At 38.9% G+C, this 237,573-nt stretch overlaps 7 protein-coding genes across 12 annotated transcripts; 3 read left to right on the top strand and 4 right to left on the bottom strand.

Moving 5' to 3' along the window:
* Positions 1 to 743: 743 nt before the first annotated feature.
* nap1l1 (nucleosome assembly protein 1-like 1) lies at positions 744 to 18,409 on the bottom strand. Of its 3 annotated transcripts, none has more exons than XM_015003561.2 (15): positions 18,293 to 18,409; positions 14,986 to 15,012; positions 13,468 to 13,556; positions 12,532 to 12,634; positions 9,716 to 9,857; positions 8,534 to 8,626; positions 8,275 to 8,403; positions 8,097 to 8,168; positions 7,877 to 8,016; positions 7,644 to 7,789; positions 7,520 to 7,539; positions 7,323 to 7,445; positions 6,544 to 6,576; positions 6,413 to 6,463; positions 744 to 2,540 (listed from the first exon to the last, which is right to left on the bottom strand). In XM_015003561.2, exons 2-15 carry the CDS (start codon positions 15,000 to 15,002, stop codon positions 2,502 to 2,504), a joined length of 1,197 nt encoding a protein of 398 aa, XP_014859047.1. In that variant the 5' UTR covers positions 15,003 to 15,012; positions 18,293 to 18,409; the 3' UTR covers positions 744 to 2,501. The 3 variants fall into 3 exon arrangements, with proteins under 3 accessions (XP_014859047.1, XP_014859052.1, XP_087859219.1); XM_015003566.2 differs by having other exon boundaries at positions 8,546 to 8,626; positions 18,293 to 18,408; XM_088003093.1 differs by lacking the exon at positions 744 to 2,540 and adding an exon at positions 3,370 to 5,054.
* A 16,172-nt stretch (positions 18,410 to 34,581) lies between these two features.
* LOC106927783 (E3 ubiquitin-protein ligase TRIM21-like) lies at positions 34,582 to 37,378 on the top strand. Its single transcript, XM_088003243.1, has one exon. It carries the CDS (start codon positions 34,774 to 34,776, stop codon positions 36,385 to 36,387), a length of 1,614 nt encoding a protein of 537 aa, XP_087859369.1. The 5' UTR covers positions 34,582 to 34,773; the 3' UTR covers positions 36,388 to 37,378.
* Positions 37,379 to 37,448: 70 nt separating this feature from the next.
* On the bottom strand, positions 37,449 to 165,503 carry osbpl8 (oxysterol binding protein-like 8). 3 transcript variants are annotated; one of them, XM_088003240.1, is made up of 24 exons: positions 165,155 to 165,503; positions 144,143 to 144,240; positions 125,159 to 125,195; positions 122,747 to 122,929; positions 53,168 to 53,241; positions 51,727 to 51,807; positions 51,400 to 51,501; positions 51,114 to 51,317; positions 49,851 to 49,935; positions 48,609 to 48,774; positions 48,155 to 48,380; positions 47,608 to 47,792; positions 47,420 to 47,501; positions 47,226 to 47,324; positions 46,782 to 46,878; positions 46,604 to 46,702; positions 46,425 to 46,522; positions 45,733 to 45,822; positions 44,931 to 45,067; positions 44,555 to 44,740; positions 43,449 to 43,602; positions 41,870 to 41,972; positions 40,949 to 41,054; positions 37,449 to 40,865 (listed from the first exon to the last, which is right to left on the bottom strand). In XM_088003240.1, exons 2-24 carry the CDS (start codon positions 144,185 to 144,187, stop codon positions 40,736 to 40,738), a joined length of 2,769 nt encoding a protein of 922 aa, XP_087859366.1. In that variant the 5' UTR covers positions 144,188 to 144,240; positions 165,155 to 165,503; the 3' UTR covers positions 37,449 to 40,735. The 3 variants fall into 3 exon arrangements, with proteins under 3 accessions (XP_087859366.1, XP_087859367.1, XP_087859368.1); XM_088003241.1 differs by having other exon boundaries at positions 43,515 to 43,602; XM_088003242.1 differs by lacking the exons at positions 125,159 to 125,195; positions 165,155 to 165,503.
* Positions 165,504 to 168,455: 2,952 nt separating this feature from the next.
* On the top strand, positions 168,456 to 188,681 carry zdhhc17 (zDHHC palmitoyltransferase 17). Its single transcript, XM_088003008.1, has 17 exons — positions 168,456 to 168,530; positions 173,794 to 173,897; positions 174,582 to 174,704; positions 174,864 to 174,941; positions 176,875 to 177,019; positions 177,885 to 177,949; positions 178,268 to 178,430; positions 179,080 to 179,205; positions 180,733 to 180,875; positions 181,094 to 181,195; positions 183,309 to 183,432; positions 184,063 to 184,125; positions 184,206 to 184,299; positions 185,352 to 185,435; positions 185,526 to 185,683; positions 185,779 to 185,873; positions 186,055 to 188,681. Exons 1-17 carry the CDS (start codon positions 168,468 to 168,470, stop codon positions 186,191 to 186,193), a joined length of 1,869 nt encoding a protein of 622 aa, XP_087859134.1. The 5' UTR covers positions 168,456 to 168,467; the 3' UTR covers positions 186,194 to 188,681.
* Positions 188,682 to 188,683: 2 nt separating this feature from the next.
* On the bottom strand, positions 188,684 to 195,902 carry csrp2 (cysteine and glycine-rich protein 2). The gene is made up of 6 exons (XM_015002592.2): positions 195,746 to 195,902; positions 194,186 to 194,308; positions 192,254 to 192,422; positions 191,030 to 191,159; positions 189,503 to 189,596; positions 188,684 to 188,866 (listed from the first exon to the last, which is right to left on the bottom strand). The coding sequence occupies exons 2-6, from the start codon at positions 194,295 to 194,297 to the stop codon at positions 188,790 to 188,792; spliced, it is 582 nt and encodes a 193-aa protein (XP_014858078.1). The 5' UTR covers positions 194,298 to 194,308; positions 195,746 to 195,902; the 3' UTR covers positions 188,684 to 188,789.
* A 796-nt stretch (positions 195,903 to 196,698) lies between these two features.
* On the bottom strand, positions 196,699 to 204,766 carry e2f7 (E2F transcription factor 7). Of its 2 annotated transcripts, none has more exons than XM_015002594.2 (13): positions 204,591 to 204,766; positions 203,428 to 203,526; positions 202,975 to 203,283; positions 202,705 to 202,864; positions 202,380 to 202,619; positions 202,107 to 202,262; positions 201,875 to 202,018; positions 200,687 to 200,845; positions 200,505 to 200,589; positions 199,929 to 200,271; positions 199,112 to 199,277; positions 198,620 to 199,014; positions 196,699 to 198,018 (listed from the first exon to the last, which is right to left on the bottom strand). In XM_015002594.2, the coding sequence occupies exons 2-13, from the start codon at positions 203,515 to 203,517 to the stop codon at positions 197,863 to 197,865; spliced, it is 2,403 nt and encodes an 800-aa protein (XP_014858080.2). In that variant the 5' UTR covers positions 203,518 to 203,526; positions 204,591 to 204,766; the 3' UTR covers positions 196,699 to 197,862. The 2 variants fall into 2 exon arrangements, with proteins under 2 accessions (XP_014858080.2, XP_014858081.2); XM_015002595.2 differs by having other exon boundaries at positions 199,929 to 200,268.
* Positions 204,767 to 207,735: 2,969 nt separating this feature from the next.
* On the top strand, positions 207,736 to 208,926 carry LOC106927199 (fish-egg lectin-like). The gene is made up of 4 exons (XM_015002590.2): positions 207,736 to 208,118; positions 208,211 to 208,425; positions 208,512 to 208,636; positions 208,730 to 208,926. Exons 1-4 carry the CDS (start codon positions 207,860 to 207,862, stop codon positions 208,869 to 208,871), a joined length of 741 nt encoding a protein of 246 aa, XP_014858076.2. The 5' UTR covers positions 207,736 to 207,859; the 3' UTR covers positions 208,872 to 208,926.
* The last annotated feature ends 28,647 nt before the right edge of the window (positions 208,927 to 237,573 follow it).

Below are 237,573 nucleotides of genomic sequence, written 5' to 3'. Positions count from 1 at the left end.
AAATGAGGTGAGATGACCAGGACCTGGAGTGGGCGATTCACAACCACCGTGGATCAACGTGTACTCATCTCATCATGGTTTAAAATAACTTTAGAATTTGCTAAAAATGCTGTGGATTCTTGACCTGGCACAGAGCTTAAAGCAGCTAATTATTTACAGGAGAAATGGAGGCAGCACACCATTCTAGATCTTCCTGTGAGAAACAAACCTGCTCCATCCACTTCCCCATTTCCTTCATTTTGGGAGACTGCTGCCAGAAAACCACTATCGATATACCTCTAATACAGACATGAGTAAAGCAGTATAAAGATTGTCGTTTTTCTGTTTTACCATATTTAAAAGCTAGACGAGAAGATGGGCCTAAAGAGATTGGGTCAAATGGATCCCATAAGATTTTTACCTTGTGTTCAGCAGTCACCCAAAACATGCGCGAGCCTTTACAAGATTTGTTTTTAGTGTGTGGTTTCAAAAACTGAGTCTGACAGGACAACCCCCCCTTTGCTTCCACGTTGTCTGACCGTGACATCTGCAGTGCTCCCCCTGAGCATTGTGCGAGGGTTAATTTTAAAAAGTCAGTTTTTGTTGAGCCTACAGAAAAGACTGTATGCTTAAGCATATTGACTAAGGCTGCTCCATTTCAAAATCCATAGGAGAAATCAACTTGTGATTTCTAAATATCCCCTTTGTCATTTACGACTGCAACAAATTGTTCTCAAGAAAAAAAAAAAAACCCAACAAGGAGGCATGTTTAACCAATTTATTCAGGAACATACACGTACAGGTATTGAGTACATTAGTATTTTTGTAGTATAGCATTTCGCCTTGACAACAGCTGCTCAGGAGTGACCGTACAGAGGGCCAGTCGCATCTTCTCTCAATGAATATGATGTGAATGCTCCCTGCAGAATAAGAGATACCGCCGGCTTTCCACAGAGGACACGATAAGGTCCAACACAACCAACATCTAAAGACACCAGGAGGGTGGCAGGCTAGGATTCCTCTTCATAGTCCCTTCTTAGCTTTAAGTATTGCTCTGACGTACTTTCTGTGGCATTCTTGATAGGAGAAAATAAAAAAATAAAAAAGGAAGAAGGTGGAAGCAGGGATGGAGGAAGGTCATTGGCCAAAACGATGGCCGTGTGATTTCCCCTCTTTCACAGTGAATTAAATAAATGTACAAAGGACTTCAACCGCTGGGCTTTAGTCTGGACAAGTTGGCGACACAAGAGGTCAGGGTGATAAACGGGGGACAGTAGTAAGGGTAGGTGACTCCGACACTTTTTGCTCATCCCCTGTGCTACATCTGCCCAAAGATTTGATAAAGCTGAAAACGTGCCTCTTTCTGTAGGAAAGGAAATGCACTTAAAAACCAGAGAGCAACGACTTCTGCTCTCCAGAGCGTCGTTACCTGCTCATCATCCCCTCTGGTCCTTTTAGACAGAGAGTGACAAAGTGCTGCTTACAAGGAATACTCTGCTAACTGATGACGCGACACCACTGGCACACCACACACTAGTACAAAGTGCAATAGAATAGACGACAGCCACGCCACAGCGAGCCTAAGAAAAGCCTTATCACGAGGTTACGGGACTGGTTGCAAAGTCCTTACTCAACAGAAATCCCTGGAATGTTCGAGAGACTCTACCGGGCCTATGCCGAGCCCTAGGAGCAAGGAGGTCGGCACAAGCACAAGCAGCGGGGTTTTGATCCATTTTAACAGTCCGTCTAGTTGAACAGTGGCAGACCAAGAGGTTCGTCGTTGAGCCAGTCTGCTTACTGGAATGTATCGAGAGGGAAAACCTTGAGGATGAGCCGCTTCTGGTAGGCAGACACAACCTTGGCGTCCGCTTTGGGGAGAGAAAGTAAAAGTCGGGCAAACGGGAATGAACACCCAAGTTACAGGTCCTATGTTTGATGTTGGCAATGCTACAGTGCTAGTTCAAGTGCGTTCAAGGCGCCATTAATAATAATAATAATAATTAAAAAAAAAAAAAACACCTGGGACAGCCAGAACCAACCAACCTGGACATTGGTGGGAAGGAAGGGGCAACAATAGGAAGGGGTCAGGGGTGGTGTGAATTGATGCCACTATGTTGCAGTCTGAACCACAGCTGTTGTCTAAGAGCAAACACATCCAAAAAACTTCACAAGAACCCAAACTAGTTTAGCGGTGAAGAAACAAGGTCATGCTGTTTGAGGGTGACATTTTCCTGTCGTCTAGCTATTGTACAGAGGAGGACGAGGAGGAAACAGGTCTAGTAAAATATCATGTATATTGAGCCAAACAGCTCGCAGTATATTACCACTGGTTTCGTAACAAAAATCTGGAAACTTTTTCTTCAAATTCCCTACCAAGAAAAATACAAAACATTATAAGGCGATAACTATTTTTTTTTTTTTTAAATTTGTATGTTTTTTTTTGTTTGTTTTTTTTTCTTCCTTTTTTTTAATTTGAGAAGCCAGTACAGTGCAGTTGATCCTCATCGCAGCCAGGCAAGGACTCACTGTTGCCTGCACTCAGCTGGGGGGGTTCCATCCTTCTGTAACAAATCACAACAGGGTGGGGTGTCAACACCAAGCCTCCGTACAGTAAGACAGCCTACACATGAAGCCACGGTCAACAAGCAGCTTGAAGCTGTAGAGGTCACACTGCCTGAAGGAAGGTCACGGTGAGCAGCATCTATTTGGCTTGTAAGAACTCGGTGCTCGGATTCGGGGCTTTTCAGACCGATGAGGACACTCAGTAAAATGACTATATTTGCGACTAAAGTCCTTCAGTTATATAATGGAAATGTCCCCAAGGGGTTTTTCCTGAGACTATATCACAAAGTTTTGATTCTTTTCATTCAAGTGGTTGGGCATCATTACAAGTCTGCTCTTTACAAGGTTCTAAACAAACTATCAGGACCAAGTCCCTTCTCGCAAAGTCCTCAATCAGGTTGAGGTCTGGACTTTGACTAGGCCATTGCATTACTTTATTCTTTTCAGTCATTCTGCTGTGTTTAGCATCTCTAGCTCTAGAAAGGTATTCATGTCTGGCCTGGTGGCTGAGGAGCATCAACTCAGGACTGCTAACCTCCTAAATCCTTTGGAGGCAAAACAAGTCCAGATCATCACTCCTCTGGTATGATGTCACTAACATGCAGTGTTTGGTTTGGACACTGGTCACTTGGCCTCTTCCTCATTTTGTACAACGGTGTTAAAAGAAGCCAAATACCTGTTTTACAAACAATTTTAAAGCCTCCAAAATTTCTTTGATGGGTTTCATTTTTAATCAGATTTTCCATCATGACTTCATGCACAGAATCTGTGCTTTTTTTTTTTACAGCTAGGCACATTTAAAACCTAACAAAGAGCAGATTTTTCTCATTTCGGATAAAAATACAGAAAATCTGTTTTTACAACTCAAATCAGATGAACTACAACTGAGAGGTAAAAACAAACCTTCAATTCTGCTTGTAGCTTATTTTGTCAATGTGAGGCAGCAACAGAAACTAAACTTCAAATCCTTTTCACATCTCAGGATACAGAAACCAGGAATTCCCAAACAGATCTAGTGTCCTGTCACACTTTGGTTCGGGTGTCTGCAATCAGCTTATTGTTTAAATCTCATTATAGAAAGCACATAATTACTGCTGACCAACATCTAATTCTCAGGTTAGCATCTTAAGGTGACCTGAAATGATTTGGCCATCATGTCTGACATTAAAGCAGATTAGCATGTAGCATAAGACAACAAATGACATGTTAATGGGCAGTACGACACCAAATACTTTGCCGTCACATTTATTGGCACCCCTGGTTGAAATGTGTGTAAAGCGTTCAAATTAAACTTGAGTAGCAGAAGCACCATCTCACTCTGCAGGTTTTGGCAAGTCAAGTTTAAGACTTCAACAAAGCCTTGAATGAAACTCAAGACCAAAAAAAAAAAAAAAAAAAAAAAACAAATATGGGAGATGTAAACAGTAACAGATCCTTCTCCATTGCTCTGTGCTGGGAACAAAAGTAAACCAGTGACGAAAACAAACGTCAGTCAGCTGCAGATAAATTTGGATTTGCCAAAACAAGCTAGCTAGTTAGCAAGGGTACATTAGCAGCTAGTTAGAAGTAACTTCATCCGCCTCATGTTACAGAATGCGCTGAAGATGTCTGCATGTCACTCCAAATTTTTTAAGACCAATGCCAAGTTTTATTTTTAAGAAATTAAGACATTTTAGATTAAGTTTAAATACTCAAGTCTTAGGATACACCTTCTCCAACTTGAGAAAATTTTAATTTTTACTGCATGCCTGGTTTGTGGATAAAATAGTCATGGTAGGTTTATTTTGTGTTGGTTTGATCATGATCCTGGCAGAAGACTCAGTGATGGTTCATTAGTGTGTGTTTATGGTCGGAGGCCACCAGATTCTTGTTATTCATATTCTGACTAGTTTGTGATGTCAATCAGTCTCAAGGTTAAAAAGACAAATCACAAAATAAAAATTTTAAAAGTGACAGATTGCACAAAGTGTTGGGCAGCCTCAACCCTTAAAGCCAGAGTTTCCTCAATTTTTTTCAGTGAGATGACACTACTGCAATAAAACATTAATTTCCAGGTTTGTTTTTGCTGCACATCTTTCATGGGTACCAACAAAATGGAATTGGTGGTCGCCTACAGCCTTTCTGGGTGTTTGTGGAAACCAGAATTTCACCACAGCAGGAACAAAAATAAGCAAACAGGAGAGGGCTGGACAAGATTCAATACACAGAAATGGTACAGGTGCAAATACTGATCTCATGGGTTAAACTAAAAAAAACCAAACTCAAATCCAACAACAAACTGGTGGATTAGTATAAGTGCAGGACGGCGGCGGAGGAGGAAGAGGAGCGGGAGGGGAGTGCAGAGAGACGGCGGATGGAAACCAAAAGAAGGAAAGCCAAACTTTAAAAAAAACTAAATAAATCAAAATGGTAAGATGGGACAGGGAGGGGTGGGGGGTTGATGGTAGTGAGCTGACAAATCGCAAGCTGTACCTACCAGGATAGGGTTATTTGTCTATAGTCACCATTTAAACCTAGTGAGGAAAAATTTAAAGAGTAGCTGACAAAAGATGCAAGTGACTGAAGACGAAGAAACATTAATGAACAGGAAAACAAACCTAAAGCACAACCAGCAGAATACAGAATGTCTAAAGACCTTGGAGCTCAGGAGGAAGCAGAAATAAGAGCTACAGAAAACGGATCAGAGCCGTGAAGCAGCCCTACAAACTACCTGCTACCTGTATGGAGCTACACCAGCCATTGGCTTGTTTCAACGATTAAAACAATATAAAACCCAGAATTCAGTTTCTCAGAAAAATAAGCAGTTCACATCACTGCTAAATTTTGATAGGAAGAGGAGTGGAAGGAAAAAGTGTGGTAGAAAATGTGAGGAAGGGATGAACGTTTTAATTTTTCCCCAGGTACTGGATCTCAAGGAGAACTGTTGTTTCAAGGTCTGCTCAAAAAACACACAAAGTCCAAGTCAATAATTAAAAGGAATGTAGGGGGCGCCAGACTGAACAGCAAAGATGATCTGGTGGTTGCTTTCAAAGCAGGCTGGGCTTTCAGAACATCTCAAGTTCATCTTAAAGCTGTGGCATAAAATAAATAAATAAAGCTGTGGCACGTTGATTCACTAACTGATGCAACCAATCGCTGCGTGCAGATTGGTCACACTTTTCATCAGCCTTCTCTTATTGGTTGCTTTTCTGTGATTCCAATTTTCTAACAAACTGAATTTTGGGGTTTCATTAGCTGTGTGCTATGATCATCAGAATTATATAAAATCATAAAATGACATAAAATCAGAATAATTACAGAAACAAGACAGTACTTCCTAAACCGGACAATATGGTAATTAAAAATTAACTGTATAAGGATTTTGGATATGAAAATACTGTGACATTGTAACTGTTCAACATTATGTTAAAAAAAAAATGAAATAAATCAACTAAAGCACTTGCAGGACTAACTACTTCCTGTTTAAAAGGAAACTAGTTGTGTTATTTTTATCATTTTAGTTTCGGCATGCAGCATTCAGTTTTAAGCGACTGATAAAAGATGAAATGCAGAGGAGGAAAGAAAAAAAAGCGTTTATATTCCCATCTTTCATGGGGAAACCACAGATAAAGTGGCTGTGAATGAGCTGAAGTTGACAGTGTATTCTGTATGCTGAGATCTGAAAAGTGTTGGGAGGACAGCTGTTCTCCTGCTGTAGCTCAGGACCCCAGGAACGTGAAAAGTGCACTGCAGAGAAAGCTAGCGTTAGCTGTGGCTAGCCTTCTGCCTGGAGCGTCGTGAGCCGACGGCAGGGAACTGCTGAGCAAGGTCTTTTCTCAGGACACCAGAGATCTTTAGAGGAAGTCATCACGGCGTGTTCTCGCCAGCTCACCTTGGGGTCGTAGTCGGGGTCGTTCTCCTCGTCGGCCTCCTCCTCGCCTTCCTGATTGGAGAGAAGCAGCTTTACGTGAGCAACTCTGCTTCAACGCTCGCCTCATTTCAGCTCTTTAAAGCCATGTTTACCTCATCGTCTGCTTCTTCGCCCTCTTCATCGTACTGGAACAGGAGAGGAAAGAAGAAGAAGAAATGCTTTAGATTCAGAGCCCTGAAGTCACAATGAAGCAAAAAATCTGTTACCGTGCAAAAGAGTAAAGACTGGGTGATAAATTGAACATTTTAATTTCTTTTTCCACCTATGCACTTCTGGATTTTTCTATAGTTCAGAGTGATATGAGTGCAGCCATCTTGTGTTTTTGATTTCAGGTCAACTCTGAAAGCATTAGGGACAGACCGTGTCTTTATTTTTTAATTACAAGAGTAAAGTCATGCAGCAATAAAGTCAAAATAAAAGAATAAAGTCTCAATGCAAGCAGAATAAAATTGTAATTTTATGAGCAGCCAAATAAGAAAAGTAAAATTTAAAATTAAAATGAGGAATGTTGAGCATCTTGTGAATTTGTACTTTGGTATAAATTTTACATATAATTCTATAACACTAGCATTAAATCATCATCAGTAGTAAAACTTTGAAACAATGGTGCAAACAACTTTCTACTTTGAAGAACCACATGTGTCGCAGTTTTCCCTGCTAAAATTGCATCTTTTTTCTTGCTAATATGACAATTTTATTCTTGTCATTAAAAATTCTCACAGCCTGGCCCTGATACTGTTGTCCAACTCACAGAAGCAATGAATGAAATAAAAAATATTTTCTGTCTTTTCATTTTAAGAACAAACAAACAAAAGTGTGAGGTTTTAATTTTTAAGCCATTTGGCCCAGTCCTGTTGGAGAGAACACTCACGTCATCGTCGTCGTCCTCTATGGCCTCGCCGGTGAAGTAGAGCACGGCGCGCGGTACGATGCGCTCCCGGATGAAGTGGCCGATCTCAAAGTCTGCCGCCAGGATCGCCTCGGAGTCCTCGTCCTGAAGACAAGCGATCAACGTCTCACACTCCAAACAACAGCGTCACAGAAGAGGCGACGCGCTGCAACACTTACCAGCTCTCCGCTTTCTGGAACTGCAAACAAAAAAAAAAAACAAAAAAAAAAATTAAAATAAATGATGATGCTTGAAGCCACCAGAAACAAAAAACCTTGAGCGAATTTAAAAGTCGCCTCTCACCTTCAGGCGGGGTGAAGAAGTTGAAGAAGGAGTCGTTGGGGACGGTCTTGGTGACGGTCCTCACCGTGCCGCGGCCCTTGTGCTTCTGCTTCTTCTTGATTGTTTTCAATGTGACGTTTTTTCCCTTTGTCCAGTCGATCGTGCATCTTTGGGGGAAAAAAACAAAACAAAAAAAAAAAACAGTAAATAACAAGCATTCTTTGTGAGAATCAAAAGTGGGAGCGAACGCTCACCCGACGCAGCTCATGATCTCCGGCCCGTCGAAGGAGAACGGGTCGCTCTCGTCCGGTTCAGACCTCATCTTGTAGGTTTTCGATAACACTGTGTTTGTGAAGAACTCGTTGGGTTCAAAGTGGAACTCTAATGTGAAGCTCTGAGGAGAGAGCACAGATTAAAACAAAAACCAGAGCATTTCACTTCCTGGTTTTAACCATCTAAATAATGCCGACTCACCATTGGCTGTCCCGGATCGGAGAACTTTACTTTAATATCTTGTAAATGTTTTAGAACGGGCTCGTCATGCTCCTGAAAGAGGAAATGATGCCATTTAGTGGACTATCGGGTCTCGGCCAGCAGGTGGCACCAAACCATTCATATTTGCATGGTTTGTGACCCATTTTCTAATCTGTACCTGCAGCATGTCGCTGAGCAGGTCCACGTTTTTGAAAACTGTTAACCAGAACTCTGGGATGCCTTTGGGGTTTTCCTTCTCTTCGTCCTTCTTCTCTTCCTCCAACTTGGCCTTCTCCTTCATCTCATCCTGAACCAGAGGGGGAAAACACGACAGGACAAAGCATTGCCAAGCCTTTCGTCTTCATTGATTTTTGATGGACAGATGTGATTGGATTGAAGGGAGACAGGAAGCATGCGGTTGTATAAGTCACCTGTACCTGCTTACTTACTGTCAGCTCTTCCTCTTCATCGGTCTTCCACTCACATTCTTCGTCTGTGGGCTCGTAAGCTGCCGTCACTATTTCGCTTCTCTGCAAAAAAAAGATAAATAAATAAATAAAAAAAGAAAAGTGATGAGTCAACAGCAGGTGTTGGGAGCAAATAGTTGAAACTAAACAGTAGGCAAGTTGCGACTTCCAGAGGTAAAACCTTTGAATAATACTCATTTTTACTTTTACACTAAAGCTTTTTCTTATGTCTAGCTCAAAACAGTGCAAAACAAAAAAATAAAGATGTTTTTGGTTTAATTATAAATAAAAAATGGATAGAGTTGGAGGCATTTATTGATGAGGAAGAAGGGAAACGCTTCAGAGGTGGAGGGAGAGAGCAGAGGCTCCCGTAGTGGTTCTGGAACAGTTCAGAACCACTTCTCCGTTTTTCCACTGGTACAAACTTTTGGGAAATGGTCCCAAAAAGCACAACCAGGTGGCTTCTGGACCAGAGGACAGAAGTGCCTTTGTTGCTTATGGGAAACAGCAGAATATCATTTTTAACAAATATCAAATCTACGAATGCCAATGTTGGTTTATTACCAACATTGGCAACGCAGGTTAAGACTAAGGGTGGATTCACACCAGTTCAAGCCAACTCTAGTTTGCTTGGGGAGGTGTGAATGCACACTCGAACCAAGAAAGTGAACTCTGGTCAGCCTAGGAACCTTGGTCTCGGTTCAGTTGAAGTGAACTCAGGTGCAGTTCGAATCCACATGTGGCTGCAAGGAGAACGGAGACCGCTCCAAAAGCAGGAAGCGAACTATAACACAGGGCATTCTGGGTAAATACAACCATAACAAATGCAAGTCTCTAGTGCTCGAGAAAAGAGAAATCCTACAATTGCTATACCGCCTTTTTTTTCCTTTTCATGAAGAAGAAAGTTGCTCTCATGCCTTCAGACATTTTCATGTCATTTCAGTAATTCATGGTGCAGCGCCACCCACAGGCGAGGAGTTGAACACATTTCTCAAAGGACTTGTCTTGTTTTACAGTGCAGAGTGAAGGCGAACAGCAGCAGATGAAAATGGAACAAATGTAACTTTGGTCCCAAACCAAGTCTCCAGACCCGCTGAACACAAAGTTATGGGTTCAGCAGCGCTACATGTCAACAGAGAGAAACCAACTTACTTTGTCAAAGAGGGGCTGGTAGAGCGCTGCGTACTTTCTCTCCAATTCATGAACTTCTTCGTAGAACTTGGCCTCGATGTGGGCACATTTGACCTGCAGGTTCTTCAAAGCGTTCACGCGTCTCTTTACGACCTTTGGTAAGCTGTGGGGAGCAGAAACGTGGTGTGAGGGGTCAGCTGATGGCTACAGATCCCCACAGAGGAACTTCCTATAGGAACAAAACGGCTTGTAAACAGCAGCTCTAATCTGAACGGCGATGAACTCAATGGTTTCATCACTGCTGGACAGAAAGTTTTATTTTCACCTGTTAACCAGAAACTGCTGGTTTCTGATGGCATCTGATTTACCATCGCAAAGTAGTGACTTCAAAACAAAATAAAATAAAACGCAACCGAAACCATAAAGAAAATAAATTGTCTCTCAAAGCTGAGTTTCAAAAAACAAAAAAAAAAAAAGTAATCAACCTCATTTAATGTTGATTGCTACAATTTGTTAGATAATCCAGCCAAAAAGATTAACTTCATCACCATCATTTACCAAGCCAAAAAGAAAAAGTCAGTAATCTGCCTGCAAGTAATTTACTCAAACTGCAACTAGGAATTCAGAATAGAAAGTTTTACAGTCATTTTTTTATTGAATCATTTACTTTTGTTACCTTTACACCTACCATTTTCTGGTGAAATTCTACAGTTTTAATAAAAAAAAAAAAAAAAAAAAACTAAATTCAGCCATCTGGAACAAAGCAGGTCATTCCTCATCAAGCAATACGCTAATGTGTTGCTAACATTTACACAACAACACTGTCAGCTTTTGGTTTTTATGCAACAATCTGCAGAAACATTTACTGTAATTGCAGCTGCAGCTCCATTAAATCCACTTGCTGTTTGTGGCTGGAACATGAAGAGAAAGGGGGGGGGGGGTGCTACAACTGCAACCAGATCTCCAGCTGCTCCATCTACTTCACATGTCACCGTCTAAACCTCCTGAAGCTCCACCCACCCAGCTGAAAGCTGGAAAGAGCCGGTATAGAAGGAGGCTTCTCTGCTGCGCAGCAAATTAAAGTGCCGGCCTGATGCTGGCGAGGGAGTGTGTTTGGTCCCTCAGTGCAGGGATGGGACTGGTGAGTTCACTGGTCACTGCCAAACACTTGACACGCTGATCAAAGAGCTGCTGGCTGGGGGTTCAGCTGAGGAGGGGAGCAGCAGGAGGCACACAGAGAGGGATGTTTTCCCACAGAACCAAACATCTGAGCTCAATTAGGCTTAGACATGAACACAAAGAAAACAGGCAAGCTGAGGAGTGCATAAACAAAAATAAAAAAAAAACCATAACAATGCTTCACATTTGAGATTCACTTGTATTTCAGGTGTGATGTATTTAAGTTCTCCGTAGCGTTGACTCCAAGACTAATCAGAACTGATGAGGTCACAGTGACATGTTTTCCTGGTGTCCTTCAACTCTAGTTTTAGGTTTTCATTAGATGCGTTTAGATTACAAATGTGTGCAAAACTTAGTCAATATTCCACCAATGTCTGAAAAACAATTTCACAGTTGCGGTGTTTCGGTTAAATAAGAAACGCAATTACAATCACGTGAATGAGTTTGATCACGTGATAAGTCATTAAAACCATTCATCCTCCTGCCACTTCCTGCTGTCTTCTTTGTACTTTTCATCAGTAGTAACATCAAGTTAATTACATGATTGGGGGGAGAGAAAGTATTTCCATCGCAGTTTTGCAATACACTAATTTCATAAAAAAAACAAACATCAAGCTCAAACTATTTTTGTAACTCCAATTTGCAAAATGGTATGTCAATAGAAATGCAGCTACTAGGGATGAATTGATTTTTGGTTTTCTAATGCTTTCCAGTTGGGGGAAGAAAAAAAAATCAGAATCTGTTTTATACATCAAAGAAAGTCTCTAAGCTTTATAAAAACTGACTGAAAATAGTTACATTCTTAATTTTTGATGTATTTGTTGAACAGAAAAAAGGGGGGTTGCATCCAAGCTGCTGCTGACAAATCAGAGCAACATAACTGGTTCTGATTAGTGCGTCTTCTCTTTGTTCCTTGAGTTTAGTTCTGGCGAACGTGTGTGCAAGTAAACGCTCACTCAATTATCCTCTAATTATTATTAATGCGTACCAGAGGAATGCCCTTCACAGCACATTAAAACCAGCTGAGAAACATGGAGGTTTTTATTCAACACTGTAAACAATGGAAAAGCTTTGACTGAACACAATTTAAAACTAGATTCTGGTTCTTCCTTCATCTCCTGTGATCATCCCAGCATTCATCCTACAACTCTATGCCACCGCAGTGTAATGTTTTATTGCTTGTTTGTCTAAAATCATGTAAAGCTCTCAAAATTGCCCTGATGCTGAAAATGTCTTACCCACATTTAAGTATTGTAGCAATAAATATATTACTGCTTTTTAGGGCACAGAAAGCCAAGACAATGTGTCAAGCGGGTTTAAAATTTTAGCATCATGACAAACCTACACACTACTAGGATAAGAAGAAAGGATTTTACGTTGTTTTAGGTCACTTGTTTTTACATGGCAGCTTCGTAAATCTGTATATTTTTACATTTAAGCTCCAATTATTTCACATAAATATGCAATTTCTCACATATCTGATGAGGGAAAAGCTACCAAATGTGGATAAGAATACTAAAAAAATTTTTTTTTTAAAAAAACACGCCTTACTTTTCCCTAATAAATAAATAGATAATACTTCAGATTAGAGTTTAAGGCTCTCCAAAAACAGTCTGCTCTACATATTTCTCAGCGTTGGGAAAAGCGGAGTCTCCCACCTTTCCATGTATCCTGATGGGGAGCCATTGAGGCCATCCAGCCTTTCCTGCAGCGCAGCCAGGATCTGTGGGTTCTGCATCATCTGCACAGTGAGCTGACGAGCTGCAAGCAAACAGATTTAAAGAGAAAAAAAATTATACATGCATCTAATCTGTTTTCTTGAGCACTGCCTGCTGTTCCCATCTTGAGTTCACTCAGAATATGATGTTTTTAACAGGTTCAGGGAAGCTAAAGAGAAAAACATGGTCTGAAAGGGTTGTAGAGTTTATATCAAGTCAGATAAAATGTGATGCAAATTCACTACAGAACACATTTTAGCAACAAAGTGGCATCGTCTTCTGATAAGAACTAGCACAGCTGCTGTGTTCCACACGCTGCTAGCACCTATCAAATCTCAGCCAGCAGGCGTGAAGATTAAAGGAGACGAGGAATCAAATAAACATACGTTTATCAAGCTGCTCGTTTTCAAACAAAAATGCTTCTTTAGGGGGAAAGAAAACGACAGGAGAGAAAAAAAAAAAAAAAAAAACCGGACAGCTTCTTCTTGGGAGATGATGAAACTGTTCGTCAACACAACAAGGACTGGCATAGTCTAGAAAACAAAGCTGCTGGTGAAGTTCCCGTCACCTCACTGCTAAAACAACCTGAAAGAGGGACTCTGGAGTGCGAGTGCGAGTGTGTGTGTGAGAGAGGGAGCATTCTAAGCTTGCAGATTACATGCAGAAGCAGTCTGAACTGGACGAGGCAGAAGCAGCGCGTCGGGACATCAAAGGAAATGTATGAACATCAGCAGCATCCAAAATAAAGAGGATTAGCGCGTCATGCTAGGTTTAAACAGAAGAACACGACTGCCACGCTGGTATTTTTTTTATTTTTTTACACGCCAGTAATTTGCTCCCAACACGAGAAGTTGGTTGTTGCGGTTGAAAGCCGACCTTTGCTGTTCTCGTCCTCTCCAGTCTCCTCCTCTTCCACGTCCTCCACGTCCTCCATGTCTGCTGGGTCCATCTCAGCCTGGTCTTTGCTGCTCAGGGGGGGAGAAGAGAGACGGCGGTCAGCCAAAGCACACACACACTTCACACTCCTCCACTCCACAGAAACGTCACTGAACACGATTCAGCAGGTAAACTGGGACATAGAGCAGCAGCATCACATGGAAACTAATTATTTTAAAGATCAATTATTCTGATGATTAAATCTGACTTTTTTTATAATCCCACATTCTACAGATACTTCATTTTCAAACAACTTTTTATACAATATTAGAAATACATTAAACATGCAAATAATTAAAATCCTTCTTTTAAATGAGACAAACATTTTATTGCCTAAAATGCAGCAGCAGCAGCAGCAGCAGCAGCATTCCTTCAGTAGGTCTAAAATGGGTGAAGCTGAAACTTCACAACTTGAGTTTTGGCTAAAACGCATTTATAGACAAAACATGCTTTTTCCATCTTAAATGCAAAGTATAGATATTGTTTGTATAGCTTTAGCTCAATTGCTGCTTTGAATACATTGGGTGTTTAATTTTTTTTCCCTCCATCAAATGGCCTTTTGAGTTTGTATACCAACGATTAATCATTACTAAATTAGTTGATTATTTCAATCAATCATTTCAGCCCTAACAAAAACTATTTCATAATTATGTTGATGGTAGTTATTTCAATCGGTTAATCTTTGCAGCCCTTTCAGAAATAAATGTAGTTGTTTCAATCGATTAATCGTTTCAGCCCGAGCGGAAACGATTCTAAAATAAGTGATCGTTTTGTTGCTTAACCTGCAAAGGGCATCACGTTTTGAGCTCCAACACTTTGCTTCAAAAGCGCCGTCACCAGCTGAGCAGCTTAGCCTCTCTGCAGCTCGGGGCGAGAAATAATCAATGGCTGGCTGTCAGGGAGACGGATCCGTCCCCACGGTGACGGCTGACATTCACCGAGCCGCTCTCAGCTCTTGACGGATCGCAGTCACCGTCGCGCAAACGTTAGAAAGAAAATGAAACTCTGATGTGTGGTGGTAGCCAGCAGACCTGGTTGGCTACGCTGCCCTCTAGAGGTGACGTTATGCAGACCACACCCGAATCAGTGATGTCAGCAGGTGTCAAGTGACCCCAATTAACTCAGGGGGACATTTTGGGAGGAATTTGTCAAGGACAAAAGTAAACACATTCAGGCTGAAGGATGCTATAGTCAAGCTTTAATTTGGCAAGAAAACTCAGAGTTTCATAGTTTATTGCTAATATTAGGGAGATTTCATATACATATAATTTCCCATTCATATGCAAATACTTTTAAATTAACTTCAAATATTATAGCAGAATTAGTCGTTATACAATTGTGCTACATTTTTGTTGTAGAATACTTTTGTTTGAGTACGTTTATTTTAATTTGGAACAAAAAAAAACAAAAAACCTGCTGAAACATAATGGATTAAATAACTCGGTGATCGACACTTACTTGTCAATGTCTGCCATCTTGATGATACTGGAGAGATAAAAGAAAAAAAAAAGTCAAGTCTTTTGCTAAAACATGTAATGTGTGATAAGGATGGCTACTTATTGTATCATTTATTATGGTAAATGTCTTATAAGAATTCTGATTCACCGTTCTCATGATAAATTCCAGTTACTTTAATTTAAAAACCTCCAACACTGTACTGGCACAATTGTTCATTTTATTTTTTTTGTATCTTGTTTGTTCAATGAGGTCAATGAATTTGAAAATATGATTAAATGGAGTTACTGTGTGTATTTTAGTGATGCATGTCGCACTACTTTTTGTCGCCGATGTCCGAAAGAAGGAAATGGGGAAGCTTTGCAAGAACTATATTTGTGTTCTTGGGGCTATAATTGCCGAGTCATACAGGTAGCTAAATAAAAATAAAAAGAGTAATAAATAGTTCTTATCAAAAAGTGACAGACTGGCTGAGAAAATGGTGGTAAACTTGGTCACTGACTGCCGACATAAGTGAGGTGGGAAATCGAGCAGATCAGATCTAAAAAAAAAAAAAAGAAAAAAAGAAAAACTTTTAAAAATTGGCGTCTTCAGGAAAAGCCTGATCGCTGAACCTCGAATCAACATTTATGACCAGATGCAAAAAAAAAAAAAACAATTGGAGGATGTACAGATTCGCTGTCAGATGACGCTCACTACAGAAATGTGTCGTTAAAGGATATCTGCATGACAATCAGCGAGTATGAAGACGACAACTCGTTCAGGAGGAAGAAACGGAGTCAGAAGTCTCACTGCTTCCCACAGAGGGATTACATGCAATCAGGAGAGCAAAGTCTTTTCTTTGTGTTCAGAGAAACCTGCCTGGAAATGTCTGGAGTCTGTGTGGATGGTGGAGAAACACTCAAGAATCCTCACTTTGTCACATTAGGTCTACAACAACAGCCTCCAGTGTTAAAAAAAATAATTCATAAACAGTCAAGTTCCTCCCCACTCAACACAGATCCTGAATCAGTGAACAATCAAACTCAGAGCCCATGTCGTCTGAAGGGAAGTGTAACCAGAAAATTCTGTCCAAGTCTCCATTTTTAGCTAATGATCATGTCGCTGTAGGCTGCACCTCTAGCATGAGCATTTATTTAAATCATTACACATTTACTTGTTGCCCACTTGAGCTGGGAAGAATAGATTACCATGCCAGAGACAGATCATTTGGCCTTCTTCCATCACATGGGAGACATATTTGTTTTGATCCAGCAGTTTTAGCCTTCAGGTATATATTAAAAAAAAAAACTGCAGCTGCAACAATGCTCTTAGGACAACAAGCAAACCACATTCTGGGTTTAATAAAATCTGTAAATAAAATGTTACAAGCCTTATTTCAGAGTCCACGTCCCAAGACCTGCAGCTTAAGTCGGATGCAGTCACAGGATTTTATTTTAAAGATGTATTTAAAAAAAAAAAAAAAAAAAAAAAAGGTAAGCCAACAGCAGATTGCTCAAGTGTGCGGGTCCCAAGTGTATAAAAAAAGAAAGTTGAGAGGAAGGAAAAGATGCAGTAAAAAGAAGAAAAGGTCTCAGAAGCATCCTAAAAAGGACTGTCAAGCCCATTTAAGAGTTTGGAAAAGATTTTCAAGGCTTGGAATCCCACCAAATATCAATTAATCAGTCTCATGGGTAAGAACTGATGCACTATTGCTAGATGGTTCACTCAGGTTTTATTAAATGTGGCCTTTCAGTAGGACAGCAAGGTACAACAGTCTGCAGGGAGAGTGTAGAGGCTCATAACCAAAGTTATTTGTAGTATAATTTTAAGTATCTACACTTATTAATTTGGCTATGCCATTTACTGCTGTTGATGCATGTTTTTTGTCCTGTAAATAAATGCACAGTAAATACCTGGACAGTATAATGACGTTTCTTTGGAAAAAAATAAATAAAAAAAAATTAAAAATAGATATGAGCAATAAAAAAAAATTCCCCAAAGGCACTCTCCATTTTGACTTTTCATCCGCTTTAAGCCAAAATCATCCTTGAAATGAATCATTCCATGCATGAGTCTATGTAATATGACTTTCCTATTTTGAAATATGAAAATAACTTTTGCTTCACTATCCTACTTTAATGACATGTGCCCATATGGTATATTAAAAATTGTTTTTAAAGAATTTATTTCAAGCCAATATTATCTCAAAACGAGCCACAGTGGTTTAGCATTTCAATCTTATACAATCAAATCAAAAACTCAAAAATAAAAACATGTTTAGTTAGAAAGATCCATCCATCCATCAATCTATCACCACCCGGTTAATCCAGGATCGGGTCTCCGGGGCAGCAGAGGCCCTCCTGGCCCAGCTCCTCCAGTGGAACCCCGGTGCGTTAGAAATATGTTCAGGGACAGAACCGCTGAGCAGCAGATTACTGGGCCCAACTTTTCTTTTTGTGGAGAGCCGTTCTCCTCCTAATCCCGGCCACGACCACGTGTTGCACGCTGAGGTCTGCCAGACCATTAGTCTAAGCCTGCATGGGAGGCTGCGCGTGTCAACATTTAGCCTTCATGCAAATTTTAAAAAAAAGTCACAAAAACACCCAAGTCAACCTATAAATGTAGGTCAGTATTTGGCCCCGGTGTGTTACCCGGTGGAACTCCAGCCGGGCCTCCCGCTTCTGCCGCCGAGCAGCTCCACTAATTCAGGCTAGTTAGCTAGCTTCTATGCTGTTAGCTTGATGCGCACCACTCAGCCCGAACAAGTGGGAGGAACATCTCAGTCAGACGGGCAGGCAGGATGCCCCAGCTACATAATGTGGTCCAGTTACTAAGCGTCGTTATGTCCCCGACAACACGTTTTAACCCCCTTTGTCTTATGCAAGACTCCGGGAGGTCGCCGCGTGCGGTCAGCTCCTAGCGTCCAACCCGCCGCTCCCCACCAGGAGTATTACCGTCCCAAAACATAATGTTAAGTCTGAAAATACAAGAACCTAAACACGTGTCAACAAATGCTATAAACGTCGAAGCTTATAGCAATTATCCTAACGTGTTGTCATGTTAGAGGAATAACTAGTTAAAACCTTCCGGTAAAACAAAGAGAGACGGAGAACGGTTGTTTTATTCCTCTACAGGCGTGTAACGTTATCACATCATGGAGGAGCCTGTCTCAATGGCTGCTGCCGCTATCTCGATTTGACTAGCATTAGCAAAGCGATAAACGTCTTCCTCGCGTCGTTTTCGCCAGCTGACAGAAAATTGAACTCCGTGGGCAACGCAAAAGTTTGGGGCGTCGGCATCGGAGCCCTTCCCAAGCGCTGTCGCTTACCTTCGCTCTGCGGCCGGAGGATGAACTGGTCTAGCGGCGCTGCGCAGTTAGGTAGTCTGAAGAAAGAGACTCCGCTCCGATGGCGGTAAAAGGGAGAGAGATCCCGCCGCCTGCGCTCATATACATCCGACGTCATCACGCAAACCTGCTGTCGCCGAGGCAACGCTGCTCATGGGCGGGGCGAGGGTGAAGATTCATCATCAAAACCAGCATCCTCCTTATCTCGACATATTAATGCTGCTAATGTAAAAACAAAAAACCTTGTTTCTTGCTCTTCTTCAGCGTTTTTATTTTTTCTACCCCTATCCCTATTTTTCATAAATACATCAGAACGTGATTGTGCGGACTGGAAGTATCTAAGTCCCTTAATCTTTTTAATATTTTGTCATGTTTTAAACACATATTTCAATGTACTGAGCCATAAAACCACGGTGCAACCAATCCCCTTCATGATTCCTCTGATTGGATAATGGGCTCCACCTGTGTCGACCATATATCCAGCTGTTTTATGAAGGTCTTAGAGGTTTGTAAGAGAACAAACAGCACGGATAGTGATGGAGAAGTTTAAAACAGCAATAGGTGGCAAAAATATTCCAAACTATATCTCATGCAGCAAGTTATGATTTAAGGTACAGGAAGTATGGCTCACTGCCCAGGCTGTTCTGGACCCTGACCTGCAACGCGAAATAGTCACAGCCCAGCAACAGCTGATTTATGTCGACAAAATAACTATCAGTCTACAAATCATACGAAGCATTATATGTAGTTTTATAGTCTTAGTCATATAGAGGATGTTGCAAGCATATAAAAAAGTGTTTTCCTGAGATAAAATTGAATCCTACAAAGAAATATGGTGGTGGCAGTGTTATGCTGTGGGGGATGCTGAGATCCTGGTCTGAACTGATGGGAAGATGGAGATCCTACAAAAAAAAAATGGAAAGAAACACAGGTACAAAAACCATTTGTTTATTAATAGTGATACTTTCCAGTAGAATCACCACTGATAATGTAACTTCAAAATACATCACCTTTATGTAGTTTATGTACTACTTATGTAACAACCTGTAAGCATTTTTGGAGGACTGTTAAGATCAACTTTTCAAAACAGGAAATGAAAGGTCTGTTCAATCTGCCACAAGCTCTGCATACAGGAAGCATATTCAGCTTCCATCTTGTTTGAAATTAAATATGCCAGATTTAGCCAAAGAGCCTGATTTTCATCTGTAGTCCCCCAGCAGGTTGTTGCATGCATGCATAACCACATACATGTGCTATAATTCAATGTGTAGCTAAAAGTAGTGTAATTTACAATAAACATTTAGAATATAAATAGAAACTAAGTCTCATCCGTAAGATTGAACAAACAAAAGCATTTGTTAGTTAAAAAATGATTTAAGACATGAGTACAGTTTTGATTAAGTGATTTCCTGAAACAGTTCAATGATGTAATAGTTCTTCGTTCTAATGATAGTGTAATCATTAGAATACCAAGAATTTGAAGTCGGAGCAGAAAATGAGAACTGACCAAAATAACTTTTCCCACACCTTCTTGTTTCTTCTGAGCTGCAACCTGCAACTCCTCCAGAGTGACTGCCGGCCTTTTGGTTGCTCCTTTGATCAACGCCATCTTTGCCTGCCAGGTTTCGGTGAACGGCCATGCCTTTAGGTTTGCCATAGAGATCCACTTTTTTCACTTCTGATACCGATATCTGAGGTTTAGTATCGGCTGATACCGATTCCATAGAAAAACATCCAAATTCACTTAAAGCATTTTTTTTTAAACACAGACAAATATACTGAATTACAAACTTATTTCATAACTCTGCAGCCGTACAGTACAATTAAATACACCAGTAGATTCACAAGCTTGGTTAAACTTGTAAAAACAATGCAACTTTAATTTCTTCAATTGGGAGTATAGCAGCCAATGTAAAATACATAATAAAGAAACAAACTGAAAAACATTGACTACTTTGGTCAAATATGTAAAAATAAACTGCAACAAACCTTTTTTCAGAAATTCTAAGAATAATGTGAAATAAATAATCAAGCATGACTCAGAGCAGCAAGAATTACACTGAATAGATCTGACTTACAGGTCTGGCACATCGTCACCGATACCCGGACTAGAATTTTTTTTCAATATTGGGACAGATACAGATAATAATATCGGATCAGTGCATCTCTATAGTTTGCCATCCATTTTTTAGACGGTGCATTGAAGCTGTTTAAGGCTTCGTGTTTATATGATTAAAGTACAAACTTGCAATCTGTTTGCTGTTTACGCCACATGACTCCTAACCTGAGATTTGGTCGAAATCTCTCACAACGCTATAAAAAAACACATCTTTTTCAGCCAGATGGCAAGACTGTGAGAATTTGTGAGTGATTCATCCATGAGACAGGATCAGTCTTCCTCTGAGCAATATCTGGCACCAGCCCAGCGCTCTGTTTTTAGGTCGTTTTCGCTCAGGAGAAATACTTCCCACGGTCTATTTGTATCAGACAACAGGACTACAGATCTCCCTGACTCATCGTCAGCTGAGCTCAGGAGGAGACGGAGGACGATGGGCCAAAACCCCAAGAGGAACGGCTCTGTATCGATGCGGCATCAGGTTATATTGAGATCAGAGTGTATAAAACTGTAAGATATGATCAGAATAATTGTGCAATGGAGATGGACTTTTATTTGTAGAGACTTTGTTAAAAATACGTGGAAAATGGAAAGATGGTTTAGTTTTTGCAAAATATGGGTCTCTTTGTGTACCCAATATATTGTTGGTACTAAAAAAGTATTAGATATCAGCCGGGGCGGTTTTTATCGAAAAACAACCATCAGTCTTCATATGAATTTAATACAATCGTAATGAAAGTGTCATTTTAAGGATGCGTCACACAGACTTGGCGCTTCCTCTCTTTAATCTCGACACAGAACAGCATATTAGTTCTTATTTAATGCACCATTAGCTAAAAAAAAAAAAAAGCTTGCAGTTAAAAATGTTCAAAGTTGCAGATCTCCCTCCATCATTAATAGTGCAAATAGATTGTAAAACTTTAATTTTCAACCTGAATGCATTTGAGGTAACTATCCAATATGCGCTCTCCCCTTCACAAACAGCCAGGTCTTCGCTTCTGTGTGTGCAAACAATAGGAGAGTTATTTATATACCACGACTTGAGAGCTCTAGTGAACTGCCATTAAAAGGGTGACAGTGGATCCTAGAGAGAGAGAGGAAAAGCGATACAGCTCAGGGAGAGCTGTGACATTCTTCTAACATTTACAAAGCCAACTAATTAACGGGAGCAAGTGTGTTTTTTTCCAACTTAGCAGATTCTAATTTATTTCTTTGTCGCCGTAAGAGTGGAGGAGTTCTGAAAACACCTGACACGCTCTGTTGTAAAGTTCTGTCCTGCTTCCCCAGTACGACTCCCAATACACTCACTGGTCACCGCTTTGGCTTTAAAGACTTAATGAGAAGTTTTCCTCCAAATGTGAAGCACCTGGATCTACAAATCAATGCTGGAAGTGTTATAGGGAAAGAAATTGAGAGTCCAATAAACAGGTACACTGAAAAAACAACTAATCTTACCAAGTATTTTTGGTCTAGTTTCTAGTGCAAATATCTTAGTACACTTGAAATGAGACAAAACTAACTTACAAGTAACTTTTCAGCAAGATATAGGAGCTTGTTTTAATAATAATAATTCTTTAATATTTATGAAAACGTGCTAGTTTCACTGGCAGACATTGTTCCCATATTATCAGTGAAATAATCTGACAATGGACTTGAAGTGTAAGAAGATTTTGTGAAGCAACCAAAACAGACAATGGTCAATCATAGAAAAGCCTTTTCCACCAGTAATGTGACACTGGGTAGACCGTCCTAAAATGTCTCTACTTCTGCGAGTTTTGAGTTCCAGCTAACTGGTATTTCAAAGTGCTCATAATTTTATTGACCAAAAAAAAAAAAAAATTCCTTTATAACTTCAGACCATGATGGTGCCACCACCACCTTTCACTCTGGGATGTTCAGTGTTGTTCACGCATCAAACAAACCTTTGGGTGTTGAGGCCCAAACGCTGGTCTTAAGTACAGACTGAATACTGCAGTCTGATCAATGAATTCAGGTGACCATAGGTGTGTAAAATTAAGCACCAGGGTATAAAGACTGGTCCCATAAACATTTAGGATACCATGATAGAATGCCAACCAATCAAAATCATGACAAATTCCATCTTGATTAGCTTATGTAATTGTTAGAGAAAACTAAACGTTGGTTTTTAGAAAGAAAACTGTGCAAGAACGATAAGTACAACACTAGGAGAAACTAGCAAACGACTGTTCAAATGATACTGCTCATTGTTGGGTCAGTTAGATTCTGTAGTTTTAGACTGAATCAGCAATTGTGTCGCCACCGGAGCTCAACGATAGTGACCCACTCTAATCAATACTCAGAAACACACTCACCGTGGAACCTCGTCAGAACAAACACCAGCTTGCTTTCCAAGGGCACCTGGTAGAGCTGTGCAGAAAAGCACGGCCGCGGCCATCAGACTGCAAATTACTGCAGAAATCCTCCCCGTCACATGGCGAGGCTCTCTAATGGGCTGTTTAATGAGACCATCAAATGCAAATGGGAGTTTAGTTGTGACTCTCAAGAGCCCCGGCTAGGCATTTGTCTCCGCCGCATGTGTGGGTGAATATTCCACCTCTGCAATTTTCCATTCAAGAAGGAGACGTAACACTTGGCCCAGGGTGAACGCTTGCGGGAAGTGCAGACTAATGTTGCTGCACAATGATAAGAGGTGTCAATTCTGTGAAAACAATAGGAGTAAACATGCAACTTGACAGAAGAGTTAGACTTAGATGGAAGAAATAAGCAAGGTGAGATACCACAGACGAAAGAAGGAAATGAAGGATGGATCTATTTCCATTGCTTTGTTTTGGACACGTTTGCTGAATTTTTCACGTACTTTCAAGGACTTTTCATAGAACTCAGTGCATTTCATGAACTTCAGCAAACCTCTCCTTGTGATTCCTTTGGATACTTTCTGAGTTCTTTCCAGGCTTTGCACAAACGTACTTGGTTTTTTTCGTGGAACTTATCTGGTAATTTCCATGAGCTTCAACAGAACTGTCCGGGCGATCTTCTGGGTTCAGGAGATCTCGTTGAACTTACCCTGTGCTCTTCAGGTATTTACCAGGTACTTTCTGGGAACTTACAAACCACATTACCAGAACATTCATTTCCTGGAAATCACTAGTTACTCAGACAGAACTTAATTAGAACTGAATTTCCAAAACCAAACAGTGGTTTCTCTGGATGAGAAGTTTTGGGAGTCTTATTCAGTACTCTGTCGTTGGAAATTAGAAGACTTGGCTTCGTAGCAGGTTTCATTTGGCTTGACATGGCCAAAAAGCCATAAACCAATCGTTTTCCTTTTCAATTTCACTTCTTGATTGAACAAATATGTAGTTATTAGTGACCCTGGCAAGGGAAGAGTGAAAATACATGCCATCATTCTCTAGTTTGCGATTATTTTCACAAAGTTTGGTCTTTTGGACATTTCTTGTTGCTGCTTGCAGCAAGGACACAGGGGATCCCTGCCAAAAGGGTTGACCTTTTCACTCACCACTCTGCCCTCCTGCAAATGGCTTCACTGGAAAGACTGCTATAGGCGTAATCCTCTGCTCTCCTGACAGACTGAATACCAGCCCACGCTCTCCATCTACCCCTTTGAAGCACAATGGGAATGTCGGCTTGATCCGAACTTCGGCTGCAAAACCCGTCACCGTCGGTGAGAGGTTTGATTTCCTGTTTCAGCCTCTGCTCATCTTGAGGTGACGCACGGCTGGGTTGCGCGCTCCCATAATTAGGAATGCGGCGCATCCCTTGAAGAAAAACAACAGGTTAGGTTACAGTGCTGCATCAGAATCGAGCACGAGAACAAAATGTCACGTCTGTAGCGTCACACGTGGGGCAGCGCACGCGGCGGTGCTGATTGAAAGACCGATCGGGACATCTGGGGATCGGTTAGTCGGTGGAAAAATAGATCAAGCCTGGCAGGAGAGCGAGAGGAGAACAGAGGGAGGCAAGTGGCAGCTGTCTGCCAGCTCCACCTGATGCAATAAATACTTAATTAGCATGGCACACATGGTACAAAAGGATGCCAGCAGAGGAGGGCAGGGGGAATGAAGCGCAGAGTGCATCAGTGAGACTCCCACATCCTCTCCTCCCTTTTGAGTGAATCTGCCAGCTGTGAATTCCTGCGTTTCGTTCTGCAGTGATGTGTCAGGACTGACATGATGTGGCACCTTCGTCTGATCTCCCAGCAAATAAATAACACGCAGTGATGTAAAAAAAAGAAAAAGAAAAAGAAAACAACCCTCACATCTCCAGAAAATAAAAATTATGCAGGCATAAGGGGATCAGTTTGATAACTTTTCACTCTTTTGCCATTCATCTGTTCTGTACAGCTCCCTTTCTATTACAAAACCTTGTCGATATCCTGCTATTGTTGAAAAAACACAATTTTGTAATTTTGGTGTTACCATTAAAATAAGAAAATGCAATAAAAATCACATTATAATAAAATTAAAAAACATGCCACATTGTTCTCTTACCACTTCCTGTCGTCTTCTTCGTCTGTCCAGTCAGTAGTAACACCTGGTTACAACTTTATTTTTGTAATTTCACTTTGTGCAATGGAAACACAGCATATGCGGTGAGACTGAAATTTCTTTTTTTTTCTTTTCAGCGCGGTCACTTCTGGGTGAAAACCTAGCAGATGCAGAGGGAGACTAGATTCAGTTTTATAGTAGCTTTCATTGTCATACTCTCAAATGCATTCAGAAGACTTCTCATTTGGTTCCAAAAAACCCCAAAAAAAACAAGAAGAAAAACTGATTAAATTAGTTCTTACCGTACACAAAAATTGGGAAAGGAAATTGCAGGTTCAAAAAGTTTGAAAAACTAACTTGGTCTCCATTTTTGTTTAACCCTTTACTCTAAAATCCTAGAAGGTTAAAGCCTTCCTCTGAATGACCAAACATTTAGTTGTCTGTTTCTGAGAACTTCTTCAGATGGAGTCGACTAACTTCTAAGAACAAGCAAGCCGGAGCGAGAAGACTGCATCAATGAAACACTTTGAAGTTTGAGGTTGCAACATGACAAAATATCTTCAAGGGGCATGAATACTTTTGCAAGGTATGAATCATCAAGAAAGAGTGGTATTTGACGTAAAATGTCTTTGACGTAGTAGTAGCAACACAAGTCACGTAATGATTGTTTTTAAATGGTTGCGTTATGGACTTTGTGAGGATTTACTCTCCAGTTTTCGGCCGGTGTTTCCTCGTGTCGCTATGGACAGAAATATTGACCCCCCCCACCCCCGACTGATGAATTAGCCACAGTCCAGCTGCTGTTTATTCCCTCTCATTGTCTGAGATATTATGAAATGATTCATGTGGCTGTGAAGCCGCTTATGGATGAGCCTTAGCCTTCCGCTGTTCACAGCTAATGGATTCATGAGCACTTCAGTAAATAGGCCATGGCACACGAGCGGGCCAACGGCAGCAGCCAGGCCATGAATAATGTATCGAGGCAAGTTCAGAAATGACTTCCGACTTGTAGGAGGTTTTTGCTGAACTCCTGGTTTTTCGGGGAGGAAAGAACCTTCAAGGTTTTGTTCTCTTTTCCCTTTTTTTGATGCTTCTTTATAGGATTTTTACCCCGATGCAAATGTGCAAACTGTGGCCATCTTTGTGGAGTTAGGATAATATGCTAATATTCTTTGTTTACAGAAGTGCAGAAAAGCTTTGAGGACATTAAAATTGCTCACTGATTTTTGTGAGTTGCATTTACTTACAGTCAGCTTTTCATCTGTTTCCCCGGTAAAAATGTTTCACTTACAGAACTGTAAAAACGCATTTTCTTCCCTGTGGGTTTCTCTTGTATTTTAACCACATTTTCTTTATACCAGACCTTATTTCTTTATTCTTCTTGGTCTAAAAGTAATCAGGCCTAAGGCTTGTGAAGTCGAAGCAAAAATGGGGTTAATCCCAGTTAATTCATGATTGGTTAATCCATGATTCATGGTTACGTTTTCACAGAGGACCAGGTTGGTTTGGATATCTTTTTTCCCCTAAATGAAATCATAAATTGATGATATTTTTCCAACAGACAGCTGTTTGACAACATGAAGTAGGCAATAAAAAAAAATCTCCCAAAGCAATTAAAAAATACATTACAAACAAAGTCTGAGCAAGACTGGGGGAGATCAAAATCACATGTGCATAAATAACTGAAATGGTTATCTTATATTCTCCTCATGCTCTACCCCTCCAAAAACATTACTTTGACTCCCAAAAGTTTTGGAAAAACATTCTCTCAATTGACAATGTAAAAGTGCAAAAAAAAAGGAAAAGAAAAGAAGAGAAAAATCTCTAGAAATGGCTGCACTTTCAATCCACTTAGTTTAACGTATACCAAGCTATGCTATGTAATAATGTTCACTATACACCTGGTTTAAATTTGGGTTTCACTTCTCTCTCAATATTTGGAAATAATGGTGTTTATATGCTAATGCTGATGCTAACACTTTGCTCAAAGGTTCCAGTTACATCTCTGGTAAAAACTGGCCCCTTATTCTATGCTTTGCTTCATACAGAGGGTCTGGACCATCGATTGTTTTGAAACGATTGCTTCCTGTAAGCTCTGTTGAGGTTTTAAATTTTACCCAATCGCTAACGTTTGGCTGTGACGTATGTAATGAGCCAGTTTGAGGCTATGAAGTTTACCAGAAATTACCCGTCTTGTAAACAACCGTGAAGAGAGAAGAGCTGATCCAGACGCGGCGGCTGTTTGTTTATGTTAATTAAATATTTGGAAGCGTGGCCAACACAGACTGAACGGCTCCGTTCGCTTCCTCTGCTGCCATTGCTAAAACTACAACAAGACTACGACTCTAAAACAGCACAAAAAACTGATGTCATCATTCACCACTTCTTCTGTTTGTTGATTGGCCCAATAGAAAATTTAATAGAGAGAGTCAAAGAGAAGGGGAGAAAGCTCAGACTGTGCTGTGAAATGAGATTTGAATCAAGCAGAATAGCACAGGAAGGCAACGGCCATGCTAGTTCTCTATCTATTTACTCAAATTACAGCATATTGTTATCATTGGTAAAATAAATGCACTACAAATGCAGTCAACCCTTCTGATTTCAAACGCAGAAAGAATGTAGATCACCCTTCATTCAGCGTAGAGAAATTACTCTTGATCAATTAGCTACAGTTAGCTAACAGGGGTCTAATCTGTCGAGTAGTAAGTGTTTAACCAAAAGGGCAGAGCATCAGACATTGTTCCCGTGACAAAGAACTTCTCAAATGATGTTGTGTTAAGCACAAAAAGAGCTAACATGGCCTCCAAATAATCCTCAGGCTCAATGAAAAGCGCCACCTTTGCTGTTTTGGACATTGTAAGTGACCATCAGCAGGCTCGTGGACAGCCGGGCCGGACCTCTGGAGGATTCTCATCCAACAGCTCTGGACAAACCTGCGAGCGGCTGCTAGTCCCTGGCACAGCTTTCATACAGATCTGATGCCAAAGTGTGAAGAGTGAGTCAGTTCTTTCCCCCAGGACGGCTCAGCAGCCAATTAAGGCCTTTTCTTTTATGAAAAACATCAGTCATTGCTGAATAACATTAATAACAAGAGCACATCTATCACTGTCATCTGTATAATTATTAGTTACCCACAGACAGTAATAATATTCTCAGGGACGAGTAGCTAGAAACATGCTGCTAGCTTCTCAGTGACGCTGGATTTGCTAATACAGCAGATGCAAAGCAGCAGAGTTATGTTAGAGGTGAGAGTGTGATCCACATCAGCTAATATCTATGAGTCAGGCTGGGAAGCCTGCAGCAAATCTCACCAGTCAACTCTATTGTTTCCATACACTAAAATATGCAGCTATTAACTGATCAAAAACATGGAGTCTGGACAGCTATGCAATAAATATGTTCTCCAATAGAGTTCAATCTGTCAATGCTAATATTTTATGATGCAGTGCATCCTGGGGTTACTGAAACTCCTTGAAAATACAGCTGTCTTTATGATTATTCCTTTTTACCAAGACATCAACTACTGACTGGTTTTAGGACTTGTTTTTGTTTGTGCAAAAAATGTTCCATAAAAGAAATCTTTTATGGAAAGAGTCATTCAACTAAATCGGTTTAGTGTACACTTCTATGTTCATCAAGAAAAAATCGTGACCACAAAAAAAAGTAATTTAGATTCCAATAAAACTTGAAGATTGGTGTCTGCCGACCTTTGGAGATGGGTAATGATTTTTCTGGATGTTCTTTTACACCAGTAATCTGTCTTGATGTGTTGCCTTCACTGCAGGCAGGCAATGTGTAAATAAAACTCTTGAATCAGACTTTTTGTCCAGCAATTTAACAGTTATCCACATAAATGTCAACTCAACTGAAACCTGTATATGCGGCAAAGAGAATAACAGGAAAACAATTATAAATCAAAATGTGTTGGATAATAATCGAACAGATTCTTAAATTTTAAGTTTATGAAAGTCTAAAGTACAAGAAATACCTTTAAAAGGTCTTCAGTGATTTTTAGGACCATTGATGATTGTTACAGCAGTGCATGGCAAGCTAACCCTTTGTGATAGGTTAGAAATGTGGGTGGAGTTTGACCTTCCAGCAGGAAAACAACCCCAAACGTATGTATAATAAATGTATAATTTAGAAACCAGCATATTCAGGCGTTAAAATAGTTCAGTCAAAGTCTGGTCAGAAAATAACTGAACAATCTGTTGAAAAACTTTAAAACTGACATTTACAGACACTCTGTCTAATCTGACTGAGCTTGAGATATTTTACAAAAAATATCTTGAATCAGAAAGCTGGCAGAGACGATCAAAATGATATGGAAGTGCAATAAAAGCTAATTTTACAGTTGAATGTAAAATTTGTACAATTTTACTTCAGAAACATAAATAGCATGTGAAATCTAAGTGGTGCGAATGCTGTATAGGAAGAGAATAAACAGATTTGATAAATCAGCTCTGTCTGGGTCACTGTAGAGCAAACTGAAGCAAGCAGAGACCAACAGAGCTGCCTGATACGGCAGTCAGCACACTGTCTGCTGCGCAGACAGGCAACCAGAGAAGGCCCAGCCTCGAAATCTCTGAGTCATTGCTTGCCTTCCTCCGACTGCAGCATCCGTCTCGCCGAACGCCCCCCACCCAACCACCTTCCGACAGAAGCTCCAACTTCATTTTTCTCCCCCCAGCCCCAGCTGTTGTTTCAGCCTGTATCTGTGACAGCGCGTGCAAACAGAGCTAACAGAGGAACTTCTAGCTGCCGTGGTTACGCTCGGATGACTGTAAAAGCTCAATGGAAGCTGGAAGAAAAAAAAACAAAAACGCAGAAACAAGTTGGGTTCTGACCTTCATATCTGCAGCTTCTGTAGAGATCCGAAACAGAAAAAACAAAGCCATGTATGAAAACACAGTTATTCAGAATTTCGGGATATGAAACTGGTCCATCAAACATCTCAGACTACAAACTGACGAGATTCGGCAAAGACAATAAACCCAGAATCCGGCAGCACCGTTAAAGTTATCTATTAATAGCAGCTTGATGCAGCCTGGAGAAAGACTGAATTAAAAATGAACTGAGACTGTTCAGTCCAATAAGCTTCAGTGTCACATCAGAAAACAGTCGATCAGATATGCATCCATCAGGCTTTAGATTCAATTCACCAAACAAGAACGGATTAGAGTTGGTCTCTGACAGACTGCTAAACGGAGATAATTTACTGGTCTGTAATATATATATATATATATATATAAAATAGAATGAAAGCCAAAACATGTCCTGGGTTGTGTTTTCTTTGTGTAGGATAAATGAAGTACATTCTTTTCACCCCACTTGTTTACATAACAGCAATGTAATGTCGAGCCACTCTAAGCCATCTTTATCCTGAGGTCGGAGAATTTTCATTGGTGCAGACAGAGAGTCTGCACAGGGAAGCATGAGTTTGTTCTTACTGCTTAATTAACAATAGTTCAAAGACTTTAAAGTTCTAGCTGTTGTTTTAGAGCAACCTATCATACAGTAACTAATATGAGAGGAAATCTACTCAGTGAATATCTAATATTAAAAATTTCCCGAATTGCACTAGGCCTTGGACAGACATTCCAAAGATAATATTTGAATATTTCATTTTTTTAAAGAGAGTGAAGTATTTCTACAATGATGCAATGTCCTGGTTTGAATAACATTGTGATTTGGTAAGAAGAACCAACCTACCTTCACGTAATATGCAGTGAGCCAGCATGCTAGCTCTGCCATAAGATGCCACATTGCTTACACACAGTAGGAAAATCATTTATTAAAAAAAAAACACTAAAAGACAACTGGTCCCAGTGGGACGTCCCACAGGGATGCCCTGTGGGACTCCAATTACAGTAATAAACACTGAAAACAATTGATGTGCGATTTTCAGCTTAAGCTGCTCGGGAAGGAAAATTGCCAAACTTTGTGGAAAAATGAAAAGAATCTGAGTATAACTCTGCCAAACACTTGCAGACCAATCTCAAACCAAATCTTATCCACTGAACATCTGACATTTTCTAAGAAATTAACATCCCCTCTGTCTTGGAAGAAGCTTAACTTACATTGGAACATTTGTTATTAGACAGCTGTTGACACAATTTAAGCCTATAAAACATTGCATTTTCTAAATAAGGCCTAAATTCGCAGTGTCGTTATAAAATAACTGAGTTGAGGCAGGGGGAATTACTTTCAAACTTTGACTAGGATCAAAATACATGATGTGCAAAAGGAACTGGCAGATTTGTCTTAGCTCAAGTACAGGAGCTCTTCTCCAGCTTGCTCCCAACTCTGAGGAAGTTGGAGAAGCACAAAGTGGAAGCAGACTGGTTGAATCCAATGACTAATCAATAGCAGCTCCAGCAGAAAGCGATCCTTAGGAGCGCCAGTGCACATCTAGCTCTGATAAAGAGCTTTGGTGGTGAAATCTGAGCGGACCCGGTCTTTGTTGACGATCCCGTCGGCCACGCCAACGTTGGATCAGCTTTTGATTTTATGGCAATGCACAGCTAAATGAGGGACACCTGAGACAGGAGCGGGGAGTTTATTAATTATTAAGCTGCTGGACTGCAGCTAAATGTTTGCATTCAGGGAGAGACGAGAGGAGGCAGCTGCACTTCTAGGGGTTCCCCACAGCAATTGGTCATTCTAAAAATAGATTTCTCAAGTTTGGACTATGGACAAAGTCATCTTTGTAGGCATGATTCATTCTCATACATTCAAGTGAATGAGCGGCAAGACTCTGAGGTGAGATCTTTGCTGCGGTCATTTAACTAAAAATTAAAAAAGGAGGTTCAATGGGCAGCACTGCCCTGAAGGTCAGCTTAAACGCTGTTGTTTGGGTCAATCAGGTTTAAAAAAAAAAAAGAAGAGAAAGAAAATAGAAGAGGAAAGATCCTAATAAAAAGACACTGCACGTTGCACTAATCCGGCTATGAATAAGAGCGGCTTGCTGCAGCAGTTCCTTTATGCTCTGTCGATACCACAAGGGGATAAACGCTGAGCCAGCATCCAGCGCAACCTCACCAACACTGCAAACACTGCGGATTACCTCATTATATGTCTGTTAACCCGTTTAAGCCTCGCCACGAATACAGCTGCAAAGGTGGCCAGAGAGATTTGGGATAACATGTCGTTCTGTCCGACAGCTTCAAACCCTTTACACTACATTTCTAATAAACTATTGACGATTTAATTTGTTTGAAATGGAGGAAGGCAATTACTAAGTAATACTTGTGTACTTTGTTGATCAAAGTACACAAGTATTACACTGAGTCGAAATACAAGTATTACACTGTATTTCGACTCAGTTTACATAAACACATGTACCTGTCTTAAAATATTTTAATTTATTAATATTTTTTCTCTCAGAGATGTTCAATGACAAAATTGCTACTTTTAGTTTACAACAATTAAAATCTGCTCTTTAACTTGCTGCAGCTAAAGAGCCAGCTAGCAAGTGAATTGCTCGTTGCAACATTCTTTTTTATTTCTAAAAAGAAAAAAAAACATTAAATTGTCCACCACCCCAAGATTAAAATAAATTAGACATTTACATCATTGTTTTTTAAAAAAGATACAGATAGACATCTTTAAAGCAGCTAATTACCCAGCTAACAGAAATTCAATTTATCTGTTATCCCTAGAAGGTATGGTTCCTATGGCTAACGTCAGACTCTTGTGCAAGAAGCAATTGGTGATGTTTGGCAGATTCTCAGGACAATGGACTTCAAATGTAACACACACGTGTTACATTTGTGTGTGTGTGTGTTGGGGGGGGGGTGCATTTTTAACTGACCTACTTTATTAAAATGGCTCACAGAGTCATTAAATCACACCCAGCAACCTCAGTTTGACAGGACACTGACAGGACAATGCCAAAGGGAGATAATGACAATAAAGAAAGGAAGACGGATTATATAATATTTTAAACCCAGAATGTTTCCTTTATTATTCTATATAGTTACCACCTTCCCCTTTACTATCATTTCCTCTATAAACCACTGTCCCCACCCTATCATTTTGAATCTTACCCCTATGCTTGCTTATGTTTGTTATTTTTACTTCCCCAGCCCCTTTTTTGTATTGAAGACCAACCTGTCTTTCAATTTTTTTCCTGTTTCATTCATTTTGCTTTGCTTTTCCCTTTAGCCAGCGTCTGTGCTCTCTCATTCTTTCTAAGCTTTGAAGAAGAGCTGAAAAATCCTGAGGGTGATGTATCCTAGCAACAGTAATATCCAACTTATTCAGCAGAGGGATGAACCAAATGTAATATTTGGGAAGAAAGGGGATTGCTAATAAAATGCTTTGGAGGAAGAGGTTGAAACAAATGCTGGAGGTATTACTACACTAAGAAGGTTAAGCTTAAAAACTTCCTGAGGTGATTTATATTGAACTTATGAAGGGTTGCTTAAAAATCCATACTATACAGAAAGCACTGTACAAAATAGTTGGTTGGGACCAACTGTGATATATTAAATATAACTCAATGTGGAATGCAAAACTGAACCTGGAAGAGAAATATACACTAAAACCACCCCTCTATTTCCAAGTAGCAATGGAACACAAAAAACATAAATCAGAACAGAAACTAAACTAGCTGACATTAGGACTGCTGCACAGCTGTCTGCTACAAGACATTAGAAAAGCATCAGATTAACTTTCCAATAGACAATTTCTTGTAATCTTGTTGGACAGATTATGATCTGGGAACTGCCTTTCAACATATATTCAAAAAGGTGATCATTCATACTTCCCTTACATTTAACTTAAGTTGGAATCTATAAACATTTACTTTATGCCAAAATATAGCATCTTTAAAAAGTACTCAACCACTTTGATGTTGCCCTTTTTTTGCTTTTACAAATGAATCATGATCAACCTAAATTGGCTTCACCACCCTATAATGACTATAATCTCCGTACTCTTTTGATAAAGACAAATCAAAAGAATACATAGATCAGGGAAGCGTGCATCTCAAGTGACTGTAGAACAAAGACACTTGTGTCTGGAAGGTCCATTCACTGGTTAATTAATCACTGCTTTGCTTAAATTAGCCTCACATAAAGGGAAATTACAACTTCGTTCATAAAACTGATCTGTGGATTTGTCCCTATGGAGCACCATGTCACAAGGCCATTAGCAACATTCAAATGGTCGGGAAACTCCTTTACTCCACTGAGAATCTGTGATTCTTAAAAAGAAGGTGGATAAGTAGAAACCAACTATCTAAAACACTAGAATGGGTCACTACCAGTCAGAACTAACATCCAGCATCTACTTCCAGAGAGAACAACAGGCGCTATGAAGAAGAAAAGTTCAACACTGGAAACACTGACATATTTGCTAATAAAAAGCGCTTGAAGTATACAAAATGCTTTACTGTCTTCACCACATCATAAAAACATATGATGAACATTTGCATCAACACCAAAACTGTTAAGTCATGACTGTAGATGCAGAGGAGCACAAGCTTAGCAAAAATGTTGGTGTCCTCTTTACTCCAGCAGTGACATGGGGGATTCATTGTTCTGTTTTACATAAACTCTGCAACAAGACACCAAAATCCCATTTAAGGAAGGAGATGAAACAAGAGGTGGAGTTTTAAAGGAGCACCTGGACTGTTAAAAGAGAAACAAGTGACTCACTCACTTGAAGTAGTGTTCTTAAACACAGGTGAGTAAAGCTACTCAAACCTCCTTCTAGAAGATTTTTATAGCCTCCTATACAGCTACATTTCTTTACTAGTTTGTTTTGATGGATTTTAAAGTAATGTTACAATCTTGTGAAGAGTTACTGTTGATTTTTACAGCCCTCCCACTCCCTTTTGATTCCAGTGAGTGAACATGGCGACTGCTTCCAGTTTTCTATCCGAAGAACAGTTTCTGTGCTCCATCTGTCTGGATGTGTTCACAGATCCGGTCACCATACCATGCGGACACAACTTCTGTAAGACGTGCATCACAAAGCACTGGAACATCAGCCGCCACCAGCAGTGTCCGCTGTGTAAGGAGCAGTTTGATCCCAGACCAGCTCTGCGGATCAACACCTTCATATCCGAGATGGCTTCTCACTTCAGGAATGCCAGGAGCTTGTCAGGACAAGTATCTCCTGGCTCAGGAGGGGTTCTGTGTGATGTGTGCACCGAACCCAAGCAGAAAGCCTTTAAGTCCTGCCTGGTGTGTACTACTGCCTATTGCCATACTCACCTGGAGCCTCATACGAGAATCGCAGTGCTGAAGAAACATAAATTGATCAATCCAGTCATGAAACTGGAGACCATGATGTGTGGGAAGCATGAGAAGCCTCTGGAGCTGTTCTGCAAGACCGATCAGAGGTGCGTGTGTCCAAGCTGTGCTGCGTCTGACCACAAGAAGCATCGGGTTGTCGCTCTGACGGAAGAGTGTAAAGAAAAGAAGAAAGAGCTGGAGAAGACCAGAGTTTGTGCTGAGCAGATGATTCAGGAGAGATTACTAAAGATGGAGCAGTTTAAGCAGTTGGTGAAGCTCAGCAAGCAGGATGCGGAGGAAGTGACAGCAGCTGTTGTGGAGGACTGTTCGGATCTCATCGATTCTGCAAGAAAAAGTCTGGATCATTTCATCGACGTGATTGTACAGAAACAGAAAGCAACAGAAGAACAGGCAGAAGGTTTCATAAAAGACCTGGAAGAGGAAATCTCCATGCTGATGAAGAATAGATCAAAGCTGACGCAGCTGTTGCAAATCGAAGACCACTTCCATCTGCTCCAAAACACCCCAAGAATGACAGTTACTGCCAAGGACTGGACCAAGGTCAGAGTCCAGTCCTCCTGCGATACGACGGTGAGGATGGCTGCAGTTCAACTGGAGACGATCAGAACAGAGATGAAGAAGCTCTGCGCTCGCATTGAACTTGCGAGAGTCCAGCTGTATGGAGTGGACGTGACTCTGGATCCAAATACTGCAAACCCCTATCTGGTGATATCCGACGATGGGAAAACTGTACGATGCAGTGATGTTACACAGGTTCTCCCAGACAAGCCAGAGAGATTGTCAGCCTTTGGAGTCTTGGGAAAGCAAAGTTTCACCTCAGGAAGATTTTACTATGAAGTTGAAGTAAAAGGGAAAACTAAATGGGAATTAGGAGTGGTCCGAGAGTCTATTGACAGGAAGGGTGAGAACGCTATTTGCCCTGAAAACGGCTACTGGGCTGTATGGTTAAGAAACGGCCATTACAGAGCTCTTACTGGGCCCTCTGTGCCTCTGGTTTTGGTGTCTGAGCCCCAGAAGGTGGGGATTTTTGTGGATTACGACGAGGGTCTAGTTTCCTTTTATGATGCTGAATCAGCACATCTCATCTTCTCCTTTACTAGCTGCAACTTCAGTGAGAAACTCTATCCTTACTTCAGTCCCTGTCCGAGTGACGGTGGCAAAAACTCAGCCCCTCTGATCATTTCCAGCATCAGCCACACATTAAACTGATCGCCCAAATGCAGTTATGTATCACTTTAAGAAAACATTTTGGATTTACTCAGGTTATATTTGATGTAAAAATGTATTGATCTGAGACATTTAAGTGATAAATGAAAAGCAAAAACAGAAGAAATCTGTAATAGGGACAAGAGAGAGAGAATAAACTGAACAGCTTTTGGCTGAACCTCATTTCTAATCATTTTCTACATCTTGTTCTACCCTTTGTTGGTAGAATTACAGTCCATTACTCCTCCTCCCTCCTCCAGACAGAGTATGAACTGATATCAAATGTTTAACTGTTATATGAGAGGTACAGAAAGGACAGCTCTGCTTTAACAACCTTTGTCAATGTCCTTGGGTGGAGAACTGACAACAGGGACAGCTGGCTGATGGAAACAATAAGTTGAGGTAAACTAGTGAGGTCCAACCCCACTTTGAGCTGAATACACCTGATCTAATCCAATAATTCTAGATATTTCTGGAGATTTCTTGAGTACATTTGAAATGGTTTCAGATTATTTTTAATCCCAAATAATACAAAATGTTCCAGAGGTATATGAAATGTGTAAACACAATAATTTATTTGTGAGACTTTAAATAAATGTGGAATATCAATGTATAGTGATAGATGAGTGTGTGAATATCAGCAGCTTGAACATTACTGAAAAGATCCAAGTCACTGAAGAAAGGATCTCTGGTGCCCTCTGGTGGTGGTTTAGATTTATTAACAAAACCTAAAAGCAGTTGTGAAGATGTAACGATTTAAAACCTTGTTATACCTTGATATTAGTGGCTGGCCAATGCCAGGCAAGCTTTAAAGGAAGATGGACATTTTAAGAATTTCTTATTTGATTTTTGTTTTGTTTCATCAGCAAATTTAACAAAACAAATGCAAGTTTTCACTTGACCAGTGATGGGACCACATCTAAATTATTATTTTTTAAAGATCATCTTTGCCTCAACTTTATTCACATAAAAATAAATCTGGGAATATCTTGCATAGATTTGGTAATTCTGCATTTTTAACAACATTGACTGAATCTACTAAACTAAACACACACACAACAGAATGAAGTATGTAATTTGTTTTTATTGTGTTACATGTGACCATAAACTTCAGAGAAGTTACAGTTTCCATGGAGATACAGTAAATATATTCAATTACTTGAATAGGAAAAAGGTGTGTGATGCGTGTGTGGGGAAGTGAGTCGCCCCAGTTCGGATAGTCCCGCGTGTCTGTTATTAACGTGAAGTGGAATAAAAACGAGCGTGTGGATTTTGCAAAATAAAACAAACATTAATATGACAAAAGAACAGTCACCTAAAACTATGAGCTGAAAAACAAATGTTCAACATAAACCCACATACAAAAGAGGAATAAATAAAACGATATTTCACAGACACGGCAACGACGACGTACAGTAAAGATGGCCGCTTCCCTCCACGTTTTGTGTGTTGAAGACAAGGGAGCGAGGGAGACGGGAAGGAAAACTGCCTGCACTCTTCCTCCTGTGGCAGGGGATCGGCCTTCGGGAATCTACGGGCGGCGGGTGTCTACCTGTGGAGTCAGACTTCATATGGCACCGTCCACACTACAACTCTACAGTAAACCCAACCACAGTCCAAGTCCGAATTCAGACTATACCTTCTGTTTCACCCTGCCCACGCCACCTCCTTTAAGCTACAACTTCACCCCATGTCTGACTCTAAAAGGCACTGGTATGTACTTATTTCCACACATTCTACCATCTCAGGCAATGAGGACGCACGGGAAAAACCAAACACACATACACTCGGGCCAGCCGGGTAACTTCCAGGGGTACAGCTGGCTCCTACGAACGCTACCGGTCTCTGTTGTCCCGAAGCTTCCATCGCTTAACAGTCTGCTGACGGCGGAGGCAATCGGATATATGTAAACGTTGACAAGGCTAACATCATAACAGGCGAAGACATAAATAAAAACACAGTAAAACAGTGCTGCTAAACTTACCAGGATGTTCGCCAACTAGTAAAACCCAAACAGGAGGAGGAAAACGGTTTGTGCACACAGTCAGAGTGTCCACGTGCCGCTCCGGAGGCGCCGTCGCCCACCCGGATTATTTACACAGTGACTCCAACCGACTTCTACTCTAACACACAAAGAGTTTGGCTGTAAGTTTTTGTACATTTGGAATGCTCTTAACATGGCGACGGTTAGAAAAAGGTCTACAAGTCTACGCGCTCCGACGAGGAGCCTGAGAACAGAGTCTATTCTAGGTTATATATTGAAACTTTGAGGCTCAAATGCGCTGGAGGAAGTGACTGATGCTCTTTATCGGATCTGCAGCAGAGCTGCTGCAGTCAGGCAGTGAAGTTCGAACAAAGTGTTGAGCTTTGATTTGTCTACTCGGAGCCTATTTTTGCCGTATGCTTCTATTTCACTAGTTCCCCACCAATCCAGTTCACATGTTACTGCTGGTGCTTGCTTGGCATTTGCTTTTAACAGAAGCACCACAAAAATAAATAAATAAGTTATATTTTGGCGAAGTTATTTACTAGAGGACACCAGCAGTCGGATATTTTATTTATATTTTATATAAAAATTACATGGTGGAAATAATTTATATTGTATTATTGTCATCACCCTCATCTTTAGCACAGATCCTGTACCACTTAAATTAGGACTTTAACAATTTACACGACTTTGCGTGCAGACACTGCTCTCTGTGGTAAATACAGATTTATCATTCATTTTCTGTCATCTCTAACAGTTAACCAATTAACCAAACTGAAATATGGAAAAAGTTAAAATAGTGTCGACTTAAACCAACAAGAAGCATGCTAACATCAGCTTACCACGCTAAAACTGATCAGCCTGCATATAAACATTAGTACCGCAACATTCAGATTTGTATTTAGAAACAAATGATAAAATCATGAAGGCTTAAATGAATTGGATGAGTAACCAATTATATCAGGACACCTGGTTGAAGATAACGAGACGAATGACGTGCTTTGGCTCGTTTTTGTTGGATTTTCTATAGAGCCAGTTAAAAACCGGCTACAGCACCAGACGTAGTTCAACACTAGAACCGGATTGGTGGAAGCATTGTTAATAAGAATAATAATAAACGGCACCCTTTCAAACTTAGATGTGAGGTTTTTATACTTAAGTTTTTAAAGAGATGTTAAAATAGTGAGCATAAAAAAAAAAACAATCATTCGTTCTCACTCTAAGTTTGAAGAAACTAAACGTTACTACAAAATTAGGCTTAAGAAGACAGAGTGCCGCTCTAAGATTCTTTATTACTAATCTCTACCAGAAGGTCGGCTAGCTTAAATTAGGACAGTAAAAGGGCAGTGGTCACTGGGGTGTTTTAAAAAGACTTCAAATATATATATATGTATATATATATTTATATTTTTTTTCTTGATTAGAGCATCAATCTGTCTCAATGCTGAGTCGATACCAAAGTGAATCTCCCACATTTCCAGTGCATTTGTGCCGTAAGACAAAAATGGTCTCCAAAGGGTTAAAGTTCGCTACTTACAATATACACATAGGATGTGTCAAATGTGATCTATTTTCTTTTTTTTTCTCTCTAAACAACGACTCTGTATGCAAAAAGCGGAGGTCTATAGCTTCTGTTCCTTTTGTCCCTTGTGTTATTCTCACTGTCTTCTATTTCCAGATGTGGAATCGAGGGTGAATGTAAGAGGATCTGATCATATAAAAATAAAAGTTGCACACATTGATTGGACCACTCTGTTTTTCTTTCCCTTTTTTTTTTCCATCACGTTGGTTTGTTTTCTGTTCTGAGCAGGCTTCAGTTAAACACAAGATGAGATAGGAAAACAGAAAAGAAGCACTAAAATTAAAGGGATCTCATGTGCGTGTGTTACAATCTGACCTGTGGTCCTTGTTTTTGTGTTAGAAGCTTCCCTGTCGTTTGAGGTGAAATGTGAAACATCAGAGTAGCATCACTCCGTTTCAAAAAAAGCAAAAATAATGAAACAGCTAATAAAAAACGGCTGCCGTCTTTGCCTTTAACATCAAGGCAAGTTAATAAAAAAAAAAAACAGGAAAAAAAAAAATCCCGAGAGGCAGTCCAGCCTTTTATTCCATGTGAAATCCCTTCACCGCTGTTCCCCTCTCTTTGAAATCCATGCATCTCCGTGGAGATTTAGAATGATGATGGTTGCGAATAAATACGATAAAAACGGTCTCTTTCCGAGTTCTTCTGCTTTTCCACGACACAAAGATATGGGTTTGTTAAGCGGAGAGAAGGAGGGAGCTGGAGGTCAGCCCGTCTAAAAATCTCCGGTGTGTGTGTGTGTGTGAGAGAGAGAGCGAGTTCAGGTTGAGGCCTTGTGGCTGCTACTTGAAAATGTAGTTGATGAGAACCTGAAGGACGACGAGGCAGGCGATGATGACGTAGTCCCGCTGCTGGAGGAAGGACGTGTTCTCCGCCCGGCTCTCTGAACGCATCCGCAGCGCCACCACGTTCCTTTACAACAACAGACAGGAACGTTTAACGCGCGCGGCATCGGGACGCGTTTGCAGCATGGGACGAGTCAAGCTCTTCCTCACCTGTTAATGTCCTCCTGCGTCTGCTTTATGGAGTCGATGGCACTTTGAAGTTCGCTGAGGTCTGCACCCTTTTTTCTCAGCCGACAGTTATGCTTGCTTTTGTGTCCTGCAACAAAAAAATAAAAATAAATCGGCGGTTTTGTCATTATCAGGGTACCGACTAATATTCCATACATTTAGTGATGGAAAACGTGCCCACAGCATTATGCTGCCACTGCTTAATGGGTTAAGGAGCATCTGCAAAGTACTCAAAGTGTTATTTATTTGTATTTTAATTTTAATAGTTTTTTTTTCTCCATATAGACCTATCTATGTTTAAATAAAGTTGTTTATGATGTTGTTAACCCATTTTGTTATGTTATGTCCTTATTTTCAAATGTATTTAAATACACTTTTCTCTCAAAATTCAACACGACGTGCAATAAAAAAGTGACATTTTTGATAACTTGTTAAAATTAAGAAACAAAACATACAGAAAAAAAGTAAGTATTAACAGCTTTTATTCTACGCTCTGTTGAAGCGCCTTTGATGGCAAACAGCCTCTGGTCTTCTTGGGCGAGTCTAGAAGATTTGAATGTTTTGGAGTAATTTCAACATTCTTCATAAACTTTTGCTTTAGTCCACAATTTATTATTTGTCTTATCTTTAATTTTTTTTTGTACCTGTGTGCCCTTTACTTAACTGATGATAACCATTAATTTGACCACTGTGGTACAAATTTCACTCTGTTCTATGATGTGAAGCTTTTTCAGTGCTGCCCATTATGCAAACTTCATGTATTTCTGTTTAGAATCCATTTTACGTTCAGAAAATGCTACAAAACGCCACAGAAATCCTAAAAGAAGTCCGCTGAGCGGTATAATTCCTTTCCGTTCACATAGCTGTGTTTGCATATGGACATGCTCGATGAGGCTGACTCACGTTCGCTCCCCGATGAGTCATGGTGATCAGGTTCTGGTGAGGAGCAGCCACTCTCCGGGCTCTTGGGGTTGTCGCTCTTGTGTGTTCTCTTTGGCACCGTTACCTGATCAGCCATTCGCAGATGGACACACAAACAAACACATGTGATAAACAGTTGGAACGTTATCAGCCAGCAAAAAGCAGATAAAGACACAAATAAAAGGGCAAGAAGAAAGAGAATAAACAGCGTTAAAAAATCGGGATTCTCGTGCAGGAAACTCCACCGGTGTCGGCGGATAGCGGCGGCTAAGTGACACATGCTGGTGTGTTAGTGCGATCATAGCAACACACAGCTAGCACTCAAAAGTAAACAACCAGGGGAGAGTTGGAACACAGAATCTGTAGTAATGAGGGTAAACTTGCAAACAGCTTTAATTAAATATTTTAGTTAAAATCTGATAAGAAACTCCTTAATTTAAGTTTTTTTTATTAGTAAAAACACAATTTTACAAAAAAGAAAAAAAACAACAACAAAAAATTACTTGTCAAAACTGACAGCCAGTTGAGATCCAAGGTTTTCGCATTATGCAGGCCAGTAAAAAGTTTACATAAAAACAAAACCAGCGAGGGAAAAGGAAGTAGATCAGTTATGCTAGCTTGACTTTGACAACGTTAATATGTGTATGTGCTGCAGAATTTTGTGCGTTTCAGTTCAGAAAAAAAGAGAAAAAAAAGGCAAACCACACACCAACTCTCTGACAGATCATCAGTAGAGCAAGTGTTTAAATTAGCTGATCAATCACCGCTGGGTTCAGTCGATCACTGATTAATAATTGCAAAATAAACATCGAGCCTGAAAACGTAAGACCATAACGGACTGAATGTTCCGCTCTTTGAGTGGGGAATGATTTTTTGGTGTTGAATCCTGAAACATTTAAATATAACCTCAGCTCTGCTGGTTGCTGTGGCAACGGGTCTGCGTGTAGCGTGAAGCCGACGTAGAGCGAGAACGAAGCAGAATATGAGTGGTTTATTCTTCAGCGGGTTTTTTTCTGCGTTATTTTTCCTTTGCCATGGCGCACTGCACTGAGTTAATAACACTTACATCTCCAGTTTCATTTTGTTAACAGAACTCTACCACAGCAGAGCAGCTATGGATGGTGAGTAAAAGGATTGTCTTTTTCCCCTCCAGCGTTTGTGCTCATGCGTGAACTTTTTGGATGTAAACAACAACAGTTAGCGTGTCTGCAACACTGGCTCATACTGGTTGTTGCATCTGGAAAATGGCTACTAAACACTGAGCATTTTTCCGCCTTCTAAAATTAATTTAAACTACTCTAAGGGTTAGTGTTTGATGAGTCATGCAGACACAACAATGAAACAATGAGGGTGACAGAGCAGCCAGTGTAAGACAAAAAGTTTTAAATAATGAATTTAAAAAAAACAAACAAACAAAGAGGCACACAAGAGTCCAGGCTTATGATGGCGGCAGCAGACAGGTGGTGGCACAAAGAGATGAAGCGACAATGGAGGCGGTGTGCCGGCTGATGCGTGAAGGACGGATGAGGCGGTGGCATGCTTCGTCACCGGGACAACGTACCTGGCACTTGCAATTGTCCCTCCGCGGCCCCTGGTTACTCAGACTAATAAGACTGCCAGAACGTACCATAGGGGTGCGGTGTCGGACCTTGGTCTGGATGCAGCCGTCTTTCTCAAACTGAATCAGGTCGTTGAGCGGATCCCACGGCCTGGTGCTGAGGAAACACACAAGCCGAAGAAATGAGAAGGCAAAAGAAGAGGGACAGAATCTGTTCTTTAAGTTTCTAAACTGGAGTGCCGCAAGGCTCCATTTTAGGATTCCTTCCATTTCCCATATTTATTCACAAAATTAGAAGATTATGTCTACAGCTAAATTTCACTTTTATGCAGATAAACTTTACTCACTTGGCTTATTCAATGTGATGTGGCCCATTTCTGAGCTTATAACAAGCTTTCAAGTGCTGTTGGTTCTTATTGTGAATGAAACTAACTTTATGTTTTCCAGAAATGACTCCCATACTTCTATGGTGTTCCTATTTCTACCCGACCTTACAGAGAGAGAACTACTTGTATGTTTGGCTGGACGAACGGCTTGACACCCAGGAGTGGTTTTTGCAACATGGCAGAACTGTGTTATTAGTTTACACCTTTGTCATGACATACATGAGTACATTCAAGCTTAATTCTCACAGGGAGAGTGAAAATACTGTCTTCTAAATAATCTTCTTTATAAGTAATGTTGATTTTGACATTTTATATATTTTTTATGTAGTTCAATATAAATGTTGAACTCATACATTAAACATTAATCAAAAGGGACAAGCAAACTAAAGGTCAGATAAAATAAAATAAAAAAACCAACACAATCTTCCTTTGATCATGATAACTGCAGTTACAGTAGCCACCAGAAGGTGGCAGCCTTGCACTTTGCTAAGAAAAAACAAAGAAGCAAATGGTAATAATTTTAAAAGAAATCCATTAAGGTTTGATGACTTTTTTTAGTAACTATTTTTTAAAGCTACATTCAAAATGCCTCATAACTGTAAAACACTTAGATGCTAAAAGTCAAAGTTTAGAAACATTTTTTGGCCTTGCAGTGGTGAATCTGGGCGCACCCATCTGAAGTCTAATCTGGCTGGTGTGCGGGGCCACAGAGGAGCCACTCACTCGGCATATCTGTAATGCCACTCTCCGGTGACGGGGTCCTGCTCGAACAGGGCGGGGATCCAATCCTCGCATTTGGCTTTGCGCTCCCGGGCCGCCTTCCTCTGAGCTTCCTCCAGGATGAACTTCTCGTTGGTGGCCTCCGTCTGGTCCTTGTTGTTGATCGCTCGAGTCACGTGCTGCCACAGCCTGGACGGTCATAAAAACATTACAACCTGTTTGGATATTCCTCACGTTTGTCCTTTCATTCAAATAGTCTGGAAATGTTAAAAAGCAGAACTCTAGTGTAGAAGGGATTAGGATTATCCAAAGACAGCGGAGGATGAATTCTTGTTCTTAAGAATTCTTATTTATGTTCATTAAATAAATCAAAGTGCACCTTTCTGACTCGAAGTCCCCCTGCTCTTCAGGTGGGACGGTGTAGCGCGTCAGCCTGTTCTGCCTCAGCTCCGGCGTCGGGTCCCAGAAAGTATCCATCGTCCCCGTTTTTTTGTCGTTGATGAAGATCTCACTGTCCTGTGAGAGGAAAGTCAAACACAGTCATTAGCTGCGTTTCCATTAACCATATATAATTGTTCAAATTGGAATTACGAAAATCATTTTGCTTAATACAACAATGTAGAAAAAAAAACAACAAGTTTTTCGGTAACACTTTTTTTGCATGACACGAGTTATTTGACTATCAACCAGATGTTACTGCTGGCGGAAACGACAAACAAGACAACAGGAAGTGTTAGAAGGATGTTTTTTAAAAACTTATCCTTAATAATAATACATTTACATTTATCCTTATTAAGGATAAGAAAACTTATCCTTAATAAGGATAAGTTTTTAAAAACTACTACAGTACTGATGATAAGTACATACACTACTCTCATCAGTACTGTTTGTTCACAGGATTGTTTATCCTGTGAACAAACAATCACGTGTGATTTTAATTGCGTGTCTTATTTAACGGAAAACGCAATTGCAAAATTGTGTTTTGTTCGGCATTAGCGAACTACTGACAAAGTTAGCTCGTGAAGCTATGATTTGTTCACTACTTCCTCTCAAATCTTTGTCTACAGCCTTACAAAACAACAGAAATCTAAATAAACACATTCAAGCTACTAAAACAAAACGAATATTAAAGCAAGAAAAAACATACTTGGTGTTATTTAGAACAATAGGTGGAGTCATACCCAGTGTCCCTCTAGAGTAGCCAGGACCTCCTTTCCTAGCTTGATCTTCCCAGAGATCTGGTTGACACAATCGCTGCTGCCCAGGAACGGCTAAAAAAGACAAGCAAGACGAGGGACAAGAGGCGAAGGGGACGTAAGAGGAATCAAGGACGAGGGAGGACAGGACACAAAATGGAGGACAAGCACATGACAGTAAAACCAGAGAGAAGAAATGGACTTACTGTTGTTACTTTGAAGAAACATTTTATAATGATTTTTTATCTTTTAAATCGAATTTCTTTAAATATTTACCAATGCTGCTTGAAAAGAGATTCATAATCTGACAAGAAATCCTACTGATCTGCCCTGTTAACCGCATTTTTAGTTAATTAGATTTTAAAATGTTTTTTCTTCTATTGAAGCTCTTCGATCAGACTCACTGTTTTGGAATAAACGATTGATAGGAATAAACCGCTTGCACTAAAGTCACCTATCCTGTCCTGCACATACCTGCCGCTGGTTCATGACAGGGTAAAGCAGTTGGTAATGGTGGGGTTGGAGTTGGGTTATAGGGTTGGGTAAAGAGGTGGGACGGGTGGAAATGTTGACGGAGGAGCGAGACAATCAGAGACATCGCGTAAGAAACATTTCTGCTCCTTTTACACTGACCATCTCCCACTCTACGATGACCGCCACAAGTCTCGCAAACGTACCTTCAGTTTGAACTCGAGCTGAGAGCTGTAGCCCGTTTTCTCACACGCAATGGTGATCTGACCTCCCAGCTCCAAGGTCATGGTTCCGTACAGAATGCCTTTGATATAAAAACATGTTCCAGTCAATACAGATCAACTAGATGTGAAGTTAAACAAAGGTTTGTGGCGTGCACTCTGACCTTTACAGTGAGCGTAGGGCATGTTCATAACGTAGTCCTCCCCTCGGTTGAGGAAGGTGAGCCGAGCCTCTCCGTCTAAAATGGCTGACAGGGAGTTTCCTGGAATGGGAGTGGAAACTCATCAGTGCTCTGAGAATGTTAACGAGGCGAGAATTAAGACGGCTGAGGTCGTTTGTACCGTAGAACTTGGACTTGGCGAGGATGCTGCCGCTGAGGCAGAACCCGTCTTTCCTGTTGCTGACGTAGAAGGCCGACACTGGCGGATGGTGAGAGACCTGAGAAGAGAAGGTTTTTACCCACAAGGCAACTTTGATTTGGCTGTACACTTCCTTCCTTTAGGTCCCAAAATGGTGCATTTTACAAAAGAGTCATGAAAATTCAACATTTCTCTTCATCTTTCACTGCTTGTAATCTATTGAACAACTTCAGACCTACCCATAGATAGAAAGTTGTTCAGATATAGTCACCTTGCTAAAATAAAGGTTGCAGATGACTGAAACTTGGACAAGTCTAATTTATGGAAGTTAACAATGAATAATTTCAACCAGCCAATGAATGTGATACTCATCCCAATGTAAACTTCTCATCAGTACTGTATGCAAGCTGCTGGTGGTGCTGGTACCTGTTCTGCGATGTAAAAAGTCTTGCTGTTGGTCTTCTGATGGAGCCACATGCACCGGTAAGTCTCTCCAATGATGGGGTTGTATGGCTTCTTCAACCCCTGTGGATTAAAGCAAAAACAGGATTCATCAGAGCAAAATAAATACAAAAAATTAAAAAATACACATAACTCATCGTGAAGTGAGTCAAACTGACCTTTGGCTTTTTGTAAAATCCAGAGATGTACCATTTCACCACCTTCTTCATCCGGTTGTAGGCATTCTCTTCAATTGCAGCTCTGGAACGAGAAACATCGACTTTTTACCTGAGCCATGTTGTCATAACAACCGCGTCTTCTCCATTGACAGTGCATTTATTGAACGGAAAACACAGGAAGCTCTTACTCGGACAGGAAGTCTGCGTGGTAGTAGTAGTCAGACAGCTTGTCCAGGAAGGACCTCGGCTCCAGGACGAAGGTGGGCAGGACGACCTTGGACAGATCCATGCCTGGACGCACCTGCTTCAGCAGAGTCCAGATCAGAGACTTGTTCTCCTCGGATACGGTCTCCGTCTGTGCAGCCTCGCCGGCCTGAAATGGAGCAAGTCGACGACGTTAGCTAAAACATGCACAACCTGTACTGTGCCAACACTAAATCCCACTGAGGCTGCTGAGTCTCTCGTCAATGTGAAGGTTTCATTGAGCTTACTCCAAGTGTTTCATTTGTACGCTGATAGACTCTCAGAATGGAAATGAGAGTTGGCACTTTCACACTTGCCATCGACTCACTGGAGTCTCTTAGACAGAGCGAATTGCAGATACTATGATCACAAACTGACATGCTGCATAGAAACATTAAAAAGAAGTCTTTGTATGATTCTGCAGTTCAAGACTGAGATGAAAATGGTTGAAATCCTTTAAGGATATAATGAAAGTTTAATGTAAAGCCGTACCTCCCCCAGCTCTTCGTGCGACTGCTCCATGTACGGGGTTTCCCGCAGGTGCTCATTGGGGTCCATTTCGATGTACGAGTCGTCCTGGCGCTCTGACGTGTCGCTGTCGCTCTCCTCGCTCTTCTCCAGGCCCTCGGGGTCCGACTCCTCGTGGTCCTGTTCGCCCTCCCGGTCCGACTTGTCCGAGTACAGGTCCGGGTCTTTTAGGTGGTCGCCGTCGTTGAACCTGAGATGAGACGGTTCGGGTGCGAAGGGAAACAGATTTGCCAAGTCAATAATCAATAAGTGGATCCCCTGGATTCTTTCATAACTACCTGTCAAGGATAAACGTTTTTCAAACTATTTTGCCAGCACATAAGTGCAGACTAAAACTGATTATTTGTTGTGAAGCCAACTCTATATGCGTCTCTCTGACTAGCAGTGTAGGTCGTGTGCGCTAACTGGTGCTGCTCACTGGAAGCCTTGCATGTTGTGGGCTCTGAGGAGGCTGTAGAAGTTAATGGAGTGCTCTCCACCGGTGGACATGGTGCTCATGTCCTCCTTCCCCTCCCGGATCATGGTCCTCTTCAGCAGGCTGGAGCACTTCAGGGCCAGCTCCAAGGCGTCCATCCAGCATCGACCTGAGTGAAACCGGCCCAATTACACACCCACACGTCAGGAACAAAACCGCACAAGGTGCTACACCAAAAAAAGAAACTTAACTTTGGATTATCGTAACTCGAATAGATGTCTTTTATGTCCCTTCCTGGGACAGTTTTCCTCAATACGGGATTGTGGAATAAGTGGAATGTAAAGGTTTAACAAATGCAAAATAGAGGTGTGTGACCAGAGGAATTATTTGTTCTTCACAATCAGATGAAAACAATTGCATGATGGGCAATGAACCTTAGTGGCTGAAATACTGTTCCAGTTTGACTCATTCCAGCACCATGGAGAGAGACTCTGGAGCAAGACGGAACGAATCTCCATGTGTCAGCACCATGGACAGCGCAATAAATGCTACGATTCCTCCTGTTTTCTCTAAACCCCTAGAGAGTTTGCACTAAAACATCATTAAATGTAGGTAAAAAAAATATATATATTTTGGGTAAATCCTTAATGAGCTTAGTTAGTCTGAAAAAAGACATTTTCTTGCATTTTGTGATGTTTTTAAAGCATCTATTTTCCCACACTCACTCACATAAAAGTCCCATTTAAACACACTAAAGTTTGAGGTTCTGACAAAACAAAATGAGCTAAAGTTAAAGCAGGGTGAAGACTTTTGCAAATGACTGTGTGGATTTACTTAGAGCACAGACGTATTTACCCTAAGCTTGGCTCATGATAGATTTTGCAGGACGATAAATTGTCCCTGAAATTATTGCGATAAACAACAATCCTGTAGTTTTGAGAGCTTTTTCAACTAATATAAAGATAATGGCAAACATTAGCAAGTTCCAAAAAACTTTCATTTTGCACATAACACTCCACACTGCCACTGGAAGACAAATATCTACAGCGAAATTGCTGAAAACAAAATTGTCTATCAAAAATTATGAAATCCCCAGAATGGAAATTATTCAGCTAATTTTAATTCATCATGCGATTACTTGATTCATTTCTTAATGCGGCTGAAGACAGCATTGGGTCGGGTCGGTCAGTTTTACTTTAGCGGCGGAGTCAGAGATTGATGTGTGAATGACAGTCCGTCTCTCACCATCAGACTCTGATGCGGCGCGGAAGATGAGGTGGCTGCTGGGTAACGGCTGCGTGATGGAGCCCACCGCCTCTCCTTTAGGACCCTGAGGACAGAAACGGACAGCGTGTTGAAAACAATTACAGAGCTCCAGGCTGACATGACGGCCCACGTCACTTCTGAGAGCTGGGCGCCGACTCTTTGACAGATTCTCATTTCAGTTAATATGTTTTCACTACTTCCCGTTTAATTAATTCGATCCTAAATACGAACCACAGTGGATGTGTCAATTATGCAAACATGAGAGGGCTCAGAGTGGGCAGATGCAGGATAAGCGAGAAGCTAAATTTGGTGGTGCGGCTAATGAACAGCGGAGCAGGGCAGCTCTCTTCAGAACGAGAAAAAAACAAAACAAAAAAAAAAATGCTTTCATGGTCAGTGATGAATAAGTAATTATAGCTGGAGTGGCCCCATTGAGAGCCGGGGACTGAGGAACAAACGGAGCGCGTGGGTTGCCAAATATGAAAATGGCTTCCTGGACAAATCATTTTCTTTTGTCTGTCCTAAATTACAGCAGGATGCTCTCATAATTATGACTTAATATCCACATCTGGGTTTCAAATCGTAACCAGGTTTCTTTCTTCTTCTTTTTTTCCCTCTGGAGGTGGACAAACAGGAGGACGTTTTATTTATGGTTTTTCCACTTGAAAACTTTCTCCCACCTCTTAGAATTGTCAGCAACAAACGCTTCCGGTGGATAAAATTTTGACTATATAGAAAAAGCACTTCATAAGTGTTAGTAGGCAAGATGGAGGAAGTGTCATGCTGTGGGCCTGTTCCATAAGAACCTGATTGTTAAAGCAGCATCATTAAAGGGGCAGTATTATGTGTTTTCCAGTATTTCACTTAGCAGTAGCTCGTAAATGAGAGCAGCAGCAGTGCAGTTCCACCAGGTGTTTGCTAATTGCTGCTGGCTAGTCTGAAGGAGCTGAGTGAGGGAATGAGGCAGAAGCTTCGTTGTTTGCTACATCCACCCCGGCGTTTTGCACAGCTGACTGGTTGCCATGGAGATTAAGAGATTTCTCAAATACACATGAATGAATCACGGCAACAATCCATGTACGTTTTTGATGAGGGAATAGCATTAAAACAAGACATAAAGCTTCAAAAAAAGGTGATTTTACACCATACCGCCCCTTTAACTCTTGGAAATAAAATATTTTTTTAGTATAAAAAATAGTTTGAATCTATCAGAAGTTATGTGTATTTCCTGGGTGTTCTGACCTTCACCGCCCAGATGGACTGCTCCAGCGGGTGAAAGAGCTTGAAGCAGAAGCCGTCCTTCTTGGACGGCCTCTCGATGAGCTCGCAGGCGTTCAGCAGCACCGTTCCAACCCACTGGCCGTTTTTGTTAGTCTTGTATATGAGGAGGACCCCCGGCTTCAGCACGCACCACAGCTTGGTCCAGCTCTTCAGCGTGCCTCGGATCTGCAGACGGAAACGTGTCAACCTGAAGCCTGTTCTGCTTCGATGGAAAGACGGAGGGGGGGGAAAGGTGAGGCGGCCCCACCTTCAGCCAGTCGGCCATGACGATAACAGAAGGGTCTGTGATGGTGCTAAGCAGCTCCTTGGTCGCCCTCTTCTTTTCTTCTCTGTAGTTCTTCTTCTGCACCTGCAGAGGAAAAGGAAGAACGAATTTAATTTGATGTATTTGTTTCACACATTATTACACCGTGGCACAATCTGAACTTGGGAGAACGAGTGTCGGATGTGAAATAAGAACAACCGTTCCCTGATTATACAAGACACACCCTGAATGAAAGCCGACTTTTACAGGCAGCCTCTGAGAATTAGGATCCGGATATGTGGGACTTAAGCTGCTTTAGAGCGTTCTCACCTTGAGGGACTCCTTCTTGGTGAGCTTTCCGCCAGACGCTGGCACATCCTTATCTGAGCCATTGTACAGCTTGGTTTCAGACTTGGAAAAAAAAGACAAATAAAACATAACATGTTTATCTCAGAAGACATCCCATCTGCCTCTGTACAGTTTCTGCAATTCCATAAAACATTGGTGGGTTTCTGTAAACCGTTCTGAAAATGATGCATGTTTTTACATTTTCCTATAGTAAAAGTCTAAATGCTATCTTTATTTTTGAACAAAATCATTTGTAAAAAAAAAAAAGGAATACATGAACACAAACTAACAAAAACAACAACATAAGAATAATTTTAGCAACCACACTTGTTTGAAAAGGAGTTAAAAGAAGTTTAATGTTTTTTTTAAATTGCCACTCCTTTATACTCTTCTTCAACGTATCCTTAAAACAAAATACACGTGAGTAAAAAATTTGTAAAACGAGGCGTTTATTTCTATTCATCCCCCTTTACTCTGACAACCTCAAATGAAATGAGGTTTAAATCACTTTCAGACGTGAGATTGGGGTGAGACGTTTACCTTCCAGTTGAATGAGCCTAAACATACAGCCAGAGCTACAGTGAAAAAGGCTTAAAGTGGTCCAGTCAAAGTCCAGACCTACGTCTTTAAAAGAGTCTGAGGCAAAACTTAAAGATTTATGTTCACAGACATGCAACAAAAGCATGCCAGATGTGTTTGGGTGAACTTCACCAAAATCTTAACTGGATTTTGAAATCACAACACTGCAAAAACACAAAATCTTTTAAAGTACATACTTTAAAAGTTCAAATATCTCTGTAAATTTGAAATAAGACAAAACTAACTTACAAGTAACTTTGCAGCAAATGACATGAGCTTGTTTTAAATCAATAATTCCACAACACATTTTCCCCATGGAATAAGCAAATAATCTAATACTTTTTCATCAATACTCACTTGAAACAAGCTCCTACGCCTTTTTGAAAAATTACTTGTAAGTTCATTTTGTGTTACTTCAACTGTATTTGCTCTAGAAACCAGTCCAAAAATACTTGGTAAGACTTTTGTGTTTTTGCAGTGAATGAAGCATAGTGGCATGCCTGTATTAATAAACAGTTCTTAGTGAACTGGATCAGGCTGTAAAAGGAGTCATTATTATTATTATTATTGACAGACAGCCATGTTTTATCTGAACATTGGTAAATATTTCATTCTGCACGTAAAAGCAGACGAACTAGAGCTGCTCAACGGTGTCGGTGTGTGATGCATGAGTCATCTCAGCAGGGTTTAACGCTGCTGATGCAAGACCGGGAAAAGTAAAAAAGAAAAACAACTAAGTAATCCTTCCTCATATTTAATGATTCTCATTACAACGAAAACAGTAAAGAGCACAGTTTAGTGTTATGAGCCATCATGGCTCACAGAGTGATTTTTGTCCTCTTACCTTGCTCTTTGATATGGAATTCGAATCCTCTTTCAAAGGCAGAGGAAGAAGGTCCTCCTTTACTCTCTCGAAACCTGAAAGGAAAGTAAAGAACAAAGAAAATGTTGATGCTCACTTTGCTGAGACTCGTCAAAATTCATCGGAAGACTCGGACTAATGTTGCGTTTCTAGAAATGTCAAACAGCGTCAGCAGAACCGTGTCCTGAGGGAAACTCGACTTTCACTTCGGCGAATTCTCATTCCAATTAGTGAGTTTCTAACCAATTCCCAAAACCAAACAACGGCTCTCCCGCTGAGAGCGCAGCAGCCGGCGACGGGGACGCCTGGACCTGTAAATATTTCATGGTTTCTTTCCTTTAACCCCGGGACTCCAGCTTCCTCTGCTGTGAGCGCAGAGCAAGTCCTGCAGAGGCTCGTTTTCAAATGTCAACGTTTGTGATATGGAACAGAGCCCAGAGGAGGAGTGATGTGCAGAAAACGATTCAAGACACAAATCACTGGAGAATACATTTGTTTTCAGTGAAGTCACCAGATGATGTGGGGAAAGATGCCGTCTTGGTTGAAGGCCAATGCGCCAATTACACAGCAGTGGAAGGTTAACGAGTTGGATGTGGTTTGCAGTCGAACAGGCAGAAGGTATGGTGCACCGATCAATCGGCACAGATTTTCTTCATTTCAGGTGATTGGCGATTGACTGATTCTTACCCACTAGAGAATTTTTTATTTCTTCAAAAACAAAAGTAACAAATCCAACGCCTTTTTTCTGTGTTATTGAAGACTTTGGCAACAGAGGGGTTTTTTTGTTTTGTTTTTTATTGGTATTGGCCAAAATCGGAATCGGTGCACCCCTAGTAGAAAGCCAAAGCAAGAACTTGGACAAAAGAAGCTAAAATCAAAATCCTGTAAAGTGCATGCAAAAATAGTTAACATTATTTTGTTTTTTTGGCAATTTTCTTACCAGGAACTTGTTTTAACTTCAACCATTTTCTCCTTAACATGTATTAGCAATAATGATAAACTCCTCATATCCATTCAACTTTAGTTCAGATCAGTTCTGTCTCTTCATAATTTATGAGGAATATGGCAGATTTTGATAGAAAATTTACATTTTTCAATACTTTTTAAACAAGTTTTAGTGTTAAAACCTTTTGACCAAAATGTACCAAAGACCCAAATAAATAAATGCATGTTATTAAATACTGTTACAATATCACAGTAAAATTATGATTATGGTAATGCAATTAAACTTTGGCTAAATTGACTTTATGTTTTAACTAGCAAACAAAAATATTACATGTAATCCAATAACCATATTCAACCTGAGACGCCTAACGATGCAACCTTTACTGTTAACCACATTGTGCTTCCATGGTAACACATAACCTGAAGACTTTATTGCTTTTTAACTGGTTATAAACTTTCAATAGTTTTATTAGTTTAGATTTTCTCAGACAGCAGCTTGGATATGAAATTTTAAACTAATCAGCCCACCAGAATCACTCTCCTGACCTTTTGGATCTCACTAGGAGTTAAAAATATTACCTTGGCTCAGTATCAAAGGCTAAGTGACACTTTGATGAAGTATGAGGAAATCTCATACCAATTAAAACGTAGTAAGTCAATGAAAACACATTTCCTGGTTTTTATTTTCTATTTTACCAACTCCTCTGACCTCTGAGCAATACTCCAGCTGAGGAAGAATGACAGCTGCTACAAGGACTTCCTAAGGGCAGAGTCTCCTGGTCTGAAAGCGAAACTCTGCCTTCACCGCCTCTTTCTCCAAAATCAATACTTTGTGCTTTTTTTTCCTGCACATCAATGCCAAATCAACAAGAAACCGAGCATGACCTTCAACATACCGACTGGTGTTTTCAACTTAGCATCAGCAGCAAATATTTTCAGCATAAACAGTCCTTCCCATCCGAAGCTGCATATCTGATGTGTTCGGACAAAAGCACCACGCAGTGTTTTTATCAGATAATCTACAAATTCACTTACTAAAAGAAAAAAAATATATATACATTTCTTTGCTTTCAAAATAAAATAAGTTTAACAAATTTCAAATTGCATCTTATTGAGAAATTTTTGTTCAATATAGTAAATATGTAAAATAATGAAATGAGACGGTTAAATTGAATAAAGTCTCATTAGAAAAGGCAAAATAAAACAGTAATGTATCTTGAAAATCAATCTCAATAGATATTTATATTTTATAGCATAGTGAGCACCATGTCCCATTGATTGAACGTGCAAATAGAAAGTGAAAAGGGATGAATGTTCATCTGTAAGCCTTCGGTTGTGGATGAGTCACGCCGCACCGCATCCCGACTGTAGCGTATGTCTCTTTAAGGAAAGAGGAACAGCAAGAACCTCTGTGACAGATCAGATGTTGGGGAAGAAGGGAGACCAAATGGAATGCGACGGTACAGAAGCAGCAGGGAGCGCGCCATGCTGCTAGACTGGATGTTTTCCACATCCATTACTGGCCTCATAAGGTCAGAACACAGTCCATGTGCCTTGCCCGGATTGTTGGAGAGCAAATATGGCACAAGACAGCAAACGTAAAGGAATGCATATTAAATATTTACACGTATTCAAATGTTATTTGTCTCGTTTGACATATTAGCCACATTTAGCATTCAGAGTGGAGTATGATAACCCACAGTAGCTTACGGGTTATCATATTACTGAAAATCCATATGCCACTGACACTAATGAAGCTAACGTTAGCATTGTTGCTAATTTCAGCATCAGAACCCCTGATTTGGGTCCGATCAGAGCTTAAACTAACTTTAGCATTTTAGGTCATTTTAGCTTATGCACATCTCGCATAGCAAATGGAGTAAGTCAATGTTAGTCAATATGCTAATGATTCCCCAGATGCTAATGACTACATTTTAGTTCACCTAAGCATTGTTGCTCATTTCAGCAGCAGAATGCTGGATTTCAGACACACACATGTTGGCAGGTCCCTTTTAAATTTCTTCAAAAATGTTCTAATTGCATTTTAATGTTTATTCTCTCTGCATTGAGTTCTTTATAGTACAAAAACACGTGTGTAGGATATAATTTCCTCTCCCCAGAAGTATTCAGTGCAGTTTCACCAAGGTATTTTGTCAATGTTTTGTAATCTAGTAAAAAATGTATATATATATTGTATTTGTATTATTTTCTACCAAGTCTAATTTTTGAGGGGTAATGGTCCATCCAGTCAACAGATGGAGAGACAGCACAGGGAGGAAGGTGCACCGGCAGGGTCATAGGAAAGGTCATTTTCTGCTAGGTAGTGCTTGGAACCCTGTGGTAACTGTCTGCAGTTCTAGTTTTATTTAAACTTTTACAGAGTGATTGAAATTTTTAAAGGAAACACAGCTAATGATGTTGAACGAGAATTCCTTGCTCACAGTATGTGCTCCATTCATCTTAAAAATGTTGCAACGAGCTGAGATCAGGACTCTGATCTTCCACACCAAACTCAATCACTCATGTTGTTATGGTAACTTGCTTTTGGTGGCAGCAGGTAGCCATTTTGGAACAGGAAGAGGAAACAGTTCAACAAAGTAGGAAGGATAAAATGATCACAACTAATGAATAATAACCCCATAATATAACGCCCTCAGAAACACAAGTGCCGTTTCCCGGGGCAACAACCAAAACCAGACTCGTCTCTTGAATCTACAGCACACCTGAAGTATGGAGGTATGTAGATATTGACACAGCTGAAAATTGCAACTAACTAGTAAAAAATTAAACATATTTACACTTTTGGAATCATCAATCCCAAAGAAATGCCAATTCAATCTTGAGAGAGACAAATTCATAAATGCTTGCATAACCACATGCTTTAGGTGCTGAGTTTTATACACGTGTAGTCATGGAAGGGGTTGGGCAACTGAATTCAACAATGTTGAGGACTTGTCTGTCACGTTCAACAACATATCATAAATCATGTTCTGAATGCTGCCTCTTAGTAGTCCTTATTGATCTATTCTTAATATATTTTTGGAGATGAAAACAGTCTCTGGCGCTCTGTTGTGCCTCTGAAGATGTGACGTTCTTGCCGCAGCCATTAAGCCCCTCAATTCATCAGCCCATCACTGTGCTTCACAAACAGAAATAAGAAAAGAAATGAAGTGAATGAAGCATTAAGATAAATGGTCGTGGGCTCTTAGGAAGAGAAAAATCAATTTTCCTTCAGATGGAGGGATATTTTAGGCATGGATGTCTGAATGGGAGAAGGTGCAGCAGCTTGTATTTCCATGGTGGCAGTTTTGCGTGGGTTGATCTATTTATATTTTTGGTGAGGCTAAACCAAGTAACTGCTATGAAAAGGCACATTGTAAACCATAAATAAAAGAAAAACTCAAAGTCGTGTGGCATTAACCAATAATTTACTTCATGTCCAAGCAAACAGTCACAGCAGGAATCATACAGCTCAGCCTGATTTCCCATGGGTCCAACAAGACGTCCTATTCTTACCAAACATCTTCAATATAAGCTTCTGGATAGTTTATTAAAACAGGACAATCTAAAAAAAAAAAAACAAAAGAAAAAAAACGAACAGTAGGGCAACAAAGACATTAAGTTAGACGGAATACTGTTTTCTTATTTGATACAGTGGGAAAGTCAAAAGAAATAAGCCAATGTATCAGCAAAAGGATCAATTATACACAAGAATAGACATGATGGGTATGTCCAACCATTGTAGCAAGCAGGAGACTGGTTCTGTGACCAACAGATGAATGTGTTTGGGTCCAGAATGTGCAGAATAAAGAGGAAGCTAAAAAAAAATAAAGAGGAAGCTAAAAAAAAAATGCTAAAAAAAAAAAAAAAAAAAAAAAAGAACGAGACCTTCATATTTGGATATATTTTCATCTGATGAAACTAAAGTGGAACTGTTTGGACATAATAAGAATTGTTGCAAATGGAGTGAAAAATGCAGAATGCTTGTACCATCCTGGATGGTAAGGGGGTGGCGGCATCATGCTGTGGGGCCATTTTGCTACTTCATGAGGACTGAATATTATGTGGTAATACTGAAGCAACTGCAGTCAGGAAGATTTTTTTAAACTTAGAATTTAAGACAAATTAGAGTTTTTGGGAACTTGCAATCAGTTATCAAAGATTTCCTAATGTATTTTTTTCCCTGCATTAGAGGGAATAAATGCAGGGATTTTATGTGAATTTCCATGATCGCAGAAAAACTAGAGGAACTATCTAGACAATGTGGCAAAGTCATCTTAGAAATGACTCCCCAGAATCAAACTGACATTGACATTTCAGTCTAAACCCCTTAGAAAACCTGTAGGTGTAAGCTGATGAGAGGAGAATATAAGACAAGGGATTTTTCAGACGCCAAAAAGCTTCTATGAGCTGCAGACGAGGAGAGATGTGGGAGTAAAACACAAAACAAAAAAACAACCAGTCATGGAGCTCAAAAGACAAATCAAAGACAACAAGCACACAAGTGGGTTAGCCCAACCTGCCTGCTCCAGTTATCTCCTTCAGAGGCTCTTGGGCGCTGCCGTCTGGTAGCTGAATGTCAAAAATTAAGATAAATGGAGTCGGGGCTGCAGGAGGAGAAACACCATGACTCAGAGACGCTGTGTTGAAGTCTGAGAGATTTGTATAGCTGGAGGAGGTACTTTAGAGGAGGAAAGAAGGCGGCTTTCGGCCAAAAAGGTCGCCAGAGTAAATCTCCGGCCACGGCAAACGCTTTCAACGCCTGCAACAGAGTCGGCCGTAAGCTCTGAGACTCAAAACGGCAAACACAAGAGCAAAGAGTTAGCAGAGTTACCAGGTCATGCAGGAGAGTCATGAATACTGCATCCATCTGTGGCTACAAAACAAGGTTTGTGCACAGTCAGCCTTTACTGGGTTTCACTAAAGTTAAAAATAGTCGTGGGGAAAGGTGGAACAGGGGACGCGTTCCCTCTTTGGGAGCGCTGTGCGGTCGCCAGCTGTCCGCCTCCAGCTCCGTGCTCTTTTTCACCAGGATGAACAAAAGCAAAGATCACTGAAAGCCATTTTACAAATGAATGGTAGCCTGATTTAATCCTTCGTTTACCGTAGGATTAAATGCACTTTAAAAAAAAAAAACGAGGATTATCACAGCACTTTCGTTGAGGAATGGCTGGAACCCGACGTAAAGCCCAACTGAAGAAGACGAGTTGTCCATTACCGGCTTGCGCAAGCTTATTTAACTCTAATTCAAAACTACGAAGAGAATACGCAACAAAACGGAAAATTCACATTTTTTCCGATTCAGTAAACACATTCAAGTGAACGTTGTTTCCAACTATGCTTGACGATGCCTAGCTTTTTTTTTTTAGACCATAAAACAGAGGTGCAAACATGTATTCACGCTGCGAAAGTCAATGTTTGCTAGATTTAGTTGAGAAACTACAAGAGTTCTTGAGAGAGATGATAGACCGATTCCTCCACAGACACCAATGAGAACATCTCATTTAAGCTGATTCTCCCAACTTCATACTTAAAGTCACAACTTTAAATTCACTATGAGGGATGTGAAAAAAAACCACAAAAAAAAAACCGTCTCGATTCCTAAAGTTTTTTTCCCCAATCGGCAGCGAGGTAATGTCACTTTTCAGTATAGTTGCTTTAGATGACAAAGAGGAGTTCACCCTGTTGGACTCGTTATCAGCTTTACTCCAGATTCATAAACATCATCAGTAGATTATAGATGTGGGAGGATTGTTGGACTTGTCTTGACAACAAAAAAGTAGTAAAACACAGCGTTCTGAGAAAACTCTCCCCACCGTAGAGTAAATCCTGTAGTAGAAATCAGTCACGACCACAAGCTGAACTACTAAAAGACTCTGCGGCGCCCTGCGACCCGGGGAGCACACCCACCTGGAAGCGAGATGGGTGACAGCTCGTTATAGCCCCCAAAGGAGGCGTTGCGGATGAGCTTGCGTCCGTCCGGGTGCGGAGGTCGAAGCGACGCCGTCCCGCCGCATGTGGAGAACCGCCGGCGGTTCAGCAGGCCCTCCTCCTTCATCATGGGGCCGGCACGGAGCTCCCTCGCCAGGGGGGGAGGAAAACACAAGGGGGCGCAAGGGAAGGGAGGAGGAGGCTGGAATGCTCTGGGGCGGAAGGTTGGAAGGTGATCGGGAAGCCAATTCCCTCTAGTGTGTGAGTGAAGCGGTGGAGGAGCACAACACGAAAACACACGCAGGCTTTGAATCAGTGCAGCCGACTGGCCCCCTCTCCCTCACACACACTCTCTCTCTCGCTATGCTATGAGAGGGGAGAGGCTGTAAGTACTTAATAAGGAATAAGCCGAGCCCCGCCTACTCTCTGTGCTCCGGATGGGAGGGGAGCCGCATCCTGACTCGATGTGTTCCACGTCTAGTCTTCCTCTGCTGCTGCATTTCTCCTCAGGAGTTTCTAATCGGCCCCTTTAGACGTAAAGGAACACTTCACTGCTTCCCCAGATGATTCATCTTTTCTAAACGTTGAACTAAGATGCCTGTTTTCTTTTTGTTGTCGTTTTTTTTAATGGCGGCTGTAAAAGCGGAGCCTCTATTTTGATTGTAATAGTAATCAGTCACATCACGGATATCGTGGATTCATATCCGTGACGTTCCGTCCTGCTTTTTATCTTTGGAAGACGAAGCGAAGACGACAGATAATGATGAGAATGAGGCAGAATCAAAAGCTCCACGACAGCTTGGCTTCCCCAAAAGCTCTCACCGCTCTCACACATTCCCAGATTTCATCCCAGACTCAAAACTGCCAGATTTTATCTGGATATATGAACATAAAACAATCCCCTTTAAATTTCTTCCACGGAACTAGATCTACTTGTAATCTGCTGATGAGATGGTCTTTTTGTCGTTTCTTTCTAGCTACTAGTTAGTTAGTCAGTCAGCAGTATAACAGATGACGTTAGATGAATAATAAAGAAACAGAAACTGGTAAAAACTATAGGTTGACTACCTAGAATAAACTGCAACAAACCTTCGTTCAAATGGTTCAGAAAGAGCAATTAGGATTTTTAAATGTAAGGTAAAATAAATAATAAAGCATAATGTGGCTCAAAGCACAGAGCATAGAATTAGACTGAACAGATCTGCTCTTATGGATCGGGCACATTGTCACCAATACCTGATCTATAAGTTTTTAAAGTATCGGGACCAACACAGATGTAAATGTTGGATCGGTGCATTTCTAGCTGGAGCTGCACAGACTTTATGGCAAAGAACTAACTTTGTAGTTAGCTGAATGTCACAAAGACAAAACATCATATTTAGTTGAATTTGTAAAAAAGAACAAAAAAACTGCAGTTAATCCAGTTTAATTAGGACTTCGGCATCAGTAAAGGGATTTCCAAAGAGCTACTTTCTGATAACGTACAGATTTATATCCTCATTTAGATTTTGTCCTGTAGAAACTTCATTTTGTTGTTTTCATAATTACCCAGACTTTGATGATGTTTGTTAAAAATGGCCAAGAACGCACAGATTTAACAAAAATCTAACTGTATATGTAGTTTCTGGCGCTATTATCCTGATAATTAACAGTAAAATGTCCCTAATGAGGGGTGTGTCCTTCTGTAATCCTAAAGGCCTGTAGCTGCTGTGAGGTCAGGGGTCATCGGGCAGCACAAAAACAAGCACAAAGCTCCATTAAAGACAGAAGGAAGACAAACTATTTGCCTTTATCTGGGATGAGAAAAGCCTTGAACCTTATCTTCAAAACCCCAATCTGTAAGGAAGAACATCTACAACACCGCCATCTTCTTTCCAATCAGCTGACCTGCCCTGTTTATTGTTGTGACTTCAACCTGTCTAAAAGCTCCGAGCGTCCCACTGGCCTTTTGTCAAGTCTCAGTCCGTGGAGACGGTTCATCAGAGACAGATTGACTGAGTATAAACAAGCATAATCCCTTCTAAAACTTCTGTGGCCGTGGCAACCGGCCGTTCCGCGCCTGAGAAATGCACAGCAATGGCCGTCTGACTCAAATGTGCTTTAATTAAAATAGGTAATTGGATGTTGGGAACGAGTGAATCATTTCCCACAGCTAATTAACCTGCGAGGAGAGGAGGCGTCCGTCGCCGCTGCGCCTAAAATTAGTCTGCATGTGGGTCAATTTTTTTCAAACTGGGTGCACATCTAACTGAAGGAAATATAATGAAATAGTTTTGAAAGGACTGAGGATTTTAGCAGCAACATGTACATCAGAGTCAGTCTGTCACATGCAGAAAACATAACCAAAGCCTTAAAGGAAACGCCATGTAAGCCTGGGATTACCTCTGGAACAAAGAGGCTATTTAAATCATTGATCTATTGACTCCGTCTACTGTCTTTGAGTCAATGCAACAACATTACTAAATTTAAAATCTGTTTTTTTATGTTCCTTTCATCTTTCTTCTGTCCTTAAATCAGCAATTTTCAGGAAAATAGAAGGTATAAAACCACGACAACACGGAAAACAAGTACTGCTCTACTGTACTGTACCTCGGTTTTCTTCTGGCTAACAATCAAGAGAAACTCAAAAGAGTCCAAAGCTGAGGAGCAGACAGCAGCTTAACCTCCCATGTCGCGCTACGGTCACTCCGAGTGCTCCAGCTGCCCGAGCGGCACTCGGAAACCCAGACGGAGATGTCGTCCATCGTGTCTTCCCGACCCGGTCGGCGTTCGGGTGGCCCGCTGGAGGAAGACGGGGAGGCTGCAGATCAGAGCGGCCCCCTCCGTTTAGCTAACCCGGTCTGACAGAGACTAATCCCTGCAGCTGATCCTAAATCCAAGCTGACCCCACCTGTTCCCTTTGCTTTTCGTCTTCCTCCGCTGCCCATTTCGCTTTCTTTTAAACAGAAATGCGCGCACGAAAGCGCTAAGCAGACTGAAGTTTTCTGTGTTTTGCCACATTACGACCAGGCCTGTCAACATAAGAAATTTTGACAGATGATAAATTGTCCCAGTAATTATTGCAATGAATGATGATATTGTCATTTTGGCCCAATTTACAAGTAATAAGTTGAACATGTCAAAGACCAATAAACTTGAATTTTGCAAAGAACACTTGACGCTGGAACTGGAAGATTTTGTTTTAAAGATCCAAAATAAAACATGACAACCTAATACAATGAAAAAAAAAGGGAATAAAAATCACTTACAATCGAAACCATGAATAAAATAGATTATTACGTTTCTGTAAACAAAATTGCCCTGGATTAATACAGTAACACTTTAATTTTAATTTTCTTGCTTGTTTGGTTTTTTTCTCGTTTCTCTTTCTACCAGAAACAAGATTCTTCCCGCTCCAGTAAGAATCTTTGAAAGAATGTATTTGTATTGTTATGCATGTTATCAGTTAAAAAATGGTCTCAAAACATTATTTGTTGCATTCACAATATACTGTCAAGCAAAATTTGTTTTCATGACAGGCGGCGATCCTTCTGTCCGCTGCATCATCACCTAGGACGATTCTTCAGAGATACTTGGATGATATAAGTTACAACGTTTAGTTTTATTTTGGTAGAAATACAGCATTATTGAACTGAATTGTTTAGATCAATTCACATTCATGTGTTAGAATGGCCTAGTCAAAGGCTGACGTAAAATTATTGAGAAGTCACTGCAGTGAAAGGTGATTCCGTAAAGTACTTAAAAGAACTCCCCACCACACTTTTCAGATTGTCATCCCACATCAAGTCCCGATTGAACCTCCTACGGCTCGTGGCTATAATGTGAGGAAATGAGGAAAACGTTCAAGGTGCAATAAATACGCAAGAACTGGAGTCGGTTGTTTCCAGACTGCTGATCCTCAAAGAGTCGGCGCCTACGGCTGAAGACGTCTCATCAAAACGGCTCCTCGCTGAGTCATAAAGCAGAGGCAACGCCGTTTCTGTGCGTGTGCGATAGGAAATCACCGAGATGAAGCCGACGCGCCATGAAAGCAGGAGCATCTTTAAATATTTAAACACTGACATTAATGCATGATTCCAGAAGCCAGAGTTATTGGTGAGAAAGAGTCACGGAGGGATTTTTACAAACGCTAACGAGTTAAAATATGGAAGAAATGCATATAAATATGAGAATAAGTGGAGCCTCAATGTCTGGAGATGACTCCATGTATTTAATATGCTAAACCTTCGTACTTGTACTTGACACTGCTGAAACAACCGCTCAGCTTCACACCTCAGCTGTGAATGTTCCCTCACAGCTCCGGCTGGATTTGAGTAATCTTACGTCACCGCGATGCGTCTCGCTGTACGGACAAACTGTAAAGCATTCTGACAGAGGAATTATGGGGGGAGGAGAAATAAAAAATAAAACTTTTTTTCTTTTTTCTTTAAATCGAGCAAAACAAACCGAAGCTCAAGCTGCCATCGAGACGGCTGTTCTGGACTGCAGCTTTGACTTTTCTTCGACAGATCAAGACCAGTGGCATTAATGGCTCTGACATCAGTATTGTTCGGGCTGAAAATCAGTTGCCATGGCTACCTATTTTGGTCTTGAAGGAGTTGAGGGTCAGAGAAGGTTTTTGCGAGTCGTGAAAACAAACAGAGGCAGTTTGGACGATGCTGCAGCATGTTAAGGTGTATCCTTAGGAAAATGTTCAGGTGCTTTTCTTAATCTGGATCATAACTGAAAACAACACGCTGGACATCGAAGTTATGACGGCCAAGTTATAACCAGAAACTTCAACCTAAACGGTTTTAAAATAATAACTTCACAACACAGATATTACTTTGTTCCATTTCCTCTTCTCATAAAAGAATGTTGAGAATGTTTCAAAATGTTTGATGGTAGACCAAGTGGAATTTTTCTTCCAATTCTGAATTATGCACTATTTTGAGTCAGTAACTTAAAAAATAAAAAATTCAAGGTGACTGAATGCAGATTTATATTTGTGTCATAGTAGCTCCCTCTTGTGGTATGAACACATCTTTAAACATACACATGTTTTCTAAAACCACTAACAAATGAAATTAAGCTCTAATATTATGACTGTCATTTTAAACCTGCTGACTACCTAATCAACATCGAATCACTAAGATGGACAACCATTCTTTCCGGACTCCATGATCAGGAGTGACTTCATTACTAAGACAATGAAGAACTGGTCAAAAGAAAGAGAAATCAATGTAGTTTTGTCAAGATGATACACTGTAATGTACCTTTAAGGTAACCGAGCAACCACCCTCAGGAAGATCTTCAATCCACAATCCTATCAGTGATTAACAGAAACTCGAATTTCATCAATAAGACCTGCACAAATCTTGAACGCGTATTCTTTATAAAGCCAGAAGAGGGCGCACTGAGACCGCAATGAGATGAATGAGTGGATAAGCAAGACGTTAGTGAAATCTATTCTATTTTGTTCCACAGCAAGACCTTTACCTAGTGTGAGGACAAAATACAGAACAACATTAATTTAATGAAAAGAGATACATTTGTACTTTTTAGAGGAGCATCAGTGCTAGCGGATATGGCGCTAAAATTAGCTCCAACCTGCTTAAAAGGCCTTAAATGAACTCATTCCTACAGGTTTTTAACTGATGACTGTGATTATGCACCCAGATTGTTATATCTCCATTCTTTTGAATTGATTTCAAAATGTTTAAACATGATTCTCAAAGTAAAACAACAAATTGAAGAAAAAGAAAAAAGCAAGATGAAAAAAACTAAATGTCCTGTATGTAAGTAAACACTGAACACACAGTGAAGAAAAGACGAGGTTCTTATCACCTCATAAACTCAGCAGGTCAGGCATACTCTGTGAGTCACGCTGCTGCTCAATCCAGACTAAGACAGCTAATCTGATTATTCTGCAAATGATAAATGTTTACTGGTTCAGGAGGAAGGCTACAGAAGTTGAGCCGTTTTATGCTGCTGCTGTAGCCTATACAGCTTCTCCTTATTGGGGCATGCCATTAGCAATGCATAAGGAGAGCAGTGACTGACCTGCGAAGCAGGTCAGTCACTGCCTCCATGCATTGCATGGCAGGCACCTATTGTTCTACACCCAATAGAATGCCTCTTTATTGGGGCATGCCATTAGCAATGCATAAGGAGAGCAGTGACTGACCTGCGAAGCAGGTCAGTCACTGCCTCCATGCATTGCATGGCAGGCACCTATTGTTCTTCACCTAATAGAATGTCTCTTTATTTATTGGGGCATGCCATTAGCAATGCATAAGGAGAGCAGTGACTGACCTGCGAAGCAGGTCAGTCACTGCCTCCATGCATTGCATGGCAGGCACCTATTGTTCTACACCCAATAGAACGCCTGGATATTATTATTATTATAACAACTTCTTCCATTACCGTTAATGCGGCTCGTACCGCTGCGTGCCCACCCACAAAAGTGGTATCAAAACGTGTGTCTCGATCCCGGCATTGGAGCTATTACTTTTATTGGGGATCGGAGTTACGACGGCGACGTAAAAAGCGAAAAACGAGCGAAATTTCCAACTGCCGAAACCTTAGAGTGTAACTGAAACCAACTGCCGCTTTTTAGAGTGAGAAAAAGAGTGGAATTTTGACCCCAAAATAATTTTGAAATTGCTCTCATGGGTGCAAAAATTGCTCTATTGGTATGAAAGTCGGTCATGACATTGATACGAATGCCTGCTCTGGTAAAATGTTTTCAAAATTTCCCTAGGGCTTACGGTTTTCTGTCCAGGTGCTTCAGAGCAAAGTTTTGGGACAGGATAACTGACGTTCCTCCCCAGTGTTTTACATACATTTCTGAAAAATCTCTGAGCTCAGCGCACACCATTTTTCTCTCATCACTGCAATTACTGTGATTGAGCTACAGATATGAATCGCGGTAATAGATGAGATGAGAAATAGCCCTCTCATATGCTTCAAACGGTTTTTAGATCGGACTTACGGAACCCGAACGGGAAGCAGTCGTTCGGACTGCTTTTTTCATTAAAACTGACTGGGTGTCTCATAAAGATAGATAAGTCTGACACACACAGGGCACTTTCATCACTATAGCAACAGAATGCAGAGAGGGAGAACTGCTGGGGTTTGGACTACAAAGACTCTGTAGTTCTAAATATGGCGGAACACTTTAATACTGAGGGCAGAGCAGAAGGTCAGAACTACAACATGGCGGAACACTCAATGATTACAGAGGAGGGCTGAGCTGGCAGTTAGAACTACTTCCTGTTTTGGGCATTATACAGGTGGATTAACCAAACCACTGTTACACATTGGATTAGTGTGGTTATGAAAATTAAGTTTACTGAAAGTTTCAAAATAAAACTCTGAAAATTGCACTGACAAAAGTGCATCGCCGTAGGCGATGCAAAAATGAAAATCTTTTTTTTATGTTTTTTTTCTCAGGATAGTGAACTGCCTTGCGCAGCAAGGCAGTTCATTAACATTAGCATTTCATGGTTGTCTCAAAGATTGAAATCCTTCCCCAGCTTTCTGTCTCACACACACAGCAGTTGGCTGAGGGCCAATCGCTATAGCAACAGAATCCAGAGAAAGGCAAATCTGCTGGTTTGGACTACAAACCAGCAGCCATAACTGCCATAACTGTAGTTCTATCTATGGCCAAGACTCAGTTAAAACAGAGGCCTGAGCAGCATGTCAGAACTACAACATGGCGGAACACTCAGTTATTACAGAGGAGGAGTTGGCTGGTATTATAAACAACTTGTGCTTTGAGCATTATATAACTGATTTAACCTGATCACTATTACACATGAAATTAGTGTGGCAATTTCAAATGAAGCTTATTGAAAATTTTCAAAATAAAAGCCTTGACAATTTTTACATCATGTAATTGCTCTTTTTACATACATTTCTGCAAAAAGTTCTGAGCTCAGCGCACACCATTTTTCTCTCATCACTGCAATTACTGTGAATGAGCTACAGATATGAATCGCGGTACTAAATGAGACGACAAATAGCCCTCTCATACGCTTCAAACGGTTTTCGAATACGTATCACGGTTCCCGAATGGAAAGGAGTTGTTCGGACAGCTTTTTGGAGTGAAACTGGCTGGCTCAAACACATAGAATTGTTTCTCCCCCTGTCTGGAGAAACACAGGGGGAGGCTTGATCACTATAGCAACAGAACACAGACAAAAGCCAAACTGCTCCTTAGGACTACAAAAACACCATCTTTGTAGTTCTAAACACGATGGAACACTTTACTACAGAGGCCTGAGCAGAAGGTCGGAAGGTCAACATGGTGGAACCCTCAATCATTACAAAGGAGGGCTGAGCTGGCAGTTAAGAAGTACATAATGGTGGAACTCTGACTTATTACAGAAAGAAGGTGAGCAGAATGTTATAACTACAGACAGGGCAGAATGTTCTGGGCATTATATATGAACTGGTTTAACCCAACCACTGTTAGACATGGGATTAGTGTGGCCATTTAAAATGAAGCTTACTGAAAATTTCAAAATAAAAGCCTGACTATTCCTCTCAGGCCTTTATTATGTTTTTCTCTCAGGTTAGTGCAGAGAGAACTACAGATTTAAATCGCGGTTCCATCGGAGACAAGAAATTGCCCTCTTATATGCTTCAAAAAGTTTTCGGATTGCTCTTATGGATGCTGAACAGTAAGCCGCTTTGATCAGAAAAACTAACTGCTTCAAAGAGTTGCTGCACTCCTCTCATGCTAGTGCAACGCCCTAGGCGTTGCAATAATATTAAGCTTTTTTCGCATTTTTTTTCCTCAGGATAGTGAACTGCCTTGCGCAGCAAGGCAGTTCATTAACATTAGCACAAGATTGTGCACAACATTAGCACAAACTTTAGCATTTTACTGCCCCCACTAGTGCACTGCCTTGCGCAGCAAGGCAGTGCACATCCTAACATCCTAACATCCTACATGAATATTAGTCTTCACGCTAATATTAGCATTTTGGCTTATGCATTAATTTCAACATACTGAATGGTACAGGTGCAGTTTAGTCAACATGTTTCTGACTCACCACAGGTTATTGACTACATTGAAGCTTTCTTTAGCATTAATGCTAATTTTTTGCATCAGAACGCTTGATTAAAAACCGACGGGCACACTTTGGCATGCCCCTTAAAATTTCTGCGGAATTTTCTAGTATATATCTTTATTTTTCTTCCATTACCGTTAATGCGGCTCGTACCGCTGCGTGCCCACCCACAAAAGTGGTATCAAATCGTGCGGCTCGATGCCGAGAAGGGAGCTATTATTTTTATTGGGGATCGGAGTTACGATGGCGACGTAAAAAGCGAAAAACGAGCGAAATTTCCAACTGCCGAAACGCAGAGTGTAACTGACACCAACTGCCGCTTTTTTAGAGTGAGAAACAGGGTGGAATTTTGACCCCAAAATAATTTTGAAATCGCTCTCATAGGTGCAAAAATTGCTCTATTGGTATGAAAGTCGGTCATGACATTGATACGAATGCCTGCTCCGGTAAAATGTTTTCAAAATTTCCCTAGGGCTTACGGTTTTCGGTCTAGGTGCTTCAGAGCAAAGTTTTGGGACAGGATAACTGACGCTCCTCCCCAGTGTTTTACATACATTTCTGAAAAATCTCTGAGCTCAGCGCACACCATTTTTCTCTCATCACTGCAATTACTGTGATTGAGCTACAGATATGAATCGCGGTAATAGATGAGATGACAGATAGCCCTCTCATATGCTTCAAACGGTTTTTGGATCGGCCTTACGGATCCTGAACGGGAAGCAGTCGTTCGGACTGCTTTTTTCATTAAAACTGACTGGGTGTCTCATAAAGATAGATAAGTCTGACACACACAGGGCACTTTCATCACTATAGCAACAGAATGCAGAGATAGGGAGGACTGCTGGGGTTTGGACTACAAATACTCTGTAGTCCTAAGAATGGCGGAACACTTTAATACAGAGGGCAGAGCAGAAGGTCAGAACTACAACATGGCGGAACACTCAATTATTACAGAGGAGGCCTGAGCTGGCAGTTAGAACTACTTCCTGTTTTGGGCATTATACAGATGGATTAACCAAACCACTGTTACACATTGGATTAGTGTGGTTATGAAAATTAAGTTTACTGAAAGTTTCAAAATAAAACTCTGAAAATTGCACTGACAAAAGTGCATCGCCGTAGGCGATGCAAAAATGAAAATCTTTTTTTTATGTTTTTTTTCTCAGGATAGTGAACTGCCTTGCGCAGCAAGGCAGTTCATTAACATTAGCATTTCATGGTTGTCTCAAAGATTGAAATCCTTCCCCAGCTTTCTGTCTCACACACACAGCAGTTGGCTGAGGGCCAATCGCTACAGCAACAGAATCCAGAGAAAGGGAAATCTGCTGGTTTGGACTACAAACCAGCAGCCATAACTGCCATAACTGTAGTTCTATCTATGGCCAAGACTCAGTTAAAACAGAGGCCTGAGCAGCATGTCAGAACTACAACATGGCGGAACACTCAATTATTACAGAGGAGGAGTTGGCTGGTATTCTGAACTACTTGTGCTTTGAGCATCATATAACTGATTTAACCCGATCACTATTACACATGAAATTAGTGTGACCATTTCAAATGAAGCTTATTGAAAATTTTCAAAATAAAAGCCTTGACAATTTTTACATCATGTAATTGCTCTTTTCACATACATTTCTGCAAAAAGTTCTGAGCTCAGCGCACACTATTTTTCTCTCATCACTGCAATTACTGTGAATGAGCTACAGATATGAATCGCGGTACTAAATGAGACGACAAATAGCCCTCTCATACGCTTCAAACGGTTTTCGAATACGTATCACGGTTCCCGAATGGAAAGGAGTTGTTCGGACAGCTTTTTGGAGTGAAACTGGCTGGCTCAAACACATAGAATTGTTTCTCCCCCTGTCTGGAGAAACACAGGGGGAGGCTTGATCACTATAGCAACAGAACACAGACAAAAGCCAAACTGCTCCTTAGGACTACAAAAACGCCATCTTTGTAGTTCTAAACACGATGGAACACTTTACTACAGAGGCCTGAGCAGAAGGTCGGAAGGTCAACATGGTGGAACCCTCAATCATTACAAAGGAGGGCTGAGCTGGCAGTTAAGAAGTACATAATGGTGGAACTCTGACTTATTACAGAAAGAAGGTGAGCAGAATGTTATAACTACAGACAGGGCAGAATGTTCTGGGCTTTATATATAAACTGGTTTAACCCAACCACTGTTAGACATGGGATTAGTGTGGCCATTTAAAATGAAGCTTACTGAAAATTTCAAAATAAAAGCCTGAATATTCCTCTCAGGCCTTTATTATGTTTTTCTCTCAGGTTAGTGCAGAGACAACTACAGATTTAAATCACTGCCCTCTTATATGCTTCAAAAAGTTTTCGGATTGCTCTTATGGATGCTGAACAGTAAGCCGCTTTGAAACTAACTGCTTCAAACTGTTAGAATTCTGTCTCTCCCTGTGTGTCTCACTAACATGATAGTTGAGCTGCTCTTTAGAACTACAATGACTGAAGGTCAGAACTACAACATGGCGGAACTCTCAGATACCACAGATTAGGGCTGAACTGGCATTTAGAACTACTTGCTGTTTTGGGCATTATATAGTTGGATTAACCCAACCACTGTTACACATTTTATTGCTGTGGTCAATTAAAATGAAGCTTAATGAAAATTTCAAAATAAAAGCCTTGATATTTTTCACATCAGCTTTGGGCTTTATGTGAATGGTTTAAACAAACTACTGTTACACATTGAATTGGTGTGGTGGTTAAAATGAAGCCTACTGAAAGTTTCAAAATAAAAGTCTGCATATTCCTCTCATGCTAGTGCAACGCCGTAGGCGTTGCAATAATATTAAGCTTTTTTCGCATTTTTTTCCTCAGGATAATGAACTGCCTTGCGCAGCAAGGCAGTTCATTAACATTAGCACAAGTTTAGCATTTTACTGCCCCCACTAGTGCACTGCCTTGCGCAGCAAGGCAGTGCATTAGCATTAGCATTAGTCTTTTCCCTAAAGGTAGCTATTAGCTAATTTTCTTACTTATTAGCGATGTTCAGTATACTGAATGGAGTAAATCAATGACAGAAAACATGCTAGTGATGCCACACATCCTACATGAATATTAGTCTTCACGCTAATATTAGCATTTTGGCTTATGCATTAATTTCAACATACTGAATGGTACAGGTACAGTTTAGTCAACATGTTTCTGACTCGCCACAGGTTATTGACTACATTGCAGCTTTCTTTAGCATAAATGCTAATTTTTTGCATCAGAATGCTTGATTAAAAACCGACGGGCACACTTTGGCATGCCCCTTAAAATTTCTGTGGAATTTTCTAGTTGGGGCATGCCATTAGCAATGCATAAGGAGAGCAGTGACTGACCTGCGAAGCAGGTCAGTCACTGCCTCCATGCATTGCATGGCAGGCACCTATTGTTCTACACCCAATAGAACGCCTGGATATTATCAGTGAGAATGCATTCAATGCATTCTCACTACTAGTGTTTCTGTTTTTCTTTATTATCAGTGAGAATGCATTCAATGCATTCTCACTACTAGTGTTTCTGTTTTTCTTTATCAGTGAGAATGCATTCAATGCATTCTCACTACTAGTGTTTCTGTTTTTCTTTATTATCAGTGAGAATGCATCCAATGCATTCTCACTACTAGTGTTTCTGTTTCCCTTTATTATTATTATTATTATTATTATTATTATATAATGTTCCGTACGTTTTTTGTCGTTTAACTATTTCTACTATCTTTCACTAATTCTACTAATTCATATATCAAAACGTTCAGCTCCTTCAGGAGAATCTTGCTTTATCTTTTGGTAAACTTCACTATTGCACTTTTTGAAATAATTGCCCTTTTGTGCAAATTTATTGCCCCATTCATTCCTATGCTGGAATTCACTAACAGACGTCAGTTGCTAGAGTGTACACTCTACTAACTGCCGTTTTTGAACTTTTTTCTGCTTTTTGACAAACAAAATGATGCTGTTCATACATATTTCACTGTAGAGAAATAATTTATGCATTAAAATGTAGCTACGTGTGTCTACTTTATGGAATTATAAGTTTTGTTGCTACAGGTCTTACTGTTTTCTGTCAAACTCTTCTGGAGTACAACCATGTCACACTTTCTCCTATTCTTTCAATGTATTTTTGTCTTGTGCTCTGTTTTAATCTGTTTCTATGCATTCTGCAAGTCTGCTTTTCTGTTTTGCCTTCTGGTTCTACTGGTTTTTACTATCTTCTAATTTCTTCTGCAATTTTTATTCAATTTTAGCAATTAATATATGAAAATGTTCTGCTTCTTCTGATCCTTTTTGCTTTTGCTGTTTTACTAATTCAAATATTTCTGGTTTTTCTGCTTCCCTTAATGTAAGCTTTTTGCTCTTTCACTGTTAAACTGTTTCAACTATTTATGGTTTTGCACTAATTTCCTCTTGTGCTAATTATGATATTTTTACACTGTTTCACTTTTTGACTTTTCAAATAATTCATGTTGCACAAAAACTTCTACTTCTTCAGCTGAAATCTGCAAAACCTTTACTAAGTTTCACTCCTTCAAATATTTCTGGATCTGTACTAATTTGATAGATAGATAGATAGATAGATAGATAGATAGATAGATAGATAGATAGATAGATAGATAGATAGATTAGTGACTTGCGGTGAGGTTCATACCTGGTGAGGCACCTACTTAATTATAATCGGATTTACAAATCTAGACCCCCTGCATGTTATTGTTTACATAAGGAAATTTCTCGCATGCTACAATGCTGGAGGGCAAAAAGGCTATTCCTTTACATGCCATTCATGATTCCGTGATCTCAATCAAACTTAGACATGTAGATATTATTAATTTCGTGCTGTGCTTAAAAGCAAAGGGAGAAACCGTTAAAGTGCAACTCAAAACCACGTCTTTCTCGCTCTCTGTATCAGCACAACTACTGTGTGGCTAGCTCGCTGGACGGCTCGCTGTTACCATCTCTTACTCTGCACTTCTGGAGTCACAATGTCTGGGTTCATGAGCGCCCCCAGCGATGAGGCATGAGAACTGCCTGCCTCACCTCTAATCTGTATGGCGTTTGCCGTCTCAAATAATATGCCATTTATGATCGCTCGAAACATGTTGACACACACAGTTGGTGAAAATAAAAACACAGTACATTAAATACATAAGCTAAATTTTGGAAAATAAGTTCATACATGTTTTTAACCATTTTATTGGCGACTTACAGACAGGAGGAGCTGCTCTCATAGAATGGCAACCGGTGCTCTTAGCGAGAGGTTGCGCAATCACAGGTGAGGCTCAGCTCGGTGCTGCCTCACCGGCTTCGCTTCCAAGCATTTTAATGGGAAAATTCAGCGATTTTGAAGAAAAAACATGATCATATTTTAGTCAAATGATAAATAGGGACTTTATAGGACAAACCACAGGGTGAAAAAATCTTTATAAATGATGTTATTGTTATATATTATTTTTCCATGATGACAGGTGTGGCTCTGGCTCTCCTGCCTCATCTGACAGCACATCTCTGATTTTATATCTATCTATCTATCTATCTATCTATCTATCTATCTATCTATCTATCTATCTATCTATATCTATACAGACCATAATTTAGCTAACTATGGTCTTTTTTATGCTCTGTTTCACTTTTTGACTTTTTCAAATAATTCAGGTTGCACACAAACTTCTGCGTCTTCAGCTGAATTCTGCAACACCTTTGCTAAGTTCCACTACTGGGCAAAGGATTTTTACAATATGACTGTAGCTTTCTTATGCTTTTTTCCAACTTCCTACTCTTTGTTCTCAAGTTTCTTATATTTTTGCATAAATCATTCTGCAAATATGCTTCTTTGGCCCTTTATGTTAAGTTTCACTCCATCAAATATTTCTGGTTGTGTACTAATTTCTTCTTCAGCTAATTTCTGCTCTTTGCTACGTATCACTGTTCAACTATTTCAATTTCTTCTGCTTTTCCCTACTTCTTACGCTTTTCTCAACTTTTTCTTGCATTTCTGCTGCAGTCATTCTGCAAATATGCATTCTCACGGCTGTTTCGCTAGGAACAGCTATTTTTCTAGTCAGTGAGAATGCATTCAATGCATTCTCACTTATAGCATTTCTGTTTTTCTTTATTATTATTATTATTATTATTATTCTGTCTTCCGTACCTTTTTCAAAGTTTAACTACTTCCACTATCTTTTACTAATTTCACTAATTTATATATCAAAACGTTCAGCTTCTTCAGGAGAATTGAGCTATGACTTTTGGTAAACTTCACTATTGCACTTTTTGAAATAATTGCCCTTTTGTGCAAATTTATTGCCCCATTCATTCCTATGGTGGAATTCACTAACTGACGTCAGTTGCTAGAGTGTACACTCTAGTAACTGCCGTTTTTGAACTTTTTCAGCTTTTTAACAAACAAAATGATGCTGTTCATACATATTTCACTGTAGAGAAATAATTTATGCATTAAAATGTAGCTATGTGTGTCTACTTTATGGAATAATTACTATTATTGCTACAGGTCTTACTGTTTTCTGTCAAATTTCTCTGGAGTACAACCATGTCACACTTTCTCCTATTCTTTCAATGTATTTTTCTCTTGTGCTCTGTTTTTATATGTTTCAGTGCATTCTGCTTGTCTACTTTTATGTAAGCTTTCAACTTCCACTGGTTTTTACTATCTTTTAACTATTCAACTTTTGTGTATGCCTTCAACTTCCACTGGTTTTTAATATCTATTAGCTATTCAACTTTTGTGTATGCTTTCAACTTCCTCTGGTTTTTACTATCTTTTAACTGTTCAACTTTTGTGTATGCTTTCAACTTCCTCTGGTTTTTACTATCTTTTAACTGTTCAACTTTTGTGTATGCCTTCAACTTCCACTGGTTTTTAATTTCTATTAGCTTTTCAACTTTTCTGTATGCCTTCAACTTCCACTGGTTTTTAATATCTTTTAGCTATTCAACTTTTGTGTATGCCTTCAACTTCCACTGGTTCTTACTATCTTTTAGCTTTTCAACTCTTGTGTATGCCTTCAACTTCCACTGGTTTTTAATTTCTTTTAGCTTTTCAACTTTTCTGTATGCCTTCAACTTCCACTGGTTTTTAATATCTTCTTGCCTTTAAACTTTTCTGTATGCCTTCAACTTCCACTGGTTTTCCACTGGTTGCATTTCTGCTGCAGTCATTCTGCAAATATGCATTCTCACGGCTGTTTCGCTAGGAACAGCTATTTTTCTAGTCAGTGAGAATGCATTCAATGCATTCTCACTTATAGCATTTCTGTTTTTCTTTATTATTATTATTATTATTATTATTCTGTCTTCCGTACCTTTTTCAAAGTTTAACTACTTCCACTATCTTTTACTAATTTCACTAATTTATATATCAAAACGTTCAGCTTCTTCAGGAGAATTGAGCTATGACTTTTGGTAAACTTCACTATTGCACTTTTTGAAATAATTGCCCTTTTGTGCAAATTTATTGCCCCATTCATTCCTATGGTGGAATTCACTAACTGACGTCAGTTGCTAGAGTGTACACTCTAGTAACTGCCGTTTTTGAACTTTTTCAGCTTTTTAACAAACAAAATGATGCTGTTCATACATATTTCACTGTAGAGAAATAATTTATGCATTAAAATGTAGCTATGTGTGTCTACTTTATGGAATAATTACTATTATTGCTACAGGTCTTACTGTTTTCTGTCAAATTTCTCTGGAGTACAACCATGTCACACTTTCTCCTATTCTTTCAATGTATTTTTCTCTTGTGCTCTGTTTTTATATGTTTCAGTGCATTCTGCTTGTCTACTTTTATGTAAGCTTTCAACTTCCACTGGTTTTTACTATCTTTTAACTATTCAACTTTTGTGTATGCCTTCAACTTCCACTGGTTTTTAATATCTATTAGCTATTCAACTTTTGTGTATGCTTTCAACTTCCTCTGGTTTTTACTATCTTTTAACTGTTCAACTTTTGTGTATGCTTTCAACTTCCTCTGGTTTTTACTATCTTTTAACTGTTCAACTTTTGTGTATGCCTTCAACTTCCACTGGTTTTTAATTTCTATTAGCTTTTCAACTTTTCTGTATGCCTTCAACTTCCACTGGTTTTTAATATCTTTTAGCTATTCAACTTTTGTGTATGCCTTCAACTTCCACTGGTTCTTACTATCTTTTAGCTTTTCAACTCTTGTGTATGCCTTCAACTTCCACTGGTTTTTAATTTCTTTTAGCTTTTCAACTTTTCTGTATGCCTTCAACTTCCACTGGTTTTTAATATCTTCTTGCCTTTAAACTTTTCTGTATGCCTTCAACTTCCACTGGTTTTCCACTGGTTGCATTTCTGCTGCAGTCATTCTGCAAATATGCATTCTCACGGCTGTTTCGCTAGGAACAGCTATTTTTCTAGTTATTATTCTGTCTTCCGTACCTTTTTCAAAGTTTAACTACTTCCACTATCTTTTACTAATTTCACTAATTTATATATCAAAACGTTCAGCTTCTTCAGGAGAATTGAGCTATGACTTTTGGTAAACTTCACTATTGCACTTTTTGAAATAATTGCCCTTTTGTGCAAATTTATTGCCCCATTCATTCCTATGGTGGAATTCACTAACTGACGTCAGTTGCTAGAGTGTACACTCTAGTAACTGCCGTTTTTGAACTTTTTCAGCTTTTTAACAAACAAAATGATGCTGTTCATACATATTTCACTGTAGAGAAATAATTTATGCATTAAAATGTAGCTATGTGTGTCTACTTTATGGAATAATTACTATTATTGCTACAGGTCTTACTGTTTTCTGTCAAATTTCTCTGGAGTACAACCATGTCACACTTTCTCCTATTCTTTCAATGTATTTTTCTCTTGTGCTCTGTTTTTATATGTTTCAGTGCATTCTGCTTGTCTACTTTTATGTAAGCTTTCAACTTCCACTGGTTTTTACTATCTTTTAACTATTCAACTTTTGTGTATGCCTTCAACTTCCACTGGTTTTTAATATCTATTAGCTATTCAACTTTTGTGTATGCTTTCAACTTCCTCTGGTTTTTACTATCTTTTAACTGTTCAACTTTTGTGTATGCTTTCAACTTCCTCTGGTTTTTACTATCTTTTAACTGTTCAACTTTTGTGTATGCCTTCAACTTCCACTGGTTTTTAATTTCTATTAGCTTTTCAACTTTTCTGTATGCCTTCAACTTCCACTGGTTTTTAATATCTTTTAGCTATTCAACTTTTGTGTATGCCTTCAACTTCCACTGGTTCTTACTATCTTTTAGCTTTTCAACTCTTGTGTATGCCTTCAACTTCCACTGGTTTTTAATTTCTTTTAGCTTTTCAACTTTTCTGTATGCCTTCAACTTCCACTGGTTTTTAATATCTTCTTGCCTTTAAACTTTTCTGTATGCCTTCAACTTCCACTGGTTTTCCACTGGTTGCATTTCTGCTGCAGTCATTCTGCAAATATGCATTCTCACGGCTGTTTCGCTAGGAACAGCTATTTTTCTAGTTATTATTATTCTGTCTTCCGTACCTTTTTCCTCGTTTAACTACTTCCACTATCTTTCACTAATTGTACTAATTCATATATCAAAACGTTCAGCTTCTTCAGGAGAATGGAGCTATGACTTTTGGTAAACTTCACTATTGCACTTTTTGAAATAATTGCCCTTTTGTGCAAATTTTTGCCCCATTCATTCCTATGGTGGAATTCACTAACTGACGTCAGTTACTAGAGGGGACACTCTACTAACTGCCGTTTTTGAACTTTTTTCTGCTTTTTGACAAACAAAATGATGCTGTTCATACATATTTCACTGTAGAGAAATAATTTATGCATTAAAATGTAGCTACATGTGTCTACTTTATGGAATTATTAGTATTATTGCTCTAGGTCTTACTGTTTTCTGTCAAACTCTTCTGGAGTACAACCATGTCACACTTTCTCCTATTCTTTCAATGTATTTTTGTCTTGTGCTCTGTTTTGATCTGTTTCTATGCATTCTGCAAGTCTACTTTTCTGTTTTGCCTTCTGGTTCTACTGGTTTCTACTGCCTTCCACTGGTTTTACTACCTTTCACCTTTTCAAGATGAAGATGCCTTCATCTTCCACTGTTTTTATCTCTTTCTACGCATTCTGCAAGTCTGCTTTTCTGTTTTGCCTTCTGGTTCTACTGGTTTTTACTATCTTCTAATTTCTTCTGCAATTTTTATTCAATTTTAGCAATTAATATATGAAAATGTTCTGCTTCTTCTGATCCTTTTTGCTTTTGGTTTTGCTGTTTTACTAATTCAAATATTTCTGGTTTTTCTGCTTCCCTTAATGTAAGCTTTTTGCTGTTTCACTGTTCAACTGTTTAAACTATTTATGGTTTTGCACGAATTTCCTCTTGTGCTAATTATGATATTTTTACGCTGTTTCACTTTTTGACTTTTCAAATAATTCATGTTGCACAAAAACTTCTTCAGCTGAAATCTGCAAAACCTTTACTAAGTTTCACTCCTTCAAATATTTCTGGATCTGTACTAATTTGATAGATAGATAGATAGATAGATAGATAGATAGATAGATAGATAGATAGATAGATAGATAGATAGATAGATAGATAGATAGATAGATAGATAGATAGATAGATAGATAGATAGATAGATAGATAGATAGATAGATAGATAGATAGATAGATAGATAGATAGATAGATAGATAGATAGATAGATAGATAGATAGATAGATAGATAGATAGATAGATAGATAGATAGATTAGTGACTTGCGGTGAGGTTCATACCTGGTGAGGCACCTACTTATTTATAATCGGATTTACAAATCTAGACCCCCTGCATGTTATTGTTTACATAAGGAAATTTCTCGCATGCTACAATGCTGGAGGGCAAAAAGGCTATTCCTTTACATGCCATTCATGATTCCGTGATCTCAATCAAACTTAGACTACTGTGTGGCTAGCTCGCTGGACGGCTCGCTGTTACCATCTCTTACTCTGCACTTGTGGAGTCACAATGTCTGGGTTCATGAGCGCCCCCAGCGATGAGGCATGAGAACTGCCTGCCTCACCTCTAATCTGTATGGCGTTTGCCGTCTCAAATAATATGCCATTTATGATCGCTCCTCAGCACACGAAACATGTTGACACACACAGTTGGTGAAAATAAAAACACAGTACATTAAATACATAAGCTAAATCATGGAAAATAGGTTCATACATTAAATGTTTTTAACCATTTTATTGGCGACGTACAGACAGGAGGAGCATGCTCTCATAGAGTGGCAACCGGTGCTCTTAGCGAGAGGTTGCGCAATCACAGGTGAGGCTCAGCTCGGTGCTGCCTCACCGGCTTCGCTTCCAAGCATTTTAATGGGAAAATTCAGCGATTTTGAAGAAAAAACATCATCATACTTCAGTCAAATGATAAATAGGGACTTTATAGGACAAAACAACAGGGTGAAAAAATCTTTATAAATGATTTTATTGTTATATATTATTTTTCCATGATGACAGGTGTGGCTCTGGCTCTCCTGCCTCATCTGACAGCACATCACTGATTTTATATCTATCTATCTGTCTGTCTGTCTGTCTGTCTGTCTGTCTGTCTGTCTGTCTATCTATATCTCTATATATCTATCTATATCTCTATATATCTATCTATATATATATATATATATATATATATATATATATATATATATATACAGACCATAATTTAGCTAACTATGGTCTTTTTTATGCTCTGTTTCACTTTTTGACTTTTTCAAATAATTCAGGTTGCACACAAACTTCTGCGTCTTCAGCTGAATTCTGCAACACCTTTCCTAAGTTCCACTACTGGGCAAAGGATTTTTACAATATATGACTGTAGCTTTTTTATGCTTTTTTCCAACTTCCTACTCTTTTTTTGCATCAATCATTCTGCAAATATGCTTCTTTGGCCCTTTATGTTAAGTTTCACTCCTTCAAATATTTCTGGTTTTGTTCTGATTTCTGCTTCAGCTAATTTCTGCTCTTTGCTACGTTTCACTGTTTCAACTATTTCAAGTTTTTTCTGCTTTTTCCTACTTCTTACGCTTTTCTCAAATTTTTCTTGCATTTCTGCTGCAGTCATTCTGCAAATATGCATTCTCACGGCTGTTTCGCTAGGAACAGCTATTTTTCTAGTTATCAGTGAGAATGCATTCAATGCATTCTCACTACTAGTGTTTCTGTTTCTCTTTATTATTATTATTATTATTCTGTCTTCCGTACGTTTTACAAAGTCCTACTACTTCTACTATCTTTCACTAATTGTACTAATTCATATATCAAAACGTTCAGCTCCTTCTGGAGATTTATGCTATGACTTTTGGTAAACTTCACTATTGCACTTTTTGAAATAATTGCCCTTTTGTGCAAATTTTTGCCCCATTCATTCCTATGGTGGAATTCACTAACTGACGTCAGTTACTAGAGGGGACACTCTACTAACTGCCGTTTTTGAACTTTTTTCTGCTTTTTGACAAACAAAATGATGCTGTTCATACATATTTCACTGTAGAGAAATAATTTATGCATTAAAATGTAGCTACGTGTGTCTACTTTATGGAATTATTAGTATTATTGCTCTGGGTCTTACTGTTTTCTGCCAAACTCCTCTGGAGTACAGCCATGACACACTTTCTCCTATTCTTTCAATGTATTTTTGTCTTGTGCCCTGTTTTGATCTGTTTCTATGCATTCTGCAAGTGTACTTTTCTGTTTTGCCTTCTGGTTTTACTGGTTTCTACTGCCTTCCACTGGTTTTACTACCTTTCAGCTTTTCAACTTTTCTCTATGCCTTCAACTTCCACTGTTTTTATCTCTTTCTATGCATTCTGCAAGTCTGCTTTTCTGTTTTGCCTTCTGGTTCTACTGGTTTTTACTATCTTCTAAGTTCTTCTGCAATTTTTATTCAATTTTAGCAATTAATATATGAAAATGTTCTGCTTCTTCTGATCCTTTTTGCTTTTGGTTTTGCTGTTTTACTAATTCAAATATTTCTGGTTTTTCTGCTTCCCTTAATGTAAGCTTATTGCTGTTTCACTGTTCAACCGTTTCAACTATTTATGGTTTTGCACTAATTTCCTCTTGTGCTAATTATGATATTTTTACGCTGTTTCACTTTTAGACTTTTCAAATAATTCATGTTGCACAAAAACTTCTACTTCTTCAGCTGAAATCTGCAAAACCTTTACTAAGTTTCACTCCTTCAAATATTTCTGGATCTGTACTAATTTGATAGATGGATAGATAGATAGATAGATAGATAGATAGATAGATAGATAGATAGATAGATAGATAGATAGATAGATAGATAGATAGATAGATAGATAGATAGATAGATAGATAGATAGATAGATAGATTAGTGACTTGCGGTGAGGTTCATACCTGTTGAGGCACCGACTTAATTATAATCGGATTTACAAATCTAGACCCCCTGCATCTTATTGTTTACATAAGGAAATTTCTCGCATGCTACAATGCTGGAGGGCAAAAAGGCTATTCCTTTACATGCCATTCATGATTCCGTGATCTCAATCAAACTTAGACATGTAGATATTATTAATTTCGTGCTGTGCTTAAAAGCAAAGGGAGAAACCGTTAAAGTGCAACTCAAAACCACGTCTTTCTCGCTCTCTGTATCAGCACAACTACTGTGTGAGTAGCTCGCTGGACGGCTCGCTGTTACCATCTCTTACTCTGCAGTTGTTCAGTCACAATGTTTGGGTTCATGAGCGCCCCCAGCGATGAGGCATGAGAACTGCCTGCCTCACCTCTAATCTGTATGGCGTTTGCCGTCTCAAATAATATGCCATTTATGATCGCTCCTCAGCACACGAAACATGTTGACACACACAGTTGGTGAAAATAAAAACACAGTACATTAAATACATAAGCTAAATCATGGAAAATAGGTTCATACATTAAATGTTTTAACCATTTTATTGGCGACGTACAGACATGAGGAGCATGCTCTCATAGAGTGGCAACCGGTGCTCTTAGCGAGAGGTTGCGCAATCACAGGTGAGGCTCAGCTCGGTGCTGCCTCACCGGCTTCGCTTCCAAGCATTTTAATGGGAAAATTCAGCGATTTTGAAGAAAAAACATCATCATATTTTAGTCAAATGATAAATAGGGACTTTATAGGACAAACCACAGGGTGAAAAAATCTTTATAAATGATGTTATTGTTATATATTATTTTTCCATGATGACAGGTGTGGCTCTGGCTCTCCTGCCTCATCTGACAGCACATCACTGATTTTATATCTATCTATTTACCTATCTATCTATCTATATATATACAGACCATAATTTAGCTAACTATGGTCTTTTTTATGCTCTGTTTCACTTTTTGACTTTTTCAAATAATTCAGGTTGCACACAAACTTCTGCGTCTTCAGCTGAATTCTGCAACACCTTTGCTAAGTTCCACTACTGGGCAAAGGATTTTTACAATATATGACTGTAGCTTTCTTATGCTTTTTTCCTACTTCTTATTCTTTGTTCTCAAATTTTTCTTGCATTTCTGCTGCAGTCATTCTGCAAATATGCATTCTCACGGCTGTTTCGCTAGGAACAGCTATTTTTCTAGTTATTATTATTCTGTCTTCCGTACCTTTTTCCTCGTTTAACTACTTCCACTATCTTTCACTAATTGTACTAATTCATATATCAAAACGTTCAGCTTCTTCAGGAGAATGGAGCTATGACTTTTGGTAAACTTCACTATTGCACTTTTTGAAATAATTGCCCTTTTGTGCAAATTTTTGCCCCATTCATTCCTATGGTGGAATTCACTAACTGACGTCAGTTACTAGAGGGGACACTCTACTAACTGCCGTTTTTGAACTTTTTTCTGCTTTTTGACAAACAAAATGATGCTGTTCATACATATTTCACTGTAGAGAAATAATTTATGCATTAAAATGTAGCTACATGTGTCTACTTTATGGAATTATTAGTATTATTGCTCTAGGTCTTACTGTTTTCTGTCAAACTCTTCTGGAGTACAACCATGTCACACTTTCTCCTATTCTTTCAATGTATTTTTGTCTTGTGCTCTGTTTTGATCTGTTTCTATGCATTCTGCAAGTCTACTTTTCTGTTTTGCCTTCTGGTTCTACTGGTTTCTACTGCCTTCCACTGGTTTTACTACCTTTCACCTTTTCAAGATGAAGATGCCTTCATCTTCCACTGTTTTTATCTCTTTCTACGCATTCTGCAAGTCTGCTTTTCTGTTTTGCCTTCTGGTTCTACTGGTTTTTACTATCTTCTAATTTCTTCTGCAATTTTTATTCAATTTTAGCAATTAATATATGAAAATGTTCTGCTTCTTCTGATCCTTTTTGCTTTTGGTTTTGCTGTTTTACTAATTCAAATATTTCTGGTTTTTCTGCTTCCCTTAATGTAAGCTTTTTGCTGTTTCACTGTTCAACTGTTTAAACTATTTATGGTTTTGCACGAATTTCCTCTTGTGCTAATTATGATATTTTTACGCTGTTTCACTTTTTGACTTTTCAAATAATTCATGTTGCACAAAAACTTCTTCAGCTGAAATCTGCAAAACCTTTACTAAGTTTCACTCCTTCAAATATTTCTGGATCTGTACTAATTTGATAGATAGATAGATAGATAGATAGATAGATAGATAGATAGATAGATAGATAGATAGATAGATAGATAGATAGATAGATAGATAGATAGATAGATAGATAGATAGATAGATAGATAGATAGATAGATAGATAGATAGATAGATAGATAGATAGATAGATAGATAGATAGATAGATAGATAGATAGATAGATAGATAGATAGATAGATAGATAGATAGATAGATAGATAGATAGATAGATAGATTAGTGACTTGCGGTGAGGTTCATACCTGGTGAGGCACCTACTTATTTATAATCGGATTTACAAATCTAGACCCCCTGCATGTTATTGTTTACATAAGGAAATTTCTCGCATGCTACAATGCTGGAGGGCAAAAAGGCTATTCCTTTACATGCCATTCATGATTCCGTGATCTCAATCAAACTTAGACTACTGTGTGGCTAGCTCGCTGGACGGCTCGCTGTTACCATCTCTTACTCTGCACTTGTGGAGTCACAATGTCTGGGTTCATGAGCGCCCCCAGCGATGAGGCATGAGAACTGCCTGCCTCACCTCTAATCTGTATGGCGTTTGCCGTCTCAAATAATATGCCATTTATGATCGCTCCTCAGCACACGAAACATGTTGACACACACAGTTGGTGAAAATAAAAACACAGTACATTAAATACATAAGCTAAATCATGGAAAATAGGTTCATACATTAAATGTTTTTAACCATTTTATTGGCGACGTACAGACAGGAGGAGCATGCTCTCATAGAGTGGCAACCGGTGCTCTTAGCGAGAGGTTGCGCAATCACAGGTGAGGCTCAGCTCGGTGCTGCCTCACCGGCTTCGCTTCCAAGCATTTTAATGGGAAAATTCAGCGATTTTGAAGAAAAAACATCATCATACTTCAGTCAAATGATAAATAGGGACTTTATAGGACAAAACAACAGGGTGAAAAAATCTTTATAAATGATTTTATTGTTATATATTATTTTTCCATGATGACAGGTGTGGCTCTGGCTCTCCTGCCTCATCTGACAGCACATCACTGATTTTATATCTATCTATCTGTCTGTCTGTCTGTCTGTCTGTCTGTCTGTCTGTCTATCTATATCTCTATATATCTATCTATATCTCTATATATCTATCTATATATATATATATATATATATATATATATATATATATATATATATATATATATATATATACAGACCATAATTTAGCTAACTATGGTCTTTTTTATGCTCTGTTTCACTTTTTGACTTTTTCAAATAATTCAGGTTGCACACAAACTTCTGCGTCTTCAGCTGAATTCTGCAACACCTTTCCTAAGTTCCACTACTGGGCAAAGGATTTTTACAATATATGACTGTAGCTTTTTTATGCTTTTTTCCAACTTCCTACTCTTTTTTTGCATCAATCATTCTGCAAATATGCTTCTTTGGCCCTTTATGTTAAGTTTCACTCCTTCAAATATTTCTGGTTTTGTTCTGATTTCTGCTTCAGCTAATTTCTGCTCTTTGCTACGTTTCACTGTTTCAACTATTTCAAGTTTTTTCTGCTTTTTCCTACTTCTTACGCTTTTCTCAAATTTTTCTTGCATTTCTGCTGCAGTCATTCTGCAAATATGCATTCTCACGGCTGTTTCGCTAGGAACAGCTATTTTTCTAGTTATCAGTGAGAATGCATTCAATGCATTCTCACTACTAGTGTTTCTGTTTCTCTTTATTATTATTATTATTATTCTGTCTTCCGTACGTTTTACAAAGTCCTACTACTTCTACTATCTTTCACTAATTGTACTAATTCATATATCAAAACGTTCAGCTCCTTCTGGAGATTTATGCTATGACTTTTGGTAAACTTCACTATTGCACTTTTTGAAATAATTGCCCTTTTGTGCAAATTTTTGCCCCATTCATTCCTATGGTGGAATTCACTAACTGACGTCAGTTACTAGAGGGGACACTCTACTAACTGCCGTTTTTGAACTTTTTTCTGCTTTTTGACAAACAAAATGATGCTGTTCATACATATTTCACTGTAGAGAAATAATTTATGCATTAAAATGTAGCTACGTGTGTCTACTTTATGGAATTATTAGTATTATTGCTCTGGGTCTTACTGTTTTCTGCCAAACTCCTCTGGAGTACAGCCATGACACACTTTCTCCTATTCTTTCAATGTATTTTTGTCTTGTGCCCTGTTTTGATCTGTTTCTATGCATTCTGCAAGTGTACTTTTCTGTTTTGCCTTCTGGTTTTACTGGTTTCTACTGCCTTCCACTGGTTTTACTACCTTTCAGCTTTTCAACTTTTCTCTATGCCTTCAACTTCCACTGTTTTTATCTCTTTCTATGCATTCTGCAAGTCTGCTTTTCTGTTTTGCCTTCTGGTTCTACTGGTTTTTACTATCTTCTAAGTTCTTCTGCAATTTTTATTCAATTTTAGCAATTAATATATGAAAATGTTCTGCTTCTTCTGATCCTTTTTGCTTTTGGTTTTGCTGTTTTACTAATTCAAATATTTCTGGTTTTTCTGCTTCCCTTAATGTAAGCTTATTGCTGTTTCACTGTTCAACCGTTTCAACTATTTATGGTTTTGCACTAATTTCCTCTTGTGCTAATTATGATATTTTTACGCTGTTTCACTTTTAGACTTTTCAAATAATTCATGTTGCACAAAAACTTCTACTTCTTCAGCTGAAATCTGCAAAACCTTTACTAAGTTTCACTCCTTCAAATATTTCTGGATCTGTACTAATTTGATAGATGGATAGATAGATAGATAGATAGATAGATAGATAGATAGATAGATAGATAGATAGATAGATAGATAGATAGATAGATAGATAGATAGATAGATAGATAGATAGATAGATAGATAGATAGATAGATAGATAGATTAGTGACTTGCGGTGAGGTTCATACCTGTTGAGGCACCGACTTAATTATAATCGGATTTACAAATCTAGACCCCCTGCATCTTATTGTTTACATAAGGAAATTTCTCGCATGCTACAATGCTGGAGGGCAAAAAGGCTATTCCTTTACATGCCATTCATGATTCCGTGATCTCAATCAAACTTAGACATGTAGATATTATTAATTTCGTGCTGTGCTTAAAAGCAAAGGGAGAAACCGTTAAAGTGCAACTCAAAACCACGTCTTTCTCGCTCTCTGTATCAGCACAACTACTGTGTGAGTAGCTCGCTGGACGGCTCGCTGTTACCATCTCTTACTCTGCAGTTGTTCAGTCACAATGTTTGGGTTCATGAGCGCCCCCAGCGATGAGGCATGAGAACTGCCTGCCTCACCTCTAATCTGTATGGCGTTTGCCGTCTCAAATAATATGCCATTTATGATCGCTCCTCAGCACACGAAACATGTTGACACACACAGTTGGTGAAAATAAAAACACAGTACATTAAATACATAAGCTAAATCATGGAAAATAGGTTCATACATTAAATGTTTTAACCATTTTATTGGCGACGTACAGACATGAGGAGCATGCTCTCATAGAGTGGCAACCGGTGCTCTTAGCGAGAGGTTGCGCAATCACAGGTGAGGCTCAGCTCGGTGCTGCCTCACCGGCTTCGCTTCCAAGCATTTTAATGGGAAAATTCAGCGATTTTGAAGAAAAAACATCATCATATTTTAGTCAAATGATAAATAGGGACTTTATAGGACAAACCACAGGGTGAAAAAATCTTTATAAATGATGTTATTGTTATATATTATTTTTCCATGATGACAGGTGTGGCTCTGGCTCTCCTGCCTCATCTGACAGCACATCACTGATTTTATATCTATCTATTTACCTATCTATCTATCTATATATATACAGACCATAATTTAGCTAACTATGGTCTTTTTTATGCTCTGTTTCACTTTTTGACTTTTTCAAATAATTCAGGTTGCACACAAACTTCTGCGTCTTCAGCTGAATTCTGCAACACCTTTGCTAAGTTCCACTACTGGGCAAAGGATTTTTACAATATATGACTGTAGCTTTCTTATGCTTTTTTCCTACTTCTTATTCTTTGTTCTCAAATTTTTCTTGCATTTCTGCTGCAGTCATTCTGCAAATATGCATTCTCACGGCTGTTTCGCTAGGAACAGCTATTTTTCTAGTTATTATTATTCTGTCTTCCGTACCTTTTTCCTCGTTTAACTACTTCCACTATCTTTCACTAATTGTACTAATTCATATATCAAAACGTTCAGCTTCTTCAGGAGAATGGAGCTATGACTTTTGGTAAACTTCACTATTGCACTTTTTGAAATAATTGCCCTTTTGTGCAAATTTTTGCCCCATTCATTCCTATGGTGGAATTCACTAACTGACGTCAGTTACTAGAGGGGACACTCTACTAACTGCCGTTTTTGAACTTTTTTCTGCTTTTTGACAAACAAAATGATGCTGTTCATACATATTTCACTGTAGAGAAATAATTTATGCATTAAAATGTAGCTACATGTGTCTACTTTATGGAATTATTAGTATTATTGCTCTAGGTCTTACTGTTTTCTGTCAAACTCTTCTGGAGTACAACCATGTCACACTTTCTCCTATTCTTTCAATGTATTTTTGTCTTGTGCTCTGTTTTGATCTGTTTCTATGCATTCTGCAAGTCTACTTTTCTGTTTTGCCTTCTGGTTCTACTGGTTTCTACTGCCTTCCACTGGTTTTACTACCTTTCACCTTTTCAAGATGAAGATGCCTTCATCTTCCACTGTTTTTATCTCTTTCTACGCATTCTGCAAGTCTGCTTTTCTGTTTTGCCTTCTGGTTCTACTGGTTTTTACTATCTTCTAATTTCTTCTGCAATTTTTATTCAATTTTAGCAATTAATATATGAAAATGTTCTGCTTCTTCTGATCCTTTTTGCTTTTGGTTTTGCTGTTTTACTAATTCAAATATTTCTGGTTTTTCTGCTTCCCTTAATGTAAGCTTTTTGCTGTTTCACTGTTCAACTGTTTAAACTATTTATGGTTTTGCACGAATTTCCTCTTGTGCTAATTATGATATTTTTACGCTGTTTCACTTTTTGACTTTTCAAATAATTCATGTTGCACAAAAACTTCTTCAGCTGAAATCTGCAAAACCTTTACTAAGTTTCACTCCTTCAAATATTTCTGGATCTGTACTAATTTGATAGATAGATAGATAGATAGATAGATAGATAGATAGATAGATAGATAGATAGATAGATAGATAGATAGATAGATAGATAGATAGATAGATAGATAGATAGATAGATAGATAGATAGATAGATAGATAGATAGATAGATAGATAGATAGATAGATAGATAGATAGATAGATAGATAGATAGATAGATAGATAGATAGATAGATAGATAGATAGATAGATAGATAGATAGATAGATAGATAGATAGATAGATAGATAGATAGATAGATAGATAGATAGATAGATAGATAGATAGATAGATAGATAGATAGATAGATAGATAGATAGATAGATAGATAGATTAGTGACTTGCGGTGAGGTTCATACCTGGTGAGGCACCTACTTATTTATAATCGGATTTACAAATCTAGACCCCCTGCATGTTATTGTTTACATAAGGAAATTTCTCGCATGCTACAATGCTGGAGGGCAAAAAGGCTATTCCTTTACATGCCATTCATGATTCCGTGATCTCAATCAAACTTAGACTACTGTGTGGCTAGCTCGCTGGACGGCTCGCTGTTACCATCTCTTACTCTGCACTTGTGGAGTCACAATGTCTGGGTTCATGAGCGCCCCCAGCGATGAGGCATGAGAACTGCCTGCCTCACCTCTAATCTGTATGGCGTTTGCCGTCTCAAATAATATGCCATTTATGATCGCTCCTCAGCACACGAAACATGTTGACACACACAGTTGGTGAAAATAAAAACACAGTACATTAAATACATAAGCTAAATCATGGAAAATAGGTTCATACATTAAATGTTTTTAACCATTTTATTGGCGACGTACAGACAGGAGGAGCATGCTCTCATAGAGTGGCAACCGGTGCTCTTAGCGAGAGGTTGCGCAATCACAGGTGAGGCTCAGCTCGGTGCTGCCTCACCGGCTTCGCTTCCAAGCATTTTAATGGGAAAATTCAGCGATTTTGAAGAAAAAACATCATCATACTTCAGTCAAATGATAAATAGGGACTTTATAGGACAAAACAACAGGGTGAAAAAATCTTTATAAATGATTTTATTGTTATATATTATTTTTCCATGATGACAGGTGTGGCTCTGGCTCTCCTGCCTCATCTGACAGCACATCACTGATTTTATATCTATCTATCTGTCTGTCTGTCTGTCTGTCTGTCTATCTATATCTCTATATATCTATCTATATCTCTATATATCTATATATATATATATATATATATATATATATATATATATATATATATATATATATATATATATATATATATATATACAGACCATAATTTAGCTAACTATGGTCTTTTTTATGCTCTGTTTCACTTTTTGACTTTTTCAAATAATTCAGGTTGCACACAAACTTCTGCGTCTTCAGCTGAATTCTGCAACACCTTTCCTAAGTTCCACTACTGGGCAAAGGATTTTTACAATATATGACTGTAGCTTTTTTATGCTTTTTTCCAACTTCCTACTCTTTTTTTGCATCAATCATTCTGCAAATATGCTTCTTTGGCCCTTTATGTTAAGTTTCACTCCTTCAAATATTTCTGGTTTTGTTCTGATTTCTGCTTCAGCTAATTTCTGCTCTTTGCTACGTTTCACTGTTTCAACTATTTCAAGTTTTTTCTGCTTTTTCCTACTTCTTACGCTTTTCTCAAATTTTTCTTGCATTTCTGCTGCAGTCATTCTGCAAATATGCATTCTCACGGCTGTTTCGCTAGGAACAGCTATTTTTCTAGTCAGTGAGAATGCATTCAATGCATTCTCACTACTAGTGTTTCTGTTTTTCTTTATTATTATCAGTGAGAATGCATTCAATGCATTCTCACTTATAGCATTTCTGTTTTTCTTTATTATTATCAGTGAGAATGCATTCAATGCATTCTCACTTATAGCATTTCTGTTTTTCTTTATTATTATTATTATTATTATTATTCTGTCTTCCGTACCTTTTTCAAAGTTTAACTACTTCCACTATCTTTTACTAATTTCACTAATTTATATATCAAAACGTTCAGCTTCTTCAGGAGAATTGAGCTATGACTTTTGGTAAACTTCACTATTGCACTTTTTGAAATAATTGCCCTTTTGTGCAAATTTATTGCCCCATTCATTCCTATGGTGGAATTCACTAACTGACGTCAGTTGCTAGAGTGTACACTCTAGTAACTGCCGTTTTTGAACTTTTTCAGCTTTTTAACAAACAAAATGATGCTGTTCATACATATTTCACTGTAGAGAAATAATTTATGCATTAAAATGTAGCTATGTGTGTCTACTTTATGGAATAATTACTATTATTGCTACAGGTCTTACTGTTTTCTGTCAAATTTCTCTGGAGTACAACCATGTCACACTTTCTCCTATTCTTTCAATGTATTTTTCTCTTGTGCTCTGTTTTTATATGTTTCAGTGCATTCTGCTTGTCTACTTTTATGTAAGCTTTCAACTTCCACTGGTTTTTACTATCTTTTAACTATTCAACTTTTGTGTATGCCTTCAACTTCCACTGGTTTTTAATATCTATTAGCTATTCAACTTTTGTGTATGCTTTCAACTTCCTCTGGTTTTTACTATCTTTTAACTGTTCAACTTTTGTGTATGCTTTCAACTTCCTCTGGTTTTTACTATCTTTTAACTGTTCAACTTTTGTGTATGCCTTCAACTTCCACTGGTTTTTAATTTCTATTAGCTTTTCAACTTTTCTGTATGCCTTCAACTTCCACTGGTTTTTAATATCTTTTAGCTATTCAACTTTTGTGTATGCCTTCAACTTCCACTGGTTCTTACTATCTTTTAGCTTTTCAACTCTTGTGTATGCCTTCAACTTCCACTGGTTTTTAATTTCTTTTAGCTTTTCAACTTTTCTGTATGCCTTCAACTTCCACTGGTTTTTAATATCTTCTTGCCTTTAAACTTTTCTGTATGCCTTCAACTTCCACTGGTTTTCCACTGGTTGCATTTCTGCTGCAGTCATTCTGCAAATATGCATTCTCACGGCTGTTTCGCTAGGAACAGCTATTTTTCTAGTTATTATTATTATTATTCTGTCTTCCGTACCTTTTTCAAAGTTTAACTACTTCCACTATCTTTTACTAATTTCACTAATTTATATATCAAAACGTTCAGCTTCTTCAGGAGAATTGAGCTATGACTTTTGGTAAACTTCACTATTGCACTTTTTGAAATAATTGCCCTTTTGTGCAAATTTATTGCCCCATTCATTCCTATGGTGGAATTCACTAACTGACGTCAGTTGCTAGAGTGTACACTCTAGTAACTGCCGTTTTTGAACTTTTTCAGCTTTTTAACAAACAAAATGATGCTGTTCATACATATTTCACTGTAGAGAAATAATTTATGCATTAAAATGTAGCTATGTGTGTCTACTTTATGGAATAATTACTATTATTGCTACAGGTCTTACTGTTTTCTGTCAAATTTCTCTGGAGTACAACCATGTCACACTTTCTCCTATTCTTTCAATGTATTTTTCTCTTGTGCTCTGTTTTTATATGTTTCAGTGCATTCTGCTTGTCTACTTTTATGTAAGCTTTCAACTTCCACTGGTTTTTACTATCTTTTAACTATTCAACTTTTGTGTATGCCTTCAACTTCCACTGGTTTTTAATATCTATTAGCTATTCAACTTTTGTGTATGCTTTCAACTTCCTCTGGTTTTTACTATCTTTTAACTGTTCAACTTTTGTGTATGCTTTCAACTTCCTCTGGTTTTTACTATCTTTTAACTGTTCAACTTTTGTGTATGCCTTCAACTTCCACTGGTTTTTAATTTCTATTAGCTTTTCAACTTTTCTGTATGCCTTCAACTTCCACTGGTTTTTAATATCTTTTAGCTATTCAACTTTTGTGTATGCCTTCAACTTCCACTGGTTCTTACTATCTTTTAGCTTTTCAACTCTTGTGTATGCCTTCAACTTCCACTGGTTTTTAATTTCTTTTAGCTTTTCAACTTTTCTGTATGCCTTCAACTTCCACTGGTTTTTAATATCTTCTTGCCTTTAAACTTTTCTGTATGCCTTCAACTTCCACTGGTTTTCCACTGGTTGCATTTCTGCTGCAGTCATTCTGCAAATATGCATTCTCACGGCTGTTTCGCTAGGAACAGCTATTTTTCTAGTTATTATTCTGTCTTCCGTACCTTTTTCCTCGTTTAACTACTTCCACTATCTTTCACTAATTGTACTAATTCATATATCAAAACGTTCAGCTTCTTCAGGAGAATGGAGCTATGACTTTTGGTAAACTTCACTATTGCACTTTTTGAAATAATTGCCCTTTTGTGCAAATTTTTGCCCCATTCATTCCTATGGTGGAATTCACTAACTGACGTCAGTTACTAGAGGGGACACTCTACTAACTGCCGTTTTTGAACTTTTTTCTGCTTTTTGACAAACAAAATGATGCTGTTCATACATATTTCACTGTAGAGAAATAATTTATGCATTAAAATGTAGCTACATGTGTCTACTTTATGGAATTATTAGTATTATTGCTCTAGGTCTTACTGTTTTCTGTCAAACTCTTCTGGAGTACAACCATGTCACACTTTCTCCTATTCTTTCAATGTATTTTTGTCTTGTGCTCTGTTTTGATCTGTTTCTATGCATTCTGCAAGTCTACTTTTCTGTTTTGCCTTCTGGTTCTACTGGTTTCTACTGCCTTCCACTGGTTTTACTACCTTTCACCTTTTCAAGATGAAGATGCCTTCATCTTCCACTGTTTTTATCTCTTTCTACGCATTCTGCAAGTCTGCTTTTCTGTTTTGCCTTCTGGTTCTACTGGTTTTTACTATCTTCTAATTTCTTCTGCAATTTTTATTCAATTTTAGCAATTAATATATGAAAATGTTCTGCTTCTTCTGATCCTTTTTGCTTTTGGTTTTGCTGTTTTACTAATTCAAATATTTCTGGTTTTTCTGCTTCCCTTAATGTAAGCTTTTTGCTGTTTCACTGTTCAACTGTTTAAACTATTTATGGTTTTGCACGAATTTCCTCTTGTGCTAATTATGATATTTTTACGCTGTTTCACTTTTTGACTTTTCAAATAATTCATGTTGCACAAAAACTTCTTCAGCTGAAATCTGCAAAACCTTTACTAAGTTTCACTCCTTCAAATATTTCTGGATCTGTACTAATTTGATAGATAGATAGATAGATAGATAGATAGATAGATAGATAGATAGATAGATAGATAGATAGATAGATAGATAGATAGATAGATAGATAGATAGATAGATAGATAGATAGATAGATAGATAGATAGATAGATAGATAGATAGATAGATAGATAGATAGATAGATAGATAGATAGATAGATAGATAGATAGATAGATAGATAGATAGATAGATAGATAGATAGATAGATAGATAGATAGATAGATAGATAGATAGATTAGTGACTTGCGGTGAGGTTCATACCTGGTGAGGCACCTACTTATTTATAATCGGATTTACAAATCTAGACCCCCTGCATGTTATTGTTTACATAAGGAAATTTCTCGCATGCTACAATGCTGGAGGGCAAAAAGGCTATTCCTTTACATGCCATTCATGATTCCGTGATCTCAATCAAACTTAGACTACTGTGTGGCTAGCTCGCTGGACGGCTCGCTGTTACCATCTCTTACTCTGCACTTGTGGAGTCACAATGTCTGGGTTCATGAGCGCCCCCAGCGATGAGGCATGAGAACTGCCTGCCTCACCTCTAATCTGTATGGCGTTTGCCGTCTCAAATAATATGCCATTTATGATCGCTCCTCAGCACACGAAACATGTTGACACACACAGTTGGTGAAAATAAAAACACAGTACATTAAATACATAAGCTAAATCATGGAAAATAGGTTCATACATTAAATGTTTTTAACCATTTTATTGGCGACGTACAGACAGGAGGAGCATGCTCTCATAGAGTGGCAACCGGTGCTCTTAGCGAGAGGTTGCGCAATCACAGGTGAGGCTCAGCTCGGTGCTGCCTCACCGGCTTCGCTTCCAAGCATTTTAATGGGAAAATTCAGCGATTTTGAAGAAAAAACATCATCATACTTCAGTCAAATGATAAATAGGGACTTTATAGGACAAAACAACAGGGTGAAAAAATCTTTATAAATGATTTTATTGTTATATATTATTTTTCCATGATGACAGGTGTGGCTCTGGCTCTCCTGCCTCATCTGACAGCACATCACTGATTTTATATCTATCTATCTGTCTGTCTGTCTGTCTGTCTGTCTGTCTGTCTGTCTATCTATATCTCTATATATCTATCTATATCTCTATATATCTATATATATATATATATATATATATATATATATATATATATATATATATATATATATATATATATATATATATACAGACCATAATTTAGCTAACTATGGTCTTTTTTATGCTCTGTTTCACTTTTTGACTTTTTCAAATAATTCAGGTTGCACACAAACTTCTGCGTCTTCAGCTGAATTCTGCAACACCTTTCCTAAGTTCCACTACTGGGCAAAGGATTTTTACAATATATGACTGTAGCTTTTTTATGCTTTTTTCCAACTTCCTACTCTTTTTTTGCATCAATCATTCTGCAAATATGCTTCTTTGGCCCTTTATGTTAAGTTTCACTCCTTCAAATATTTCTGGTTTTGTTCTGATTTCTGCTTCAGCTAATTTCTGCTCTTTGCTACGTTTCACTGTTTCAACTATTTCAAGTTTTTTCTGCTTTTTCCTACTTCTTACGCTTTTCTCAAATTTTTCTTGCATTTCTGCTGCAGTCATTCTGCAAATATGCATTCTCACGGCTGTTTCGCTAGGAACAGCTATTTTTCTAGTCAGTGAGAATGCATTCAATGCATTCTCACTACTAGTGTTTCTGTTTTTCTTTATTATCAGTGAGAATGCATTCAATGCATTCTCACTTATAGCATTTCTGTTTTTCTTTATCAGTGAGAATGCATTCAATGCATTCTCACTTATAGCATTTCTGTTTTTCTTTATTATTATTATTATTATTATTATTCTGTCTTCCGTACCTTTTTCAAAGTTTAACTACTTCCACTATCTTTTACTAATTTCACTAATTTATATATCAAAACGTTCAGCTTCTTCAGGAGAATTGAGCTATGACTTTTGGTAAACTTCACTATTGCACTTTTTGAAATAATTGCCCTTTTGTGCAAATTTATTGCCCCATTCATTCCTATGGTGGAATTCACTAACTGACGTCAGTTGCTAGAGTGTACACTCTAGTAACTGCCGTTTTTGAACTTTTTCAGCTTTTTAACAAACAAAATGATGCTGTTCATACATATTTCACTGTAGAGAAATAATTTATGCATTAAAATGTAGCTATGTGTGTCTACTTTATGGAATAATTACTATTATTGCTACAGGTCTTACTGTTTTCTGTCAAATTTCTCTGGAGTACAACCATGTCACACTTTCTCCTATTCTTTCAATGTATTTTTCTCTTGTGCTCTGTTTTTATATGTTTCAGTGCATTCTGCTTGTCTACTTTTATGTAAGCTTTCAACTTCCACTGGTTTTTACTATCTTTTAACTATTCAACTTTTGTGTATGCCTTCAACTTCCACTGGTTTTTAATATCTATTAGCTATTCAACTTTTGTGTATGCTTTCAACTTCCTCTGGTTTTTACTATCTTTTAACTGTTCAACTTTTGTGTATGCTTTCAACTTCCTCTGGTTTTTACTATCTTTTAACTGTTCAACTTTTGTGTATGCCTTCAACTTCCACTGGTTTTTAATTTCTATTAGCTTTTCAACTTTTCTGTATGCCTTCAACTTCCACTGGTTTTTAATATCTTTTAGCTATTCAACTTTTGTGTATGCCTTCAACTTCCACTGGTTCTTACTATCTTTTAGCTTTTCAACTCTTGTGTATGCCTTCAACTTCCACTGGTTTTTAATTTCTTTTAGCTTTTCAACTTTTCTGTATGCCTTCAACTTCCACTGGTTTTTAATATCTTCTTGCCTTTAAACTTTTCTGTATGCCTTCAACTTCCACTGGTTTTCCACTGGTTGCATTTCTGCTGCAGTCATTCTGCAAATATGCATTCTCACGGCTGTTTCGCTAGGAACAGCTATTTTTCTAGTTATTATTATTATCAGTGAGAATGCATTCAATGCATTCTCACTTATAGCATTTCTGTTTTTCTTTATCAGTGAGAATGCATTCAATGCATTCTCACTTATAGCATTTCTGTTTTTCTTTATTATTATTATTATTATTATTATTCTGTCTTCCGTACCTTTTTCAAAGTTTAACTACTTCCACTATCTTTTACTAATTTCACTAATTTATATATCAAAACGTTCAGCTTCTTCAGGAGAATTGAGCTATGACTTTTGGTAAACTTCACTATTGCACTTTTTGAAATAATTGCCCTTTTGTGCAAATTTATTGCCCCATTCATTCCTATGGTGGAATTCACTAACTGACGTCAGTTGCTAGAGTGTACACTCTAGTAACTGCCGTTTTTGAACTTTTTCAGCTTTTTAACAAACAAAATGATGCTGTTCATACATATTTCACTGTAGAGAAATAATTTATGCATTAAAATGTAGCTATGTGTGTCTACTTTATGGAATAATTACTATTATTGCTACAGGTCTTACTGTTTTCTGTCAAATTTCTCTGGAGTACAACCATGTCACACTTTCTCCTATTCTTTCAATGTATTTTTCTCTTGTGCTCTGTTTTTATATGTTTCAGTGCATTCTGCTTGTCTACTTTTATGTAAGCTTTCAACTTCCACTGGTTTTTACTATCTTTTAACTATTCAACTTTTGTGTATGCCTTCAACTTCCACTGGTTTTTAATATCTATTAGCTATTCAACTTTTGTGTATGCTTTCAACTTCCTCTGGTTTTTACTATCTTTTAACTGTTCAACTTTTGTGTATGCTTTCAACTTCCTCTGGTTTTTACTATCTTTTAACTGTTCAACTTTTGTGTATGCCTTCAACTTCCACTGGTTTTTAATTTCTATTAGCTTTTCAACTTTTCTGTATGCCTTCAACTTCCACTGGTTTTTAATATCTTTTAGCTATTCAACTTTTGTGTATGCCTTCAACTTCCACTGGTTCTTACTATCTTTTAGCTTTTCAACTCTTGTGTATGCCTTCAACTTCCACTGGTTTTTAATTTCTTTTAGCTTTTCAACTTTTCTGTATGCCTTCAACTTCCACTGGTTTTTAATATCTTCTTGCCTTTAAACTTTTCTGTATGCCTTCAACTTCCACTGGTTTTCCACTGGTTGCATTTCTGCTGCAGTCATTCTGCAAATATGCATTCTCACGGCTGTTTCGCTAGGAACAGCTATTTTTCTAGTTATTATTATTATTATTATTATTCTGTCTTCCGTACCTTTTTCAAAGTTTAACTACTTCCACTATCTTTTACTAATTTCACTAATTTATATATCAAAACGTTCAGCTTCTTCAGGAGAATTGAGCTATGACTTTTGGTAAACTTCACTATTGCACTTTTTGAAATAATTGCCCTTTTGTGCAAATTTATTGCCCCATTCATTCCTATGGTGGAATTCACTAACTGACGTCAGTTGCTAGAGTGTACACTCTAGTAACTGCCGTTTTTGAACTTTTTCTGCTTTTTGACAACAAAATGATGCTGTTCATACATATTTCACTGTAGAGAAATAATTTATGCATTAAAATGTAGCTACGTGTGTCTACTTTATGGAATTATTACTATTATTGCTACAGGTCTTACTGTTTTCTGTCAAATTTCTCTGGAGTACAACCATGTCACACTTTCTCCTATTCTTTCAATGTATTTTTCTCTTGTGCTCTGTTTTTACATGTTTCAGTGCATTCTGCTTGTCTACTTTTATGTAAGCTTTCAACTTCCACTGGTTTTTAATATCTTTTAACTATTCAACTTCAACTTCCACTGGTTTTTAATATCTTTTAGCTTTTCAACTTTTCTGTATGCCTTCAACTTCCACTGGTTTTTAATATCTTTTAACTATTCAACTTTTGTTTATGCCTTCAACTTCCACTGGTTTTTAATATCTTTTAGCTTTTCAACTTTTCTGTATGCCTTCAACTTCCACTGGTTTTTAATATCTTTTAGCTATTCAACTTTTCTGTATGCCTTCAACTTCCACTGGTTTTTAATATCTTTTAGCTTTTCAACTTTTGTGTATGCTTTCAACTTCCACTGGTTTTTACTATCTTTTAACTATTCAACTTTTGTGTATGCCTTCAACTTCCACTGGTTTTTAATTTCTTTTAGCTTTTCAACTTTTCTGTATGCCTTCAACTTCCACTGGTTTTTAATATCTTTTAGCTATTCAACTTTTTTGTATGCTTTCAACTTCCACTGGTTTTTAATATCTTTTAGCTATTCAACTTTTCTGTATGCCTTCAACTTCCACTGGTTTTTAATATCTTTTAGCTATTCAACTTTTTTGTATGCTTTCAACTTCCACTGGTTTTTACTATCTTTTAACTATTCAACTTTTGTGTATGCCTTCAACTTCCACTGGTTTTTAATATCTTTTAGCTATTCAACTTTTGTGTATGCTTTCAACTTCCACTGGTTTTTACTATCTTTTAACTATTCAACTTTTGTGTATGCCTTCAACTTCCACTGGTTTTTAATTTCTTTTAGCTTTTCAACTTTTCTGTATGCCTTCAACTTCCACTGGTTTTTAATATCTTTTAGCTATTCAACTTTTTTGTATGCTTTCAACTTCCACTGGTTTTTAATTTCTTTTAGCTTTTCAACTTTTCTGTATGCCTTCAACTTCCACTGGTTTTTAATATCTTTTAGCTATTCAACTTTTTTGTATGCTTTCAACTTCCACTGGTTTTTAATATCTTTTAGCTATTCAACTTTTCTGTATGCCTTCAACTTCCACTGGTTTTTAATATCTTTTAGCTATTCAACTTTTGTGTATGCTTTCAACTTCCACTGGTTTTTACTATCTTTTAACTATTCAACTTTTGTGTATGCCTTCAACTTCCACTGGTTTTTAATTTCTTTTAGCTTTTCAACTTTTCTGTATGCCTTCAACTTCCACTGGTTTTTACTATCTTTTAACTATTCAACTTTTGTGTATGCCTTCAACTTCCACTCGTTTTCCACTGGTTGCATTTCTGCTGCAGTCATTCTGCAAATATGCATTCTCACGGCTGTTTCGCTAGGAACAGCTATTTTTCTAGTTATTATTATTCTGTCTTCCGTACCTTTTTCAAAGTTTAACTACTTCCACTATCTTTTACTAATTTCACTAATTTATATATCAAAACGTTCAGCTTCTTCAGGAGAATTGAGCTATGACTTTTGGTAAACTTCACTATTGCACTTTTTGAAATAATTGCCCTTTTGTGCAAATTTATTGCCCCATTCATTCCTATGGTGGAATTCACTAACTGACGTCAGTTGCTAGAGTGTACACTCTAGTAACTGCCGTTTTTGAACTTTTTCAGCTTTTTAACAAACAAAATGATGCTGTTCATACATATTTCACTGTAGAGAAATAATTTATGCATTAAAATGTAGCTATGTGTGTCTACTTTATGGAATAATTACTATTATTGCTACAGGTCTTACTGTTTTCTGTCAAATTTCTCTGGAGTACAACCATGTCACACTTTCTCCTATTCTTTCAATGTATTTTTCTCTTGTGCTCTGTTTTTATATGTTTCAGTGCATTCTGCTTGTCTACTTTTATGTAAGCTTTCAACTTCCACTGGTTTTTACTATCTTTTAACTATTCAACTTTTGTGTATGCCTTCAACTTCCACTGGTTTTTAATATCTATTAGCTATTCAACTTTTGTGTATGCTTTCAACTTCCTCTGGTTTTTACTATCTTTTAACTGTTCAACTTTTGTGTATGCTTTCAACTTCCTCTGGTTTTTACTATCTTTTAACTGTTCAACTTTTGTGTATGCCTTCAACTTCCACTGGTTTTTAATTTCTATTAGCTTTTCAACTTTTCTGTATGCCTTCAACTTCCACTGGTTTTTAATATCTTTTAGCTATTCAACTTTTGTGTATGCCTTCAACTTCCACTGGTTCTTACTATCTTTTAGCTTTTCAACTCTTGTGTATGCCTTCAACTTCCACTGGTTTTTAATTTCTTTTAGCTTTTCAACTTTTCTGTATGCCTTCAACTTCCACTGGTTTTTAATATCTTCTTGCCTTTAAACTTTTCTGTATGCCTTCAACTTCCACTGGTTTTCCACTGGTTGCATTTCTGCTGCAGTCATTCTGCAAATATGCATTCTCACGGCTGTTTCGCTAGGAACAGCTATTTTTCTAGTTATCAGTGAGAATGCATTCAATGCATTCTCACTTATAGCATTTCTGTTTTTCTTTATCAGTGAGAATGCATTCAATGCATTCTCACTTATAGCATTTCTGTTTTTCTTTATTATTATTATTATTATTATTATTCTGTCTTCCGTACCTTTTTCAAAGTTTAACTACTTCCACTATCTTTTACTAATTTCACTAATTTATATATCAAAACGTTCAGCTTCTTCAGGAGAATTGAGCTATGACTTTTGGTAAACTTCACTATTGCACTTTTTGAAATAATTGCCCTTTTGTGCAAATTTATTGCCCCATTCATTCCTATGGTGGAATTCACTAACTGACGTCAGTTGCTAGAGTGTACACTCTAGTAACTGCCGTTTTTGAACTTTTTCAGCTTTTTAACAAACAAAATGATGCTGTTCATACATATTTCACTGTAGAGAAATAATTTATGCATTAAAATGTAGCTATGTGTGTCTACTTTATGGAATAATTACTATTATTGCTACAGGTCTTACTGTTTTCTGTCAAATTTCTCTGGAGTACAACCATGTCACACTTTCTCCTATTCTTTCAATGTATTTTTCTCTTGTGCTCTGTTTTTATATGTTTCAGTGCATTCTGCTTGTCTACTTTTATGTAAGCTTTCAACTTCCACTGGTTTTTACTATCTTTTAACTATTCAACTTTTGTGTATGCCTTCAACTTCCACTGGTTTTTAATATCTATTAGCTATTCAACTTTTGTGTATGCTTTCAACTTCCTCTGGTTTTTACTATCTTTTAACTGTTCAACTTTTGTGTATGCTTTCAACTTCCTCTGGTTTTTACTATCTTTTAACTGTTCAACTTTTGTGTATGCCTTCAACTTCCACTGGTTTTTAATTTCTATTAGCTTTTCAACTTTTCTGTATGCCTTCAACTTCCACTGGTTTTTAATATCTTTTAGCTATTCAACTTTTGTGTATGCCTTCAACTTCCACTGGTTCTTACTATCTTTTAGCTTTTCAACTCTTGTGTATGCCTTCAACTTCCACTGGTTTTTAATTTCTTTTAGCTTTTCAACTTTTCTGTATGCCTTCAACTTCCACTGGTTTTTAATATCTTCTTGCCTTTAAACTTTTCTGTATGCCTTCAACTTCCACTGGTTTTCCACTGGTTGCATTTCTGCTGCAGTCATTCTGCAAATATGCATTCTCACGGCTGTTTCGCTAGGAACAGCTATTTTTCTAGTCAGTGAGAATGCATTCAATGCATTCTCACTTATAGCATTTCTGTTTTTCTTTATTATTATTATTATTATTATTATTCTGTCTTCCGTACCTTTTTCAAAGTTTAACTACTTCCACTATCTTTTACTAATTTCACTAATTTATATATCAAAACGTTCAGCTTCTTCAGGAGAATTGAGCTATGACTTTTGGTAAACTTCACTATTGCACTTTTTGAAATAATTGCCCTTTTGTGCAAATTTATTGCCCCATTCATTCCTATGGTGGAATTCACTAACTGACGTCAGTTGCTAGAGTGTACACTCTAGTAACTGCCGTTTTTGAACTTTTTCAGCTTTTTAACAAACAAAATGATGCTGTTCATACATATTTCACTGTAGAGAAATAATTTATGCATTAAAATGTAGCTATGTGTGTCTACTTTATGGAATAATTACTATTATTGCTACAGGTCTTACTGTTTTCTGTCAAATTTCTCTGGAGTACAACCATGTCACACTTTCTCCTATTCTTTCAATGTATTTTTCTCTTGTGCTCTGTTTTTATATGTTTCAGTGCATTCTGCTTGTCTACTTTTATGTAAGCTTTCAACTTCCACTGGTTTTTACTATCTTTTAACTATTCAACTTTTGTGTATGCCTTCAACTTCCACTGGTTTTTAATATCTATTAGCTATTCAACTTTTGTGTATGCTTTCAACTTCCTCTGGTTTTTACTATCTTTTAACTGTTCAACTTTTGTGTATGCTTTCAACTTCCTCTGGTTTTTACTATCTTTTAACTGTTCAACTTTTGTGTATGCCTTCAACTTCCACTGGTTTTTAATTTCTATTAGCTTTTCAACTTTTCTGTATGCCTTCAACTTCCACTGGTTTTTAATATCTTTTAGCTATTCAACTTTTGTGTATGCCTTCAACTTCCACTGGTTCTTACTATCTTTTAGCTTTTCAACTCTTGTGTATGCCTTCAACTTCCACTGGTTTTTAATTTCTTTTAGCTTTTCAACTTTTCTGTATGCCTTCAACTTCCACTGGTTTTTAATATCTTCTTGCCTTTAAACTTTTCTGTATGCCTTCAACTTCCACTGGTTTTCCACTGGTTGCATTTCTGCTGCAGTCATTCTGCAAATATGCATTCTCACGGCTGTTTCGCTAGGAACAGCTATTTTTCTAGTTATTATTATTATTATTATTATTCTGTCTTCCGTACCTTTTTCAAAGTTTAACTACTTCCACTATCTTTTACTAATTTCACTAATTTATATATCAAAACGTTCAGCTTCTTCAGGAGAATTGAGCTATGACTTTTGGTAAACTTCACTATTGCACTTTTTGAAATAATTGCCCTTTTGTGCAAATTTATTGCCCCATTCATTCCTATGGTGGAATTCACTAACTGACGTCAGTTGCTAGAGTGTACACTCTAGTAACTGCCGTTTTTGAACTTTTTCAGCTTTTTAACAAACAAAATGATGCTGTTCATACATATTTCACTGTAGAGAAATAATTTATGCATTAAAATGTAGCTATGTGTGTCTACTTTATGGAATAATTACTATTATTGCTACAGGTCTTACTGTTTTCTGTCAAATTTCTCTGGAGTACAACCATGTCACACTTTCTCCTATTCTTTCAATGTATTTTTCTCTTGTGCTCTGTTTTTATATGTTTCAGTGCATTCTGCTTGTCTACTTTTATGTAAGCTTTCAACTTCCACTGGTTTTTACTATCTTTTAACTATTCAACTTTTGTGTATGCCTTCAACTTCCACTGGTTTTTAATATCTATTAGCTATTCAACTTTTGTGTATGCTTTCAACTTCCTCTGGTTTTTACTATCTTTTAACTGTTCAACTTTTGTGTATGCTTTCAACTTCCTCTGGTTTTTACTATCTTTTAACTGTTCAACTTTTGTGTATGCCTTCAACTTCCACTGGTTTTTAATTTCTATTAGCTTTTCAACTTTTCTGTATGCCTTCAACTTCCACTGGTTTTTAATATCTTTTAGCTATTCAACTTTTGTGTATGCCTTCAACTTCCACTGGTTCTTACTATCTTTTAGCTTTTCAACTCTTGTGTATGCCTTCAACTTCCACTGGTTTTTAATTTCTTTTAGCTTTTCAACTTTTCTGTATGCCTTCAACTTCCACTGGTTTTTAATATCTTCTTGCCTTTAAACTTTTCTGTATGCCTTCAACTTCCACTGGTTTTCCACTGGTTGCATTTCTGCTGCAGTCATTCTGCAAATATGCATTCTCACGGCTGTTTCGCTAGGAACAGCTATTTTTCTAGTTATCAGTGAGAATGCATTCAATGCATTCTCACTTATAGCATTTCTGTTTTTCTTTATTATTATTATTATTATTATTATTCTGTCTTCCGTACCTTTTTCAAAGTTTAACTACTTCCACTATCTTTTACTAATTTCACTAATTTATATATCAAAACGTTCAGCTTCTTCAGGAGAATTGAGCTATGACTTTTGGTAAACTTCACTATTGCACTTTTTGAAATAATTGCCCTTTTGTGCAAATTTATTGCCCCATTCATTCCTATGGTGGAATTCACTAACTGACGTCAGTTGCTAGAGTGTACACTCTAGTAACTGCCGTTTTTGAACTTTTTCAGCTTTTTAACAAACAAAATGATGCTGTTCATACATATTTCACTGTAGAGAAATAATTTATGCATTAAAATGTAGCTATGTGTGTCTACTTTATGGAATAATTACTATTATTGCTACAGGTCTTACTGTTTTCTGTCAAATTTCTCTGGAGTACAACCATGTCACACTTTCTCCTATTCTTTCAATGTATTTTTCTCTTGTGCTCTGTTTTTATATGTTTCAGTGCATTCTGCTTGTCTACTTTTATGTAAGCTTTCAACTTCCACTGGTTTTTACTATCTTTTAACTATTCAACTTTTGTGTATGCCTTCAACTTCCACTGGTTTTTAATATCTATTAGCTATTCAACTTTTGTGTATGCTTTCAACTTCCTCTGGTTTTTACTATCTTTTAACTGTTCAACTTTTGTGTATGCTTTCAACTTCCTCTGGTTTTTACTATCTTTTAACTGTTCAACTTTTGTGTATGCCTTCAACTTCCACTGGTTTTTAATTTCTATTAGCTTTTCAACTTTTCTGTATGCCTTCAACTTCCACTGGTTTTTAATATCTTTTAGCTATTCAACTTTTGTGTATGCCTTCAACTTCCACTGGTTCTTACTATCTTTTAGCTTTTCAACTCTTGTGTATGCCTTCAACTTCCACTGGTTTTTAATTTCTTTTAGCTTTTCAACTTTTCTGTATGCCTTCAACTTCCACTGGTTTTTAATATCTTCTTGCCTTTAAACTTTTCTGTATGCCTTCAACTTCCACTGGTTTTCCACTGGTTGCATTTCTGCTGCAGTCATTCTGCAAATATGCATTCTCACGGCTGTTTCGCTAGGAACAGCTATTTTTCTAGTTATTATTATTCTGTCTTCCGTACCTTTTTCAAAGTTTAACTACTTCCACTATCTTTCACTAATTTCACTAATTCATATATCAAAATGTTCAGCTTCTTCAGGAGAATGGAGCTATGACTTTTGGTAAACTTCACTATTGCACTTTTTGAAATAATTGCCCTTTTGTGCAAATTTATTGCCCCATTCATTCCTATGGTGGAATTCACTAACTGACGTCAGTTGCTAGAGTGTACACTGCCGTTTTTGAACTTTTTCTGCTTTTTGACAAACAAAATGATGCTGTTCATACATATTTCACTGTAGAGAAATAATTTATGCATTAAAATGTAGCTACGTGTGTCTACTTTATGGAATTATTAGTATTATTGCTCTAGGTCTTACTGTTTTCTGTCAAACTCTTCTGGAGTACAACCATGTCACACTTTCTCCTATTCTTTCAATGTATTTTTGTCTTGTGCTCTGTTTTAATCTGTTTCTATGCATTCTTCAAGTCTACATTTCTATTTTGCTTTCTGGTTCTACTGGTTTCTACTGCCTTCCACTGGTTTTACTACCTTTCACCTTTTCAAGATGAAGATGCCTTCATCTTCCACTGTTTTTATCTCTTTCTACGCATTCTGCAAGTCTGCTTTTCTGTTTTGCCTTCTGGTTCTACTGGTTTTTACTATCTTCTAATTTCTTCTGCAATTTTTATTCAATTTTAGCAATTAATATATGAAAATGTTCTGCTTCTTCTGATCCTTTTTGCTTTTGGTTTTGCTGTTTTACTAATTCAAATATTTCTGGTTTTTCTGCTTCCCTTAATGTAAGCTTATTGCTGTTTCACTGTTCAACTGTTTAAACTATTTATGGTTTTGCACGAATTTCCTCTTGTGCTAATTATGATATTATTACGCTGTTTCACTTTTTGACTTTTCAAATAATTCATGTTGCACAAAAACTTCTGCTTCTTCAGCTGAAATCTGCAAAACCTTTACTAAGTTTCACTCCTTCAAATATTTCTGGATCTGTACTAATTTGATAGATAGATTGTAGATAGATTCTCACGGGGAAACCGTGAGAGTACAACTCAAACCACGTCTTTCTCGCTCTCTGTATAAGAGCAGCTACTGTATTGCCAACTCGCTGTTACCGTCTCTTACTCTGCAGTTGTGCAGTCACACTGTCTGGGTTCATGAGCGCCCCCGGCGATGAGACTCGAGAACTGCCTGCCTCACTCCGCATCTGTTCTCCGTCGTTTATGATCGCTCCTCATCACACAAATCACGTTACACACTCAGTTGGTGACAATAAAAACACAGTACATTAAATACATAAGCTAAATTATGGAAAATCAGTTCATGAATTAAATGTTTTAACCATTTTATTGGCAACGTACAGACAGAAGGAGCATGGCAACCGGTGCAGTTAGCGAGAGGTTGTGCAATCACAGGTGAGGCTCAGCTCGCTGCTGCCTCACAGCACATCACTGATTATCTATCTATCTATCTATCTATCTATCTATCTATCTATCTATCTATCTATCTATCTATAGCCATAAAAAAATCGCTGTTCTTGACATTACAAATAAAAAAACTAAGTTATACAAAAAATTTGATGTTCTCTCATCAAATTTGTAATGTCAAGAACAGCGATATCTATCTATCTAGATAGATAGATAGATAGATAGATAGATAGATAGATAGATAGATAGATAGATATTAGTGACTTGCGGTGAGGTTCATACCTGGTGAGGCACCGACTTATTTATAATCGGATTTACAAATCTAGACCCCCTGCATGTTATTGTTTACATAAGGAAATTTCTCGCATGCTACAATGCTGGAGGGCAAAAAGGCTATTCCTTTACATGCCATTCATGATTCCGTGATCTCAATCAAACTTAGACATGTAGATATTATTAATTTCGTGCTGTGCTTAAAAGAAAAGGGAGAAACCGTAAAGTACCACTGAAAACCACGTCTTTCTCACTCTCTGTATCAGCACAACTACTGTGTGGCTAGCTCGCTGTTCGGCTCGCTGTTACCATCTCTTACTCTGCAGTTGTGCAGTCACAATGTCTGGGTTCATGAGCACCCCCCAGCGATGAGGCATGAGAACTGCCTGCCTCACTCATCTGTTCTTTGCCGTTTATGATCGCTCCTCATCACACAAATCACGTTACACACTTAGTTGGTGACAATAAAAACACATTACATTAAATACATAAGCTAAATTATGGAAAATAAGTTCATACATGTTTTTAACCATTTTATTGGCGACGTACAGACAGGAGGAGCATGCTCTCATAGAATGGCAACCGGTGCTCTTAGCGAGAGGTTGCGCAATCACAAGTGAGGCTCAGCTCGGTGCTGCCTCACCGGCTTCGCTTCCAAGCATTTTAATGGGAAAATTCAGCGATTATGAAGAAAAAACATCATCATATTTTAGTCAAATGATAAATAGGGACTTTATAGGACAAACCACAGGGTGAAAAAATCTTTATAAATGATGTTATTGTTATATATTATTTTTCCATGATGACAGGTGTGGCTCTGGCTCTCCTGCCTCATCTGACAGCACATCACTGATTTTATATCTATCTATCTACCTATCTATCTATATATATATATACAGACCATAATTTAGCTAACTATGGTCTTTTTTATGCTCTGTTTCACTTTTTGACTTTTTCAAATAATTCAGGTTGCACACAAACTTCTGCGTCTTCAGCTGAATTCTGCAACACCTTTGCTAAGTTCCACTACTGGGCAAAGGATTTTTACAATATATGACTGTAGCTTTCTTATGCTTTTTTCCTACTTCTTATTCTTTGTTCTCAAATTTTTCTTGCATTTCTGCTGCAGTCATTCTGCAAATATGCATTCTCACGGCTGTTTCGCTAGGAACAGCTATTTTTCTAGTTATTATTATAACAACTTCTTCCATTACCGTTAATGCGGCTCGTACCGCTGCGTGCCCACCCACAAAAGTGGTATCAAAACGTGTGTCTCGATCCCGGCATTGGAGCTATTACTTTTATTGGGGATCGGAGTTACGACGGCGACGTAAAAAGCGAAAAACGAGCGAAATTTCCAACTGCCGAAACCTTAGAGTGTAACTGAAACCAACTGCCGCTTTTTAGAGTGAGAAAAAGAGTGGAATTTTGACCCCAAAATAATTTTGAAATTGCTCTCATGGGTGCAAAAATTGCTCTATTGGTATGAAAGTCGGTCATGACATTGATACGAATGCCTGCTCTGGTAAAATGTTTTCAAAATTTCCCTAGGGCTTACGGTTTTCTGTCCAGGTGCTTCAGAGCAAAGTTTTGGGACAGGATAACTGACGTTCCTCCCCAGTGTTTTACATACATTTCTGAAAAATCTCTGAGCTCAGCGCACACCATTTTTCTCTCATCACTGCAATTACTGTGATTGAGCTACAGATATGAATCGCGGTAATAGATGAGATGAGAAATAGCCCTCTCATATGCTTCAAACGGTTTTTAGATCGGACTTACGGAACCCGAACGGGAAGCAGTCGTTCGGACTGCTTTTTCCATTAAAACTGACTGGGTGTCTCATAAAGATAGATAAGTCTGACACACACAGGGCACTTTCATCACTATAGCAACAGAATGCAGAGATAGGGAGAACTGCTGGGGTTTGGACTACAAAGACTCTGTAGTTCTAAATATGGCGGAACACTTTAATACTGAGGGCAGAGCAGGTCAGAACTACAACATGGCGGAACACTCAATTATTACAGAGGAGGGCTGAGCTGGCAGTTAGAACTACTTCCTGTTTTGGGCATTATACAGGTGGATTAACCAAACCACTGTTACACATTGGATTAGTGTGGTTATGAAAATTAAGTTTACTGAAAGTTTCAAAATAAAACTCTGAAAATTGCACTGACAAAAGTGCATCGCCGTAGGCGATGCAAAAATGAAAATCTTTTTTTTATGTTTTTTTTCTCAGGATAGTGAACTGCCTTGCGCAGCAAGGCAGTTCATTAACATTAGCATTTCATGGTTGTCTCAAAGATTGAAATCCTTCCCCAGCTTTCTGTCTCACACACACAGCAGTTGGCTGAGGGCCAATCGCTATAGCAACAGAATCCAGAGGAAGGCAAATCTGCTGGTTTGGACTACAAACCAGCAGCCATAACTGCCATAACTGTAGTTCTATCTATGGCCAAGACTCAGTTAAAACAGAGGCCTGACCAGCATGTCAGAACTACAACATGGCGGAACACTCAATTATTACAGAGGAGGAGTTGGCTGGTATTATAAACAACTTGTGCTTTGAGCATTATATAACTGATTTAACCTGATCACTATTACACATGAAATTAGTGTGGCAATTTCAAATGAAGCTTATTGAAAATTTTCAAAATAAAAGCCTTGACAATTTTTACATCATGTAATTGCTCTTTTTACATACATTTCTGCAAAAAGTTCTGAGCTCAGCGCACACCATTTTTCTCTCATCACTGCAATTACTGTGAATGAGCTACAGATATGAATCGCGGTACTAAATGAGACGACAAATAGCCCGCTCATACGCTTCAAACGGTTTTCGAATACGTATCACGGTTCCCGAATGGAAAGGAGTTGTTCGGACAGCTTTTTGGAGTGAAACTGGCTGGCTCAAACACATAGAATTGTTTCTCCCCCTGTCTGGAGAAACACAGGGGGAGGCTTGATCACTATAGCAACAGAACACAGACAAAAGCCAAACTGCTCCTTAGGACTACAAAAACACCATCTTTGTAGTTCTAAACACGATGGAACACTTTACTACAGAGGCCTGAGCAGAAGGTCGGAAGGTCAACATGGTGGAACCCTCAATCATTACAAAGGAGGGCTGAGCTGGCAGTTAAGAAGTACATAATGGTGGAACTCTGACTTATTACAGAAAGAAGGTGAGCAGAATGTTATAACTACAGACAGGGCAGAATGTTCTGGGCATTATATATGAACTGGTTTAACCCAACCACTGTTAGACATGGGATTAGTGTGGCCATTTAAAATGAAGCTTACTGAAAATTTCCAAATAAAAGCCTGAATATTCCTCTCAGGCCTTTATTATGTTTTTCTCTCAGGTTAGTGCAGAGAGAACTACAGATTTAAATCGTGGTTCCATCGGAGACAAGAAATTGCCCTCTTATATGCTTCAAAAAGTTTTCGGATTGCTCTTATGGATGCTGAACAGTAAGCCGCTTTGATCAGAAAAACTAACTGCTTCAAAGAGTTGCTGCACTCCTCTCATGCTAGTGCAACGCCGTAGGCGTTGCAATAATATTAAGCTTTTTTCGCATTTTTTTTCCTCAGGATAGTGAACTGCCTTGCGCAGCAAGGCAGTTCATTAACATTAGCACAAGATTGTGCACAACATTAGCACAAACTTTAGCATTTTACTGCCCCCACTAGTGCACTGCCTTGCGCAGCAAGGCAGTGCACATCCTAACATCCTACATGAATATTAGTCTTCACGCTAATATTAGCATTTTGGCTTATGCATTAATTTCAACATACTGAATGGTACAAGTACAGTTTAGTCAACATGTTTCTGACTCACCACAGGTTATTGACTACATTGAAGCTTTCTTTAGCATTAATGCTAATTTTTTGCATCAGAACGCTTGATTAAAAACCGACGGGCACACTTTGGCATGCCCCTTAAAATTTCTGCGGAATTTTCTAGTTGGGGCATGCCATTAGCAATGCATAAGGAGAGCAGTGACTGACCTGCGAAGCAGGTCAGTCACTGCCTCCATGCATTGCATGGCAGGCACCTATTGTTCTTCACCTAATAGAATGTCTCTTTATTTATATATATCTTTATTTTTCTTCCATTACCGTTAATGCGGCTCGTACCGCTGCGTGCCCACCCACAAAAGTGGTATCAAATCGTGCGGCTCGATGCCGAGAAGGGAGCTATTATTTTTATTGGGGATCGGAGTTACGATGGCGACGTAAAAAGCGAAAAACGAGCGAAATTTCCAACTGCCGAAACGCAGAGTGTAACTGACACCAACTGCCGCTTTTTTAGAGTGAGAAACAGGGTGGAATTTTGACCCCAAAATAATTTTGAAATCGCTCTCATGGGTGCAAAAATTGCTCTATTGGTATGAAAGTCGGTCATGACATTGATACGAATGCCTGCTCCGGTAAAATGTTTTCAAAATTTCCCTAGGGCTTACGGTTTTCGGTCTAGGTGCTTCAGAGCAAAGTTTTGGGACAGGATAACTGACGCTCCTCCCCAGTGTTTTACATACATTTCTGAAAAATCTCTGAGCTCAGCGCACAACATTTTCCTCTCAACACTGCAATTACTGTGAATGAGCTACAGATATGAATCGCGGTACTAAATGAGACGACAAATAGCCCTCTCATTTGCTTCAAACGGTTTTTGGATCGGCCTTACGGATCCTGAACGGGAAGCAGTTGTTCGGACTGCTTTTTTCATTAAAACTGACTGGGTGTCTCATAAAGATAGATAAGTCTGACACACACAGGGCACTTTCATCACTATAGCAACAGAATGCAGAGAGGGAGAACTGCTGGGGTTTGGACTACAAAGACTCTGTAGTCCTAAGAATGGCGGAACACTTTAATACAGAGGGCAGAGCAGAAGGTCAGAACTACAACATGGTGGAACACTCAATTATTACAGAGGAGGCCTCAGCTGGCAGTTAGAACTACTTCCTGTTTTGGGCATTATACAGCTAGATTAACCAAACCACTGTTACACATTGGATTAGTGTGGTTATGAAAATTAAGTTTACTGAAAGTTTCAAAATAAAACTCTGAAAATTGCACTCACAAAAGTGAGTGCAATAAAATAATATAAATCTTATTTTATGTTTTTTTTCTCAGGATAGTGAACTGCATCAGACGACAAACAGCCCTCTCATATGCTTCAAACAGTTTTTGTTCTAACTGTACAGCCTTGCGAAGCAAGGCTGTACGTTTATATCAAACTTTCTTAAAATAAGCATTTTAGCAATTCTTTCACTCAGGTTAATTGACAGCCTGTACATTTATATCAAACTTTCTTAAAATAAGCATTTTAGCAATTCTTTCACTCAGGTTAATTGACAGCCTTGCGAAGCAAGGCTGTACATTTATATCAAACTTTCTTAAAATAAGCATTTTAGCAATGTTTTCCTCTCAGGTTAGTGGACAGCCTTGCGAAGCAAGGCTGTACATTGACATCAAACTTTGTTAAAATAAGCATTTTAGCAATTCTTTCACTCTTGTTAATTGACAGCCTTGCGAAGCAAGGCTGTACATTTATATCAAACTTTCTTAAAATAAGCATTTTAGCAATGTTTTTCTCTCAGGTTAGTGCAGAGAGAACTACAGATTTAAATCGCGGTTCCATCGGAGACAAGAAATTGCCCTCTTATATGCTTCAAAAAGTTTTCGGATTGCTCTTATGGATGCTGAACAGTAAGCCGCTTTGATCAGAAAAACTAACTGCTTCAAACAGTTAGAATTCTCTCTCCCTGTGTGTCTCACTAACATGATAGTTGAGCTGCTCTTTAGAACTACAATGACTGAAGGTCAGAACTACAACATGGCGGAACTCTCAGATACCACAGATTAGGGCTGAACTGGCATTTAGAACTACTTGCTGTTTTGGGCATTATATAGTTGGATTAACCCAACCACTGTTACACATTTTATTGCTGTGGTCAATTAAAATAAAGCTTAATGAAAATTTCAAAATAAAAGCCTTCATATTTTTCACATCAGCTTTGGGCTTTATGTGAAATGTTTAAACAAACTACTGTTACACATTGAATTGGTGTGGTGGTTAAAATGAAGCCTACTGAAAGTTTCAAAATAAAAGTCTGCATATTCCTCTCATGGTAGTGCAACGCCGTAGGCGTTGCAATAATATTAAGCTTTTTTCGCATTTTTTTTCCTCAGGATAGTGAACTGCCTTGCGCAGCAAGGCAGTTCATTAACATTAGCACAAGTTTAGCATTTTACTGCCCCCACTAGTGCACTGCCTTGCGCAGCAAGGCAGTGCATTAGCATTAGCATTAGCCTTTTCCCTAAAGGTAGCTATTAGATAATTTTCTTACTTATTAGCGATGTTCAGTATACTGAATGGAGTAAATCAATGACAGAAAACATGCTAGTGATGCCACACATCCTACATGAATATTAGTCTTCATGCTAATATTAGCATTTTGGCTTATGCATTAATTTCAACATACTGAATGGTACAGGTACAGTTTAGTCAACATGTTTCTGACTCACCACAGGTTATTGACTACATTGCAGCTTTCTTTAGCATTAATGCTAATTTTTTGCAGCAGAAGGCTTGATTAAAAAGCGACGGGCACACTTTGGCATGCCCCTCAAAATTTCTGCGGAATTTTCTAGTTATTCCATATTTTTCTTCCGTTCACCTTAATGCGGCTCGTACCGCTGCATGCCCACCCACAAAAGTGGTATCAAAACGTGTGTCTCGATCCCGGCATTGGAGCTATTATTTTTATTGGGGATCGGAGTTACGACGGCGACGTAAAAAGTGAAAAACGAGCGAAATTTCCAACTGCCGAAACCTTAGAGTGTAACTGAAACCAACTGCCGCTTTTTAGAGTGAGAAAAAGAGTGGAATTTTGACCCAAAAATAATTTTGAAATCGCTCTCATGGGTGCAAAAATTGCTCTATCGGTATGAAAGTCGGTCATGACATTGATACGTATGCCTGCTCCGGTAAAATGTTTTCAAAATTTTCCTAGGGCTTACGGTTTTCGGTCAAGGTGCTTCAGAGCAAAGTTTTGGGACAGGATAACTGACGCTCCTCCCCAGTGTTTTATATACATTTCTGAAAAAGCTCTGAGCTCAGCGCACACCATTTTTCTCTCATCACTGCAATTACTGTGAATGAGCTACAGATATGAATCGCGGTACTAAATGAGACGACAAATAGCCCTCTCATATGCTTCAAACGGTTTTTGGATCGGACTTACGGAACCCGAACGGGAAGCAGTCGTTCGGACTGCTTTTTCCATTAAAACTGACTGGGTGTCTCATAAAGATAGATAAGTCTGACACACACAGGGCACTTTCATCACTATAGCAACAGAATGCAGAGAGGGAGAACTGCTGGGGTTTGGACTACAAAGACTCTGTAGTTCTAAATATGGCGGAACACTTTAATGCAGAGGGCAGAGCAGAAGGTCAGAACTACAACATGGCGGAACACTCAATTATTACAGAGGAGGGCTGAGCTGGCAGTTAGAACTACTTCCTGTTTTGGGCATTATACAGGTGGATTAACCAAACCACTGTTACACATTGGATTAGTGTGGTTATGAAAATTAAGTTTACTGAAAGTTTCAAAATAAAACTCTGAAAATTGCACTGACAAAAGTGCATCGCCGTAGGCGATGCAAAAATGAAAATCTTTTTTTTATGTTTTTTTTCTCAGGATAGTGAACTGCCTTGCGCAGCAAGGCAGTTCATTAACATTAGCATTTCATGGTTGTCTCAAAGATTGAAATCCTTCCCCAGCTTTCTGTCTCACACACACAGCAGTTGGCTGAGGGCCAATCGCTATAGCAACAGAATCCAGAGAAAGGCAAATCTGCTGGTTTGGACTACAAACCAGCAGCCATAACTGCCATAACTGTAGTTCTATCTATGGCCAAGACTCAGTTAAAACAGAGGCCTGAGCAGCATGTCAGAACTACAACATGGCGGAACACTCAATTATTACAGAGGAGGAGTTGGCTGGTATTCTGAACTACTTGTGCTTTGAGCATTATATAACTGATTTAACCTGATCACTATTACACATGAAATTAGTGTGGCAATTTCAAATGAAGCTTATTGAAAATTTTCAAAATAAAAGCCTTGACAATTTTTACATCATGTAATTGCTCTTTTTACATACATTTCTGCAAAAAGTTCTGAGCTCAGCGCACACCATTTTTCTCTCATCACTGCAATTACTGTGAATGAGCTACAGATATGAATCGCGGTACTAAATGAGACGACAAATAGCCCTCTCATATGCTTCAAACGGTTTTCGAATACGTATCACGGTTCCCGAATGGAAAGGAGTTGTTCGGACAGCTTTTTGGAGTGAAACTGGCTGGCTCAAACACATAGAATTGTTTCTCCCCCTGTCTGGAGAAACACAGGGGGAGGCTTGATCACTATAGCAACAGAACACAGACAAAAGCCAAACTGCTCCTTAGGACTACAAAAACACCATCTTTGTAGTTCTAAACACGATGGAACACTTTACTACAGAGGCCTGAGCAGAAGGTCGGAAGGTCAACATGGTGGAACCCTCAATCATTACAAAGGAGGGCTGAGCTGGCAGTTAAGAAGTACATAATGGTGGAACTCTGACTTATTACAGAAAGAAGGTGAGCAGAATGTTATAACTACAGACAGGGCAGAATGTTCTGGGCATTATATATGAACTGGTTTAACCCAACCACTGTTAGACATGGGATTAGTGTGGCCATTTAAAATGAAGCTTACTGAAAATTTCAAAATAAAAGCCTGAATATTCCTCTCAGGCCTTTATTATGTTTTTCTCTCAGGTTAGTGCAGAGAGAACTACAGATTTAAATCGAGGTTCCATCGGAGACAAGAAATTGCCCTCTTATAAGCTTCAAAAAGTTTTCGGATTGCTCTTATGGATGCTGAACAGTAAGCCGCTTTGATCAGAAAAACTAACTGCTTCAAAGAGTTGCTGCACTCCTCTCATGCTAGTGCAACGCCGTAGGCGTTGCAATAATATTAAGCTTTTTTCGCATTTTTTTTCCTCAGGATAGTGAACTGCCTTGCGCAGCAAGGCAGTTCATTAACATTAGCACAAGATTGTGCACAACATTAGCACAAACTTTAGCATTTTACTGCCCCCACTAGTGCACTGCCTTGCGCAGCAAGGCAGTGCACATCCTAACATCCTAACATCCTACATGAATATTAGTCTTCACGCTAATATTAGCATTTTGGCTTATGCATTAATTTCAACATACTGAATGGTACAGGTGCAGTTTAGTCAACATGTTTCTGACTCACCACAGGTTATTGACTACATTGAAGCTTTCTTTAGCATTAATGCTAATTTTTTGCATTAGAACGCTTGATTAAAAACCGACGGGCACACTTTGGCATGCCCCTTAAAATTTCTGCGGAATTTTCTAGTTATAGTTATTTATTTTTCTTCCGTCACCGTTAATGCGGCTCGTACCGCTGCGAGAAACCCCACAAAAGTGGTATCAAAACGTGCGGCTCAATCCCGGGAAGGGAGCTATTATTTTTATTGGGGATCGGAGTTACGACGGCGACGTAAAAAGCGAAAAACGAGCGAAATTTCCAACTGCCGAAACCTTAGAGTGTAACTGAAACCAACTGCCGCTTTTTAGAGTGAGAAAAAGGGTGGAATTTTGACCCCAAAATAATTTTGAAATCGCTCTCATGGGTGCAAAAATTGCTCTATTGGTATGAAAGTCGGTCATGACATTGATACGAATGCCTGCTCCGGTAAAATGTTTTCAAAATTTCCCTAGGGCTTACGGTTTTTGGTCTAGGTGCTTCAGAGCAAAGTTTTGGGACAGGATAACTGACGCTCCTCTCCAGTGTTTTACATACATTTCTGAAAAAGCTCTGAGCTCAGCGCACACCATTTTTCTCTCATCACTGCAATTACTGTGAATGAGCTACAGATATGAATCGCGGTACTAAATGAGACGACAAATAGCCCTCTCATATGCTTCAAACGGGTTTTGGATCGGCCTTACGGATCCTGAACGGGAAGCAGTCGTTCGGACTGCTTTTTTCATTAAAACTGACTGGGTGTCTCATAACGTTAGATAAAGTCTCTGACACACACTGCAGTCTCATCACTATAGCAACAGAATACTGAGGAAGGCTGGCAGCTGGTTTGGACTACAAAGACTCTGTAGTTCTAAACATGGCGGAACACTTTAATACAGAGGGCAGAGCAGGAGGTCAGAACTACAACATGGCGGAACACTCAATTATTACAAAGGAGGCCTCAGCTGGCAGTTAGAACAACTTGCTGTTTTTGGCATTATACAGGTGGATTAACCAAACCACTGTTACACATTGGATTAGTGTGGTTATGGAAATTAAGTTTATTGAAAGTTTCAAAATAAAACTCTGCAATGTCCACTCACGACGAATATTAAGCTTTTTTATGTTTTTTGGTCTCAGGATAGTGAACTGCCTTGCGCAGCAAGGCAGTTCATTAACATTAGCATTAATGTTAATTGAAATCCTTCCCCAGCTTTCTGTCTCACACACACAGCAGTTGGCTGAGGGCCAATCGCTATAGCAACAGAATCCAGAGAAAGGCTGCTGGTTTGGACTACAAACCAGCAGCCATAACTGCCATAACTGTAGTTCTATCTATGGCCAAGACTCAGTTAAAACAGAGGCCTGAGCAGCAGGTCAGAACTACAACATGGCGGAACACTCAATTATTACAGAGGAGGAGTTGGCTGGTATTATAAACAACTTGTGCTTTGAGCATTATATTACTGATTTAACCTGATCACTATTACACATGAAATTAGTGTGGCAATTTCAAATGAAGCTCATTGAAAATTTTCAAAATAAAAGCCTTGACAATTTTTACATCATGTAATTGCTCTTTTTACATACATTTCTGCAAAAAGTTCTGAGCTCAGCGCACACCATTTTTCTCTCATCACTGCAATTACTGTGAATGAGCTACAGATATGAATCGCGGTACTAAATGAGACGACAAATAGCCCTCTCATACGCTTCAAACGGTTTTCGAATACGTATCACGGTTCCCGAATGGAAAGGAGTTGTTCGAACAGCTTTTTGGAGTGAAACTGGCTGGCTCAAACAGATAGAATTGTTTCTCCCCCTGTGTGTCTCTCTCACAGCTGACAAAGAGGCTTGATCACTATAGCAACAGAACACAGAAAAGCAGAGCTGCTCCTTAGGACTACAAAAACGCCATCTTTGTAGTTCTAAACACGATGGAACACTTTACTACAGAGGCCTGAGCAGAAGGTCAGAAGGTCAACATGGTGGAACCCTCAATCATTACAAAGGAGGGCTGAGCTGGCAGTTAAGAAGTACATAATGGTGGAACTCTGAGTTATTACAGAAAGAAGGTGAGCAGAATGTTATAACTACAGACAGGGCAGAATGTTCTAGGCATTATATATAAACTGGTTTAACCCAACCACTGTTAGACATGGGATTAGTGTGGCCATTTAAAATGAAGCTTACTGAAAATTTCAAAATAAAAGCCTGAATATTCCTCTCAGGCCTTTATTATGTTTTTCTCTCAGGTTAGTGCAGAGAGAACTACAGATTTAAATCGCGGTTCCATCGGAGACAAGAAATTGCCCTCTTATATGCTTCAAAAAGTTTTCGGATTGCTCTTATGGATGCTGAACAGTAAGCCGCTTTGATCAGAAAAACTAACTGCTTCAAACAGTTAGAATTCTGTCTCTCCCTGTGTGTCTCACTAACATGATAGTTGAGCTGCTCTTTAGAACTACAATGACTGAAGGTCAGAACTACAACATGGCGGAACTCTCAGATACCACAGATTAGGGCTGAACTGGCATTTAGAACTACTTGCTGTTTTGGGCATTATATAGTTGGATTAACCCAACCACTGTTACACATTTTATTGCTGTGGTCAATTAAAATGAAGCTTAATGAAAATTTCAAAATAAAAGCCTTGATATTTTTCACATCAGCTTTGGGGTTTATGTGAATGGTTTAAACAAACTACTGTTACACATTGAATTGGTGTGGTGGTTACAATGAAGCCTACTGAAAGTTTCAAAATAAAAGTCTGCATATTCCTCTCATGCTAGTGCAACGCCGTAGGCGTTGCAATAATATTAAGCTTTTTTCGTATTTTTTTTCCTCAGGATAGTGAACTGCCTTGCGCAGCAAGGCAGTTCATTAACATTAGCACAAGTTTGTGCACAACATGAGCACAAACTTTAGCATTTTACTGCCCCCACTAGTGCACTGCCTTGCGTAGCAAGGCAGTGCATTAGCATTAGCATTAGCCTTTTCCCTAAAGCACATATGTCAGAGTCAAGGCCCGCGGGCCACATCCGACCCGCGAGAAGGTTTTTTACGGCCCCTGGGATGATCTTGATTTATTATTAGAACAGGCCCGCAGACCGCAGCAAGCCGGCACCCCGTCTGAAAAAAAATATCTTCCTTATTTGAACTGTAAGTAGTTCTTTAAATGTTCTGTGAGATGATGTACTTACCCATGTATCCATAACAACCGGAACCTTCAATATCCACCATGTTATTGCCGAAATATACCGTCTATTAAACGAGTGCCCCCCGGATTAATTACACTCTGCAGCTGCAGCTGCGAAGTTACCGTATTAACCCGATACTTGCTGGAAAGTGCAACGTCTCCCCTTTCAGAAACCGTTAGAATTTTTCCACTTAGCGCTACGTGTGGCGGAATTACGGTACTGCAAATTTAGATGTGTCGCCGGCGACACATCTAAATGCCTTGACTCTGACATATGTGGATTAATAGATTTTTGCACTTTATTTTATTGTATTTCAATCCAATTATATTTTAAAAATATTTCAGTTGTGTCTGTTGAAAATTAAAGATTACTGACAGAGCCATAAGAAAATATTGCTTTATTTATCTGATCATATTGGAATATATTTGTTAGGTTTTCAGTAGGTTCAATTAGGTTCACTAGACTATATGCGTCATTTAAAAAAATTTCAATGAACATTCGATCAGTCCGGCCCTCGGCTTGTAGCTAAATTTTTAATTTGGCCCTCCATCCATTTGACTTTGACACCCCTGCCCTAAAGGTAGCTATTAGCTAATTTTCTTACTTATTAGCAATGTTCAGTATATTGAATGGAGTAAATCAATGACAGAAAACATGGTAGTGATGCCACGCATCCTACATGAATATTAGTCTTCACGCTAATATTAGCATTTTGGCTTATGCATTAATTTCAACATACTGAATGGTACAGGTACAGTTTAGTCAACATGTTTCTGACTCACCACAGGTTATTGACTACATTGCAGCTTTCTTTAGCATTAATGCTAATTTTTTGCATCAGAAGGCTTGATTAAAAAGCGACGGGCACACTTTGGCATGCCCCTTAAAATTTCTGTGGAATTTTCTAGTTTGCATTTACTCTACAGTCTTATTTTTATTTCTACCTTGTGCTTCAACTTATCTTCAACTTGCTGTAGCTGTTAAATTTCTATTCCATTCTATTAACACATAATCAATATTCGAGATACAAGCTTCAGAGTGAAGGTCTCAGCGACAGTTTCTACAACAACTGTAAACAAACTGACACAAACAGAGCTCAGCAGTAAGCAATAAATTATTTAATGCTACCTTATGTTAAAAAAACACTTTATGTATATACAAAAGTATTCATACTCTGAATATTTTTACATTTAAAAGGTAAATTATGACTTTAGCAAAGCACTGCAATTTCAAGAACACAGATGGCTTTCAAAACCAGGTTCAAGCATGAACATTGTTTTTCTACCCAGGTTCAGGTCAACCAATGCTACAACAAAGAAGGCTTAGTCGAGCCACAGATGAGTGTTAAACTGTATATCCCTCACTCAAACAAGCCGGTTCGACTGAACCAAAGGGACAACGCGTAGTTTGTTACGGAGCACTAATCTGAATATAGTGTGTATTCTTTACAACAGAAAAAAGTGAATGAACCTCCATGTTTTGCACAACTGCAGAGCAAACGGCGCACCAGTGGGTCTTACCGTGGGTGTAGCTGACCCCTGGGCTGAGGTTAGAGGGCGTGGCTATGTGCTCCCTGTTGGGCGTTTGAAGGCCCGCCTCCTTCTCCTTCTCTTTCTCCTTCTCTTTGTCCCGCTCCTTCACCTGGCGTTGGCTCATCCTGCCTGGGGTCAGAGGGATGGGGTCATCGCTGGACGTTATAGCACCTTCAGGTGGAAACAGGAAATGAGACGAAAACAGGACATTAGGCCATCTCTTGCTTCAAACAGAGAGGATCTACAAAGGGCCCTCTTGTGGAGCACCAGTTCGGTGCATACCCCCCTCGTTTCATAACCCCGTTTTGATAACTTACATAACATTGGGTTTTATCTGCGCCTTACGACTGGAAATATGTTTCATAGGAGCTGATAAGCTGCCTATACGAGCCTTATCACTCCACCATGTTTACCTGAGGCTAATGAAACTAGCATGCATGTTATTGCTGCTGACTGGAAGGTGCCCTGTACGGGACTGAAGAAGATATTAAAGAGAATTGTGTTAAGTTTCAACTTCTTCCCTTTTCATCCTTCTCTATTTCTCTTTCTAGCCTAAACTGAGGACAAATGATTTTACTATTACTCTGATTTTCTAAAATAAAATATCTAAAGACAAATGCGCATTTCTCTGATTGACTCAGTGTTTCACTAATTATCGAAGGAATATTTTATTACACTGATGACCCGGATTATCCAAACTGAACCAGACGTTTTTAGTTAAACATAAATCTATTCACAAGTATACCTCATTCTACCTATGGAAGACAGAATTAAACTATTATAAAAGTTGTTTCAAAAACATAGTGATAGAGTAACAAAAGGGGCAGTATTATGTGTTTTAAAGCCACATAGTGCCATTTTATAGCACTATCAAGTCGCTATGTTAGCTATAATTATATATGTCAAATTTGACTTAAAAAAGAAACTTTACTTTGTAATTTAACACCTTGAAATTGGGTCTCTGTCTCTTTAAAAACTCCTGCTCTTTCTGAAACTCCACCTTCAGGAAATCATCACTACGTGGCTTCTCTATTAACCCTTTAACAATACTTTTTACCAGTGTTTCACTGAGAAGTAGTTTCTAAAATGAGCGAAGCAACTCCTCAGTTCCACCAGGTGTTTGCTAATTGCTGCTGGCTAGTCTGAAGGAGCTGAGTGGGGGAGTTTATGGGGAGGGCTGCTCTGGGAGGGGGAAGCTTGGAAACTGCAGCTCCGAGGAAGAGCTTCATCTCAAAGCTCTTCCATCCCACCAGGCGTTGTGCAAAGCTGAATGGTTGCCATGGAGATTGAAGGATTTCTCAGACATACATGAAAGAATCAAGGCAACACTCCAAGTATGTTTTTGATGAGGGAATAACATTATAACATGATGTGAAGCTCAAAAAAGTCATTTTTTACATAATACTGCCCCTTTAAGTTTTGCGCTGTACTACCAGTTAGGTGGATGAAAGAAAAATGGTATGAAACCTTTTCCTTGCTAACAAGAACAACAAATTTAGTTCTTGGAAATTTATCAGGTTGTGCTCAACCCCCTAAAGGTCACAGTGTGGAAACTAAAAGGGCACCATCCGTCACTGTAATGGAGGGAACATGTTTTCAGGCGTTAGTCCTGAGGACTCGGTTTAATTGGGCAGAGAATGCTGACAATTTTCACCTCTTGATATGCCTTGATTTGCTTTGACGAAAGTTCCTGGATGTGAACAAAAAGATGACAGCGATGGAGAGAGAACGCGGTGGTTCCCGGACACAGAATGAGGATTTCTAAGTTTTCAGATCATGTATATGTTTATAAAAAAAATTGTATAAACGAGGCGTCAGTTCATGTCTTTGGCTTTCCTTGTAACGCTTTCTTACTGTAAGTGAGGGAGACTCCCGTTATCACAGAGTTTGCTTGTTTGGTTCACAGAGTTCAGATGATTCACACTTGTCTAAACAAAGTGGAAATAAAGTGGACCAAACATCTCTAGCATAAAAATACCCTTTAAGTACAGTAGGCAAACTAATTAATAGCATGTGAGTAAAGCAGAAGAATCCCATGAAAGGCCTAAAACTAAATTTCACATAAAGGATACTTAAATAATAACATTCAATACTTCCTTTCAATAAAGGAATTGTGCATGAAGAAATGTAAAAAAGTAAAAAAAAAAATATACATTTCCTTACAAAAAACAGCCAAACAGATTTCTGCAAGTTGAACTCAATAGCAGCAAAGGAAAAGCATAAACAACAACAAAATTCTTTCACAGAAAAAGTTTGAAAAATGAGTGAATTACTTTAGGACTCTGTTCTCTAAAGTTGAACATTTCCCTCTCTTCCATTGGGCTCTAAATATGAGCCCTGGACTGGCTGCTGTCTGTGTACACTGCCCAAAGCCCTTCCCCTGAAAGGTCGCTGGCTTACCAGAGGCGGCATGATGCTCTCTCAACTCTGCATGGTGCTTGTGAGGGGGGGAATAAAGATGTGGAGACAGAACAAGAAAAGTAAAAGAGGAAAAAGAGCAGGAAAGAGTGGCAGGGATGAGAAAAAGTGACATGGGGGTTGGGGGGAGGGGGGTTCAGGGGGGATGAAGATTAAAGAAGGGGAGAGGACGGAGATGGGTGTGTCCACCATGCGTTGTTGGCCAGATGTTGGCAGGTTTGCGTGCAGCGGGGTTGGCGACAGTGGGCAGCATCAGCAACAGCAGCAGCAAGTGAGGATGCAGCCACATGGGACGACAACAAGTGACATTAATCCCCCCAAAAAAGAAGACAAAGAGACAAAAACAAATGAAAAACAGACATTAGTTGGACTAAAATGTTTAGGAGACAACTTAAAACAACAGATGCAGAACATAAAAAATAAAAAAAATAATGGCCTGGGAGGGTACAACGGTGGATTATGTTCAAAAAATAAAAGATGAAGAAATTAACAGAGCAAATAAAAGAGACATAAACTCAGCAGTAGCTAAGAATGCCCTTTTAGTTTGATTTACCACCCTGTCAGGCTCAACTAGATTTGTTCAAATATATATAAAAATATATTAAAAGTAAAAAAATATAACAGATTCTCAGTTAGATTTGTCAGTTATGACAGGACTATATGTTTTTATGGTTCTACATATCAATTACTTCATCTTGAAATAAGAGAAACTGTTATTGTTACCAGCTTAGATCAGTCACCTGTTGTAAACCATGTTCAACTCTGACGATGAAATTAGTTTCTATTACCACAAAGAGGCGGTGTTGTAACAAGTTGTTTGCTGCGAAGCAGTGAAGAAGAGGACACAGCATTTTAGCTAACAGAGAAATGGGAGTTAATATTGACACATCAACTTCTACAACCAACCCCACGAATAAATAAAACCAGCATTATGATAATTATCGTGTGTGAGAAATTTAGCATTCTTTCACTGGTACATAATAAACAAAAGAGTTGAGGTAAATAAAAGAACATTTAGGAATTACAACCTCTAGATGTATAGTTTGCATAGTGAAGATTTAAGGAATAAATCAATTCCCGATCTCGGACTGAAATATCCCAACTGGAAAGGACTCTTGGATTTGATCAAATGTGGAGCCCCGCCTGTTTGCAGTTCAGCATTCATGGATTTACCTAGTCATGATTATTTCTGTGGAACATAACTCTAAGTTGTTTGTGGAAAACTTGCTTATTTGCGATTTTTTCTAAAATATTTGAAAATGCAGCCTGGGAATCTGAAACACCTAGACAATGCTAGGTGCATTGGCGATTGCAAAGCAGCCAATCCAGGAGCACCGTTTTTATTTTCCTTGTCTCTGATTGGCTGTTCCCCGTAAGAGAGGGGATAAGACAGTCTCTGGAAGTTAGTTTCTGTGATAGGGCTAAGATGGTTTCCACTGAGCTTAATATGCACAATAATGTATATTTGGTTTTAGTATTTGCAGGTTTTAGCTAATCTCGAGTGGCTGTGGTCCAGGGGCTCCTCTATACCAGTGTTTTTCAACCACTGTTCCGCGGCACATTAGTGTGCCGTGAGTGATCGTCAGGTGTGCCGTGGAAATTATTCAATTTCACCTACGGTACCGTATTTTCTGGACTATAAGCTGCTACATTTTTCCTAAGCTTTGAACCATGCGGATTGTAGCCCGGTGAGGCTTTTCTGTGTATTTTTCTTCAACCACCAGGGGGCTCTCTAGCAGGAAGTGAATCATTAGAAGTCAAAATTGAGAACGGGTTAATTTTCCTTTAGAACAACCACATGCTAGCAGCAGGCACGACAGAGAAATGTTTTCAAACTCGTATGATCCAGCTTTTAAGTTGAGGGCTGTCAATCTGGCACTACAGGAGAGAAATAAAGCCGCTGCACTTAAGCTCGGTGTGAACGAAACCATGGCTAGTAGTGGCTAGTGGCGTAATCATGTAATTTTCTTACCACTAGATGGCAGTAGGTACAGAGCATTTTACATTAAAACAAGAGAATTAGTGATGCATGAATGTTACAGGTAGCGGTGAGAACATCGTATCTACCAAGGCTGTGACAACAGTGATGGAAAAGACAGTGAAGCGCAGCAGTTGTTGGAAAGAACATGGGTCCATTTCCCTCAACATGTCTGTGTGAAGTGATCTTCTCAAGCCTGGTTACTATAAAAACTGAAACCAGAGAGAGACTGAGAGCTGTTGAGGAAGAGCTTTGTCTTTCTTCAATTTCTGCCAGGAAATCAGCTGTTTTCATCCAAACATGCACAGGTTTCATACTAGATGGGTAAAATATACAGATATTGACATTTTGTACATGGAAATCTTCATATTGTAACAGTCGGATGGAATTTCGCCAACATCTCATATAGGTCGAAGTGACCTAGATGTGTACTTTAAAGAAGCATTGAAAATATGTGTCAAGCACAATTGATATCAGCATAAAAATATTCAACATTAACATTTCTTGTTAGGTTCAAGGGGAGGTGTATTACTCTACAATATGGTGCAGTCACAGTTGGCTGTTTATCTCATTTGTGTTGTTGATGGATTCCTTTCACAGTTGCTCCCATCACATTTGTGATGAAAGACGCTGACATAAGTAGCTCAATACGGTAGAAGCCATAGAAAACAATGGCACCCATGTTTGTTCCAAGAAAGGGAAAACAAAATTGCAAAAAGCTGTTGAGTTGGAACCCAGACAGATTCTAGCTGAGGAAGAAACAAAAAACAGACAACACTAAGAGCTGCTTACAACAATAAGAGGAAGGGATTAGCAAACAGTCACTGAACGTCAGAGGTCGATTAACAAACCTTAATCTCAGCTCATCTGATCGTCATGCGATTGGAAAGTACAGTTATACCTGGACACTGTTTCTGCCTTCCAAAACATTCCCTTCCTACTCAGAGACAGTACTATTAGTTGGCTTTGTGTCTGGGATTCCTGGGTACGTAGTCGAAGGCAAAAAAAAAATCTTCAGCTGTTGTAGCCTGAATAATACCGCGGCTTTCCGTGATCACAGCCGGAGTCTAATCCTATAATAAAACTATTCTTACTCAGTCAATATCTCTAAGTTGGTTCAATAAGATGTCAACTTAAAATAACCTCAGTTGCTTTACTTGATTGACTAAAGGACCGGGCTGAAAGAAAAAAAAGGTGTTAGTTGTCAGAGCTGATTACTACACATGCAGATGAGGAAGCTGAGGTGACAATGTCTGGGAGGAAGACAAAAGTTTGGTGAAAAAAGATGTAATGATAGAGCTGGAATATACTGACTCAGTGGAGAGAGAACGCATTCTTGGATTACAGCGTTTGGTGAGATAATATTAGTGCTTTTATCATCAAAAAACTGACAGGCAACCAGTGGCATCCAGAGGAGAATCTCCAGTCAGAAGCCTTTTATGACTGGGAAGAGTTGAACAGTCATTAGAAATACATTTACAGCCAACTTGTGGATATTATATAGTATTAAATATGACTAATTAGATTAAATGGGGTTAATATAATGTGCTATAAACTAAACATTTAGGAATTACATCCTAAACATTTTAGTGGCCATTTAAAAAAAAAAAATACAAGTCAAAAAACAGACAAATTAATGACAGTAAATGTGATCACTTTTGCACTACCTGCCGATACACCAACATTTTCAAGTCTGCAGTTTTTTCGTTGCAGCTTAGGATGTGAAACAGCACATCTAAGATAAGGCCTGCGAGTGAAGCATTCAAAGTTGTTGGTTAACATGACCACACATGTGCATGTAGTATACTCTAAAGATAGCAGCTGAAAACAGATGGCCTTGGTGTGTTTGATCAGTGCAAAGAGAAGCCAGGTCTGTACAAAGGAATTACACCTTGCCTTTAAAACATAATGCATGTAGCACTTGAAGCCATGAAAGAAAATGCATTTAAATCAGTCGACAAAACCTTTACTTGGTAGAATCCCTCGTTAAAATGCATCCACCTTCATAAGTCCACGGTTTAAGAATGAGTGCTTTGAACAAGATGCATTTTGACTGCGAGCAGTTCTGCATCAGGAAGATTATAAATATGAAAGTTGACATTTTTCTATGGGAATCGGTTCTATTCTCCTGTTATTGGTTTCAGACATAAAACAGCAGCTGTGTTGATAAGTAATGAACAGTGACTGTAAGCATGACTGCTCAACCTAAAATTTCCATATTTGCTTGTACAGAGAAAGAAGAAAAAGAGAGGACAATGGCGCAGAACAATGTTTTGTTTAATAACTCAATAATGAGTGTTCAATCACTTAGAGTAAACAGCTTAGATTATTGATGTTCCAATCAGGATTGTGTGTCCCAGATCTCCATTCAAAAACTGACATTTACAAATACTGAGTTGTTGTTTTAGTACAGTAGCACATGGTCTTGCAACTTTGTACAACTTTACTCACTTGATGATCAGGACACCACAGTCTTTACCTGAAATAACTAAATATGGGGTTCCTCAGGGTTCTGTTTTTGGGCCCCTTTTCTTTAACATCAATATAATCATCCTAGCTCAGACGACAGAGCACTGCAACATACTCTCAACACGCATGTGCTGAGAACAACTTTTTACATCTGTCAACACCTTACAATAGTTGCTCGACTCAGTCAGTGTGTCCAACAACAGTGATTAGACGGGTCTCATTTTCCACCACTTTAATGCAGTTAGGACATTAAAGTGGTCCCAATGATTTAGAAAAATGTAATTAATTTCAATAAAAAAAAGACAAACAACATACATAGAAAACAATATAAACAATAATAAGGGTCACAAACAAAAATAGGACATAATCTTCTATTGTATCACATCCTATTTCCCTGGAAGCCTCGAACCGTCTGCAGAATGAACAGCCTAAAACACAGGCTGCTCTTTCTTCCTATGAAAAGATGGGGACTGCTATCGGGGGATAAAGCGCTGTGACATATTACATAACGTTTGAACATCACTTGCAGCACATTTCTGACCCAGTTTCCTTTTCAGCAACAGAGAGAGGAGGAGGACGTAAAAAAACAACAGGTTATTTTTTGTACTATGTCTAAAGGGCAGGTTGAAATTCAAACATGTTATGAGGGTAAAACTGATCTAATATTCTCCCGAGTATGAAAAAAATAAAGGTTTTTTTTAACTAGAAGCCTTACAGGTTAAAAGTCCATTTTTACTTTGATCAATTAGAAAACTCCAAATTCCAATTATTCTCTACGTCCACATTCCACTGCAGCATCGTCATGGTGTGAAATCACATAGATCATTTCAGCCTGTGTTTGACGTCAGAACAGCTAAATCCATTATTAAGGAACTGACAGGTCTGTCAGTAAAGTGGTGAGTTCATGGCTACAGCCTGAGCCCAGGCAGGCAGAGAGCTACAGTATGAGATGGAAAACCTGGAATCTGTCCAAATGGCCGGAAGGAGCTAGAACAGAAACCATAAATAATATTGCTGGAAGATTTTGGTTTATGGAGTGTAGAAGGTATGGTTTGAAGAAATGCCTGAGTCAAGACTGATGGAATTTGCTGCTGTGCAATAATGATGAGACTCATGAGACTCACAATTCCAATCTGAAAATATATGTGGCAATAACAGAGGAGATACAATGTGTTTGACCTCATTATAATGATCCAAAGTAGCTAAAGAGTTGTGATGGGCAAGGAGAGCCGCTAACCATTAATGTATGTTAGCCGTCTTCATCACATAATGACAAACTAAAACTAACCAGTAATAGTAACCAGGTACTAGATAAATTGCTAACAAATTCTAAGTATGTTCTATTAGGACTTCATGTCATGGAATAGTATCAAGTGTATTATTGTGAAGTGGAAGTAAAAAAAATTACACTCTTTTTCTACAAGTAAAAATCTGAAAATATGGTTCGGTTCTCCCTCTGTGTGATCAGACAGTCAGAACCATTAGCCCCCCGCTGATAAAATCACACCAAACATTTTCAGTGTTCTTGTTACAATTTGGCACTTCAATAAAATAAACTGTTCCGACTTTGTGGAAATGTTCTCTTTTGTTCTTTTGGAAGCAATACAAGTACTAACAGGTTTCATTGTGGTGATTTCTATTGAAAAGTTAAGAACAACACATAGTAGATTAGTTTAGTTTGATTTCATCAGGGAGGCTAGAAATTCTGACCTTCGCTGTAATTTGAAAGATATCAAAGTATAAAGGTTAACCAAAGATCATACATCCAGTCCCCAGACAGGGAGCTTTTTCAATGCTTTATTGGCATGAGGACCCTTTTATAATTACAGAAGCACAAAAACTACAAGGATTGGCCGAGTTATTCAAACTTTTTAAACAGTTTGGGTTTGTAAAACCTTTACTCCATTTGTGGGAAAAATGTGATCAAGCTTTCACAAAATTATAGCAAGTCTTGCACTTTTCTGGTGTATGAATGAATCTCTATTAGTTGAAACATTTTTCATTGAGATCCAAGTCTACATTACGTCTGATACAAATAATGATAAAACGACAAAATGACAATCCAAACAAGACAATGATCTGAAAGAAAGCAAATTTCAGCTCTTTTCTAAACAGAGTGGCCCAATTTCATTTTTTTCTAAATACTTAACACAATCTATCCCTCTCAAAGGCATTAAGCAAGTAAGTCATTAAGAAAAAAATGATGTTTCCAGTAAACTGATCGATTGGGAACCAAAATTGCAACATTTTTAGCTGGTGTGGTTAATTTACAAACTCTGCTTTGCCAAATGATCCAAATTAATTGAAAAACCAGCTCCCCTCCTTGCCTGTGGGGGCGCTGCACTAAGAACCACTGAAGGAAACGACACAAAAAACTCAGAAGAAGACGCAAGGCAACTCCCTTCTTCACAACATATAAACAAAAATGGAGTAACATCAGATTTTCTCTTTAGTGTTTGGTAAGAGATCACAAGCCGCATCTCCCGCCAGCGCTAGACTACCATGTTTGTTTTGGTTGTATTTACAATGTTTTTGGAACAGTCTCCACTCTCCACTCTCTTGAATTGAACCACACCAGAGTTCACTTGAACCAAACCTAAGTTTGTAGATGGACAAAAGTTTGCTTTTTCAGTCCACATAAAAGCTTATTTGTGCATTCAAGAACCAGACCTTCTAGACAAATGGACAAGAGTTCAATTAAAATGGACTAAACAGGGCTGGTGTGAATGTAACCAAAGTTTTTTTGTGGGGCATTGGTAGGGGCAATGGTGATAGATTGCCTCCTGCATCTCCTTAGACAGCAGTGTCTCAACATGATCCAGAAAGATCAGGTTAGAGGATGACTTGGTGGTGAAATGGGCCTCACACTAAGTGGTGTCTCAGTTTCATCACAGCAGGAGACCGGGGGCTCAGGAAGCACAGAGGTGAGGTGGTGAAAGTCCTCAAGAATAAGGGTGAAAGACGTGTTTAAGAGCTTAACTAAAGTTCTGTTAGTACACTGCACACAACATTTAGAAGCAGGAACCCACTTAAAAAGAAAGTATGTAATAATAGATAATAAGACAAAAAAAACCCAGAATGGTAGATTGTTTTATTAAAATTCTCTGTTGGAAAAGAATCAGCAATGTAAGATTTTTAACCAAGAAATGATATGGAGGACCAGCTCAAGGATGATCGCGTGACTTGGGTAAACAGTCTGCATGAGGATTTCATTAGGAGAGTTTTGGGAAGAGAGTACCAATTAAGATCTTGTGTACGTACTACAAACAAGGAGGAACATTTTATTCTGGGGCTTTATTTATAATTTTTACATCCAAATTTAGCTAAAATTAAAATTTAGCTAAAATTTATTGAGACAAAGCTAAATTTTAATCTTATCTAGATTGAGGCTAGAAATAATCTGAATGTAGTTTATGTCTTAAACTACATTAAACTAGTTCAAAATTAAACTACAAGGGCAGATACAGTAAATGACCCACAAAGCAGTGATTGGTTAAAAGCTGTATATGTTGTTTTGAAGGGAAACATTATGAAGTTAGACCTCACAGTCCAGCTGCTTGTTCAGAATGAACAAGCACAGACCTTGGCTAGTGCTGTCAGGCTGATTACTCTCAGCACTAACCTGTCTGCCTGCACCTATTGAACATGGCCAACACTCCCGCAGAGCCTCTATTGTGAGAAAAATAAATAGGAACAAAAACGCAACTGTTCCTGGAATACTGATGATACAAAGCAGAACCCTAGAAAAAGATAAAGTTCATTTGCTTCCATCTAAGCAGAATGAACATGGTTGGATATTTCAGCAGCATTTACAGATAAGAGCTAAATCCGGATTAGGCATATAGGTGGACTGGAAAGGGTTTGGTGATTAAGGAGTTATGATTCTGTAATTCGTATCTCAATCGGTAGCCATTTGTACCTCCTGTTATTTGGACCATAGTTCTTAGCCTATATGGCTTCCTCACTCACTTCTGAAGAATAACTCAAAGACAATTAAAGCAACAAACAGTGAAACTTACAATGAAGACATTTTGCTAAAGACAATTTAAAGTAGTACCTAATCAAAGTGGGGTTCCAACTTTCAAGAGTACTTGCTCCTTCATGTTCATTTTAAAAGATAGAATAGAAAAGCATACTATGCCAGATTAAATAGGAGAATGAAGGAAAGAAGGAACACAGGAATGAACGCTGGAACGAACAAATGAATTAATGAATGACCAGATGAATGAATGAACGAACAAACACAGGAACGAACGAAGAAAATAAAAAACGAAAGAATGAAATAAAAAACAAACTAAAGAACAAAATTTTGGTGGATAAAAGTCTAAAGATTACAATATTTTTTCAACACTTTGATTTCCTCTTCCATACTAATCCAGACATGCAACATACTAAAACTTTTCCAGAAATTTGAAAGACCGTGTTGCTCTCTGGCCAATAAATACCTAGAACAACAAAGCTGTTGGGGGAATTTTGGTTTGATTGAGGGGTCAAAATTTGTCTGATTTAATAGAGTTAAATGGTCCAACAAGAATCAGAACCACAGTCAATGGAAGTAAGCTACACAGAAAGCCGATAAGCAATGGTTACAAAATGGTTTATTTAAAACAAATGACTTTTTGGAAATTATAGAGCAACATACCTCAAGAGCAGCGGAGAATTACCCAAACTCTCCTCGGTCTAAGCTACCCACTCTTGCTTCCTGCTATGAGTCTAACAGTTTAAGGTTCACTTACAGCACACGGGAACTGCAGTCAATCGAGGGAGAGGAGTTTATCGCTGCTACCGTTTTCTTGTTCAGACTAAAAGTGGTGTGACATGCCGCTGAGCTCCAACACACACACACACACCGAAAGGAAAGGAGGAGACAAGACGGAAAGAGAACACACATGCAGGAGAATTTGAGCCTCCCCCTTTCTCTCTCTTTCTGATGAGAGATCTCTCCTCTCTTTGCTTTCTTCTTCTTCCTCACCATTTCCCCCCCACACGAAGCCTTCAGTAATTTACTTGTTTACTTTCTCAGCGGTTGTTACATCACTGCCATTGAATACTCTTACTCATCTTTCATCCATTCTCTAAAGCCCTTGTGATTTTCCCCCCATCCTATCTCTTCATCAATCCACCCCATTGCTTGTTACTTTGAGAACTGGTCTTATTCAGACACAATTCAACCGTGGATGCAAACATGGGGGGTAGGTTGTTAAAGATGGGGATTTGTGTGCACCGTCTGGCTCAGTTACTTTAATCACACTACTCCTTCCTGGGAACTTGTTGACTAAAGCGCCACTGCATCAATAAAGCAGTGACCAGGGTAAACTCCATAGGTCACAATGGAAAATCAACTCTGAGGACGACTCACTTACCCCCTACCTACCCTGAAACCCTTTTATAGGTCCATTTAGAAAGACGTAATGCCTCGTTTTCACCGAGTGGTTCACCACGGGTTGGTGTGGTTTGGTACACTATTTTGTGTTTCCATTGTAAAAACGGCTCATACATCAGGACCGTACCACACCATTCGAGGGGTTCCGTCAGCTGTAGGTCCATTGGACAATGATGTGGTATTGCTACGGTGGACCTATACAACAGTCCATTGATTTGGGAGAAAGAAAAACTTGCTTGTGACAAACAAGACATTCTATTGCATCAAGTTTATTGTTTTTCTCATATGACGCAATATTTAGCACCTCCTGCCCAATGAGAATCCAATTGGCGGTGGAAACCTAAATACGCTGGACCATAAAATAGTGTAACAAATAACATTGCTCAGTGGAAAGAAGGCATAAATGTATGCTGTATTGCCATGGTTTCCATTGACTTGTTTCTTCTGTTGTAAAGTCCAGCAAACAAAAGCAGCATCCTTTTAAACAAATGCTTAGAACACAGCAATGTGTGGATGTGCCTCAACTTTCTCTACATGAAAAACATGAAGTTATTATTAGCTGAAGTTATTATCTTTAGAAGGTATTATAGAAGTTGGCCTTCTATTGCCTGAAGAACATTTCTAGATTTAAAGGACCACTGTCCCAGCAAGATCAAGAGTAACTCATACATGAGCTTATCTTGAGTCACATTGATGAAATTTTGCTTGTTTCATAATTGGCTATGCACTATGTTGTGTGGTGCTGAAATGTGCTATACAAATAAACCTGAGGCTTCAAAAATATGTGCAGAAGCATCAAATAATTCTGCTTATTACAGTCTTGATGGGCAATAAAGACTCCATTCCCAGAATCTTTAGCTTAGCTGCATAATTTGCTCCCAGAGACCAATATAAAAACTTGGTCTGAAAATTGCTATATTTCCCTCAGGAGTACAAAGCACTCTGACTGAAAGGTCACAGTTGGTCCGCACTAAAATACACATCTCCACCTCAATCAGGCTGAGCACTGGAGCCTCTCAATCCTGCGCTGTTCACCTTACGATCACAAGACTGTGCATCTACACAAAAGGAAAGACTGACGCGCATGTCTGAAAATGATAAACACAGAAGTGGTCCTGAGGAAAAGATCATGCATACTTTTCCTTCCACTTCACATTGATATACCTTGTGTTGATCTATCTCACTGAATCCTGTGATTTAGAAACGTGACAAAAAAAAGGTTCGAATGGCATAAATAGTTCTTCAAGGCACAGCAAAGGCTGACTTTTCTATCAATTATGTCTAATAAGCATTCCTACTTATTTATTTTGCATCCCACTCTCCTGTCGAGTCATACTGAGGACATTAATTGCATTTTTTATTCACACTCACAAAGCAATAATTGTAATCTGTCAAACATTCTCCAGTCTGCTGACAGAGCGGTCTGTGATTCACATCATGAGACTCATTATTTTTGGAATGACACACACACACAATAAAAAGCCTGCTTCTTCCACTCAGAATAGCAGAAAAAACTAGTCCTTCTTATATTTGCAAAGCTCATTTGCAGTCGAAAACCAGCCTTTAGAATTAGACTACAGTCTGTAGCTGCGGGCAGGAAACCCCCTGATGAGTGACTTTCAGTCTGTGACTTTGGATAGGTTTTCTCAAATACCAGAAAAACAGAAACATTTAGCAGCCGCTACATGATAGCAGAACAAAATCTATGAACAATTACTGGAAGAGAATTGGAATTTTAGTATTTCTGTATAAACCAAAAGAAATGTGCAAATAAAAAAAATAAAAAAACTTAAAAGCTGGTCAGAACAAAGTTATGAGTCATACCTTCCCCTGTTATAGAATACCAATAGAAAACTTGAGTCACACACCGCCACACTGGTTACCTACAACAATTTTTATCTTTGCTTGAATGCAAATTCAACTTCATATTCCACAGAAAGTTTTAGCAGATTTGCAATATTGCCACTGGTGAAAGATCAGCTAAAAGCCTCCACTAATTATTAATTAGGAATAGAAGTTCAAAGGAATAATTATATTGAGGTTTTAGAGTTAGAAAACACTATAGTCAAACATCTATTCACATGCTTCTGCTTCTGCAAAACAGTGCTTATTCATCCACTCAGTTTTCTCTCTTGCCTGTCCTCCACCCACCATTCTGGCCCAACAAGCTGATTTATCTGCCTAGAAAGGAATATTCTGAACATCCCGTCTGCACTGTATTAAACATTGAATGCTGAAATATGCAACTGCGCCTACATCATCTGAATTTCACTCCATTAATTACGTACTAAGTGGCTGCATATTTTTCCAACTTTTTGTCCACAGCATCTTTGCCATATTTACTGTTGGAGATACTGTCTCTCTCCTGTATTCTTCAGGTAATCCTTTATATACAGAACAGAACCGCTAAGCTAAAAACTAATTACGAAGTGAATTAGGGCTGTTGTAAACGAATATTTTAGTAATCGAGTAATCTATCGATTATTCTTACGATAAATCGAGTAATCGGATAAAAAAAATTATAAAATGAAATATTGGTAAATCTGGCATAATACCGGTGTTACTATCAGATATCAATATCAGTCCAATTTTCCATATTTGAGCATCCCTAACAGTTGCTTTTTTGTAGTTTAGAAAACTAACCTGTAACAATAATAGCTCACTTTCTAAGTTAACCAGAAGAAAAGTTATAGAAAAATCTGAAATTATATTGAATTTAATAACAAAGAGGCAGGCTCACAAATATGCTTATAAAAAATGTCTACAATCCAGCTTTTAGTTTATGTATTCATCTTCAGTGAGTTTAATAGATTAATTAAACTCACCTTGCCACCTAACCTGTCACGCTTTGGGTTTGAAAATACGGGAAATGCCGCCTGGAGTGGGAGGAGAGGGCGAATGAACGAACATGGGGTGGAGGGGAGGAAATAGACCAGCGGACTGACGAACCGTTAGACCGGGGGACGAACACGGGGGGGGGGGGAAGCAATACGGGATATTTACGACACCTTCACTGGTCACACTCAGAAACTCATCTATCAGCCATGTACGATGCGCTCCGCCACCCGTTTCTTCAGACCGGGATATGAAATTTATTGTGCGGTTCGTCGGTAAAGCTACATTTACACGGTAAGCATCAGCTACTCAGCCGCCCGCCCTGTTCAGTCTATCCGCTCACCTCAGCGCTCTTCCCGCCGTTCGCTTTCAACCAGCAGCCCCGGAGGAGAAATGCTGCCGTACTCCAGGCATTCCCCCAGTCATTTTAAGGATGCTTATTGGTTCCCCAAAAACGATAAAAAGTCGGGCATTATCATCAATCAATAAAATCCCCACGGGCCAATCTTGAAGATTGGATTTTATGCCGCTGAGACTTAGCTTTTGTCAACAACTCAGAGGCGGAAGTGAGAGCTCCGCGCAACGCAAATGAAGTCCCGGCCGGAACACGGTGCGCTAACTAATAAAACATAAATTAACGAAGCTTCGAGGCAGGTAAATTTTCCTCGAGGAATTTTAGTAATCGAGGTACTCGAATCATTCGAGGAATCGTTTCAGCCCTAAAGTGAATGCTACCAGTTGAAATTTGCATTAATTTCGCGATTTCACTGCTTTTGCAGCTGCTCCGTTCGCGCCGCTACTCCTTTCCGCTTCTCCGTTCCGCTTCTTTTTCACGGTTACTTGCGCAACTTTACTTCGTTTCTCAGCAACAAAATACAGCCCATCGTTATTTATTGAAGATTTTACATTTCCAAAATCACAGGAATCTAATGTTTCGTTTCGTTTTGTACGTTTGGAAGCTCATTCCCTCTCACATAATCGGAAAAGCCGGGGAATGGCAGCGCTTTTGACATTTCTCTGACATTCGGAAAAATATGGTTTACTAATTTTAGCATAACTCCGGTTATACTTGGGCTATTAACACAATTTAAAAACTGGTGTGTAGTTTATAATGTGCACTTTAAGCTCAAGTTGAAAGTGAGACTGAGGGAGGCGGGGTCTTGCTGCTACGCCGTAACAAACTAGACGTTAAAAAGAGCTATAAGGCTATGGACCCCTATGGTTTAACGGATCGATACTCGCGGATGAAAAATCGATACTTCATAGTTGTATCAGTGGAGGTTAGGAATCACAGCCACTCTTCAATACTTGTCTGTCTATGACTTCATAACACCAAATATAGCTTAATATGCATTAAAACGCACAGTGGAAACCGTTTTGGCAGAAACTAACATCTACAGTCTTCCTTATCTCTGCTCTTGGAGGTACAGCCAATCAGCACCAACTGCGCTACTGGACTGGTGGAGTGCACTAATCCACCAATCCAGGAGATATGATTGGTGGATTTCACTCCTCAATTGCCAGACTGACAAACGCCAGCCAATAGCATACCAAGTAGCATTGCTGCTAGATGCCTCAGTTTCCCAAGGTACATGTGCTTTAAAATATTCTAGATATGTTTGACGTAAAAAAGAAAAAAAAATCTGCCAATAGGTGAATCTGTAAATAGGCAGGGGTCTGTTGCAGTCTATCCAGCTAATGGAAAAAATACAATATGAGATATCTAGCTCAGCATCAAGGTTTTATTGAGAAAGCTGCCAACTTGTGATGCTTTTGCATTAAAACACATTAGTTGACCTTTCTCATTCATTTGGCCGACAGTTTACAATGTTACTTCAAAAACAGCAAATCTGCCACAGGCATAAAGAGCTTGAACACAAAGAGCTTGAACACATGGTACTTACACAATTAGCTGACACATACAGCAGTCAAAGCACAATTATATTCATTGGAACCACTAAAAAACATCTTAAAACCACAAACTTCCTCTTCCTTTGCCAATGCTAGATGGCAGATTTTCACAGAATGTTCCGGGTCTAAAAAAAAAAAAAAAAAAAAAAGTAGACGTTGAGCCAGAACTCACAAAAGAACAGCCACATGATCATAATCACAGCTTCAGGGTACAGAAGATTTCATTCCCCCCCACTAGGCACTGACGGCAATATGAACTTGGTTTTGATTGTGTGGATGTTTTCAAGGGGCTCTGGTTGGCGCAACGATTTGCACAAGCTCTTATTAAGGTGGACTCCAAGTGATAGAATCCCCACATACAGCCCAGGAAGTCAATTAGAAAAATGTATTCAAAAGTAAATCTACCCACATAGCTTTCAAACCAATTTAATTTAACCATCATCGGCAGATTAATTATCCACTGACTAAATTAGGAAGGGATGTAAGCAGGGGGGGAATGAGCTTGCAATATTGACACAGAAAAAGAAGAAGGAAAAGAAAAGCATTATTAAAACTCACACCCACTTTCAGCCAGTATCAAAGAGGGGAAAGTGCTTAGTTCTGCTCCCACTCAGCCTCATTGTGGTTGATTGAACAAAAAAGGCTGTAGGAGATGGATTCAGGACTAATATTACCTAATTTATCTGTCACCATAAGTCCCCATTATTCCCAGAAACGCTGCTGCTTAGGATGATGATTCAGATACATTGAGAAATTTAAAAAGGTACATTTTAAAAGATGTCTGACATTTTGGGATGTTACAAACTTTTAAATGTATTTTACAGGCATTGCATCTGAGGCCAACATAATACATTCAAACTAGAAGAAAAATGAGTTCAGTTTTTCTGTTTTATTGAAATAAAGCTTTGGACAATGTGGTGTAAAATTGTACAGGAAAACTTTAATATTTCATTTAGAGACCGAGACTAGATTCTTGGCCCTTTTTTTAATCCAAGACACAGTGGATGAAAAGCCTCCTAACAACTTTCAACTGGTTCAACGGCTTAATTCAATGAGATGAGAACTCAGCAGCTCCTTTCCATCTGAAGCACAAAGACACTGACGAAGATTGCAACATCTGAGATGATGAAATCATCATAACAATGTTTGTAGCAATGACCTTAACAGTAATTTTATTGACCTTAAAAGCCCCAATAGTTTGTTTTGACAATAACTTTTAAGCCTGATGAGTCCAACCCATGACCAGAACCCAATAAGTCTTTTAGATGAGAAGTGAAAGAAATCCAAATGCTTTCTAGTTACATTCTAAAAGAAATTTGGAAGAAATTCATGAAAACTACACAAATGTTCTATATTTAGAACATGTAAATATGGGCTTACATGTTCTAACAACTTCCCCCACGTTTGGTAAGTTTGTTAACCAGATGTAATACGATCACATGTACTTTTAGAAAATCCAGTGCTTTGCAAAAAATAAAACTCTAAATCTAACTAAGCCTTCAGAAAGATAAACAACTAAAAAAAGATGAAAAATATTTACATACAAATTAAGAAATTAATGATTGTTTGTCTTTTAAAGATAGCTTTTGTAGCTTGTATCGTCAGCGCCCTAAAACCAGGAAGTGTTAACTTTCCATCAGAGTGCGGAACAAGAAAGTGTGGATTGCTATGTCCTTTTTTATTTTTAGTCACCAGCTTATTCACCATCTCTGTTCTTTGGAAAGAGGATGTTGAGCAGACATGGCTGACCTTTACTCATCTGTAGGCAGAGTGGCCATCCTCCACCACCAGCTCACACACACAAGCTCTGAGACAAGTGTAACTACGTACAGCAAAGTTCAGTGTCTGTCACAGTCAGCCAAACAAGCCTGTGGCAGACTGAGAGTATTTGTACCTTAGACTGGTTATTAAGGTTCAGAGGGTACACTCTAGTAGCAGATAATGTGTCACAGATACCAGCAGGAAACCGGAAGCTTCTCCAATTTAGCATTAGAGCGTGGGGATAGAGCAAAGACCATTATCAATGTGTAGAAAGCAATAACGCAGGGAGGGAGGAGAGTTAGGGTGTATGTGTGTGTGTATATATATATATATATATATATATATATATATATATATATATATATATATATATATATATATATATATATATATATATATATATATATATATATGCCGGTCAGGTTTTTTCCTGCCGATTCCTATTCCGATCACCCATGAGGGCCGATCACCGATACCGATCACATAATAATAATTTTTTTAATCATAAGCACTACCGGTTACATTATGTGGAAAAAGGAACCATGAATTCACCTTAATTTAGACAAAAACTTGTTTTTAATAACTTTTTCCAAGAACAAAACAAAACAGGCATTGTGCAAATTGTACTGCTATTGATAATACTATCTTCAACAGACTGAAAACATATGAAGGCTCTGAAGAGGCTAAATAATGCAAAGAGCCAAAATAAAACCTCTCAACATTGCCAAAAAATTCAAGTATAAAACTTAACATTCAAATGCAAATACAGGTTCCATTACAATAAACAATCCTGAGTTACTGAATGAAAACTTCCTGATAGCAAGGCGGCTGCTAGCTCTGATTGGCTGTTTCTGACTGAGTGGAGTAATTATGCAGATCAGGGAGGAGATCGATTATTTTTTCAGAGATTATCTGTTGGACAGCGAAAGTTTTAATACGTATGTAAAATGTATTTTTTAAGTTAGATGCTGCAGCTTTAAGCAGGTTCGGTGTGAGAGTCACTACCAGGTGGAGCAGAAGCGGCGCTCCGTCTGTCAAATATTACTACCTGTAGCGTAGCAGCGGTTCAACAGCGAGAGCAGAACCAGCGTCTTACATCGCAGCTCGAAGACTTAAATAATTTTGCGTGTTATTTGTTTAGCTTTCTGACCGTCATGCTAATCAGGGTGAGTGTTTGTAGCTGTGCGCTGCTTTACCTGCTATCTGATCCTCCATATGTCTTTTTTACTGCAGTGAGCCTCGATGTAGCCAACCTCCGTCAAGTATGGCATTGTTTTTATGCCATATTAGCTTCGTCGTGTTGATGCATTTTGACGTGCTTCAATTTTCCACCGCAACACGCAAACTTCCCCATTCACTCAGTGCGTTATAGTTCCACATCGCTTAGGATTTGTTGCTGCGCGTTTCCGCAGTGTGAAGGAAAGAGGAGACCAGCTGCACAAGCAGGCTGGGAAATGAGATGCAGGTGATCAGTTTGTGTGATCGGCAACAAGAGATCGTGATCGGCGATCACCGATCATACACTTTCTCATGGAAATCGGCCGATTATATTCGGTGGCAAATCGATCGGCACACCTCTAATATATATATATATATATATATATATATATATATATATATATATATATATATATATATATATATATATATATATATACGTGTGTGTGTGTCTGTGTGTGTGTGTATATGTATAGCTGATAATTTGCTAAATTTATGTAAATACAGATGTACAAAAAGAAAAAAAACTTCCATGTCCAGAAACCATCATATAGAGTTGTGGGGTAATGTGTTGTGTGTGCTGTCCACCAAAATATAGAAAGGTTACACTCTACTACAAAGTAAATATGGGCTTAAAGAGAAAGCTGACTAGAATGTAGCATTAACATTGGAAAGCCACTGATGCAAATCCAAAACATTAAACAGAGATACAGTGAGTGAGAGAGAGAAAATCCAGAGTTTGTTAAATTCTCACGCACTAATGATCTCAGTAACACATCATGTTTGCAAATGGGATCACGGCTTTGGATAACTTTCAAATCTGTAGCATTCACTCCAGCCAAGTTGGAACCAAACTCTGCAAGGTGGATATGGAAGTTGAATGCCAACAGGTGATGCTAACGATGGCCTTTGCTGTGAGTGCTGTTACAGACTGCAGTTACTCAAATTAGCTTTTAAACATATCAGTGAAGAATTTCATAATGACAATGGTAAATCTTGAAGAAGTTATTTAAAATATATTGCGATATATCTGTGGTTCATTAAGGCTGTGAGACAGTGCAATACTTCCGTATACCAATGTTTTACCCTCTTGAGCTTTGGAACATAGTGGATTTTAATACTTAAACATAGCTCACACACAAATTACACATTTAAGTAGCTGTTTATTTATTTATTTTTAATTATCAACTAGTACCGTTTTTCTCTTTTCCGTAGAAACTTTGTATGTGGTGTTCAACAACGAAGATGTCAAACATTTCAACATCTCCTTCCGATACTGAACAGCAAAAGTTATTTGATCGTGTCAGTTATAGAACTAAAGGTTGATGTGGATTCTTCATAAAGTTACCAAACAGCTCAAAGTATTTCTCAGTCTAATTGTGTATTCCTATGAAAGTGTGGAGCTACTTACCAAAGTTGTCTCAGGCTCCAATTGGGACTCAGAAGAGGACTCCATGCTTGTCTGTAACCAGAGTCAAGTCTGCCTATGCTGCGCGGATGACTGCATCTCTGTGGAGACGAAGAAGCAATGTCTTACTACATGGTGTAACCGTAATGAAGTGAGCTTTGCAAAAGTAGAGTCAAGATTTTAGTTCTTTGTAAAACACCTGCTGTCCATGCTCCTAAAAGTTTGTTTGAGCCAAACTTCTGCCTGTTAATAAATGACCCATTTCGACTGCACACTGAGGAGGATCTGAATCTCTGTCAGCTGGCTTCCCCAAGGCTTCCTGGAAAATGTATACTCTCAATGCATCTTTTCCCATTGCTTTCACTTTTCTTCCCAGTAGAGTCACTAGAGCATCACAACTTTTAACCATTATTAACTTCAACTTTATGACGTCTTGTCATTTTAACTGCTCAAATCCAACTGAATGTGGAAAGTTGTACAAAACTTCAAAATCACTCATCATTTCAGACAATTTTTACATACAGTGTAGATAGGGCTGACATATTCAGTCCTCTCTACACTGACCGTAAATTAAACAGTCCAAGGAACCATTTTAAGAAATTACTTCTGATTTTAACGGAATTAAAATTACATGTGAATAAGTTTATTCACGCGATAAGCCGTTAAAAAACATGCAGCACCATCTTCTTCGTTTCTTTCGCCGGTTGATCGCATGACTGGTGATGTGGGGGGAAAAAAGTTTTTTTTTATTTGTGTGCAAATAAAAAAGCAAATCTATTTTAAAAATTGCAATTTGTACAGTTACATGGTAGATGGAAATACAGGCAGTGCGACAGATTAGGTCAAAAAATATTTTTAGATTGTAGAGTAGCAAGTTCAGTCCAGACAGAAATCTAGTTGCCAATCTGGGGGGGAAACTTGAAGATTCTTGTTGAAAGACACACTCCATCAAGACAAGTTTCTTCCAACAACCCAGGCATCAAACTCAAAGATCAGCTCTTGAAACTGTGATCAACTTAAAACCACTAAATAGAAAAGAATTAGCCACCATCAGTTACAATTTGGCCAAGATTTTGATACCCGGTGTGGCAGAGTGAAAAACAGACGGTATAAACAAGAAAAGGTCAACACTGCAAAATGTTCACATTAAATTGATGTATTTGTCAATTAACTCTGAATGTCCCTATAGTCATCCACCCGCATTAAAGCATGATTCTTCCAGCATTTCCGGTCATGTCTCACTGATCGTAAATCACAAGGAGGTACTGAAAAGCAGCGTTAGAAAGCCGAGACTCTCTTATTCGCCTTGTTGCTCCTCCACAAAAGCCTGGGAATCTGCCTTACCATTTATTATATTACTTTCCATCATTTTTGTGAAGCTAAAATTAGGTTAATTATTTTCAAGCATCAAGGCAATTTATTCAAATGAGTAAAGATGTTAAAATTATGCAATATCCAATAAAACAAATGTCAATTTCTCTAGTTTTAAGTCCAAATTAAAGCCTTTAGAGTAGACTCTCAAGTTTAGAAGGTTAAAACCTTTGAATATTTATCTTGAGTATACAAAGGTGTTTAAAAAAAACATTTAAAAGTCACTAAGCAGATTTGTGTTGCTGTGGAAACAATTAGCCATATTACTACCAGATAGCTAGTAGCATGTCTCTAGCTAAATAGCTAAATACCTAGCTGGCTGGACACACAATAAATATATAATAATGAGTAAGACATAATGTTTAAGACTCAGATTGCTAAAAATATATTCAATTTAAAACAATTGAGATAGGCATGCCATTAGTCAATGCTTAATACTGAAAGAAGCATCTGCTGTATCAAAAACCCCTGATTCCACATTTCAAATAAATACACAAATAGAAAAATGTTTTTATTTCATGTTTTTTTCTGACAAATGAAAAAACCTGTAGTTTGCAGCCCTCTATAAGTGCACGGTATGACATTTTGGAAGGTTCAGAGCTTTAAAAGGGCTCTGAAATAGGTCATGTGGGCAATAATCGGCAGCTATAATCAAAATGCAACTTCCCTGCTGTTCTACTTGAATCACACAACATCTGTTTAATGTAACGGTTTTAGTAATCCACTGTGTCCTAATAAAAAGCAGTTGGAGGCATATATTCACCATACTAGTTGCAATAAATATTCTTTCAGGAAGTCGTGTCAGAGGAACACACTGGGCTTTTTTATGCAAGTTTTGGTTTGTGGAGCAGTTAGTGTTGAAGTGTGACTCCTGCTTTATTTGAGGTTTGAATTATTATCGTTATTGCGTGTCATTACGGATCTGAACAACATTTTAAATTTTCACCTCTTTGGAAGCGGTGGCTGAACCAGCGGCAATCAATTCCCGTTAACATCTGCTGTGCTGACTCTCTTCCTAAAGTTCACTCGGTCTGTTTCTGCCTGGAAGCTGGCACCACTCGGTTTGTTTTAAATTGTCCCACAGACCTCAGTGAGCCAACAGCTCTGACTCACTGCTGACACTGAAACTGAGGGAATCCTTAGAAACCAGCAGAGACCCAACCACTGCAACAGAACAGTTGGCTGATGGGTTTCTCCTTTGAGGCAGATGTGACAGAGTCCAAAATTTTGAGAGAGTTTTTAATCTCAACCATTGTAGAGCAATCACACCGCAAAGGAAAGACTAATTACTATCAGAATTATGATCCAATTAAGGAAATCATCCTTCTCTAATTAGAGTCTCACCAACATCGACTTATGACTGTCAAGTTTTAAACATCCTGCAAAGATGATGAAAACTGAAACATCACAGAAAATATCTAATTTACTTCACAATCTTAAGAAGACTGAACTGGAGTCTAAATAGAGACAAGTGTGTGGTTTTTAACAACACCTTATGATTATGTAAACTTACAACTTTCTAATGCTACTTAAAAGGTGAAAACAGTTTCCGTAAATGCAGAAAAGTGATTATTTAAGCTGATGTATGCCCTGTGTGCATGTTTTGCTCTCAGACTAAAGGTAGTCTGATTCTTAGGAGGGCTTCAGTGAGCTTAAACTAACTAATATTATAAGCAATAAGTTATATTAGGATTCAAAGAGCACAAATCGTCAAATTCCTAAAGACATTCCCAAGACATTTTTGCCCAAAGTGATTTTTTTTTTTTTTCTAAATCACCTTAGGGCCAAAAAAAAAGGTGATTTCTTGGTCAAATCACTTATGATGACTTACACCATCAAGGTTTGTTTTTACCATTTTAATCAAGAGAATATAGTTTGTTTTGCTGGAATTTGGAGATTCGGATTAGGCTACAGAACAGAATGTTGACAAGTACAGCTAATGCCAATAAAGTGCCACACCTTGTGTTTTTCCTCCATGTTTGCATTGACATTTGTTGTGTGCCAATTGTAGTTTTCTGGCTGATTACTGATCTGTAAAAAACCTGACCTGCCGATTCCGATTTTAGCCGATGTAAAGGCTACTTCATATCCAGTTAAACCAATTAAGATCCCCATGACTGAATATTAAACAAGATCCAAGGTGTGGCAATCAATTTCGATCCAAAGTATTTCCCATGGGACGAAACTTCATCCAAGTATCCCTTCTACATATCAAAATAACATACACATCAATCCAAAGTCGTAGAGGCCTAGACTTTAACAAACATTACGGTTTTATCAACCTGAACGTTTTGCTTTTTATGGTTGCAAATATGTATCTTTATGACAAATTTCATCTTGCCAGAATTGAGGAGTAAATGCTTCAATGAATGTCCCGTAATAAAAAGACAAAGATTAGAAGAAGGAGAGCTGGTCCAATGTAATCTTCTGGGTGTCCCAGTTTGATGATGTACTCAGGGGAAAGACATCTTTAAAGAAAAATTAAACCATGTAGGTCAGAGAGAGTGGAATATTAATCAACCGAGCCTGAGGGACAGACGACTGACTTTCAAGTGCAAAGAGGATTCAAGAATATCCACAAGAATAAGGTTTTCTTTTTATTCCCAAGTGGGGTTTTAAATGAACAAACTCTGACTCTGCATAAAGGAAACCAAAACAGAGAGAAATGGGGATTAATTTGAGGGATACAATATTAAAACAATGCATACCGCTGGCTTAAAAGGTTGAATCTAATTTAGAAAAGCTTTGTACCATAATTCAAAAAATACATTTACCAAGCCAGTCTTTGCTATTGCTACACTAACAGAGCATGTTTTAATAAGATCTTTATGTGGCAGAAGGCCTAGTGACGACTAGATTCTTTAAATCTTCATTGACAAAAAAATTACATCGATCATGGTATAATAATGCAACTTCGTTCTCTCAAAGACCTATAAACTACAACTGATTTTGTAAGGAATACTCCACAATGGACTGAAAGACATTTTTTACGTCCAAAATAAAACAAGACAATCAAAGCCAATGAATAAAAAGGAAATAAAAACCACACACTACTGAAACCATGCTGAATATGGATTATGCAGTCTCTCTGAACAAAATCGCAATTCAAAAATATCATCAGAATTTAAATTATTGAGCTCATTTCAAAAGATAATGAAATTAATAGTTTGAACATGAAAAAAAAACAGACTTCAGCAAAAATTAACGAATTGAGCATCAAGATGTAATCATAGGGACCAGAATCCAACAACGTAATAGGCCTTCCCAGAGCAGTGAGTGACCACGCTGGAGGATGAGGTGTCAGGTTGTTCAATAAATTGTAAAAATTCTTTGCATTTGCCAATGTTATTTCTAAAAAACTTATCTACTCTAATAAATGACACAAAAGAATTAAACTTAGGCTCTCCAACGACATAAGGTTCATTACCAAGATCCTTTTTTACAATTAAGGAATAATTGATGACATCCAGATTTTCTTTTTTTTGTGGGTGAAGTCTGGCTGGACGATGTGATTGGAAAAACTTGTGAAGATAAGATATAAGCGTTTCATATCAGTCAATATCGATAATTATTGATTCGTTTTGTTTGTTTTGTTTTTTTGCTTGAAGGATATATCTCAAATAATGCCAAAGTGGTGGTGTGACCTTCCCCGTTTTCTTCACAGTTTTCACCATGAGACACTGTGGCGAAATCTTAAACTGCTGCTGTGCAAGTTACTCAACAGATCGTTGCTAGGTAACCAAAGAGCGAGTTGGTTGATACCACCCACCTCGCTTAGCTCACTAAGAGAGGTTGAGAACAGAAACCCTTTCCTCTGCCTACATCTCCCAAAATGCTGGATCGGTGTTCAGTGAATATTCTATGAATATTGTAACAGATGTATCATCTATTGATGTTGATCATGTGTTTATTGTAACTGATTTATTGTGCAGCCCTAATGTGAAGCTCATATTATTTATTGTTAGACATCCACATAAGACTACAAGTATGAGCCTGCACATTGAAAATGTTTTAAAAATCATGTGATTCAGATATCTGTGGACGCAAATGCTGATCAGGTGGAGAGCGCTGGGCTCACAGGACGTCAAGGACACCTCACACTGTTCATTCCTGTGATGAGAGAAAGAATGGCTGTCCTTCAGATTTGAAGACTGTTGGCTGATAACACGCAGAACAGAGAGCGAAAGGAACATCACAGAGCAAACAAGGCGACAGCTCAACTACAGCGCTGCTAAATGAAAATGTGGATGACGCATGCAGCTCCAGTGGAATACAAGATGTGTGTTTGTGTTGCCATACCTTTTGCAAAACAGGAAGAAGAAAAAATAGGGGGAGATACTAGGCTACGGATTTGAGCTCAACTATGCAGTCTTTCCAAGATAACCTGTGATGGATTTGAGGACGTCGGAAGGAGTTGTACAGACACAAAGGTCACCAGTCATATATCTGTAACCTGAGAATGACCTTAAAGCAGAGCGGGACGACGGCCCCTCAAACACACACCATTCAGAGACATACAGAGCATCTATCCCATGGCAGGATGCGACTTCCCTGCTTGACAATCTCTTGTTCTGTTACAGACACATTGTGATATCACCTACCGGAGAGCCAATGCGAGGCAGACACAGGGAATTCTAATGAGAAAGCAAAGCACATAAAAACAGAGGCTGTTCGGCGCAGCTAGCACGTGTGGAAGAGAACAACAGGGGAGAGGGCTGCGGGGGAGAGACCTACCTTACGAAGCTCGGACCGCATAAAGCACCATTATGTCCGGAGACGGACGAACAGAGGAAGAAGAGGAACCTCGAGATGACATCATGTTTTTCACCCTCCTCCTCTGATATGTAGGCTATTGCTGCAAGGCTGCCGGTGTCAGCGGAGGAGCAGCAGCAGGCAAAGCTCCCTCTCTGAGTACGTGTATGTGTGTGTGTGTGTGTGTGTGTGTGTGTGTGTGTGTGTGTGTGTGTGTGTGTCCCACATGTAAAGCCTCCGCTGCACCTCTTATTAAAGCAACAGGCATAGCTAAAGTGTTGCTGCGTCTTGTTGAAAATCCCACATGCGGACTGATAAGAGTGGTCAGGTGGGGTTTGAAAAGTCAGAAGAACACGATCTTGGGCCTTGGACCATCTTACAGCTGAAACAATCAATCTCGATTAATCAATTATTAAAATAATTGTCGATTAATTGTTAACTGGAGCATACAGACTCAGAAAAAAAATTAATTTACTGAAAAAACGACATACTTAGAAAAATAAATAAGTCAAAACTGTCTATAGTTCTGCCTTCAACTGAATTTTTTTTTTTCATAAAAATCTGTCTTCACTTAAAAAATTTGTTTTTTTGTTGTTGTTTTTTAATAAAAGCACTTTTGTCTGTAGACATGTTTCATCCAAAACACCTACTGTGGCTTAGTTTTAGCGTCACCCGGTTTAAATTCACTAAAGGAGTGGTGTATTATTGCATTTTAGCCAAAATATGTCTTTCTTATTTATAAAAGGAATGATGTTACTTATTCATTTAATGATTAGTGATAGAATAATTGGTTACTAAAACAATCCTTAGTTGCAGCCTTAAACCGTCTAGAACCATCAGGTTCAAATAACCCAAGCTTAGCAAAGGAATAAAAAATAATTAAGTTTCTATGCTTTTCAGCTCTTGGAGTAAATCACCTAAACCTGAAATGTGCAGAAACGGTTGCCTCCTTTAAATCAGGGTTGAAAACATTGCTGTTTCCCACAGCTTCCCTATAAAAGGTCACAGATCAATTTATTTTGATCGGATTTTAGATATTCTTTTTTTTATGTATTATATTTTGTGATGGAAAAATATTATTATTTTAATATTTGTCTCTTAAACCCAGTTCCTTTATTTTTCTGTGAAGCAATTTAAATAATTGTGTATGAAGGCTGAGGCACAAATAAACTTGCTTTGCCTCCACTTACCGGGTCACCATATTAAATGTGAACAGTAGACGCTGTTTGCTTACTACGTCTGCTAAGCTGATCCATTAGGGTAAATTATGATACCAGGATACCAGGTTTCCCTTTTAAAGGACACTCAGGCATGTGACCAGTCAACCAGACAAAACACGTCTATGGCTAAAATTGCACACAGTGAATTGGACACTGGAAGGCACGCTAAACACAGCAGTGTCAGGCTTAAAAGATGAAAAACACATAAAAACCTTCTAATTAGACAAATATTACAAATGCACTGCACAACATAGACTAGAATTTATGCTGTGTGGTTTCCAAGCTTTAAACTAGTATCAAATGGATTTGAAAAAACAAAATAATAATAATTTCAGGATGTTTCTTTTCAAAATGTAATTTTGACTAAGATAGCAGTTCAGCCGAAAAAACTCTTGCAAATATAACTAGAAAAAACATATTTCTATAAACTTCTATAAGCTTCTATAAACTATTTGATTAAGCCTTCTTGAAGGAAAGAAAGATAATCATGTAAATCTGTGTGAACCTCTTTCATAATCTCTCTTTGGATTATCTCAAAAAAATTACATGGTCCTAAGGAGCCTCAAGCGTCTCCCCTTTAAGTATAGAAATCTAAGATTAATAATTACATATTGGAGAGCAGAAAATTAGCTGGGGTATATCTACAGGAATTAAAAATAGAAGTATTCTGATATGATTGCATGAGTTGTTGTTTTTTTTTGTTGCATTATTATGGCAGATTTTCCACCCTCATACTCTATTATACCATCTAAACCACATGTGTCAAACTCAAGGCCAGCGGGCCACATGGAGATGATTGACTTAAAATAGGTTTTGAGCACGAATTGACTACAAACTACATCTCCCATAATGGATTCCGATTGTTACCAGCCAACATTACGGCTTCTCGCCACAAGAGAGCAGCAGAGTCACCTTAAGCTGCTTATTGATTTTCCCAGAGAATAAAACTGAGACATCCACAAGCTAACATCAAAACGTCCAAGAAAAGAAAATTCGATCTACAAGTAAGACTGTGAATGAAGATGTGTGAGAGTTGGTGTCAGGGCGGCAGGTCGCGATAGACTTTTTTTGTTAGCCGTTATCTTGACCGACAACATTTAAAAAAATCGGCCATGTACTATTTGTATCCGTGAAATTACAATCATATTAACATCAGCTTTATGGGTTTAGTTAATATTCACCGTGAATCTAGATCCCATCACAAATTAAGCAGATAAATGTACCTACATTTTTCTCGTAGTGACAAAAACCACCCCAATAACTTTTAATAAATTAAATTAAGCAACTTCACTTAAATTAGCATTACTTCACCCGCTGGGGTCTGAACGCACCTCCTCCTGGTCCCCATCTCCAGAAAAATCTGCACTAATTCATCAGTCAGTTGGATCTGTCTGATCCAAACAGATCAACTGAACTCTGTGAGTGTTTTACCCTGTGCGGTCCGGTGTGCGGGTTTCGCTTCTCCGAAACGGACAGATGTTTCGTCTGCAGCTCCCGCAGAACGCCGCTCTCCTGGGTAACGTGCACCAAGAAGGCTCCATTTGTTAAATCCGCTGGATGAGTTACTCCCAGCGGTTTCTAATTCTTCGCAGCGGCGTAGCCACGTCCATAGTGGTTGAGCAGCAGACTGTGCAAGTTACAGTCTAATTAACTTTTGCATCGTCATCTATTTCCTCAAGATAAACTGCCGGCTCCTCAAATGGATTAACACAACATTGCATTCTCTTTAGTTTTCTCTGGTCTGTAATGGAGACTTGAATTTAACGCGCCATTTCAACCAAAGGTTTGTAATGCGCTTCCTAACCAGACGCTCCAAAGCGTCCGGTCCATAACTCTTCAATATGCTGTCAGCTCCCGGTCAGAAAGAAGCATTTAGTTCAGAGACCATGAGATGATATTCAGAAAGGATTTTTTTTTAATTAATTGATTTCAGTTGCCTCTGAGACTAAATCTTTGCATAAAGTCTATAATGTCTGCCCATGTGACTTGTTTTTATTTGTTTGCTCACCTTTAAACACTGATTTAAATATTGTAATTTTTAAACTGAGCAGTAATTTTACATCCATGGAAACTCAAATGTAATATTTAAAACTTCGATACATAAAATCAGTTATTTAACAATATGAGGTGGTGTTTAATTTATTTTTAACATTGTACTTTTATACATTTGTGCTAGGGGTGCCCAAGTCTAGTTTTCCAGATGCATTTCTTCTCTAACACACCTGGACCATTGACTCATTATAAGCCTCTACAGAACTGAATGAGGGAAGTCAACCTTTTGTCTGGGGTGTGTTTTAGCAGGGATGCACTCCTGATTTGTACCGTCAATGTGGCCCGTTGAGGGTGGCCAATATGCTGAAGTGGCCCTCGGTGAAATTGAGTTTGACACCCCTGATCTAAACTATTCTTTCGCAACAGTTTAATTGTAGTGTAACTGTATTTATTAAGACATACATTTCCTTTGATGCTTCTTTTAGTAATGACTGAAAGGAGAAGTGAGTCAGCCGGGTGTGGAGATGAAGCAAATGTAGCCTAAGGGACTAAAAGTTCAGTACATGCCTCACCAGTAGGGATGTGCCGATCAAGTCTTTTCCTGCCGATACCGATACCGATCACCCATGAGGGCCGATACACCGATACCGATCACCGATACCGATCACATAATTATTTTTATTTTTTATTTTTTTTATCATAAACACTACCGGTTACATTATGTGGAAAAAGGAACCATGAATTCACCTTAATTTAGACAAAAACTTGTTTTTAATAACTTTTTTCAAGAAGAAAACTAAACAAGACAGGCATTGTGCAAATTATACTGCTATTGATAATACTATCTTTAACAGACTGATAACATATGAAGGCTCTGAAGAGGCTAAATAATGCAAAGAACCAAAATAAAACCTCTCAACATTGCCAAGAAGCTCAAGTATAAAACTTAACATTCAAAGGTGAAAACAGGATCCATTACAATAAACAATCCAGAGTTACTGAATGAAAACTTCCTGTTAGCATGGCGGCTAGCTGATTACTGCTAGCTCTGATTGGCTGTTTCTGACTGAGCGGAGTAATTATGCAGATCAGGGAGGAGATCGATTTTTTTTTTAGAGATTATCTGTCTCATGTTAGGACAGCGAAAGTTTTAATACGTATGTAAAATTTATTTTTTTTAGGTTAAATGCTGCAGCTTTAAGCAGGTTCGGTGTGAGAGTCACTACCAGGTGGAGCAGAAGCGAAGCTCCTTCTGTCAGATATTACTACCTGTAGCGTAGCAGCGGTTCAACAGCGAGAGCAGAACCAGCATCTGACATCGCAGCTCGAAGACTTAAATAATTTTCCAGGTTATTTGTTTAGCTTTCTGACCGTCATGCTAATCCGGGTGAGTGTTTGTAGCTGTGCGCTGCTTTACTTGCTGTCTGATCCTCCGTATGTCTTTTTTACTGCAGTGAGCCTCGATGTAGCCAACCTCCGTCAAGTATGGCATTGTTTTTATGTCGTATTAGCTTCGTTGTGTTGATGCATTTTGACTGCTTCAATTTTCCGCCGCAACACGCAAACTTCCCCATTTCACTCAGTGCGTTATAGTTCCACATCGCTTTGGATTTGTTGCTGCACGTTTGTGCAGTGTGAAGGAAAGAGGAGACCAGCTGCACAGGCAGGCTGCGAAATGAGATGATCGGTATCGGCAACAAGACCCAATGATTGCCGATCACCGATCATGCACTTTTTCACGAAAATCGGCCCGATTATGATCAGTGACCGATCGATCGGCACACCTCTACTCACCAGTGTTGGAAAAATGGCAAACTACTGTAGTAAACCTGGTGGTAAATGTTTGGTTTTGTCAAAGTCTTTAAATGTTTATCTTACCTGTTTTCGAGTGCAATGCCTCAAAACATGTTCTTAAATTTAGCTTTTTTCCAACCAGAAGCCCTTTATATTACAATGGGAGTTTGAAATAGATCAACACAACATGCTGAACAATTCTGAAGTACAGGTAAAATTATGTAATTTGGCTTTAAAATTACAAAATAAAAAGTTGAAAAGTGTGTGTATTTGTATGTCAATCTTGAGTCACTACATGTGAAAGTTCATCTCTTCTGCTGCCTTCAACAACATGTCCAAAGATGTCAAATAAGATGAGAACCAAAATAGATCCTTGCGGTACACCGTCAGATACGGAGTTAAACTCTGAGTTATTTCACAACCTTTTTAAATGACTGTTCTACAAAATCAACTAATACATTTGCGCAGTACTGTTAAAATCATATATTTGGACATTTTCTGGGAAAATCCACTTCACTGTGTGACTATGGTTGATTTACAATTTCCAAATCCTCCAATCAACAAAGGGATGAGTTCAACCAGACAGAGGAGAAGCTGAGCACACACTGGCTTTAGTCATTGTGATACCGCGTGGTAGCATCTTGCAAAATGAACTCTTGCTAAACACCACAAACTGTGTCAGAACAAGAGCTCAGCAAAACAACACTTTGCTATCCCACAGTATCAAATAGACTCTTCAGAAGCAAGGCATTGTGCAATCCTAAAGGAGCTGCAGCTGTGCACAGCGCTCTGGTGCCTGACTGAGACAACTAAGACGCAACACAGCAGAACACCAACAGAACCTAGAGTTCCTGAGGTTCAAAAAATATATATATCAATGAGTCAACTGTGAACTGAAACTGTATCGGGACTCGTGACGCAAAACCTAAAACCTACCAAGATGAAAGCCATTACTGAAAGAAGGCTGTTTGCTACAAGTCAACGTAAGAGTCATGGGAACAAAGTGTGATGGCATCCATGCTGCAACGCTGAGGACAACACTAAAGATACGGCTGGAGATGCACTGGTTTAGATCAAAGTGTTTGAATGGCTCAATCCAAGTCCAAACCTCAATCCAATTAAGAATCTATGAATGAGAGAGAGCAATTATCCAAAGTGAAACGGTCAGTCTAAGGACATTTAGGGGAACAAAGGACATTTGTTCCCCTCAAAGCTGTCCCCAAAACACTTTTCAGATTCTGATTTATGAAATCCGTTTCAAATGATGTGCCATTTTCCTTCCACTTCACAATCATGCACTACTGTGTCCAAGATTGAATACAGTAGCTAGCTCTGATTTTATAGACAAAAGCACTTGTGCTAACATATATATGAATAACACAATAAGATACTGCTGCCATTAGATTCAGTGAAACTAAATCAGATACCTCCTCCAGAGGATTGCTATGATCCATTTCAAACGGCACCATCTGTCCAGCTTTTAATCGCCCCTGTTGGGTTTTATTTGCCTTTTGGAAACAGTCTTGTGTAATGTCTGACATGTATGAAGGTAGGGTGTGGTCATTCCAGGCTGGCGCACCTGCCTGTGTTTCCCACAGAAACTTTAGTTGGGTGGGTCGCTTGTTTTCCCACAATTTCAATTCAGAACAAACAAAAACACTCCCATAACACATCCAAATAAACACTTGCAACTTCTTATTTCAAATAAACTCTCTACTGATTATTTCACCTGATATGTACTAAGTTTAGACAGCTATAGAGTGAAAGTGTGGTTTTGTAGCACTAGCAGCAGTGCTACAGCTATGTTGCAAAACAGGATTTCATTGTGAGAGGTGAGGCTGGGCTCTGACTCACTGCCATAATAATTTAACTTGTAGAAATAACTGTTAAGAAGCTTTTCACTTCTTCATTCTTCAGCCTTAGATTTTCCGAATGTAGTTCCGGATACTTCTGAGAGGCAGAAATTAGTTTCTCTTTTTTTTATCTAGAGACTACACACACAGGAGCAACATGTCTAGCCTGAACTATACACCAGAGTTGAGAGAGTTTTCTAAAACATTTAATCAAACAGGTCTCAGAACTCGCAGCAGATGCTGGTACGGTACATCATCAACTTATTAAATATCGTCTGCAAAAACTGTTCTTGTTTGAAAGTTTTATGATAAATCGGGAGATAATCTGCCATTCTGTTGCATTTCTAAGTGAGTCAGAGCTTTAGCCTTCAAGCTTTTCAGCAATGAACGGGCCTCCACCCTTTGGATTGATCTGATAATATTGAAGAAGTTATCTGAGTTAGGAGCAGCAGTGTATTACGGAACAAAACCATCAAGGATTGGCGGTTAGGCACAAATTTTACGTACCAATACACAAAGGTTTGATTAGGATGTAATTTAAAATATATGCAGAGATGGGTTTGAAATGATCCAATTTAGGGTCAGTCAGCACATCCTCAACAGGCAGTTACCAGAGCATCTGGTTCATCAAATCAGTCACCAGACACATATCGAATGTGTTGGGTTAACATGAAGCCAGGTGGCTGCACTGGGATGTGGTGGTTCCAGACATCACATTGTTATGATGTGAGAAACTAGAAATGCATCAATTAGAATTTTATGGCCAATTATGATGAATAGCCATTTACAATTTGACAACAAATTCTAGTTGATTCTCATCCCTCTCTTAAAAAGCTAATAAGATATTATCACGGCATTCAAAAATATCTGAAAAGCTGTCAGACTAAATTTAATTCAACAATACTTTATTATTCCAAAAGGAAATTAAATGTTGTTGTATCTCATATCATCTAAGGATTTTCTCCCACATAAAACAAATATATAGTTAACTAAGACAAAGCAGTCTTCCCTAAAGAATGTAGACCCTGCCCTTAAGTCTGCCAACATTCACAAATCCAACACATTGAATGACAGACAGAGAGGTGGAAAGTTCAACAAAAGCAAATTTACCGCAATAACTTTAGGTATGCTCACAGCCTCACGAATAGACATGTCCTGATGTCTCTGTGCCGTCGTGTACTTTCAATTCAAATGCCTATGTGACAGTGAAAATGGCTGCTCGAGTCCTCTTCACTCTGTAACTGGGTCCATGATCAACAACTAAATGTTGCTACAGGTACAAACCACAAAGAAGAAGACGACGACATGAAGTAGTAGGAGGATGATGGCGTGGCCTGTTTTTGAATGACTTTTCACATTTTATTCAGTTGATTTTAATTGCGTGTCTCATTTAATGTAAACACAGCAGTTGCAAAATTGTGTTGTTGTTTTTTTTGACATTATCAGGATACTGACAAAGGTTTGTGCACGTTTGTAATGGAAAACGCAGCTCGTGTGACTGTAGGCAGGGATCCGATTTTGAATTCAACATTGGTTGGTCAAGGATTGGCGGCAATCATGCAGATAATTGTCCTATTCTGGTCATCAGCACACTTCTCTGCATTCTCTAGGGGGAACTAGTGGACATGCGAGGGCATACCGTCACCCCACAACTTAATGACCCCTTGCAAGACATGAAAACCCATGAATACGACCTTTTTCTAAGTCAGCAAGGGTCTGCTAATGCCATCTAATGCCTCTGTTTATTGGCATCCAGTCAGTGTTGTGACTGACTGCCGGATGCTGTCTGGCAGCAGCGCATCACTCCATCCGTGATGCCACAATAAATGCCCTGTGCTGGCTCCTTGCTAATGAAACTGAGTTTGTGTGGACTGTGTGTTGATTTTTTTTTTTTTTTTACATAAATGAGTGTTTCTAACCAACTCTGTGGGTACATTAAGAGACCGGTAAATTCTACTGACATTTTTAAAAATCTTTCTTTTACTGGTAGTGTTGCTTGGTGACTGAGACTTCATGTGCAGCATGACTAAAAAAGCTCGATAAAAGCTCAATCTACTTAAAGTTACCTGTATTTTTTTTTCTCCATTTCCCTAAACAGACCACTAATTCTTTTCTAATGAAACAAAGTATTGCATTTCCTTCTTCTAATTTCCCCTCGTCTTTCTTTACTCAGCCATGTTTATTCCTGTGGTTCTTTTCCACGTTCCTCCGACTCTTTCTCACGACCCCGCGTGCATTTCCTTTTCATTATGCAAATAAGAGAAGCTGTTAAAGTCCCTCAACAGATGATTTTTTTAAGTCACAATGCACAAACCCTTCACAAATAAGCACTATAAAGAAAAACTAATCATGAAAATGTAATTTCTCGTTTTCACTGGAACCACTTCCGTTCTCACGATCTCATAATCTGTAAAACACAGCGTTGTTTTTTTTTTTGTTTTTTTTTTTTTAATAAAGCTAGAACAACAAACAAAGAAGTAATTTGTGCAGCAGTGGCTAATGCAGTCTCTGTTGCAATGTTTTACATTAACTCCATCATAGGTTCTGAAAGAAGGCCTCCCTCATTTGCATAGTGAAGCTCTAAGTGAATGGGAATGTGAAAGAGGGGTCAGAGGAATGTAACAAGGAAACAGAAATACATAAACATGCTTCTTAAAACAGAAAAGACGGAAGCAGGAAATGCTACTGACATAAATCAAACAAATCTGTTGGCCTCCCATGGTGAAGACGTGTACAAAGCAGTCAGATAAGCCTATCTTTTCTTACAAAAGCATTATGCTACATTAAAAAAAATTAAAATAATTTTTACATTATACTTTGCCTTAGAGTGGACAAGGGGTCTTGCCACTATGCTTAGTTTTAAGAATTGTGATATGAAGTAAATTAAACTCAGCTAAGACTTAACCAGAGCTTTGTACTCAGATGAGACTAATTTGAAGCCCCAGTCTGGGTAGATTTGAAAGAAAGGATTAATACAGCCGACCCTGACCCACTCTCAGATTCACATATTTGCAGATTTTGGATTTGTAGAATGGAACTCCAAATTATTTGTAGAAAATTCACTTATTTTTGCGTTTCTTTGTTTTTTTCAAAAATATAAATAAATGAATAAATAAATAAACACAGCTTGTGAAGCTGAAATATCTTGATCCAATGCTACTTAACACAAAGCTGCCAATCCTGGAGCATCATTCATTTTTTTCTTTGGTGCCGATTGGTGCCCAAAAGCGAAGATAAAGAAGACTGTAGAATTTAGCCACGGAAATGTTTTGCGAGTCTAATGAGAACGGACAGTCCAGGTAATGTGCTGGGACACGACAAACAGGCCTTGAGGTGCCCACAGCCCAACAAAACCCCCTCCACCTTCACCCTGTGAGACTGTATACGTTAGAAACCGAGCTAATTAACGCTCTGTTTGTTCAGTGTCCTTGGACATATGAGAACTGGTGAAAGCAAAGAGAAGCTGGGATGAAAGGTTGGTTTTATTGGAATTTAAGCAGCTGTTTAAATCAGTACGGCTTTGCTAACCTTCTGGAGGGGGTCGGGGCGCGAGGAGGCTAATAAAGGTGGTCACTGGGGGAAAGACAGGCTGAACTGTGTTCTGGTTTGGGTACTGCTGTCTGGGAAATCAACGTTGGCGTGAAGCGCGAGGCAACAACTCTTCGAGCACATCTGGCATTTGCCAGAACAAATGGATCCAATCAGCCAAACACAGCCAGCGGCTTGAGCGTCCCAGCAGGAGAGATTATCCTCGACCGCCGCATCAGCCTTGGCATTTCGATAACCTCATAAGCTCAAAGATTTAGTTACGATCCACGCAAAATGCTATGGAGACAGAAGAGACGAGGTCTGTTGTGGAGGGATTGTTTTCTTCTTCGACAATGGAGATATTTTTAACATAAATATAAGATTGAGGACAAAAACGTTTCCCTGATTGTTCCCTCGTTGGATTGTGCTGGCGTCACATGGCTGAATTATCCCCTCAGTAAATCCTGAAAAGGCTTCTTTGTATTTGAATCAGGTGTGAAAATTAGGACAAATATTTAAAATAACACTATATCTCTCTACCTAGCATAATTAACCTAGAATTTATCTACAACGACACATTCATAATCTACTGTATCGCAGGAGTTTTATGTCTCCAATAAAAACAATCCTCCAGTTAGCTAGCTAGCTAGCTCACCCAGGAAGAACTAGCTTGTTTGGTGAGCTTGTTTTTCAGGTTCTGCTTATCTTCCCAACTTTGAATTCAGGTCAACTTACAAAAAAATTACTGAAATAAAAGCCTGTTTTTTTTAGATATTTTCTGTCACTTGTAATTTTTTTAAAGACAAAAAAATAAATAAAAAAAACGATAAGAGATTTTATTTCAAAGCCGTATCACCCAGTCTTACATCCAGGAAATTATTACTAATCATATACCTGCGTTTCCCTTGACCATATATTTGCACATACTGGAAATATGAAATTAAATTTGCTTCATGGTGACATGCCAATTACAGGGAAAAAAAAAACCTCACATTTTTATATTCGTTCGGTTGTGATGGTTTTTTCGCTGTATCAAAATTGGTGTATTTCGCAAGCTGATTCGTGTGCGATTTTAATTGCATTTCTGATTTAATGAAAACGTCACAATTGCAAATTGTGTCTTTTCGACATTAGCGGATTGTCGACAAAGTTTTGCGCACATTTGTAATGGAAACACAGTTAGTGATTCTGGTTTGATCGTGATTGCTGTCAAAAAGGGACAGCAATTTAATTTCTCAACTGTCAAGAGATCAACCTTGAGCAAAAATGTAAATTTTTATCCAAATATTGGGAGAAATATTACAATGGTACAGTAGTAAATGTGGGTTGATACATCAACAGCAGTAGTTGTTGAACAAGGCAGAGATTTGCACCTGAGGCCCACCTATCTCATTCTTCCATTTCCTTATCACTTAAGCGCCTCCATATCTATATCTGATGTGATAACAGTTCATGCCACTTTTTGGCAGCCAACCAAATGCAACGGATTATTACGTTCTACAGTGATAATTATTACGTTCTACAAAACAGTAATGGCATCCAGAGATCCTATTTTCCATGAGCTCCATGCAAGGTATTGTAATTTAATTTAGTAAGTCTGTGGGTGTGCTGTGGTGGCGCAGGGGTTAAGCACAACCCACATATGGAGGCTTTAGTCCTTGACGTGGCTGTCGCAGGTTCGATTCCCGACCTTTGCTGCATTTCTTCCCCCTCTCTCATTACCCACTTTCCTATCAAATAAAGGCCACTAGAGCCAAAAAAAAATCTTAAAATAAAAATGTGTAAATCTGTTACACATAATGTCTCCCCAAACTGTTGCATTTTTTTTTAAACCAAAACAGATTTATTTTTGCTTTATGCTTTACAATAACTTTCGCCCTCCACGGCGGGACACTAAGATGGGAGATACTTCACTCAGCCTAATTCAATTATTACCAACTCTGAATGTGACCTTCTGGCTAAGGTAATCAGCAAACACTTGTATCGCATGACTGCATGTCATTTTGAGTAAGCTCTGAATCGGGATCATACCTGAATATTAATGTGCATGTAAAAGGTCCACAAAAGTCACACATAAGGCCTGCAGCTCAGCAAAAAACAGGTCTTATTAATAAATAAATATTGCAAGATATTAGTTATACAAGCATGACAACCGAAGCCTGTTACAATAACAAATTTTGCTGATAAATTCTCCTAGAAGTTATTGCAATAAATTATACTGTTGTCTTGAGACCATTTTCAGGTAATATAATGGATTACCATAATAATGATGCAAGAATACATTCTCAAAGATCAAGAAACTTTACATTCTATTCAAAATGTAACACTGCAACTCAACAGCATTTTAAATATCCAATAAGCAACAAATGAAATGAATCATGAAGTCTCGGTAAACAAAAAAAACAAAAAAAGCTGAGATAAATGTACCAGACTTAAAACTTTTGTCGTCCAGTTTTTGGTACAGAGAGAGAGAGAAAAGAGAAAAATTACGCAAATGGAAATTGAGTTTGTTTTAATTTATTGTGTGACTAATTGATTTAGTCTTTATCTTATAGCAGACTTTGATGCACTGACATGATCTAGACCACCTCTGGAGTGTCTTAAAGAGTAAAAAATGCCCTAAAATCCTTATTAAGGAACTCGTCTTACACATAGAATTAGCAAAGAATTACTTATGTGAAATTTCTGCAAAACATCATCTATTCATTCCAGCCTCTTTCCATACGGCAAGCCGTGCACTCGGCATAATTAATAAGCTCCGGTTACGCAAGTTCACATCCAGAGGTAAATACTCCACTGAAGACCTATTTTCCATGGCAACCAGACTCCTAAAAAACACATTTCCTTCATGGCTTGACATCATCTGATCTCAAAAGACCAAACACTTAGAGGAAGTGAGCACATCCGCTGTCAACACAGAGTTCCATCTTTCCTCTCTGGTTAGCCTATTTTTAAACACACACACACACACAACCCACAGAGAAAATGTTTTCTTCCAACATCAGCTTCTCTGCTGTTCCAAAACACAGACTCTATTCAAATTCGAAGCTAAGCGTGCGGCAGCGGGGCGGCGCCATGGGTCTGACGCCAGGGCTGAGCGGAAACTCCATTTAACTTGCAAATGGGCCGGGAGCTCTTGTGCCCTTCTGTTGCTCCCTGCCAACAAACAGAAGTTCAGTCTGGGATGACCCGTTTCGGTTTTACGTGCGCAAACAAGCAGCGAATGGAAATATGGAAATGTTTGACAAAAGACAAGAGTCGGGCCTGGGCAAAACAGTGGAAACTTCTTATCTAAATTACCGTCACTTTTTTTTTTTCCCCCACAAAGAAAATCTTTACGTTGATAGATTTGATTCATTTTCAGCAAATTAGCTCAGAATAATTCTGATTGGGCAGTGTGTGTTTGAATATCAAATTTGTCTGGACTTTGACTAGGCCACGAAGATCTTTTGATCTAAATTATTTCATTATAGTTTATGGCAGGGTGATAAACTGATTATATTAATAAATCAAATTTTCTGGTTTTGAGGATAATCTGGATTATTTTTTCCCACAAAAGACCATCTTGTTTACCATCGTGTTTTACAATTTAATTTTTTTTTTTTACTTTAAATTTGGGTGAAATCACAAAAGGAATGATTGAAATAAAAGCCGATTTTTAGTGTATTTTCTTTCATTTGTAAATAAATATTTTTTTAAAAATTGGATTTGGTTTTGGATTATTGTCCCTTCTCAAGTCTTTTTCAGCCTCTTGGAACTACTTTCTCCAAGTATTGTCCTTTATTTATTTTGTTTCATCATCAGAATTTAAATTTCTGTCACATCTAGATGCCCTAGATTAATAAAAAAAATAACTGTAAAATAAAGTAAATTTAAAAATAAAAATCCTTCACCACACTTCACCCATTAACATTTGTGCTTGTCAGGTGATAAAATGCAGAACAGTTAAAGGGGAATACCGTGGTAACGCACCGCACATGAAGAAATTTAGGCTAGGTTTCACCACAGGTTGATATCAGGTAGCAAATTTGCCACCTGATACCAGGTAGCCAACAGGAAGTGGTCTCCCCCATCGGTCTCAGATTTGTACTCCGGGTGAAAGTGGTAAGGGAACACTGGGACTGAGGAGGCTGTGGGAAGATGAGATGACTGGGAGGGATGTGAAGCACAGAAGCAGAAACAATTTGCTGCATGTCATGCCATCCTTGCAGCGCGGTTTTAGCTTCACCTCTGAACTCAATGTGGGACAGACTCGGAGACAAAAGCAACGGGAAGCGCATAGAGATGAACCTGCTGCTACGAGCTCACCCCAGACCCGCTAATCCTGATTTATTACATAATAATACGCATTGCTCGACTGCGGCGTCCGTCTGTCACCCTCGCAGACACACAGAGAATTAGCAATTAGGGAAGTCGCGTTTAACAACCAAGTTGGGATAAAAATAATAATAATAATAATAATGATAAATGAGTTTTTTTTGCCCATTTGTTTACATTGCACTTACCTCTGCTTCCGTCTTTGGGGTTCTCCTTTTTGGCTGCGTGACAGGCTGGGAAGAGGTAAACGGTAAAGCAGTCCTCTGGGTCGTGTTTCTCCCTGCTAACTGTTAGCTGACGACGCTTAATGTTTATTAATGTCTCTTGGCATTCAGTGGTTGGCGCGAGGTTGCTACGAGCTATCCTTCGGCGCAATGTCGACGCGTCGCTTAAATATTAAAGTTCGGAAAAGTTCAAATTGAACTTCACGATTTTACTCCTCCCCCGTTCTTTGCTGTCCATTTCTCAACCAATTTAGAGACGTTGAAAGCAACCAGAGTCTGAATTGTTCTGTCAACTGCTGGGGCAGGCACACGTGAGAGCTGTTGAAGGGTACGTCACTTCCGGTTAAAATTTCACATTAAAAACTACATCGAAAGAGGGGAAGGATACGCCACCACAACCGCCATATTGTGAGTGTCACGTTGACCTTGGAAAGCGGTGTAGGAATGTTTGGAAACGGCGAAATCCCGGCTCGTTTTCATTAATCATTTTTGCATACTGTATTATATAAGTAATTCTGGTACTTGACATAAAAACTGCTTAAAATACAATAAAATCTTTCTACCTGTTTTGAATAAGCTTGAATTATGTCAGTCTAAGAATGTATTACAATTTTGTTACAGTAACCATTTGGGTTTTTTTAATAGAAAACAGTAAAGTTAAGGACTTGATAACCTTTAGTTTTCTCTCTTACATTCAATTCAAATTCCGTTCAATTCAAAAATACTTTATTTCAAAGGGGAAATAAATGTTGTATCATCCAAGTGTCACTCACATCCAAGAGTTGTGAGTGATGGTGTCGACAGGAAGACTCTCCAGTATTTGATTATCTCAAAGGCTGTATGAATCCTTGTAAAACTGTGTAAATTATAAACGCTGTATTCTTTTCAATAATAAGGCAGACGGACTTTATTTTGAAGGGTACCCACCCATCCGTGTGTGTCATTATGTTGAAATTTAGCAGAGCAAGGCGAAATATCCCTCCCTTGTTCTCGGCGATCGTCTGATTTCCCTGGCAGAACAAACCACACACGTGATCGTTCATGTGCGCTGTCACGTCGCTCAGCATGGACATAGTTAAGGCAGTTTTTTTTATTTTCCAGCTGATAATAATTGCCTTGCGCTAAATAAATATGTCTTATGTTACCCCAAATCAATAAATAAACATTTATTTATTTAAATAAAAAAGCTACAAAAACAACTGGGTCACATTAACATTTGGCTGTGTATGTGCTTTAGGTTTGGGGAAATAAACGATTATTGCATAATAATTTTTGGTACATTCAGGTTCAGATTAATTAAATAACATGAATTATCGAGGTATAATCTTAGGAATCGTTTTTTTTTTTTGTTATTGTTTTTTTTTCTTTGACTTATAAAATAAAATAAGATCTGACATCTTTAATATGCCTAACCACTTCAAGGGAGAGGTGCTGCTCATAATTTGGTAAATGAGGACATCTCGAGGCTGCTGAAGGTATTGCTTTTCCCCTGATTAAAACTGTTCGTGGTGGCCATCTAGGGGCAGAAATATGAAACTGCAGCCCTTACCTTGACATTCGAAATATATGACACGATTTTTTAAAAACTATTTTCTATATATGCCTAATGTTTTACTCATCTATAATTTTTTATGACACACTGAAAACAAGTTAAAATCATTTAGTTTATTCAATGTTAAGGTACTTTACAAAACAAACAATCCCAGTTAAACTACATGTGGTCAAATCCAGTTTCTAATGTCAGAGCAGTACAGAGGTCATCTTTGTTCTCAGGTATGTTTTTGTAAAGTTTAATATCTCTGATTGTGTATCATGTCACTCTAACATAGAGGCAGCACAAGTTGTGCACATATCTCACCATATCTATTATAAGAACCAGTAAATTTTATTCCATCCAGGAGCCAAGCTTTTAAATTAGTTGCCAGCAGCCTGGATGATCCTATTGGCTACAATCAAGAGCACACAGTGCATGTTTCTTCCAGAAAGCATAAAAAATACTGATTCCTCTGTAATACGATCTATCCCAGATGCTTCCGAGCGCAGAGAAGCTAAAACAATCTCTAGGTATTCTATGAGACTTGTAATTTTTTTTGTTTGACCGAGATTATCAGTTTATTTGTGTTCCAATATGTCTCTAGCCTGTACAATTTGTTACCTATAGAATGACATGTCATTGTCAATTTTATATCTGTAAAAAATAATCAAAATGGGTGAAAAGTCACTTTCCATGAACATATTCATGGATGTATAGTTGCATGTTTGTTAAAGATTTAATCAGTTGGACACTGCTAGAACTCCAAAACTGAATATAAAGATCCAGATGCTGTTCTTGTGTCTTTTTATGAAGTATATTCTGTAGTAAATGTAGCAGCAGTTTTCGACATGAGCTATGTGGCCCAAGGCGGCATCTCAAGGACACAACCGCTAGATGGAGATAAATGCAAAATGCAAAGGCACTGTGTTTTATTCCAACATAGAGTTCGTTAATAAGTTCGTTCCTGCATTTTGATTGGTTGGAGGGAACCAGAAGGAGTCGTGCAAGAACTGCCACTTAGTAAATGCTCCTCACTTATTGAACTTACTGAATAAATATTTACAGTGTTTTCTTATTTTATTACAGAAATGTTGCAATGTAACTAAATGCCAACGACCAAATGTGGAGCAAATGATAATTTTCTCTTCATACATTAACATGGACATAACTAGTACATGCAATGTGTAGAAAATGCAATGTGGAAAGACCCGAGGCCTGTATTAAAATCCAAAATGGAAATTAACTGTGCAGCCTTAGCTGCAACAACAACAACAACAAAAATGCACTTTGTAGTGTTGCATCAGTAGCAGTTTCTGGATATCTTTGTTTCCTCTATGACATCCAGGTTGCTCTATTAGCGTCTCATAACAGGGAAATTAACATTTTCCGTTTCAGTTGCCTCAAATTTTAAAACAAAACAGCTAAAACAGAAAGGGTCTAACTAGCTGTTAGCATCCAATGGTTTATTTAAGCTTCTACAAACCCAGTGTGACATCTACATCTCTCTACCACAGGTAAAGGGACCATTGCTGAAATTTTTTTTAACAGAATATCCTTTTAAAATATCAAAACTTCCCCTTTAACTTAAACTGAGGTGGATGGGGGTGTATCATGTTCAGAATTGAGGCCCCTTAAAATCAATAGCAGTTTCTGGATATCTTATTGACAGCCCCCCCTCTGTTTGATTTCCCCCCCTACGCAGCTTCTTGTTTCCCACAATGCTCAGCGACTGTCACCACCAAGATGGCCGACGCTATGGAGGAATATGAGAAAGAAGCTGGCTGCGTCCCTATTCTCCATCCCGAGGTAAGCTCCGGGAGCTCCACGCCTTTGCACGGCGCTATGAACACACCCAAAACGGGTTCTGCCGGTTTGGCTCGGTGCGGCTCGCTGTTTTTGTGGGTCTTTGTTGGAAACTCCGAATGCCCCCTGCATTACCACCGATGGAGGCGGGTGAGGGGGGTGTCAGCCAGCTAGCCTAGCGATGCTAACCGCTAACGCTATCCCCCTCCTCTTGCTGGCCAGCCAGTAACCGCTGGGCAGATGTTGGTGTGGATGTTAACGTTGAGAAATGTTGTTGGTAATAGAGAAACTATGTGTTTGTGTGTCCCGAGCGAGGCCGAATAATAAAGGAAGCGACGGAAAACGTTAAGGGTTAATCCTTCCTGTCATAGGAGGTTAGCTTTGTGGCTAAAGTGACAGCCCTGGCTGCTGCTTGTATCGCTGGTTGGGATATGGAAATGAATGTCAACTGAACAGTAGTCTACAAAGCAACTAGGTAAAAACATGATGGGCTAAACATGCTGGCAAAGGAATACAAAATGCCTTGCTAGGCAACAACTAATATATTTTAATATTTCTCGAAACAAGCACTTATTCTTTCGGATAACACTGTTGTGAATATGTCTGTTTCTGTCGCGCGTGCTAAAATTTTCAATTTACAAACAAGTGCGTATATATAATCAGACTTTGCATTATGGCCACATGTCTAACATTCCCTTTTCTGCCCAGACCATTTAAAGGTATGGAATAGCGTTAAGCTATGAGGTTTGGCCTCCTTTGATCTTAGATGATTTTCCATCACATTCCATGGATGCAAAGGTGGATTGAAATCTGTAGAACATGCAGCTTTGTTGAAGCGTTTTGCTTTGTAGTTGCTGCTGAGAAGCATCCTCAGCCAGCAGAGAACACTGTTCTGGTGAAAGGGCGAATATGATTAACAATGTTTACAGGTTCATTTCTTCAAGTTAAATTGTCATTAAAAAGGTTATTAATTCTTGTAGTTTTTTTTTAAACTACAAGAATTAATAACCTTTTTAATTATTTATTTTATTTAATCATTTGAAATGGCAACACTAATCCCATGTGTAACAGTGGTACACATGGGATTAGTGTTGCCATTTCAAATGATTAAATAAAATAAATAATTAAAAAGGTTATTAATTCTTGTAGTTTAAAAAAAAACCCATCAATATTGTGTTGCATTAGTGTTGATCACCTAATAAAACCATCCACAATTCAGTTCCTCAGGCTTCATGAAGTATGACATTTTGGGGAAAAAGAAGAAACCAAATATGTTTAAATTGCCAAACATTTTTCTGTCTAGTAATCTAAAAGATAAAAATCATCAAAATAAAGGGCATTAACATTTATTCACACTTCCCCTTGGTTTCCCAGAACAATTAATGTCAAATAATTGATATTTCTGGCCTTTGGATCACCGACTGAGACCCAAACACTTAAAAATCAAAAAAATGCTATTCACCCAAATTAGATACTTTTATGTTTTTTAAATATTTACAAAAAATATACATCAAAAAGCATCTCTATTTAATCCAAGATAACAACATCTAATCATATAAATGTGAAGTTGAGTGGAAGGAAGAGGTATGGTGGAAATATGTCATTGTGTGAGATGAATAACTGCGATGTGGTATACCACTTTTCCTTACTAGGACTTTTAATATTTGCAGAGCACTGCAGATCAGAAACAACCCAAAACATTGTTTTCCTGCTTTTGACATAAAGTCTGAGGACAAAAATAATTGGATTTACATAATTCTTTCTTCCTATACATTAAATTTATCAAACATTATTTTTGGTCTATTAAATCATCAACCAGCAGGAAACACTTTGATGTATTTCCTTCATCAGTTATGAAAAAAAAAATCTGCTGGGTTCAAATCTACATTGAGAAATCTTCAGAATATGTTTTCTTTTATTTACCATAGAAATGATCGAATTTCTGAAATAATCAGAATGTCCTTAGTGATACTAATTTTGACCAATTCTGATTTTATTTATTTTATGCATTTTTTTTACCTGACAACAAGTACAATGTTCTAATTGTTCTGAATAAACCCAGTGATCAACACCAAGATTAATTTATTACTTTATTCAGATCATTTACGGTCAAAGCCCCTTATTTAATATTGCACACATTAAAAAAAGACATTGTTGTAAATTTAAATTATTCTCTGTCTCGCTCCTCACAACATTTCAATGGTTATTTATATATTTGACGTCAGCTCGGTATTAATTCTCAAATCTCGGTGCTGTTTTATCACTTTGTCTGTAGACTGATTATTATTTGCTCTTTTTGCTTGGCAGGGATTTCAGCCACCGTGTGTCTGTTTGTAGTTTTCTTCAGCGGTAGTTGGCATGCTCCTCCAGCAGCAGTCCTGTTTCACTACTTGGTTTGTGGCCAGCAGGCCGAGCGGCCCGGTTTGGATCCTGGTATCGCCTTCAACAGCGAGCACCGGAAATGATTCACGGTGGCATTTTGTCGTTTGTGCCATATGCTGCCGTATGGGTCAATTTACTCAGTAAAGATGGCTTTAGATGGAGGATTTCTGGCACTTTGTAAACTGGATGCCTGGAAGTATTTTAGTTATGGCTTCTATTTGTGATTTAACACAATTTTACAAACTATTTGTAGCTGTGCCGTGCTCCAGTTAAGGTTTTATGGATTTTAGAGCCATATGAATATCTATAGATTTTCTGTATAGATTACAGGTGCTCTGATCATGCTTTCTGTGGTTGATACCAATATTTGTTGTTTTTGGGTTTGTTTGTTTTTTCGTTAGCCTCGTTTGATAGAGGTTGTCTGGTTTTTTTTGGGTTTTTTTCTTAACGTGCTCTAGGTGGATGCGTTTGTAAAACACAGAAGAACAGAAGCATTTGTCCATTGTTTGGGATTCCTTCCTGTCTATATTTGCTTAGAAAGACTTGAGACTGAAGCTGGAGGTTTCCTCGTCTTGATCCTTGTCTTCCCACGCAGCTGGAGAACAATAGAAGAAGAGACGTGTGGGTCACGGAGGTTGAATGAGACGCAGTGCCTGCCGTTGTGGAGCTGAGATGTAATTATGTTTGTTCTGTAATTGGAAGAACACGACAGGATGTTGTCCTCGTTGGAAGTTGCTTCCTATCTTGCGCTGTTAGAAAACCATATCAACTTTTATTTCGTAACGTTTTCACAAAGCAATTTGTTAAAAGATTAATTTTAAATTTATTGGTATTGATTGGACAAACAATGGAGAAAATAGTAAAACTATCAATCCAGACAGTTTTGTGGGGTTTTATACATCATTAATTGCAATTTATTGAAACAATGATAAATCACAACTCTTATAAGAAGTGAATCAGAATAACTGAAAACTACACTATAAATGCCTGTATGTTTTGGTTGCGTATTTTAATCCGCATAGCATCTCAAAATCAATGATTTGCAGTCTGAAATCTGTGGAAATCCATCCGTTTTTGTAGATTTCATATTAAAGTCCATATCTACATAGAAAAAGTCATGTTAAATTCATTGTCAATGTTTATTTTTGTAGTTTAGAAATACGCAAAAACGGATGGAGAATTCTGAAAATTAGAGTCTGAGAAGGTGTTTAATTCTCACATGAAAAATTAAAAGGAACCATAACAACCTAACATATTCTTTATCAACTTCAGTTACTCAAAAATACTTTATTTATTCTAAAGGGACAGGACATGTTGTCATAACTCACATCACACAAGTATCTTCAAAAAACGCTGTGGACGGTGATGCTGTGGGCCAGTAGCAGTCAGTGTGGTGACTAATTTGCAGAGGCCTCTGATCAAAGACTGTTAGCATGCTAATAGGCCACAGCAGTACATCCTGGTTGAAATTATTCGTTGTTGGCAACCGCTGCTAATCCACCTCATTTGCTTTTGCCCCAGCGTAACACAGCCACTCCAATACGCCGCCGCTATGAGCGGCGCGACTCTATAAAGAATTTAAACGCGAGTGAGAAAGCTTTTAGCTCGTTTGGTTATAAAATGAAAACAGGCAGACCGATGCTCAGTCACTTGATTCTTCTACTATGAATCATCCTCATCATCCGCTCTCCCTCCAATCACTGCGCTGTAGCTGCTCTTCAGTATTGAATTAGCCTCCTAAAACGACTCTAATTTCAGGCTGAATTGGATTGTGAGCCATGGCCACAGCCGGCAGCAGCTAAACAATGGCCGGGAGGCAGCCAAGTTCAGCGAGAATCTTCAGCTGGTGCTGAAGTAACTATGAGTGTGATATATGATTGTGGGAATCGTATTTAGCCGTAAACATGTGAGCCGGACCTCCTGGGGAACGGCAGCCTCACGCCTCACTGAGCTGCTCTGCCGAGGCCCAGCCTCAAGACGACGCACCAACCTGAACGTAACGTAAGGTAACACCTTCAAAATAAGTAGAAAAAAGAAAAAAGAAATGCCCCCAGGTGATATCACCATGGCGACAAATGCAATCCTCAGCTCTTCAGGTGGCAGAGGGGAGAAGGTGGATCAAAAAAAGAGCTCAGAGGTTCTCTCTACAGGAAGGGAGGATCTAAGAAAGCGACTGAATAATAATCACTAAAGCAAAAACAGATTCTTTCTGCTCCAGAAGCTCAGAGGAAGCAGAAAGACATTTGTTCCCCTTAACTGAGTCTCCAGATGAGTTGGAAGGCTTAGAGTCGCAGATAAAAACCAGAGGCACGCTTAAAAGTAGGGCTGGAACTAAAGATTATTTTAGTTATTGATTAATCTATAGATTATTCTGAAGATTAATTGGATTTAAAAAACTGGATCATTCCTCATTTTGCATATTTAAAAGTTTTTATTTAAGCCATTTTTATGCAATTCTAGAATAAGCCCGTCACAATGAGCAATTAATCGTGTGATAAATTAAAATGAGCTCAATCGTTTCCATTCTGATGATTTATATTTTTTGAAGGGCAGTTTTGTTTAGAGAGAGATGACAATCCATTTTATTTATGGCTTGAGTTGTGGTTTTTCTTTGCATTGTTTTCATTGTTTTTGATTTTGTGTTTTTGTGTTCGCTAACTCAGCAAAATTCTCAAGCCTGTGGTTATCCCTATTGATGGTGTGACTTTTCCTTCCACTCAACTTTCTTTGAATATGCTTCGATACACCACAACCAGCTTCGTTAGCAATGACATTTTGTGGCTTCTCTTCTTCTAAGCATACGGTCCAGTCAACAGTGTCCTCCATGATTCTGTCGCAGGCTAACCTGGCTTTTCCTTTCCTTTCTTTTCCTGTGATCTCCCAGGAAATCAAACCCCAGAGTCACTACAATCACGGCTACACCGAGAATGTCAGCCGGAAAAACCATGTGGACGACTACAGCACCTGGGATATCGTCAAAGCCACACAGTGAGCGCAAGATTTGTCTGTCAGTGGAAATTGACTCATTAAGCCGCTCCTTTCTCACTAACGAGTGGCTTAATGAGGGTAGTCGTTACTGAAGAAACTGAATGTTTTAGGACAATGACAAACTGTTTTGTTCTTAGTTGAAGGTACCACTTTCCAGAATGTCTTGTGGGGTTTATCCACATAAATGAATTTGAATTTAACCTGATCATATTACAAAAGTGCACGAAACTTTGTCAATATTCCATGAGTGTTGGAAAAAAAACAGCTTTGAAATTGTGGTGTTTCCATTAAAAAACAAACACAGTTAAAATCACTTGTGAATAACTTTGTTCATGCAATACGTCATTAAAAAACATGCCGACAATGATCTCGCAGCTACTTCCTGTTGTTTTTTTTCTTTGTAGTTTACGTCAGTAGCTTCCCGTTGTTGATCATGTGACTCGTGTGATGCATAAGAAGTGTTTCCATTCCAGTTTTGTGAAGTAAAGCAGTTACTTGGGCCAAACAAAACACCTCATTCCAGCGCCAAAACATTTTATTGAACTTTTTTTTTTTTCAAATTGCCTTGTTTCCATAAAGCAAATTTGTTTTCAAAATGTCAAATTGCACAATTCTATAGTCAGTGGAAACCCAGCTGAAACCCAGCTGAAACCCAGTCTGATCGCGCTCCTGCTTGTGCTGCAGGTACGGCATCTTTGAGCGCTGCAGAGAGCTGGTGGAGGCTGGCTTTGACGTTCGGCAGCCAGACAAAGAAAACGTAACGCTCCTCCACTGGGCCGCCATCAACAACAGGATAGACTTGGTGAAGTAAGTCGGAGCAGAACATCTTGTTCATGCAGAAGCTTGGGTGTAATTTCCTGTGAGAGGAAACAAGCTGCTTTCTCTGTTTATAGAGTTTAAACACTGATTAGATGGGAAAATAGACAAAGTGTCATATTTCACTCAGTGTGCTGTGTTTGTGTGCAGGTACTATATATCAAAGGGGGCCATAGTTGACCAGCTGGGCGGAGACCTCAACTCTACACCTTTGCACTGGGCCACAAGGTGACACACATCTCCCTGATCTAACCTGTCTGCACTAAATCACTTCATCTGATCGAGTTTAAACACTCTGGATTTCACTTTTACTGTAGCAGGACAAGAAAATGTATATTTGAGAACCAAAGAGTTGTACTGTGATTCATACGTCTTAAAACTGAAATTTACTGTTTGTGGATGAGTCTCCTGTACTTAATAAATCCCATCCAGTTTGACTGAGGTTGAGCTAATTCACAAAAAGGAACACAACAAAATTATTTATCATTTAACACCATTATTCCACTTACTTCTTAACCCCGGTTATTAGTTGGATAGTAGAAGTAGTTTCTAGATTGTCAAACTGATGAGGTCAGCCCAAACAAACAGGCAGCTTCGGGTTCTCCACTCTGTGTTTTCTAGGACTCAACTTCTTATCTAGATGAAAACAAATCACAATCATTTTTCTAGAGGGTTAAGATGGTTTTGTGGTTCTAGATATATTGTATTTTATTGTGCTAGCATAAAAAGGGCTCTTTGAAAGGTTGCTGACCCCTGATGTAAGGGAAGGACCAGCACTTTGTTCCTGCATGCTTTGAGAATAGTGTGGTCAACGCAACATATCCTCTGGGATCCTGTTAAAATGATTTTACACTGCATTAAAGGTTTAACGGCAAATTGTATTGGTTATGGAAAAAGAACAGTTAAAGCCTTGGAATACCTCAACACTGCTAACAGGGTCAAACCGGTTCAGCAGTGCTGCCCTTTAAGGTTAATGTTTTCCAACACGTAGTAGTAAAAGTTGGTGTCTGAAGTATTTATGTTCGTTATATTACCCTTTTCAGGTATGTATGTTGTAAATTCATACATTTTAAGGAATGAAGTTGAAGAATACCTATAAAATATGTGCCTTTTGGTCCAAAACTTAATTTCCTTGTATAGAAATGTGTCCATCTTCTTGATGTCAGTTTCTAAATCATACATTTCGGACTTGTTTTCTTCACTGTTAAGACTATAAAACCATATCTTCATGCACTAAAATCACTTCCTTCCTCATTTCTTCCCGTAATATCCTTATAACATCCACGTTGTGTGGAAGGTCACACGAGTTGCACCCAAAGCACACAGGTGGGATTGCATTCCCTCTTCCTGAATTATTGATGGATCCATTCAACAGCAGACATCTGCACTATCACTGCTTTAGACACAGAGGGGTCCGGTTTCACCCCCCTGCCACCAACACCAGCTGTCAGTGACCTTTCAGAAGCCCCTAACAACTGTTCAGGAACTTTTTTTTATTATTATTTTTTTTTTTATAGTTATTTAAAGTCTTAAATTAATTCATATAAAATTAAGGCCTTAAAATGTCTTAAATGCATTAAAGAAAAATGTAAGTTGGCCTTAAATACACTAATCACAGGTCTTTAATTTTTGTCGTGTTTTTTTCTTGTGGGACTTTTCAATCACGCAACAAACTGTTTGCTTGCTAGCTAGAAAGAGATATGCTATGCAAGAAGCACAAAACTGCTGCCAAGAGCCACAAAAGTTCTCTAATAATTTTAATGTTGTTCAGTATTTCTGTTTTATGTCTCTGTCATGATATAGATCTTAAATTTAATTCCTAATGGACTTAAGAAATCTTACATTTGAGTCAGTGAAACTTGTATAAACCCAGCAAACCTCAGTAATCCTCCGCTGAGTGGTACGGCACTATGGTTGTGCACTATTTAATGGTCCTGTGTATCATAGCGCTTTTCCACCACCAGTTTTACTCTTACTGGGCAAACAGGGTTAAACCCAAATTCCTAAAGTTGCATCGTCCTAGTGCCATAACAACTGTGATGCACTAATTTGTCACATGCTGGTCGCAAGCATGTGATATCTTTCTGTCCCCCAATCAGTGGGTGGTGTAGAAGAATTATCTGTATGTGTTTTAAAGTCTTGTACTCCTCTTCTCCTACAGACAAGGCCATCTCTCCATGGTGGTGCAGCTCATGAAGTATGGCGCAGACCCATCTTTGATCGATGGGGAAGGTTGTAGTTGTGTTCATCTGGCTGCCCAGTTCGGCCACACTTCTATTGTGGCATACCTCATCGCCAAAGGACAGGTAGGAAGAACAAAGAACCAACTTCTTACCAATCTCACTGATTTCATGATCAGTGATTGACCCATCACACACTCTTCAAAACAACTGTGTTCCAATTAGCAATTGCACCGTACATAAGCACAACAAGCAAAGATGCTGCTGGCAAGAACACTCCTGATACTGAGTAAAGAAAATGGTTCATTTTAGTGTAAACTAATAAAATGAATGCAGATTTATCTTCTTATACATTTTGGACTATTTAAAGGAAAAATATTATCTACAAAAGTGATAATTCAGAATGCCAGAGTGCAGTAAATAACAGGCAGTTTGAAACATTCTGAAGTAGGAAATGCAGCTGAGAAATATGCAGAAACTGCTGCTAATAATGCTAACAATGCTAATGCTAATATTAGCTATTAAAAAGCCCATTTTAAACGCTGGTTTAAAATGTTCACTCTGTGTTTTCCTTATTTTAAAAGTAATAGCTGAACTCTGTTTTTACATCAGACCATGAGAAAAACAAACCTCTAACACACACAGTGTGATGTCGCCTCTTGTGCAACTGCAAATAAGGGATGATGAAAAAACAGGTTTCTGCATCTTTATAATAAATGAATCAGTGGTTTAACAATATATCACATAATGGTCATTAGATGGTTTTCCTCTTAAATATGAAGTCAGACACGGATGTTATTTGAAGTAATCTTGTAAAAAATATGATGCGTATTTTATTTTCAGGTGTGGAAAAAAAAGTATTTTTTTTTTTTAAAAAGAAGTTTTTTTTACCAGTATTCTCCATTAGGGGGCGCCCATTGCTTCACTTTTTAGCCTGTTATTCTGCATCCTCTTCCAGTGATCCTATGATTCTTTTTCTGTTTTGTGGCAGGATGTGGATATGATGGATCAGAACGGCATGACTCCTCTCATGTGGGCAGCTTACAGGACACACAGGTGTGTATGTTTGTACAGTTTATTCAGTGTCACATGCTGTTCTTATTTTTATTTTTTTTTCTTTAATTATGTAAAGCACCTTGAAATGCCTTGCTGCTGAAATGTGCTATACAAATAAAATTTGATTGATTGATTGAGTAGCGTGTTTGTGTTACATTACTCTACATTATCATAGTGGGGAAACCATTCAGAACGTAAAAAAAAATCATAAAATTTGTTACATTTAAGCCCAGACAAGCTACAACACTTGTAGTTTTCTGAAAGCTCTACGTAGATGACCATCTTTTCTTTGACCCTACTCTCTTCCCTTCGTTCCAGCGTCGACCCCACCCGACTGCTGCTGACCTTTAACGTGTCGGTCAATCTGGGCGACAAGTATCACAAGAACACGGCGCTGCACTGGGCCGTGCTGGCCGGTAACACCACCGTCATCAGCCTGCTGCTGGACGCCAACGCTAACGTTGACGCGCAGAACATCAAGGTGATGCTTTCCCCTTCGTTTACACAGCCGTCAGTGTAAAAAAATCGTCAAGAAATTAATTCAGTTCAGGAATTAAATGGAAAAAAGTCATTATGCTCTGATATATTTCGGCTAATATAAACCCTAACTTTCTGAGAAAATAAAAATATAAGACTAGTTTCAAAGACAAAAAAAAAAGATTTTTAACACAGAAACTGACTGCAGGTTATTAAAATGTCGGATTCCATGGATTTTTAATGAGGTGTTTAGTGGAAGGAAAAAGTGCGGTGGAAAACAACAGGATTGCTGCTGACTCAGAAGGCTATTCAGGAACCAGGGGAGGATTCTTGAGGTATAGACTTTGGTTAAGCCCACCCTACATAGACTTTCTTTTTAAATGCAAACTTCAAATTTTGTAAGAAACTAAATTTGTTGTTTTCGATTAGCTCAATAGTCAAAATAATCAGAAATAAATGCTTATAATATATCCCTCTGTGTGGAATGGCAAGTTTTGATATCTAATCATGAACTTAAATGAACCCCCCCTTCATATTTAGGTAATAATATATCGCAAAAATACTTTGCTTGACAGAATAACGACCTTTCCTGGACCGTTCAGCCCTAAACCAGAGCCATGCTTTGTACTGACTGCTCTTTCCCGAACCTTCAGGGCGAAACACCTCTGGACCTCGCCAAGCAAAGGAAGAATGTCTGGATGATCAATCACTTACAGGAAGCGCGGCAGGCCAAAGGTTACGACAGCCCATCATATCTGAAGAGACTGAAGATGGACAAGGTACACATTTTATTGTAGCTGTTGAGTTTATCAGAATCATCACTAATCTCTGTTTAAGAGTGAACACGGCAGCTGGAGGTATGCTCAGACTGAATGTACCTTTCCAACTTTATTCAGAGATATTTATTGTCATCCCAGGCTGGTCAGACTGCTGCTTGTCCAGAAACATCTCCTTTCAAAAAGGCTTCTAAAGGAAATCAGGACAGAACAGCCAGGAGTGTCCCAGTCTGTTGTCTTTGTTCGGATAACCTTGGGTGGTTCCTTCCAATCGTTTCATTAAGTAGCAAATCCCATAGCAGCGTTTAAACATGCCTGAATTTGACATTTGATCATTAAACTTAACATGAGTGGGCGGACGAGCCAAAACACACCCCAGACTGTCTCAAAGGTTCAACTATTATCTTTATTAATTCTCCTGAAATGATTTGTTGTCTCCCTGCTTACCTGTTGGGATGTTAGCTCATGAAGGTAAATTAGCTTGCTTTCCATTATCTGCATAGATTTGCTATAGTAGTTTTAGATTCCTGCAACACGCCTGGCTTGTAGCTACATTCACATTACTGTAGTTATCAGATGGTGCCAGAACTTATTCATTCAATTTCTTTTATGTCTTTACAAATAATTCCAGGTTGAGACTGCTGAATGTTCCCGTCATATTTAGTTGTTATAGAGCAGTGTATTGTTGTAGAACAGCAACTTCTGTGTATTCTGGAGAAATGGTGTTCTGTGGTATGTTATTGATAATAATTGAAACTCAAAAAGTCTGATTAAAAAGAGTTTGTGTTTTGGACTAGTTTGTTAAGAGCCTAACTGTTTTTGTTTGATTTTTTTTATTGAATTAAACTAAAAAGAATGCATCAAACTACAAGGAATTAGCTGATTTTTCTATAGACCAAAGTGTTTTTTAATTTAATGAACAGGAAAAATAACAGAAAACTGTCCGATTTCAGTTTTATTCTAGTTCATCTGTGGATCTCTAAGTATTACTACTGTAATTTATTGCGGCCAAAAACAGATTTTTTAAAAAATATGTTTAAAATCTGACCTGGCGATTCTGGTTTTTGTCAGAGTGATAGATTTTCAGACCTTTGCAGAAGTAGATGAGTTCGATTTCACACGGAAATATCAGCCAATCACAGTTAGGGAAACCAGTGTTGCTATGCAGTGGTCACAGAGGTCAGGTAGAAAGGCTGCAGATATCTCCAGTTTTTTCTGTTTATTGCATTTTCATTGTTAAGATCTAGACTCATCTTGTACTCATGCAATAGATAAGAAGACTGTATGCTGACTTTACTGTTTAAAGCAGCTTTTTATCTTTAAAAGAGTCTTTTAGTTGCCTTCAGTTCATATTTATATGGTAAAGTCAGGACGTGTCTCAGCTCATTTGTGGCCAACATTGCTGGACGTTGCTGTCAGGCTGGAAACAAACTCATTAACATTGATACTTTTATTTTCTAACGTAGTTTATATTTTTATATTTTTGAGTTATGCATTCTTAAAATTTTCGTGTTTTCCTTTGTAAATCAGGAGTTCAGACAGAAAGTGATGCTGGGAACTCCGTTCGTCGTCATCTGGCTGGTGGGTTTCATCGCTGACCTGGACGTCGACTCTTGGCTGATCAAGGGCATCATGTACGCTGGCGTCTGGGTCGCCGTGCAGTTCCTCTCCAAGTACGTCCCAGCTTAAAAAAATAAGAATAGATTCCACACTTTCCCTTGTTTAGTTAAAGTTCACTTTTTAGGAGCATAAAGGAACCTCTTTTATCATCCTTATTGTGTGCATGCACATACTTGGCAGTGAAAAACTTAGAAAACTCCAACATGCTCTGGTGCAATCGCGGCTAAGCTGCTGCTAACGGCAACCATTCCTCCTCCCCCTCCCTCTGCAGGGCTTTCTTTGACCACTCCATGCACAGCGCTCTGCCTCTGGGAATCTACCTGGCGACCAAGTTCTGGATGTACTCCACCTGGTTTTACTGGTTCTGGAATGATATCCTTTCACCCTGACACCGGCGCTCCAGGCGTAGCACGTGTTCGGTTCTCACGGCAACCGGCCGCAGCAGACCGGTACTCGCGTTTTAACCTTTCTGCTCACTAGCTTCTAATTACACCAGGTCAGATAAGGGTATCATTGCTGTGGGAAACATTCATTTCACACCTCATTGCTTCTGCAATGTGGGAGGGAGCTGACTGCTCTGTTGACCTGAGCTCATCTAAGAAGAAAAGCGAATGTTTGCAATGCCAACGGTGCATTAACATTACATCCATTACAGTTGCTCAAATGCTCTTGAGCAGACATGTTTGCACACGTGCAGTCATCTGTAAAGAGAGAAAGTCAATCATGGCGTAGTGATCGCACATGGATCATTAGTCATGTGGAAATTAGTTCCTATTAAACCCAGACTTTCAGTTCCGTTCGTTCTTGCTGGCTTCAGTGTTAGCTTGCAGCTACTTGCAGAAAGATTAGCACTTAGCATATCGCACTGTTCAGTCACATAAAGAAACTAGCTGATGCATACACCAAGTTCTAGATCATTTTGTCAACCTTTAACTAGAGTGTAGACATAATAAGAAATAACCATGTGAGCTTCAGCAGGCGTTAATTCAGTAGTTATCTCCCCCTGAAGTAGTCATCCAGATGTTTTTCTGCACAAAACAAAAAAAAAGGAGGCCATGGAAAAATCTGCTTTTTAATCAGATGCAAAAATTCTACAGATTTTTCATTTAGCCATGTAAGCCTCATAGACTGATTTTTATCTCAACAGGTGATAAAACTTTTCTCCAGAAAGTCTTTGGCTAATCAAATTTTGCTCAAACTGGATGTTTTAATATGAAGGTGATGAGTTTGGGCCTTCTTTCACGACATTAAGGTGGCGACACATCCTTATAGCATTAAGCTCCTCGGCGTTACATGAATCTTTTGGTTTTATATGAATCATTGATTCATAATTCTGATTCAGTTTGCACAACTGCATGTTTCTTTAGAAGTCTGTCATTCAAAGGCGTTGTCCGGAGTGTTTCCTGCCGCTGACTCACAGTCAAATCAGTTACAGCAAATAGTGCAGAGATCATCCTTCCTTCACCTTGGTTAGAGTAACGTCAGTGACTGGCTGCCCTGACTGCGTCACACGCAGGCATGGTTCACTTCATATCCTAGCTTGTGCAAACAAATCCCAGCTGTTGATGAAGCTGGAGAAATTTTCTTCCTGAGTGGGACGAGTCATGATTTATAGCTTCTAAATGAATTCTTGGAAGGAAGTTGGGGTGAGCTGGTGCAGGATACATCAGTGTCTGCAGTGTCTCCACATGTGCAGACTGAAATTGGCGTTGATTTATCAGTGCACCCCTGGTTTTCATTGAACATCCCCACGCAGTTCAGAATGCTATTGAGAAACAGTTAACTGCATTTTCATTAGAATCATTACTTTTTTCATTGTTAAAATAAACCTTTAACAATAGTTAAAGGCCATTGTTGGCGGCAAAAGCAAGTTCAGATTGTTACTGATGAGCTTATTTTCCTATGAAGATGAACTTTCATTTTAATAATTTGGTATAAACAAGAAACTAGCATTGTACCTTGTAGCGACTTTTTTCCCAGTCTATACCGATTTCCTCTTTTCTTTGAGGTCTGACCTGCCGAATCGGGGTTTTTTTTTTAAGAATCACAAAACATGAAAGAAAAAGAATATATGCTGCAAGTTTTACTCACTAAAGAATTTTTTAACCAACTTGGTTAAAACCAGTTTCTAGTTTTCTTTGGCTTCTTGATGCTGCTGCCTTTCTAATGACTTTAAAAATGAAAGTAAAATAATGCTGCAGGTTTTTACATAGAGGTCGTAGTTTTGAATACAAAGGAAACAAAACGGTCATAGTTAGGGGTGTAACAGAGCACAAATATCACACTTCAGTACGTTCAGTACAGTATTTTCGGTTCTCTTCAGTCAAGAGAAACGAATAAAAAGTGACCATTGTAAAACCGACTCCAGTCGGTTTTAAATTAGTAGCTCGGTGTTGTCATGAGTCAGATCACTGTAAAAATCATAGAGAATTAAAAAAAAACAAATAAAGCCATATTATCAGTATCTGCCTTGACCCCTCTGCACACCTTCCATTTGCCACCGTCCACATGCCGTTCCTGGTCAACACCCTGGCTTTGTTCTACAACTTTGGCAAATCCTGGAAATCTGATCCTGGAATCATTAAGGCGTCAGAGGAGCAGAAGAAAAAGGTATCCCTCCCTTCCAGCCTCATAATCACTGTGTGATTATATAACACTAATCTCTCTGCTATAGTTTGAATTACAGTCTTGGCTGATGTTTCTCTCTGTGTTGCAGTGCAGCGTTACATAATGTTTCAGATTTTCTGTCCTGCTGCTTTAGGCCTCTTTGTCCCTCATTATCACAAAGTGTTAGAGGAGAGAAAGGTCTCTGTCTCCTACCAGGCCCCAGATTCTACATCCTGTGAATGAGGAAAGCAAAATTTACCCTCGTTTGGAGACTACAAAGCCCCACACAGTTCATGTAGGCTACAAGAGAACCCAAGATACTAGATAACAGGAAGTCTAAATAAAGTACTGCAGTCTTGCATTGTTTTGGCCTGTGTGGCTTTCTGCCTGCCTGTAATGGAACATGGTTGATTTAGAAATGTTGGCGGCCATTTGACAATTCAGAATTGAAATGAGGCTTTAAAGTCTTGCAGATGCACACACTGCTAATTGCTTATATAAGATGCTAAAGAGATTGGTGACAATATTATGATTTGTACCTCTCCCTTGTCCAAGAACATAATGTGATCCTTGCTAATGTATAGTGTAGACCATAGAGTAAATATTTCCTGTTCAATTTTTCTTCTTCTTCAGACGATTGTGGAGTTAGCCGAGACAGGCAGCTTGGATCTAAGCATATTCTGCAGCACCTGCTTGGTAAGCTCCTCCTTGAAAGCTGTTATGTCCTGCAGTTGTCTGCAGAAAGCAGAGCTCATCTGGCTCTGTTTTTCTTCCAGATACGGAAGCCCATCCGGTCCAAACACTGTGCCGTGTGCAACCGCTGCATCGCAAAGTTTGACCACCACTGTCCCTGGGTGGGGAACTGTGTGGGTAAGTCGGTTACAAGGATTTGTTTAGCATCCAAGATTGAGAAGCTGATGTAAGCATCTTAACTCTTTAAGACCCGGCGTGCATCTAAACATTCATGGTATTCCATCAGGCCCTGGTGGGTTGAAGCAAACATCCTGGAAAAGGGAAAACTGGTTACAATTGACCACAGGAACCCAACAATGTGGAGAATGGAGGGAAAAACAAGCAAACTTGAGTCATTGTTGTCTGTAAAACAGATTGGAGACCATAGTGGAAGGAAGTTTTGCAGGGGGGCCTTTGAACACTTCCTTTTTCTAACCTTGTGGTCAGGATGATGGTTTAAAAGTGAGGAAACTGTCTGAACAAACAGAAGGTCCATCTGTGTAATCTTAACCTCTGACATCTGCTTTAAAACTTCTTCAGAGATATAATACAACATCATGTGTTACACTCGCCTCACCTTGTGGGATCATCGAATATTATTAAAAACCACTAATTGTGGTTTAAGTAGTTGCTTGCAATTTTGGAACAATGATATTGACACTGGTCAGAAACAATCCTGTTCTATAAATAGTATTATTACTTCCTGTAATTAAAATTCTTAAACCATATCTTCATCTGCGAAATTATCTTTGATTTCTTTGTATCTGTGAATTACTTGAGTTAGTAGCTGACATCTGATGTGAATTGTATCTCCGTGACTCCTTGAGAACGATTTAAATTGAGAAAAACGTCAATACTTGTGTCTCGTTTCCATTGCGCTGTGCAGCAACAGTCAGTTCGATATGGTAATTTATGGTTTGGCATAGTCAGAAAATTATTTCCATAAACATTTGGACTCTCACTCAATGGACAGTGTTGAGTGACACCAGTAGTTCCACTCTAACCTTTCCGTACCATCATCCTATTGACCTACAACTAAAGGTGGACCAGCAATGGTGTGGTGTGATTGGTCACTACTTTAAGGGACATGGACGATATAGCATACCAAACCGCACCGACTTGTACCGTAGGAGTAATAAACTATCAATAAACATATAGATAAATAAAATCAAATATTTTGTCCTTTACAGGAAGTGGGAATCACCGCTACTTCATGGGCTATCTCTTCTTTCTGCTTTGTATGATCTGCTGGATGATATATGGCTGCATCTCCTGTAAGCTCTGCACACTTTTTTGTTTTATCTATATTGTTTCCTAATTTCAAACGTCTTTCTAACTCCCGTCTTTCTGATCCTGCCCACCAGACTGGAAGATGCACTGCGCCACTAGTTACGCCAAGGACGGCTTCTGGCTCTATGTGACCCAGATTGCCTCTTGCTCGCCTTGGATCTTCTGGATGTTCCTCAACAGCATCTTCCACTTCATGTGGGTGGCTGTGCTCATCATGTGTCAGCTCTACCAGGTACAGCTTCATCAAGATGAAAATGGGTGAAAGGCAGGGGACACGGTTTGGTGTTTGTCTGGAATGTCAGCTGACCATGTCTCTGTGGACTTTAGATCGCGGCTCTTGGAATCACCACAAACGAGCGGATGAACGCTCGCAGATACAAGCACTTTAAGGTTACAGCCACATCCATCGAGAGCCCCTTCAAGTAAGTCATGTTCTTGCTTTCATATCATCTGGAGAGGTGTGCCGCAGGGTTCAGTTGTTGTGCCGCTTCCATTTAGTTTTTAGCAACTGCTCTAATACCGTTTTCCAACTGCATGCTGATTATTCTGTTCTATCTTAAGCTAACTAGGGCATTGCGACATTCTCTTTGTGCCCCCCTCTAGCCATGGCTGCATCCGAAACCTCATAGATTTCTTCGAGATCCGCTGCTGTGGCCTGATCCGGCCTGTGACTGTGGACTGGACCACGCAGTACACAATAGACTACGACCAGACGTCCGGCTCAGGCTACCAGCTGGTGTAGAGAAGGAAGTGGCGGACGAAGACAAAACGGAGGGTCTGGGAGGGAAGCGAAGAGTGGAAAACGAAGCTTTTTGGAAGTATTTACCCCCTCCCCCTTTGGCGCTGGAATTTTGAGCGATGCGGTTCTCTGGAGCGGTTTTCTTCATTTTGGTTTTCTCTTGTTTTTGCGGACCACCTCTCCTTTGCCGATTTAAGACTGAAGAATTAGACAAGACAAGCATGCAGTTGTGGGGCATCATCATCACCCCTGCCCTTTTTCACTACTACTACTACTACTACTACTTACCCCCCCGATCCCACCTTCTCTCCTGGGCCTTTTGGACAGTGTATTGCTGCCAAACACAAGCGGAGCGGGGAAAGTTCTCAAATAAAAGCTCGTCTGTCTGTCCCAGAGACGTGAAACTCGGTGATGAGGCAGCATTGTCCCTTCTGCCCTCCCCGTACTTCATATCCCGTTTTTGTTGTGTGTCTGATGTTTCGAATGATGATTGGATCGGGAATGTTTCGGTTTGGCTGTGCTAAATTGTTGCCAGGGAAGCATAAAGGAAACATGAATCGACTCTCGGTTTGATAGGAATAAGGGAATGTCTTTTTAAAGGTCTTGATTTTTGCACCGTGCCGAATAACGAACAAAGCCGACGAGAACTTGCCGAACTTATCAGATGAAAAGTGTTGGGATTTCAGGGGGGAACTGTTTGAGGAATCCCACTTTTTTTTTTTTTTTTTTCCCCCACCCCGACCGCTTTCTGCTAAAATAAAGCTGCATCCACTGTAATAACCTGGAAACTGTAAAGCGGCCAAGTAGAACTGGGACTCCCTCAGCAGTGACCACGCTGACCACAGATATCCTCCAGACAATGTGATACAGGTCTATTTATTTTAAAACTATTTATAGAGAAATTAACTATGTTCTAGCGCCATCGTTTTTACATTTCACATCATTTTAGCTGAGTAGGATTTTTTTTTTTTTCTATAAGGAAGAGAGCATTTTAAAGAGGGGTAGCTGACATGAAAGTGGATAACTAGAAAACAAAACAGGTACGGTGAGTGTATTTATTCATAGAAACAGAAGAGGAATTAAGAAGTTTACAGGAAAGCCTCATTCCAGATGTTTCTCTTTTTAAAGCTGTAAAGTCTTATTTGTTGTGTCTTTTTGTCTGCCTACGATGTTGCACTGATCGTGTTTTTATTTTAGTTTGATAAATATATATATAAATATATGTTTTATTTGGCCGTTACTGAACAGGAGGTCCAGCATTTTCACGCCAACACTTCCATTGTTAGCAGAGAGAAGAAACATGGGGGGGAAGGTCCTCTCTTCCCAGAAACCCCTGCGTGTGTGTGTGTGTCTGTGTGTGTGTGTGTGGATCCTGCAGCAGGAGGGACTGAGAAGTAAAGAATGTTCATTTGTACATAAACGGTTTTCTCCTTTGTCAGTGTTAGTTGAAGGTGCTCCTGGGGATTTGATTTTATTCTTTTGTTGACCTAAACATTAAACGGAGACAGTCAAATTACTATAATCCATGTTGTATGACTGTAGCTTTTAGTGATGTCCGGCGCTGCTGTCTATAGGCATTTGAGCCCGCCCCGTTCCCCTTTAAGTACTTGGAATCTCTCCACTGCATGTACAGGACAGCTGGGCTCTCGCAACGGACCCCTTCCCTTCTCCCCCTTATCATGGTCACCGTGGTGACGGCCCAGCAAAAGCCACGTTTGTCTGTATATAGTGAATGTTAAAGTATTTGCAAGTATGTTTCTGCATTATGTTCATCCAGTTTTTTGGGAGGGGCTTTTGAGTCATTCTTCAGATCCAGTGTGTTGTAAGTGGAGGTTGCCAGACTCCCAGGTGGGCCATCCCAAACAGGTGTGTAATATATTTGAATGTTTCAAACTCAAGTTTTTTTTTTTTTTTTTTTTTTTTTTTAAATGTCATACATTGCTGGGTTTTTGTTATACCACTGGATGTAAAAATTGTAAAGCAAAAATACAATTTTCTAAAAGCGGAGATGTGTTCATGCAATAGTTTTAAAGGATAGAGAGCGGTTATATTCTACGAAGCGGCTTTCGCATCACCACAAGAAGACGGTTCCGTCGTCATGGCGGAGCTACGCCCGTTGCTAATCACTGATGTCACTACGGATGCCTCACATGTGACTCATATCATAATGCCTTTTTTTGTTTTTCTTTTTGAAGTGGGCATCAGTGAATGCTGGCTGTTTGGTTCACCACTTTCAGGCTCATTGTGATCTCAAAACCCATCTTATATTACACTAGATCTTCCAGCAGCTGCAAATGTCTACTCTACCACCCCATCCCAGATCATTCACCTCACCATGTGGGATAGTAGAAGAAAAAAAAAAAAAGCACATAATCATCTCCAGTGCCTCTCTGCCCACCTTCAGATACCACTGTAACTCCGCTTCAGATGTAAACATATGGGCATGGTTCAGTTTTAATGGCTTTAATAATAAAATACCGTCAAACATGAATATTTGGTTTATGTGTTTATTTAGAACAGCACATTTTTTTAGCACAACAGGACATCAGGATACTAAGTGGTCAGAAAATATTCAAGTTGGAGATGGAGGGGAGTGGCATCACTGAGCGTGGACCAGAGCGCCAGCTCCTTGGCCGTAGCCGAACCCTTTGGGGCCGAAGTTCTTGGCGTAGCAAGCTGCCGAAGACAGTGAGAAATGTTGACATGTTTCCTAACCAAGCCCTGCTTTAAATCTCTCAACAGCAATGTGTCAGATGAGACTTTTCTGCTCTCTTAAAGAGACGGTACACATCACTTCATCTTTTTGAGTCTGGCGCTGCTAATCAGTGCCAGGCGTCATTTTGACACAGAGAAAACATCCATCTGCTGACGTCTGTGCGTGTCGTCTGCTTAACTAAACCATTGTGAGTCACTGTGGTGAGGGAGAGCAACAATAATGGATGTTTCTACAACACCGTCTGGACGGGGACAAAGCTGATGTAATCCAGCCAAACCGACAAAACTAAGGCTGATATGAGGAGAGGAACGTGACAAACACCAAGAGGACCAGATTCTCAGAGGTCAGCAGCTGTAGTCTTACCTTACTATGATAAATGTACAGTTTCCTGCTTCTGCCTACAGCATTTTATGTTTTTACGACTAAAGTCATGTGCATTAGGATAAACCTACTCTACTTATACTAGTGAAGAAAATTGCCTTCAGGAGTCATCTGGTTGTTACATACGGATGAGATTATTACAGTATATTATTCAAATAAGAAAAAGCAAAGCTACATCAAAATGACTGATGACATCACATTCATTTCCGTCTTACCTTTGCAGTAAATTTCTCCATCTTTCTCGGTCTGAGTGGTCGACTCCAGGCTTTTGCCGCATTTGGCACAGCGGAAACAGTTCTTGTGCCACGGCTACATAGAGAGAAGCCCAAAGTGACAGTTTAGTTCAATTTCTGCTCACTTATTTACATTTGCACAGGAAAGCATGATTATGCTGCCCAGCACATAGTGTAATAAGTTTAGCTTGGCAGTTTGATTACAACACATTCACAGACAGCTATTTGTTATTGATATTGGCAAAAGTAGTCAACATGGAGTTAAACTTTAACATTACACTCGCCATTTTCTAATTTCCTTCATGCTAGATTGCCTCAGTTTTCAGATCTTATTTTCTTTCAGATTCACAAAAAAGTCACAAAGTTCATTGAGGTTTGTGTAAAATGTCCACACACACAAAAAAAAAATCAACTTTACAACTCCTTATAGATTTGTAAGGCAGAAGTGATTTTAACAGATTCCAGATGTAGGTTGAAACCTCTAAATTCCTCCATTAAAAGCCATAAAGGAAAGTTTCCCAGCAGCCTGGGGCTCCTCTCGGTGTCTTCATTACTCTGGAAATTACAGGTTAGGGTTTCAGCACCAACTTGAAGGCTTCGCTCTCATCTGGAAAACCATTAACGACTCTGCTTCTGGTTACATCATGACCCATAAATCAGCTCTTTAGTGAAGCCACAACCCATCAGCTAGAGGAAATAGTTTGGTCCGTCTCTAAATAAAAAAAACACCCTTTTCTCTGCAAACAATTATTATGAGGATTTGTTTATATGGTTCATTAATTTCCTAATGTGTAATGTGACCTCATCTGTAGTAAATCAGCAGAGCACTCACACTGGCAGGTTCATCACTGCTTCAGCCTGTTGACACCTTTTCATACTTTGTTACAGAGTTTCTGTGGGGTTTAACTCAAATGAAAGACTTTAAGATCTTTGTTTCCACAAAAATGTTCAAACATCATCCATCCAACGGGATAAATTTGCACCAACCCATGATGGATGCAAAAAAGCTAGCTAGCAAGGATACATCAGCAGCTAGCTGCTGGTAGCCTCAACCATCTTGAGACACAGAACATGATCAAGATGTCTGAATGCAAACGCAAACTTTCTGGTAGAAAATCCTGGAATATACAGGATTAAATGATTCAGTAGTCCTGCCAAGACAAAGCTGAAGATCTGTGATTAACATATTTAAGACTAAAATTCATTTAAAAATGTAAGACATTTCAAGACCTTCATTTTTGTTACATGAACTTAAGACTTTTTAAGGATGCATGGAGACCCTGTACATCTCAGCTATAAGCTTCTATTGATTTATTGGGATTTTAGGTGACAGAACAACACAGAGCTGCTTCTAAGATTTTTCCATTTTTACAAATAAATACAGATAATGTCAAAAAGTTCAAGGACTCGATGCAATTACAATGGAACTCGTAAGATTGTATTTTAATTTTAAAAGATTAGATGGAAGTTTTCATGCAAAGCTGATGCTAGCGGTTGTTGTGGCCTCACCTTGCCTGCCCCCATGATCTTCTCAGCTGCATAGACCGAGTCTCCACACCGCGCACACTTATCCGACCCGCCGAACTTCTGGGCAAATTTGGACGGGTTGGGGTTGGTTGTAGGTTTGTGAGTCTGGGTCCTAGAGGGGGAAAGAAATTGGACGATATTGGAGAAATAAATCCCTTTCAACAGGTTCTTCCTCATCGATGTTAAGAATCTGACAATGAGATATTGTTAGTTTCTACTTAAATTTGAGGTTTCACCACCTCAAATTTAGGATTTTTTTTTTTTAAGTAGTGATAATTTTACACTCAGTGCAAAAACGCTAGCTAGCTAGCTACCAAGGGCTTGTTAGCAGTAAACACCTCGAGTCAAAGAACGTAATAAATGGGTCTGAATGCCACTGGGGAAGACAAAAAAATCCCACAAGAATAAAAACAATACAAGATTAAAATAGACCTGTCAAGACAAAATGTAAGACCTGGGATTAACATATTAATCACAGATCTTACCTGTGATTAATATGCTAATCACAGGTAAGACCATTTTACTTTTTCAAAATGAATTTAAGAAATTTTAAGACCTTGTTTTAGATACATGATGACCTTTTAAGACTAAGGATGCACAGACACCCTGATTGTGACAAAAACGAGAAAATAAAGGAACAAACATGTTTGTTTGTTTTTTAAAGACGGAAGCATAAACCTGACTCTTCCCCCACTCTAGGAGCCCTGATCCAATATTTATTGAGAGGTGACTGAATGAGGGTCTTTGTTGTGAAGGACAGAGGGCAGAGTGAGAACAGGGTTCTTTAGGTTACATAATCAGCTCTTTCATAACTAATCACCTGATGTATTGGTGTGTGTGTGTGTGTGTGAGGCTGATGTTTGCTGTTCATAAAAAAAATTATACATATGCTAGCAGTGCTATAAGGACTGATTCCACGAGAAGCTTGGCTAGTGTTTGGTTGGCATGAGGACATGTTGTCTCAGTCAGCAGCCACATCTAATGAGCATCATTCCACATAACGAGCCACAGAACTCGTCAACCTCGCTGCTCCGCTTAGGTCCTGTGACCGCTCATTTACAAAAACTTGGAAACGATGTGGAAAACTGAAAAGAGTCAGGTTGGAGTTGAAAATTGGACTGAATTAGAATGACAAAAGGAGGCCTAGTAACGAAAACAACCTATAATTGTGTAATCATTCTGCACCGATGGGGCTGGCCAACTTACTCCTCCGGTTTGATTCCCAGCCGCTCGCCTCGGTCCATGTTGAGCGTTCCTGCTCCCTGACCGTAGCCGTAGCCTTTTGGTCCGTATTTCTTCCCGTAGCACGACTTGCAGTAGATCTCCTCGTCGTGGATGGAGACCGTGGTGCTGTCTAGACCCTTCCTGCAGACCACTGGGGACACGCACAAAGAAGCAGGGGACATGAGCTGAAACATTTCAAAAACTTAACAGACTGGTCATTTAGGTTTTCATTTTCTTTTCTTCACAATACAGTTCTGTTTCCCTTAATTTGAAGATAAATAACATCAAAGTCAGACCAACATTTGTCAAAGATTTTCACTGAATGGCAGGAGGACCCCTTTTCTGGTGAGCATTGTTTCTATGGTGTAAGCACATCCAATCCCTCCAACTTGTTTATCTTTGCTCTAATTGGAGAATCTCCGAGGTTTAGGCCCAGTGTTTACTGTTCCTCCTCACTACTGTACAGTTACATCATCAATTTTATGGTCAGAGGCTTCGGCTGTGAGTAAACGGACAATGAGTACAGAGAGTCATACGAGGCCCCGTCTTTCTACAGTGTGCAAATAAAGATGTCTTTCATGGTGCAAGAGAAATGAAGGGAAGGACTAAAAAGACCTCTACACAAGAGTTTAAAAAAAGATTTAATAAAGCAAGTTTTCTAAACTACGTGAAAAATAAACCTTTTCTGCAGCTTTGATCATTTTCTTCTTGTCTACAGACACGTGTAATCCTCCTAATCAGGGTTCCTTCAAGGCCAGTTCAAAACGGGGGTGAAATTGTTCAGCCGCTCCACAAAAAGAAAACGTGAACTCAATAACCTGAGCAAAAGAAAAAAAAAATCCTTTTGATGAGGAGGTGAGACAGAGTTCAGCTTCCATGACCATTCATGGCTGTGAAACCAACACACATCTTCCCATATTCCAGATAAACAAATATATGCAGCAAATTTCCATAACTATCGGCTTAACACCCGATCAGATGGCGCCATGTGCTGGCATGGAAGAGTTTAGCCACAACTTTTTAACTTTAATGTATTCACTTCTTCTAACAGTGACACTCCACTGATGAAGAGTTGGACTTTTTCAGCAGTTTTCTGAGTCTTCATAAGCAGACTTAAGAGTCTTGTGGGCTTTCCTATGTTGGCACATAAAATTGAAAACAGTAAGAGTGTGGATTTTGTTATTTTGTTATCATTATAACAAAAGTGACTGTACAGCAGTTACAGGGTCATGGATGAAATCGGAGATGTTTAAGGCCATTTAAGATAAGGATGTCAACTGTGTGTGAATTCACCATGACAAACAAGTGAAAACATGAAAAAAATAAGTGAAACTTAATGTAGCCAAGTCATTCCTGTGAAGGGCATGTTAGGGCCACCGTAGATATAAAACAAATTTAAAAGCAAATTTCCAAAACCAAAACATTCAGAAATGTTCTTGTTTTTTTTTCCACAAGATTTCTGACATTCATCTCAGATTTACAAAGTTTGAAAACTTGCTAGAAAAAAAACTAGCAGAAGTTAGAAGAGGCGAACATTTTCAACATATTTTTAAACTCTGAAATGTCCCATGTTGTTTTTTTTCCAGAAAACTCAAAATTAGAGTTTTTTTCTAGGAAATTTTTTGACTTTTCAAAGTCAGAAGTTGTCTTCCTTTGCTATAAATCCTCTGAGGTTTAGCTGAAGTTTCACTCCATCATCTTTTGCAATTGGCAAGACTTTGCTTCAAGTTTTAACTTGCTCGGTGTGGCGAGTTCACACACTGTTAACATGACCTCATAACCACTGTAATATCCTTTTGCTACCGTGACAGTACGACTTATTTACTATTCTTCCCCCCCCCATTTACATGAACGCTGAGCGGAGCTCTCATAAAACCTCCCTCTCCCCATTGTGCGTTTTCCAGATGTACTTACTGCAGAGAAAACAGCATTTATGGAAGCTCTTCCCGTCACACTGCACCTCCTCGGCGTGGTAAACCGTTCCACGGCACGCCGAGCACTTGTTGCCTCCTCCCCAGTTGGGCATTGTGCGTCTTTCTGTGGAAAGATGGGGAGATTGTGAGCGTCCTGCTTTGACATGCCCCGCAACAAAAGGCCGTTCTGCATTCTGACACTGTACTCGCCCCTTCCATGAAAGCCTGCGGTTACTGCGCTAACGGTCCATAATTTGAGGCATCAACCCCAAATCATGGCCGCATCTGCCACACGGAGGAAAATAAAAACAAAGCTGTGCAAACAGGGTCAACCCAAACAAGAGGGCAGACTAATACCCAGAGGAATGTTAGCGAGGCGCCATGCCTCAGGCGGCAGCGGCTCTGGGATCAGCGTATGGCGGAGTCTGAGTGAGAAGCTAGGCTCTTTTCAGACTTTGTAGATTCACTCCTGTTTGACGGATGAAAGTTATGTGAACTCTGACCTACTAAAAAGTAACAGGAGAGAAGACAAGCAGTTGATGATTACAGGGTTGCTACATATTTTTTTTCTGACTTTTTTTGTGGCAGTATTTTCTTTATTAGCCTTTGTTTGCAATATTTCAATATGGAAGCTGCAAACATGGATGGATGGATAGAAGAGCATTTTAAAAGAAAGATGGTGAATAAAGTCTGAAAATGTAGATTATTTTTATACCTTTTTTTCCCCCTGGAAGAGATTGGAGGATGGATATGACTCTTTAAAGAATGGGATACGTAATTTAATATTGAAATAGGAATACATCTCTATTCTTTCGGGTGGGGTGGGGGGGGGTCCCCACACAAATGAATGGAAGATAGCCAGATAAAAACATCTCTTATAGAATGAGAAATTTAAGTATTCTCACATAATCCCTTTTGTTTAAAAAAAAAAAAAAACAAGAGATGAATGGATAATGAACAAACAGTTGCGGGTGGGATAAAGCGGGTTACAGTCCGGAAATACATTTTTCCGCTTACTTTTTAGATGCTTATCCAGGTTTGCGAAAGGTGAACTTTCACTGAAACTGGCCAATAGGAAGTAAGGTCTGGTTAGGTTGTATTAAGGTTTAAAGTGGGACAGTTGATCCCGCTTTCACCAAGTATTCCCAAGAAAGGAACCTGAAACAGCCTGTGGACAATTAGTGGATATTAAAGATGTTTTTCAAAACCAGCACTAACACAACTCAAGTATTGTGGAACTCTTAAGGTAAAAATGAGAGAACACGCAGTACACGTCATGGGAAAGGTTAATATTTTTGTTAAATAAGGGTAAAATATTAAACACTGCAATTGAGCTTTAAGAAATGTATTATGTGCCTTATATTTAGGCTGAGCGTAAAAAAACTACGGCTAACTGAGTTATATCCACTAAATAATAAACATTGCGTCACTCAGCAAATGCAGCTGGAAAGCAGCCCCGCACCTAGCTAAATATTACCTTCAATACTATAAACACAAGCATGGTAACTTTATCATTAAGAGTGTTCTAGTTGACAGAAAACTAAAATTAAATTGTGGTTACCAATTAAAATGTAGTCCTGGTTCCGGAGGCTAGAAAAGCTTAGCTGCTGCTCCGCGTTAACCCTGAATGCAGACGCTTCCTCGGAGGTTCCAGACGGTTAACGGCGAAGCCGAAATGCCACATATTCCACATTTCTACTGTTTCACCGGGAGGAGGAGCTTCAGGGAGGAGTGAGCTCAGCACTTGGGTAAAGCACTGTCAGCTCTGACGTAGCGGGCGGAGCGCACCTGACGGAGCAGCTTCATCACCACTGGCGGAGTGTGACGCAACGGTACGAGGCAGCGCCGAGCCCTGGTTCGGCGTAAAAACTGACACAACATGGCGTTTTAAAATGTAATACCACCGTTTCTCAATAATTTAGTATGTTATTGGGAGTATTTCAAGCAATTATTTCTTGCACCTGAATTCAATTTCTTGAAAATGAGAACACTAGAATGCAATTAAATAAATTAAAAAAAATAAATAAACATTGCTTTTATCCCAAAGGAAAAATAAATGTCGTAACTCGTATCATTCGAGTATCTTCAACGAGTCAGTATGGATGATGTTCTCAGCCTGGACACACTTTTATGTAAATATGCAGTACCTAAGATCAAAATGTCGAAATTATTTATGTAAATGTGGGAATTGGGATGAAATTATCTAATTTGAACATTGGCCAATTTACAACCAAAAATTTCAATGCGTTTTGTTGTGTGTGTGATGGATAAACACAAAATGCACTTACATTTATTTGAATCTTTTTAAGAAAAAAAAAAATTTGTTGAGAAATTTAAAGCTGGATTATGTTATAAAGCAACATCCAAAGCTCTGAACCAAGCTTAAATTCTCCATTTGCAGCATAAAATCCTCCAGAGACGTTTTGGTCCTCCACTGTGTTCTGATAAAAACTGGTTGCTGCTTGTTGGCTGAATGGGATGTTAGACTGAAAACACACGTGTAACACAAAACTAAAAAAAAAAACATCACACATTTTATTAAAATGAAGCTAGTGAAATGCATCAAAGAAAAACCGGTACACTCCCAGAACTAGAGAGAGCAGCGCTACAGTGAGAGAGCAACACAGAAACCCTCATTCTGCTCACAAACACTTTAAATGGCTGTTTAGGAATATTAATAACTGACAATAACCTGTAAAATGGAGACCCGCACACCCACTGGTGAGAGTGGTGTGTCTAAGTCCTGAATAAGCACCAGGTTTTCTGTTGGGTTGACTGAAAGAAAAACCAGCCAGAGAAAGTGGTTAAAAATGACAATCTTATCTCAGCTGTCAACATCCAACACAGGTATCTGTAAGGTTGCTGGATATGTGAGAACAAAGATTAAAAACACATAAGATCGATTCCCCTGTACGTCTGTTACAGTACTCTGATATAAATACATTTCATTCAGTACCAGTATTGAAGTACCTGAGAGCATCGTCACATTTCATTCTTAGTATTAGCGCTGGGCTTTTGAGGTTTACCCTGAAAATAAAATAAGTAACATCCTCCTCCTGAAGAGGAATATCAACTTGAAAGGCTGTAAACATTTAAGACTTTAGTGATTTGTACAGAAATGTCTAAAACGAGGTCATTCCTACCACTAACCGAGAGCAGATTTCCTATTACACCTTCTTCATGTAACACAATACAAAGGGGGCCAGCTAAAGATCTCTTTAAAATTAGATGCATATTACGTATAAATGTTTAGTGCTAAAAAAAAGCTAAGTGTCCCTCTACAGCTTCTGTAATTAACATATATTAGCTAAAGTATAAATACTAGTTGGGCTTTAATACATAAAATAGGGAGAATTAGGTAGCTTGATCATGTACGGGAGGGAATCTTAAGGCTGAATTAAAAAAAAAAACAGAGCAGTTACCAACCCCCACCACGAGAGGGCAGTAGATTGGCAATACCGCTTGGCTAATTTATCATGAAATGTCCTGGAATCTAACCTCGAGGCATATTTGATCTGCTAATATCTTCAGAGTGATACGTAGTAAAAAAATAAACATCAGTCTTTTCTTTTTGCTAAAACATTTCTTCTCTCTTTTGTTTCCAGGAAACGTGAGCACCAAAAGCTTTCGTTAATGTTTCCCCACTTTAAAGTGGCTGCCTAAACGCAAACTCTCCTTTTATGGCGCCGCGGAGTGGCCGACGTCCAGTCTCCTCTGTGCGGAGCCTCTTTTCCGAGCGGCTGGCACGGCACTCACTACATTTCCCAGAGTTCCTGGGGTCTGGAAGAAAGCTTTGGAAGAGGAAGCTGTGGTTTCCTTGGGGGTATGTGGAGTCTGTGAAAAGAGAGCAGAAGAAAGATGTGAGCGGAGGTATGAGTTAAACTCTCAAAAAAATACTAGCAATAATATGGCCTGTTATTTAATTCATAAATGTCACGGTTTCAAACTAAATTAGCAAACTAAATATTTATTTTCAAACCAAATACATACCAAGCAAGCTAAAAATGTAGTTTGGAGCTAAAAGTTTAGCTACATATCAGAACTTACCTCCAAGTCAAGTATTTAGTTAGGAGCAAGATAGTTGGCTTGCTAATTAGATACTTAGAGCTGTGACATTTATTAAAATATGAATAACATGACGAAAGTGACTTTGAGAAATTAACTCCAATTTTATTTTTCCTCTGACAGGCTAAAGAATCCAAGTTATTTTTGACTGTGTAACTTTTCAAATAGAACCCATAATGAAGGTGTGTGCATCAAGCTATAAATGGTCTGGTCGGACCAGACCCAAAAAGAACTTTTCGACCATCAAACAAAATATAGCATGCAGCAGAAACATGACGCGTGGCTGTGGCAGCATCATCATTTGGTACGAGTGAATCTGAAGATGGAAGCAGGAGAAAGACAAAGACAGAGGGCTACAGCGGGTCCATACCGAAGGTTCTGGTGTGCTAAGGCCGACGTTCTGTCTGAGCCCTGAGGGAGAGCGCGGTGTCCCCGCTGCCGACACGTGGTGTCTGGCCTGTTCCGGAGTGACCGGCGATGGAAGATGCTGCACGCTGACTTCTGATGCCTCCATTACGCTATGAGGCGCTGTCCCCACCATAAAGGCAGCGGGGGAGATCATGGTGGGCAGACTGAAACGCAGACCGCTGGGATTATCGGACGTTTGCTGCTGCTGTACGCCACCAGCCACCAGGGGGTAGTGAGAAAGCGCAGCAGAAGGAACCAGGACATACGGCACAGCCATGGTGGGCACATTGCTGGGAGGGAGAGACAGGTTGGCTGCAGGCTGTCCAGCAGGGATAAGGAAGTTGAAGTTGTTTAATCCTGAATAAGAGACACAGAGAAGAAGGGAGCCTATGATTTCTTTATTCTTATAAGTTTATATTTTTAATGCCTGCTTTCTGAGTGTGGCATGTTTTACCTGCATTGTTGGGGACGTAGAGGTAGTGTGATGGCTGTGTGTTCTCCCCAATGCTGTGGCCAGCACGACTCTCTGTGGCCCTCTGCTGGCCAGAGGGGCACGTTACAGCAGAAGTGTTGCCGGTCTCTGAGAACATTGGTGCTTTTCTTTGAGACTGAGCTCCGGTCTGCGCAGAAACACAAACAGAGGGTTTCTCCAGGATTCACCAATTCAAAATAAAGACTTTTAAAAACCTTTTTAAGACCATTAGGAATGAAATTTAAGACTCCTATAATATCAAAAATGTACAAAAAAAGGACCTTAACCCCTGTAGTTCCAAGAGTTTTTGCACAGAATGAATGTAGCATTGTATGGGTTGGAAACAGAAGTGATCCAATGCCAAAAACGGACGTCGTCCAGCTAACTGGCTCTTTTGACTAGCCATCTTTGTTTTTTAGCCCAGCTAGTTTTTCTCCTACCTTTGTTTCCACTGCAGGAACCATAACCAAAGGTTCCTGCTAATATACCTTTGCTAGCTAGTAAAGGTATATTAGCAGCAAGTTTGCCAGTAACTTCAACCTCCTCGAGTCACAAAACACAAGGAAGAAGCGACTTCAACGTTTGCCTGACAGAAAAGTCCCACAAGAAAAAAAAGACTACATATAATATAAGGGATTAAGTAGTCCTGCTACCACAAAACGTAAGACCTGTGATTAGCATATTGTTTTTTTTATTATTTTTATGAATTTAAGATATTTTAATTAATTTTAGATGCATGACTTGAAGAGCAGAGAGCTCTACAGGATTTAACCAAAAACGCCACAAACTGTCCCCTCACCTTTTCAGACGTCTCTGAACCAGATCTGCTCTTCTTTTTCAACACCGCCTCCTCCTCCTCACTTTCACCGGACTCTCTTCTCCTCTTCCCCTCGTCCTCAGACTCCGTCTTGGCTGACCTCTGACCTTCAGGCGCCCATTCTTGCTGCTCCGGCGGCTTGTAGAGCATGACGACGGAGGGATGTGAGAGGCTGGGCAGGTAGGCCAAGCAGTGCGGGGAGGGGACAAGGAGGTGCTCGGGGCAGGGCTGCGCGGCCACAACAGTGGGGTGAGTGGAGGCCGGGGGCAGGGAGCTGCTGGCGGTGTGTGTGAGCTGGGCGTACAGCGGCATGCCGAGGCAACTGCTGGACAGAAACAAGACAGTATGTTTAAAATGGCCGAGTCAAAGTCCAAATCAAAACCCGATTGGGAGTTAGTTTAATTTTCCTTCTGCTTTACTCTTTCGACTCATAAAATCTCAATAAAAAGCATTGAACTCTGGTTGTAGCGCTGCAAAAATGTCACAAAAAATTAAATATTACAAATTCTTTAACAAGGTGCACTTAAAAAGTTTAAGAATGTTTTAGTATGAACTCACTCTGTGCTGCTCCCACACTGCAGCTGACTCACGGAGCTGTTGGTCATGGTCTTTCTTGAGTAATCCAAAGATTGATTCTGGATACCTGCAGCGTGCAGAATATCAAGTTTAATTGCATGTTCTGAGCTAATAAATAAATAAATAGATAAATGTCAAAGCTAGCATCCTCGTGTGATTGGTACCTGCTAGGTGGTGGCGTGGGCTGCTGGGGGCGGAGCTGACCTGCCGCTTCACGCCGGCTCCAGCAGGTGTGATGGTGAAGGAGGAATGGCGGGCCATCTTTGCTTTCCTGAAGTCCTCGTTCGCTGTGGCCTCGCTCTGTGCGACATCCAAAGTGCTTCCTGTTAAAAAAAAAGAAAAAAAAAAAAAAAAAGAAATGGTACTGGAACTTAGGTAAAGCTTTGGACATGCATGTCTGATGCAGATGCACCAATCAGAATGTTGTGGCCGGCTTCTGATTGTTTCTTTAAGCTTGGTTCTGATTTATCTTGAAGAGCTATGATGTTTGAGCAAAAGTTGTAAAGCAGTTTTACTATTCTAAAATAAAGGCTAAGTAATTATAAGGTTCATATTTCATGGTAGCTTAACTATATGTTAGTTATAATGGCATGGTTAGCATTACTAAAACTATGTGAATTCCTTTGAGTATGTAAATCCTTAACTTAACTCTGCATCGTGTGTTTCTTCATAAAAAGATCTACTTTGCTGTACTATGTTTTGCCTTCCTGTTAGACGTAAACTGATAAAATGGCCCGATTTCCTCAACTGTGGGAGATCAGCCGATACTTAAACCGACGTTATCTAACCAATCTTACCTACCTCAGCAAAAGTCTTAAAATCAACCCGACAAACCCACCCACAAGGTCACATCTGCACATGGGCGGCCAACAACAGAAACCCTACTGTAGTCACCAACTTAGGGACTTTGCTACATTAGCTGTATTTATAGCTACATTTAGCAACCTTTCAGGCAAAAAATTTTTGTTATTGGCCAGATCTTTTTGAAGATCAGTGATCGGCCAGAAAACTGCAATCGGTGCGCTCCTACTTCCTGTTATCTGTTAGTTTTGCTCTCCTTCACAACCTGCATGAACCGCAGACATGCTTGAAAATGTCACAGGAAATAGTTTGTTTTGCTGCATGCCTTTATAACTAAAAGTAGCTAATTTTGAGTCCTCTTCACTTAGTAACAACGTCCACACTTGAGTGTTATTGTTAGTGCAACCAGGTTTGATAACGACTCAAGCTTAAAATCAGCTGATTCCATTCAGCAGATCTTTTCTTCCACTTTTCCTTCAGTAAAATCCAGATGATCAGATGTTTTCTGGCTGTATTTGACCTTTGTGTCTGAGCTTCTCTTTAACTCTTACCCATATTTCCAGAGCTGCTGAATTTCACGGGCCCCAGCCACTTGAAGGCCGGCTTCCTGGCTCTTTCCTCTCTGACATGAACCTTCCTGATGAGCTCCAAGCTGGTCAACACATTGGCGATGTCATACAGACGCCGCACCTTGGCTAAACGGGTAAAATAAATATGAAACATTTCTGCACTGTATTCCGATTTTGGACCAAAACAGTGCAACGCGTTGTGGTCCTTTCATACTTTTGTACTTGCTGTGGCTCGAGGAGTCCTGGCTCTCCTCGATGAGGACCTTGGCCGCCGCGTCCAGGGTAACGGTTTGAGTTTTGGACACCAGGAAGAGCATGACAAACTTCTGGCTCATGATGCGCAGAGATTTGTCCTTTCTGTTGCCCGCAGCTGCAGAACAAAGCAGATTTAAGTTCACACACAGGCTATTTGAGAAGAGGAAATTCAAATGAATCAACAAATGCCAAAAACATTGGTATTTCTCTCATTGTCTTTTTGTTTTTATACCATTTCCTGAGTCTCCATCTCCTCCATCTTCCTCCCGGCTCAGTCCGGACCTCCTGGCCTCGGCGGGCAGGTCCATCTGCAGGTGGTAGCCCTGCTCCCGGCCCTTCCGCTGCAGCACCTCCAGCGTGCTCCACAGCCGCTGTCGGCCGTACCAGGTGTAGCTGTTCTTGGCCATCCGGCCCACAATGGTCAGCGACTCCAGGACGTTGACGATGTCGTAGATCCGTCGGCGCTCCACTCCTGACAGGCGCAGAGGAATTTATGAAATCAAACCCCGAGTTGTAAAAAGGTAAAGCTGCTCTCCTGATCGCTTTAATGCACTTACCCAGATTGGTTGCGACCTCATCCAGTGAGATCCATATGGGGCTGTGGGCTGGTGGGTCATCGGGGTAAAGAGCCAGAAACTTCTGGCAAAGCAGACCCAGGCTCTTCTCCTTCCTGCTCGGCTTCTTCTCTGCATCATCCTCCTCAAAAGCCCCTTCAAACTATAAAAAAACATCAACATATAAGAAGACTCCATAATTGTTTTCCATCCATTAATATGTCATGTATATCAAGTTTTAGTTAAGTGCCAATCTTTCCAGGGTCCAAATACCTGAGTTGGGTCTTCTACCTCTGCATCCTCCACCGCTGGTTCTGAATCTACCACCTGGTCCTTGTCGTTCTCCATAGGTCTGAACAGAACCTTCTTCATCTCCCTGTCTCTGATGTCCGGGCTGGCAGCGCTGATGAGCACCTTCAGGTTGGCCGTGGGCGACCACGGCTCAGCCAGGCTCCCACACTTGATGGGAGTGATGTGGGCCAGGTCGGCGGTCGACGCCTTCCGGCTCACCAGGAAAACGGGAACGCTGGACTCTGACGGTTTCAGCGGGGTGGACCTCCTCCTCTCTAAACACACATTTTCCTGCAACAGAGAATGGTTGGTGAGAATCGGGAATGTTGGTACTTGTTGCGTGTTTGCGTAAACTCAAAGTTAGATCGAAACAGTTCTGTCTGATTTTACTAGATGCAGTTGACTAAGTGCAGTAAAAAGCACATCCAAGCCCACCTTTTCCCCTTGGCTCCCATCTTCTTTAGGAACAGAGAAACTTTTTCCCACACTTGTGAGGTCTTTCAGTGCCAGGCATTCCACCTCCATTTGGAATACCTGCCAAAAAAAGTAACAGTGCTCAGACAATTCACAAAACAAAATTTAGTTGTAGTTTCTTAGCTATGCAACAGCCTTTTTTGTTGTTTCAAATTCAAAAATACTTTGTTAATCACAGAGAGAAATTACACTTCTTCATAGAGATTCAGATTAAGATGGCTGTGGGCAAGAGAAATAAATAAATGCTGCGATAAATACTAGTTATATAGTGCATCCCTGGTTTATACCTACAACTTTAACATTTCAAATGCATAGCATATTGGATAGTGATCTTGGAGTTCAGTGACTTCTGGGTCTCCCCCTCAACTCACATGTGATTTAATGCACAGATCTCAGCTCTCCTGTCTGAGAATAAATAAAAGGACTGCTTTATCATATTTCTGAGTGAGGAATTTAGAACATTAAATCTCCAAATTGAAAGAAAAGGCGTCAAAAATCCACCGTACTGACTTGATCGTCCCTCTTGTGATGTCATGACCCAACTGAACTTAAACCAGAATTACCACTTCTGTATGCTTTTGAAAACTTTTTGTCTTAGCAAATCCTCCAAATATGATCCATACTTCGTTACCCATCTGTTTTATTGCCAGTGTACATGGGTTAGTAATAAAGAAACACACCGCGGAAGAGTAGCTTTAATGTCAGGCCAGACGTTCAGAAGAATTTGGCGCAAACATCTGGTAACTAGCGGGCTAACAGCAAGCTAATTCGCTCCCTTATTAACATGTTTTAACCTTAACCTGCTGAGATCTAACCCATGCCATATGATAGAGACTTAATGTGTTGTTACACTGCAACAAATCAAAGTTTAATCCGATCTGAAACGTAACTTTTACTGCTAACTCTATTAACCAGAAAAGGGCCAGTTCGGCTAAATTAATTCTAATTACTTACACTACATGAGCTACCAATGAACTAGAAGTACATTATTTGTGACTTACACATAGTAAAAGAGATCAAAAATAACTTTAACTATAAACTTAGCTGAAGGTATTGGGTCAGTGGAGCAGCATACCATGACACAGATAACAGGAAACAACTGGAAGAAATGCACAATTATTCACCTTTTTGTGACCGTTGAAATTAATGATGTATTCCGATGTGGGTCACAGTCTTGTCACTGCGTTAGTTGCTTCAGCCAAACATAGCCGCTTCTTTCCCTCTTTAAAATTAGCGGGCAACTCCTAACCGCTTATGTGTGTCCTGCGTGTCATCCAGAGAGCGGACACTGTGTACTACTGCCCCGCTTCAACAGCAACACCCGCTCAAGCTTGTTTTCTGGCGCTCTGAAGCAGCTGGATTGCTCCAGCCAATCGGAAACCGCGTTGGTTGGTGTCGTCACCTAGCTCCAGCCAATCAACAGCACTGCGCTCTGAGCTTCCTAGGGAATGAGAGGCTAAACGACCACGCCTTTGATATTGGTGGCGGGGCAGCCGGCGCGCTCATTTTAAGATAGGTTTTGGGGAAAAAAGACGTCTCACTCTGTACGTGTTTTCGCACCCTGCTTCCTTCGACGACAACTTAGGATGTCGTCGAAGATCCCATATATACAAAAAACGCATCGACCTATGGCTGGTCGACAGATGCGTTTTTTGTGTGGAAACGGGATCTTCAGCAATATCGAACACACATCCAATCTCCAAGAAAAAGCCCGTAAAGTTGCTTCAGAGTATTTATGATCTTGTTTATGATGTGCTATGAAACGCATCAAATATTGTGAACAAAAAAACTGTTATAACGTTATCCGTAAATTACTGTTAAATACTGTCAGTAATGTTTAATTTTTTTCGTTGAGATGACAACAAAAACACGACCAACACTCCAAATCATGTCGTACTATTAAATACTTTCTTTGTGGTTATTACCCTTATTAATCAGGGGATATTTGTCCGACAAAAAATAACTTTTGAACACATATAATTTGGACGCCAGGGCTTTGAAAAGAGTAACTCATCGGCCTTACCAACGATCTTTGCTCTTCTACATATAGTTTTGGGTTGCACCACTGCTTCTTTCCAACTCCCACAGAGACGCATATTCTACAAAAGCCGCTAATAAAGCCTTTAACTAATCAACTAGGCGTTTGTCTCTGCTTTGGGATGTAATTAATGTCTGAAACTGAAAGACAGATGGAAGTGAGAGCTGCCAGGTGGGGGTTTACACGAATGGACTTGCCGATACCTGGACCATAGCGCGAAAAGTTGCAGCGGGGGAGAAACCACAAGTCCCGCTCTACATGCAAATAAATGTGGGAGAGAACGTGAACCCCTATAGTTTGCATAATATCCATTTCACTTCATATTCGAGCACTTGGACTATGATAATGGACGGAAAAACTTTGAAAGTATTGTTTCCTAAAATATCTTACACAACTTCACTTCTTTCTTGAACCACTGCATTGCAGTATACATTCTCTGTTCCCTCTGTTTTCACACTACATAACCAAATGACCTGTCCCTGCTAGAGATAGATGAATGAATGTTGAGCGATTAGAGTACAGGGTGTCAATTCAAATGCATTTACTTCAAGTTGACTTGGAAAAAGAAATGTACTGTTCATATTTCTTGGTTTAAAGCGTCACAGAAAGGCAGCCAGTGTTTCTCCCAAGTGCATGGCTTTTTGTTCTTCCTCTGACTCATTACTGATGAGCATCAGGTGAAGCTGATGGGAACAGGTTCAGACATGCTTGGAAATGTTGGTGTATGTGGAAAAACTAAATCTCAGATTACACTCACACCTAGAGGACTTAGACTTTGACATTTTTACATTATTTCCTTACCAATAACTTTTTTTTTTTTTTTTTTTACTTAAACATTTTTTGTACATTTTGTACATTAAATGTACATTTTTACAAATCTGGCAAGTCAAAAAGTATGTAATGCCCTTTAAAATAGTGAATGGATCAGGGTGATGCCAATTTACCCTAATCTTCAACTTCCTGCACAGATTCTCTATTCAAGTTGGGATTCTGGGTGACACTTAAATGCTATAAAATATAAACAATGCCACACTCACTGATTTCTTCTATTTTCAATTTCTTTTTTCTCTTGCATGGCATATATCACCAAAAAAAGATAATATCACATAAATATATAGCCTATGCATGATGATTTTATTAAGGGAGTAAAATAAAACTATTATGTCATAAACCTTATTCGTTCATAAATTCAAATTTCATGGTAATTAAATGTATTTTTCTTTAACAAAAATTTTTTTTGAAGTGATGTAAAAGGATGATAATAAACATTACTTTGCTCTTTTGCTAGTAGAAAAAATAATAATAATAATGATAATTTTTAAAATATTCAATTGTGACAACCCCAAAACAGTCAGGCAAGTGAAGGAAAAAACAGAGAGGCCCGATTCAAGGCATTATATGTTCAAGTCAGATTTGTGTTAAGTCATGTTTGACATATTCAGTATTTTTCTACCAACTGAAGGTAACAGTAACAGTAACTTGATTGTGCAATAAAATGGCACAATGTGCCTGAAAAATGCATAATAGCGCTCCTCTAGTTAGACAACAAAATGTAATCTTTCATCTGGGCACATTTATTCAGTGGTGAAAAAAAGTTTAAGGTTGAGAAATTAGTTTTAACAAAGTCAGCATGACTTTCTATTAGTCTGGGGTAAACATGACATGACATGTTTGTTACTTCTAACCACTTGCCACCAAGAGGAGCCACAGTTATCTTGCCATCACAGACAGGAAGCAGGACTAGAAGACTGGTTTAGGAGTCATCAGTGTCAACTGTTAGAAAACTGTAACAAAGTGATTAGTGAAAGCTGGAAATGTGTTTATTTTATCCTTTAAATCACTTTGAAGGAAATCTGACCTTCTCTTTATGGTGCTATGTAGAAATCGTTTTTATCTCCTGTGGCAACCATTCAACTGTGGACCTAGCACCACTTTGTTAATCTGTAGATTATTAGATTGTTGTTATCTAGAATTATCTTGTTATAAAATCAGAATAAACTGACCATAGAGCTTATGTGTGCTCGTTCTAAAAAAGATACACAAACAAAAACCATCAGAGACTGTGATAACTATTTAGTTTTTAAGAAAAACCCTACGCATTGGTCAACCACTTGCCTGTTTTGTCCAATAAACTTCAGCTTGGTTTAGAACTGCCTGGCTGTTTCCAGCCTCAGGGGCCATGGAGAGAAGCCTAAGGCCTGACTTGGGCCTCTCAAACATCCTGCCTTGCTCAAATAGTGAGAGAGGCTTTTTGCTTTTCTATCAGGAGGTCATGACGGTGTGGTGTGAAGGATTGGCAGAAAATTACATTAAAGGCAAATTGATCCACAAAAGTGTGTTTTATCCATTTATTTCATGATTTGGTTCTTCATGACAGGTTGGACCTGCAGCGTTGCTCCGCAGCAGTTTCCTGCAGCCCAGATCGATGCTGGCCAGGGGATGGTTGTGATGACAGACAAAAACTCCAGCGCCTTCTTATTGAGTAGATCAAGTTGGTCCAAACTGGGCTCGGTGTCTCTTAAGCATGTCTCAGTGGGACCTGCAGGGATCTGGGGAGTCGACCAGCAGAACGAAGTCTATAAATTTGTAGCCAGTGATTTTGTTCCTACCCATGGTGAGTATTATGTTTCAGAGCCAGATTTTACAGGTTAGGCCGCCTCATTCTCATTTTCATTTTTTTAGTGATGCTGTTCTTTGTGTCTTCAGGTCTGGAGTTAAAGCATGTAGATGCAGGAGGACAAGGTCAGGTAATAGGAGTTGCTAAGAGTGACAGAATCCACTGCCTGACTGCCAACAAAGCCTCATCCATAAAGGAGATCATGCACTGGAGCACCAGTAGTGTGACTGATCTGCTGATTTATATCAGTTGTGCTCCAACTGGATGTTGGGGAGTGAACGCACAACAATCAATCTTCTTCACGGTAAACTTGTGTCTTCAAGCTCTTGCTGCAACTCTTGTTATAATATTCACCAGTGTTCTTGTTGCCATCTTTGTTTACTTTGACAGCAAATCTCAAACTCCTGCGTCAAGTCTGGAAGCTGGAACCAGGTAGATGGAGAGGCAGTAAATGTTGAAGTTGGGAGTGACGGAAATGTCTTTGTTGTAAATCGACTTGGACTGCTCTACGAAAGGTAAACCCTCCAATACATTTGTGTTCCAAATATGGAAAGTACAGAGATGGTTTACTTTAAAACAGCCACTAAAAAGCACCTTCCCCTTTCCAGAACTGGCATCTCTGACCAAGTTCCACAGGGCACAGGTTGGAAGAAAATTGAAATGTCTGTGAAGATCAAACACGCCAGCTACGACCTGGGGTATCTGTGGCTTGTGACTGAGGAAGGTTTCATTGTGAAATGCACCAAGTAACCAGGTGGAAGTCCTCACTTTAAACTTTTCTCTTTTCATGACTTCTGTGGTTCAATCCTGTGTGTGCTTTATCATCAGAATACACAACATTTATGCTGATGTTTAGGCCCAGGCTTAAACAGGAGCCTGGGCCTCCTGTTTAACCATAGTAGGAGGTTTGTAATGCTGTATTATAACGCCTCAATATGTAATAATGTGATAAATTCTGGCCTCAATATGTAATGAAACGTATTTACAACCACATTATGTAAAATGCAAAATGTAGTAAAATCTTTGAACACATTGTAATAGTTTCTGTTGCATCATGCATGATTACAAAATGTCGAGGTCGCTTTTTTTATAATAACGTAATAATGTGGTAAGTTATGCAATGAAGTTCCACAAACCTTGTTTTCATCCTGATCAATATTCTTCTAATAATAGTCAAATTGCATTGCCTTTGTATTTGTATTTTTGAAACTTTGAAAGATTTAAAGTGTCGTAAAACAGCATGGATGTTTGATTCTTGGGACTAATCTTCGTGTTATTTTCCCAACCTGGAAAATATAAAAGCTATGCTCTTTAACACCAAACACAGACCCTACTTTTTTTCACAGACTCCTTTTTCTCTGTGCTTTTCTTCTCACTTTGCAAAGTTTTAATAAATTTGTTACATCTTCTTGTCCAGATTCTTGTTAGAGTATTTTTTTTTCCCATGACAGCTCTGAAAACTTGTCTATTAGTGCGTTAGTGTTTCAGTGTGATGGTGTGATGGTTGCAGACTTTGATGATCTGAGATGAAAGTCGGTCTGTAGGGTTCTTTTTATTTGAAAGGTCCTCATGTATAGTTAAGGATCACCAGCAGAAGCTGGTGACCAACGCACCAATCCTCCACCACCCAAAAGAATCAGCCAAACCCTCAAAACCCGAACGCCTAGACCTGATACCCAAGCCACTGACCGAAGAAGCCGCTGAGCCCCAACAAAGAACTCCAAGGCACTCAACAGTGACAAATTTGCAGCTGGGGATTTCTTCAACTTTTGGTGAGAAATAGAGACAAGTTTTACTAGCCCGGTTCAGTTATGTTCAATTGTTTCATGATGGTCTTCTTTGTCTCTTCAGGACAGGATTTAAATCTGGTTGATGCTGGAGGAGAAGATCAAGTAGTGGGAGTTACAAACACCTACAAGATCTACTGCCTGAATGCCAGCAATGCCTCATCCATCAAGGAGGATGTTGTCTTGATCTGGAACATCCTGCAGGGGGAGCTGATGTATTTCAGCTGAGGTCTAGCTGCATGCTGAAGAGTGAACACACATCAACAGACCTATTTCACAGTAAAACCATGTCTTTTAGCTTTTGTTGAAGCACCTGATATAAGTGTCGATAGTCAGCTTGTCAGTGTCTTTGTTTCCTTCAGCAGAAAGCCTCACCAAACTCCTGCAGCACGACTGGGTGGAACAATCCAGTCGTCCAGATGATGATGTCATGGAAACATCTTGGTTCCACTGGGCACAGGTTGGAGTCAAATTGAATTTTGTGTGCCCATTGAGCATACGACTTGGCCGTCAGAGGCTTTTGACCGAGGCTGGTATCATTCTGGAGTACACCAAGTGACCAGCCGGAAGTCTTCATTTGAACTCTTGATTTTGGTGTTCACTTTTTAAAACTGTACAAGTGAAATTTCAAAACAGGAGTTTAACGATGGACTCTTTCATTCATCAACTGGATGTGTTTTGTCAGTTATTTGTGAATGACAGTAGTTCTGTCAGGCTAGTTTGTTTTTTTTTAGCTGAATGAAACACAGTACTATCAGAATTTATACATATAGTTCCAAACTAGATGCTTCTTGAATACATTTTTATGGTGACATAAAGATTGTTTAATTTGCTATACAAAAGCCAGATGTTCTACTCAAGAGCGAAACTAACTTGACATAGATATGCTTAGTAATTTGCTTCATCTTCCACCCAAACGCCATAGGCCATAATGTTCTCATCACTCACTTTCCCCAAAATGCTTGTTAAGCCATTCAAGTCTCATAGATCATACCTATTAGTTTGCACCATAAAAGTGATATGAGCAAACCTGTATTTAACTAAAGGCCTACAGCAAAGTTATTGTTGGCTGTACATTTGGAGTTGCTCATCAACACAAAGCAGGAAACTGCAAATTTGCCACAATCTTCTTGCTAGTACTGACTTATTAGTCTATTTGCTATGGTATTTGCTCCTTGTAAGATTTAACTAAACTAACTCAGTAAATTGATTGAAAAAGTCGTTTCAACAGTCAGTTTCTTAACAATGACCAGCTGCTTTGATGTCTTTCAGCCTGGATTCGGTTCTCATCACAATACTGAGACTTCAAAGTGTTCAGTGGCATCTATATTAATACAGACTGTGGAAGAACCACAGTGCCACTTTTGACACTGTTGACTACGACATTAAAGTGACTGAAGAGTTGGGTTAGACTCTGAGGTACAACAATTGAGGAAAAACAATATTACCTAAAGAACAGGGATGTCTTTGAGGGGTACCTCAAATTTCAAATCATGTAACCCTACTATTTATAGAGCATATAAATAGACACAGCATATATAGATGCTCTTGCTACCTCAGATTATAAGAAGTAATAAGATTGGTTTCCATAACTATGCAGACGATATACTAGAATGTCACTAAATGACTTTGAACCCAAGCACTGAAAAAATCAGAACAAATCAATGCATAGAGGTGCCATAATTTTCTTCAGCTGAACAGGAACAAAACTGAAGTTATCTTTTGATCTAAAGAGGAATGATCTAGAATCAGCACGCAACTCCAGTTATTATAGCTAGAAACTAGTGATGAGGTCCGAAATTTGGGTGTAGTGATAGACTCAGACCTGAACATTCAGAGTCACATAAAGACTCTTACAAAGTTGGCCTCCTGTCATTTAAAGGACTCCAGGGTTGAAAGACTAAAGTCCAATGGTGAACTTTGGGAATATAGTAACCTAGCTTTATTGTAAGTTCATCATCATGTTGACTTGATCAGAGGAACATTTCTACCACCTTCTGTTCATTATTATTATATCTGCATACATGTCAGTCGTCAAGTAAAAAAACCAAACACATTTTACTCAAGCTTGTTGTTGGGTGTCCTTTGGTGAGGCAGCTTGTTTTTCCAAGTTGCCTCCTCAAAAGATGTAGAAAATACCCACTAGCAAAGATAAAATATTAATTACATGTATACATAAAAAAGAAAAATCAAATGAGGGGATTGTGAAAAGCATAGACTGATTTAGACTGTTCTGTTCCCTGATCACCTGAAAGGTCAGTTCTATCGGCATGACTCATCAGTCTTGCTCAGTGGGATGATGTTCTCTTCAAAGGTCATCAAGCTCAAACTTTATCTAACAAGTGTGGGGAACAATCTACTCAAGCATCTGTGGGTCATGCTGGACAAACAAGTCAGATACATAAAGAGGCATGTTCCACCTGTTTTGCTGGTAGTATTGTATTAATTAGAGGTGAAAGTCTTGAATGCACTGATGGACACAGGCTCTTACTGTAATTCACGATACTGAATGCTAGTTTAAGAAGTATTGAGAGAACCTCTGATGGGGTAATTGGTTTAAAACATAGGTTTCCTGCAACTTTTAGATGTGTCTCTGCTGTAATCTATCCATTTGAATCAGGTGTGTTGAACACTTGAGCATTGCAGGACACTGAACCTCGAGGACTGGAGTTTGACACCCCTAGTTCAGAGGGTGTGATGTATTAAAAGAGCCACAAGATGTCCCACTTGAACAGAAGCAGGTCAGTCCCAATCATGGGAAAAGGCAAAGCTGAACCCAGTTAACCTTTATTGGAACTGTGGATTTTTGAGGGTATCCATACAGAATGAAAGTGACGCCTGCAATCCACTCCAAAGAAATTGCTTATAAAAACTACAGTTTTGTATTTTTGCCTTTCAGAACAAATATTTCAAAGATTTTTCACCCTCGGACTTATACCACACAAAGATCTGAATGTCTTAAACCTTGCTGACATGAACCAAACACAGAGGATCAAATTAAACTGTCTCTAATTTCCTTTTAACTTTAACACCAGTTTCTGGTGTTAAAGGTTAAATATGGATGATCTGTTGAGATGCTGTTGTTCCATGAGATTGTTTCTGCAAATCTGTTTATTTCGTAGCACTGTAACAGAATATACTGTGAGCAAAGGAAATAAGAACTATGACTGCTGGATGTTATAACAAGGCTGTTTTGTCACAAAGACCCCAGTACCCACTTTTCTTATTGCAACGTAAAGGAATATTTTTGCTCATGATTCTAAAGTGATGGACCAGTGTAGCACTCTGTGACAGGCTCAAGGATGGCAGTTGTAACAGCCTTGAGACCAATAACAGCCAGAGGTTCACTTCTGTCAATGTCAGATTAGAATACATCAAAAATGCCAAAAAAATGTACTGTCAAAACAGCTCTTGAGTTCTAACAACTGTCCAAGATTATGTTTATCCTTTTACTCTAAATTTTTACAATAGTATGCCATCATTTATGTTGGTGCTGGCTTTTTTAGATTGATTTTGATCCCACCAAAGCACAGACATCACAAAATATGACCTTGTTTCAATGCTGCATAATTTACAGTACTTTGCAAAAAAAAATAAAAAATAAAATAAATTAAATCACTTGAGCTTTTAGAAATGTTTACATTATAGCCCCAAACTTTGTGTTCTTGGTGTCCTGCGTGTTTTAAATGTCTGCTGGGTTTAAGGAGTAATTAAAGTGCATCTTGGATGCCTCCCAGCTTAATGACAGATCCATCTGCAAATCTTTGTAACAGAACAAGAAATTGACTCTTAAAAACCACCACCACCACCAAAAAAAAAAAAAAAAAAAAAGGTTTGACCATTTTTAGCCTGTAGAGTGTTTTTTGCAACAAGTTAATCTTTAAATCTAAAAGCATATGATGTGAGGGACCACAGGCTGGTAGGACTTAGAATACCATATTAATATAATTAATTTGGTAATTGATGTGCTGTCTTATTGTTCAGGTAGGCCCGTTGAATATATAACAAGACTACACCTTTGACAAAATGCTTACATTTTACATTTTTTAAAAATACGAGACTGTTTAACCGTATTTATATGTATCTGATGCAGCATATTGGTAAACTCCCTCTAATATAACTCCAGTCCGATAGGTGGCGGTTAATGCACCTTAGGTTGGTTTGCCAACTGTCAATAAAACTCAGAGAAAGAGCCACATTTCACCATTTGGTAGCGGTATGGTGACGCTGACCAAAAATACACGTCTACGTGTATTACACGGTTACCAACTACTAATGAACTCAATAAGTGACATGCCAGGAAGAAAAAGACGACTTCACATCCAGGTATTTTACATAGAAATAATAAATACATTTTAATGTGTCTATCAATTAATGTACGACATTGAGACTTAGTTGAAACCGTGCTACTATGCAGTCTACTTCTCTATTCCACTGGCAGAAAGTGTGGGAAACGTAGGAACAGGTACTGAACTATGTTAAATGTTCCTGGACAGGGCGCGCGACTTTCGAAAGTTCACCATGGCGCTAACCCATGAGTTAGGGGAGCTAATCAATATTGAATTGTGGGGGTGGGGGAGGGGAATTACAAACATTGACAAATCGATACTTTTACCCATCCCTATCAATTGTTCAGTGTATTAGACTGTAAAAGTTTTACATATTGAAATAGAGCGCTTCTCGTTATTAAAGAAAGAACCATGGAGGGATTTCTTCACCAAGGTATGATCTCCAAGTCAGCAGGAACTGTGTAGGACTTATTGTAACACATTTCTGTTTCAAAATAATTTTTCCCGAGTTAATATCCTATTTTGTAGAAAGAACGTTTGGGCATCATTTTTTATAACCATTAAAGCTAAAATAGCTTGAAATAGATAATTGTGTTGGAAGGAGACTGCTGTCTCTGTGATACGTAATACCCCAGTTTTAACCTTGTAATTTTTTTCTCATCCTCCAGGGACATTCCCTTGCCACTATAAATGGGCACATCGTTGTGGGACAGTATGTCAGGATTTTGTCGCACATCAGCGCCCCCTCGTGTCCGCCCAGGCAGCTGCAGCGCCCCGCAGAGTGCTGTGACGGGCTCGGCGCTCCGAGCTGCGCATCCCGCTACCTCTCCCCGCGCCTCAGCAGGACCAGAGCCTCCTCTCCCGCAGACAACTGAGCGGAGCGCCCGCCGTCTCCTCCTCTCTGGGAACATCATTTTTTTTGGAGATACAAAGCAGCTCGCTCCTACACTGCTGCTGCTGCTCCTACAACTGGCAGTTGGAATAAAGACCTGCGATAGAGGGAACCCCGCTCCTCTGTTCTTCTTTTTCTGTGACGACGGTAGAAACCAGGTAAGACAATTTGCCATCTGTTTGCAGCAAGTAAGGAGTTTCTAGTTGTCAGGGGGTTTTTGGGTAAAAAAAAAAAAAAAAAAGCAAAGCCAACGCTCTGCATAGGTTGTAGCAGGCAGGCTGCACCTGCTCTAAATGAAAATAAGCCAGTTAATTTCACTCTTCCAGGATTCTGACATATAAACCAGGTGGTTTGGCAGCTGAAAAACAAGGAATATTAGTAAAAACCATGCTTTAATGTGTTTATAATCATAAGGAAAACACCTTGGAATTGTCTTATAACAAAAATGGAGGATTCCCCACTTTATGCTCCTTTGACATTTTACCACTTCTCATTTTACAACTTTGATCTCAGTAAGATGTGCCTTTAAAGCACCTTTCAACATTTTGTGCCACTTTTGTTACACAGCCATTTTATGTAATAGATTGGCAGAAAGTAGTGCATAGTTAGGAAGTGGAAGGAAAACTTTTTTTAGGTAGGCTGCACTAGACTTTGTTTTTATGGGTAATTAGTAAAAGGAGCTGAAAAAAATCCTTAAGACCTTTTTTACTCAAATACCCCGAAATAAATTCAACCCCAAGCAGCTTCTCTCAGATGTTACCTGATTACTAAGTCCACTAGTGTCTAGTTTAGCCTAATTAGTGGGATGAATGATGAAACTAAATACAGGTCAATTCTGGAAGAAAAGAAGCTGCTAGAGGCTACACAAGACTGAGGTAGAATTTCACCATCAAACAGGAAGATGGACTCTGAAGAAAATGGTTTAGATTCACACTCCCCATTGCTTCTTTAATAAGTTTGTCATGATCTTGCAGCTCCAGATCTGTGTAATGTATAAAAATTACCTTTGCAAAGCCGTCATGTAGAATCTGCTTTTGATTCCTAATGCCCTGGACTCAATCTAATCTATTTAGCATAGCTCTCAGCCTGCAATCACGAATGTCTGGAAGATTTTTTAATAATGGATGACAAAAGAGATTCGCTGGTTTGCAGCATCGATTTGTCCAGATGAGAACCTAAATTTACCTGAGGACATTTTGTTTTACTAAAAGATGACATATATATTTTTTGCAATTTTAAAATGGGTTTGATGCCGTTAGGGTTTTTTTTTTGTAATAATCTCCCAATCCGCTCATATAATGCGTTTATTCAAACAAAAGATTTATTGGAAGCTTCTTATTACCCCAAATCAAATTACATGCCCACGTTAGGTTCCCTCATAATTTCCCTGATTGTGTAACCAGTGAGATGCTGCTCAGGCATCTGGTAGGTCCGTCCCAAGGGAGCAGAGCGCTGCCAGAGCTGACTGGAGCCCACTGGAGCACACTGACGGTGTTGAACCTGTCAAAGAATCCAACCAGAAGCTGCAGAGTTGAAAGGACTCGAGGCCACCGTCCTCAGGGGAACTCGTTGCCCTTACCAAAGAGATCTGCCTAAACCAGCTATGATGGAGGTGGATTCAGTTTGACATGGTTAAACAAAGTTTCCCATCGTCAGTGAACCCTGGTTAGAACGGTTTGCCAAGGTTTTATCCTTCTTTTTTATGACTGCAAAGGTTCCTTGTAGTCTGTCCATCTGTACATCCCTTATCTTCCTCTGAATCCGGGGTCAGGTCGTGAAGCTAGCAGCTTTCAGACTTCTCTCTCCTTAGCCACATGAGCCACCTCCATCTGGGGAATCCCAAGCCGACCCAGAAAGATAGTCTGTCCGGCGTGTCCTCTAGGTTTCCTCCTGGAGGGACGCGTCCGAAGGCACCTCACCAGGGAGCTGTCCAGCACTCATCCTAACCAGATGTCTGCTCTTGTTCTTTCTAGTTCAGACCGGGCGGAAAATATATGTAACATCACAAAATTTGTTGTCTTAATTAGTGTAAACACAAAAGGTTGAAGGGAATTCAACCTTTCATTTAGGTACTAAAAAAAAAGTCACCTTCCTACATAGCAAAACTCTTAAGATCCCATTCCCTTGACGTGTTAGATTGATGAATGTTGAAAAAGTTGAAAAAAGTAGCTGCCTTTCAAGATTGACTTTTCTATTGAGTGGGGTACTGTCCTTGCAACGCCATCACCCCGCCATACCCCATTTGAATGTGAACTTCAAGCTATATTTCATCCATGTCAGATCACAACAGAAATAATTTAAGGTAAGATTTTCGGTAAGAACAGGTTCATGTATTTTTATTACACTAAGTAACCCAGTGATAAACATAACAGTCTGCATTCACTCTTCTGATTAGTGTTTTGGCTCATGACCACTTGCTCCTACATTTCCTCTTAACAATACAGAAATGTGCAAAATAATATAGTGATTTTAATTCAAATGAGTTTTGTTTTCTTTTTTAAGTCATACTAAAAACCTTTTGGCATAGTTTATGTTGACGTTGAAGTATTAAGGCGGGTTCTGTTCTGGAGACGCCTCTGGAGATTAGAAGGGTTCATCTTGAAATGAATAGAATAGAATAGAATTCAACTTTATTGTCATTGCACCGTCACAAGTACAAAGCAACGAAATGTAGTTTGCATCTATCCAAAAGTGCTATGGAGAACATTAGAGACAACTCTGAGCATCCTCTTAAAGACAGCAACAGAGTCTCTTGAGAGTCGCTGTAGTACAAACTGCTACAGGAGATCCTTCCTGTCCACAGCCATCAACATCTTCTACAAATCTTTGAATAACTTTGGATAAAATGAATTACAACAACATGAAAATTCCTTCTGGGATTTCTAAAGCGTTTTTGATTTCATTTGGATTAAACTACTATTATCGCTAGTAATAAAAATAGTTGGAATGTTCCATTTGAATGAACCCGGTTTATGACAAACTGTGAGGGAGTGGAACCTCATTTTCAGCTGGCGTTGCTCCATTCAGCTCACTTTTTTTTTTTTCCACTACCACACCATTACACTAGTCTACAGATCTTTTGATCCATCTCTTGCTCTCATCCTGTCCTTCCATTTCCTCCTTTAATCTTACATTTCTCAATTTTCAGTCTGCTACTCCCCCCACTTGGATCTGCTGCATTGTAATAACCGTGGGACTGCTCCCCTTTTGTTCTTCTCCTACGTCACGTTTTTACAACTTCTTCCCGTGCCCTTGGGTTGTCTGCGCGTCGGATGATGAGGGTGGCGTTTTCCTCAAGATCAATGACGGTTTAAGATATTTCACTGGAAGTGTCAGACTGAATTAGGGCAAGCGGCATCAGATGAGACTTTAACGGCCTTGATATAGAGCAGGGACAAGCTCTCCCATCAGCATAGATTAGCTGCCTTGTCATTGCGGGAGAGAGACTCTTTAAATTAATTGGACATAATGTCGTACCTGGAGAGATGCCATCAGATGGTTTCTTAGATTAATAATTTGTACTTTTTTTTTTGTCTCTGAATTTCTGCTACCTTGCGATGCAAATACGTTTCGCTTTTAGTAAAACAACTGGGTGGGGTGCAGAGATATTTCATCACAAGCAAAAGACTCAAGGAATAAACAACCTGCAAAAGGAGGATAGAAGTCATAAGCCTCACGAGATCCAGACGCAGACGGAACAGTTGGAAACAAAGTCGGCTTTCTACTCATCTCCGCAGTGGGGAATGGCTCGCTGTGCTTGTAGACACAGAGAAAAAGGAACAACGAGAGACGCAAAGAGAGGACAAGAAGAGGGATTACGTGTCACCAGCGAGCGTTTGGAGGCTGAGATCTTCATGACACTGATGGCCTGTGGAGCTATTCTCTTCTCCGTGACGGTTAGCTCTGCATCCATCAGCATCTGGGAGCTGTGAAGATATTCTGCTGCAAGTGAAAGATTGGGAGGTGGTGTTGGGGAGGAGGAGGGGGATGATGTAGTTCCCTTCAAATTAAGAAAAGCTAATCATCCATCAAGCAACAGAGCGAAATGCAGACATGCTTTTTTTCTTTTTTTTTGTTATTTACTGTAAACATGCTTAACTTTTTGCATAATTGCAGAGTGGAAATAGGATAGGAATAGCAGTTTGTTGACTTTGGTGAACCACTGATTGCTGCTGTTACTAGGGATGCATCGATCCCTCTTTTTCACTTTCGATACCGATATTTGACGTTGAGTTTTGTCCGCAACCTTTCCAATACAGAAAAGTTGTGCTGAATTGACTTAAAATGTTTCTTTTTTTTTAAAGCACATACATAAAAATACTGAATTACAAATTTATTTGATAACTATAGACCAGTACAGCACACTTAAACCCACCAGTAGCTTCAGAAGCTTGGTCAAACATGTAAAAACAGCTGATAGTTGCTTCATTTGTTCAGCCATTAGGAGTCAAGCAGCCAACGTAAAATAAATAAGAAACTGGCAAAATCATTTAGCTGACTATCTTGGTCAAACATGTAAAAATAAACTACAACAAACCTTCTAAATATAATGTAAAATAAATGAGAAAGCTTGATGTCACTCATAGCACAAAGCATAGAATCAGAATGACTAGATCTGTCCTTAAGGATCGGGCATACTGTCACGATACCCAGTCTAGATTTTTTTCTTTTTCAATATCCGGGCCGATACAGATATTAACATCGGATTGGTGCATCTCTACCGATTACAGCTACAGATGCTGTAACCCTTTTAGAGTTTGTCCACCCCATACACAGATATAAAAATAAAATCTGCCAATTCTTCTTTGTGAAATGTCTCAAGGTCAGATTGTCAGGAGAGTTTCTGTGAACCTTAATATTCTCCGTTGGATTCACAGTGGGGAGAGCAAGTGCATGAGTCACTGCTGATTTTGAAAAGCATGTAGAAGTCTTTCATTTTTATCATACTCAACTGTGATTTTCGGAATCCAAAACAAAAATCCAGAAAATAACATTGTATGATTTTTAAGTAATTAATTTGCATTTAATTGCATGACATAAGTATTGCCTCCCCCACCAACCAGTAACAATTCTGGCTCCGACTTCTTTAAGAAATCTTCCTGTTCTCCTCTCTTTACCTGTATCAAAGACACCTGTAGGTAAACAATGTTTATTGATGATAAAGTGGATCAGTGGAATATCTATTTAGGACACCCATCACTTAGGTAACACCATGGATTATGCTATGTATCACTTCCATAGTTATTTCTTGCTCTGTCACTAGCGCACTGTTTATCTTGTTTGTGGTCATTCTTAGGTGTATAACTAAGATGTGAAGGTTTGAACATTTCCTTTTTTCCATCCTGGGACTGGCCCTTAACGGAGCCTGTACCACCTGCTCTGCTTTTCTGGAATCGTCCAACTTGTGTCTCCTTAGTCGGAAACAAACGTAAAGTTTCCGATACAGAAACTTTATGTTCTGGTTGGTTCAGTTCACAATTACATCGTTAACAGTACTTCATATGGTACTCAGAGATCGATATCTGACTTAATTACCCAACTCTGCTCTAAGCATCACCAGAACTCTGTCCCTTTTTATCCAACATCTGTGCAGTGCCAATAAAGTATGTGACCGCCTACACATTTACTCTGTTTTAGCTTTTTTTCCTTTTTTTTTTTTTTTTTACACCTAAATCTCATCAGACAAATGGTAATATCAAAGATAACTTCTTGCAACTAAAAAGCAGTTTTAAACTAATCATTTCGTGCATAAAAATCCATGTAAACCAACATCATATAAAGTTAAGTGCCTGCAATAACTGTCAACATGTCTTTTACCTCTGTGGAGGAACTGGCCCACTCTTTATTACAGAATTGTATAAATTAAGTCACGAACAGCACAAACAGCTGGTTAACTGCAAATGAGATGTTGTGGCATTACATTTATGTTTACATTTATAACCGGACACTTAAATATATATATTTTGGATTACTGTCTGAAAAGTTACTCAATATAACAACAAAGTTGCTAAGCTGGCAACAGTTGTGATGGATAAACAAAATAAAAACCAGCCTTTCTTCTAACACGATTTCAAATCTAGGGGTGCACAGATTTCTGGTACTATCACAGATCTTTAAAAAGCTTGACAGGACGATTTTGGCCGATATTGATATATATTTTTGGTCTGAAAACTCACTAAATACAGCATCAAAGCTGCTAAGCTTCCATGTAGATGTGAGCTGGTGTACAAGTCAGAATCTATCATGGCTTACCAAAAGGAGCCTGGATTTTCAGACGTTTTTGGAGATGGATAAGATCGGTTGTAAATGTAAGTATTGGCCGAATGTCAGTCACCTAAAATTAAAGAAATTGATCGACCCCCATCAGTGTGCCCCTATTCCTGATAGAATTGACAATATACCCTTCATATTGATGCCCAGAAATGCCTGAGTTGAAATAATCTAGTTGTAAATCTCAAGTTGTAAAATACGAGGGAAAATACAACCTACATTTGCTCTCTTGACTATGGAAGCACATCATGGACCAGAGGGGACCTCTTTCGGCTATGAATAATACTAAAGTGTGAATAGAAACCCACCCCTGTGCCCTATACAAATGGCAGGAATCTGCATGTTTATGTTGTTTGCTTAAAGATTGATAGCCCAGACGTCGGAGTTTGGCACCGTGAGCTCAGGCTAAGAGAGCTATCCAGAGTTGTTTCTTATTTACATCAGACTCATTCATCTCCCCTCGTACTTTCAGCGGAGGCTGACATTGAAATGGCTCTGTATTAAGCAAGGAGAAAGCAGACTGGAGCTTGTATCACTTTTCCACCCCTCCTTCTTAAGAGCGAAGGAGAAATGATGGATGGCACGGCACTTTAATGATCTTGTAGTGGAAATGCAAGTGCTGAAGCAGGCACATTACACGCTAACGGCAGAGAGATGAGGGTAGACTTTTGGCGACTGCGTAAGGGAGTCTCATAAAAATCCTGTTCCTCAATTAAGGGACTGGGCTGTCGAGTGAAAAGGACATGCAAGGGACAAGTCTAATATATGTTTTTATCATAAACATGTACAGTGGTAAGGTCCCGTGACGTCTGGGCTTTGACTGGACCACTACTACCTTGATTGTCTTCTTTTTTCTGTCATCCTGCTCTGTTGGGATCATTGTACTGTTGTTGACCCAGTTTTGGTTGACCTTTAGCTGTTGGGCGTATTTGATACGAGAATACTTGGACACAAAAGTCAATTCAATGCCTTTGCTGGACCAAGCTCCTGCAAAAATAATCCCAAATTATCATCAGCCCACCGCCACCATATTTGACAGTTGGTATAAAGTGCTGGTAGTCTAATGTTGGAGAGAGCAAGACTTGTAAACTCAAGTTTTCTTGCCCTAATTCTAAAGAAATTAGACTTTTGATTAACCTCGCACTTGAGGAAAGTGATTGTTTCCTCAAAATGATTTCAAATTGTTTAGGAAATAGTTTGTATATCCTTCCCAAATTACTGAAAACCAACAACTGCTTCTCTACAATCGCTGCTTTTCTTCTCGACTTTGTTCTGGCACATCTGTCTGGCATCACATCTGGCACTTGCTGTCTGGAAGGAGCAAATATGTACTTTCTGTGTTATTTCTATACCAACCTTAAACTTTGGCCTTGCCTCTCTTAGTCCAGTTTGTGTGTGTGGATGAATGACTACACAGCAAATTCGGAAGTGTCAGATTTCCAGTGCAAGTGTTGTATGTTAAAAATACAGTGTTAATTCAACAACATGAGTGTTAGTTTCCCTCACACTCACTAAAGAGTTCCAAAGAGTTCAACAAAAAGCAATCCAGTCCAGTGTTGATTTCTAAATTAACTCCAACAGTCTAACTCAACACTCAGTCTGGTGTTGATTTAGAAATCAATATCAGACAGTTCCTCCCACAATTGTAACATATTTGTGACATCACTTCAGGGAAGGAGCTACAGGTAGGTGGGGGTTGCAGCACGCCCCCGGCCTGGACCTAGAAGGGGACCACATGGAGCAGAACATGCCTTCAGGGATCCAAATTTTCTTTGTAACATCTGATAAGAACTGTAAAGGAGAACCCTCTCTTGTTGAAAATTGTGTATGATACCCCAGTAGATTATATAGTAGGGTGCTCCATTGTTGACTCATGGTTGATAAAAACCTTACCAGACTGACTGATTTTAGTGACATAGTGAGTGTAAAATATTGAATAAAGTGTTGTGCCACATGACCGGCTTTATTTTCACTCTTATATTTAACTTTTGACAATATACACTAGTTGTTGGGTAGATTAACACTGAAGTGTATTTGATTTCAACTACTGTGAGTGTTGATTCAACTCTATCACAAATAACACTTTCAAAAGTGTAACTTCTACACCATTCAGAGTGGACCAATATAGACACTTTCAAAGTGTTGAATTTAACTCTGTAGGAGTTGATGGAACACTTCCAAATTTGCTGTGTAAGCCTGTGTGAAAAAGGATTTGGTCCATTGGTATTTCACCAAATAACTAAGATTTTTTAGGATGCAAGTTCAACTTTACGAGTAGCATGCCGTCAGAATTATTGTCTTGATTTATAGAATCGAGAAATCACCAGCAAATATTTGAGAAAACCTAGGAAACAAAGTAATTGAGACCTATCATTCTTGAAACTGTCACAAAAACATTTTTAAGACTTTGACATTCCAGCAAACCCCAGCAAGAGACATAATCCATTAACAAAGAAAATATGGAAGAGTGGTGAACTTTACCAGGTTCGGCTGGACTTCCAGAATTACAGAGCACATCAACACTTAATTCAATTAGGGTTAATCCTAATGATTCAAAAATGATCAGCTGTTTGACATTTGCAAACACCCAACCATAATGGTGATAGAGTTCTGGTCAGGGGCTGCTATTCTCTTTCAAGAAATGGCCAGCTTGGAAGCATAAATTTTGGTGTTTATCAGAAAATCCTGAAGGAGAATGGTCGCCCTATTTCTTTGTGACCTTAATCTCAAGAAATTTCACTTCCAAATGCCAAACGAATTAAAGTTTTTAAGTGGCAAAGTCTGGAGTTACATCGATTTGAGATGCCCTGGCAAGACTCTAAAGAAGCTAATCATGACATTTTATATGGCTAAAGTGAAACAAAATAAGGAATGTAGAGATGGCCAAAATTCCTCCACAGTGAGATAAAATGATCATTATCAGTTATCCTAAATGCTTGATGCCAGATGTGGCTGCCAATGGTGGATCAAGCTGCTTGGGTTAGGGCGGTTACTCATTAGTCTCAGATTGGTATAAATAGCTATTTTCCCCATAAGGAGTGGAGTCTTACTTTCAAAGTTGCTTTGTATTTACTATGGTTATCTGCTGAAACATTAAAGTGACTAAAAAGGAAATCTGCCAGTAATCTCCACAAAAAGGTCACAAATCTGATCACCGTAGCCGCCTGTAACCATGCCTGCCATAAATAAGTGATGAGAGCCCGGTCAGTGCAGACAATCCAGATAAGAGCAAGAGTAAAATACCACAAATGATGAAATTTAAAAAAAAAAAAAGGGATGAAAGGTTGACAAGACTTCTGACAAGCTCACGGCAAGCCACTTTGACTTTGATACATTATGCATCAAAGAGGAGTCAAGAGCGTACGGTGCCGCTTTTTGTTCCGCGTTCGATTGGAGTTAAAGGAACAACTTCTGACAAGGCCTGTAGGGTCACTGAACAGAATCTTTGCAATATGTTCAAGAACACCGGTTTAAGATCCGTCATCGAACAAGAACTCAGGCTTCTGGTGTTTCCTTACAAAATGTTACATCCCTTGACATTTACGGCAGAACAGGAGTAGGAATATATCAAGGCAGAAGCCCAAAGTCAAGTTTAGCAAAGTAATTATCTTATTGCAAACATGAACAATAAGCAGCTTACCTCTATTTTTTTATTAAATGGGTGAAATACAAAAATGCATTTTCCTAAAGAAGTGCAGTTATTCTGCATTTCCAAGCTGATTGAAAAACTACTGTGATCTCTAAAAAACGATCAACTCCAAACCTTTATGTCAGATAATTTCTTAACTAGTCCTGCTTTATCATTTTTAAGGTTTTCTTGTGATTCAGTTAAAAAATTTTCAAGGGTTACATTGCTTAAAAAAATGTCAAATTAGTTTTGATATGGAAAATCAAAACTATTTTGAAAATTGTGTTTTTGTGGCACGATTGTTAGACCTCTCTTAATGAAAGAGGGAAAAGTGCTGCAGGGATCACAGATCAAATGTTATAAATCTCAACATTTATAACATGTTGAGACAGAAAACGTATATTAATAAATATAAAAATAAATATATTTATAAACATTTGTTCCAACTACAGTGCCATGCAGAAGATAAATGTACAATCATCCTTTGGGAGTATTGTGTTGCTAGGGAAACTAACATTTACCGTTGGCATGGGTCATGAAACCACAAAGGACCAATCAGGATGGCACAATTGATGAAGGAGGAATGACAAAGAACCAATCAAATGTTGTAATGCCAAGACATGATGTCACATATTGTGTTGTGTTCCTCTTGACCAAGGTGATTTCACTCAGCACGTTTACAGAATTTGATTTTGAGTTTTTAATGTGTCCTTAAACACAAAAATTGTGTTATTCCACACACACACCCACACACAAAAAAACTCAACCGCTTTAGAGAAAGAAAATAAAGCTGCTAGAAAGGCCCGGTCAATCACTGGCCTACAACTGTATCTATGGAAAGAACTGAAGATCAGAGTGCAAAGAGGAAGAATGCGAAACATCAAATATTAAGACAGTTTCTGCCCAAGTTTTAAAAACCAAAAGGCTTTGAGTATTTATTACATTGCAGAAAGTTTGAGCAATACTCACTCTCCAGCTCACTCTCTTTTGAAACTTTGATACACAGAATTTATGGACTAATTTGTTTTGATGTAATTGCATGAGTGGATTACTTCGTGGGCTGTTACCCACATCTGGTGTAAATTGTCAGTAGGATCATCTACTGAAGGAAACTGCCTACTTCCCCCCGACCCCGGTGCTGCGACTCAGGGGCTAAGATGATAACCTGCAATTTCTCGCACTTCTGCTGACACCATCGGCATTTTATTTGGCCCAGTTGTAAACCCTCATTCCTACAAGGCAGGAGGATCTCTAGAAGGGACTGAATAGCCACATTTGACCATAACTATTCTCCTTCCATCCTCCTCAAGTCTGCTTCCAGTTCTCTGTGGTCACAATCTGTTCTGAGCACTTCCACAGCCGAGTGACTTTCCTGAATGTACAAATCAATCGATTACACACGCTACTTAGACACAGCCACAAGAACCTAATATTAGACATTTTTGCTGTGACACTTTATGCAACTAACAGGAGAGTGTGACTGACCACCAAGCAACTGTTGAATTGTATCAAGCTGAAAGTCATGTCCACACTCTGTAAATAGAAAAATGCGTAAAAGAAAACACTTACAGTTGTTGATGTCATCTCATTACTTCTGCTGCTACAGGCTCTGTGGTTCAGTTAATGTGGGAATTGGTAGTAATTTGCCATGTAGGCTTCTTTTTCCACCGCTTTCAATACTGGTCTCTTGCTCAACTTGGATTCTTTCAGTTACATTATCCTGTTGTCCAACAGAAACTTTAAATGTCTCTAATTGGCATCTTAGGTGAAAGTCTTGGAGTTTTAGCATCTCAGCCTATAAAGATATACATCAGGCATTGGCATTAAGGACAGTTAAAGCCAATTCAGGGTACAGGCCTGACGCTGGAAACATAGGGTCCTGTCAAATACCAACTTGGGAAGTTGAAATATCTAGGTCCAATGCTACTTGGCTGCTATTGGCTGGTATTTGTGAAGCAATGATGATTGGCTGAGTCCTCAAGAGTGATAAGGAATACCATGGATATTAATTTCTGCAGCAGTTCAGAAGCTAAGGCAGTTCCCACTGTGCATATTAATGCATATTAAGTTATATTTTAGATTTTTGCAGTGCCTAAGCTCCATGAAAACCAGAGAGCCTCCTGTATTCCAATTGTGAAATACAATGGTGTCATCAGCATGCTGTTTGGGATGCTTTTCTTTAGCGTGGACAGTGAGCTGGACAGTTGGAGGAAAAATGGATTGAGTAGAGTAGATTAACACAACCTTATATCTTGCATTCTTGTTTGGTTTTCTCTTTGCTACATGTATTTCGTTAAATCCGTCACAGAAGTCCAACCCAATCATCGAGCAAATAATTTTGGACTGACCCGGCCCGAATTTCAGTGCGGGCCCAGCTCGGGGCATAAATATCAACTCTATAACAAACCTAAACATGCCAGCCAGAACTACAACTGAATGATTTAAATCAAACAATATTCATCTGTCCATTCAAAGTTCAGGCTTAAATCTAACAGAAAATATCTTTTATCAAAACTAGAACACTGTTGTTCACAGTCACTCTCCACTTAATATGAATGATCTGATTGCAGACCAGCCATTGTAAACAAAGCAAGAGAAAAAAAAACAAAAAAACTCTTAGATGATTATGATGATAATGTCTGGGGGGAAAAGCACAATCTAATTACTGATTCTTGAGAATCAAATTCTGCAGTTTGAGGAGATGCTTTGCTGAAGAGTATCTAAGCAAGCAGCCATCCGCAGACATCGCTCTGAATGTGTTTGTGTGTTGGTTGGTGACAAAAGGGTTTGCAGTGTCATTCCAGCTCAGAGGACATTAGCAGAACGCCAGAGAAATGACAGAGGAAATGATACGCAAACCAGGGTTCATTGGGTATGCATGAGTTCCCGCCCCTGGGCCTCGTAGTGTTAGCATGCTGTATTTGCACCATTTTAACATTGTTTGAGCAAATGCAGCTTGATTTCTCAATTGGTGGGTCATAACGCTCGATAACCCTCTGTGAAACAAACGTCACTAAAATCTAAAAAGGGGATGCAAGATGTTGTAACTGGTAGAGATGGAAACAGCCTAGGCAGAATGGGATTTGAAAAAAATATCCACGAATAATTCTATTACCAGCACTGTCGTGGGGGGGAATGATGTGACGTTTTTGAAAACCAATTTTATATGCCGTCTACATTCATTACATTTTAGCTTTTTTTTTTTTCCTGAATACTTTTTCCTTATGCTGTCGCTGTAGTCATGTCTAACCTTCACTTATATCAAGCAGAAAATAAAGTGCTCATCAGGAGAAGGGGTGTACTGATCTAAATCTTTGACACAGGCATTAAATTCAAAAACACTTTTATAGATGACTGACGGCAATTACCAAAGGAATAAGGTCTACCTGTTGGCTCTGCGGCATAATTTCAGTGCGACTTACACTCATGAGTGAGTAGCTCACAAACAGGAGTGAGAGATAATTTCTCCATCAGTTTATTTTATAATTAATCAATGTGGAGTGAAAAAAGTAAATAAATAAAGTGTCATCAGCTAATTAATCAAGAAGTGTGTTTCCAAAGCATGTCAGGAGGTCATACTAGTAGGTTTAAATGCCAAAGGAAAACATTTTAAAAGCTTCTTTAGAAAACATCTTAAATGTTTTGCAGCTATTCATTTTATCATAAGGTTTTTTTTAACCCTTTGCTGTAACAGCCAACAGTACAGCAGGAGATAAAGAGATGCCTTGTTGTGTACAGACACAGCTCAGCTTGCAGAAATGTAGACAGAGGTAAGCTGAAGAAAATCTGATTGTCTAAGTAGAAACATGCTCTGAGGAGATAAATGTTTTTTTTTTATTCAGACTTGGTGAACTCTACGGGTTTTCTTTAGAAGAGAGTTTTAAATCTGTCTGGCTCAGATGCTTGAAGCCAGTGGCAAAGACTGAACTCTGCAATATGCAGCATTTCTATGAAATAAAACCTAAAATGAGTATTCAAAGTCAAACTGCTGGAAATCAACAACATTGTAAGAGTGTTACTAAAATAATTATCCAACAAAATGTTTGTGTCATGTACAAATATTCATTTTAAATCAGTTTGTTTCAGTAATGGTTAACGCTCCTTCAGTTTTCACCCTAACTGTTCTAGTTTTTAATGGACAGAGTCGTTTCCCAACAGCTGATTTGTGTTCTTTAAGCCACCTGACAGGCAGTGTTCAGCAGAAGGTGGAAGAGGGGAAGCGTTGACAAGAATAATGCAGTGTTGTACCTCCCTTCCTCTTGCTGGTTGAAAAAAAAGGCAATTCCACTTTTTTTCTCGCTCACAACAATGAAAAAATTTGGCAATTCAGAAATATTTTAGGAACAAAAAAGCAGTTGTGGTGAAGAAACAAAACTAGAACCAAACGATCTTTTTCCTAACACCGTTTCAAAACTACGGGTGCACAGACTGCAATTTTCTGGCCGATCACTGCTCTTTGAAGAGGCCGATCCATTTTGTTCAGTACCAATGTTTTGTCTGAAAATTGACTAACTTGTTGATTGTCAGTATCAGCAGAAATCAGAAAATCGGCCTTGATATTTCAGTGAACCCCATTTGAAACTTCAGTGGTGTAAATTTAGTAAATGCCTACAGTATGTTAAACTACACTGAATTTTGCAGTTGTTTGATGTTTTAAGAACAGAAATACAAAATGAGGCATTTGGTTACTTAAGTAGGAGCATGCATATTTCTCACTTTTCTGTTTAAAACAGACTGAATCATATTTACTCAAATATTTTATTTCAAATCATGTGAAATCAACTCATTTGTCGCTCAAGGCTATCCCTGAACCACATGCCTGGTTCAGGGAGAAGGAAAAAAGTGCTTTCCTGATTTGGACTCCTGCCAAACCTTCCAAGTAGAGCACAAAAAGCATAAGAAACTATAAACACACACCAACTCACAGTGCTACTGCAACTGAAGACAATCACTTCATTTTGTCTCAACATGTGACCTTGAACGCACCATGAAAGCTTGATCTCAAAAGGACTACTCTGAAAATGAATCGTCTCGTAATGACAAGTTGCCTCGCATTGCCAGCACAGGCACCTCGAGCAGATTGGCTTTACTAGTTTTACATTCAGCAAACAACAGATGGCAAGAGAAGGCAGCTAGGTTTAAAGGCTGGTGGACTCATAATGGGTCCACATGCACTACTGTGTGCAAGACACAAACAGAAAGTCATTAAGAAGTGACAAAAAATGTTTTTATTTCCCAGCCAAAACACCAACATGTAGCTAGATGCAACTTTTTCAATAAAGCCATCATGTGGAGATGGAACTCGGGAATATGTCTCCAGTATCCATACAGACTACTCCGTATCTGAGGCTTATGTCTGCAATGAACTGAAAGCAGAAAGACATCAACATTGTTTGTTTAAGAATTTCTTAATCCACCAAAATCACCAGCAATATTCCATATCGAAATATATTGTGCACCCTAAAGGGATACGTTTGTCATTACAAAAATGACATTGTCATAGTTTCATCTGTATACACAGCAAATTTGGAAGTGTTCCATCAACTCCTACAGAGTTAAATTCAACACTGTGAAAGTGTCTATATCGGTCCACTCTGAATGGTGTAGAAGTTACACTTTTGAAAGTGTTATTTGTGATAGAGTTGAATCAACACTCGCAGTAGTTGAAATCAAATACACTTCAGTGTTAATCTACCCAACAACTAGTGTATATTGTCAAAAGTTAACACTATGAAAGTATCAAACTAACAGAATGGTGTAAAGTATATATTAACATAGAAATCTGAGTTTTACCCAGAATGCACCTGGAGACAATAAGGATGATTCATTTGTAGTTTTGTTTGTCATAAAGTTAAATATAAGAGTGAAAATAAAGCCAGTCATGTGGCGCAACATTTTATTCAATATTTTACACTCACTATGTAGTAAAATCAGTCAGTATGGTAAGGTTTTAAGCAACCATGAGTCAACAATGGAGCACCCTACTATATAACCTACTGGGGTATCATACACAGTTTTCAACAGGAGAGGGTTCTCCTTTACAGTTCTCATCAGATGTTACAAAGAAAATTTGGATCCCTGAAGGCATGATCTGTCTCCCATGTGTCCCCTTCTAGGTCCAGGCCGGGGGTGTGTTGCAGCCCCTACCCTACCTGTTGCTCCTTCCCTGAAGTGATGTCACAAATATGTTACAATTGTGGGAGGAACTGTCTGATATTGATTTCTAAATCAACACCAGACTGAGTGTTGAGTTAGACTGTTGGAGTTAATTTAGAAATCAACACTGGACTGGATTGCTTTTTGTTGAACTCTTTGGAACTCTTTAGTGAGTGTTAGGGAAACTAACACTCATGTTGTTGAATTAACACACAACACTTGCACTGGAAATCTGACACTTCCGAATTTGCTGTGTAGGTTGGTTTGGAATTTTTTTTTTTTAATACAAAGAAATCATTTAAAAACTGCTTTTTGTATTTACTTAGGTTATCTAAGTCTGAGATTAAAATTTGTCAGATGATTTACAAGCATAGAAGTTTGACTTAAAAGAGAGAAATGGAAAAACCAATCTAAAAGTTGGTATCACTGTAGATTTGTAGAAAATGTGGGTATCACAAAGCAGTAGGAATAATCTGCTATTGTGTGGTTATTGATTACTTGGGAGGCTGAATACATTGTACCTCATGTTGTGTTTAATTTGTGATTTTGACGTTAAATCAACAGAGGTGTGGGATTTCTCAAGCTGACTGGAGCTAATCATCACAACTGATGCTGAAACAAAAACCTATAAAGCTATTGGTTAATGGACAGAAAACCAATTGTTTCTCTTTATCATAGTAAAAAGATACTATTGGTTCTAATAATCTGTGGTTTAAAAAGATAAGTTTTGAATTTGCTTCAGCCACAAATTGATGCTTTTTTAAGATTTCAGTCTACAGTTTGACTGATATTCAATTGGTAAATGTCTTTTGATAACTACCCAAAATGTTTGCACTGAAATGTCAACATAGAAGTATTAAATTTAACTGTTAACATAACAGAGGCTTTCTAGCAATTTCTTAATATGGCAATAAAAATTTCACAAAGGTCATGAACTTGACATTTTGAAAGTAAATCTAATTCAGTAGAAGATTTGAATACAGCTTGCGCATTTTGAAGTCCTTTCATCTGTCCTCTACTCAGTCTGTTCTCTCATGCATCGTTTTCTGGCATCCCAAGGTGCTCCCAGTCCAGAAGGGATATATTGCCTATTTAGTGAGTTCTGGCCTCTAACACAGGGTCTCCATTACAGTAGATACATCATGAACCTTGTGTGCTCAAATGTGTCCAGGTGGCATTCTGCGATGCCCAAATCTCTTTACTCACTCCTTTCAGTATGAAGGATTATTCATTCTGCTCCAGGCCTCATTTGGATGACTGAGCTGGTCTCCCAAAAGGAATCTCACTTCTGCTGTTTGTATTCAGGATCTCTTTTTGTTTTAAACCTTTTCCTAGAGTGGTAAGAAGTGGTTGGTATGTGGACGGAATGGTCTACCTCTTTCAGCTCAGGTTTTGGCTAACCTGTGAGACACGCACAGTAAAGTCTACTCTGTGCTTTCATGCAAACAGTATTCAGGCTCTAGTTTTGCTTTCTAAAATTTCTGATCTTATTCATCTAGAAATCTTTTCTCATATACTTTTCTTGTTTTCATTTTTGCTCTTCGTCTGGCTATGACAAGTGTTCAATTTGTCGTGACCTCGGGCATGCAGTCGTGTTTGCCCAGCCACAGTGTGTGTTGGCATCTTCAGACGAGTGCCATATGTGACAGGAAATGTGGTTGAACTGGTGAAACCAGAGCCTTCTTTGAACACTGAAAATTGGAATTTGTATCATTTGGACTCCTGCAGAGGATCATTGGCATTGAGGGTTGAAGCCATGAATGCAATCTGTGTTGCATGTTCTCAGCAATCACACTACAGTCATGGATAAAATAATACAAGTAATCTTTTTTAGGTTCTATGACTTTTGTGTCTGTTGTGATTTATGATTTCTTTTCTTTGGAACTCAAATTTTTCCTTCGAGACACAGCTATGTTGTCACAACTTAGTTATCTGCAACAATTTCTTTGCAAGATTATGAAGGATCTCTGATGGCAAAAGAATTAAAGTAAATTCTCTTGTGAGAAAGCAGATGACCTGTAGCTTTTCACTACTACTTTGTTGTGACGAAAGTAGTGCAGACTCTTTTCAGTTGCTTCAGCCTGAAGCAAACAGATGTTATCTGTTATAATAGGGCTGACTGCATGTTTTTGGTGTAAGTTTTATTTCCAGAAAAGCACACGGTCAATTCTCCTTGACTAGGCATCTTTTAGAGAATCCCAGAGGAGAGCAAACCTTGAAGTAGGACTCAGCATTTCATTTGGAAGTTCCCTTTTTATATTCTTGTTGAAAACTTGAAATCAAACCCATATTTTATGGTAACCTTAATTTTTTTTTTTTTTTTTTTAGACAGTTGTGTTACCCTAGAAAATAGAATCCCACAGAGACAAAGCTAGACTGCAACTGAACCTTCAAAATCTGCAAGAATTCTTCCTAAGATAAAGATGGTACACGACTTTTTGATACATTTAAAGTCTTGAATCGTTATACTTTTTAGTTGTATTGAATAAAACCAAAAGTATGTCTACTATCTTCATAGCAAAACCACAATTTAGCTGTCTTATAATTGTAAATAAACTCAAGCAATAAGGAGTGCCATTTTTGTCAGATCCCATGTGGACAGGACGCTTGCGTGACCCTCAACAAGTCTGGGTATGAAACTGTGAGGGGTCTTATTTACAAAGGACTGTGTAGGACCCAAACTTAAAATGGAATGCACCAAATATGTATGATTTACAAAAAAACCCCACTTACACACACCAGGAAGCTATTTTTTTTTATAATTCAAAGCTATGCCTAAAAGTTTGCGCACAAGATCAAAAGTCACAACCTTTTCGTGGAAAGTGACATGCATGTTTCAGACCCCATTTTGAGTGTACGCCAGTTTGTAAGTGAGACCCCACACCTCCTGAGTTCTCCGTTTGATAGTCAGGAGTTCTCAGATCGGTGCACACAGGAGCTGGTAAATCAAAACACACCCCAATCTTATTCTATGGAAAATAATCTAATTTAAAAGTAAAATTCAAGAAAGTACCCATGTACAGAAAGCATAATCATGTGCAGCACTCCTCAGGTAATGGAAGCAGGTTGCTCCTATTACCTGAAAAGCTTGACCCTTGCTCAAAGGTTTATTGAGTCAGACTTTGTAAAGCAGGCAAAAACATGTGGTCACTATGAAGTCACGCCATCATAAAGGAAAACAACTTCCTTTGTTTACCGGTGGAATTTGCTTTGAAGCATATTAAAACCAGCAGCCCTACTTTTTGATCTCAATGTAACTCGGGGGAAATTCATCCCAAATCTCATCTGATCTAAGCTACCAGTTTCATAATGGAACAATCACAAATTAGGTATTGCAGTCATTTTTTATCACTTAATGCCATGTTGTCAGACACAACCAACTTTAAACTTTTAGAAATAATTTAAATGAAGGTAAAAAGCTTTTAAATAGCACTTTTTTCGTTCATTACAAGAGTGAAGAGGACGATCTGTCTTGGACTTGAGCCTCATGACATCACAGAGCCTGATACACTGTCATGCTCCAGACATTTCATGCGATTATAAAGAATGTGAATCGCTTAGCAATATAATTCTGCGCTAGTGCTCAAGTAGCGAGCATTAAGAGGGCATAATTGCATCAAATCCGTTTTGCATCATAACAGGATTGGATTCATTTCGAAACAACACTTGCATTCAATCTCAGTAGAAAGTCTAGTTCCGTTTGAATTTTCAGACTTTATGCCATTTTACACTCGTAGCAGCAGTTACCCAGTTTCCTCCTGTGGGGGCCCGTGGGAAATCTACCTAAACCACTGATGGGATTATATCATTATGAAGAACGGAACTTGTATTTCACAGTGTTGCACACACATTAAGAACAACATCTTTGTTGGTATGAAAGCAAAAGAAGCAATTTGTGTCAAGTGTTTGGGGACTTATTTGGGGCATTGCAATTAGTTTAGTTTGTCTTTTAGTCTGACAAACTGACAGACTTGTCGTCTTTTCCTATGGGGGATTTTTTTTTCCAGACGAGGCTACCTAATTACCACAGTCTCACTTTCTCTGACTATAGAAAACTCTAACTTGAATCTTTTTTTATGTCAGTCTGACTTGCGTCATCACTACCAGTTTAGTAAGTTTACTGTATCCAAGACTGAATAAGCATTCCCAATGATTAGCATATTTTGCCCTACTGTGGCAAAGATTCACAATGGTATAAGATAACTTTTAAGCTATCTTAAAAGTTATCTTCTACAACTTATTAATCTCTATTTACACCAAGGCTTTTGCAGGCGATGGTGGGCTTTACAGTAAACACATTGCTGTTTTAGCCACAGACAGGCTTTTAATGGATGTCTCTGAGATTGGAGACTTGTGGGTTATTGGTAATGCTTGAGAGCCTTTACTCTGAAACCTTATATAATGATTAAAGATATCCTCTTTACTGAGATACATTTTTAACTGAGACCTACAGTATTTATATGTTTCATCCTTTCTTTCTGTTCAGTAATTCCCAATCAAGTTACATATTTCAGATTGTCTTCTCTTTTTATGGGGTTTGTTCACTCTACTCTACTGTGCTGTGTAGAAGTGGAGGAAGTGTTTGATGCTATGCAGAAATAAGGCCCTGGGCTTTACACTTTCATACATTTGTAGAATATAGCCTGGATCAAAAGTAAACCGTTCTAGCATCTTGTCACACTAAATACTTAGTTTTCCACAAACTGATCCTCTCTCTTTTGTGTGGAATGAAAGGCATACAGTTCATCCTTTGCTACAGCTTAGTGACTGATTAGGTTGTTTTAAAGGTCTGATTTGAAACTTTGAAATATGTGAAGATGAAAGGTCAATGTTCTATGCACTGTATCAGTGCCTACTAGTGACCAGATAACTTTTTGCTGAATTATTTACATGATTGGGCCACTCCACATACTTTGCACGCAGAGTTGAGTGAATTTTTACCAGTGCAGTACCATATTTGGTTATTGCTAAAATATTTGTTTCGCACAATCAGGCCATACCATCTCGTCTTGGCTACTGCAACACCCCCCTAACACGTCTCCCAGGCTGTGCTATGAAACCCCTGGAGACGGCCAAGAATGCAGGGCGCATCTGATTTTCAGTCAGCCTAGAGAACACGCATCACCCTTCTGTTTGTTGAGATCCATTGGCTGCAGCCCGCTTCATATTCAAGTCACTGATGCTAACCAACAAAGTGATTAATGGAACTGCTCCAAACTCTTTGAGCGCTCTTGCAAAACCTTCTGTCATCACTTGGTTACTCTGGTTGACAAAGGATTGTCTGTTAACAGAGTGTACGCCAGGGGTGCCCAAAGTCAGTCCTCGAGGGCCGGCATCCTGCGTGTTTTAGTTCTCTCCCTGGTTTAACGCACCTGGATCAAATGATGGCTCATTAGAAGGTCTAAGAAGAACAATTGACATGCTGAAAAGGTTGTTGCTACCACCAGAGAGAGAACTAAAACGTGCAGGATGTCGGCCCTCGAGGACCGACTTTGGGCACCCCTGGTGTACGCCATGCTCAAGACAATCCACTTTTCTTCTTTTCCTCTGTTCACGTGCCATCAATTGTAAGATCTTAGGAACTGTTAATGGTGGACTTGTGAAAGGAAACACAACTTAACTGGTCTATTTAGATGTTCCACAAACCCATCTTGTTGAAAGATCTTGAGTTTTTTACGAGGAGGAGCTGATGGTACTGTGAACGGATTTCCTGTAAAATCACACAAGCAAGTAAGTATCACATAAGCAAAGAAATCCTGTGTAATGTTGGCTTTGTTTAACTCTTTTCCATGTTTAGCACAATTTAGTTGCCTATTTCAAGAGAGACTCCATCTTTTATGTTGGTGGATTTCTTGACTTCTGCCCTGAAAGCCAGTCATTGCCTGTGGTTGATTCCAGTGTACTGTGTGTTTGTGTCTGTAGATGTAAATATCTTGATAAGGAGAGCTTGGTGAGATCTAAGCCTACTCATGTAAGGGTATATGAGAATGCATGAACAGGTTTGGCCTGTCCTGCTTCAGGAAGCATAGGGCAGCTCCCCAAAGTACGATAACTCGCTCAGGGCTGTGACTTTGAGCAAGGGCACTTTCCTGTCAACTGAGCAAGCTCATTCATCATAACCCATGCTCTACTAGACTGGACCGACAGGCAGACGTGCCCGCAGTGAGCTGATATGCTTATTTGTAGTGTCGACGCATACACATAGCAACTGGGCCCACTGGAGAACCACCATTAAAATGACACACATTTATCCACTCAACTTGAGGGCCAATGTGGAGGAAATTAGGGCAGACATTGCCACAGATGCACGGTTAGGCACTGCTATGTTTAGCAAAACAAAATAATTGTTCTCATGCTTGTTTTTGAGCATTTTTTTTTCTTTCTGCTTTGGGATGTAATCCATGTGAGCCTCTCTTTTCTTTAGCCACTT

Source organism: Poecilia mexicana, unplaced genomic scaffold (assembly GCF_051168715.1).
Source record: "Poecilia mexicana isolate PSO_F unplaced genomic scaffold, ASM5116871v1 scaffold_23, whole genome shotgun sequence".
NCBI classification, from domain to species: Eukaryota; Metazoa; Chordata; class Actinopteri; order Cyprinodontiformes; family Poeciliidae; genus Poecilia; species Poecilia mexicana.
Note: the sequence above shows the minus strand (reverse complement) of the source record. Positions and strands in the feature narration are given on the sequence as shown.

Coding starts and splice junctions, on each gene's coding strand:
- csrp2 (XM_015002592.2), bottom strand. CDS start 194,297: ATGCCCAACTGGGGAGGAGGCAACAAGTGCTCGGCGTGCCGTGGAACG. Junction 192,423..194,185: donor TAAATGCTGTTTTCTCTGCA/GTAAGTACATCT, acceptor GCGTGTCCCCAG/TGGTCTGCAGGAAGGGTCTA. Junction 191,160..192,253: donor CTGGGAATCAAACCGGAGGA/GTAAGTTGGCCA, acceptor TTCCCCCTCTAG/GACCCAGACTCACAAACCTA.
- LOC106927199 (XM_015002590.2), top strand. CDS start 207,860: ATGATTTGGTTCTTCATGACAGGTTGGACCTGCAGCGTTGCTCCGCAG. Junction 208,119..208,210: donor TGATTTTGTTCCTACCCATG/GTGAGTATTATG, acceptor TTGTGTCTTCAG/GTCTGGAGTTAAAGCATGTA. Junction 208,426..208,511: donor AACAATCAATCTTCTTCACG/GTAAACTTGTGT, acceptor TTACTTTGACAG/CAAATCTCAAACTCCTGCGT.
- nap1l1 (XM_015003561.2), bottom strand. Junction 8,169..8,274: donor TGCTCAGCGACATGCTGCAG/GTACAGATTAGA, acceptor TTCCTCTTTCAG/GAGCATGACGAGCCCGTTCT. Junction 8,017..8,096: donor CCGATCCGGGACAGCCAATG/GTGAGTCGGCAT, acceptor CTCTCTCCTCAG/AGCTTCACATTAGAGTTCCA.
- zdhhc17 (XM_088003008.1), top strand. CDS start 168,468: ATGGCCGACGCTATGGAGGAATATGAGAAAGAAGCTGGCTGCGTCCCT. Junction 173,898..174,581: donor GATATCGTCAAAGCCACACA/GTGAGCGCAAGA, acceptor CTTGTGCTGCAG/GTACGGCATCTTTGAGCGCT. Junction 184,300..185,351: donor CTGGGTGGGGAACTGTGTGG/GTAAGTCGGTTA, acceptor TGTCCTTTACAG/GAAGTGGGAATCACCGCTAC.
- e2f7 (XM_015002594.2), bottom strand. CDS start 203,517: ATGGAGGTGGAATGCCTGGCACTGAAAGACCTCACAAGTGTGGGAAAA. Junction 203,284..203,427: donor ATGGGAGCCAAGGGGAAAAG/GTGGGCTTGGAT, acceptor TCTCTGTTGCAG/GAAAATGTGTGTTTAGAGAG. Junction 202,263..202,379: donor AGATGGAGACTCAGGAAATG/GTATAAAAACAA, acceptor TTTGTTCTGCAG/CTGCGGGCAACAGAAAGGAC.
- osbpl8 (XM_088003240.1), bottom strand. CDS start 144,187: ATGGAGTCCTCTTCTGAGTCCCAATTGGAGCCTGAGACAACTTTG. Junction 48,775..49,850: donor CGCCGCATCAGAGTCTGATG/GTGAGAGACGGA, acceptor GGTTTCACTCAG/GTCGATGCTGGATGGACGCC. Junction 43,603..44,554: donor TGGCATTACAGATATGCCGA/GTGAGTGGCTCC, acceptor GTGTTTCCTCAG/CACCAGGCCGTGGGATCCGC.
- LOC106927783 (XM_088003243.1), top strand. CDS start 34,774: ATGGCGACTGCTTCCAGTTTTCTATCCGAAGAACAGTTTCTGTGCTCC.